Raw genomic sequence first — 251083 nt, forward strand, 5'->3', positions numbered from 1 at the left:
TTGTGTTGGTTTCTGGCATACATCAACATGTATCAGCCATAGGTTTACATATATGCCCTCTCTCTTGATCCTCCCTCCTATCTCCCACCCCTGCCCCTTTATTATTTTTTAATGAACTAAACAATGATTTCTTAAATTCTATACTCAAGCATTAGTTGAAAAGCATACACGTTTTATTGTTAAGCATATGTCCTTCTTCCAACAAAATGAAATGTCATCTGGAGTCACTGTGGGTCATCAAAAGTCTCAGTTGACTTTCTATTGGGTGGCGCAGGTGGTAAACAATCTACCTGCAATGTGGGAGACCTGGGTTCCATCCCTGGGTCAGGAAGATTCCCTGGAGAAGGAAATGGCAACCCATTTCAGTATTCTTGCCTGGAAAATCACATGGATGGAGGAGGCTGGTGGGCTGCAGTCCATAGGGTCATGAAGAGTTGGACACGACCGAGTGACTTCACTTTCACTTTTCTGTAGAACTGCATGACTTTATTCTCCTGTTACCAAATGCAAGTTCATGTGCCAGATGCAGAGTGAGGCCAAACAAACCAAAACATCAGAGTTAAAGCAGGGAAAGATTTATTGAAGGGCCAAGCAAGGAGAACAGTGGCCCAAGGTCTAGTGGAAGTCAACTTATCCACCATCTTGGACCTATTTGATTTTAATCAGTTTATATGTCCTTGGGCTATGCCATTCTTTTAAAGGTTGTGCCTACCCTCTTCTGTCCTGTTTCAGTATCACAAAAGAGAATGCGAGAACTAAAGAGAGAACTCACCATACAGAAGAAGACTTGCAGAACAAATATGCCAATTTAGCAGCAGGTCTTGAAGGTCAGAGGTCAGAGGTGGGTGCAGGTACAGGAAAAGTATGGCAGTTTGAACTGGAACCCTTCCAATCTAGTTATCTTGACAGTGAATACTGTTATCTGGGGGAGAAAAAGAGGTGAATGTGAACTGTTCAAAGATAAACTGAGGCATATTACAAATTTTGAGTTTTTTGAGCAAAAATTGATTCAAATCTAGCAACAACTAATCTAGCAGTTAGGAGCTCCAAGGAATGGTACAAAATGAAAGGTTTTTACAGGTAGAAGGAGTGTGAACAAGAAAGTTATACTACACAAAAACCTGAGTTGGTTATTGCAAAGTTGGGCTTCCCTGATAGCTCAGTGATAAAGAATCTGCCTGCCAACGCAAGAGATGTGAGTTTGATCCCCTGGAGAAGGAAATGGCAACCCACTCCAGTATTCTTACCTGGGAAATCCCATGGACTAAGGAGCCTGGTGAGATATAGTCCATGGTATCACAAAAGAGTTGGACACGACTTAGTGACTAAACAACAATCACAAATTGCAAGGTTACTTTCCTTTAGGGGATGGGAGGGATTTATCAGGCAGATTAACTAGCTAGTGCTGATCAGACAGTTCCTAATTGACTGGTTTAATATTCCATTTCTGGGAAAATAGAAACTCTAAATCTCTGGTAATATGGGGCTTAATATAAGCAACTCCATTCTGGGCTTGTTGTTTTGTTTTTAACAAAAGGAACATGCTATCTCAATGAATTCTGTAACTCTCAGAAGTCCAAATCATCCTCCTGACATCAGTCACTGTGCCCTATCTACTACGCAGCATAGCACATGGAGGATGAACTGGTCTGTTCATTTGCAAGAGATTGTCACCTTGAGGACAGAGAGGATCCACCATGACCAAGTGAACTACCAATCAGCTGGTCTCTGGTGAGGACAGAGGACTTCTGGAAAGAAGACTGGATCACTGAGATGAAGCTTGGGCATGGGTTGCAGCCTGGAAGATTCACTAGTGATGTTAGGCACAGTGTAGAACACTAGATGTATTCTGGAGGGATTTCACTAAGGGCTGGAGTTCTGGCTTGAGCAAATATGTTAATTCAACTATCCAGATTTAGATACTAGTGTTAATAGCAACTGATTTTTAGCCTCAGGCTGGTGAAGCTTTATGACATTAAGATTACCCATGATATTGTCTTTTTTTTTTGAAATTCATTTGGGTGTGTTGCTTTTTTTTTTTTTTTTAAACAAATAGGTGCAAGATCTGATGGTTATAAAATTTTATTCATTCATTCAACAACTATTCATTGAATAACCTCTATACCCTTGGGAAATCAAACACTAAAACAGTTTGTGCCTTCAAGGGGAATTGCCTAGCAATCCAGTGCTTAGGACTGCCTCTACAAGTGGAAATTTATGTCAGTTTCACAAAGTAAAATTGATGCTCTGGTATTAGGCAGAAAGGGAAGGGCAGACAGTTCTTCAGCATGTTTCTTGGTTGCCTCCAAAAATAATCTTAATGCTAAAGTGGCATATTTTAAGCCCATTCAACTGTTGACTGTGCATTTCTTTTTTTGCAGCTTTTAGTTTATTGCTTATTGCAATTACTCATGTTTAATTCCAGAGAAGGCAATGGCGACCCACTCCAGTACTCTTGCCTGGAAAATCTCATGGACAGAGGAGCCTGGCAGGCTGCAGCCCATGGGGTCGCTAAGAGTCGGACACGACTGAAAGACTTCATTTTCACTTTTCACTTTCATGCATTGGAGAAGGAAATGGCAACCCATTCCAGTGTTCTTGCCTGGAGAATCCCAGGGACGGGGGAGCCTGGTGGGCTGCTGTCTATGGGGTCGCACAGAGTCATGACTGAAGCGACTTAGCAGCAGCAGCAGCATGTTTAATTCTCAGCTATTAGATGACCAACTCCTTGAGAAAAAGACTTGTCTATTCACCTGCACACCCTCAGAACAGAGCAGACTTTAGCGGAATCAGTTCATAATTACTATGGGCATGGGCGTGCAAACCAAATATCCAATTTGCTAGAATTATTTTGCGACCAGGACAATGAGGTTTATGACTTTTTGTGTACGGTTTTAATGTCAACTATTATGACTGAGGTCCTTGCTTCATCTCCATTTTAGGATGTATTCAAGATAAGTGTTGTCTCTCGTAAAATAGGCTACATTAATTTGTTGAGAGACACACCTGATTTTCTTACTGCAAGGTTTCTTTGCACTTAAAAGAAAACTCCAGTTAAATTCTGATCTAAAGCTGAAAGTCTGAAAAAAAACCCCAAGTACTTTTCTTTCCATTTTACTCATATTATTGCTTCAATCTGCAAATACAAGTAGCTGTTTTCCATTTAATTTCTAGGCATGAAACCACTGTTAAAACTTTGAGACTGCCACAATTTGGCTTTTTTTCCCCCCCTATAAAGCAAGGTGTCGTTCCTGTATATATGTCCCTCTTCTCAAATATTCTGTAATCAGAATTCTATGTTTTGAAAACTCTTTGCAAAACTAAAAACATGGATCCTCAGGAGACTCCAATCAGGGAATGCTTTCAGTCAGCGACCAATCTCACCCCTGGAAGCCTGGGATGGGAACGGCAGCACTACTGGAGATAATTCGGCCCGGCCAAAGACCGCAGAGTGCCCCTCCCAGGAGCGGAGGCGGGGTCCAGGGCGGAGGCGGGGTCGGGGGCGGAGCGTCGCCGCGCAGAGAGGAGGCCCCCGCCCTCCCCGCAATTGGCCTGCGTCGCTCGCAAGAATCCGGGTACTGCGGGTGCATCGGCTCGGCCCTTTCCGCTCGTTCTGGGCGCCCGGCCTGGGCATGCAGCTACTTCGAGGACTGCGGCTCTTGGGGCTCGGCGCCTCTGCAGGTCTGGTCGCCGCGGCCCGAGCCCCGGGCGCCAGCCGCTACCACCGCCCTTTGCCCCGCCCCCGCGCGCCGCGCGCCAGTCCTCCGCCCCGCCTCCGTCCCCTCCTCGCCCTTAGCCCGTGGTCGCAGCGCCCGGCAGTCGTCGCCTGCGGACACCCGTCGCCCGCCAACGCCGCCTGCATGGAGCTCCCCGGAGCTGGTGAGCTCGGGCGGGCGGTGTGGGGCGACTGGAGTTTGGGGGCGTGGGCTCGGCTCGGCCGCCGGGAGGGCCCGGCCTTGCCGCCCCGCCTGCGCCCCCAGCGCTTGGAGCGCGATCCCACGCCCGCCCTGCTCTGGGGCTCCTCTCCCCCGCCTCCGCGGAATTCGGTGTAGCCTCAGGGAACCCGGTACCACCGGGTATGATCAGTGCTGCCTGTCAGCGAGTGTTTTTGTTAATGCACGCACTGTTGGTGCGACGGGAGGCCGGGAGTGTGAACCCATTCTAAGTTTCACTTTTCTTTCCCGATGATCTTCTAACCTTTTAGAAACTTCTTGCCGACACATACCCTCTGACGGTGTTTGTGTATCAGCAAAATCTAGAAAAAGCTCCGTTTTTATACTTTATCACAAACAAAGGCTTGAACCACCGCACTTAGGTTTTCCTCGTAGTTATTCTCGGTGTGGAAGTGACCTTTCTAAATTGGCGCCAGATCTGCAGTAGGGCTCAGAATGAGTTTCCAGTTCATGTCCGCATTTACTGTGAACTGATGTTGGTGGGTAGAGCGAGTTAGGGGTTGGACTTTTGGTGAAAGGCACCGACAAGCGAATTAGAGAAAAGGTGCTCTTCTATGAAGGAAATGTCAACCCACTCCAGTATTCTTGCCTGGAGAATCCCACGGACGGAGGAGCCTGGTGGGCTACAGTCCACGGGGTCACAAAGAGTGGGACACAACTGAGAGACTTTCAAGTATTTTTCATGTGAGATTTTTGAAATATAAACGCATGAAAGTGAAAGTGAAGTCGCTCAGTGGTGTCCGACTCTGCGACTCCATGGACTGTAGCCTACCAGGTTCCTCTGTCCATGGGATTCTCCAGGCAAGAATACTGGAGTGGGTTGCCATTTCCTTTTCCAGGAGATCTTCCCGACCCAGGATCTGAACCCGGGTCTCCCGCATTGTAGGCAGACGCTTTAGCGTCTGAGCCACCGCATAGATATAAAGAGCATGAAAATCTTAAAATGTTATGTAATTGTTAACTAGTGTAAATATGTTTACAGTTGTTGAGGGAATTAAATGATGAAGACCTTGGGAGGTCAATGCTGACGATGGGAATTTTTGAGATGCAGTTATAAAGGGAAACTTGTCAGTGTCAAAGAGAAGGGTTTCCCACCCCAGTTCCTTCAGTGTGTGGCCTTGGAATTGAGGATGTGGGTAGCATACTTTTAAGATGTTTGTGGAGTTTAATGCCTTTTTACATTGCGTTTCAGATATTATTAGCTTACTTTGTCCATTTCTGGCTAGTAATTTGGGTTGTACTTTTGTTCCTTTTTTCATAATGTGGAAACCAAAGCATGGAGGTCAAGTGACTTGTTGACAGCTGTCAACATTTCTCCAGCTGTAAGATGTTTCTATTTTTAGTAGCTAGGCCAGAACTGGCATGGATGATGGAACTGACCCTTTCCACTGATTCTTGGGAACTATACCAACTATATATCTATTGTTTAGTTGCTAAGCCCTGTCAACTGTTTTTTGACCCCATGGACTGTATAGCCCAACAGGCTCCTGTCCCTGGGATTTCCCAGGCAGGAATATTGGATATACCTTCTTGGGGAATATACCTACCTAGTAGAGTGAGTAGAAGAGAATTTTGCTTAATAAAGTTGTGCTTTGTTATCCAGATAGGAAACTTACAATTTGTGTGAGGAAGGGCAGACTATTCTTTTTTCTTCTGTTGGTTTGTCTTTGATGAAGTCATTTGTGTAAGTACACATGTATTTGAATATTACTGTATACTTCATGTACAATTTTATAATGTATTTTAAACATACGCCAACATCCCCTGGATCATCAAAAAGCAAGAGAGTTCCAGAAAAACATCTTTTTCTGCTTTATTGACTATGCCAAAGCCTTTGACTGTGTGGATCACAATAAACTGTGGAAAATTCTGAAAGAGATGGGAATACCAGACCACCTGACCTGCCTCTTGAGAAACCTATATGCAGGTCAGGAAGCAACAGTTTGAACCGGACATGGAACAACAGACTGGTTCCGAATAGGAAAAGGAGTACGTCAAGGCTGTATATTGTCACCCTGCTTATTTAACTTACATGCAGAGTACATGATGAGAAACGCTGGGCTGGAAGAAACACAAGCTGGAATCAAGATTACCAGGAGAAATCTCAATAACCTCAGATATGCAGATGACACCACCCTTATGGCAGAAAGTGAAGAGGAACTAAAAAGCCTCTTGATGAAAGTGAAAGTGGAGAGTGAAAAAGTTGGCTTAAAGCTCAACATTCAGAAAACGAAGATCATGGCATCTGGTCCCATCCCTTCATGGGAAGTAGATGGGGAAACAGTGGAAACAGTGTCAGACTTTATTTTTTGGGGCTCCAAAATTGCTGCAGATGGTAACTGCAGCCATGAAATTAAAAGATGATTACTCTTGGAAGGAAAGTTATGACCAACCTAGATAGCATATCTCTTTTCAGCAGAGACATTACTTTGCCAACAAAGGTCCGTCTAGTCAAGACTATAGTTTTTCCAGTAGTCATGTATGGATGTGAGAGTTGGACTGTGAAGAAAGCTAAGCGCCGAAGAATTGATAGTTTTCAACTGTGGTGTTGGAGAAGACTCTTGAGAGTTCCTTGGACAGCAAGGTGTTCCAACCAGTCCATTCTAAAGGAGATCAGCCCTGGGTATTCTTTGGAAGGAATGATGCTGAAGCTGAAACTCCAGTACTTTGGCCACCTCATGCGAAGAGTTGACTCATTGGAAAAGACTCTGATGCTGGGAGGGATTGGGGGCAGGAGGAGAAGGGGACAACAGAAGATGAGATGGCTGGATGGCATCACCGACTCGATGGACGTGAGTTTGAGAGAACTCCGGGAGTTGGTGATGGACAGGGAGTCCTGGCATGCTGCGATTCATGGGGTTGCAAAGAGTGGGACATGACTGAGCAACTGAACTGAACTGAAGCATATGCATTAATTGTTTTCTTATAAAAGTAATGATTCTATTTGAAATATTTGAATAGCAGAAATGTATTGAGTACAACTATGTCAGCTTTTTTGTATATAATTATACACATAGTACAAGTGCATATGCATTCTTACATCCGCTCTTTAAAATGAAAATGCTCTTCTTAACCAGAACAGATACCAGGCAGATATCTGGGTGTATTATATTATATAAACTGTGTATATTATAATATAAACTGTGTATGTGAACTTTCCAGCAGTGCTGTTGCTGGCAGGTTTTGGGGGTTGAGTAACTGGATTCAAATTCTAGCCCCAAGACCTGTAACCTGAGGCAAGTTGCTTAATTGGCTAGTCTGTGAAAAGAGTTTAATATTACCCTTATAACATGGTTAAGGGAGTTACCATCTTCTGTAAAGTGCTTCCAGCAATGCCTGGCATAGACACTTGCTCAAATGTTAGATATTGTTGTTATGCTAGTAGTGGTTAACCAGTTTTACCTCTTTTGTTTTTGGCCACACCATTCAGCTTGTGGGATCCTAGCTGCCATACTAGGGATCTAACCCTTACCCCTACATTGGCATCTCAGAGTCTTAGCCACTGAACTGCAGGGAAGTCCCCCTCACCGTATCTTTACGGTATTAATTCACTTAGCAACATTACTCTTACTTGGATTTGTACAAAAGAATTTTAACAATAGTTAAACCAAATTTTAAATACTCACAATGATCAATTTATAGTTTAAGTCCTTTATTTCAAGGTTGGTTATGATTTTATTTATTTATTTCTGGCTATGCTGGATCTCTTGTTGCACGCAGACTTATCTAGTTGCAGAGAGCTGGGGCTACTCTTCCTTGCGGTACACAGGCTTCTCATTGCAGTAGCTTCTCTTTTTGTTTAGCACAGGCTGTAGGCACCTGGGCTTCAGAAGTTATGGCGCACAGGCTCAGTAGTTGTGGCTCATAGGTCCTAGAGAGTACAGGCTCGGTAGTTGCTGCTAGCAGGTTCTAGAGCTCCAGCTCAATGGTCCTAGTGCAGGGGCATTGTTGCTTGTGGCACATGAGTTGAGTTTAGTTGCCCTGAGGCGTGTGGAATCTTCCTGGACCAGGGATCAAACCCATGCCCCCTGCATTGGCAGGCAGATTCTTACAAAACTGTACCACCAGGGAAGTCCGAAGGTTGGTTATTTTAAGGCAATTTTTCCAAAACAAAAATTTGTACTTCTGTAAAAGAAAATGTCGTTATGATTGTTGTTCAGTGGCTTGCTTGGGTGTGTCTGACTCTTTGCTACCCCATGGACTGCAGCATGCCAGGCTTCCCTGTCTTTCAACTATCTCCTGGAGTTTGCTCAAACTCATGTTCATTGAGTCAGTGATGCCATCCAAACATCTCATCCTCTGTTGCCCTCTTCTCTTCTGCCTTCAATCTTTCTCAGCATCAGGGTCTTTTCCAGTGAGTTGGCTCTTTACCATTGAAGATATTAAAGAAGTCATTTATTTCATTCTGTTATAATCCTCTATTTTCATATATCAGACCTTTAAAAACACACTCCATTAAGAATATGGCTTACAATACACAAGATAATAAATATTCATCGTAAGTTATAGTTAACATAAGCCAAATAAATTTTTATTGTAATTTCAGTAACCTTTAATACTATTTACAAACACACACCCTACACACAGGCACACACACATACCTATTTTGTAGATAAAAGCAAAAAACAACAGCTAAAACCTTTTTATTGCTGATTTTTTTAATATCAACTAGTCATGTTCAACACCAAAATCAAAAAAATTAATAGTACACTCTTAATAATGCATAATACTTTGGCATCAGGTGTCAAAGTATTGGAGCTTCAGCTTCAGCATCAGTCCTTCCAATGAATATTCAGGGTTGATTTCCTTTAGCATGAACTGATTGGATCTCCTTGCTGTCCAAGGGACACTTAAGAGTCTTCTCCAGCACCACAGTTCAAAAGCAGCAATTCTTTGACACTCAGCCTTCTTAATATTCCAACTCTCACATCTGTACGTGATTACTGGAAAAATCATGACTTTGACTATAGGGTCTTTTGTTGACAAATTGTTATCTCTCTAGGTTTGTCGTAGCTTTCCTTCCAAGGAGCAATCGTCTTCTAATTTCATGGCTGCAGTCACCTTCCGCAGTGATTTTGGAGCCCAAGAAAATAAAGTCTGTCACTGTTTCCATTTTTCCCCTTCTATTTGCCATGAAGTGATGGGGCTGGATGTGGATGTGTTTAATTCATATCTGCCAACCTTTGCTGAAACACTGGAGCTTAGAGAACTGGAGGAAGTGTTTCAGATTTGAGCCCTGTTGAGAGACATTGTTCTATAGGATGACCATAGAACATGGAGTTCCAAGAGTTACTTGCAAGTGGTATTCTCTTATTGCTGAGTTAATAATTCATGCAACACCATGGACTGTAGGCCACCAGGCCCCTCTGTGTATGGGATTTCCCAGGCAAGAATACTGGAGTCGGTTGCCATTTCCTTCTCTAGGGAATCTTCCCAACCTAGGGATCGAACCTAGGTCTCCCACAATATGGGCAGATTCTTTACCAAGTCTGAGCCACCAGGAAAGCCTGTTAATAATTAATATCTACAAAAAGGTTTTCAGCTATTAGGTAATTTAATAGAAAAAATTTTGTGTTTCAAGTTCTAGACTCTTGTTGATTTTGACATACCATTGCATTCAAGAATTTTATTTATTTTTTAAAAAATGTAAAAACCTTTAAACATTTTATTTATAGTGTTGTGTAAGCTAAGTGATTAGTGATGATCTTTTCAGTGTAGGTGCATTTGCCCCAAATATAGGTATGTATTGATTTATTAAAACTTTTGTTTAAATATAAGCTGTGTATTTTTCAACACAAGTGTAAAAATAGAAAGGAAACATTTACTTGTTCTCACATATTTCAATAGCTGTGAATAGATTCATGGTAAACTAACACTTGTTGAACACCTGCATGCCAGGCACTCAAGCTTAATAAGATTTGAACTGTAATATAAATAAATAGCATTATTAAGAGTGTACTATTAACTTTTTTGATTTTGGTGTTGAACATGACTAGTTGATACAAAAAAATCAGCAATAAAAAGGTTTTAGCTGTTGTTTTTTGCTTTTATCTACAAAATAGGTACGTGTGTGTGCCTGTGTGTAGGGTGTGTGTCTGTAAATAATATTAAAGATTACTGAAATTACAATAAAAATTTAGTTTTTTTGGCTTATGTTAACTATAACTTATGATGAATATTTATTATCTTGTGTATTGTAAGCCACATTCTTAATGGAGTGTGTTTTTAAAGGTCTGATATATGAAAATAGAGGATTATAACAGAATGAAATAAATGACTTCTTTAATATCTTCAATGGTAAATTAATTGTTAGTCAATATATAGAATAAAAATTATGTAAGTATCCCAGGATTTTGTTCAATTCTGGTTCGAACAACGTTTGTGTCTACAAGCATGGAGGGTAATGGTGTGGGGAGACCAGCAGCTGATGAGCTTAGCAATTGACTTTATCAGTTTAAACAGACACCCTTTTCCCCTAACCTCCTCCTGGGGCATATAATTGTGCTACTCATAATAAGAAAACAAAACAAAAAAGAAAACAAAAAAACAAGGACCAGGTGTGAAATGTCACTCTAGTATTAGTACATGTCTTTGGAAGAGCTATCAGGGAAACTATAAGATCTTTTTGCTTTTCTGAATTTCTAGAAAAGCATATTTAGAGCTATGTATTTTTAATGTGTGAATTTTAATGTTTGAATTTCCCATGTTAATACGGAATGAAAAAAAATTTCAATCTTTTCATAAGGAAAAATAAAAGTCAGAGCTTGTACAGATGAGAACACATAATTGATGTTGTTAACAAATAAACATGGTAGAGATTGCCAAAATCTTGTTGGCTTGTGTTCAGAAGTTATGTGAAAAATGTAGTTTTGAAGTTAAGAAAATGTGTCTTATAAAGGATCTTGAGGTTTGTTGATTAACTCAACTTTAATCCTGAGTTAAGTACTGTGCTTCAGGAAATTATTAAAGTTGTTTAACATAAAAATGGGTTTATAGAAATTTAGCATATGGTATAACTAAATAAGTAGTTTACAGTATGTTTGAATACTAATTTTACCATTTCTTAACAGATGTTAATTTATATTGAGTTCAGTTAGTTGAGTTGCTTTAGCTTGCCGCCGCTGCCGCCAAGTCGCTTCAGTCGTGTCCAGCTCTGTGTGACCCCACGGACTGCAGCCTACCAGGCTTCTCTGTCCATGGGATTCTCCAGGCAAGAACACTGGAGTGGGTTGCCATTTCCTTCTCCGTGCTTTAGCTTAGGATATGAATTAAAAAATAAATAAAAATAATACAGTTTTCTTTTTGTTATGTTATAGGGGTGAATTCCAATGAATGTGAAAGTGTATCAAGCAAACAAGAAATGTCAGAAGAATTTGAAGCCAACACCATGGATTTTCTGGTGGATTTGCCATTTGCTACCATAGATATTAAAGATGATAGTGAAAGTAAGTACTTTATTAAATAAATATGTGTTTAGAAGCAGTGAACAGTAAATTTAGTGATATATATATATTTTTTTAATAAATTATTTTACCTTAGTATTGTTATGTTTTTGAGTTTGGGTTGTTAATTAATAATTGTTTGGCTCCATAGTAAAGAATCCGCCTGCCAATGCAGGAGATGTGAATTCAATCCCTGGGTCAGGAAGATCCCTTGGAGAAGTAAATGGCAACCCACTTCAGTAATCTTGCCTGGAAAATCCCATGGACAGAGGAGTCTGGTGGGCTACAGTCTGGGGTTGCCAAAGAGACGGACACGATTTAGTGACTAAACAACAGTAACAACTCTCAAGATGATCGTAATCATTAACTATGAACTAAGGTTAAGTTAGATGATAAGGTTAAGTTAACCTTAACTTAAATCAAGGTTCAAAACAGAGTCGTTCAGTGAGTTTTCTTTCTTTCAGTCATAGGTCTTTCCTAAATGGGGCATTCGGTTCTCCTCACTGAAATGATCATAATCCTTATTTTACCTCACCGAATTCTAAGTCCAGCTTTGTAATTATTGTAGTTTAGAGATACTGGAAATCACCATGTTATTATGTACTCATTAGTTAATACTGTTAAGTTGTATGTTAAAAATACTTCAGATCTTAAGTATTTTAAAGGATTGATTAAAACCTCATTTACTTGAAAAAAAATTTTAACAGAAAAATGTATGTCAAATAAAGATTGAATCTTAATATTTGGTCTAGTAAGTGATTGTCTTGAGTTGGTTTTTAAAAAAGTGTAAATTGTCAGTTTTTAAAAAACTGTAAATTGTGTCTTGTATTTCTCTGTAATTTATTGGAGAAGTCTGTAATGTTTATTCCAAATTGTATTATTAAAGGACTTGAGGCAAATATTTATCCCAAATAAGAAAAAATGATTGGTGCCTGGCAAAGGATGTAAAAGATAAAGCTCAGTTAGTAAATAAATGTATGGAAAATTATTCAATTTAATAAGTATCAAAGGATGCACATTAAAATATGATTGTAACTTATCAGATTGGGACTATCATTTGAAAATAATACTCTGTGATTTTAGGTTATTTCTTTGTGGCTTCTGACAGAGTATTGTTGTAGTAGTCCTTTTAGAATGGGGTTTATTGGGATCTTAAGAAAGGGGCGACAGGATGAGATGGCTGGATGGCATCACTGACTCGATGGATGTGAGTCTGGGTGAACTCTGGGAGTTGGTGATGGACAGGGAGGCCTGGCGTGCTGCGATTCATGGGGTCGCAAAGAGTCGGACACGACTGAGCGACTGAACTGAACTTAACTGAAGCAATGTTGATACATGGAGTGGAGTCACTCATGGAATTCCTAATGTAAGGACATAGTCTTACTTGTGGGAAGAAGTTTTATTTATAAACGTGCGTCACAGTGTTTTTAAGTAGTAAAAATATTGCCAGAAAACCCAAATGTCCATTAGACTGTGGTATAGCTTATTCAGCTATACCAGTGCCTTTAGGTTACATAGTATTGAATTATATGTTATGCAAATATTTCTAGAAACTATGTAATGGGGAACATTTCAAGTCACTTCAGTTGTGTGCAACTCTTTGCAACCGTAGGGACTGTAGCCCCCTAGGTTGCTGACTGTCCATGGGATTCTCCAGACAAGAATACTGGAATGGGTTCCCATGCCCTTCTCCAGGGGATCTTCCTGACCCAGGGATAGAACCTGTGGTTCTTACCCATGGCCTGCTGCATTGGCAGGTGGGCTCTTCACCACTGGGGCCACCAGGGAAGCCCACATAGCATAGAATTGCATATTATGAAAATATTTCTGAAAACATAGGGAATATTTCCTATATAAAATGCAAAGTAAAAAATCAGGGGGGAATATATGTAATGTTAGTTTACAATTGTGTAAATACTTTAGGTGATCTGTCACCAAAATTCCTAGTGATTGTGTTAAAATAGTAGGTTTCTGAACAATTTTTTTTCTTTATTCCTTTTTCTAATCTTCAAATTTTATGAACTCTTGATTCTTTTCATGAAAAAATATGATTAAAATTTTGAATTGTGGTTAGAAACTTGATTTTAAAGATGTGTGCTTCATCGATTCAGTAAACAGGGAGGTAGAGAAACTCATGTTTTTTTTTTTGATGTTATCCATCAAGATTTTACTAACAGTGTTAAACTGAGGTGGTTACAAGTGAGGGCTGAGGAGTCAGACTGTCAAGGGACAGAATTTACTCCTACACTTTCCTGTTGTGTGCTTTGAGCCAGTGTCTGGGCTCACTTTCACTGTCTCAAAAATTGGTATAAAATGGTAGCTATCTCATAAGATTGTTGACAGGATTCAACTAACTTATTAATAATGTAAAGTCCTCCCAATTGTGTATGGCAAAGACCTTGTCTCCATAAGTTTTTATTAATTTAATCTTACCAAAATATTTTGCCAAAATAAGTAAGAATGTGTCCCTTGAAAGCAGTATTTTATGATAATACCTTTGAGTGCTTCTAGCCCATCACTAAATGCTTTACATTTCTTTGCTTAATTCTCACAGAAAATTAGAAAGTTTTAGTAATTTGCTAAAGATTATTCAGAGTGCTTAGTCACTCCAGTCGTGTCTGACTCTCTGCGACCCCATGGACCATGGCCCGCCAGGCTCCTCTGTCCATGGGATTTTCCAGGCAAGAGTACTGGAGTGGGTTGCCATTTCCTTGTCCTTATTCAGAGTAATTCTATGAAATATAGAAGGTAATAGTCTATGTTGTATACTTAGATTTTAAGAATGGTTACTTCAGAGATTTGATGGCTTACGTAGCAAGAAAAAGAATATAAAAGCAAAATTGAATTCACTCATTGTTTTGGCTAACAGCAAGTATAAAAACAGTCAACCAACAATAACAGATGGGCTACATTACATTAATTTCTCTCATAATTCATTTCCTTGTAGTTTTTTGAGAGAATTAAAAAACCTTTAAGAAAATTAGATAATTTACATTAAAATGACACACGTGGTGCTTTAGGTAAAAAAGAGTCAATGCATGGATGAGTTACAGCCTTTGTCAACAAGACCAGATTCATTAGAGCACATTAAAATGGCTACTGAAATCATTATGAAAATTAACAAGTATAATAAATTAAATTTATGGGATGGGTTTACAAGCTTTACTACAACTAATACTTTTTTTTCTGCTGAACAGTAAAAGTTACTCTAAATAATCCAGAGAAAGATTCAGGGCACATGGCCAAAGCTTTCTACATTTTGCTTCTATTGTCATTGATCTTTAATGTTTTAATTGTAAACTTGATGTTACTTGAATACTTTGCTCATTGTCTTTTCGTATGAATTAAATAAAAGTGTTGGTCACTCAGTTGTGTCTGAGTCTTTGTGACCCCATGGACTGTAGCCCACCAGGTTTCTCTGTCCATGGAGTTCTCAAGAATACCGGAGTGATCATTCCCTGTTCCAGGGGATCTTCCCGACCTAAGGAAAATAAAAAGATAATATTAAATTGTATTTTAGAACTTAGATTATGATTTAAAAGTTATAAATAAAATGAAGTTCAGTAAGGAAAAAAGGGATTTTATACCCTGGCCATACAAATAAACCTGCTAATGAAAGGCATAGAAGATATGCAAACAAGTGTCTAGCAAGTTGACCATAAATCAGCAGGACTCACTGAAATAGAAAAACACAAGCATACTACTTACAACTGTAAATTAAACTGTACTATAACAATAAATACAGGATTATTTCCCCCCTTTATTTGTCCAGCTCACACCAGATTATTTTAAACTTTACTCTGTCTGTGATGTCTAACAAAAGAAAAAATTTAGATAATCCAGTTCAAAGGAAAGCTTAGTAGTTATTGATAAAAGGAAGCTAAGGGAATTTAGAAAAATGCTGTACTTTATTTTTACCAATTCTGAACTGGGGGCTTTCAGGTGTATCATTCTCATGATACCGGAATTGTTAGAACTATTATAAATTGTAACTATTACCTTCAGAGATTATGATTTTCCTTCTCTGAATATCTGCAAAATGGACTTATGGAACATTTGAAATGGCAAAAATAAGTAGTTACAGACAGGAGGACTCTTTAGTTTTAAACAGGTAAGCTATAAAACAACTTAAAATACTGAAGACGTCAGTGGTCTGTTCCTCTGCTTAGTACTGTTTATATTGAGTAAAATACAGCAAAACTATGTCTTATGTTCAAAGTAAGAAATAGATTTTGCAGTAGATTTTGCAGTGCCACCCGGTATACATATATATGTAAAAAACTGAAATTTCACAAAGTAATACTTACGTGTACCGGAAGCAGGGTACTGTTTACCATTCTGTGATTTTGTTTTGCTTTCCTTTCCATTCCAATCTGTCCATTCTGGTTATTGAAAAGTACTTTTAAAAATTATCTTCTCTGGTGATTTCATAACCCACTAATGGTTTGCAGTTTGAAAAAAGAAAAGATAGACTATAGGTTCTGGATTCTCTTTCTACTGTATTAATTTTGAGATGAACTAAAGGTTATAACATCAACTGGATTATTAGTTTGGCCACCGTTCTTTATTTAATTTCTGCATCTCTTGTGTCTCCTGCATTGGTAGGCAGATTCTTTACCAAATTGCGTCACCCCGGAAGCCCAGTTTCAATATAAAATATCTTAATTAGTACAGAGGTAATTAGCAGTTGGCTCTGTTATTCTAGATCACAGATTATATTAAAATTGGTTTGCTTTTCTTGAGTACCAGTTTACTAACAACATATGGAGGTGGGCTTGGAATGTATTTAGAAGTAGATTTAAAATATGTGGTACTTCATTAGCATATTATATTGTGGCTTCTGTTTAAAGTTAGTTTGTTTAGTTCATGTTACTACAAAGTAAGGACTGTTTCTTATATGTATCTGAACTTACAAGCAGCTCAACATATTTGATTTTCCAAATGAAAAAAGCTGCATGGAAATAAAACCCAGGGGCATCCCATGAGGCAATTCATATACTGCTCATACTTGACAGGTGGTGCTAGTGGTAAAGAATCTGCCTGCCAATGCAGGAGACACAGGACACAGGTTTGATTCCTGGGTTGGGAAGATCCCCCAGAGGAGGAAATGGCAACCCACTCCAGTATTCTTGCTTGGAAAATCTCATGGACAGAGGAGCCTGGGAGGCTTCGGTCCATGAGGCTGCAAAGAGTTGGACGTGACTGAGCATACACACACAAGACAATGTGGATGAGAGTGCTGTGAACTTATAAAAGTTCTGACAAGCTCACATGTATAAAAGAAGCTAATTTATATTTCAAATTTGTATTCTCTGTGAAGGTACGTCATTTTAACTATATTAATCATTATGCATGTTGTTGAGAAGTGTAATAGAGAAACGGTTGCACAAACAGACCAGTTAATTCTGTCTTAACCTGTAACAATAGAGTCAGACTTATTACCCAGATCACCTAGTTCTTAATTGACCTGTCTTCTACGTCTCCTTCTAGGGTTCACACATATGTTGATCCTAGAAAGAAAGCATGTCTGTTCCCACAAATGCTTAATTTTAAAATTTTAAACATTTTCTACTATTTTTCTTAGAAGTTCTCATTAAAATATTATTTGCAACATTCATTTAAAATTATTTACTATTAATATTTCAAAGAAAAACAGAATAAGGACAGTTTCTTCTGCTCTTTGATTTTGTTCATAGTAGTAACTACTTATCTAGAACCACAAGAGGGAAGCAATTTGTTCCAGTGGAAATTACGCTAGAAGGAGAGCTTTGAAAGGTCTGGATACCAGGTTTGACTCTGTGACACTGAGCTGTTTTTAAAACTTTTTTTTCTCTTCTGTTCTTTGTATGTAAAATAAGGAGTTTAGTTAGATATGCACAGATCTTGTGCTCTTGGTCACCATGGTTTGTTAGAGCTGATCTCAAAGGTGAGACCAACTTCATAAGACTGAATCTAAGGCAAAGTACTTCCTCCTCCTCTGCAAAATTATACCTCAGAAGATATATATTTGCAGTTTACAAAGTCCCTATGAGGTACTCTACTGTTCAAGAAGACACAACCTGAAATATAAACTAAGGGTAGTTTTCCATGCATGTGGAAGCCCCTGATAGAATCTGTTAAAGAAAAAAAAAGCATTTCACATTGATTTGAAAATTATTTCTAGGAGTATAGTTTCATAATAAGAATTGTTGGTTGTTAGAAATGTCTTTTGAAGATGACTTTAAAAAAGCGTGGTAAGTGTTTCTCAAGTTGGGTGTGGTTAAGGACTATTTTTTTTTTCTTTAGTTGTTTATTTGTTGCTGGCTGATACTTTTGTGAAATATATAATAAAACATTAATTATTAGAAAAAAACATTAAAGAAAAAGATCTGCAAAACAGAAGCCAGAATTTAACAAACAAAATTACTTTGCCTACTTGCTCTGAAAGTTTATAAAGCATCCTCTCAGTTTTTGCTAATTGTTTATAGTGTGACATTAGCCAGAAATTGAACTTTCAGTGGCACTGCTGCAAGTGATTTTGTTGTAAAAGTTAGGAATATACATATTACAGGATGGAGAAACAATGATTTTTCCTAGCATCATGAAAATTGTGGCAAGGGGAAGAGAATGGTTGTTAGTTATACTTCAGATGAGGGGTTAGTGCACCATGGCACATGGGCCAGATCTAACTATCTGCTTTGTAAATAAAGTTTTATTGGAAAACATTTGTACCCATTCAGCTGTGTTTTGTCTACAGCTGACTTGGGTAGTTAAGACTGTATGATCTGCGAGGCCTAAAGTATTTATTATGAAGTCTTTTACAGAAGAATTTGTCAATTCCTATTTTAGATTTGAAAATGACAATTATGAATGATTGCTAGTTGTATAGTGCTTTTTTTTTTTTTTACTGATTATATTATCTTTGTTTAACTGCATTAGACATATTATTGTTTGAATTTTTTTCTCTAGTCACTGATGTTCCTAAAGTAAATTTGGAGAGAAGTAAAGAAAATGAATGCAACAATAAAGAGCAAATAAAGAAGAGGAAAAAAAAGCGAAAAGATTATCAACCCAACTATTTCCTATCCATTCCAATCACCAACAAAGAGGTACTGTTTTTTTTTTTAAGTATTTTTACTATATTTTATTCTAAATTATATTTAAGGTGCACTAAATGCTTGTAAGCCCTGTTACTTTCAGCCTTTAAGAGTCTTCAGTGGCATTTTAGCTGGGCAGAAAATATGGAGTATACACACACACATAGGGAATATAAAATACAGGGACTATAGAATATATTTAAACAATAATTTTGGAAAATATTATTTAAGCAATCACAGTTAAATGACAATTTTACAAAAGCCACTTCAAAAAATGTTGCCAGATAGCATGTCAAGGTTCTTTCTAAAGTTTTGTTCATCATAATGGAAGAATGTTTCAGAAGCAGAGAGCTGGTTAAAAAAAAAAAAAAAGATTCTGAAATCTCTGTGGGGAAAGTAAACTGGAATTTGTTGCTGCTTAGTCCAGTTTATTGGAGAAGGCAATGGCATCCCACTCCAGTACTCTTGCCTGGAAAATCCCATGGATGGAGGAGCCTGGTAGGCTGCAGTCCATGGGGTCGCTAAGAGTCGGACACGACTGAGCGACTTCCCTTTCACTTTTCACTTTCATGCATTGGAGAAGGAAATGTCAACCCACTCCAGTGTTCTTGCCTGGAGAATCCCAGGGACGGGGAGCCTGGTGGGCTGCCATCTCTGGGGTCGCACAGAGTTGGACACGACTGAAGCGTCTTAGCAGCAGCAGTCCAGTTTATAGTAATGATTATTGCAATATAGTTTTTTCAAAAATTAGTCATTGTTGTACCAACTTAATGGTGTATAATAAACTTGGTAGAAATCTATTAAAAGTCTGAAAATTTAAGGTGCCATCAGTAATAGGAAATGAAACCAGCCAATTGTCCCACAGTAAGGTACCCTCACATGACTGAGACAGAAAACTGTAGTAGCTAAGCCTTTTAGAGCAGTGAGATAGGAATTGTAACGCCTTAGGAAAGAACGTCTCATTTGGAAGTCTGACTATTTCTATACTTGGCCATTTTGTATCTTCAGAGCTAGATCTGAATTCCTGTTTGATTGTGGACTCTGATCTCTTAACTGGGCATATTTTCAGGTTGTTTCTCCCTTTATTTAACTAGAATGTTTCTACAGAATGCTGATGAATTTTTAAAAATCAAAGCAAACAAAATTGAAATCAAAGAAATAAATATAAAAGTAAACAAATTCTGTTGGGGCATTCCAGGAAACTTCTAGTTTGTGAGGTATAGTTCACTTGGGAAGAAAAGATACATAGATAAGTGGAATTACCTAGCAATACAGAATTTTAGAGTTTGATACAGTAAAGAATCAAAGTTTGATTTTACTGGTATGTAGTGGTAGGTTAACTGTAAAATAGCCCTTAAGTGTTTAGCCAATGGCAAGTTTAATGTTTTTGACAAATATTAAAATACTTGTAAGTTATTCAGACAGGTTTTCTATGAGATTTAGGATCATGTGTACCTACAGGCATTATAGGAGAGCAGGTTAGGTCCTGAGGAAACTGCACGTGAAACAGGCCTAGTGACATCCCCACACTTTTTGTGATTGAAAGAGATGCCAGTTTCCTTATTTTGGTTTCTTGCTTAGACATTGTTCCACTCCAGAGTCTGTGTGTGTAGAAGTTGGGTGAGCTCTTCTCTAAATAGCTATTCTTGGTTCCCCTGGTTGGAGCAGCAGCTCTGCATTCCCTCCAGCCTGCCCCAGCCCCCGCCAGCGCTGGGCCCGCTTCCCACCTCCTCCAGTGAAGACTGGTGGGGTGATGTGCTAGAATAAGGCCGGTGGGGAAGGGTGCTGAGGGGAAAGAGGGTGGAGAGGTTCTTTTCTTCTGACACTTAGATTAGTCACAAAGATGGGAGGAGGAGATGAAAGAAAACCATCGCAACCCTTTGTTTTTACCCTGTAAGTCAGTGTAGCCTTTGTTTCTGCCTCTTTGCTGCTGGCAGGTTCTGTAGAAAGTGGGTATAGTACAGGCTTTGGAGCCTGACCAACCTTGCTCAGATACCAGCTGGATCACAAATGCCACTGTGGATGTTGGTCACATTACCTAATTTTTGTAGTTTCAGTGTCTTGAGGTGTAAAGTGAAGGTGATAATGATTATTTTCTAAACCCAAATTTGGACACATCACCTTCATCCTATGCACTTCAGTATCTTCCCATTGATATTTGGATAAAGACAAAGGCTTTACCATATTCTAGAAGGTTCTATATGGTTTGACCTCCATCTCAGCCCCTCTGACCTTGTTTGAACTTGCCAGTTCCGCCTGCCTGTGGGAAGGCTTTCTCTGGCTAGTTTTCTTTCCTTTCCTTTTGGTTTTGTTAATGCCAAAATCTCAGCTCAAACTTCTCCCACCCATGAGCACCCTGACTAGGTCACCTCCCCCCCATCCCCACCATTGTCATCCTTGAAATCTGACACTTGTTAGTCCTCCTCACAGTTTTACAGCTCCTTCCCAGTACCTAGAACAGAGTTTGGCAGGAATAGAGGTACACACACACAAAATACTGTCATTTCAGGGCAGAAGATGTTTCCGGCATACCAAATTCCAATCAGAACAAATTTACAAATAATAGATACGGTGTGACACATGCTGGTTTTCTGTAATATAGGTTCAGTGATAGTTTGTTTTCCAGGAGGTCCATGACTTGTAATAGTGGGCACACAAGTTTCAAATAACCTGGAAACCAAAGAATTTAATGTTTCTCTCTCAAGAGACTGACTTGTGGGTAACAAAGCTTAATGCCTATATAGGGAGGAGGATTAGGGACTAGGACAAGATGAGGTAGATCCTTTTTATATCTTCTGTATGAGCACCTTTTTTGTTTGTTTGTTTGAAAGTATCTAATGTTAATTTTCTTTTGAAACTGCTTATGGGCTTTTGTGGGGAGTCCTGGGAAAAGGAGCAGCATTTATAACATTGTTTCAATGGGAGACTGTATTCCAAGTTCCAATTAAGTGACCTGCAAACAAGCTTTTGGAAGCTAGCACATTGACAATGAGCCGCTCTACTTTTGCCTCTACTTGTTGGCATCTAGTTTTAAAGGAAAAAGGATTCAGACTTACATGGGTCTTTGATTTTTAAACACATTAGTAGACATTTGGAATGCTTTAGTTTTGGAAGGTCATGATTTTTGTATTTTTAAGAAGTAGATTTGGAAAATGAATTAGAATGCATAAACATATTGTAATTGCATGTATATGAGAATGTGTTTCTCCATTACCTACAATTATACATTAATTTAAAACTAAAAGAGGAGAAATTGAATGGTATTTTAGTGAATCCTAAATATTTCTTAACTGACTAGAATTGCTCAATTATTATTTCTAGGTGGATTTGCCCATGTATTGGTTTTATATACTTTCTTATAAGAGGTAATAATATAAGTCAATATTGAAAAATGCAAAGGAAGCTAATTGAAATTAAGAATGCATTAATTTTTTTGTAAGATGACAGTTCTATACCAATGGAAAAATATGATACTCTTTAGGAGTTTTAAAAGGCATTTGTTACATTTAATTTTGTATTTCATTTTGTAATGTGAAAATTACTGGTCTTATGAAAAGATGAAATATGATTTATGCATTCTGTTCCTTTCTGGGAAATGCAATTGTGAAAGTACATGATGTCATCATGCATGTTAAACACTTGGTAGATGTAGAAAATTCTCCTACCTTCAGATGATTTTTTACTTTTACTCTACTTACCACTTTATCATCAAATTTTCAAGTTTTTTTCATCCTGTAGACAAGCAAGAAAAATGACTATATTTGTCTTTGAAGAGATATTAGGTAGCAAACTGATGTGATAATTCTGTTAAACCTTAATGAGGCAGAAAATTTAGGAATGATGTATGTTAACAGCTTAGGAAAAAATCCAAAAATAATGTCAAAAGATGAGGTAAAGGACACTGTCCTTCTGTGTGCTAGACTGTAACCGCTCTCCCTCACATACTGACTTGAAGGCATTTTCTGTGGGCTCATGTATGCTTTGAATCAACTAGAAAGCTTAACATACAAAAATGAAATTTCTTATTGCTTTTATTTTTAGGCATGTGGAATATGGCTTCATGGTGAGGTTTAGCAGTTGCATGTCTGTTTTTATTCTTTAAATACAAAGAAAATTACTCAGTGGATGAAATATTTAAGATTTTAATAAGCTTTTATTTTTTTAAGTTTCTTTCAGTATCCTATTTAAATATGGCTCTGTAATGTTAGGCTTAAAAAATGTGCATTGTTCAATACTGCCAGTGGCTGGGGATTATGATAACAGATAAGCTTCAATGGCTTTGTAAAATTTTAAACAGTGGCTATAAAAATTAGTTTCCTTTGGCCTTTAATGACATTGGTAATTTTAAAAATGGCATACAGAGAAGACTCTGAAGTAGTTTCCTTTTTTCTTTTTATCTTTTAAGAATGCAATTAAGAATAAAAAGCATTAAATTTTTTTAAAGATGATATCAAGGAATATATAAATTAATTTGAGGCATCAAAGCATAGTTAGATATACATTACTTGATTAGGTTGTCTTTTAGAATTTTCATAGGTCGAGGTTAATTTTGCATTTTAAGTACTGTGTGACTTCAGAGAGATAGTCTTCAAAAGTTTTATGAATTTTAATTTGCAGTTTTATAAGCTACTGGATAATTCAAAGATGTGAATGGTCTATAACTCTTTTGCACTAAATAATAGGACATTGCACTAAAATGCTGAATATACAAATTTTTGAGCATTGTCCTGAATTTATATATAATTAGTATTTGAGCTTAGAATAAAGACTAAATTTTTATGAAAATGCAGATACTCTACCCACTAAGTGCAATGGCAGACCCCAGGTGTGACAATGAAAATGTCTCTAGGCATTGACAGATGTCCCTTGGGGTAGAGAACCCCTGATTTTCATAATACTGGCAGTGTTGCAGACCTTATATTAGGCAGATGTGGTGAAGTGCTTTCCTTAAGCTTGTCTGCCTTCCTGTAGCTTGTGTGTTGACCTTTAACACATCCCTGTAACTTTGGCTGCTGCTACTAAGTCACTTCAGTCGTGTCCGACTCTGTGTGACCCCATAGACAGCAGCCCACCAGGCTCCCCCGTCCCTGGGATTCTCCAGGCAAGAACACTGGAGTGGGTTGCCATTTCCTTCTCCAATGCATGAAAGTGAAAAGTGAAAGTGAAGTCGCTCAGTCGTGTCCAACTCCTAGCGACCCCATGGACTTCAGCCCACCAGGCTCCTCCATCCATGGGATTTTCCAGGCAAGAGTACTGGAGTGGGTTGCCATTGTAACTTTGGCAGTGCTTTACAATTGAAAAGAAACCAAGACTCAGTGAGACTAGGTGATATCTGTGGGGTTACACCTGTGGCTGACCTGTTATTAAAATCCAGGATTTCTGATACAAGTCTAGCACCCTTAATTTGCTTCACTTTGTATTAAAAAGTTCTCATCCTAAACCACTTTTTCATGATTATTTAAGCCAGAATTACCATTTTGTGCCAGCTAATATTTGAAGATGCAGTTATACTGTTCTGAGTCTGACATTCTAGAGCATGCACGATTTTTACTCAGCACTGGGCTAGGTTCTTTCCACATGAACATGGATCTTCTTCAGCTGCTTTAGTATTCCTGTAAACCAGTCTAGGACTTCACTGCACCTGGAAAAATCTCTCAAAAGTTCACCTGTAAAATCCTCGAAGAGTAGTGTGGGCTTACACCAAAGGCTTTTTTGAGCCCATGTATTCTACTGGGATTTCCCTATAGCTCAGATGGTAAAGAATCTGCCTTCAATCCAGGAGACCCAGGTTCGATCCCTGGGTCAGGAAGATCCCCTGGAGAAGGAAATGGCAACTCACTCCAGTATTCTTGCCTTGAGAATCCATGGACAGAGGAGCTTCGTGGGCTGTAGTCTATGGGGATGTAAAGAGTAGGACACGACTAAGTGACTAACACACACACATGTGTTCTGTTACACAGGATCCAGTAAGACTTCCTCAAAATCTCCTTTAAATGTCTTTTTTCCCTTGATGTTTCATGACTTGAGTCAATACCCTCATGTTGCCCCTGTCCTTGTCTCCTCTCAAAAACACATTCCTCGTACCTTTTCTTCTACAATTCTCTGGCCGGTTTTCCTCCTCCTCCTTCTCACTCCTGGATCTTTTCCTCCAGATATTTCCTTCATCTTTTCTCATCTGTTGTAATTTATCTTTTTCTCAAGTTCCTTTGCTATTTTGGGTTTTGAAAGTGGCTGTTGAAAGTGAAAGTCACTCAGTCATGTCTGACTCTTTGCGATCCCATGGACTATACAGTGCGTAGAATTCTCCAGGCCAGAATACTGGAGTGGGTAGCTGTTCCCTTCTCTGGGGGATCTTCCCAACCCAGGGATCAAACCCAGATCTCCCACATTGCAGGCTTATTCTTTACCAGCTGAGCCACCAGCGAAGCCCAAGAGTGGGTAGTATTAAGATGTTGAAAAGTTTTTTTTTTAAATCTTCTGTGTTTCAATTTATTTTAATGGAGACAATACCAATACCTACTTCACAGGATTGGTGGGAGGCTTAGTGAACGAATAGATGTAAAATGCTTACTCTAGTGCCTGAAACCTAGTGACCACACAAGAAGGGGACTATTGTTTCAACGTTGTGTTTATTTGTATTACCAAGAACTGTGGTGAGACATGGAGAGGAAGAAATGTGTCCTTGGGGACATCATTAATTTGATCAATGTAGAGGTAGAGGAAACTCTGACTGTAAGACCTTTGTGTATTATTATTAGGAGCATTTTAACTACCAGGCTATCAATATTCTTTTGTTGGGTGTCTGGAAAGTGACATCGTACCTTGGGAAATCTTAGGTGTTATTGCATATCGTCCCACCAGGAAAACACTGTTTCTCGTGTTACTGTTCTCCAGGTTGCAAGGAATAGAGAAATGCTGAGGTTATTTGGGTGAAGAGGATTTATTGTAAAGATCTGTGGGAAGTCAGATCCCAGGCCAACACCTCATGATTTGTCCAGTCACAGTCTGCAGATAATGGAAAGATTGTTCAGTATGAAACAGCTTGTCTGTATGGGAACGCTCGTGATTCAGCTCTTTCTTATCTCTGCTGTCTTTTGGGGGTTCTGCTGCTTTTGCCAGTCTCCTCTCTTGTCGTTTTCTCTCTAATCCTGCTGCCTCCAGGCTTCTATGTGCACTCTTTCCTCTGGGGATCGCTTGGTTTGCTAGTTTATGTTCAAGCTATTTTCCATTTAGAAGTTGGCTAATGTTGTCTCTGGGCTTCCCCGGTGGTGCTAGTGGTAAAGAACCTATCTGCCAGTGCAGGAGACGTAAGAGACACAGGTTTGATCCCTCGGGCAGGAAGATTCCCTGGAGAACGGAATGGCAGCCCTCTCCAATATTCTTACTTGGAGAATCCCATGGACAGAGGAGCCTGGCAGGCTGTAGTCCCTACTGCTGCAAAGAATTGGACATGACTGAAGTGACTTAGCACACACAGCATTGTCTCTAGCTTGAAATAGAGGAGGGAAAAGTCATCATTCTTCTTTGTTCTCAGTAGGTTGAGAGGGGTGAGCTGATGAGGGACCAAGGATTTTGCTTGGATAAAGATACAGTTTTTGTACAGGAATTTTGCTTGGATACAGTTTTGTAAACATACGCGTTTAGCCTTCTGTGCAGCTCTCACCATGGTTATGCCCCGCCTCACATGTCTGGGGAAATGACAGTAGTTATTCCTGTTGAATTATTGCTGTCCTGAAAGATCTTAAAGGCCATGAAGAATGGGTTCTCAGACACATTCATTTGGAGACAAATAAATATTACTGCCAGCAGAAATGGAATGTTGTCTGCTGATTTGACCTTTCTGTGGCAAGAATAAAGCTCTTATTTTTAGGAAAGATCATAATGATAGTGAGTCATACTGTATATTCCAAGGATAAGTTTCTGGAAAGATACATAGCCATTGAGTTTTTCCACTCAGTCAGGGACCCAGTCTGTAAAAGAAGGATGTTGGGCTATGCTCTTAAGATGGACAAGCATTGTGTAATTTTTAAAACATTTATACATCCCGTTAAACTTTCCGAGTTATCCCTCCAGGATATTTAAGAATAGGTAGACAAGCATGATTTGATTGAAAATCCTGACAGTGTTCTCATTTTAATCGTTACTTATTTTCTTCTCAATTTAAATGTTGCTGTAAGGAAATGTTGCTTACCTAATCTCTGTTTTGTCTGTGTGTGATTAGATTACAAAAGGAATTAAGATCCTGCAAAATGCAATAATACGACAAGATGAGCAACTGGCCAGAGCAATGAGCAGTGATGGCTCCTTTCATATTACCCTACTAGTGATGCAGTTATTGAATGAAGATGACGTAAACGTGTGAGTACTACATCTTTCTGGAATATTGTTTTCCAAGTTATTACTTGAATATGAGTAAACATAACAGAACCCAAAGAGGCATTGAAATTCTAAAGAAACATTCTTTGTTATAATTTGTTGCAATCAACAAGCCAAGGTACAGAATTAGCTGTACAATATTCTTCCTAATCTGTATTTTTTTTTTTTTTCTGCTGTGACACATGGCTTGCGGGATCCTAGTTCCCCTACCAGGGATTGAACCTTTGTACCCTGGAGTGGAAGTGCAGAGCCCTAACCACTGGACCACCAGGGAATTGCCCCTAATCTATACTTTTGAACTGTGTTATTGTTATCAGATGCATTTGTTATGCAGTTATTTTGTCCATGTTAATTATATAAGCACTATGGCGTCTGACCATTTAGGTTAGGATTCCAGGTAAAGATTCTGGAACCATGTCTTAATAAGCTGTTCAATTTTGGGCAAATCATTTTTTAAGTAAATGGAGAAAATAATAGTACTGACACATGTAAACACTTAGTATAGGGCCTGGCACATAGTAGGCACTTAATATTATTAGCTATTAGAGCTGTCATTTACTAGATCAGTGGACAGTTTCAGTCTCACCCCCACCCCATTACTAGAATACTGTATACTCTGCACCGCCAAACTCAGAATTGTGCCACACAAGTTGAGTATGAGTCTTTGCTGTTTTCCAGCCCACAGTGGAGAAACCTTGCTCATCCTCCACTTCTCTGGGACACTGTTGGAATGAGTGCGCCTTGTTCTGTGTAGCTCTCTGGATTAAGCTCAAGCTTAAGCTCTTTGGATAGCCAAAGTCAGAATTACAGGTTACAGCTTCTGTTTTCTACCCTGACATATAGTCTCCTGAGGGAATGAATAATAAGACTTGGAGGGGGAGGGCGCGAAGGAAAGGGGAAATATAAGGGAGAAAAGAATAAAGTAGTAACTCAAAATATACAGTCAAATTATGATTCTAGTGGTGATATCTTTTAAATAGTAGAACTGCATATTTTTAGGGATCAGTCTTCTCATCTGTCCCAATGTGCTCCACCCAAAAGCAGATACAATGACAGAGAGGACCGGAAGATTTTACTTAACTCACGTTCACTGTTCGTTTTGCCAATCAGAAGAAAAAAAAAGAAATACTCTGATGCTCTTAAAAGAAGTCAGAGAAAATGCAACACAAGAAGATGCAAGCCCAGGAGAAAATGGGTGGCACTCTGTATGTTAGAATGGTGGACGAGTCAGGGTTCTGCAGGCAAACAGACCCAGTAGGATGGGTCTTCATTTGTATATATAGATATATTGATGTATCTGTATGTACACTGTAGCTATATGTAGAGCTTTATTTTAAGGAATTAGCTCAGGTGATTGTGGGGCCTGGCAAATTTCAAATCTACAAGGCAGTCTGCCAGACTGGAGACCTGGGTGAGAATTGGTTTAGTAGAGTCTCAAGTCCGAAGGCAGTCTGGAGGAAGAATTCCTTCTTCCCTGGGGGACCTCAAGGAAGAATGTGCTTCCACACAGCCAGGAGGTTAGCGTTGAGGGAGATTTCTAACACAGAGACCTCAGGTAGTTCCTTCAATTCCCCTTTGCCTATCAGGGTATATATTAATAGATGAATCCAGAAATTTCCTTGTTTCCTGGTAGGTAGACTTGGAAGTTCACAGAGAATCGGTGGATCAGTAGGGGTGGGATGAGGGACAGTGGCAATGCCAGGTATCCATGTTTCCTGATCAGAGGCCCCTACAGAGGTCTCATACTTCAGCAGGGCCTGCTAATGCAGTGCCCTGGAGGGACACGTGATTTTTCGTGGACACCAGTGAAGGGTACCTGGGGATATGACCAGACCAGTCCCCTGAATCTGGCATTTCCGAGAACCCAAACAGCAAGCAAACCAAAGACCTTCTTCAATCTTTATACAAAAGTATGCTGGGTTCCCTGGGAAGGAGGAGGGGAGAGGAAAGGGAAAAGCAATCCTGAAAGGAAGTTTGAGTTAAAGAATAATTGTACCCCAAAGAGGCCTTTTTAAACCAAAGAAGACTGAGTTACCATTGATTGATAAGTTTAAGTTTTAGCTCTATTATCAAAAATGGGTCTTGGCCATGGCATGTATATATATTTTAGTCTCTGCTCGTCAGCTTCTATTTCCCAAACAAGTATTATTTTATTTCCTTAACAAGTGTTGTGAGTCTGGCCACACAGAAAGGTCATCTTTCTTATGCATATGAAGCAGCTGAGAGTTCTAGGAATTAAATGAATGCTGGTCAGCTGAGAAACCAGAACTAGTTGGTTTTCTTTATTATTGTTCCATGGAGTGTGATTGAGGGAGGGGGTGGGATGGAGATAGGAGGGAGAAGATGAGCACAAGTTCATGAAAGAGGTGGAAGAGATGAGTCTGCTGCAAGTATGAATGGCCTCCTGTATGTAACTCAGTTGGAGAAGGAAATGGCAACCCACTCCAGTGTTCTTGCCTAGAGAATTCTGTGGACAGTGGAGCCTGGTGGGCTGCCGTCTATGGGATTGCACAGAGTTGGTCATGACTGAAGTGACTTAGCATGCATTGGAGAAGGAAATGGCAACCCACTCCAGTATTCTTGCCTGGAGAATCCTAGGGACAGAGGAGCCTGGTGGGCTGCTGTCTATGGGGTGGCACAGAGTTGGACATGACTGAAGCGACTTGAGCAGCAGCAGCATGTAACTCAGTGGCCTCTACTGATGAACACATAATTAGCTAGAAATACTGTTAAGTGCTATGCAGTTGGGTTGGGGTGAGGGTGTATGTTCTCAATATATTATAATGTCTACATTCCTTCTCTAGGAGACTTTTAGAATTATTTGGGAGGGGGGTTGATTTTGGTTGTCACAGTTACTAAGGAGTGCCATGGGCATTTTATGCGCAGGGGTCAGTGGTACTAAACCACCTGCAGTCAGTACATGGAACAGTCCTGAACTAGGAAGCACTGTCTTGCCCTAAATCGTGGTATCGTTTGTTGAAGAGTTACTGTCCAGAGCATAGTGACACTCTGAGTCATTTAGCCCTGTGTTTACAATATGTGTTTGCAAATTTCAATTTTCTGTTAAAAATTAAATAGTTAGCAAGTCTGCTTGGTATTTGAGGAATTGAAGTCACATCCTTGTGCTACTTTATAGTACTGGGAGTTGTAGCTCTGCTAGAAAATGATGACCAGATACTTGCAACTTAGCAATTAATTATTTTTGACTAAGTTGCAATGAAAAATTAAGAAATATTTGAAGTTTACTACACAAACAAGATAGTATTTTGCAGTTCAACCAACATTGTTTATCAACCACATATAAGATACTGAACTAAGTGCTTTGGAGGAAATAAAGATGAATCATGAATGGATCTTGTGCTCATGTATTATACATTATAGTTGACTGGGTCATATGGATCCAAAAAACTGTAATAGAAAAATGTGATAAAAGTGGTGTGTTTCATAAAGTATAAAATATTAATGGAATTTCAAAGGCGAGAAGATTTGCTTCTAGTTTGGGGAACCAGGGAAGTAAGTGTTTGTGACTGAAGTGTCAACTTTTAAGATGACACTTAAGATGATGAGATTCAAGGTGTGGCTTCATTTTGGGTAGCTGTATAGTGAGTGAAGCGATTGCCTACAATGCAGGAGACCTGGGTTCAATCCCTGGGTCTGGAAGATCTCCTGGAGAAGGAAATGGCCACCCATTCCAGTATTCTTGCCTGGAACATCCCATGGATGGAGGAGCCTGGTAGGCTACAGTCCATGGGGTCGCAAAGTCGGACACGACTGAGTGACTTCACTTTCACTTTCCATAGTGAGTGAAACTGATTGGGTTTTCTGCAAGACATTGATTATGTGAAGGGTTTTCTGAGTCCCTAATGTTTTAATTTTATCTTTCATCCCATACAGTATAATATGCTAGACATCCGTATTGTCAGTTTCTTGTTCTATATCCTTACTTTTCAAAGTCTAGTATCATATTTTAGGTATTTAATATAAAGTACTGATCAATGGGTCAGATAAGGAGTGTATAGAAACATTTTTTTTTAATGTAATGAATTTCTTCAGGTAGATGGCACGCTTTGTGTCTTCACAGTGCAGAAGAAAGAAATAGAAATATATTAATCCAGATACTGATTTGAAAAGATGGCTGTCCTGTCTTTGTTTTGAGTACAACCTTTGGGTCTGAATTCTAGTTTCAGAATTCTGTTTCCTACATACCTGTATTCTGTTTAGTTTACTACAAAGAAATCTTTCCATAAACAGTTCTTGAAAAGATACTCTATTTAAAAGAATTTTAAAGTCAGTGATATTTACCAAGAGGCACTGTGACTCATTTTCACTCTGTGACCAGTGACGTCTCATTAGGATAAATTTATTGGTTTATATTACTACAGAGTGGAAAAACTGGACTGAATTCGGATCATTTATATTTCTTTAAAGAAAAATGGAATGTAGAATTCACTGTTTCTGAAAACTCATGAGCTTTAGGATGGCCTGCTTTGCTATAGAGTTATATTTAAAGTGAGTATCCTGATATTCATCCCCTGATTTATGGAAGATGAGCCAGAGTAGCTGTTTTGTTTCACATGCTTGAATTCAGCCCATGGTGAAGATAGTACTGCAGTAGCAGAGTGTCTTTTTGGATGAACTTAAATACAGTCAGGAGAGATTGGATTTCGGATGTGAATTTGGAGGTCCAGTGAGAAATGTTGACATTTCTAAAGCTGCTTTGAAGTATTATATATTATTTGACAAAGAAGTAAGACCCAGTATGGAAACTGTGGATGAAACTCAGTTAAAAACTTAAAGCTAATGTAGAAATATGAAACATCTAGAAAAATGTCTGTTTCTTTTCACACGTTTGACATCTTATTACTATTGATGAACAAGTTGCTGATCAAGATAATTTAAATTAAGGTGGTTCACCAGAAGGGTATTTTAAACCCCTCTCCATAATGTAAAATGCCTTTCTTTCTTTCTTTCTTTCTTGAGTGATTGCTGCCCTCTAGTGAGATTTTAGTTTTTTTCTCATTGTAAAGTCCCTGTACTAAAATCCTCTTAGTATGGAAATAATTGATCTTAATTTTCAAAATATTCCAAACCTGATAATGTCTAATTCACTAATATAGTAAACTTTTATTTTTATAAAGAAAAAACAGTGCATTTGAAACACAGAATAGCCCTTTAATCAGATGGACTAAACGTATACAGCAAATTTATGTCACTGTAGTTGTAAACCTATACTTTGGTCAAGTCTAATTAATTATCTTATTATGGAGACTGTTATATTTTAAAGAAATAATATATTTTAAGTTTTAGTAAAGTGCTTTACAAATAGTAAATACTATGTAAATATTAGTACTTTTAACAAGAACCTTGAACTTTCACATAATCTGGTTTAAACTTTTGTAGGTATTAGGTTTTTCTGCAATATATTGTCAATATTTTTTTTCTTTAGTTGTGCATGCAGTATTTCCTTGGTTTAAAACCTTTTGGTAAACTATAACATCTTCTTTTGTATCTTTAATATAAAATAAATTGCAATTAGGTAAAGATTAATTCACTTATATAAATTTTGTTTAAAATTAATATTAGTTTTATTTTGATCATATGGATTTGATTTTGAAGGTATTCTGAGCATTAAAATAATTAGTACAAATACAAAAATTAATTTATCTAAAACTTTTCTCGTTTGGTTTTGTATATTTTACTATTTATTATATTACTAAAAATATATATTGTCTCTTGCCAGTGGTATTGATGCTCTTTTGGAATTAAAACCATTTGTAGAAGAAATCCTCCAAGGAAAACCTTTGACTTTGCCCTTTGAAGGGGTTGACACTTTCGGAAATCAGGTTGGATTTGTGAAGCTGGCAGAAGGAGATCACATAAACTCACTTTTGGAAATAGCAGGTAAAACAAACAGTGATATACTTACGTGAAATCTCATTGTTGAAGAAGAAATTTTTTTCTCCCAATTCTTATAATAGAGATTTGACATCTTTCAACTTTGTGGGGGGTGGGCAATGTAGCCTCACTTTATGAGTGACCTACTTCAGCATTTGCTTGTGTAGATAAGTAGCCAAATAAAAGGCCAGAACAGTTACTGTATCTTGATCCTTTGACTCGGGGCAATATGTTGATTCTGGAAGATGATGGATCGGACTCAAGTTTTTGTTAGGACTGGCACCCCACTCCAGTACTCTTGCCTGGAAAATCCCATGGATGGAGGAGCCTGGTAGGCTGCAGTCCATGGGATCGCTAAGAGTCAGATATGACTGAGCGACTTCACTTTCTCTTTTCACTTTCATGCATTGGAGAAGGAAATGGCAACACGCTCCAGTGTTCTTGCCTGGAGAATCCCAAGGACAGGGGAGCCTGGTGGGCTGCCGTCTATGGGGTCGCACAGAGTCGGACACGACTAAAGTGACTTAGCAGCAGCAGCATCCTAATCATAAGTCTGAAGGATCCAGTGCTTATCATGACAGATAGCTGGCATTAAGTAAATATTGGATGAGTTAATTAGAAACACGAGTTGCCTGTTCAGAAGCTGTGGGGATTGCCAGCCCCATTTGGGAGAGTCAGTAGATGAATCAGTGACATTTCCCTCTGTGCCACCTTTTTTCCTTCCTGTTTAGGTACCACTGTCTAAGCAGAAGGCCCGTTGGTGGTGGTAGATCTAACATCCATTGGAGAACATGCTGCTTTGTGCAGCACAGTTGAAAATGTTAGGGAAGTTTGTTGTTGTTCAGTCTTTAGTCATGTCCTAATCTGCAGCCCCATGGACTGCAGCACATCAGGCTTCCCTGCCCTTCACCATCTCCCAGAGCTTGCTTAAACTCATGTCCATCGAGTTGGTGATGCCATCTAACCATCTTGTCCTCTGTCATCTCCTTCTCCTGCCTTCTGTCTTTCCCAGCCTCAGGGTCTTTTCCAATGAGTGGGCTCTTTGCATCAGGTGGCCAAAGTATTGGACCTTCAGCTTCAGCATCAGTCCTTCCAATGAATATTCAGGGTTGATTTCCTTTAGGATTGACTGGTTTGATTTCTGTCCAAGGGATTCTCAAGAGTCTTCTCCAACATCATAGTTTGAAAGCATCAATTCTTTGGCAGTCAGCTTTATAGGGAAATAGAAGCAGAAAATTATAAAACCTGGAAGAGTGCTTTTTTGAGATGAACCAGAGATCATAGTTTGGGTATTCATGTACGTACTGTAAAAAATTTTTATTTTTTCCTCTCATGTTGGATCATTTCATGTCATCCCATTTCAGGTTCAGTAATCCTTAATTCATAACACTCTCTGATCATTGCTCCATGCTGGGCTTATTTTTGTCTATCTGTCTGTCTTAAAATAATATCATCTGGGAATCCACCACCTAAAACACAAGTGAGAACCTTGGTAGTAATCTCACCACATTGTCCTTCTCATCAATCTGTCCTTTGGCCTTCCTTCATTTAAGCTAACCATCATCCTGAAGTCAGAGTTTATTATTTCTTTGTATTTTCCTAAATTATATGTGTATTTTTAATCAGCTTTAACCTTATATTCAATAAAAAGGATATCATATTGTATGTGATCTTTTGAGACATACTTTTTAGAAAAACTCAATATCATACTGTCTTTATATAGTTGCCCATTCAAAATTGCACCTGTTTTTGGGAGGAGGTAGGCATGAGGGTCAGATTTCATTTCATTGTTAAGTTTTTCTTTTGTGGAACAAAATATATATAAGTAACAAACAAGCAAGCAGTTAAACAATATTTATGAGTCAAGTAGGACTTAAAATCATCAGTTGGCCAAGGAGAAGGCAACTCCAACAGTCTTGATGGCAAAGCATTTGGGAACCCATACCTTCCACTGAACAGACGTAGCTATTCCTCCTGAACTGCTCTGGAGAGAATGCTAGATTCAGGTCTTTCTTTTTGTAATATAAATATCTCTGAGCTCAAGACACATTTCTAATTAGTCATTCATTCATTGTTCTTTTAAATAATTCAATGGGTGCTTGCAACATTGAGAATTCCATCCATTCTTAGCACATAGTCTCATAAAAGCAGTTTCCAGTATTGATGAAAGATCCATTGTGTGCAGAGGAATGTGAAATCTCGCCAACTTTTGTGTGACTATGAGCCCAAGAGTGTTGGCTTGTCATTTTAGAAAAGGCCACTGCCCCTGTAATTCCCTTCTAGATGCCAGAGACTGTTTCTTAAAAATATGTACACTTTTCTAAACATTTAAACAAAACATTACAAGAAATGGAAAATGGAGGGAGAATAACACTCTGTCTCCCTCATATAATCAATTGCTTTTAGCTTTTTTTTGGTAAACTGCGCTGTTGCTTTCGATTATACTTTTTATGCAGTTTGAAAGTGAAAGTTGCTCAGTTGTGTCTGTTTGTGACCCCATGGACTGTATAGTATAGTCCATGGGGTTCTCCAGGCCAGAATGCTGGAGTAGGTAGCCTTTCTCTTCTCCAGGGGATCTTCCCAACCCAGGGATGGAACCCAGGTCTCCCGCATTGCCGGCGGATTCTTTACCAGCTGGGCTTTCCTTGTGGCTTAGCTGGTAAAGAATCCGCCGGCAATGCGGGAGACCTGGGTTCCATCCCTGGGATGGGAAGATCCCCTGGAGAAGGGAAAGGCTACCCACTCCAGTATTCTGGCCTAGTGAATTCCATGGGCTGTATAGTCCTTGGGGTTGCAAAGAGTCGGACACGACTGAGTGACTTTCACTTTCACTTTCTTTACCAGCTGAGCCGCAAGGGAAACGCAAGAATACTAGAGTTTGTAGCCTGTCCCTTCTCCAGTGGATCTTCCTGACCCAGAAATCATACTGGGGTCTCCTGCATTGCAGGCGGATTCTTAACCAACTGAGCTATCAGGGAGCCCCACTTTTATGCAGTTTAAGGAATCTAAATATTTGAAGATGTATATGGAAAATTCCATTGCAGTTTGGTTGCAGCCTCAATTTGTATAATGTCCAGATGTTCAGTATGTGGAATTTTGGTCAGTATTTTACTTCTTTAAATTTATTTTTTAAAGAATGCCTCAGTATTAGTATTGCTTTAGTCCAATAAGATCAGTAAAATAATGTCACGTTTGTTTTGTGTCATATTTTATAAACTTTATTCAAATATATTATAACTTTCAGAAGAATATATTCTATTGACCATGGTAATACATTTCTTAGAAATTGATATAAACTATATATGCATATTAATATATGCTTATACCAGTATATTAAAATCTTACTTGTTCAGCATTAATGGAGGCAGACCTAGTTTGACCTAATATAAAGCAGGAAAATTTTTAAAGAATATATATTTAATTATTAAAGTTTGATAAAGAAGTCCATATTATGAAGTAAAATTAACTTGAAAAATAGTGAAAATTATAGTTCATGAATAGTCTGATTTATGTAATTTTCAAGGAGTTTTTCAGTTTTTAAGTTAAAGGAAACAAAATCTTAAAATTGAAACTATGCAGTTGGTATGAAAAAAGACTGAATTTTAGATACTAATATTTGAACTCATTATTGAAAAAGTATAAGATAAAGAGTAATTTAGAATTAATATATAAAATTAAAGAAATTATTATGCATTTTGAACTAGTAAAGTCTGAATCGATGAGCTACTAGTACTACTAGATGGTTTTGGTAGATGCTGATGGGCTGAAGAGACCACGGCTATCTTTGTACATCGTGTATAAGTAGCCTTATGGTGTTAGCCACTCGAAGGAGCTGGTAAGATTTAGGCATCCAAGGCTGTGTGTCTCAGTTTCCTACCTTGACCTTGAATGATCTGTTTTTTCCAGAATAAAATAGTAAGTACCTTCTCTTTTCCTAGCAGTACACAATAGCTCATACAGCTAAGAAGGTATTGAAAATTTTGCATTTATATGTCATTTCTGCACATTTTACTGTGATGAAATTGCACTGAAGGCTTTTTGCATAGAAATGAATATGTGATGATTTCATTCATTTTTTTTCATGAAATGTAATTTTGTTAAAAAGTATGTGAGATTGAGAGATTGCTAAAAGTTTAGCCTGCCTGGATTATAATAGTTCTTGCAAATCTTTTTTTTAAATGAGAAAAGAGTGCTTGGTTAGCATGATAAAAGATTCCAAGTGCATTTATCTCATAAAAGGAAAAATGAAAGTTTTTTAGGATGTTCATTTGAACATTACTCTTTCTCTTATTATGACTATCATGTCCCCCAAAAGATGGAGAAGCCCTGTGCTTCTTCTTGTGGAGAATCTGTTCAGGTGCTGGGCTCTTGGACTTCTAACCACTACAGGCAGGTGGACATCCCAGTGGCCCTGCTGACTGTTCTGTTGAATGGTCTGGGCTAAGCTGTCTTCAGACACATCAGAACACCCTAGCTACACCTCATTTAGAACTAAGCAAAGACAAGCTCTTCTTCCTAACCAGAATGTCTGAATCACAGACATGCTTCCTAGAGGACCATCAGAGCCTCTGTGACACGCCCTGCCTCTGTGCAGGCCCCCAGGCACACATCTGCCTATTCTCCCCTTTCATCTCTCTTTTTTCCGTTTCTGTTGTCTCATAGAGGGGAGAAATTGTTTTTCTTTCTGCCCTCCTAGCTTCTTCCCAAGGGACCCTGTAGACTTAGACTGACAACAGATGAGCAAGGGAAAAGCAGCAAAGTTTATTAATGTGTCCAGTACACGTCCTGTGGGAGAAACCACAATGAAGAGGAACTCAGTGGGGTGGCTACAATGTGGGCTTAAATGGCATCTTAACAGAAGAACAGTAAGTTTGTAGAGAAGTGACAAGACAAAGGAAAAGGGTTCTAAGCTTTCATGGGTGGCAGACTGTGGGGAAGTGAATGTGTGGGGTGGGAACTCCAGTGGAGAAAGGTTTGTTTGCACAGGTCCACTTTGGCAGTAGGAATTCCCCACGAGAGAGGATTTTTGGTAGTCCTCATTTTTCACAAGTGTCTGCTTTTGTTCGGACAAGGGAAGCTTGGGGAAAGTTTCTTTATGCAGCTATTGATTCTCTTTGTCTCTACTCAAAGTATGCCTTATGCCCAAGTGGCGTATTTCTGGAGGGCATATTCTGATCCCCTATATCTTTTATTTTACTTGATTTTCAATCAGATACTTAAATGGATTTACCTTGTGTGGGGCTTTATTCTAATCATCTTACAAATGTTAATTCTTTTAATCTTAACAACTCTATGAGACAGGGATGATTATCATTACCCCCATTTTTCAGTAGGGAAACTGAGACACAGAGAGGCTAAATAATTTGTTAGTAAGTGATAGAGCCAGGACTCAAATCCAAGCAGTCTGGCTCCAGATTCCATGTTCTGTTTTTAAATTGTTATTATTATTTATTATAGTGTATGTGTGATATGCGATACACATAAGGAACAGTATTTGGTACAGAATAAATGCTCAGTTAAGAAATGTTCACTGTTATCATTGTTACGAAATAGTCTCCAAAAGTATTCCTTTTACTGGTATAATATTCTGTTGCATCATAGTTTATTTTACTTTTCTCTTGTTAGGCTTTTTTAAAAACTTGAGGTACAATAGATATATAACATTATATTTGTTTCTGGTGTTCATTGTAATGATTTAGTGTTTGTATATATTGCAGAATGATCACCATAAGAAGCATAGTTAACATCCATCAGCACATAAAGTTCCACATTTTTTTTTTCTTGTGATGAGAATGTGTAAGATTTACTTTTAGCAGCCTTCAGATATGTAAGACACTATTGTTAACTGTAGGCACTACGCTGTATATTACATCTCCAGCACTTATTTTTTTAAGAAGTGAAGTTTGCATCTTTTGACCTCCTTCAGCCGTCTTGCCACTTTCACCAGATTCTCTGTTCTTAATCACTTTGCTCGTCTGTTACACTGTAAATTAACAACGGGACTCCTAACCAGCTTGTGGAAGCACCTTCCTGCCTAAGCTGAAGCCCAGCTCCAGTCTGAGATCATAGGTTCCTTGTTTCACCAAATGCCTTGCAACATGGCACCCAGAGATGTCACCCACTTTCTCTTAGTTCTCTCTTCCTTTTTCTGTTTTGCCCTCACACAGAGGCCTTTTCTTATTGGTGTTTCATGGTATCAGGTTTTGTTACCCTCTCCCTCTCCTTTCTGCAGTTGTCTGAATATGTCCTCTTGTTCACTGAAGGCTTCGTTCCCTCTCTTGCTGTAACTCTGTGAGCACCGCCATCCAACCATCCTGGCTCAAAGTGAGCTGTGGAGTCAATCAGAGCTGACTGCCGCCCCCCGCCAACTTTTCCCCATCGCAGCCTTAGCAGTGATCAGCTGAGTGACTTTAACCAATATATCTAATTCCTTACTTCATTTCCTTATTTGTAGAATGAACATAATTGTAACTATTCTCAAAACAAGATAACATATGTGAAGTGCTTTGGTATAGTGTTTGGCACATGTACAATGTTAAATAAGATGGTAGCTATTATCATTAGTAAAAAATGATAATAATTATCCCCACAACTGCCATTACAACTACTACTTTCCTTGAGATCCCTTGCCTTCTTTGACAGTGGCCTCCAGTATTTCACTCCAGCAGTTTATAAGCATAGTGAAATCTTTGACTCTTCATCTGCCAGAACTACTCTGAGACCTTAAATCAGGTAGGGCTGTTCATTAGAACTTCCCGGACTCCTTGCTTCAGCCCACGGTGTCCTGGTGTTCTGGTCTCCGGCTGAAGTCTCCTGTCTTAACCATGGTTCTCTCTTTTGCTCACTGTGCCCCAGTTACACTGCTTCATTTCAGTGGGAAAGGAATTGAGTAAATGCAAAACATAAAAAACCAGATGAGATGGTATTACTTAGGATTACAGAAGTATCTTTATTATTCATTTCGTTGTTCTTTTATATAGCAAAGTCTCCTTGTGTTTAAAATACTCGTTAAAAACTTGTTCCTCTGACAATTTGCTTCTTTAGCTGAGGTGAATTATATTATTCAGGGAGCATTTTTAGCTGATTTTTGAAGGATATCTGATGTATTTGCTATGTGCTTTTCTATTTAGTGATTGAAGGAATGTCTGTGTTACTAGGAGGAATCGAACAATTTCTTAAAATATTCATAAACTTCTCTTCTGGAATATGAGTTAACATAAATGAAAAAGGACATGTGGTTTTCAACACTAGCAAAAGCTTTTCTGATCTCAAGAATAATATTTCTGAAACTATTACCCAGTACTCTGGCTAAGCAATAGATTATACTATTAGGAATATAAAATCAGTACTAAGAAGTATCAAAAATGCCAAATGAAGGTGGCATTTTTTCCCCCTTATTTCCATCCTTGTAGAGAATATACTGTTGAAAAAAACACATTAATAGAAATGAAATGTGCTTTGTGACAAGTATTATTTAAGCCAGTATTGTGAATAAATACCCATCAAGGTCCAGTGAATAATGAGAACTGTTGAGTCAAAATCTGATGTTACTGAAGCCAATAATTTAGAAAATTTTGTTTCTTTAGAATCAATTGAACATAATGATATATGAATAAAATAATATGTAACAATGAATATAGAGAGTTAATGAACCATACAAATGCCTACTGTTTGGATTTCTGTTAACAAATCCCTGTATTTCTTGTATTTTTGCCTTGTAGCTCTTATATTTTTTGATAATTCTTAGCATTAAGTCTTTCTCCTTATTGGGCTAAAATCTGTCCCCTGAGACTGTAAGGTCCATGAAAGCAGGGACATGCTTGCTGTCTTCAGGACATTATGTATCTGACAAATGTGGGAGCTGCTCAGTAACTAACTGAACAAATAAATTTTACCTTTTACACCTTCATGCCATTTCTGTTTTGAAGGCTAGTTTGAACATGTTGCTAATCTGCCATCTGAAGTTCTTCTATGTGGTAATTCTTCAAATACTTGAAGGCATAGAAAATATGCCCTCATCTCTTTAGTCTCTTTAGTCAAATTTTGGGAGTTTATTAAGTTTGTCCATCATGGAATATATTAAACCCTAAGACATTGCCAATGTTTGACTATTTTTGAGCAATAAAAATGAGTTTTATAATATTCAGTTTAATGTTTTGATTTTAAGTATTTATTATTGTTTTATTAAAATTTTTTTTAGTTCTATTTAAAACAGTTGAGAATATGTCAGAAGAGAAAGAGGATCAAAGCTGTTATGTGATAGGGTAGTTGAGAAAAGATACACCTGTTTGTAATTTATATGACGGCTTCCCTGGTGGCTCAGTGGTAAAGAATCCGCCTGCAGTGCAGGAGAACTGGGTTCGATCCCTGGGTTGAGAAGATGCCCTGGAGGAGGAAATGGCAACCCCTCCAGTATTCTTGCCTGGAGAATCCCATGGACAGAGGAACGTGGCGGGCTACAATCTATGTGGTCGCAAAACTGTTGGACATAGTGACTAAACAACAAAAGCAATTTATAGGAACTAAAAGATGATAAGTTAATTATAACAGTACAGGCACACTTCGTTTTATTGCTCTTCATTTTATTGAGTTTCACGTGCTCTGGCCTTGTTTTTGTTTGCTTTACAAATTGGAGGTCGGCGGTGACCGTGTATAGAGCAAGTCTGTCAGTGACACTTTTCCAGCGTTTGCTCACTTAAGTGTCTGTATGTCACATTTTGATAATTCTCTCAATATTTCAAACTTTTCATTATTATATTTGTTACAGTAACCTGTGGTCAGCGACCTTCAGGGTGCGATGAACCATGCCCATGTAAGGCAGCCAGCTGAATAAATGTGTGTGTTCTAACTACTCACTGAATGGCCGTTTCCCCATCTCTCACTCGCTCTTTGGGCCTCCCTGTTCCTCGAACAGAATAATATTGAAATTAAGCCAGTTAATAAGCCTACAGTGGCCTCTAAGTGTTCAAGTGAAAGGAAGAGTTAATCAATATGGCAGATTTCATTCTTATTTTAAGTAATTGTTACAGCCGCCCCAACCTTCAGCAGCCACCACCCTGATCATTCAACAGCTATCAACTTCATAGCAAGACCCTTCACCAGCAAAGAAATTACTACTCACTGAGGGCTCAGATGGTGGTTAGCCATTTTTAGCAATGAAGTGAAATCGCTCAGTCGTGTCCGACTCTTTGTGACCCCATGGACAGTAGCCTGCACCAGGCTCCTCCATCCATGGGATTTTCTAGGCAAGAGTACTGGAGTGGGTATCAGTTCAGTTCAGTCACTCAGTCGTGTCCAACTCTTTGTGACCCCATGAATCAGCACGCCAGGCCTCCCTGTCCATCACCAACTCCTGGAGTTCACTCAAACTCATGTCCATTGAGTCGGTGATGCCATCCAGCCATCTCATCCTCTGTCGTCCCCTTCTCCTCCTGCCCCCAGTCCCTCCGAGCATCAGGTATATGTCCCTTCAAATTTGTGTGACTCTATCATGATATTTGCTTTATTGTGGTGGTTTGGAACTGAACTGTCGGAATCTCCAAGGCACACCTGTGATTGTTATAAATACAGTCTTCTTTAAAACATGTGTATGCTGGACCGCTGTCTTTTATTTAGGCTGCCCAGCATCTAAACTCTTCCTGCACCATCATGTCACATACCTTCTTTCACAGGTTTTGCTTTGTCGGTTCTACATCATCTTGCTTTGGCCCAGACTTTGAGTCAGAAGCTAGCAACTTGAGCAAAAAAAAGTACTGTGCAGAATCCATTCTGGGGATAGGTGGAGTCGTCACTGTTGAAGACAGGTGGCAGGGTTATCGCTCTTCGTGTCTGTGTGTGTGTGTGTGCACGTGTGCATGCGGGCTTCAGTAATGCCAGCTTGGAGAGGTTGTGGTGTCTCTGGACTATAACAGGGGACATCTTGGCTTCCTGGCCTTCCAGCCTGGAACTTTAGTCCTCCCAGTGTTATTATATAAATTCCTTTCCCGCTTAACTCAGCCAAAACTGTTATCTGTTGGTTTCAGCTAAGAATTAATGTTTTCTTGATATTTTAATGGTCTATTGCTTAACCTTTTTTATTACCGTAGAAGAGATGGCAAAAATCATTTGGTGGCAGTGAGTCGCAGTGAAGGGTTTTTAGGACATGCCCCAAATTTACAAAGTGTGATCAAAACATCATATGTAGCACATACTAGCATTTGGTAGATATTAGGCAAAATAACAAAGTAAGATTTTGAAAATGCAGTGAAATAGTATTTTGAACTGTTGAATTTTTATCTGTGTGTTTCTTCTTCCCTAGCTTTTATGCCTAACCTCCCTCTAAGCAGTGGCACTTAACGTGTTCAGAAGAGAGAATACAGCAGAAACAATAGAGAAAGGACTTTGAGGTTTCAGCAACTAAGCGTAATGGTGTTTTTTCCTGCCCCAGTGCTAGGAAAGATTTTCTCGTTTGGATGAAGAAGAGAGTTAGAGGCCAAGCTAGAGTGTGAATTCTTGTCCCTCCATCATCCTATGAATGAAGCAACAAAGTCACATACGGCTGAGAGCAGGAGTGACCTGTGCTTTGTTTCTGAGACGTGTCCACAGACGCAGCAAAGCCAGAATTCCCTGTGCCCTCAGGGTGGAGGTGAAGCTAGGATGACGCTGTGTGAGGGATGGCTGTACAGTATTCTTATCCATTCCGCCTTGGCCTCGGGGAATTCTGCTTTTTCTTTGTGTTCAAGAGTAGCGGAAGGGTGGAAAGGGCCCTCAGACAGCTCCATTGAGTTTATGAGTTTATGAGCAATAGAGTGAAATCTCGTGTACCCAAGAATAGTTACAGAAAATAACTATATATGGGGACAAGGAAGGCTCCAGCTTAAAAAACCAAGCCTGGGGACTTGCCTGGTTGTCCAGTGGTTAAGATGCCATGCTCTTAGTGCAGAAGGCCGGGGTTCCATCCCTGGTTAGGGAACTAGATCTCTCATGCCACAACCAAGAATTTGCATGCTGTGACCAAAGATTCCACGTGCTCCAGTGAAGACTGACTATCCCGCAGGCTGCAACTAAGACCTGGCACAGCTAATAAATAAAATATTAAAAAAAAAACCCAAGCCTGGTACGTGTCCCCCTCCTCTAAACACTCTGACAACCCGTTTAGCTGTCTTCTCTTCAACTAATACAGCCCCAGGGAAAGAGAGGAGCACTTTGAGTCTCCCAAGCCTCAATTTCTCCTACCAGGAAGACATGTATTTTCCAGCTGAAATAAAGCTGAGTAAAGAAAGTCACTATCATATATAAATTTCCTTTGCTTAAAACACTCAAAATTTTCTACCATACTGAGAATACAATCTGAAGGTCTTATTTACCATGCTTCATAAGGCCCCTGACCGCTTCTCTAAACCCGTTTCTTACTTCTTCCCCAAGCCTCCCACCCTGCTCCAGTTACCTACCCTTTTTACTGCTCTTTAACCTACTCACCACTCTGAAAGTTGTTCCTTCTGCTGTGAGCTCCTTTGTCCCAGAAACACACAATTCTCTTCTCCAAGTGGCTTCTTGAATGTCTCACCTTCAGAACAGCATTTCTAGACCACCTTGTCTGAAATAGCAACCCCTTTTCTTCCACATCACTTTGTATACCCCTACCGCTTTATTTTTCTTTGTATCACTTATTGATTCCTGATGCTGTGTGTTTGTTTGTGGTGCTTTCTCTCTGCTCCATGAGGGTAGAGGGTTTATTTTACCCATTGTATTCCCAGCACCCAGAACAGTACCTGGTGTATCTTTTATTTTTAAGGACACCTTTCCTTGAATCATTAGGTCATCTTTCATTAAGTTCATGATTTTAACTGTTAGAAAAATTAGGACATATTTAACATTGATAAGATTTAGCTGAACTGAAAAAGGACTATTTCTCACTGAATATTTAGATTGAATGTGGTCTTTGTTGAGATTCAAAGATATATTCTGCGTCCTATGTCTTACCAGTTTCTATTAAAAAAATTACTTTTGGCTGTGCTGGGTCTTCCTTGGTGTGTGCGGGCTTTCTCTAGTTGTGGTGAGTGGGAGCGACCCTAGTTGCGGTGGACAGGCTTCTCATTGTGATGGACTCTTGTTGCAAAGCACAGGCTCTAGGCATGCGAGCTCAGAAATTGTGGTGCACAGGCTTAGTTGCTTAGTTGCTCCTTGGCATGTGGGATTTTCCCAGACCAGTGATCGAACCCATATCCCCTGCATTGGCAGGCAGATTCTTAACCACTGGGCCAGCAGGGAAGTCCTATGTTTCCTTTTTTTTAAATGGACATTATTGGTGGGATTATTTCTACTGAAGGGACCCTGTGCAGGTTTTTTGATCATTGATTTTCAAACTTTTTTTTTTTTTTTGGTATATGTTGGAATTCTTTAAAAAAAAAAAAAAAGAAATGGTACTTGGGAGCTCAACGTATAGAAGAAGGGAACTTCTCTGACTGAAACTGATGTGCATGGGTATGGTGGGAGATGGCAGAATCCCCTGCCTTCCTCTTCCCCTTGAAGTTGTAGAGGCAGCTTCTGTGCCTTTCCCTGCCCCCTCGGTTCAAGCCGAGGTTTCAGCCAGCTTGAAGCATGACCAGGGTAGAAGTTAGGGCACCTGGATTTCACTTCCTTCTCTACTGCTCACAAGGAGTGGGACCTTGAGCATCAGGTTCTTATGTTTCAGTTTTCTTATCTTTAAAATTGACTTATGCATTAGCCCTGATTTTAAGATAAAAAGACCAAATGAGAAGTTGTTTACTGAAGGTCTTTGAAAGGGATGGATTTTTCACATGTCGGGCAAAGTAATCTCCCCTCTCACCTGTGCACTCTACCATGATGCTTGTGCACGTGTAGCAATCTTATATTGCTCATGTATTGTCAGTTTGTTACCATGCTTATTTTTAAACTTTATTCAAAAGTAATGCATGCTCATTATAATCATTCATACAGTTAAAAAGGTATAAAGAAAACATTACTCTTCTCTCCTACCTCTATTCAATCTCAACTTCCATCCTAAAGTATTCTATACTATTCTGTGCTAATAAAAATATAAATATATAGAATTTATTTTCTTTGTCTTCTTAAATATTTTATTTAAAAATTGTTTTATTGAGGGATAGTTGATTTACAGTGTTGTATTAATTTCTGCTATATAGCAAAGTGATTGTTATGCACATATATTCTTTTCCATTGTGGTTTATCACAGGATATTGAATATAGTTCCCTGTGCTATACAGTAGATCCTTGTTGTTTCTTCATCTGTCTTTTAAATCATGGAATCATGTTTCAGATCTAGTAAACATGCAATTTGCCTTTTTTTTTTTTTTTTGCCTAATAGGTGCCACAGATGTCTTTTCAGGTTAATATATGTAACTTGAATTCATTCTTTTGATTATAGCAGTTTTTAGTATGCATGCATGCATGCTTAGTCACTCAGCTGTGTCTGACTCTTTGTGATCCATGGGACTGTAGCCCACTTAGGCTCCTCTGTCCATGGGATTCTCCAGGCAAGAATACTGGAGTGTGGGTTGTCATGGCCTCCTCCAGGGGATCTTCCTGACCCAGGGATCAAACTGGCATCTCCTGCGTCTCCTGCATCGGCAGGGAATTCTTTACCACTGAACCACCTGGGAGACCCAATAGCAACCATTTCTTTATTGTTGAAGGTTGTTTTCAGCGTGTGATAATTCAAGCAATGTTAAATATCTTTTATATAAAATCGTATGTATTGGTACTTTTGCTTATTTTTGTGTGTTTTCCTAATACTGGAATTGCTTGTGCAGCTTAAATTTTAGTAGTTACTGCCCAGATTATCTTTCTTTGTGGTTGTGGTAGCTCTCACTCTCCAACAGCCATTAGTTCTTCAAGTAACTTCCCTACTTCTCTCACCTTTTTTTCAGGGAACTCCATTTACACACGTATTAGGCAACCTAAGTTGCCTCACGTCTCACTGGTGAACTATTCTTTTGTTGTTGTTGTTGTTATTATTTCTTTTTTTTCCTCTGTTTTATTTTGGGTGGTTTTTATTGTTATGTCTCCCAAGTTCACTGTTTTTTTTTTGTTGTTGTTGTTGTTCTGTAGTGTCTCATCTATTTTTCTCAGACCTTGCATTTTTTAATCTCTAAAAGTTTAATGTGGTTTTTTTTGATCACTAGCACTTTTCAACTTTTTTTTTTCTTTTTTTTGAAATTTTATTTTATTTTTAAACTTTACATAATTGTATTAGTTTTGCCAAACATCAAAATGAATCCGCCACAGGTATACACGTGTTCCCCATCCTGAACCCTCCTCCCTCCTCCCTCCCCACACCATCCCCCCGGGCCGTCCCAGTGCTCCAGCCCCAAGCATCCAGCATCGTCCATCGATCCTGGACTGGCATCTTGTTTCATACAGGATATTCCACATGTTTCAACGCCACTGTCCCAAATCCTCCTACCCTCTCCCTCTCCCACAGAGTCCATAAGACTGTTCTATACATCAGTGTCTCTTTTGCTGTCTCGTACACAGGGTTATTGTTACCATCTTTCTAAATTCCATATATATGCGTTAGTATACTGTATAACTTTTTAAACATAAAGAATACAATTAGAATAACTGCTTTGAAGCCCTTACCTGCTCATTCTGACATCTATGTTAGTTCTAAGTGGCTTTTGATTAATTGATTTATTTCTTCTTTGTGGGTCATATTTTCCTGTTTGTTACATGCCTGTTTGTCCGATATCAGGCACTTGTCAGGTGCTGGATGGTTTTGTCTTTCTATAATTATACTTGGGCTCTGTGCTGGGGAACAACTAAATTACTTTGATACAGGTTTTTCCTCTTGGGTTTTGCTTCTAATATTTGTTAGGAGGGACTAGAATAGTACCAGGCCAGAGCTCATTTTCAGAGAAGGTGATGGCATCCCACTCCAGTACTCTTGCCTGGAAAATCCCATGGACAGCATAGCCTGGTGGGCTGCAGTCCCTGGGGTCGCGAAGAGTTGGACACGACTGAGCGACTTCACTGTCACTTTTCACTTTCATGCATTGGAGAAGGAAATGGCAACCCACTCCAGTGTTCTTGCCTGGAGAATCCCAGGGACGGGGGAGCCTGGTGGGCTGCCGTCTATGGGGTTGCACAGAGTCGGACATGACTGAAGTGACTTAGCAGTAGAGCTCATTTTTCCTTTCCCCTGAGGCAAAATCCTTATTCTTCCCAGTGTCCCATGCATCTTGAGGCTTTCCAATCTGGCTGATGGGAACAGATACAATTCCTGACCTTGGGTGAGAGCTGGGAGTGTTCTCTCTAATCCTTTCAAATGTGTTTTTCAGCTTCAGGTAGTTTGCTCAGGGACCCATGCTGGTCACTTCTCCGCTGAATCCACTCAGGGGAGCCCTTGCAGATCTCTGGAGTTTTTTCTCTGCAGCCCTCATTTCTCTGGCACTCTGTCCCATGAGCTCCAGATGTGTTGGTCTTTCTATTCTTGGCTTTTTTTTTCTGAACCTAGCGTGATGACTGGGCTCCATCTGGGTTTATCTTCCTTGAATAGGGGCCTTGACACCCAGGGATGTAAGCTGGTTAATCAAAGGGCTCACCTTGTTTTTTTCTCATCTCTAAGGGATCACTCATCTTCACTGCCAGGTGTACAGCATTTTACAAACCATTGTTTTGTGTATTTTGTCCTTGTTTTTCCCGGTCATTTCAGATGGGAGGGTAAATCAGATTCCTGTTATTCTATGTTGGTTGGAAGCAGAAGTTTTGGATATGAGGAGTTACAGATAAACTAGTTCATTGTATATATATGGGTGTCACTGGGATATTGCATGAAATCAGCATCATAAAGTCAGTTATTTTATTTATTAAATATTTCCTTTTCCAATTGTTGCTTTTGTGTGCTTACCCAAAGTTTTTTTTTTTTTTGTGAATTCTATTTTTAAATCTTTAGTTGGAGGGTAATTGCTTTACAAACTTGTGTTGATTTCTGCCGTATGCCAAACTTTGACATTATTGCAGATATAACCGTCATAATGTATTTGGCATCATACACGTTGTAGTTTTTCCTCTCTTAAAAATAATATCTCAAGCCAGTATATTACCTTCGTTGTAGAATAATTTATTTTTTGAGTTGCCATTTTTATAAGTAAAGACAGCCACAGTAGCATTTTTTGTTTACATTTTAATTTTATTGGAGTATAGTTGATTTACATTGTTGTAAATCAGTTAGTTTCAGGTGTACAGCAGAGTGATTCAGTTCAGTTCAGTTCAGTCACTCAGTCGTGTCCGATTCTTTGCGACCCCATGAATCACAGCACACCAGGCCTCCCTGTCCATCACAAACTCCCGGATTCATTCAGACTCATGTCCATCGAGTCAGTGATGCCATCTAGCCATCTCATCCTCTGTCATCCGCTTCTCCGCCTGCCCCCAATCCCTCCCAGCATCAGAGTCTTTTCCAATGAGTCAGCTCTTCTCATGAGGTGGCCAAAGTACTGGCGTTTCAGCTTCAGCATCATTCCCTCCAAGGAAATCCCAGGGCTGATCTCCTTCAGAATGGACTGGTTGGATCTCCTTGCAGTCCAAGGGACTCTCAAGAGTCTTCTCCAACACCACAGTTCAAAAGCATCAATTCTTTGGCGCTCAGCTTTCTTCACAGTCCAACTCTCACATCTATATATGACCACAGGAAAAACCATAGCCTTGACTAGATGGACCTTTGTTGGCAAAGTAATGTCTCTGCTTTTGAATATGCTATCTAGGTTGGTCATAACTTTCCTTCCAAGGAGTAAGCGTCTTTTAATTTCATGGCTGCAGTCACCATCTGCAGTGATTTTGGAGCCCAAAAAAATAAAGTCTGACACCGTTTCCACTGTTTCCCCATCTATTTCCCATGAAATGATGGGACCAGATGCCATGATCTTCGTTTTCTGAATGTTGAGCTTTAAACCAACTTTTTAACTCTCTACTTTCACTTTGATCAAGAGGCTTTTGAGTTCCTCTTCACTTTCTGCCATAAGGGTGGTGTCATCTGCATATCTGAGGTTGTTGATATTTCTCCCAGCAATCTTGATTCCAGCTTGTGTTTCTTCCAGTCCAGCGTTTCTCATGATGTACTCTGCGTAGAAGTTAAATAAGCAAGGTGACAATATACAACCTTGACGTACTCCTTTTCCTATTTGGAACCAGTCTGTTGTTCCATGTCCAGTTCTAACTGTTGCTTCCTGACCTGCATACAGATTTCTCAAGAGGCTGATTCAGTTATACATATATTTATTCCTTTTTAGATTCTTTTCTCATATAAGGTATCATATAGTAGCATTTTTAAGCTTCTTTTTATTTTCTTCAGATGCTGCAAAAAGGACGTTTCAAGAAAAAGGTATCTTGGCAGGAGAAAGCAGAACTTTTAAGCCTCATTTGACCTTCATGAAATTGTCCAGGTTACCATGGCTCCGGAAGAAGGTGAGTGGACATTTTATTATCAGCCTTGTTTTACCACCCACAGCATGAGTGACATGTGTAGTGGTTTTCGACATCCCTGCCACTATTGCTCCTGGGATTCCAGTTGGATTTGGTTCCAATTCCCAAGGATGCTGAGTTGGCTTATGAGGCTCCATGGAGGCCATTACTGCTGTCTCCTCCTTTGCCTCTGTGGCTGTTAGCTGCACACTGACCATTACTTACTGCTGCTTCATCTGTTGCTACATCTTGCTTCATCCCTTGAAAAGCCTTGGGGGGTGGAGCCAGAGTTGGGTTTTGCTGCGTTATTTTCTTCTGATTGTTTGCAGCCTGCTGCCTTCAAAGCTTCCTCCACTGGCTTGCATACACTGGTGCTGCTCCCTGTAGCTGGGTTCTTCAAGGTGGGACATGCTCTGCTCCCCTCCCCACTTTTATGTAACTCTTTCGAAGTTTCTACAAAACCACTGCTCTTTCAGCAGTTGTTTCCACTGAGGGCGTGGAGCAGGTGTTGCAGGGACTGGGCAAGAGGGTAACAGAAGGGCCGCCCTCCCTAGCTCAGTATTTGAAAGTAACTTGTCCCTGGGAATGGTCAGCAGTGACACAAGCCAGGGGACATGTCTTTTGACTTCCCCTATCTCAGGGCGACTTGCTGCCTTCCTAAGCCATTGCCTTCTTCTTCAGAGGCTGGAGGCACTTTGAATTTTTGTCTGGAGTCACAAGCAGTTCTCCTAGAATCCTAAGGGCACCCTTCCTTGTTTCTCCCATTTCAGCCTAGGGAGGTTGTCATGCGAATTAAAGCATCTGCTGAGCTGCTCTGATGTACCAGAGTTTTGGAGATGGGCATGCAGATTAGTATTCGCTCCTGCTCTCCATAACCCTTTGCTGCAGTTCAGACTTGATTTGCAGCTCTATAAATGAAGGTCATGTTTATTAGTAAGTAGATCTTTTTTCTAAATTCGACAATTTGTATTTAATGTCTGGGCTCAGAAAGTCTTTTTGGTCCTGTAAAACATGTGTTTGGGTGGTTGGCCATCCTGTGCTTATGAGTTTACTACAAACTTTTGTAAAAATCACCCTATCCCCCAGTATCTTGCATGTTTTTTTTTCTCTATGCTCAAATTAAATAATAACTGTATTAGATACCATTCCAGAATATTTAGGTAGAAATAATTTGTGTATATCATAGATTTTGGAATTAGGAATGATGAAAACTGACAAAACTTGTAGACTGACAGTTGACTCTTTTACTCATTATCTTTCTTATCTTGCTTTCACGTGGATTGTCCTCTTCCCAGTGGTTTCAAACTTAATCCCAGAATGACAAATCAGTGGTGAAGGTAATGCCCACATTTCAAAATGTTTCTGTCTTTATTAACTTTGAAATGAGAGCACCCAAGGATGTTTATCAAAGGGATGCTTAAATTAACTCTAGAATTTATATTTCAACATTTCAGACTGCATGTATTTTAAGTGATTTCTTGACAGATGATTTCACGGAGTCTGCTCCTTTTACTCTATAGAAAGGGGATCTGAGACTCAGAGGTTAAGTGGCTGAAATGAGATCACACTGTTCTCAGTTGCAGAGCCCCATCCAGAATCTATTTTCTTCTCTAATTCTCTTCTGGGTTTTCATTCTGGGTCCACTCATTTACAAGGGTGATACCATTGATAAAGTCAATAATGGAATGTATTACCAACATTCAGTTTACTTAAGGTTGATAATGAAATAAAAGGGTAGAGGGATATTGAATAATTTTTTTTTTCACTCATATTAAGAAGTTTGTGTCATTTCAAGTACTTATATTTTAAAAGTTATTTTAATTATAGAAGTGTTAGATGAATATATGCTTACTGAAAAAAATCTATCTACATACAGACCTACAGAGTGAAAGATAAATTTTTTTCCCTCATCACCAATCTCTCACTCCCTTCCTCCCAATATCATTTCTCTTTTAGGTACCATTACTAGTATATCCTTCTGGCCTTTGCTTATTCCCTGCAAACAAAACTCTCCTTCAAATAAAGAACTCTCCTTCAAATTTCCTGATATGGAACTTCCTCTGCTCCAGTATGGTATTCTGGTTCTCAAACTAGAGAATTAAGTTTTCTAATTGAGATTCTGGGAAACATGGTTTTTTTTTTTTTTTGACAATTATATGTTTTTCTAACACCAGGAGGCAGGAGGCATTTACATATATATGTTAGTTGTCCATATTCTTAGTTTCATGAAATTCTAGTGGAATATATCTCATAAGGGAGTAGTAAAAGTAGTATGCTTTTTTTTTTGACTGGGCTGTGCAGCTTGCGGGATCTTAGTTCCCTGACCAGGGATTGAACCCATACCCTCAGCAGTGAAAGAATGGAGTCTTATGCACTGGACTGCCAGGGAATTCCCTTGAAAGTAGTTTTGTATATCTTCAAGCTATTTTGATTATCACTATGTTTTCAAAGGGCTTCCCTGGTGGCTCAGAGGTTAAAGCGTCTGCCTGCAATGCAGGAGACCAGGGTTCGATCCCTGGGTCGGGAACATCCCCTGGAGAAGGAAGTGGCAACCCACTCCAGTATTCTTGCCTGGAGAATCCCATGGAGGGAGGAGCCTTGTAGGCTACAGTTCACGGGGTCTCAAACAGTAGTTCTTTAAATCAAATGAATGAAGCCTCAGAAAAGCTTCTTTAAATTATTTTGTCTCTGAATAGCGAAAATTCAACTTGTTTGTATCATTTCTTCAGAGTATGTTTGTTTCTCGTGGTTAGACTCTATTTGTTTCGGTCAGTGCTTTTTATAGTGCTTTATTTTGGGTTTATTTTTCACACTGAGTGACCTTGTGTTGGTATTTCTGTGATTTGACATTGTAGAAACTGGTTTGTTAGAAGTGTGTGCTAACACTTGGTGGCAGAAGAAGACCAGTTTCAAATCAAATATGCATCTTAAGGCAGATCCAGATTCTTTGAGCAATAAATGCAATCTTTTCATGAATAGAACAGTTGTGTTTAATCATAAATTATTTTTTGGACTTCTTGGATATTTTTCCTGCGTTATAACTCTTTCAAATTACTAATATAGCACTTAAACTATCAAAGCTATAGGTTATTAATTGGCCCTTTCTTATAGCAGTGTTTCACAAAGTCAGACAATGAGAGAACTTTAGAATGAAAGAAATGATCTTCTTTGAAATTGTTTGCTCCCTTTTTCACTTGGACTGGTTTGCTTTGAGTGCAGAGTTTGATATGCACATAGCTAAGGACAGAAGGGTAGTTATTGGACCCTACGATGATGAGGTTGGGGAAAGCAGGGAAGATCCCCTGGAGAAGGGCATGGCAACCCACTCCAGTATTCTTGCCTGGGAAATCCCATGGACAGAGGAACCTGGTGGACTACAATCCATCAGGTCACAAAAGTTGCACATGACTCTGAAGGCATGCAACAAAAGAGGACCTGCCAGGTTGCACTGCCTCTGTCTTCTTTTCTGAAAGAAGGCACTTTAGGTGCCCTTGGTAAGAGCAGACTTTTATTATTCCAGACAAAAACTGATCTTAGAAATATCCTTGGTATAAGTTAAAGCAAGTCTGATTCACAAGATGGCAGAGTAGAAGGACGTGAGCTCATCTTTTCCTGTGAGAACTCCAAAATTGCAACTAACTGCTGAACATTCATCAACAGGAGAATGACTGATCACTTGGATCACAGCCTTGTCTAACTCAATAAAACTATGAGCCATGCCATGTAGAGCCACCCAAGATGGACAGCTCACGGTGGAAGGTACTGACAAAATGTGGTCCACTGGAGAAGGGAATGGTAAACCACTTTAGTATTCTTGCCTTGAGAACCCTGTGAACAGTATGAAAAGGCAAAAAAAATATGGCATTGAAAGATGAACTCCCCAGGTCAGTATGGCCAATATGCTACTGGAGAAGAGTGGAGAAATAGTTCCAGAAAGAATGAAGAGGCTGAGGCAAAGCAAAAATAGCACTCAGTTTTGGATGTGACTGGTAATGGAAATAAAGTGCAATACTGTAAAGAACAATATTGCATAGGAACCTGGAATGTTAGGTCCTTGAATCAAGGTAAATTGGAATTGGTCGAACAGGAGATGGCAAGAGTGAACATCGACATTTTAGGAATCAGTGAACTAAAATGGACTGGAATCAGTGAATTTAATTCAGATGACCATTATATCTACTACTGTGGGCAAGACTCTCTTCAAAGAAATGGAATAGCCCTTATAGCCAACAAAATGCAGTACTTGGGTGCAATCTCAAAAATGACAGAATGATCTCTGTTTGTTTCCAAGGCAAACCATTCAATATCACAAAAATCCTAGGCTATGTGCCAACCACTAATATTGAAGAAGCTGAAGTTGAATGGTTCTATGACAACCTACAAGGTCTTCTAGAACTAACACCAAAAAAAGTTGTCCTTTTCATCATAGGGGACTGAAATGCAAAAGTAGGAAATCAAGAGATGATACCTGGAGTAACAGCCAAGTTTGGCTTTGGAGTACAAAATGAAGCAGGGCAAAAGCTAACAGAGTTTTGCCAAGAGAACACACTGGTCATAGTAAACACCCTCTTCCAAAAACACAAGAGATAACTCTACACGTAGACATCACCAAATGGTCAATAGCGAAATCAGATTGATTATTGATTATATTCTTTGCAGCCAAAGCTCTATACAGTCAGCAAACAAGACCAGGAGCTGACTGTGGCTCAGATCATGAACTCCGTATTGCCAAATTCAGACTGAAATTGAAGAAAGTGGGGAAAACCATTAGACCATTCAGGTATGACTTAAATCAAATCCCTTAGGATTATACAGTGGAAGTGCCAATTCAGACTGAAATCGAAGAAAGTGGGGAAAACCATTAGACCATTCAGGTATGACTTAAATCAAATCCCTTAGATTTATACAGTGGAAGTGACAGATTGAAGGGATTAGATCTGATACATAGAGTGCCTAAAGAACTATGGATAGAAGTTCATAACATTGTACAGGAGGTGGTGATCAAAACCATCCCTAAAAAGAAGAAATGCAAAAAGGCAAAGTGGTTGTCTGAGGAGGCCTTGCAAATAGCTGAAAAAAGAATAGAAGTACACCGTTTTTGTGTTTCCTGTCTAGAGAATATCCTTTAGTATTTGTTGGAGAGCTGGTTTGGTGGTGCAGAATTCTCTCAGCTTTTGCTTGTCTGAAAAGCTTTTGATTTCTCCTTCATACTTGAATGAGATCCTTGCTGGGTACAATAATCTGGGCTGTAGGTTATTTTCTTTCATCATTTTAAGTATGTCTTGCCATTCCCTCCTGGCTTGAAGAGTTTCTATTGAAAGATCAGCTGTTATCCTTATGGGAATTCCCTTGTGTGTTATTTGTTGTTTTTCCCTTGCTGCTTTTAATATTTGTTCTTTGTGTTTGATCTTTGTTAATTTGATTAATATGTGTCTTGGGGTGTTTCTCCTTGGGTTTATCCTGTTTGGGACTCTCTGGGTTTCTTGGACTTGGGTGATTATTTCCTTCCCCATTTTAGGGAAGTTTTCCACTATTATCTCCTCAAGTATTTTCTCATGGTCTTTCTTTTTGTCTTCTTCTTCTGGAACCCCTATGATTCGAATGTTGTAGCGTTTAATATTGTCCTGGAGGTCTCTGAGATTGTCCTCATTTCTTTTAATTCGTTTTTCTTTTATCCTCTCTGATTCATTTATTTCTACCATTCTATCTTCTAATTCACTAATCCTGTCTTCTGCCTCTGTTATTCTACTATTTGTTGCCTCCAGAGTGTTTTTAATTTCATTTATTGCATTATTCATTATATATTGACTCTTTTTTATTTCTTCTAGGTCCTTGTTAAACCTTTCTTGCATCTTCTCAATCCTTGTCTCCAGGCTATTTATCTGTGATTCCATTTTAGTTTCAAGATTCTGGATCAATTTCACTATCATTATTCGGAATTCTTTATCAGGTAGATTCCCTATCTCTTCCTCTTTTGTTTGGTTTGGTGGGCATTTATCCTGTTCCTTTATCTGCTGAGTATTCCTCTGTCTCTTCATCTTGTTTAAATTGCTGAGTTTGGGGTGTCCTTTCTGTATTCTGGCAGTTTGTGGAGTTCTCTTTATTGTGGCGTTTCCTCACTGTGTGTGGGTTTGTACAGGTGGCTTGTCAAGGTTTCCTGGTTAGGGAAGCTTGTGTCGGTGTTCTGGTGGGTGGAGCTGTAGTTCTTCTCTCTGGAGTGCAATGAAATGTCCAGTAATGAGTTATGAGATGTCTATAGTTTTGGGGTGACTTTGGGCAGCCTGTATCTTGAAGCTCAGGGCTGTGTTCCTTTGTTGCTGGAGAATTTGCTTGGTATGTCTTGCCCTGGAACTTATTGGCCCTTGTGTGGTGCTTGGTTTCAGTGTCGGTATGGAGGCATTTGATGAGCTCCACGGTGTATAAACTCGAACCCAAAACAATAAAGTAAATGGCAACGGGATCATACTTATCAGTAATTACCTTAAACGTAAATGGGTTGAATGCCCCAACCAAAAGACAAAGACTGGCTGAATGGATACAAAAACAAGACCCCTACATATGTTGTCTACAAGAGACCCATCTCAAAACAGGGGACACATACAGACTGAAAGTGAAGGGCTGGAAAAAGATTTTCCATGCAAATAGGGACCAAAAGAAAGCAGGAGTAGCAATACTCATATCGGATAAAATAGACTTTAAAACAAAGGCTGTGAAGAGAGACAAAGAAGGTCACTACATAATGATCAAAGGATCAATCCAAGAAGAAGATATAACAATTATAAATATATATGCACCCAACACGGGAGCACCGCAGTATGTAAGACAAATGCTAACAAGTATGAAAGGAGAAATTAACAATAACACAATAATAGTGGGAGACTTTAATACCCCACTTATACCTATGGATAGATCAACTAAACAGAAAATTAACAAGGAAACACAAACTTTAAACGATACAATAGACCAGTTAGACCTAATTGATATCTACAGGACATTTCATCCCAAAACAATGAATTTCACCTTTTTCTCAAGCGCACATGGAACCTTCTCCAGGATAGATCACATCCTGGGCCATAAAGCTAGCCTTGGTAAATTCAAAAAAATAGAAATCATTCCAAGCATTTTTTCTGACCACAATGCAGTAAGATTAGATCTCAATTACAGGAGAAAAACTATTAAAAATTCCAACATATGGAGGCTGAACAACACGCTGCTGAATAACCAACAAATCACAGAAGAAATCAAAAAAGAAATCAAAATTTGCATAGAAATGAATGAAAATGAAAACACAACAACCCAAAACCTGTGGGACATGGTAAAAGCAGTCCTAAGGGGAAAGTTCATAGCAATACAGGCACACCTCAAGAAACAAGAAAAAAGTCAAATAAATAACTTAACTCTACACCTAAAGCAACTAGAAAAGGAAAAAATGAAGAACCCCAGGGTTAGTAGAAGGAAAGAAATCTTAAAAATTAGAGCAGAAATAAATGCAAAAGAAACAAAAGAGACCATAGCAAAAATCAACAAAGCCAAAAGCTGGTTCTTTAAAAGGATAAATAAAATTGACAAACCACTAGCCAGACTCATCAAGAAACAAAGGGAGAAAAATCAAATCAACAAAATTAGAAACGAAAATGGAGAGATCACAACAGACAACACAGAAATACAAAGGATCATAAGAGACTACTATCAACAATTATATGCCAATAAAATGGACAACGTGGAAGAAATGGACAAATTCTTAGAAAAGTACAACTTTCCAAAACTCGACCAGGAAGAAACAGAAAATCTTAACAGACCCATCACAAGCACGGAAATTGAAACTGTAATCAAAAATCTTCCAGCAAACAAAAGCCCCGGTCCAGACAGCTTCACAGCTGAATTCTACCAAAAATTTAGAGAAGAGCTAACACCTATCCTGCTCAAACTCTTCCAGAAAATTGCAGAGGAAGGTAAACTTCCAAACTCATTCTATGTGGCCACCATCACCCTAATACCAAAACCTGACAAAGATGCCACAAAAAAAGAAAACTACAGGCCAATATCACTGATGAACATAGATGCAAAAATCCTTAACAAAATTCTAGCAATCAGAATCCAACAACACATTAAAAAGATCATACACCATGATCAAGTGGGCTTTATCCCAGGGATGCAAGGATTCTTCAATATCTGCAAATCAATCAATGTAATACACCACATTAACAAATTGAAAAATAAAAACCATATGATTATCTCAATAGATGCAGAGAAAGCCTTTGACAAAATTCAACACCCATTTATGATAAAAACTCTCCAGAAAGCAGGAATAGAAGGAACATACCTCAACATAATAAAAGCTATATATGACAAACCCACAGCAAACATTATCCTCAATGGTGAAAAATTGAAAGCATTTCCTCTAAAGTCAGGAACAAGACAAGGGTGCCCACTTTCACCATTACTATTCAACATAGTTTTGGAAGTTTTGGCCACAGCAATCAGAGCAGAAAAAGAAATAAAAGGAATCCAAATTGGAAAAGAAGAAGTAAAACTCTCACTATTTGCAGATGACATGATCCTCTACATAGAAAACCCTAAAGATTCCACCAGAAAATTACTAGAAATAATCAATGACTATAGTAAAGTTGCAGGATATAAAATCAACACACAGAAATCCCTTGCATTCCTATACACTAATAATGAGAAAACAGAAAGAGAAATTAAGGAAATAATTCCATTCACCATTGCAACGGAAAGAATAAAATACTTAGGAATATATCTACCTAAAGAAACTATAAGACCTATATATAGAAAACTATAAAACACTGGTGAAAGAAATCAAAGAGGACACTAATAGATGGAAAAATATACCATGTTCATGGATTGGAAGAATCAATATAGTGAAAATGAGTATACTACCCAAAGCAATTTATAGATTCAACGCCATCCCTATCAAGCTACCAACAGTATTCTTCACAGAGCTAGAACAAATAATTTCACAATTTGTATGGAAATACAAAAAACCTCGAATAGCCAAAGCAATCTTGAGAAAGAAGAATGGAACTGGAGGAATCAACCTACCTGACTTCAGGCTCTACTACAAAGCCAGTTATCAAGACAGTATGGTACTGGCACAAAGACAGAAATATTGATAAATGGAATAAAATAGAAAGCCCAGAGATAAATCCACACACATATGGACACCTTATCTTTGACAAAGGAGGCAAGAATATACAATGGATTAAAGACGATCTCTTTAACAAGTGGTGCTGGGAAAACTGGTCAACCACTTGTAAAAGAATGAAACTAGACCACTTTCTAACACCATACACAAAAATAAACTCAAAATGGATTAAAGATCTAAACGTAAGACCAGAAACTATAAAACTCCTAGAGGAGAACATAGGCAAAACACTCTCCGACATACATCACAGCAGGATCCTCTATGACCCACCTCCCAGAATATTGGAAATAAAAGCAAGAATAAACAAATGGGACCTAATTAACCTTAAAAGCTTCTGCACATCAAAGGAAACTATTAGCAAGGTGAAAAGGCAGCCTTCAGAATGGGAGAAAATAATAGCAAATGAAGCAACTGACAAACAACTAATCTCAAAAATATACAAGCAACTCCTACAGCTCAACTCCAGAAAAATAAACGACCCAATCAAAAAATGGGCCAAAGAACTAAATAGACATTTCTCCAAAGAAGACATACAGATGGCTAACAAACACATGAAAAGATGCTCAACATCACTCATTATCAGAGAAATGCAAATCAAAACCACTATGAGGTACCATTTCACACCAGTCAGAATGGCTGCGATCCAAAAGTCTACAAGCAATAAATGCTGGAGAGGGTGTGGAGAAAAGGGAACCCTCTTACACTGTTGGTGGGAATGCAAACTAGTACAGCCACTATGGAGAACAGTGTGGAGATTCCTTAAAAAACTGGAAATAGAACTGCCTTATGATCCAGCAATCCCACTGCTGGGCATACACACTGAGGAAACCAGAAGGGAAAGAGACACGTGTACCCCAATGTTCATTGCAGCACTGTTTATAATAGCCAGGACATGGAAGCAACCTAGATGTCCATCAGCAGATGAATGGATAAGAAAGCAGTGGTACATATACACAATGGAGTATTACTCAGCCATTAAAAAGAATACATTTGAATCAGTTCTAATGAGGTGGATGAAACTGGAGCCTATTATACAGAGTGAAGTAAGCCAGAAGGAAAAACATAAATACAGTATACTAACGCATATATATGGAATTTAGAAAGATGGTAACAATAACCCGGTGTACGAGACAGCAAAAGAGACACTGATGTATAGAACAGTCTTATGGACTCTGTGGGAGAGGGAGAGGGTGGGAAGATTTGGGAGAATGGCATTGAAACATGTAAAATATCATGTAAGAAACGAGTTGCCAGTCCAGGTTCGATGCACGATACTGGATGCTTGGGGCTAGTGCACTGGGACGACCCAGAGGGATGGTATGGGGAGGGAGGAGGGAGGAGGGTTCAGGATGGGGAACACATGTATACCTGTGGCGGATTCATTTTGATATTTGGCAAAACTAATACAATTATGTAAAGTTTAAAAATAAAATTAGAAAAAAAAAAAAAGAATAGAAGTAAAAGGCAAAGGAGAAAAGGAAAGATATATTCATCTGAATGTAGAGTTCCAAGGAATAGCAAGGAGAAATAAGAAAGCCTTCCTCAGTGATCAATGCAAAGAAATAGAGGAAAAGAATAAAATGTGAAAGACTAGAGATCTCTTCAAGAAAATAAGAGATACCAAGGGATTATTTCTTGCAAAGATGGGCACAATAAAGGACAGAAATGGTATGGACCTAACAGAAGCAGAAGATATTAAGAAGAGGTGGCAACAATACACAGAAGAACTGTAAAAAAGAAGATCTTCATGACTCAGATAACCACGATGGTGTGATCACTCACCTAAAGCCAGACATCGTGGAATGTGAACTCAAGTGGGCCTTAGGAAGCATTACTACGAACAAAGCTATTGGAGACAATGGAATTCCAGCTGAGCTCTTTCAAGTCCTAAAAGATGATGCTGTGAAAATGCTGCATTCAATATGCCAGCAAACTTGGAAAACTCAGCAGTGGCCACAGGACTGGAAAAGGTCAGTTTGCATTCCAATCCCAAAGAAGGGCAATGCCAAAGAATGCTCAAACTACTGTACAATTGTACTTATTTCACACGCTAGCATGTGTACTTATTTCACACATGCTCAAAATTCTCCAAGTCAGGCTTCAACAGTATGTGAATCGTGAACTTTCAGAAGTTCAAGGTGGATTTAGAAAAGGCAGAGGAACTAGAGGTCAAATTGACAACATCTGTTGGATCATAGAAAAAGCAAGAGAGTTCCAGAAAACATCTACTTGTACTTTATTGACTATGTTAAAACCTTTGACTGTGTGGATCACAGCAAACTGTGGAATTTCTTAAGGAGATGGGAATACCAGACCACCTGACCTGCCTTCTGAGTAATCTGTATGTGGGTCAAGAAGCAACAGTTAGAACTGGACATGGAACAACAGACTGGTTCCAAATTGGGAAAGGAGTATGCCAAGGCTATATATTGTCACCTTGCTTATTTAACTTATATGCAGAGTACATGATGTGAAATGCTGGACTGGATGAAGTACAAGCTGGAATTAAGATTTCCACGAGAAATATCAATAACCTCAGATATGCAGATGACACCACCTTTATGGCAGAAAGTGAAGAGGAACTGAAGAGCCTCTTGATGAAAGTGAAAGAAGAGAGTGAAAAAGCTGGCTTAAAACTCAACATTCATAAAAGGAAGATCATGGCATCCGGTCCCATCCCTTCATGGCAAATAGATGGGGAAACAGTGGAAACAGTGAGAGACTTTATTTTCTTGGGCTCCAGAATCACTGCAGATGGTGACTGCAACTATGAAATTAAAAGACCCTTGCTCCTTGGAAGAAAAGCTATGACCAACTTAGCATATTAAAAAGCAGAGACATTACTTTGCCAACAAAGGTCCATCTATTCTAAGCTATGGTTTTTCTAGTTGTCCTGTATGCATGTGAGAGTTGGATCATAAAGAAAGCTGAGTGCCGAAGAAATGATGCTTTTGAACTATGGTGTTGGAGAAGACTCTTGAGAGTCCCTTGGACTGCAAGGAGATCCAACCAGTCCATCCTAAAGGAGATCAGTCCTGAATATTCATTAGAAGGATTAATACTGAAGTCGAAGCTCTGATACTTTGATTACCTGATGTGAAGAACTGATTCATTAGAAAAGACCCTGATGTGAGAAAGATTGAAGGCAGGAGGAGAAGGGGATGACAGAGGATGAGATGGTTGGATTGCATCACTGACTCGATGGACATGAGTTTGAGTAAGCTCTGGGAGTGGATGATGGACAGGAAGCCTGGCTTGCTGCAGTCCTTGGGGTTACAAAGAGTTGGACGTGACTGAACAACTGAACTGAACTGACGTTAAAGCAGATTGTTTCAGTAACCTATTCCTGAATCTCCCAATGCCTAACAACTTAAAAATTTTAGTTGTTTTTGAGTCACCTTTCATATTATCAAGTGCACTTAATTCTGAAGCTATAATATGGAATTCTCTTTGGATTTTTCTTAGTTAAAAATCAATAAGTGAAAACACAACATAGTATCTCTTTTTGCTTTAATTTTTTTAAAGCTAAAAAAGTGGTGCAATCTACTGTGAGATGGAATTGTAATTTCTTCTGAGAGTCTAGGTGCCATTAGTCAACTGTGTCATCTATTGTGTGTCAGAGCACTATATATAGCAACTGACTTCAATTTTGTTTCTAAGGCATTTTTCAGCTTCATGCTGTTCTGTTGTCTGTTTCTGTGTTTTGAGATAAACCTAAGTATGCCTTTTAATTGTTTAAAAATTGGAAATGCTGTCTTCAAAAGTAGACTCACTAAATGTTCATTTGTAACCTTTCAGTAATTTATACATCTTTGAACATTGAAATATATAGGAAATAATAAGCAGAAAGCAATATTATTTTTAAGGAAGAATTCTGGAATTTGATTCATGTCAAAATACAAAATGGCTTCCTGATTGACCTTTATTCTGTTAAGAGATTTTGAAAAATTTGAAAACTCTAGAAGAAATGACCCAGTCAACCTAATATTATTAAGTGTGTGCAGAGTGGAATGGAGATTTGAAATAAGTGTTTTCATTGACATTTCCTGAAAGTTTTATCTCAGGACATCTCTCAGGATTTTATGTGAGGTAAGGATTCTGTGATCAAGTGCATGTTAGCAGTGATGGGTTAAAGTTAATCTGAGTCTTTATTTCAGGATTTCTTAGGATGTCCAAAACGTGAATGTTTTCTGTGAACCTTAAGAGCTTCTAACAACAAAAGTTTAATTTTTTGCCGCTGGGTCATCTGTGGTTCTGTTGCACGTTGTCTTTATTCAAGACCTTGGTTTAGCAGCTTACATCTAGGACTTCACTGGCCTTTGACTGAAGGAAGAGAGAGATGGTGATAAACAGCTGAAAGTTTCTGCTAAGAAGTGACACACGTCGTTCCTCGTCATGTCTTATTGGCCAAAGAAGGTCACATGGTCCTTTCCGGGTTCAACAGAGCAGGATATAAAACCCACTTGCAGCAAAGGACACCACAAGAAGGGCAGTGGATATTTTGAACATTATACGTCCTACCTGAGCATCATTTCCTAAATGTACTTGATAAGCATGGCCTTTTTTTCATCTCCCATGTTTTAGCACATCATTTAGGCAACGCTGGTCTTGATCATTCAGGCTTAAATGATACCTTTTCTTCAAACATACAGATTCACTGGCCAGTTTACTTACTGTCGAGCATTTGTATCCCAAGGCAAGATTCTGATTTAAATGCCATTAAAAAAAACAGAGTTTTAGAGCTAGGATTAAAAGATGCAATAATGAAGTATTTGAGGTAATTAGAGTTGCATGAGTTAGCCTTCAGTTCAGTCCAGTTACTCAGTCCCCGTGTCCTCTTTGTGATCCCATGAACCGCAGCACATCCAGCCTCCCTGTCCATCACTTGAGTTCACCTAAACCCATGTCCATTGAGTCGGTGATGCCATCCAACCATCTAACCCTCTGTCGTCCCCTTCTCCTCCTGCCCTCAATATTTCCCAGCATCAAGGTCTTTTCAAATGAGTCATGCAGATGTATAACTAGTTTTGGAGAAGGCAATGACACCCCACTCCAGTGTTCTTGCCTGGAAAATCCCATGGACAGAGGAACCTGGTGGGCTGCCATCTCTGGGGTCACACAGAGTCGGGCATGACTGAAGCGACTTAGCAGCAGCAGCAGCAAACTAGTTTACACTGGAATTTTATTTCCAATCCTAAATATCAAAGGATTTACTTTGACCATTTATTAGAACCATATTCTGCCGAGGAAAGGTACCTCAAAAACAGAATAATACTAAATTACTCAATTCTTCCAACCGATAAGCCCTATAAATTAAAGATGAATAATACTGCTGTTTTCTCTTTGCAAGGGCAAAAATTCACATTATCTGTAGTTAAAGACTTAAGACATCTAGCTCATATCACCTATAGCAACATTTTATATATTATTTATTTTATTTTTGGTTGCGCTGGGCCTTCCTTTCCTGGGCTTTCTCTAGGTGCGGAAAGCAGGGTTACTGTTTAGTTGGAGTGTGCAGGCTTCTCATTGCAGTGGCTTCTCTTTTCGCAGAGCACGGGCTCTTAGTTCATGGGCTCCAGTAGTTGCAGCACGTAGTCTCAGTAGTTTTTGTGCAAAGGCTTAGTTGCTCTGTGGCCTGTGGAATCTTCCTGGACCAGGGATCGAGACCATGGCCCCTGTATTGGCAGGCAGATTTCCATCCACGGTACCACCAGGGAAGTCCAACGTTTTTAATTGTTAGTAAACTCTATGACATCATTTTGGAGACCCATCTTTAAGGCCTTATAAGTACATCGTGTCTTTACATTGACCTCAAGCTGATGGCCAGTGTGTGAAGGTACTTTTCTTCCTTCCTTGGCTACAGCCTTCTCTACAGCTGAATTTGATTCTGATTTGTTACATAACTTTATTTAGAGCAGAACATTTCATTCAGAGTGGTTTCACTTTTGTCTCCAGCACAGCTGTGAGATCTTAATCAGCCATTACCTGGGAGAATGTTCCGTGACTTTCTCTAGTGGTCCTGGACCTTTAGCAGCATCCCTCCTCCCCCACCTTCATACTCCATCCTCTTTTCATGACTTGGTCCCTTTGGATTCCATCTTGCTCCTCGTCCTCCCTGACCTATCCTGATAATCAAGAGAATCATAAACAGGACCTTGTGCTCTTGATTTCCAGTGCAGATATGGGGGCAGTAGTCTCCTGGTAATTAGCTGAGTGGATACGAAAATGATGTGAAACATATTTCCCAACAGATTGTAACTTTCTATCAGGTATATCCCTACAGGCATGTGCTTAAATTGTACACAATGGGGATGAGGTCTACATGCAGGTAACGGTGTCAGGTTTGGCTGGTCTAGGTTTCCTGGGTCATGAACATACTGGGTAGAGCAGAAAAGCAAGCGGAATATGCCAGTGTTTATGATCTTTGGCAAACTATCATCCTAACTATCAGCAAACTATCAGCCAGGCTGCCCTGTCCATCACCAACTCCCAGAGCTTACTCAAACTCATGTCCATAGAGTCAGTGAAGCCATCCAACCATCTCATCCTCTGTCGTCCCTTTTACCTCCTGTCTTCAATCTTTCCCAGCATCAGGGTCTTTTCCAGTGAGTCAGTTCTTCCCATCGGGTGGCCAAAGTATTGGAGTTTCAGCTTCAGCATCAGTCCTTCCAATGAATATTCAGGACTGATTTCCTTTAGGAGGGACTGGTTGAATCTCCTTATAGTCCAAGGGACTCTCAAGATCTCCAGCACCACAGTTCAAAAGCATCAATTCTTTGATGCTCAGTTTTCTTTATAGTCCAATTCTCACATCTGTACATGACTACTAGAAAAACCATAGCTTTGGCTAGATGGACCTTTGTTGGAAAACTAATGTCTCTGCTTTTTAATATGCTGTCTAGGTTTGTCGTAGCTTTTCTTCCAAGGAGCAAGCATCTTTTAATTTCATGGCTGCAGTCACCATCTGCAATGACTTTGGAGCCCCCCAAAATAAAGTCTCTCACTGTTTCCATTGTTTCCCCATCTATTTGCCGTGAAGGGATGGGACCAGATGCCATGACCTTAGTTTTCTGAATGTTGACTTGTAAGCCAAGTGATGTTTATCAGTTCAGTGCATTTCAGTTCAGTCACTCACTCGTGTCCGACTCTTTGTGACCCCATGGACTGCAGCATGCCAGGCCTCCCTGTCCATCACCAATTTGCAGAGTTTACCAAAACTCATGTCCATTGAGTCTGTGTTGCCATCCAAACATCTCACCCTCTGTTGTCCCCTTCACCTCCTGCCTTCAATCTTACTGAGCATCAATGATGTCTATGGATGCATATAAAAGATTTTGCCAGTGTATATATAATCCCTGCTACATTGTCTAAGTTTTCAGTTCTCATTTAGGTTGGATCTGAGGCTATAGTTTGGTCTAAAATTCTGTCTGTGGATAATCCAATCGATTTATATGAATGATTCCATACTTCTGATCTCTAGGCTATAAGAGCAGAACACATTCAACCACAATATATGTATGTTGCAGTATATAGGCCAGTGTTACAGGACAAGTTAAAATTATTCATTAGGATTTTTCATGAACTTATTTCTGAATGAGCTTTTGCAGAACAGCTTCACTGTCATTTTTCGTCGTTAACATCCTGGGAATTTCTTGCACCAGTGACTTGCTGATATTTACTTACTTAATGTTGAGAGAACTGTTGATTAAATGGAAAGCTATTGCAATGAAGAATGAAAACATCTTAAATAGAGTTATAAGTTTATAGTTCGTATTTGGGAAGAAATTTGGTGACTGGATATTTTATGTTTTATCTTTAGTTTATAGAAATAAATGGTTACCTTGGTAAATTCAGGAGAACATGTTATTATTTGCTCCAAAGAGCAAAATATTAGGAAAACAGATGTGATTAGGAGGAGTAGGATATAACTTGTTTACACTTGAGTAACCCTAGGCTGCACTGAGCCAAGAACACAGCTGGACTTTGATCAAGGGGAGTTGAGGTTCCAGCTGAGATTGGGCTGTCTAGGGAGCATTCCTAGATGCCTTAGTTATGAGTTTCTGCTTCATTGAAATGAAAAAATTTAGTTCAGTCACTCTGTCCTGTCTGACTCTTTGCAGCCCCATGGACTGCAGCATGCCAGGCTTCCCTGTCCAACACCAACTCCCAGAGCTTACTCAAACTCATGTCCATAGAGTCAGTGAAGCCATCCAACCATCTCATCCTCTGTTGTCCCCTTCTCCTCCTGCTTTCAGTCTTTCCCAGCATCAGGGTCTTTTCCAGTGAGTCAGTTCTTCCCATCAGGTAGCCAAAGTATTGGAATTTCAGCTTCAGCATCAGTCCTTCCAATGAATATTCAGGACTGATTTCCTTTAGGATGAACTGATTGGATCTCCTTGCTGTCCAAGGGACTCTCAAGAGTCTTCTACAACACCACAGTTCAAAAGCATCAATTCTTTGGCGCTCAGCTTCCTTTATAGTGCAACTCTCACATCCATACATGACTACTGGAAAAACCATAGCTTTGACTAGATGGACCTTTGTTGGCAAAGTAGTGTCTCTGCTTTTCAATATGCTATGTAGACTGGTCATGGCTTTTCTTCCAAGGAGCAAGAATCTTTTAATTTCATGGCTGCAGTCACCATCTGCATTGATTTTGGAGCCCCCGCAAAATAAAGTCTGTCACTGTTTTCATTGTTTCCCCATCTATTTGCCATGTAGTGATGGGGCCAGATGCCATGATATTAGGTTTCTGAATGTTGAGGTTTAAGCCAGCTTTTTCACTCTCCTCTTTCACTTTCATCAAGAAGCTCTTCAGTTCTTTGCTTTCTGCCATAAGAATGGTATCATCTGCATATCTGAGGTTATTGATGTTTCTTTCTCCTGGCAATCTTGACTCCAGCTTGTGCTTCATCTAGCCCAGCATGTCTCATGATGTACTCTGCATATAAGTTAAATAAGCAGGGTGACAGTATACAGCCTTGACGTACTCCTTTCCCTATATGGAACCAGTCTGTTGTTCCATGTCCAGTTCTAACTGTTGCTTCTTGACCTGCATACAGATTTCTCAGGAGGCTGGTAAGGGGGTCTGGTATTCCCATCTCTTGAAGAATTTTCCACAGTTTGTTGTGATCCACACAGTCAAAGACTTTGACATAGTCAATAAAGCAGAAGTAAATGTTTTTCTGGAACGCCCATGTGTTTTTGATGATCCAACGGATGTTGGCAATTTGATCTCTGCTTCCTCTGCCTTTTCTAAATCTAGCTTGAACATCTGGAAGTTCACGATTCATGTAGTGTTGAAGCCTGGCTTGGAGAATTTTGAGCAGTACTTTGCTAGCGTGTGAGATGAGTGCAATTGTGTAGTAGTTTGAACATTCTTTGGCATTGGAATGAAAACTGACTTTTTCCAGTCTTGTGGCCACTGCTGAGTTTTCCATATGAGAAATGAGAAAAGCCACATGCAAATAATCAGAAACAGTTATATGGCCAAACAGCATATGTTTTCTTATGCTCTACTTGAGAAATCTTGAGGAGGAATTGAGGTTTGCTAAGTAGACAAAGAATGAGCCTAGATGGGAGCAGTCTGCGTTGTAAATAAAGGTATTGTAACCTCCCTGTGCTTTTGCATTGTCTGTGACTTTGAGAACTTCCCTGAGTGCCCTCAACATGTTCTTTTCCGGTTAACATGACATTCATAGTCAGTGTAAATGGGCTAACTGCAACCAAATTCGTGTTTCTGCCTCTGATCTTTTTGATTCCAGCAACTCATAAAAACAATACCACGAAGCAATGCCGCATATTCTCTTGGTGCTTTTTGTGAAGTGGCTTGTTTTACTGGGAGTTGTCTATCACCTCTTCTCTGACAGCTTTCCTTGCCACTTGATACCCCCAAGGATCATCCATCTCTTCTCAGTGTTAGGACAGCGAGAAGTAGGTGTCAACAACAGATTCAAAACATAGCTGTAGTGGCTTTGTTTCTAGTTATTACTTGCTGAAAGGTGCAGTATTGTAAATGTTAGATATAATGCTGGGGTAAAGAGTTTCTACTTTTTCTTTCTCTAAAGCCTCAAGATTAAACAAAGCAGTAGTGCTAAACGCAAGTATATAAATAGAGGGATTAAGGGGATGACCTCTCTGAAAAGCCTCGTGGTGGGATGCATAGATGCTCTAGCATTAAGTAAGTTAAAAAGAAGAACTGAGAAATACTGGATGCTGAAACAAACAGCTGGTTTAAAAAATGCAGATAATCTCTGCCAGTGTTTTAGTTGATTATTTGCATGTTAGCAGTAGAGGAATTCTTCTTACAGTCTGGATACTTCGGATAATTTTTACTGTGTGTAAGTAACATTACAAACTCTTTGCCATCTCCCTTTATAAAATTCATTTACTATGGATGTATAATTATCACTCTATTTATTAATACTAATGCAGCATATTAAATGTAGGTGTTTTAGATGTTACAAATTCTCAAAGCAATTTTCACATTGGTTTTAGCAATGATAGTATATATGATTATATCTTAAGAATGATTAGTATTCTTAGAATTTTAATCTTTTAAATAGTGAAAGAGCTTGAATATTGTCATTCTGTTCTTTTTCAATTTATTTGTGTTCTCCACTTACCCTGAATCTGAGTCCAAGCCCTCCCTCTTACTAGCTGTGTGTCCGTCAGTAAGTGACCTGATTTCTCTGTGAATCAATTTCCTTATCGGGGGATAATAATGGTACTAATCTCAGAGGGTTATTGCAGTTATTAACTGAGCTAATAAGTTCTTAGAGTAGTGCCTGTACATAGTAAATACTGTGGAAGTATTTTCTAGTATTGTGAAACTGATGGTAGAAAGCATCATTTTTTTTTTTTTTTCAGATTGGTACAGATCAATGAGCAAAGTAGAACTGTTTTTTGTATTTCCCATCACTCGTTAACTTTTTCATCTCTGAAGTTACTGACAGGCCTGAGGCAGGGTGTTAGGGCCCCAGCCAGAGAGGAAATAGGCATTGCTAGACAGAGGGTCCAGGCACAGCCCAGGCTGACAGGCAGGCTGAGAGCAGCAGGAGGAGGAGATGGAAAAGCTGCAAGGCAGTTCTCAGCCAGGGATGCTAGGCACTGGATCTGAAAGCACCATGCTATTCGAGAACACACTGGCTGTGCGGTGGAGACTCCTCATGTCTTTCCGTCCCTGTCATGAACAGGCTTGGATGGACTGAGCCTGAATGGGAGGGGTCTCCGTTTTCCCCACTGAGAGGGGCTGAGGGAAAGACTATAGCTGACAAGGAGGTCATCAAGTGTCTGTATCCGGGGAAAGATGGAAGTAAAACAGTACAAATAAGTGAAAAATGTAGTTTTGCCAAGAGACAGAGTCATTAAGAATTGTAAAGTAAGATTTGCTTCAGGGAAGCCCCTTGTGGATAGAGAATCTTTTTATAACTTTGAATCACCAATATGTAACTTTTCACTAGGAATAGTGATCATTAAGAATAAGTTTAGGGACTTTCCCTGATGGTCCAGTGGCTAAAACTCCATGTTTCCAATGCAGGGGGCACAGGTTCAATTCCTGGCCAGGGAACTAGATCCTGCATGCTGCAACTAAAATTTGGCACAACAAAATAAAGAAACAGAGAGATGAATAAATATTAAGAAAAAATAAAATGTGTGGGCTCTCTGGGAAACAGAAAGTCACTGAAAACCCACTTTAAAAAATAATTTTAGTTTTCTAACTGGTATCATATCACTAAAGATATATAACTTTTTATCACTTATGAAAATGAACATAAAAGATTACCATTCTTTTATCAGCTGATGCCTAAAATGACAGGCCAGTTTGGATTGAGTCTTAATTTGCATCTTGAATTTTTATTTCATACCATTATCACAGAAAACATGCATTTCTTTCATAGCTGCTGGGTAACAGAAATAAACTATTAGAAAATAACAGAGCTCCAGGAATATCAAACTTAACCTCAAAAGGACACTTCTTTTCTTTTTGTTCTGATATGCAGCCTGTACATTTTTGCATCATGGAGGTTGTAATCATTATAATAAGATAACAAGTAACAGTATGAAATTATCTTTTATTATAAAAAAATTAACCTTCTTAACAAAACTGGCATCCCATTGTTTTTCTGATCACAATAACTTTGTTGTAGAAACTAAATTTGAATAATAAATATTTTATCTTTCAGAACCTTAGCTGAATGATTTTCACATTCAGATTGTTAACTAATATGAATTTTCTTATTTTGTGACTGTTTACTTCCTAAATTGAAAATAGAGATGGATACATAGGCTTATAAGACTGAGCCCTCTTTGGTACATATTAAATTTTGCACATCATGATATGATGAATGCTTCCTGAGTAAATAATACCCATGAGTTATCAGAAGCAGCCATCAGACGATTGTAAAAATACTTACACTCTCAATGGCATTTTTCCTGTATTGGCTCTTTGGGTGCCAAGTAACAATCGAGAATGAAGTCCCTCCGGGTTTCATGGTCCACTGTATCAGAAATTATCATGTGGCTGTGAACAGCACTGATAGTTCTCCCTAAGCCATACCCGAAACTAGGCCAAAGGGAAGTAAAACTTCAGTCATTTCTGACGATTAATTAAGATAGTATTGAACAAATTTTGTTTGATGTTTCTTGTCACTAATTTATTGTTTCAAAGTGTGACATTCTGTCTTTAAATTCCTATTTTCTCCTTCACTGTTATGATGTATAATTGATAAGTCAGTTATATTGGTTACAGTTATCAATACAAAGCCTTAAAGATACACCCTGTTCCTTATTAGGCAAAAATAATTTTCAAGCATAGTAGTAGACAGTCACCAGGCATATTCAGCATTCCAGGATGTAGCGCCCTTAGCATGCTTTTGTTGAAGATACCCTACATGTTGTTTGAAAGAATCCCAACTCTCTCAGCCTTTACAGGTCAGATTTTCCTGCCTCTAACCATATTTGAGGCTTTTCTTTGCGCTTTCCTAATATGTTATGGGCTTCCCTGGTGGCTCAGATGGTAAAGAATCTGCCTGTAATGCAGGAGACCTGGATTCAATCCCTGGGTGGGAACATCCCCTGAAGAAGGAAATGGCAAGGACAGAGGAGCTTGGTGGGCTACAGTCCGTGGGGTCACAAAGAGTCTAACATGACTTAAAGACTCAGCAACAACAACATGTTAAGCTTCCATCTTTTCTTTAAATGATGAGGTACCTTGGAAAGTGTCTGGGCTATGAAGAAGGGAAGCAAAGACTAATTTGTGGTCCAAAATCTGAAAACCATCTTTTTTAGCTTTAAAAATATAGCTTTGCAGTCTGATGTCTCTGGTAATAGTTTGAGAACCCTCTGGATCCATTTGGAAAATTAGAGGCTGCTTAATCTTACTCTATAGATACCCAATTTTGATGTACTTGTTTATTTTTTTGAATGAAAGTCCTTTCCTTATTATGAAGGAGAAATACCACTTGCTGCCGCTGGATAGTGAGACTAACTCACGTAGATTTTACTAGAAAAGAAATATATTTCCAAGGGACAAAAGAGCCTTAAAAAAGCCCTGCAAAATATATTGTCAAACAAAAAATTCCCTGGAGAACAAGGACCATGCTAATATTATATAACAGACAAAGCTGTTCTGGATACTTTTATTATTGAAGATGTTTTCTGATCAGAGCATGTAACTTTTAGTACGTCCTAAGGTCTCCTGCCTCTTTGAACCACAGCTCTCTCTGTAAGTTATGGGTTAAAGAACTAAGTTCATTTCACTCTCCAGTAAAAAATAGCTTCTTGAGATTCATGTTGGAAGTCATCTGTGGAGAATCTTACAAAATAGTTGGTACTTACTTTTTGCTAAAACTAAATTAATTAGCCTAACAGATTAGAGTAGCTTTTATGTTTCCTTTATTCCTTATTTTTTTAAAAAAATAGTGACATCTTACAAAACTGAAATGGAGATTATAGTGGCCATACAATGCTGGCAATGGTATCTTGAAAATTGAAGGTCTTAATTTTTCTGCTAAGTTATCACTGATCTTTTGTCTGTTCAAAGGGAATGAATGACACCCTTTCCCCATCCCATCCCCACACAACAAACACACACAAATGAAAAAGCATTTGAAAGAGAAATAAGATGGTCAGTTTCCATTTACTCAGAACTTTTCCCCCCTGAGATCTTACCTATGATTTTCAGTAGTCTTTCCTAATAATAATTATCTACAATATATTATAGCATTTACGATATTTCACTGTTTTAAGCACTTTTATAAATTGACTAGTTTAGTGCATATAGCACTTAGAGGTAGGTATGATTGTTAGCCTCATCTTATGGATAAGGAAACTGAAATGAAGCCACATGGCTGAGAAGTGGCCAAGCAGGGACTTGCCCTCATGCACTAACTGACCCTCAGCATTAGGCTCTGCTGTCCCTCATGGACTTCTGCTCACCAAATCAAAAGAAATCCATTCATTTTCTTTCTTGCTGAACTCTGAATGAACAGCATTTGATGTTGTCAACTATTCTCTTCTTGAAACTTTATCCTCCTTTGCACTTGTGACAGTTGCTTATCGAGCCCTGCTTCATGTCAAGCACTGTTCTAGGGACTGAGGATGGTGGTGGTTTAGTTGCTAAGTCATGTCTGACTCTTGCGACCCCATGGACTGTGTAGCCTGCCAGGCTCCTCTATCCATGGGATTCTCCAGGCAAGTATACTGGAGTGGGTTACTATTTCCTTCTCCAGGTGATCTTCCCAAGCCAGGAATTGAACCCGGGTCTCCTGCATTGCAGGCAGATTCTTTACTGACTAAGCTATAAGGGAAGCCCATAAGCTATAAGGGACTGAGGATATATATTTCAGAGAATAAAAATCAGACAAAAATCCTTGTGTGGAGCTCCTATTCTAATGGAGAGAGACAGCTAGACAGACAGTGACATAAACATGAACTACATAATATATTAGAAGATGGTAAGTGCTATGGAGAAACATAAGTATGTATAGGGGGAGAAAGAGAGAGAGGGTTTGGGAGGGCTGCTTGGGGAGGAGGGATGGCGTGGTTAAGTGAAGCCCTATTGTTGTACAGTTGCTAAGTTGTATCTGACTCTTTACAATCCTATGGACTGCAGCCCACCAGGCCTCCCTGTCCCTCATTATCTCCAGGAGTTTGCCCAAGTTCATGTCCATTGAATCGGTGATACTATCCAACCATCTCATCTTCTGCTGCCGTCTTCTCCTTTTGCCTTCAATCCTTCCCAGCATCAGGGTCTTTTCCAATGGGTCATCTGTTTGTGAACTTCAGCTTCAGCATTAGTCCTTCCATTGAGCATTCAGGGTTGATTTCTCTTAGGACTGACTGGTTTGATCTCCTTGCTGTCCAAGGGGCTCTCAAGAATCTTCTCTCACACCACAATTCAAAAGCATCAATTCTTAGGCATCTTTTTATATAAAAAGGTAATAAGTGAAGCCCTATTAAGAAAGTAATATTTGAGGAGAGAATTAAAGGAGATGAGGATGGACGATGAAGATATCTGGGGAGGAGCATTTCAGGAAGCAGGGACAGGCAGCACAGGGACTGTGAGGTAGGCTCTACCTGGCTTGTTCACAGAAGAGTGAGGAGGTTGGGGAGGCTGCTGAGGGATGAAGGCGAGAGTGGTGGACACGAGGCCCACGAGGTCCAGGGACAGCAGATCAGGACCCTGCAGGCGGGTTGGGGCAGTTTGGCTCCTCTGAGAAAAATGGAGACCCTTTGGAGAATTTTGAGCAGAGGATGACATGATCGGGTTGTATGTTTTCATAGGATCAGTTTGACTTCCAAAGAGAAAACAGTCAGGAAGCTCTTGGGATAATCCAGGTGAAAGAAACAGAAGTGCTTGGACAGAGGTGGCAGGGGAGTGGTGAGAACTGGGTGTGTTTTGAAGGTAGAACCAACATGATCTGATTGGAAGTAGGGCTAAGGGAAAGAGGAGAATCAAGGATGACCCCAAGGTTTTCAGCCTGATCAAGTCGAACATGGTTGCTGTTAACTGAGGTGGGGAAGTCTGAGTGAAGTGGTTAGGAAAGATCAGGAGCTCAGTTGAAACACATAGCTCAACAAAAATATGTTTTATATATATATATATATATTTTTTTTTTTTTGGCTGAGGCATGTAGGATCTTAACTCGGAGAGAGTTCAACAATAAACATGTTCAACAATAAAGAATTGAGTGAATAAATTGTATCTCCATATAATGGAATACTATAAAATATAGAAATATTTTTCACATTTATTTATTACTTATCAATATGACATATTAACTGAAAAAAGCTTATTATCAAATGCTACTCATGGTACAACTCATGCATAGGAAAAATAAAATATATAAAATTTTAGTAGTAGTTTGGTGTGATTTTAATTTTTTTTCTATCTGCATTTAAAAATTTTTGGTGATTTTTGTGAATAAAAAGGGAAAGTACATATTCTAATTATACTTTAGTAAGATTTATATAAGTATATATAAAGGAAGAAGGAAATGGCACCCCACTCCAGTACTCTTGCCTGGAAAATCCCATGGACAGAGGAGCCTGGTAGGCTACAGTCCATGGGGTTGCAAAGAGTCGGACACGACTGAGCTACTTTACTTTACCTTATATAAGTATAATTTGAAAATAACATACATGCATAGAGAAAGACTTGAAGAATATATATATCACAGGGTTAATGTATTTTATTAATATATAAATAACAGGGTCATAAATGATTTTTCATTTCCTTTATTTTTCTATATTCTTTATATTTTCTGAGTTTTAGAAATGACAGATATTTCCAGGGCAATGTAAATATATATATATATATATACACACACACACACACACACACACACACACACACATTTAAAGGAAAAGTTTGCACATGGCCAGCTAGTAAACTTGCCCTGTAAAGTACTATATCTTCATCTCAACGACTATGTTTTGGGACTATGAGGCAGGTATAGGACCATGTATAGTAAGGGGAGAGGGAGACATTCTTTCCCATGTTTGGGGGAACTACCAAGTTACTAACTTTTCAACAACAAGCCCTATTTCTGCTATGAAAGCACACAGAATCAGGAGGGGCAGGTAGAGGAAAACTTGAAAGACCTATTGACTCCAATTGGAATAGCCTTTAATTGTCTTTCAGATGATTCTTACATAAGGAATTTAAAAATTGCATCCATTTATTAAAATGGATGCAAATGTTACGTTCTACACACTATAAAATGTTACGTTCCATGTCAGTGAAAATTTCTCCCATTTCTCCATTGTCTTTGGAAATGATTACTCTTTCCTTGATACCTCAAATTTCAACTTGATATACCTTATTAATTTTGCTCAACATTCTTCAATTAAAAAAAAAAAAATACAACTCATTCCAGGCAGAGAGACTTTAAAAACAACTTTACAGCAATTTTGTGGCATCCATTTTCAGATGCCAGCAGGCAAGACTGTATATCAAAATGTACTATCAGGTTCTAAGAAAGTGATAAAGATATGAATTGGTTGCCTAAATGAAATGATTGATTGATGTGATTTTGTCTTGTCATTTCAAGGGAGTGAAAAAAATAGACCCCAAATTATATGAAAAATTTATCGGCCATAGATTTGGAGAAGAAGTGGTACACTGTATAGATCTTTGCTCCATGCTGAAGAAAAAGCAAAGTAATGGCTATTATCACTGTGAGTCTTCAATTGTGATTGGTGAGTGGCATTTAAAAATTATTATCTTTGGTTTTGATTTCTTCAGCGTCATTTTGTTTTGGCAAATGTTTATGTTGTATGTTTTTCTCAGTGCCATATTTTCCTAAACATTATGTTTTGACAATAATACATTAAAAATTTTGTGGAACATATTTATTATTTATATTTATCAGTCAAGATGTCAGTACCAATAGTTTTTATGCTTCTGTGCTTTAAAATATAATCATCATGAAGTCTTGAAATGTTGATTCAAAATTCATTTCAGTGTAATTTTATTTTGTGAATATGAAAAAAGCATTTTCATCAGTGAAGGCCTATATGATCACAGCCTTCTATGACAGCTATTTTCATCTTTGCTGCTTTTAATTAGGAATAGACTGTGCCAGGCCAGAAAGTTTCACTCTGAGAAGAAAAAGCATAGGTGGCCTGCAGAGATCGAAAACTTGTCTTTCAATTTTTTCCTTAAGAAAAATATGTTTTGAGGGGAGACCAAGATTCATGCATAAATGCTCTGTCATCTTATGAGGGAGATGGCTTGTGATGAGACAGATTCATACACAGTTATGTTTCCAAGTACAGAGCATGTACACCAAAAGAAGAATGTGAAAAACTAGAACAGGGGTATTTCTCGTTTGCAATGTGGCTGTCTTTCAAAGGAACCTGATCTGTTGTGTTTGAAATTTACTATTTCAAGCTGGGCAATCTTCTTACAAAATTGTGAACTTCAAGACAACATCATTTGTATACTTTTTAAGTGATGTGAAAATAGAGAAGATAAAAACATGTATCTAAATATCTCAAGGGTCTTCAACCAAGGTACTTTATTGCCACCATCAAGGTCAGCTTGAAGAAAACCTATGGAAATATACATCCTGAAAGAATCTTTATACAGAAAGTATTTTTAAAATGTTCAAGAAGACAATTTTATTTCTAAATTCTCATCAGAGAAGCCATTTTACCTTCCAAAGATCTTAGCCCTCTTAAACAGAAGATATTCAGTATGTCATTTGAATTTTGTGTTCTGAAACATGTCAAGTGTGTTTTAAGGAAGACTTTTTTGTTTTCAGAACCTCTGTAAGAGAGCTGGCTTCCATCAAAGTTTTGATGCGGACCAAACATTTCTCTTTAGGTTCACTGTAAAAAGCAAATTTAAATCCTTCTTGCATAATACAGATTTTGGCTAGCTTTCCATATCTTGTCTGTAATTACTTTAGGCCAGCCTTGAAGGAGAACTCAGTGCTTCATTGCCTCTCCCACTCCTATTTTTTTAAAAAAGAGCAACATGTAGATTTTACTGAAGGTATTGTGGGCTTGCATTATGCAGTTCACAGCATGGATCGCCAGTATTGCCATTACACAGCTCTGTTCAGCTCACCCCAAATTACTATGCTCCACTCACTGAATTTTCTTTTACTGCTCCTTTCCAGCTCGGTTTCTAAAACTCCCCTTATCCCAGGCAATTTCTCTCGACTTTTTCTCTCAGGCTCTTTATCTCTCATCATTTTCTAACTCAGAGCAATTTAGCTTCTTTCAAATTTCACCCATATGGATCATTAAGATTATTTAAAAAATGGTTTTTGCCTGTTGCACATAATCTGTATTCTCCTACCATTCTGAACATTACTGTCGACATTGAAAATGATAATTATTTTATAATCATTAACCAATTTTAATACACACTAGAGTCTTATATTTGCTGTGGATAATTACTGATTTTCTTGATCTTACCTGAGTTTTACAGCAGAAAATATTGGGCAGGATTCAGGACTCTTTCTTTGTGAGTTTCATTTCTTGTTCAGATTTTTTTTTTGTATTATCTTTAAAAAAGTTTTTTTATTGGAGTATAGTTGATTTACAATGTTGTGTTAGTTTCAGGTATACAGTGAAGTGAATCAGTTTTTATATATATATATATATATATATATATATATATATGTATTTCCCCTTTTTCAGATTCTTTTCCCATTTAAGCCATTGCAGAGTATTGAGTAGAGTTCCCTGTGCTATACAATGGCTCCTTATTAGTTACATATTTTATGTATAGTGGCGTGTATATGTCAATCCCAATCTTCCAATTTATCCCTCGCCCTCCTTTACCCTCTGGTAACCATAAGTTTGTTTTCTACATTTGTAACTCTATTTCTGTTTTGTAGATAAGTTCATTTGTACAATTGTACCCTTTTTTTTAGATTCCACATATAAATGATGTCTGTCACGTGGTATTTGTCTCTGTCTGACGTGCTTCACTCAGTTCGACCATTTCTGGGTCCATCCATGTTCCTGCAAGTGGCATTATTTCCTTCTCTTTTTTGTGGCTTAGTGATAATCCACTGTGTCTATGTTCCACATCTTCTTTATCTATTCCTTTGTTGATAGACATTTGGGTTGCTTCCGTGTCCTGGCTGTTGTAAATAATGCTGTTGTGAACACTGGAGAGCATGTATCTTTTTGAATTATGGTTTTCTCCTGATATATGTCCAGGAATGGGATTGCAGGATCTTATGGTAGCTCTATTTTCAGTTTTTTAACGAGTCTCCATACTGTTCTTCATAGTGGGTGTACCAGTTTACATTCCCACCATCAGTGTAGGAGGGTTCTCTTTTTTTCACAACCTCTCCAGCATTTATTGTTTGTATAATAGATTTTTGATGATGACCATTCTTATCAGTGTGAAAGTGAAAGTCTTTCAGTCTTTTGTGACTCTTTGCAACCCCATGGACTGTAACCCACCAGACTCCTCTGTCCATGGAATTCTTCAGGCAAGAATACTGGAGTGGGTTGCCATGCCCTCCTCCAGGGGATCTTCCCAACCCAGGAATCAAACCCAGGTCTCCCTTATCTCAGGTGGATTCTTTACTGTCTGAGCCACCAGGGAAGCCCTCCTGACCAGTGTAAGGTGATATCTTATTTGTAGTTTTGGTCAAATAATTAGTGATATTGAGTATCTTTTCATGTGCTTTTTAGCCATATGGGTGATTTCTTTGGAGAAAGGTGTTTTTTAGATCTTCCACCCTTTTGTTCAGATTTATTTGGCTGACATTTGGTATGGTTGCTCTTTAATTTGATCCTAATTCAAATATAATGTCTGTTTCCTGAACCTTAAAACCAGTATTGTGTTGTATACAGAGAATGGGACAGATTTCAGATGATCATAAGGCATTTTGTGTTCAGAATTCTAGAGTAGAATTTGGGCTTCAGGAACTCTGGGAACCTCCTGAAATTATTCATAAAAGTGTATATATAGATACATATGTGAATTTTTTGGCAGAGAGAATTTTTAGATTTGCATATTTCCCATCTTAATTTGTTAATGGTGCATTCTTGGATAATACTGGGTTTCAAATCACTGATCTTCTTTTCAGCTGTCTCAGTTATATTGTTTAGGACATTTTAAAAATACCAATGACTATATGCTTCATTTCCAAGATTTGCAGTTGATTTTTATCATATTTTCCTGCTCGGCTCTTTGCTTATGGATGTATTCCTTCATTTATCTCTTTGATGATTTCAATATAATTAATTTTGAAAATTCTTATCATATTTGAAGATCCAGTTCGTATGAATTCTTCTATTTGTTGGGTCTCTTGTGGCACTTGATTTTCTCTGGTGCTTTTAAAGTTTTTCTGAGAACTCATTTAACTATGTATGTTTCCCAGTCATAACCCCATGTGTGGTTTTGCAGATGTCTCAGCCCTGGTCCCACAGGGTAATTGCTTTGTATTAGGAACTGGCAGCAGCAAGCTATTTTTGTCCATCAGGAGTTGGATTTCATTCTTCTTGTGTCTCTTAATAGTTTGTGAGGATTTTTTTTTTTAAGAGTAAAGATGATTAGCCTTTTGCTATATTGGCTTCAGATATTTGCCAGGTTTTATTTTGCATTCAGTTTTGGTCACAAGAAATTTTTCATATTAGATGTTTTTTAGTTTTGTAAAATTATAGATACAAAAATTCTGTGATTTCTTTAATTATTGTGACTAGAGTCATCTCCAAACTAAAAATTTGATACATTTTCATTTATATTTTCCTTTGCTTTTTTGGTTATTTTTACATGTGAGCTTTTCATCTATCTGGTGTGATCATTAATTAAGTACTCAGACACTCAGATTAAGAAAGAAATTCAGTTACTAAAAGTGGGTGTGAAATAGAGCTTTAGTTTTAGGAAGTTTTTTTTAGAATTTTTTTTGCACCCCACCAACCTTACTGTGTGTTCCGAAGATCACTAATTAGCAACCCTTCATGTTGTCTTGGGCTTCCCTGGTGGCTTAGTTGTAAAGAATCTGCCTGCTGATACAGGAGATGCAGGTTTGATCTCTGGGTGGGGAAGATCCCCTGGAGAAGGAAATGGCATCCCACTCCAGTATTCTTGCCTGGGAAATCTCATGGGCAGAGGAGCCTGGCAGGCTACAGTCCATGGGGTTGCAAAAGAGTTGGACACGACTTAGTGACTAAACAGCTACAACGTGTTGTATTAATACTGGACTAACACAGGGTTTTTGTTTGTTTGTTTTTATAATTGTTGCCAGTTTAGGGGTAATTTTACTTAAAAAAAAATCTGGGTTTCTGGTGCCTTTGAACAATCAAAAAATATGGCCACACCTGTTTCACGATCTTGAATGCAGTGATTTCCTGGGTGGGTACACCTTGAAAGCAGCTACCTTTTGTCATCCCCTCACTCTTGTTCTTCTTTTACAATTTGCTTAACTCAGTCACACTACCTCCGTGGTTCCTGACAGCATCTGAGTTTGGATCTCCTGGCAGCTGTTGCTGTTCCCTGGGCCTGCTTTAGGTTTCCATGCTGAGCATTTTCCTCTCCAACTTCTGTCATTGTGCATCTTTATCTGGAGTGTTAGGGGGAAGTTTGGTAGGTTATGGAGGCAATAGTCATACATTCAGATGCAAGAAAAAAGTACTACTTTTTAATTCTCATCAAAAATTTGGTTGATAATATGCTTACTTAATATTGGGCTGTAACTTCTTACAAACCTAACTGCATTCATTAATCATTTAAAATACAATTTTTTTTTTTATGTATAAAACCAGTCCTTCCTGGTGAATCCAGGAATGAAATATAGCTCAGATGTCCTAGGGTGGTGAAAGCTCTTCTCTGTGAGCTACTTACTGGAGTTGAGTGTATTAATTTTTCCCTGGCAGCTCTGTTCCATTTATATTTCCTTTGGGAAAATAATTGACTAAATGACACCCTTTGGAAGATTGATGAGCAATTTAGTGCTTGCAAAGACTAGTTTACTTTCAGCTGTCAGATATTTCTCATAGGAGGCAGTGGAGAATTTGGAAAGGTCTAGAAGGTTTTTTTTTTTCCAGGCCCGTGTACTTCTTTATAACTTCAGCAAGCAGAGGTACAAATGTGATTTTCTGGGAACCCTAGCTGTTTAATAATAATTACTCATCATTAATTTAATAAATGTTATTGAGTGTGTATGATGTGTATACTCCTCTTGGGTATCACAAGATACAGAGAAGTGTAAGACATAGTCCTTAAGAGTATACAGTGTCATTGGGGAGCTAAGACTACATCTGAAAAATGGAGAGGGAGGAGGGGTAGATGAATAGAGCTTCATCCATAACAATGATGGGTTTTGATAGGACACAGTGGAAGAAGCATATAACTTTAGCTTATAGGAGAGCTGGGCGTGGGGAGTTTCAGGGTTTGGATAAATAGGATGAGATGGATAGTAGAGAAAGGACACTGTCCAGGAACAATAGGTACAGTTTACAGGGGAGAGAAGCAGTACATTAGGAGGCAGGACAGAGCAGAGGTAATATTAGTGATGATATTAAAGTAGCCACTTCCTGTCATGGAACACCATTTTTTCTCGAAAAACGACCTTTAGACATTTTTTGTTTCCACATTTGGGTATTTGGCAGCCATTTTCTTGAAATAAACCTGTCACATCAAAGAAAACTGACATCGTTTACCGCTAATAATAAAACTCAAGGTTTCAGACAATAGTAAGAATTTAAGAAAACTGATCTATTACTGTGAGTAGACAGATTCCTAAACTTCCCCACTTTTTTTAATGGAAAATTTTATACAGAAAGAGAACAGAGTAGAATAAGGAACTCGGTTTTCCCAGGTTGTTTTTATCTATCAAACTTTGTTTTTACTTTTTTGAGGTATAACTTACACTCAAGATTTGTACCTGTTTAAAGTGTATAAGTTGATGAATTTTTAACATATGTATGTACCTATGAAACCATTATCATTATCAAGATACTGAAAATTTCCTTTCCCTCAGACATTTATTTGCTCCTCTTTGTAATCCGTAAAGACTTTCCTAGTAAGAAGATGTGATATTAATGAATTTTTTGATGTTATATAATGAAATATGTCAAAATATGGAGAATCTTTGTAACTCAGTGAATCTGTATTTTTAAAATGACTGATGCGTGTTGTTACAAAGACATGTGTGGATAAAAGATCCATTAATATTCAAGATAGACCAAAAGATTTGACTGTAAATAGTATGAAAGTTTATTGATCCATTTTAAGATTCAACATTGCAATTAAGCTTTAAGAAACTACAACTTGTTGAGTTTCAGTGTAATATCAAAGAATGTCCACAGTTATCTGAAAAGGCTATTATTCTCCTGCATTTTTCAAATATACTTCTCTGTGAGGCTGGATTTTTCTTATACTTCAAATGAAACAACATATTGCAACAGATTGAATGCAGAAACAGATATGAGGATAAATCTTTGATTAAGTTAGACATTAAAGAAAGTCACAAGACTGTAAAATAATGCCATTCATCTCACTATAAAATTTTTAATTAACAATATAGTTATTTTCACAAAACATTTGTGATGACATTATATATATAGTGAATTTATCATTGATAATTTGAAAAGAATGAAATACATTTAAAAATCTTTTCATTTCTAATGTAGTAAATATACCAAATAAACAAAAGCTCTTGGTGGGAGAGATTGTAGATAAGTATTAACAGTGTAGCAGAGTCTTGAGGCCAAAACATTTAAGAACTTTTGCTTCAGTACATATATCCAAGAAAACTATGAAAAAATTTATTCCTCAGACAACTCTCTAAGCTTAATTTTGATCAATATTTCCAACCATTTCTTTGAACAGATTAATTTTGATGGCTACTCAGTTATCTCTCTATAAAATATAAATGGTTTGATTCCTCTCTCCTTAATTTTTTTGTTCATCCCTTTAAAATTTCCATTTTAGCATCCTGTGGTTAAAAATGTGACAAGTAGAAAAATACCCAAGACTGACAATAGCATATCTATGTGAAATGATATGTTAAAATCATATTATGTGACACTTATATTCTGTAGGAATATAGGAATGCCTCTTTTGTGGTGGGCGGGGCCAAAAATTTTGGTCTTGTTTTCTTTTGCACAGACTGACAGGGAAATGATTAAGAAAATTTCATCTCTACTTAAACTGTTTAAGATGAATCTGTTTCAAGCATGTTAGAAGAAGGAAAAGTAAAAATACAGTTTATCACCTAAGGGAATTGTACATTGTTTTTTCACCTGAAAACTTTAGCATCTAGAAATTTTCCCTGTTCAAAATTATCATGTAATTTAATGAGAGCTGAGTGCAAGGTATTTAATTATTTACTCTATGGCACATAAATTGTGTGACCATGTAATTTATCATCCAAATGGTACCCTTGGAAGTGTACTTTGCTGAGTTAGAAGAAAACCAAGAAAACCAAGTTATCCTGGTTTAACAGACTTATGTCATCCTACCTAGAAATCATAATGTTCTTGAAAAGCAGAACCTTTGACATGGTAGAATATTATATTTCAAGTGCCAGTCTTGTTCCTTTTTATAATCTAATAGTCTTCTTACAGGTTTTCTTGATGAAACCTGTAAGAAAGTTTCCCTGATGAAACCTGTCTACTAAGAAGAAATTATTTAAAATTTCATTGTTATGCTCAAATAAAAATGAAAGAGAACTAATAGTTGGAACTCCCAGCTTGCTTTTTTACATCTGCTTGAATTAGAGGAAGTTGCAAGATAAGTAACTGAGCAAATTAATCTTAGTGATGGCTCACTGTATTTTAACGGGTATATCAGTTATTAATCTGATGCTAACACAAAGTGGCAGCTGTGAAGGGTGTTTTGAAAATCCAACCATCAGTTGGCCTGGTTTCAAACCTTATGATTTATATTAGATGCCTTGGGAATCTTACATATGAAAGGGTTAGTTCAGTTCAGTCGCTCAGTCGTGCCCGACTCTTTGCGACCCCATGAATCGCAGCACGCTAGGCCTCCCTGTCCATCACCAACTCCCGGATTCACTCAGACTCACGTCCATCGAGTCAGTGATGCCATCCAGCCATCTCATCCTCAGTCGTCCCCTTTTCCTCCTGCCCCCAGTCCCTCCCAGCATCAGAGTCTTTTCCAATGAGTCAACTCTTCGCATGAGGTGGCCAAAGTACTGGAGTTTCAGCTTCAGCATCATTCCTTCCAAAGAAATCCCAGGGCTGATCTCCTTCAGAATGGACTGGTTGGATCTCCTTGCAGTCCAAGGGACTCTCAAGAGTCTTCTCCAACACCACAGTTCAAAAGCATCAATTCTTCGGCGCTCAGCTTTCTTCACAGTCCAACTCTTACATCCATACATGACTACTGGTAAAACCATAGCCTTGACTAGACGGACCTTTGTTGGCAAAGTAATGTCTTTGCTTTTGAATATGCTATCTAGGTTGGTCATAACTTTCCTTCCAAGGAGTAAGCGTCTTTTAATTTCATGACTGCAGTGATTTTGGAGCCCAAAAAAATAAAGTCTGACACTGTTTCCACTGTTTGCCCATTTATTTCCCACGAAGTGATGGGACTAGATGCCATGATCTTCGTTTTCTGAATGTTGAGCTTTAAGCCAACTTCTTCACTCTCCTCTTTCACCTTCATCAAGAGGCTTTTTAGTTCCTCTTCGCTTTCTGCCATAAGGGTGGTGTCATTTGCATATCTGAGGTTATTGATGTTTCTCCTGGCAATCTTGATTCCAGCTTGTGTTTCTTCCAGCACAGCGTTTCTCATGACGTACTCTGCATAGAAGTTAAATAAGCAGGGTGACAATATACAGTCTTGACATACTCCTTTTCCTATTTGGAACCAGTCTGTTGTTCCATGTCCAGTTCTAACTGTTGCTTCCTGACCTGCATACAGATTTCTCAAGAGGCAGGTCAGGTGGTCTGGTATTCCCATCTCTTTCAGAATTTTCCACAGTTTATTGTGATCCACACAGTCAAAGGCTTTGGCATAGTCAATAAAGCAGAAATAGATGTTTTTCTGGAACTCTCTTGCTTTTTCCATGATCCAGCGGATGTTGGCAATTTGATCTCTGGTTCCTCTGCCTTTTCTAAAACCAGCTTGAACATCTGGAAGTTCACAGTTCACGTATTGCTGAAGCCTGGTTTGGAGAATTTTGAGCATTACTTTACTAGCGTGTGAGATGAGTGCAATTGTGCGGTAGTTTGAGCATTCTTTGGCATTGCCTTTCTTTGGGATTGGAATGAAAACTGACCTTTTCCAGTCCTGTGGCCACTGCTATGTGGTAAATTTAACTGATAAATTAAACATCACTGCTAGAATGATATAGTGATAATTTGTGATATTGGATGTGAGTTTGAGTGAACTCCGGAAGATGGTGATAGACAGGGAGGCCTGGCGTGCAGCGATTCATGGGGTCGCAAAGAGTCAGACACGACTGAGCAACTGAACTGAATTGAACTGACTGATGATATATGTGTATAGCCTTTAAGTGTATTTTAAGAAACATGAAAGTAAATATTGAATTCCAAATAAAAAGAAAAATGAATGAAATGATTAGAAGGCAGAGTCTGCAGTCAAAGGGAACTATTAAGATATAGGAAATTAATGTTAGAAAAGCCTTCTGATTGCCAAACATTATGGATAACTGGCCCATCACATCACCTAATTGCCTCTGAACACATTTTTTTTTTTAACCAAGCTAGTATATTAATGTTTTCAAAGTACTTAGCACAATGCCTGACATAAAGTTATAAAATGTTAGTTATTAAGATTAACAGCAGTAATAGTTATATTAGAATACTTATTGTAACAGTACTTATTCCTGACATCAGAACACCCACTCAGATTATTATAAATTTGCTTTATTCCTAATGCTTTCCTTAAATTGGCATGGTATTAACACTGGTACATTTCAAAAATAAAAATACCATATATAAATAAAATGCATGTATATACACACATGCATATACTTACATGTGTTTATCCATCAGATACCTTTGTATGCGTGCTCAGTCACTCAGTCATGTCCAGCTGTTTGCTACCCCAAGGACTACAGCCTGCCAGGCTCCTCTGTCCATGGAATTTCCCCGGGCAAGAATACTGGAGTGTGTTGCCATTTCCTACTCTAGGGGATCTTCCTGACCCAGGAATCGAACCTACGTCTCCTGTGTCTCCTGCATTGGCAGGCAGATTCTTTACCACTGAGCTGCATTATTTTATATTGCATATACATATTTATGTGTAATTTATGTATATAAATACAATGGTAAAGATAGAAAATGGACTTTATTATTTTGGGGGCTATGAAAAAAACACAGTATAGTGTTATTTATGTTTTGTATAAAATACCTAAAGCAATAACTGTTGCTAACAGAAAGAACAGCATTTTGTCAGTTCATGAACTGTGGCTCTATTTGATCTTATATTGACTACAGTATTCAGGGAAATATTTTGTTTTGGTTCTGGCTATGAGTAAAGGAAACTACATTTGATTATCACGTGGTTCATACCAGGGAACCGTAGCTGCCAAATATATTTTCACTGCTAACAGCTCCCATAAAAGCCAGAGCTTTTACTTAAGTCAGTCTTAACCTAATACACTTTAGAGAAAGAGAGTTCACAGTTGTGCTCCAGCTATGCATTTTTAGCAAGAATTTAGTTTATAAGTATGGCATGAGTGAGTAAAAGTCACTCAGTCATGTCCAACTCTTTGTGACCCCATGGACTGTACAGTCCATGAAATTCTCCAGGCCAGAATACTGGAGTGGATCACTGTTGCCTTCTCCAGGGGATCTTCCCACCCCAGGACTCGAACCCAGGTCTCCCGCATTGCAGGCATATTCTTTACCAGCTGAGCCACCAGGGAAGCCCTAAGTATGGCATACATTTATCTATATAGGATAGGTGTTTAAAAAAATTAGCATGCCACCCTTTATCGATGATTTACTTTTCAGGACTTTTTCTTTGCTCAGAACTATTTAGACCTTTTCAATCATTTTTCTAATTAAAAAACATTTTTCAATTATTTTATTTTTGGCTGCAATGGGTCTTCATTGCTGTGAGTGGGCTTTCTCTAGTTGCGGTAAGCCAGGGCTACTGTCTCGTTGCTGTGCAAGGGCTTTTCACTGTGGTGGCTTCTCTTGTTGCAGATCACGGGCTCTAGAGTGCATGGGCTTTAGTAGTTGTGGCACACGGGATTAGTTGCCCCACAGCATGTGACATCTTCCTGGACCAGGGATTGAACCCATGTCCCCTGTACTGGCAGGTTACAATGTGAACCTACCTAGGTTACAGTGTGAACCTAACCTGGTGAAGTAGGTTACTTCACTGGACCACCGGGGAAGTCCCACTTTTCTAATTTTAAAGAGACCAAACAGTAGATACCACATTTCTATTAAAAGTTAAATATAAAACTCTAGAGGCCACAGGGGTTTGCCTGTTCTGAGTCCATTTTCTTCCCACCCTGATTCCTGGTTGGCAGAGCCCTTCTTCCCTGTGAGACAGTGAACTTCAGAGCATGTGGGGTCCACTTTAGCCCTTCAGGTGATTGGTCCCATTCTTGCCAGTGATTAGTTTAGGAAGTGGCATGTGACCCATTTCTGATAAGTGAGGACAAGTCTGCTTGGGATCCCAGAGAAAAGTTTTTTTGATGATGCGTAGTTTGTTGGGAAGAAGACATCATTATTTTTAGCTGGAAATTGTTGAATATACATGTGACCCTGGACTTTGCAGCATCGTAACCATAGGGACAGTAGGGGACTTCACGCCTGATGTGCTGAGTATGGGAGACTGGAACATGACTCTTGATGATCTTCTTTTTTAAATTTATTTTTAATTTGAGAGTAATTGCTTTACAATGTTGTGTCGGTTTCCGCTATACAACAGCGTGAGTCAGCCGTAAGTATACATATATCTCCTCCCTCTTGAACCTGCTTCCCATCCGGCCCTTGATGATCTTCTTAAGCCACAGAATTAACCAACCTAGAGCAACTCTACCTTAGATTATAGGGGTAGTGACATTTAAAAATTTCTTACCATCTGAGTCAAGAGTTTCCCGTTACTTGCAGGTGAATGCATCCTAACAGATGTAACACAATTTGGGTGTGAATTACAGAATGTATTAGCAGAAAATACTCAGTGTTTTATGTATATTTAAACACAGTTCTGACAGTTACTAAAACTTTATGGTTGAATCTATAAACAGAAAGAATACTGACGTAGTGTGCCAGATGAGTGTCAGCCTAGGCCCTGGTGGATCATGACAGGTCCTGAGACCTGCCGAAACCAATCTTGATGTAACTGCATTTCATCTAGTATAAGAAAATTTTCTTTTCATTATCTTGGGGATTCCCTTTCATTCTTCTGTATTACTTTGTGTTATTAGAGGAAAAAAGAATTAATCATTATATCCTGAGTCATTAAAGCACCCTTTATTTGAAGTCTTCAGATACTTTACATTGCAGTAAATGTGACTGACTGTTGTGCTGTCAGTGAATCAAGACAAACAGTGAACCACTTTCAGAACTAAATATAGATTTGAGGATATTCTACGTAAAGAATTAGGACCTGTGGGAAAAAACCCAATAAGTTGAGAACTATAAAACCAAATTTTGTGTTGTTTACACTGTTAAACTACAAATAAACTCATTACTTATTGGTTAGCTTTTTGAAATATTTTTTTTTCTTCCCGTGAAGGATGTGTCTTTCTCTCTGAAAGGTGCATGGCATTAGAGGATTAAAGGCACTTGAATGAGAAAGCAGCCATGTCGGATAATGCAAATACTGGCCAGCAGATTAAGTGTATTCTCTGCTCTTCTTTCTTTTTTAAAATAGGTTTTAACATGCAGACATTGAACTTGCCTGTGAGTAACTCCTGTCAGCTTTTGTGAATTCATTGTTACTGCCTGCAAAGGAGGACAGACTGTAAAATGCAGACCTGAAGAGTATCTGTCTAGAGTAGATGACTGTTACAGGCCTTTGTCGCCCTGGTGCTGCTTTGCCTTCATAAAACTGCCGAATAGGATTTACCACAGTGTGAATTCTGGGCTTTCTCCTGCTCCCTTCATCGTGCCTACAGATGTGGGCCTCCTGCCCTCCTTGGGCCCAGGCTTTCTCTCTCACCTACTCTGGCAGCAGCCCCCAACTCAAGAGTTACCTCCACCCCAAGAGCTGATGTGATTATAATATTAGCACATACTCAGTGCTTCATAAATAGTGCCTGGAATCAGATAGATTTGATAAAACGGTGTAATATCAATTCAAGGTGTCTGTGTATAAACACATTGTAATTCTCAGCCTTCTCCCAGCCCTACTGCTGTCTGTTCTCTGAGCAGGGAAATAGATCATCCGCCCTAATTTATTCTCACTATTAAGGAAAAGGCTTCAACTACATCCACTGTTTAAGGTTGGGCCACATACTTAGAAAAGAACTGACTGAATGATAAGCATGGAGGAGGCATTTGAAAACTGGCACTCAGCAGGCATGCGTCAGCAGAGGTTGGGAAGGACATTGGGATTGATAAGGAAGGACTTCTTGTGCTGCTCTGATTGTCTGCTTGTTTCCTCTTTTTTCCTAAATGCACATATGCTGTATATGGTATGTTTTTCACATATATGAAAAAACACTTTCTCTTTCCAATTACATACTGAAATTGTACAGCATATGGCAGTTTGAAATACCTATAACTTTCAGTTTTTGAGAAAAACAGCTAAAGCTCTGTAGAGAGAAGTTTAAAAGTCTTTGTTGAAAATATGACTAAATAAGAATAATGGTAAAAAATAATTCTTGGCTTCCAAATTTCAGTTAGATCAAGGTTCTTTTAGCTGGTAATTTAAAAGGACTTCACCAGTGAGATTTACAGATCATCCTTAAGGCTTTTCAGTTATAATTTTTCAGTCTTTTTCCCTTGCAGACAGATACTCATAAGAACAGGTTTCAAGCATCGATATATAATGTTGTAGTTTCAGAACCTTGCCCTTTGGGTACAGAAAGGCTACACAGATGTAGCATGATTGAAAAATGGAAGCACATCTGTATGATAGATACATGCTTACTGTGGATTGATCATTGAAAACTGAATTGGGTTTTACGGGAACATAGAGAAACAAAACAGTTTTGAGTAAGTCCATCCAGCTTTTTCAAGCCCAGATTAGCTATTTGTTTTGTTGGTACCCTGATGTCAACATGAAAAATTGTGATATATTCCAAAACATCCCAATTTTCGTGAACTGTATTTCCATCAATTGTCAAGCACTTCTTGAACTTACGTACCTTTTCACTGAAACGGTGACATTTTTTGGCATAACAGTTCCCATCAGCGTGCTACCTGTTTTATGAGGAAGTCTGCCTGGAGTGTGTCTACTGTGCTTAAAGGCACGTCTCCTAAGGCTTGGTTCCAGAATTTGGAGGGATAAAGCATTTTCCCCCCTCTGTTTACACTTGATGATTTTATGTTCTCTTTGTCTCCATTCTTTTGACTAAAGGAACATTTACCTTTTATTTTCTTTCTCATTTGTTTCTGTAAGTTGTTAAACTCAGATTTCCTTTCTTAATGAACTGGAGGTCTCAGAAGAATTGGTCATTTCTACAGTTTTTTAGAGTCAAAATATTACAGTGAGATTTTTGAGTCAGACTTTTGTAACAAGGTTGCTCAGAAATCCACATATAAATGTTTTCAGTTATAGATAGAACATAAAGCCAAACAATGACACAGAGAATAGAGTCTTTGGTCATAGTTAAGAATTGTGTTTTTCACTGGAGACAGTAATCAGAGCTGATATTTCAAAGAACATGAAGAAGAGACAGCTGCCACCCCCTCATACTTTTAGTTGTATTCCTGCCATTGTCACCATTATAATAAAAATTCAAACAGCTATAGCTGATATGGGCAACTGTCGTCACCATGGTTGGTTTGTAGCCAGGCCTGTGAGAAAAGATAACATGAAAAGGTTATGTTTTAAATTTATGAACATGAAATCATAGCAGATATTTTTTTATCATTGACGTTAAACTTCTTTTTTTAATCTAGTTATGGTAGATCTCTATATATTACCGAAAGGAGTCTGTTTAACCCCTTAATAAAACCCCACTAATATTTTTGGGGATCACTTGTGAATGGTCCGAGTTGCTCTTTTTTCCTGGAAGATGAATGCTTCCTGGGGTCATTCTGGTGCCCTGTGTTCTTCATTGAATCATTTCCCCAAGGCATGGCAGGCAGCTCCAACAAGGGATCTGTCTTTAGGTCCTTTGTTTTAAATTAGGATTATATTACTCTTGCACCATTAATAAAAGGATTTGGTGAAAAAACATAAGAAAACAAGGCATTTAAAACATATTGCCATAGAGCTTGGTTAAATAACTATTTTTCTGAACATTATTCTGAAATTGTAAGAGGTTTCATAAAGTGTTTGCATTGGCCAAAAAGTTTTCCGTAAGATGTTAGGTAAAATCCTTAATGAACTTTCTGGCCAACCCAATATATACCCGATACTACACACAAATTATATTAAATAACATGGAACTCTGCAATGAGATGCTCAGGGCTTATGCATCCAGACAGATTGAGCCCAGATCCCATTATTGTCACATGCTCTTGGGGAGATTTTGGCCAAGTTACTTTTCTGAATGTTTTTCTGAAGTTTTTTCACCTGTGCAGTGGGGTGTGTATTAATAGTAGCTACCTCAGAGCTGTGGTAAAGATGAAATGAATGAGTAAATGTAAAGCACTTAACATGTGCCTGGCAGGTGTCCAGTAAGTGTTAGTGATTATTTTTGTTTTATTTTTTCAAGTTGATTTTTAATTGGAGGATAATTGCTTTGCATTGTCGTGTTGGTTTCTGCCATACAACAGTGCAAAGCAGCCATGTGTTAGTTGCTTAGTCATATCTGACTCTTTGCAACGCCATGGACTGTAGCTTGCCAGACTCCACTGTCCATAAGTATACACATATCCCCTCCTTCTTGAACCTCCCCCCCACCCCTCTAGTTCGTCACAGAGCACTAAGCCGAGCTCCCTGTGCTATACAGCAGCTTCCCACTAGCGGTCTCTTTTACAGGCAGTAATGTCTATATATGGACTTTCCTGGTGGCTCAGATGGTAAAGCGTCTGTCTACAGTGCGGGAGACCTGGGTTCAATCCCTGGGTCGGGAAGATCCACTGGAGAAGGAAATGGCAATCCACTCCAGTACTCTTGCCTGGAAAATCCCATGGACAGAGGAGCCTGGTAGGCTACAGTCCATGGGGTCGCAAAGAGTCAGACACGACTGAGCGACTTCACTTTCCTTTCCTTTCCTAATGTCTATATTTCAGTGCTACTTTCTCAGTTCATCTCACCCTCTCCTTCCCCACTGTGTCCACAAATCTGTCTACATCTGCGTCTCTGTTCCTGCCCTGTAAATTGATTCATCGGTACCATTTTTCTATATTCAGTATATATGTATTAATATACATACTTGTTTTTCTCTTTCTGACTTACTTTATATGACAAGCTCTAGGTTTGTCCACATCACTAGAACTGACTCAGATTTGTTCCTTTTCATGGCTGAGCAGTATTCCATTGTATATATGTACCACAACTTCTTTATCCATTCATCTCTCAATGGATGTCTAGGTTGCTTCCATGTTCTGGCTATTGTAAATAGTGCTGCAGTGAACACTGGGGTGCATGTGTCTTTTTTTGTTAATGGTTTTCTCAGGATGTATGCCCCGTAGTTGGATTGCTCAGTCATATGGTAGATTTACTCCTAGCTTTTTAAAGGAATCTCCATACTGTTTTCCGTGGTGCCTGTATCAATTTACATTCCCACCAACAGTGCAGGAGGGTTCCCTTTGCTCCACATCCTATTCAGTGTTTACTGTAGATTTTTTGATAATGGCCATTCTGACAGATATATCAGTTCAGTACAGTTGTGTTCAGTCACTCAGTCGTGTCCGACTCTTTGCGACCCCATGAACTGCAGTACACCAGGCCTCCCCGGCCATCACCACTCCTGGAGTCCACCCAAACCCATGTCCACTGAGTCGGTGATGCCATCCAACCATCTCATCCTCTGTTGTCCCCTTCTCCTCCTGCCCTCAATCTTTCCCAGCATCAGGGTCTTTTCAAATGAGTCAGCTCTCCACATCAGGTGGCCAAAGTATTGGAGTTTCAGCTTCAACATCAGTCCTTCCAATGAACACCCAGGACTGACCTCCTTTAGGATGGACTGGTTGGATCTCCTTGCAGTCCAAGGGACTCTCAAGAGTCTTCTCCAACACCACAGTTCAAAAGCATCAGATATATCATGACACCACATGTAGTTTTTGGAGAAGGAAATGGCAACCCACTCCAGTGTTCTTGCCTGGAGAATCCCAGGGACGGGGAAGCCTGGTGGGCTGCCGTCTATGGGGTCTCACAGAGTCAGACACGACTGAAGCGACTTAGCAGCAGCAGCAGCATGTAGTTTTGATTTGCATTTCTCTAATAATGAACAGTGTTGAGTATCTTTTCATGTGTTTATTGGCCATCTGTGTGTCTTCTTTGGAGAAATGTCTGTTTAGGCTTTCTGCCTATTTTTTGATTGGGTTGTTTGTTTCTTCTGATATTGAGCTGCATGAGCTGCTTGTATTTTTTGGAGATTGACCCTCTGTCAGTTGCTCTGTTTGCCATTATTTTCTCCCATTTTGAGGGTTGTCTTTTCATCTTGTTTATGGTTTCCTTTGCTATTAGCAATTATTTTAAATTTTAAATTACTACTTGATTGCATTTGTGAGTTAGGGAGACTGAGGTATGGCAGAAAATGAAGAAGAACTAGAGAGCCTCTTGATGAAAGTTAAAGAGGAGAGTGAACAAGTTGGCTTAAAACTCAACATTCAGAAAACTAAGATCATGGCATCTGGTCCCATCCCTTCATGGCAAATAGATGGGGAAACAATGGAAATAGTGACAGACTTTATTTTGGGGGGCTCGGAAATCACTGCAGATGGTGACTGCAGCCATGAAATTAAAAGATGCTTACTCCTTGGAAGAAAAGCTGTGACCAACCTAGACAGCATATTAAAAAGCAGAGACATTATTTTTCCAACAAAGATCCATCTAGTCAAAGCTATAGTTTTTCCAGTAGTCATGTATGAATTTGAGAGCTGGACTATAAAGAAAGCTGAGTACCAAAGAATTGATGCTTTTGAAATGTGATGTTGGAGAAGACTCTTGAGAGTCCCTCAGACAGCAAGGAGATCCAGTCCATCCTAAAGGAAATCAGTCCTGAATATTCATTGGAAGGACTGATGCTGAAGTTGAAACCCCAATACTTTGGCCACCTGATGCGAAGAACTGACTCATTTGAAAAGACCCTGATGCTGGGAAAGATTGAGGGCAGGAGGAGAAGGGGACCATAGAGGATGAGATGATTAGATGGCATCACTGACTCAATGGACATGAGTTTGAGTAAACTCCAGGAGTTGGTGATGGACAGGGAGGCCTGGTGTGCTGCAGTCCATGGGGTCAGATACTACTGAGTGAGTGAACTGAACTGTGGTGGGGCTTCTACCTTAAACTATTCAACTTAATTATATACTGTTGTATTCTCAAATAATTGGGTAAAATATGACTACTTTCTAGGTCCTTCTGCATGATACTTATTCACATTTGGGAGTGGGGCATGGAATGGCAGGGGGGAAAGTTCTATTTTTTGACCAGAATTTCATATACATATGAAATAGTTTTTTTCCTAAATGGAAAAATCCAGACACATGAGTTTCTTAGTTATTTTGAATTAAAAATTTATGTATATGAAAGCTCTTATGAAATCTATAGGAGTGAAATCACATTTAATTTTATGTTGAAGGAATCATCTTTATTGAAAAAATTCACAACTATGCAGTGTGAAAACCATTCTTAGAAATCCCAAGCTCAGTCAGTTCAGTCACTCAGTCGTGTCCGACTCTTGAGACCCCATGGACTGCAACGTGCCAGCTTTCCCTGTCCATCACCAACTCCCGGAGCCTACTCAAACTCATGTCCATCATGTCAGTGATGCCATCCAACCATCTCATCCTCTGTCGTCCCCTTCTCCTTCCACCTTCAGTCTTTCCCAGCATCAGGGTCTTTTCCAGTGTGTCAGTTCTTCGCGTCAGGTGGCCAAAGTTTTGGAGTTTCAGGTTCAGCATCAGTCCTTTCAATGAGTATTCAGGACTGATTCCTTTAGGATTGACTGATTGGAGCTAGAAGTAGTCATAAACCTACAGTGTGAAATTGCAGCCTTTTAGAACTGAGATAAACCTTAGTGACCTTGAGCACAGACTCCATCCCCTCTTTGAGGTTAAACGATATGCTAATTATTTGCACACAGAGTCAGACACGACTGAAGAAACTTAGCAGCAGCAGCAAGCCAGTTTTAAAATTCCTTTCTTGAGTTTTTCAGTAGTTTTCTAGTCTTTTGTTATGCTTAATTCACTTTTAATGCTTATGGGGGAAAAAAGCCTCCAACATTTTATAACTCCATCCTCCCCCCACCTCCGCTTTGGATTTCAGGACATCCTGGGATACACACTGTTACTTAGCTAACAATACATTTTATAGGTTTCATATTTGGAAGTTTCCAGTAGTAGTGCCAACAGGGGACTAATAAATAAACGACTTTAATTAATAAATAAACTTGACTTTAATTAATAAAAGTCAAGTTGGTAGAGTTTATCACAGGACATTATCCCCTGGAGGTTGCATTGGAGTGAGGGGGCTATTTGCTTGGACGTGACAGGTGTAAGCAGTAACTCAAGATGGCAGCTAGAGGGCGCCAGAATTGGGAGAGGCGGAGGTGCGATTGCTAGCTGGTGCTGGAAAGACTTGAGATATTCAGTCTATTCTCTTCTCTCCCTCCTCCCAAACACCACCTACTCTGCAATAACAAATTAAAATTTTATAGTGAGTTTGCCAGATTTACAGATGAAGATATCAAAACTCAGACAGAGAGGTCAGCGTTTCAGAACTGTTAATACCGGACGGATCTGAGATTCAGACCTCTGGCTTTTTATTTCTAAAGGTTCTATCCCTACACCAATGCCAGGATTAGGGGATGCCAGGAGTTACTCATGTTCCTCAGTGAAGTGTGTTCACTGCAGATATTTCTTTAACACACAAAGTAATGGTTAGGATTTAAAAAATAAGTTTTTTTTTTTTTCTTCCAGACTGTATACTTTTTTTCTTCAGATGAGTAGGAAAATAGACACACTGCATTCAAAACCAGGGAAATTTTCATCATCACCCACTGCCTTCTCCTTCCAGCTCCCAGTGAATGGATGTGAGTGCCTAGCTGGAAAGTCGAGGAATAGAGTAAGAATTTGGGTGGTATTCCTGGCACCATGAGCAGTCTTTCCTTCACATAGTGTTGCAAGATAAAGCTCTTCCCTATGCAAGATAACAGATTTGGCACAATTACATGAAATCTTTACATGAACGATTACATGAAGTTCAGAATATATCGTGTCTGGAAATCAGCTATTTTGCCATCCCTGAATTTGCTTAACCACCTTGTGTTTTTATTCAGAAAAGATGCTATTATTGCTGATCTTTTTCTCAGTGATTTGGGGCATTTTCTGGGCTACTGACATACTTTGATGCTCTAATTTAAAAATTCATGGTATTGATTTAATGCTTTAGTAGAGAAACACGGCAGTGTTTAAAAAAGCAGATATTTAAATGATAAACTGTAATGTGCAGATGACAATTGATGGTCTCTTTTATATCCCTCCTCCACTTCGCCATTCTACCCTTCTTGCAGCTTGAAGTTCCTGGTACTCCAACTTGTGTTTTCTGTGTTCTGCAAAGTCAGGTTCCCTGTTTCTGAAACAAAGAAATAAAAATTTCCTGGGGATAAAAGAAAGCTCTTCCTCTTTAAGTAGCAGACAGAATATATGGTCCCCCCCTCTCCCCCTTTGAATTTCCCTGTGTAATTACCGTATCTGTCTGCAGGAGAAAGGACTCCTTGTGGTTTGCTCTCCACTACCTTTCTTAGAGACATATCTGCAGAGCCGCGCAGCGCACGTGGCACTCATCTCAGGGCGAGAGCTCCCAGTTTTATGAGAATTAGGCGAACGTAGGGCCGCTTCTTTCCCCGAAAGCCAGTCCCGCTTCCCCGAAAGCCAGCCGCGTATCAGCTGCGTGGGGCTGGGGCCCGGGGAGGTGGAGCCTGCCTGCTCCCAGCGGCTGCGAGAGCCCCCTCGTCGGAGAGCATCCCCGCCGCCGCTCTCCCTGCTCTTGTGCTGCTCCGGGGAGTGGAGGAGGCAGGGTGTGCTCGCGGACCGTGGGGTAAACTGCGGTTGCTCTTTGGGGAGCCCGGGGAGAACACCAGGCGGGAGAGAGAGCGCCAGTGCCATGGGCCAGCTCTGCTGCTTTCCTTTCTCAAGAGACGAGGAAAAAATCAGTAAGTGGGATTTGCACTGTGCTGAATCCTAAGTGCTTGGCTATTTAGAGTGACTGTCTTCTTCTAGGGGTAGTGGTTGTTTTTTTTTTTTTTTTTTTCCCCTTATGGGAAACAGGAGAATAAGGAGCTCTGATATTTCATGTGTATTTCATGTGTATTTCATGTGTATTTCATGTGTATTTCATGTGTATTAACTATAGGTATATAGTTAATAATTAACCGTCAGAGTACAGTCACTCAATGAATAGGGCTGTGTTAAAGATCTAGAATTTCATCTTCCTTCTGTTGGAATTTTACAGCTTATTTTTATCACATTAGAGTCTTAGTTTTGAGTTTCTCTGCATGTCACTGCATGCAATTTGACAAATTATACAGGCCAGACTTCATTTGTGTTCTCTGAAATTGAGAGGTTTTCAGAGTAGTGCTCAATAATAACATATAGAGAAGTAAAGCTGGCTCGGAAATAACATGTATTATACATTTGCAGATATTTTCGTGTGTCCTTTGCTTTGTTCTCCGTGGAGGGAATTTGGGTGTAACTGTAAGATCCCTCCAGACGAGGGATGCCACTTTGACTTCTGCAAAAACCTCACTGAATATTCTTAAACTAATGCCAGTCAGGTTCCACATCTGCTTATGGCCCAGAAAACAGAACTTAAAGTGATGACATTTGCACTGAAATGTTTTCCTCCCTGACTTAAGTGTATTCACTTACATTTCAACTTTGTTAAAACAGTACCCACATTGTAATTAACATCCCAAATAGATTTGCCTTACACTAGTTACCCCCAAGTATTGAATTTTTACTTCTTTTTCAGTAAAAATGTTCACAGACGTGCTTATTAAAATTTGCAGCCACATTTCTTTTACATCAGTGCTTTATTGAAATTTAAGTAGGTCAACAGAATCTCTCAATATCAGATTCAGATACTCAAAGATTCACATCTGGCTTTTATTTTCTGTTCCTCAGGAAACTAGCCAGAGACAGGTTTAAAAGTAATGAATACGTATCTTATACCTATGCACTTGGGAAAATAAGCCAGGTTTTACAAGAAATCTTCTGGGAATGCTTTGGAATAAATGTTAGGAGACTTCAGAGTATTTGCTTATTAACAGGAGTCCCCAGCTGTGCTCTAAATTTTACTGGTGAAAATGATACTCTGTAGTATACAGTGGTCCTGAGCTGAACGCCTGATATGACTTTGTACAACAGAGCTGTTCATTTTCTAACAGTGAGCACTGATATGCATTCGGCACCGTGAAACTTTTCAGATATTTGTCAGAATGATCCATTTGTATAACTGAGGGCTTTGGTTGGTTGATTGATTCCTTGAGGTAGATCTGCATAGGAAAAACCTTGGTCTGGACAGATGTAGGCAGAGTGAATTCTTCCCTTTCTCCACTTCCTAGTCCACTGCTCCAGGTTTTCCTAGATTTCCTGCTTCCCTTGTGTTCTCTTTTCTCTTTTTCCGTCTGTGAGCAGCCTTCTCTTCTCTAATCATAGAAGCCAGGCTTTACCTTGATGAGGAATTTGCTCTTTTCTTTCTCACCTATGACCCTGGGAATGCAAAGTCTTTTGTTTTACATAGAGCACCTCTCAATATTGATCAACAGGAAGTACTTTGGGGGGCTTCCTTTCTCAACTTACAACATTTTAAAAAGAAAATGAAGACAAGCCACTGTGTCTGAAGTGAAGTTCAAGTCCCAAAGTGCAAATTATGGTTAGAATTGAAGCATTTGTGCCCCCTCTCCTCTCATTCATGCCTACTGGCCCCTGGATCGTCCCCATTCTCTCCCCATTATTCTTTCATCTGTCTTTGATTTTCTCATTGCTTCACTGTTTTCTTCACGCTGTGTTCATATACCCCATCAGCTGTTGTCTGGTGTTGTGTTTAATTTCTTTGCTACAGGGTGGTCTAAAGAGAAGGTTCTCTGCCAGGCACTGCTATGCTGATGGTCTACCAGTACTTAAAAAGGGGACTTGGAAAAAAAGGCAGAGAAATTCTTAGCCAGCGTGCTTGAAGAAACATGTAAATTAGCACTAACATAAATATTCAGTTCATAAGTTGTGTTGATTGCGTGTAAAAGAACCCATATTAGATGTTCGGGAGGGCCTGATCTTGCTACTGGGTTGTGCAGTAAGCTTCTGGGTCTTTTTCATTTTTGTGAGCCCACCTAGTAGCCTTGTTAGCCTGCTCTGAGCTAAGTGAGGACCTCCCAGGAGCAGAGCACAAGAGAGCTTATGCCCACGCCCTTCTAATTCCATTGTAAAGGGTGATGACCCCAGAATGTACCTTCTGAGAGCAGCTCGAATGAGGAATTAAATGAGTTTTTGGTAAATGTTTACATTTGTGGTTGTCGTTCCCAAAACACAGGCGAGTTGGAAAGCCCATCCTCTATAGTCCTGCAGAGATACAGAAGGGAGGGACCCAGCTGGCCAAGTGGTAAGAGTCAAATGGTCCCTTTCCCCTCCTGCTGCTGTTATATCCTGCCTTTGCCCTTGGTGGTGGTAGAGAGAAAGTATTCTCATCTCATTGATTTATTAGTGCTACTATTTTAATCAAGCAAAATGATTAAAAAAAAATCAACTTGTGCAAGGGTGATGTTTGTGTAAAAAGTTAACTGTATGCACAGCCAGAAATCTTGATAATGGGGTGAGTAGTCAAATCTAGTAGAATTCATCATAGTTTATTTTTCAGTAAATGCAGCACAAAGCAGCTAGACCATTTTGTTTAAAGCCCCAGCAGTGGAACATTTTCTCAAACTGTATACTTTTTGGCCACAATAGGTAGAATAGACTGACAATAAATGCATATTTCTTGGAAGATTAAGCACTTTCCCTTGCTACACAGGACCATATTTACCATGAAATGTTTCTGCAGATGTTGTAGGATTAATCAGTGTTGTAAATAGTCTCTGATGAAGTTTTTGCTGAAGTCTTTTACAGTACTTGTGTTCTTTGAATTTTACCTCATTGTCTCATAGTGAGCTTCCTGAAGGGATTGTTCTTGAACAGGAATACAAGCTTATTGGCCCCTGCAGTTTGTCAGTCTCACTAAAAAACCTGAAAAGGAAGCTTTAATCACTATAAGAGATACCTCTGTAGCTAATTCAGAAGGCGTTTTATTTGCTCCTTTCCTGTTGCAAATTTTCCCATTTTGAAGTACATTTGCTTTATGTGGAATGAAACAGGTGAATGTCCATCCTGTGGTGATTTGTCAAAGCGACATGTGTTAGCGGAGGGTAGAACAGCTAATGGTTGGGTGCGCTGACAGCTCAGTTACTTTCTAGCCCTGGCCTTCTAGGATGCTGAAAATAAGAGCATTAGTATGTATTTTAGGGCTTCCCAGGTGGCTCAGTGGTAAAGAATCTGCTGGAGTAGGAAATGGCAACCCACTCCAATATTCTTGCCTGGCACAAGAGCCTGGCAGGCTACAGGGCATGGGGTTGCTTAGAGTTGGACATGATTGAACAACTAAGCACACAAATACACACACACACACACACACATAGAATATGTATTTTAACAAGAAACGTCTTAATTTTATAAGTATGTGTTTAAATAATACATAGACCTTTTACTTTTATATATGAAATATGTTTCAGTACAGTCATTCTGTGTTCATTTCAGTTCAGTTGCTCAGTCGTGTCTGACTCTTTGCGACCCCATGGACTACAGCATGCCAGGCTTCCCTGTCCATCATCAACTCCTGGAGCTTGCTGAAACTCATGTTGATTGAGTTAGGGATGCCATCCTTTCATTTCATCCTCTGTTTCCCCCTTCTCCCGCCCTCACTCTTTCTCAGCATCAGGGTCTTTTCCAATGAGTCAGCTGTTCGCAAAAGAGGTGACCAAAATATTGGAGCTTCAGGTCAATATTAGTCCTTCCAGTGAGTATTGAGGGTTGATTTCCTTTAGGATTGACTGGTTTGATCTCCTTGCAGTGAAAAGGACTCTCAAGAATCTTCTCTAACACCACAGTTCAAAAGCATCAATTATTTGGCGCTCAGCTTTCTTTATGGTCCAACTCTCATATCCATACATGACTACTGGAAAAACCGTAGCTTTGACTAGATGGACCTTTATCGGCAAAGTAATGCTGACAAATAGCTGAGTCTTTCTGTGTGGGATGAGTTAAACAGATCATTTGTACTATTTTATAAATATGAGTCTAATCTGAAGATAGTTTGTTTCTGATGATTTGGAATTTGATTATCAGCTCATTATAGACCCAGTAAATACAATTCCTCTGTAATGAATGAGACTGTACTGTACAACTGTAGTCACCTTAGATGTCAGCCTGGAAGACTGTTTTTATTTCCATCATGGCCAGGAAGGGAAGGGACTCGGGATTTCAGGCCTTTAATTGTTGAGCAGCCTTACGGCATTTATCTGTGTAGCTGCCTTTCCTCTGGGGGACTCCCTCCCCTTCTCTGTGGGGTCTGTCCATCATGACATTAGGCTTCCCTGCCCTGGGACATGTGCACATGTTCAAGGGACATGTGGTCCACGTGGAGTTGACCAGAGACTTTCTTAAGAGTTGATCAAGGATCTGTCTTCCTTTTGGGCTGTGAGTGAAAGGGATGTAAGCACAAGATTGCTAGCTGATAGGGAGTTAGGGGGCATCTTCCTGAGGGTGAAGCACAGAAGAAAGAGGCCAGAGAAGGAGAGAGAAAAAGAGACAGTCCTGATGATATTGTTTGAGTCTCTGAGTTCAGCCGTGACTAAGACCTGTATTTTGTGAAGCAATAAATCCTTCCCCTCTTTTTCGGTTTAACTTGCTTGGGCTAAATTGTTATCACCTGCAACCAAAAGGCTTCAGATATATTCTGGAAGATACTCAGTGTATCTAAGAGTACATCCATTCTGGAACAAATATTTCTAAACCTAGTGAAGAAACCAAAAGTCTTTGATTTCTTCTGAACTTTCATGTTCCATTTTAGTGGCAATGAAATTTATGGGAGCTGTTAGGAAGAGTAATTCAGTTCACTTCAACTGATAAATATTGTTGAACACATCACATTTGGAAAGCTTTGAGCCAAGTGTTAGGAAGATACAATGATGATACATGGTCCTTATTGTTGGAGGATTTCTTTTTAAATTCACTTGATTCTTTAAAAAGAGATGTGTTGGTTTCCAGTATTTATCATGCCTTGAAGGGAGAAAGTTGGGGATGAAAGATCATGATGCTCTCAGTCTAACAAGCAAAACCACACCCATTCATTTCAGGGAAGTTACCGGCCAAGTCCATTGAAAGTGAGTTAATTACCACCCAGGGTAGAAGTTACCTCAAGCTCTTATCACAGGCAGTGGTTACAGCTTGACTCAGGCAATCACAGTTTCTACAATAGACATTTTAGCAAATACAGTTTTCCTTAACAAACATTTATAATGTCAAAGGTACAAGTTAGCAGACCTTGGAACTACAAAGCCAACCTTTCTGGCATATAGTAATGTTGTTTGCCCTTAGCAAATAGTCATAGGCAAAAACGGAACTATATGATGAAAATATAAAGAATAAGTATAGTTTTAATTATATGATGAAAACATAAAGAATCAGTATAGTCTATGCCAACTAGGATATAAATAATGTTAATTTTACTAAAGGCTGAGTCAAAGATATTTGAAGCTTACAATTTTCTATTTCTGCACACTCTCCCTCAAAACTTATGACTTTAGTCAAGGACATTTGTTAACCTCAAACATGTATACATGAAAATTAGAGTGCTGGGAGAAAGTGGTATAACACAGGATGCTTTGAGTACATGGAGGGAGGGTTTCATATTCCCAAGAAAGAACTCACCCAGTTGGTAAGAATCTGATGGAAAAGGGTGATTGACTTTTTTAATGCATCTCAGCAGCCTGTGTCCCCCGACCCCGACTTTGTGGTAAGATAGTTGGTGTTGGCATTTGCCATGTGAATTACACCAAGTTTCAATTTGATATCTTACATCTGACTGTTAGAGCAAAAATAAAATTCACACTTTCTAAGCATTTAAAATATTCAGCTAAATTTAGCTGTGAAGCTTAGCTTTTGAAGAGTTTTGATTGATGTTTATGATAAGTAATAAACTGGCAAGTAGATGATCTGTTAATCTAAAACTTTCTATCTAGATCTGTAGCAGTCAGACCTTATTTAGAATTCTGACAATTAGGATTGTGTCCTGAGGAGGCCAGGGTGGCGAGGAGGCTGGAAACCACATCATAAGAGGAAGGCTTACAGACTCCGGCTGCTTATCTAGGATAGTCAGTTAATTGTCTTATAATATTTGGAGGCTTCTTTAATGTGGAAGGGAAAGAAGATATTCTCTATGGCTCCAGGGTGGTAGAATTAAGACAGTGAGTGTTCATTTTAATTCATTTTCTTTTGGTGATTTTAGGAGCCAAATGGTAAAGTTACATTAAACCCAGTAGTATTCTAATTATATTTGCACAGCTCTTGTTTTAAATAATGAAAATACTGAAGTGAAGCCCTAAAGCAGAAAGAAGTTATAATCAGGTCTTACCTTAATAATTTTTAATACGTTGCCTAAAAGAAGATAATTTAAGGCAGAGTTTTCAGACTATTTTTAGCCATCAAACTTTTTCTTTTAAGTGAAGTGAAGTGAAGTTGCTCAGTCGTGTCTGACTCTTTGCGACCCCACGGACTGTAGCTTACCAGGCTCCTCCGTCCATGGTATTTTCCAGGCAAGAGTACTGGAGTGGGGTGCCATTTGCTTCTCCAGAGGATCTTCCCGACCCAGGGATCGAAACCAGGTCTCCCGCATTGTAGGCAGATGCTTTACCATCTGAGCCACCAGGGAAGTCTTTTTAAATGGAAGACCAAAATTTTTATGGAAAAAAAAAATTGCCTCTTTATTAATTCATATTTTATAATGACTATTAATGCCTATTTTAAATTAGTGCCTTTAGGATCAACAAACTTGCTTTAAAATAGAAATAGACAACTTTGGGTTCTTGTCTAGGTACGTTGTCATCTTACCTAAGCACCACATAAAATATTGAATATTGAACTCCATAGTAATAGTGAGTGAAGAAGTGAAGTCAAGTGAAAGTCACTCAGTCACGTCAGACTCTTTGCGACCCCATGGACTATACAGTCCGTGGAATTCTCTAGGCTGGAATGCTGGAGTGGGTAGCTGTTCCCTTCACTAGGGAATGTTCCCAACCCAGGGATCGAACCTAGGTCTCCCGCATTGCAGCCAGATTCTTTACCAGCTGAGGTACAAGGGAAGCCCAGTAATAGCGAGTATTTGGTATCCATAAGTCCTAGAGATAACAAGCCAAGGCATACTGTGTGTTGTATGATTGTCTTTATGAATGAAATTTTTATTAAAGCATTTTGTCCAGATTTACATCAATTTTAAAATTAATTTTCTATAATATGGGTTTAGTGAATTTAAGATAAAAATTCATTGTGGTGCTGTTGTATACCCACTACTGTATACCACACTGTACTTCAATATAAAATTAGATACACAGATCTTTAGGTTTTATAAACAAAACCTAAAAAGATATGTAAAACTATATGAAATTTGAATATTAAATTAAAAAACATATCAAACAAATTGTTTTATGAGGAAACAAGTTCATGAAATACGCAGTTTTAATTTTTAAAAAAATCAGACTCCTAGCTGCTTTTACCTTTGTACCTGTTGTCTTTGTCATTCATGACTTCAGTTCAGTTCAGTCGCTTAGTTGTGTCCGACTCTTTGCGACCCCATGAACCGCAGCACACCAGGCCTCCCTGTCCATCACCAACTCCTGGAGTCCACCCAAACCCATGTCCATTGAGTTGGTGATGCCATCCAACCATCTCATCCTCTGTCGTCCCCTTTTCCTCCAGCCCGCAATCTTTCCCAGCATCAGGGTCTTTTCAAATGATTCAGCTCTTTGCATCAGGTGGCCAAAGTATTGGAGTTTCAGCTTCAACATCAGTCCTCCCAAAGAACACCCAGGACTGATGTCCTTTAGGATGGACTGGTTGGATCTCAACAAGGGACTCTCAAAAGTCTTCTCCAACACCACAGTTCAAAAGCATCAATTCTTCGGCTCTCAGCTTTCTTTATAGTCCAACTCTCACATCCATACATGACCACTGGAAAAACCATAGCCTTGACTAGATGGACCTTTGTTGACAAAGTGACATCTCTGCTTTTTAATATGCTGTCTAGGTTGGTCATAACTTTCCTTCCCAGGAGTGTCTTTTAATTTCATGGCTGCAGTCACCATCTGTAGTGATTTTGGAGCCCAGAAAAATAAAGTCAGCCACTGTTTCCACTGTTTCCCCATCTATTTTCCATGAAGTGATGGGACCGGATGCCATGATCTTAGTTTTCTGAATGTTGAGCTTTAAGCCAACTTTTTCATGACTTAGGCCTCTGTAAATACAACATTGTAGGGGGAAATAGTTTGTGTCAGGATCCAGTCAAGAAAATAGGAATTATACCAGTTATTTCAACAGAGTATTTAACACAGGGAATTAATTAGTTAAACATGTTTTGAAGGAACTTTTTTTAAAAATCAGATTTGGTTACAGTAATTCAGACTAATTGTTAATAAGATATTTCTAAGGAGGACCCTCACCCAGATCAATTTAACTTAAAAACAGCAAGTTATTTTAGACTAACTTACAGTTTATGGAAATGCTTTAAAAATAATATGTTCTGTTGAAGTTTGTTAAGTATGTATTCTGCAGTCTTTACTGTGATTTATTTGGTGAATATTTCTTTTTCCTGCAGTTTTATTGAAATAAAATTGACATAATTTTGGCATATTTCTTTTAACCAGTATTTGAAATTTAAAAAATATTTATTGGAGCATGGTTGATCTGCAATGCTGTGTTAGTTTCAGGTGTACAGCAAAGTATATCAGTTATACATATACATATACCCACTCTTTTTTAAGATTCTTTTTGCTTACAGGCAAATACAGAGTATTGAGTAGAGTTCCCTGTGCTATATAGTAGATTCTTGTTAGTTATCTGTTGTATATGTAGTGTTATGAATATGTCAGTCTCAATCTCCCAATTTATCCTGCCCCTGGTAACCATACATTTGTTTTCTATATCTGTGATTCTACTTCTGTTTTTTTTTTTAAAGGCTTTTCTCACTTAGACTTATGTGAAATTTTAGGCGTTCACCGTCAGCACAGATATAGGGACAGGTTAGTGAATTAGGTGAGAGTTAAACCTTCAGGCAGGTGGGGATGAGTGTTTGGGAGTGGTCAGCTGTGCTCTCATGACTTTGGGGATTAAGGAGAATCAAAGGCTCAGATGCCAGGAGACAAGGCAGTCAATAAACTGTTTGAAAATCTGAGGAATTCTTTAAGGGATCTGGGAACCAGTCAGTCAGAGCAGAGATAGAGAAGGGCAGCAAAGAAAGTCAAGGCAGTGAGAGGCTAGATGCTGGGAAGTCACATGCTGCTGTGCTTAGTTGCTTGGTTGTGTCCGACTCTTCGCTCCCCCACAGATTGTAGCCCGCCAGGCTCCTCTGTCCATGGGGATTCTCCAGGCAAGAATACTGGCGTGGGTTGCAATGCCCTCCTCCAGGCGATCTTCTCAACCCAGGGATTGAACCCAGTTCTCCTGCATTGCAGGTGGATTTTTTACTGGCTGAGCCATGAGGGAAACCCAAAAATACTGGAGTGAGTAGCCTATCCCTTTTCCAGGGATCTTCCTGACCCAGGAATCGAACTGGGGTCTCCTGCATTCCAGGTGGATTCTTTACCAGCTGAGCTACCTAGGATATTGCATATCTGAAGGTACTTTATGCCATAAAACATAGATTGCAGCGTCTCTGATACATACAATGCCCTCTAGGGTCATGTAGCTTACAACCTGTATCTTCCCTGAGATTTCATATATGGGAATTAGAAGAGAAAAACTTATTCTACTGGAATGCTGAAAAATGCTCCCCAGAGCTGACAGAAGTCCTATTCCCACTGAGTAAAGCCTGAGAAGGTGAGGACCCAGAGGTTGCCTGGGTCCCCCACCATGTATCCCATTCATGAAGGCAAATTTATCCTTTTTTTATTAAAAGGGAAAATTTATTGGGTTACATATGCAAACAAGGAAGGTGGAGAGCTGACCTTGAGCTGACCTTTTACTGTATTTTTTTTTTTTTGCCGTTAATTATCTCAGGTCTTTTGAGTATTAGACAATGAATGGATGCAAAGAAGCACTGTGACTGAAAGTACCTAATGGTTTCTACCAGGAAGATAAAAGTAAAGCTGAAGCCACGAAAGATTGTGATAGTTACCACACGTGCATAACACATGTTCTGATGTTGATATGTTCCTGGGACGTTGTCTATATACACTAAACTTGATGTGATTATTTTTATCCATTGTGATTTTAAAGTGCAGAAAAATTGCTACTTTCAGTGCTTCCCTTTTAATTTGGTGCATGTAGAAACGTAAGTAGTTGCTGGAAACACAAAAGCACCACTCTTAGAATTGAAAGAGGGTAGTCTTTCCCTTCTCCAGGGGATCTTCCCAACTCAAGGATTGAATCCAGGTCTACCGCACTGCAGGCAGATTCTTTACCAGCTGAGCCACAAGAGAAGTCCAAGAATACTGGAGTGGGTAGCCTATCCCTTCTCCATTCATCTTCCCAACCCAGGAATCAAACCAGGGTCTCCTGCACTGCAGGTGGATTCTTTACCAAACTGAGCTATCAAGGAAGCCCTAATAGCTTAATAGAAACTTAAAACCATCTGTATCTTGTGTTTCAGTTACTGTCTGTTTATATGTCTGCTTGAAGGCTTTTTATCGGATTCATGAGCAGTAGTCCTTCTCTTTACCTAAGAAGGAACATTATTTAGTTGCAAAAGAATATGAATGTAAGCTATATAGAACGATGCATACCTTTCTTATTTGCAGTCATTCCAGTTGTATAAAGTGAATAGGTTGCCCATATCATATTTGCTTATAGAGCCCTAAGCAGGGAGCTCATAAACAAATAGCCTTATTGCCTGATAAATTGAAAGAGGGTTGCAGTATTGATTTCATTTAAATAAAAACTATAATTGTAGCTAATTTTATTGAATACTGTAAGGGGAGCACTCTGCTAAGTGCTTTGTGTTATTATCTCATTTAATTTTCACAGCCCTTTATTCTCATACAACACTACTGTTATTCCTGGTTTATAAATACAGAAAATGACCCTTAGAGTGGTTAAGCAAGTTTCACAGGGATACAGAGCTAGTGAATGGGGAAGTGAGAATCCAGTCCAGGTATTCTGACCTTATAACTAAAAAGGAAGCATTCTAAGTATTTTCTGGTTGGAAGTCTCATTTTTAGAGCTAAAAATATCATAGAACATATCATAGGAATATTTTTAGTTGCCAGACAGGGGGACTTCCCTGGTGGCTCAGACAGTAAAGAATTTGCCTGCAGCATGAGAGACCCAGGTTTGATCCCTGGGTCGAGAAGATCCCCTGGAGAAGGGAATGGTTACCCATTCCAGTATTCTTGCCTGGAGAATCCCATGGACAGAGGAGCCTGGTGGTGTACAGTCCATGGGGTCACAAAGAGTAGGACATGACGGAGCGACTAACACTTTTACTTTCGGAGATAGAGAAGCATGGAGGTGTAATGGCAGAAGTGTGGTTTGAGTCACAACCTTGTCATTCTTTAGTTGTGTAGACGGGCAAGTCTCACGGCTTTTCTGATCCTTTGTGTTCAGGGTGGGGGCAAAATAGCAATAACAATTGTAAGCTTTTGATTTAAATGTGTGAGGAAAAAAGCCAGGCACATAATAGGCAATTAATGTTAGGTTTTATTATTATTATTATTATTATTAAAAGGATTCGTAAATACAGTTATTGCAGCCAGAGTTATATGCTGTGTGTCATGGAAACATAAGTATGCAGAGTCTCGGGACTCATTATACAGGACTTTACTAGAGCTTGGAAGAAGCTGATGATGCAGGAACTTGGCTCTTCAGCCTCTAAATTCCTGGGAGGAGACTCTAAGCAGTGGTGGTGGGGGCAGCTCTGGTTTCATCCTCAGAGAGGAATGGTGATGTCGTGGAGATCATCTCTGATCTCCTTCTTCTAAGCATCTTTTCGGTGCCCGGTTTCCCCAGGAACATCAGTCCAGTGTGGCAGTGACTGTCTTTTGTCCACCCCTGAACCACGTGTATCTTTCTACCCAATTCCTGAAATTCCTTTGACTAGGAGCAGTTCTTCCCCATTTAGACACCAAGAGCATGAGAAGCAGACCTCCATTGCTGGAAGAAATGAATTTACCCTTACAGACCACCAGTGATTATTCAACAAGTTCACTGGCTCATTTAACTTCCTGCAGGGGGAGCCTGGTGGGCTGCCATCTATGGGGTCGCACAGAGTCGGACACGACTGAAGCGACTTAGCAGCAGTAGCAGCAGCAGTATCAATTCACACAGTCAGAGAACTTGATGAGTAGTAGATATCACCAAAGAGAACGTAAAAAAAATCATTTGATTTTTGTCTTTTTGGAAGCCTCTAGTAAATTCCTAGTCTTAGGTCACTGAGAAAAGTAAAGTATATCCTCGATTACCTTTAGGATATACTTTCATATTTACTTTTCTCAACCATTATTTCTGAGGCTGCAGCAATCAATTTATGAGTTCACTGAGCTTCATTTTTTAAAATATAACAAGACCATGCGTAATGAACAGTTGGCCACACGGCGAGGGCTGTGGGGCTCAGATGAGTGGGGGTGGTTAGAACTGAAATGGTGGGGGTGGGGGAGCAGCGACAATGCCTTTGGCCTCACACCTCTCTGTAGGCCCACTCTGTCCCCCTCAGAGCCTCTCGGAAGCTCTGTGGAGACAGCAGAGCAGAATGACTTGCCCCATTTTACAGTGGAGGAATAGTTCTTTTTGCTCAGGATTCAGTGTTTGAATTTGTGCTCTGTTTCTTTGTTTTTATTGTATGCCCAGAGTAATGGCCAAGGATGACCGTAAATTGTCAATTTTCTCTTGATTTTGTTTTAACGGTCAACCATCTCATCTTCACGTTTTGTTTAGCCTGGAAATGCTCTGTTTGACCCAGCAGCATTGCTGGAGTAATAGCCATTAGACTCAGTCCACAGTTTTTCTCAGGGCTTACAAGCCAAATACATCGTCCTGTGCATCTGGATTTCCTTGGTCAGACTTTGAAAATTAGGTTTTGGGAGCCATGAAAGAAAGATAACAGAAACAGTTTACCCTACTTTCTGTGTTGGCTAGTTGAATCATTAGATGGAACATTTTTTAGCATGAAACACACTCCACATGATCATACCAAAAGCATTTGCTTTAAGATTGGGCAGTTAGCTGAGTTAAACAGAGCTAGGTTTTGAATCCTTTTAAAAAAATCTGATTTCTTTCAACCTGTGTGTGATATTTCAAGTATTTATGGTGCTCTTAAGACTTCCCAGGCGGTGTTAGTGATGAAGAACCCACCTGCCAACGCCGGAGACAATGTAGGGTTCATTAGGGTCGGGAAGATCCCTGGGAGGGGGGGATGGCAGCCCACTCCAGTATTCTTGCTTGGAGAATCCCATGGACAGAGGAGTCTGTCAGGCTACAGTCCATAGGGTCGTAAAGAGTCAGACACGACGGAAGCAACTTGGCATGCACGGTGCTCTTGATCATATTGTAGTTAAGCTTAGGTTTTGTCCCTCTCACTAAGCCTAACAACTGGTTATTTACATCAAGCCTGAAACAGAATGAAGCAGAATCACTGGTTAGTGGCATAGCTGATGTTTTCCTATAAAATAATAGAAATGTTCTGAAACCCAAGCTTACATTTTGAAGCATTAGCAGGGTTGTAAAAATCTGATTTTCTTTACCATTATACCTCATGGGTTGAAATAAGCAATTCCTTGAAGACCAGCCACAGTAATTTTTGTGTATGTCAGAATTGAGAAGTATAATTTGATCATAGTAGATGCTCTAGAAACAAGAGATGAGCAGATTCCACGGCATGCCCTGCAGGAGCCTCCGTGGTCCCTCCCGCACACATTCTCAGCCTCATCCTTCTCCATCTCTGTCTCCTCCTCTGTCACCACCTACAAGACTGCATTCTGAAGTTTCCCTTATTTATTAACACATAATAACTTCTACCTCTACTCAGTTGCAGGTTTCCTGAAGGCAGGGTCCATGCCCGTGACTGTGTGGCCAGAGAGATGAAAGGAAAGAAAGAGGAGATCAAGGGGGGAAGAAGGAAGGAAGATGGAAGGAAAGGATTCACTGCAGTCACCAACACCCATTGTTGTTGTTGTTTAGTTGCTAAGTCGTGGCCGACTCCTTTGCAGTTCCATGGACTGTAGCCCGTCAGGGTCCTCTGTCCATAGAATTTTCGAGGCCAGAATACTGGAGTGGGTTGCCATTTCTTTTTGCAGGGGATCTTCCCAACCCAGGGATCAAAGCCATGTCTTCTGAATTGGCAGGTGGATTCTTTACCGCTTAGCCACCAGTGAAGCCCCAAAATCCATTATTTAGTCTAAAAGTTAAAAAAAAATAAAAATAAAAATTTCAATCTGCTAGCAAAACCTTCTGAATCTTTGTTTTCCAGTCAACCAGTTGTTAAATGATACAGTATTTCTCATACATATACCTTCATTTCTCCAGGGCAAGGCTGCAACAGGGAATTGTGGAGAATCTGCTGGGGGGTGGGTGTCGTGTATCAACTCATCTTTCTGATTTCAAGTGGGAGCTGTGGGTTGCCATCACTACTACATGGTATTGGTAGGCATTTTATCTAGCTCTTGTATCTCCATGTTCTTGCTTGAAATAATGGAAGAACAGCACTTGTTTTACCTCATGAGATTTCTTTGAGGACCAAATAAAAGAATGTTCCTGAAAGCACTTTGGAAAGGGTGAAGTGTTCCCTAAATAGATGGAAGGATATATTCTTGCTATTGCTGTTAGTGACCTGGTACCTTGGGGTTTTTCTCAGCCTGTGGAAGCTCTTGATCTGGGTGTATCCTTTTTGCTTATAAAAGAGGTGAAGTGATATCTATAGTTATGATTTATTTCACCAATTAGATTGATGGCAACATTTATGCCGCTGATTACATTGGTGAACATTACCTTCAAAACAGGAAAGTGACCTTTATTTCTGCTTGAATCTGCTGCTACCCTGGAAGATCAGCCTAGGAAAGAAAAGTATAGTTTATCATGAGCAGATGTATTGGTCAAACACATGAAAATTAATTCTAGTTAGTTGTACCTTTAAGTTTTATGTGGTGTAGTTGCTCAGTCGTGTCCGACTCTTTGTGACCCCACGGACTGTAGCCACCAGACTCCTCTGTACATGGAATTCTCCACGCAAGAATACTGGAGTGGGTTGCCATTCCCTTCTCCAGGGGATCTGCCCAGCCCAGGGATCAAACCTGTATCTCCTGCATTGCAGGCAGATTCCTTACCCTCTGAGCCTCCAGGAAAGCCCTAAATAAAAGAATGAATAACATAAACATAATAATTTTAAGTTTCAAAGCAGTGCTCATTTTCTAGCCTTCTTGTCTCTCTGCCAGATAAGAGCATGATTATTTGAAAATTTATGCTCCGTACATGTCTGAAACATGTTCATTTCTTCTTTGCCATGAGAATCACTTTCCAATGATAGCCAAAGAAGTTGCGACTTCTTTGCACCAGGACTTGGGTTTGGAAGGTCTGCTTCTTTATCACTGCTCGAACTGCACTCCACAATCAGCTTTGTACAAAATGACATAGAGTGGTCCTGAGCAGACCATCAGGGGGTATAGGGAACTCCTTATATTTCCACCTGAGCAAATACAGGAATCAAAATTCAGGAGGAAACAACCACAGTTTCTATTTAATAGAGAGCAATTTATGATACGGAACAGCAGATAGACACCTACAGACAACACAAGGCAAAACAAGTGAGCAAACAAACCACGGAGAGCAGAGTGCCCCTTGGAAATAGATTTCAACAACAGAGTGATGATAATCACCTGTCAATCAAGTACCGGGTAGCAGTTTAGTTTGCAGTCTTTGAACATATTGGTGCAAATGATATGTGTCTGATACACTGAAGAGGAGAATGAGAATGATTTGGGTTTATTCATGCTCAGAAACTACCCCAGTTTCTTTCTCTGGAAATTATTTTCAAATTTTGATATTGAGCACGAGAGAAAAAAACATGATTCAGAAAGAGAGCACTTGAGACTCTGAAGCCTGCAGCTGGGAGAGAGCACAGATATCATAGTTGAGACGTGACTCTTAGAGAGAAGAGCTGAGAGAGTCATCCTTACTACTCACTTCATGCTAATTGCAAAGAGTGACAGGGCACCAGTCTATTCAGCGAGTTCGCATGTGGAATAAACCCCTCAATAGTCCCTCATCGTGGGGAGGAAATTGTTCTCATTAGTATTTTATTAATTGAGGTAGAATTTACATACAGAAAAATTCACTTTTGTGTGTGTATAGTTCTATGAGTTTTGATCAACACATAGAGTCATTTAACCACCACCAGTCAACAGTGGAAGAGTTGCATTACCCTTCATATGTTCTCGGGCCCCTTTGTAACTCCTGTCCTCATCCCCAGCCCCTGGAAACCACTGGTCTGTTTCACTACTGATGGTTTTCCCTTTCTCAGAATGTCATAAAGATGAGATCAGGCAGTATGCAGCCTTTTGACTCTGGCCTCTTTTCACTTAGCAGTAATGCACCTTAGATTCATCTGTGCTGTGGCATGTATCAGTGTTCATTCCTTTGTTTTGCTGAGTACTAGTCCATTGGGTGGATATACCACAGCTTATTGATCCATTCACCAGTTGAAGGTATTTCAGTTGTTTCTAGTTTGGGGCATTTGTGAATAAAGCTACGATAAACATTCATGTATAGATTTTCATGTGAGCATAAGCTTTCATATCACTTGTTTTCAATTCTAGCGAGGAATGAGATTGCAGGGTTGCGTGGTAAGAGTATGGCCAACTTTCATAAGATAAACTTTTATTTGAAATTTGCAAAGTTTTTACAAGCTGACTATGCCATTTTTGCATTCCCACTAGCAACAGGAGTTCCACTTGCTTCAAATCCTTACCAACACTTGATATTGTTTATCTTTTAAGTTTTAATTTTAGTGGATGAGTGGTAGTATCTCACTGTGACTTTAATTTGCATTTTCCTAATGGCTAATAATGTTGCGTATCTTTTCATATGTTTATTTGCCATCTGTATATCACTTGGAAAGTAACATTTCAATTCTTTTGGGTCATTTTTTATTTTATTTTGTCTTACTAAGTTATTGGAATTATTTTTGTATTCTGAATGCACTTTCTTTATATATGTATTACGTATATATATTTTGCAAATATATGTACTTTCTCCTAGGCTGTAGTTTGCTTTTTTTGCCTTAACAGTGTTTTACGAAAAGCAAAAGTTTTACATTTTGATGATGTCCAATTTATCCTTTTTAGGGAATACGTTGTGGTTTTCATCTCCTGGTTAAAAATCTTTGCCTAATCTGAGGTCACTGAGAAGTTCTATGTTTTCTTCTAGACAAGTTAGCTCTTACAGTAAGTCTGCTGTCCATTTTGAGTTCATTTTTATATATAGTATGAGATAAGGTTTGAGGTTCTTTTTTTATATAGATGATCATTCTAAACACCGTTTCTTAAAAAGATTATTCTCTCTGTGTTGAACTGTCTTGGTGCCTTTGTTGAAAATCAGTTGGCCACATGTTTGTAAATCTATTTCTGGGTTGTGTTTTATTTCATTGATCGATATGGTTGTCTTTAGGCCAATACCACATTGTCTCTATTTCTGCAGCTTTATGTGAGTCTTAAAATCAGGTAGTATAAGTTTTCCAACTTTGTTCTTTTTTACAAAATTGTTTCTGTTGTTCTAGTTTCTTTACATATTCATATACATTTTAGAACTCCTCAATTTCTATGAAAAGGGCTGGTGGGGTTTGGATTGCAGAACTCTGTAGTTTTTGCATTTACAGAGCAGTTGATGGAGAATTGACCTCTGAAGGATAGTGAATCTTTTGAAAAATGAGTATAGTTTAATCTCTCTATCTAGGTCTTATTTCATTTCTTTCAGGAAATTTTGCAGTTATTAGCATTTAGGTGTTACATACACTTTGTTGAATTGTCCCTAACTATTTATGCTATTAAAAATGATATTTTTGAATTTCAGTTTCTAGTTGTTATGACAAATATATATAAGTTGACTTTAAAAACATCTTTTAAAGATATCTTGCTGTTATTAATTTCTTATTTGACACCATTGTACTGACCACATGCACTGGATGAATTCAGTAAATTAAAATTTGTTGAGACTTATTTTATGACTCAGAATATGATGTCCTTTTATAACTGTTTTCTGTACATCAGAGAAGAATGTGTTCGTTGCTATTGTTGGGTGAAGTGTTCTATAATTATCTATGGGTAGTTAGGTGGATTTGGTTACTAGCATTCAAGTCTTCTCTGTTTCTGGTTAATTTTTCCCTCCTTGTTCTGTCAACTATAGAAGTGGTCTTGAAATCTCAAACTGTAATTGTGGATTATCTGTTACACTTTTAGTTCTGCTGGTTTTTGCTTCAGGTACTCTGAGGCTCTTGTTATTAGGTGCATACACATTTATGATTTTTATACCCTGTTGATAAACTTGACTCTACTATAATTATAAAATGTCCCTCTTTATGGCAGATAATATCCTTCTTTTTTTTCTGACATCTGCCTTGTCTGGTATCGATTCTCTAGCTTTCTTTTGATGAGTGTTAGTGTGGTACATCCTTTTCCATCCTTTTACCTTTAACCTTTCTGTTTCTGTATATTTGAAGTAAATTTTTTGTTGACATCATAGCTGATTCATGTTTTCTTATCCAAATGAACAATCTCTGACTTTCTCCTGGTATATTTAGAGCATCTTCTGTTGTATATGATTATCAATATGGGTGAGTTTAAATCATCCATTTTGCGTATTGTTTTCTACTTGTCTCCTTTGCTCTTTGTTCCTTTTTCTTCTCTTCTACTATGTTGCTGCTGCTAAGTCGCTTCAGTTGTGTCCGACTCTGTGCGACCCCAAAGACAGCAGCCCACCAGGCTCCGCCGTCCCTGGGACTCTCCAGGCAGGAACACTGGAGTGGGTTGCCATTTCCTTCTCCAATTCATGAAAGTGAAAAGTGAAAGTGAAGTCGCTCAGTCGTGTCCGACTCTTCGCGACCCCATGGACTGCAGCCCACCAGGCTCCTCCGTCCATGGGATTTTCCAGGCAAGAGTACTGGAGTGGGGTGCCACTGCCTTCTCCGTTTACTGTGTTATTTTATATTAAAAAGCATTAGGATTTCATCTTAGGTTCATTATTAGTTTATTAGTTATACTTTTTTATTTTTACTTTAGTAGTTGCTCTTGGGTTTTAAAACATACATCCTTAAGATGGTTTGCCTTCAAATAATATTATTTCTTCTTATCACATTTAACATAAGCACCTTATGACAATTATTTCCATTTCCCTCTTGGCCTTTGTCCTATTGTTACCATATACTTTATTTCTATGTATTATATAAACTCCATTTAAAATAGTTATGTCTTTTAAGGAGATTAAGAATGAGAGAAAGCTTTTTATTTTTATCTGTATATGTACAGGTTTTAGTTCTCATCTTTGAATAGATCCAAATTTCCATCTGGTCGCATTTCCCTCCTGCCTTAAGTTTTTCCTTTAACACTTCTTCTAGTGCTAGTTGGCTGATGATGGATTAATTTAGCATTTACATGTCTGAAAAAGTCTTTCACCCTCACTTTTAAAAGATAATGCGTCCAGATAAAGAATTCTGGGGTTCCTTTTCCCGTTCTTTTAGTAAAGATGTTGTACTAATGTCTTTTGGCTTGCATTGTTCCTGATGTGTGGATCTGCTATCATTCTTGTCTTTGTTCCTCTGTATAATGTGTCCTTTTTGCTTTGGCTGCTTTTATGATTTTCTTTTAGTATTGGTTTTCAGCAGTTTGATCATCATGTTACTTGGTGTGATTTTCTTCACATTTCTTGTACTTGATATTTTCTGAGCTTCTTGATTTTAAGGTTATGGTTTTTATTGCATTTCAAACATTTGGCCCATTATTTCTCTCTATATATATTAGAAGGTGATGGCACCCCACTCCAGTACTCTTGCCTGGAAAATCTCATGGACAGAGGAGCCTGGTAGGCTGCAGTCCATGGGGTCACTAGGAGTTGGACACGACTGAAGCAACTTAGCATATATATTACATATATTTCTTTATACAGGTGTGTATTTTGCACTCCCCTTTCTCTTTCCTTATTAAATTGGCCCACAGTGGCGTTTAATTCCTATTTCTTCACTCTCTGTAATGTGTCCCTTTGTTTCCTGTTGCATTTACCACAGTTCAGGTCCTCATTGTTTCTCTTTTTGTCTGTTGCAAGAACTTGTCTTTATTTTGCCCCTCTCCAGTCCTTCTTCTGTATTCCTCACGGTCTATCACAGGGAGTTTTCTGAAGTGTGCTATGCTTAAAACCCTGCAGTGGTTGCCTGTTGCCTGTAGAATGCACTTAGACTCCACAGCATGGTCCGTAGAGCCCCTATCCCTCCCTGCTCGGTAGCCTTTTCCCTGTAGCACCCCCACCCCACGGATGGCACTCTGAACTCTTTATGGCAGTACCACGGAAGTGCCTCCAGTTCCCCAAGTGCATCGTGCATTTCCATCTATGTACACACTCATGCCTTTGTTACGAGACCTTCCTGCCTCCCTTACCTTGTGCCTATAAATGCCTCCTCATCAAATTCACATACCTCCTCTGTGAAGCATAATAACCTTGTCATCCCTTTCCAACTCCTTTGGACCTTGAACACGCTCTATTGTCTTGAGGTCATTGTTTATTAGTCATCCTCTAGGCCGACTTATGTGTGGGTAGAGACTGTATTGTATTTCTTGTTAAATACTTAGTAATGGCACGTAGCAAGCACTTAGTAAGGTGTTTGAGTAGATTGATGATTGGTATTTAGTAGGTATTGAGACCATTCTTCTTAAAATAAATTGAACTAAAATTTAAACATAAAACATGTATAAAAAGCACTAATACAATAATTACATTTTGAGAGCCTACTCTGTTACAGGCACGATGTTAGGCACATTCCATACCTCACCTCTTGTGTTTACAGCAGCGGTACAAGGAGTATTATCCTCATGAGGGGCCCACTCATGGGAAATTTAAGTTTGGAGAGATTATGAACAAGGCTGTGCAGGTAGAAAATGGCAGAGTTGGAATGCAAACTCACGTGTATGTCATACTTTTCCCTTCTTACATGCATATGAGGAGTTCTGCCACGTCACTGATAGTTCTATCGTATTATCTAGGTTTCCAGTAAGAGAGTTACAGCAGAAGTTGTGTAGAGAACAGTGTGGATCATAGTATGGACTCAGAAAACTGATGTTACAGACAAAAAAGAAGTCTATCTAAAAGCCTATTGTGTATGTCTGGAAAGAGTTCTTTGGTAGACTGGCCTACAAACATCCAGTGCTTATATCTTGTCTCATCTGTCATATGGCCATGTGACGGGCAGTCTTGAGGTAACAAGTCATAGAAATCTTCCCAAGCCATGGGATGTGGAGTTTCCTACAGAGAGGGGTAAAGATGCTTTAGGCGGTGACTTGGGGAACAGTAGAGGGAAGGAAAGACTCTGGAGGTGCCAGCTGTGCTAACAAAAGATTCAAGAGGCTCAGAAGCCTTAGTCATCATGACAGCTTTGGCTGGGGCCACATGCCTCCACCCAGTCAGCTGCAGGTCACTGCCTGTTGGACCTTATCTCCTCTTAGGTTCCCCTCAAGGCGACCACTGATTTTTAGCCTAATTGCAGCTCACCCCCACCCCTCCAATTTAAAAATGTTGAGTGTAGTGGTTGAGCGTAAAAATGGAGTGTTGTGGTCTCCAGAAGCTGCAGGGGTTGTCCTTTTGTACATAAATATCATGATTTTAAAATGTATTCTGTACTACTGAATTCAGAATAAAATTTACAAAGGCATGGTTCTTTCCACTTTGGCCTTTATATTCTAGAAAATAGTTAAACTGTGGTTTTGGTGTTTTAATTCTAAAATTTTCTGCTGTGTGCTGGGGGTGCAGAGCTTTGGCACTTGACAAAAGAAGGGGAGCTTCTGTTACAGCATCTCTTTTCCATGTGGCACACAAGGGTCTGAACACAGTGCCAGTGTAAGTGTGCACTTGGGGACAACTCTTGACCTGTCCCTCATCTCAGAAGAGTTGCAGGTGGTGTGCAAGGAAGCCAAGTATACCACCTCAACCTTTTGAATAGCCTGTGTGTCTATACTTAGTGTTTCTTTTAGTCTAGGTAGGTGAAAGAAAAGGTAAGCTCAGCTAATAAAAAGAAGTTTGCTTCTAAGGAGGATACATTATGCTGCAAATTGAAACAAATTAGAACTTTTAATGTAGTTGCATTGTCTCCCTTAGGTCTTACATGATGTTGTAAGAAGATCTTACATGAAGATTTTTTGGGTTCTTTAAAAAAAAAATCTATTAGCATGACTTATTCTTGTCGTGACTAACAGGCACCTAGATTTTGGCAGTGGATGGAGGGTAGTGATGGTTTCTGGAGCCCTTCATGTGATATCAGTTAAGGAATTATTGGGTCAACGCACACATAAAAACAGCTGACCCACATTAATACTGACCTTAAATTATCCCAGTAGATATAATTGCTACTCTCCTTGCTGCCACAAAAGAGGTCACTTATTTTCTTTTTCATAATCACAAATATAAATTTTATTTAAGTGCTGACTTGTTACCAGAATTTAAAAAACTAAATCTTGGGTATATACCATGGACTAATGGTGTTACAGCTCTTATGGAGAGTGGAATTGCTTACTTCAAGTTTATTGAAAAGTTTCTTAAGTCTGTTCTTTTAGGGAAAGTATTGTGTTTGGTGGACTTGATAGCATTTCTCATTTCCTTCCCTTTATATTTTTAGAATTCTCCTAAGAAGTCAATTAAAGATATTCTGGGGAGGATTTCTAAAAAAAAGAAAAGAAAAAAAAAACAGTGTCAAAGACAAAGATTAATCTGTCATTTAAAATAGGTATGATAGTAAATAACCTAGGTAAAACCAGAAAGAATATTTTTGTTGAGAGGTTGTTGCATACCTTGGTAATATATTTTATGTGTACTTTTGTTGGAAAATGGTGGTGGTGGTGTTTTAGTCTCTAATCATGTCCGACTCTTGCAACCCCATGGACTGTAGCCCGCCAGGCTCCTCTGTCAAGGGATTGCCCAGGCAGGAATACTGGAGTGGGTTGCCATTTCCTTCTCCAGGAGATCTTACCAACTCAGAGATCAAACCTTCGTCTCCCACATTGAAGGTGGATTCTTTACTGCTGAGCCACCAGGGAAGCCCCTTTGTTGGAATATCAAATGATAAATCGTATAGACATTGAACTTCCATTGTTAACTAGGCTTCAGGGAAAATGAATGCAGTCATTTATCCTAGCGTTCTCTGTGGGAGACAGATACCTTTTTTCAAGTAGTAGGCAGAAAAAGAACATAGCATAACTTTATTCCTAAAATGCCTCTTCTGATTAATCTGAATTAAGAACCTACAAGTGAAAACACAAATAAGGTCTCAGTGGAATGAAGATACACATTTCTTGAATCACTGTATGTTTAACAGGGCTCTATGATGAGCCTTCTGATAGCCTCTTCCCTGGGCTAATGTTGATAGTCTGAGGATGCTTTGTGGAAATCCTAGGTGAGCCAGGGATCCAGGACAGATCTGGAAGATTCATTTATAAATGTATTTTTGTCAATTGGTTAATTAGTTTGTTATTGTAGATTGTTAATATTTGACTGGATATTTTGGCAGACTGACCAGGTTCATCAAGTGGAGAGGGTGGTGATTTTTCATATGGATATTTGGATTAATGGAGTTCTCTGCACTCAATTTGAATTTAATATTAAGTTTAAATTTCTGGCCACTGTGTGCTATCCTTATTAGAAAATAGGAACATTTAAAAAGTTTTGCTACTGCCTGCGAGGACTTTAATCAACTATTCTCTTGACTGACAGATATTTATTGAACTTTTATTGCATTCAATAAACTGTGCCGTGGAGTAGCAGAGCCAAGAGATAACAGAAAAGTAGGGCATGGTTTCTGCACTCAAGATGTGTCTTTAGCAGAGCAGATAACTGAATCAGTAGTTGGTGAATAAATACATTGATAAGTAATGCTCATAATTTGTAATGAAATTTTAAAAGGAAAACCAGTGAGACTTAGTTTTGTCTGTCTCCTGTATCACCATAGGCTGAAATAGCCAGGTATATAGTAAGTGCTTTATGCACCCTTGTTGAATGAATGACCAAGCAACCATGTATTATACATGCAGTTAGAGTTATTGTAATCCAGTGGAAGTTCATCCCTTCTGTCTGGGTTAGCCAAGGAAGGCTTTGTAAAGTAGGGGATTTAGTTACTGAGACAGGCAGGACTGCCTAGAGAAAAGGGATTGTGAAGATGTTCCTGAGGAGATGCTGCAAGCGAACAGTGGAAGTGTGGCAGGGGTGGGTAGTCACCAAAGACAGATTTTGAAAAGCCTTGGATGGCACATTTCAATTTTCCTGTAGAGACAATGGAGTGTGAAAAGGATGTTTTAGAAATAGGAATCTAGAGGTGTTATACTAGATGCATTGAAGAGGGGAGAAGTTGTAAAAAGCCCATGGATAAGACTTGGTTGATGAAGTGGATTGATGAGGAAAAGGGAGAAGTTAAAGATGGTGACATTCTTGTTTGAGCTTGGTTGACTTGGATAATGTAATAGTAAAAGCATAAACGAAAAAAGGAAAATCAGAAGGGAAAATTAATGTTTTATGGGAAGATTTTTCTGTTTTAAATTTCTTAATGTTTAAAATAAAAGGGACACTTCATTGTGGGCTGAGAAAAATCACAGCCAGCACAAATCTTTTTGACCTGAGAGGCATCTTGGAAACTGAGTTATGATTAGACTCCAGTCCAACCCTGTTATCTTATTGATGATGTATCAGTATGTGATGAGTGATGTTATAGCCACCTGGGGTCAGAAAGAGCCCCAGAAATGCAGTCTCTGGCTTAGATGCAGAGCACAAACAGGTTGGCAGATGTGGAGAGTCATTTACAATGTATTGAAGGGTACTTAAGAAGTACTCCTTCACTTGAAGTTTGGTTTTGTCTTAAATTTGAAGAGCCACTATAAAATAGTTCCAGGTAACACACCTGGAGGTATCTATACAGTATAAACATTGTGTTATAAGACTGGTAGAATCCTTTAAATATTAGGCAATGTACTCATTCATTCTTACTAATAAAAACAGTCTTCTTATTGTTGTTCAGTCGCTCAGTCGTGTCCGACTCTTTGCAACCTCATGGACTGCAGCACACCAGGCTTCCATGTCCTTTACCATCTCCTGGAGCTTACTCAAACTCATGTCCATTGAGTCAGTGATGCCATCCAACCATCTCATCCTCTGTTGTCCCCTTCTTCTGCCTTCAATCTTTCCCAGCAACAGGGTCTTTTCTCATGAGTCAGCTCTGTGCATCAAGTGGCCAAAGTATTGGAGTTTGAGCTTCAGTATCAGTCCTTCCAGTGAATATTCAGGATTGATTTCCTTTAGGATTGACTGGTTTGATCTCCTTGCTGTCCAAGGAACTCTCAAGAGTCTTCTCTAGCCCCACAGTTCTTGCTCCCAAATGTGGTATTAATAGTGCCACATTAATAATAATTTCTTTATCTTTCTTTTAATAATTTGACATATTTATGTTTAATAACTTCTGTGTGGATATCACTGAGTTGAAATTTACTCAATTCTAAGCATATTTTACACTGCAAATATTCTATCTAGGAATTTTTTAGCATAGCTCTGGAGTGCCATATTTTCACTTTTGAGGAGGCAGCAGTTGCTAAGGCCCTCACTGGTAGTGTGTCCAGATGGACCTGTAACCCATCTCTCTTCTGCTTGGATGTTGCTAGGAATGATGGTATCAGCATAATTGGCCTTGGACATGTGTTAAATAGAAGTGGTGGGGCTCAGAAGGAGGGTTTAGGTGCCAGTTCTCACTCTTGACATATATGCTTTTGTATTCCAACCTATTACATGTGAGGATAGAAAATAACGTGCATCTTCCTGCTCACACCCTTTGTGTCTGCCTGACCCAGACCCAAGATTGTAAGTATAACATTGGGCTTTTGGCTTCTGGAGGTCATGGCTGTTATTCCAAAAACTGAGCTGACATTTACTGTGTGAGGATTCTAATTACTTCTTTTTTTTCCAGCTTTATTGAGATATAATTGACATATAGCATTATATAAGTTTAAAGTGTTCAGTGGTGATGGTTTGATAACATATCTATGTATCTATAAATAAAATGAAATGTTTTCTACAACAAGATTAGTTAACACATCTTTCACTTCACATAATTATAGTTTTGTTTTTATGTTGAGAACAATTCTCATAGCATGTTTCAAGTTTAGGATACAGTATTGTTGTCTATAGTCACAATGTTGCACATTAGATCCTCAGAATTATTCATCTTATACTTGAAAGTTTGTTCCCTTTGACCAACATATTTCCCTGCCTCACTCCCCCGCTGGAGTGAGGGGCAACCTCCATTCTGCTTTCTGTTTCTGTAAGTTCTGTGTTTTTTGATTCCATAGGTAAGTGAGGTCATGCAGTATTTGTCCTTCTCTGACTTATTTCACTTAACATAAGACCTCAAGGTTTATCCATGTCACAAATGGCAGGATTTCTTTCTTTTTAATAGATATACACCATGTTTTCTTTATCTGTTCAACTGTTGATGGCCACTGAGCTTGTTTCCATTTCTCGCTATCGTGAAATACGTTACAATGAACATGGGAGCACAGATGGCTTTTTGAGATAGTGACTTCATTTTCTTCAGATATTTGCCCAGAAGTGGGATTGCTGGAGCATATGATAATTATATGTTTAATTTTTTAAGGAATCCTCATACTGTTTTCCATAATAACTGCATCAGTGTAACATTTTTACCAGTAGTACGCAAGGGTTCCCTTTTCTCTACGTCCTCACCAGCATTTATTTTCTACTTTTTTCATAATAACCATTCTGACATGGGTGACGTGGTACCTCCCTGTCGTTTTGATTTTCCTTTCCCGATGATTAGTGGTTTGAAAGTACACCTTTTCCTGTTCTTGTTGGCCATTTGCATGTCTTCATTGGAAAAATATTCAGATTCTCTGCCCACTTTTTAATAGGATTGTTTGTATTTTTGTCATGAAGTTTTGAATATGAAATCAGGTGATTTGCAAGTATTTTCTCATATTCTGTGTTGCCTCTTCATTTTGTTGATCTCTTCTTTTGTTGTGCACAAGCTTTTTAGTTTGCTTTAGTCCCACTTGTTGATTTCTTCTTTTGTCACTTGTTCTTCTGATATCATATTCAAAAATGATCATTGCTAAAACCAGTGTCAAGGAGCTTTTCTCCTGTGTTTTCTTCTAGGAGTGTTATGGTTTCAAGTCTTACACTTAAGTCCTAAATTCATTTTGAGTTAATGTTTGTCAATGATGTAAGATAGGGGTCAAATTTCTTTTTTTTTTTTTTTTTGCATGTGGATATCCAGGTTTTCCAACACCTGTTATTAAAGAGACTGTCCTTTTCCCATTATGTATTCTTGTATTATTGTCATTGTCAAATATTAGTTGACCGTATATATGTAAGTTTATTTCTGGGCTCTTAACTCCATCCCATTGGTCTGTTTTTATGCCACTACCATACTATTTTGAAATCAGGAAGTGTGATGTTTCCAGCTTTGTTCTTTCTCATGATTGCTTTGGCCATTTGGGATCTTTTGTGTTTTCATATGGATTTTAGAATTTTTTTTAAATTTCTGTAAATAAATGCCATTATAATTTTGATAAAGATTGCATTGAATCTAGATGGCTTTTGGTAGTAAGGACATATTAACGATATTCATTCTTCCAATCCATATATATGGGATATTTTTTTCCATTTATTTGTGTCTTCATTTTCTTTGATCAGAGTCTTACAGGTTTTTAGTATATAGATATTTCACTTCCTTGGTTAAATTTATTCCTTAATATTTCATTGTCTCTGATGCTATTTTAAATGGTATTATTTTTAAAATTTCTTTTTCAGATAGTTTGTTGTTCTGTATAGAAATGCAGCTGATTCTTGTATGTTGATTTTATATCTTCAAACTTTACTGAATTCATTTATTAGGTCTAACAATTTTTAGTATTTTCTGTACACAAGATTATGCTATCAGCAAACAGAGGGGTTTTTCTTTCTGATATGGATGTCTTTTTTTTTCTTTTTCTTGCCTGATTGCTCTTGCTTGTTCTTCCATTACTGTGTGGAATAAGAGTGGTGAGGGTAGGCACTCTTGCCTTGTTTCTGATTTTGGAGGGAAAGCGTTCAAACTTTCACCATTGAATGTGGTGGGTTTGTCATATATGGCCTTTATTATGCTGAGGTGTGTTCCTCCATGGGCTTCCCAGGTGGCGCTAGTGGTAAAGAGCCCTGCCTGCCAGTGTAGGAGCCGTTAAAAAAAACCTCGGGGTTCAATCCCTGGGTCGGGAAGATCCCCTGGAGGAGGGCAAGGCAACCCACTGCAGTGTTCTTGCCTAGAGAATCCCATGGACAGAGGAGCCTGGCAGGCTATAGTCCATTGGATCACAAAGAGTCGGGTGTCACTGAAGCAACTTGGCATGCACGTACATGTTCCTCCATATCAAGTTTGTTGAGAGTTTTTGTCACGAAGGGATGTTGAATTTTGTCGTGTGTGTGTGTGTGTGTGTTTACCATACATTGAAATGATTATGTGATTTTTAACCTTCAGGTTGTTAATGTGGCATATCACATTGATGTATTTGCATATGTTGAGCCACTTTTATATCTCAGGGATAAATATCCCTTGATTGTGGTGTATGATCCTTTTAACATACTGTTGAATTTGGTTTGCTAGTATTTTGTTGTGGAGAAGGCAATGGCACCCCACTCCAGTCCTCTTACCTGGAAAATCCCATGGACGGAGGAGCCTGGTGGGCTGCAGTCCATGGGGTTGCTAAGAGTTGAACACGACTGAGTGACTTCACTTTCACTTTTCACTTTCATGCATTGGAGAAGGAAATGACAACCCACTCCAGTGTTCTTGCCTGGAGAATCCCAGGGACGGCGGAGCCTGGTGGACTGCCGTCTATGGGATCGCACAGAGTCGGACACAACTGAGCGACTTAGCAGCAGCAGCAGCAGTATTTTGTTGAGTTTTTTGCATCCAAATTCATGAGGGTATTTGCCTGCCCTTTTTTTTTTCCCTTATAGTATTCTTTATGTGACTTTGGTATCAGGGTAATGTTGATCTCATAAAAGAGTTTGGGAGTGTTATATCCTCTTTAGTTTTTTTTTTCTTTCTTTCTGGAAGGGTTTGAGAATTGTTATTAATTCTTCTTCTTTAAATGTTTGGTAAAATTTAGCCATAAACCCAGACTGTCCTGGGCTTTTCTTTGTTGAAGGCTTTTGATTACTGATGTAATCTTAAATTTGTTATTGGTCTGTGGAAAGTTGTATGTTTCTAGGTTGTCTGATTTGTGGCCTATAATTGTTCATAGTAGTCTCTTGTGACATTTTTTTTTTAAATTTCTGTGGTATCAGTTACAATGTTTCTGCTTTCTTTTATAGTTTTTAATTCTCTTTATCTTGGTAAGTCTATTTAAAGGTCTGTTCTTTTTTGTTTTATCTTTTCAAAAAGACAACCCTCTGTTCCATTGATCTTTTCTATTGTTTTTCTATTCTCTATTTCATTTATTTCTGCTCTGATTTTAATGTTCTTTCTGCTAACTTTGGGCTTAGTTTGTTCTTATTTTTCTAGTTCCTTGAGATATTAAGTTAGGTCGATTACTTGAGATTATTCTTTTTTCTTAATGCAGGCATTTAGTACCATAAACTTCCCTTTTAGCTCTGCTTTTGCTGGATGATAAGGTTTGGTACATTGTGTTTCCATTTTTGTTTGTTTCAAAATATATGGTTTAAATTTCCCTTTTGATTTCATCTTTGATTCACTGGTTGTTCATGAGTGTTTGTTTAAATTCTACATATTTGTGGATTTTCCAGTTTTCCCCTTGCTATTGATGTCTAGGTTTATTCCACTATAGTTAGAAAAGAGACTTGGTTTGATTTCAGTTTTTAAACATTTGCTGAGACTTGTTTTGGCCCTAACAGTCTATCCTGGAGAACATTTCATATGTACTTGAGAAGAATGTATATTCTGGTGCTGTTGGATGGAATGTTCTTTATATGTCTCTTGGGTCCATTAGGCCTCAAGTATAGCTCAAGTCCAATGTTTTCTTTTTTTTTCCCAATGTTTTCTTATTGATACTCCGTCTGAATGATCTATCCCTTGTTGAAAGTAGAGTACTAAACCCCCTACTATTATTACATTGATGTCTATCACTCCCTTGAGATCTGTTAGCATTTACCTAATGTACTTACTTCTCCCTGTAAAGTGTCTGCCTGCAATGCTAGAGACCTGGGTTCGATCCCTGGGTTGGGAAGATCCTCTGGAGAAGGAAATGGCAACCCGCTCCAGTACTCTTGCCTGGGAAATCCCATGGATGGAGGAGTGTAGTAGGCTACAGTCCATGGGGTCGCAAAGAGTCGGACACGACACGACTGAGCCACTTCACTCACTTCACTCACTCGCGTAAGGGACTTAGGTGCTTAGAAGTCTTTGCCGCTGTCACTCATCTGCCTTCCTGGGTCCACAGTTCAATGGAAGGAAATGAAGGACTGAATGGGCCTGAGAGGTGAGCCTCTAGTTTTTTTCTTTTACTCAGTTAAGGGAGACAGGAAAGAGAATGGGTGCAAAATGTGCAGCGTTCGACCAGATGAGAGCCAGCTCTTTTACAGAAATATAAGAAGATAATTAAACCTTGATCATCACTAGCAGGGAAGCAAAATGACCATAAAATACTAACATCTAGTAATTTACTGTCATAATCCTAATTCTTCTGTAAGAGTTTCCTATTTTTTAAATTGTAGTGATCTGAAATTAAAAAGAATACTAGTTTAACATGCTTATTTTAAACTAGTTCCTAGCAGTAGTAACCACCTTTGTCTTCATGGGAGTGCTGAGACTTTGTTAACAGCTGTCCAGGCCAAGTATTATAAAATCACTGATCCTGTGTGCTTAGTTAATTAGGAAATCTCCGTTACCTAACATTTGATAGTGGTGAAGTACGAACAGATACATCTTGCTGGTGATTTCACATGTCTAAGTCTCCCGGTGGTGGGTACATGGACTTTGTAGTAATGATCAGCCTTGGATGAAAGAAAAACAAAAATCCCATGTAGAACTGGGGAACTTCCAGCTTTGCTAGGTAAGGTATTTTTAGATTGGGGCTAATGAACTGCTTTTCAGCCTGAAGTCTTCAGGGACAGGCAGTCTGCAAGTACCAAATGAAAAGCCAAGCCAGTATTCTTGAATGTATAGATCCAGTTTGCCAGATTGAAGGGCGCTTGCTCTTTGTAACTAACTGAACTAGCTGGCCCCTGCATGCCGAGTTTCTATGGCAATGTGATCTCAGTGACCTCTCTTCTCTGTTGTGGAATGTAGGTGATAAGAATGGAGGTGAGCCTGATGATGCTGAACTGGTAAGGCTCAGTAAGAGGCTGGTGGAGAATGCAGTGCTCAAGGCTGTCCAGCAGTATCTGGAAGAAACACAGAACAAAAACAAGCCAGGGGATGGGAGCTCTGTGAAAACTGAAGAGGCTGATAGGAATGGCACTGACAGTGACAACAGGAAATGAGACCCAAATGCAGGCAGGACCCCGCTGCTCCGTGAGAAGCACCCCTGCCTTCCTCTGCCGAGTCAGTGGACTAATTTGCATTGTGCTGTCTAAGTGTCCTGTCCAGTCCGTGAAGATTGCCTAATACTTTTCATGATTGATGTCTTTGCATTTCTGAAGCACAACAGAAGAGGAATGGAGAACTGGGACTATCAAAGGAAATCAATTTACGAAGGAAGAATGGCCCTGGTTTCACTTGCCCTCAGCCATGGCTGAGGGAGAGGGGACTTTGGGTTATACCTTGTGGACTCGAATTAAAGGCCATGGAAGAGGCCTTGACGTAAATGGAATACTGCCATTTCAATTGCTTAGCAGGGCATTTGACTACCTTATCTGAGGCCAAAACACACACAGAGCTAACAAGTGCTACGCTTAAAATGATCACTGTTGACATTATTACCCATAAGTTGGTCCACAGGTTTTCATGTCTGTCCTTTGTGTGTTGTTGCTATGCATTATTTACAGTAAATTTGATTCTTGTAAATGATATATTTTGGTGAAATGCAACCTTTTCTATAAAATGTGGGCAGCATTTTAAAGGTTTCTTTTTAACCTTCTTTTGATAAATCAGTGTGCCATATTTAATGTTTTTCATTGGCATTTGTACATGAAATGTATCATATAATTTTTTTCCCATAGGCCCGAAACCTATTGGAATCCGGGACTTAATTAATGAAGCTTTGCGTCGAGAGAGGATGGGTCTGCAATCCAAAGTGAAGGAGATAAAAGCACTTTTATTAAAACCTGAGATTCAGGCCAAAATCAGGAGGGAGCTCTTTGAAGGAAGATTCATTAACAACAGTAATCAAGGAAACGATGTGGATTTCAGTGCAACTTTGACATAAACTCTACATTGTTATCATGGTACTAGAGTTTATGATATCTTTCCAGCTCATTAAATAGCTCTTTGGTGAATACCAAAGAAGTGTTCTGATAGTTTGCACAACAGCAAACCAATATTTGGTAAGGAATGAACAATTTCTTTCCAAAGAAAACTGAATTCTTCACTGTTATTTTTAAGCTAAACTTGTGTTTTAGAATGTTTATCTCTGTAATATCAAGATTCATTTTATAGAAAAGACTTCTTAATTAGCTGTTGTGAGATGTTCCTTGAGTCCTCACAGATAAAATATACAGACTGTGAAAAATCATTTACTAAAAAAAAAACAAAATAAAACCCAGTATTTTAAGGGTTATTTGTTTCCTGTTAACATGACTTTTGTTGTTGTTCAGTCAAAAGAAGCATTGTTCACGTGTATCTATATCTAGTGTTACTTTTAATGAGACTGAATGTTTATTGATCACTAGTACTTGAATGAACATTTATAAATGTAATTAATTGCAGTCACTGGTTAAGAATGTTTTATAATTTACATATGTATTATTTTTCAATGATTGAAATGTAGTTTGCTTTTTCATTTCTTACTGAATGTTTGGGGTTTTTATTTTCTACTTTTCTGAAGATAAGCTAGCCCATGTCTTATTGTATCCCTTATAATCTGAATTTGCTTGCACTGGTTCATTTTTAAAGAATATTCTTGAAAATTTTCCTTCCCATATGATAATCACTGGTAACAGCTTTTTCTATAATCATTGTAAAATTGCTGCTACTAACAGATCATGCTGGAGGAGGAAATTATTAGAGATCAAATATGTAATCATTTCAAAGATAAAATCCAGTTTACTCATGGATTTTTGCTATTTTTTCACTGGGTAAATTATATTACATTTATTTATAAGTGAGTTTATGCATTTTCATGCCTCTTAATAAATGTATTGTTTTCCGTTGTTGCCTTTCTTCATTTATTTTTTTTCTTCTTAGAATCTGAATATAGGGAAGTCAGAAATAGGGGCTGTGATAGTTTCAGTGTTTTTTAAGACTATTTTGTATTAGATATAGTTGGATAACAATGTTGTGATAGTTTCATGTGTACAGTAAAGTAATTCAGTTGTATATATCCATGTGCCTATTCTGTTTCAAATTCTTTTCTCACTTCAGTTCAGTTCAGTCGCTCAGTCGTGTCCGACTCTGCGACCCCATGAATCGAAGCACGCCAGGCCTCCCTGTCCGTAGGTTGTTACATAACATTGAGCAGCATTCCCTGTGCTATACAGTAGGTCCTTGTTTAGTGTTTCCTAACTTTTGTGTCCTTATCCTGTTTGCTAAGATAGCACAGTTGTCAGAGCACCTTTAACCTTAGACTTTTAAATCACTCCAAATCAGTCAGCTTCACAGAGAATATCAACAGAACATTAAAGGCAAAGAAAATCTCAGTAGCATCTCATAAACTGCTCACAGCGTGTCACTCCAGCAATGTCAGTAGCAGAGATAAGAGAGCATGTGCATCCAGATGTGGAGACCTGGGTGCTGCTTCCCATGAGCCTCTCCGAGGGTGGAGGTTTTATTGTATGTAGACGACTTCCTTGAGTTAACCCTTGAGGTAGGAAGCAAAGATATTTGGGAGCTTGCCTTGTTCTTGCCTGGAAAATCCCACGGACGGAGGAGCCTGGTGGGCTGCAGTCCATGGGGTCGCTGAGGGTCGGACACGACTGAGCGACTTCACTTTCACTTTTCACTTTCATACAATGGAGAAGGAAATGGCAACCCACCCCAGTGTTCTTGCCTGGAGAATCCCAGGGATGGAGGAGCCTGGTGGGCTGCCATCTCTGGGGTTGCACAGAGTCGGACACGACTGAAGTGACTTAGCAGTAGCAGCCTTGTTTTTTAAGAGAGGAAACAGTCATAAGGAGATAAAGTGCTTTATCCAAGGCCACACTGCTGCTAGGCAGTTGGACCTGTGCTCGGACCTAGGGCCCCATCTCAACATCCACTGTTCAATAACTTGTTAACAGTATTTTAGGAGAAACAGCATGCTAAGTTATTAGTATTTTAGGAGAAACAGCACATCTTATAGCATATCATAGATCTCTTTATCCTCAAGGAGCTACTTCAACACTTCCCAGCAATTTGAAAAGCTAAAAAAGTATCCTTTTTGCAATCTGGAGTTACATGACTTTCTGCACAACTTACTGTTTTTTTTTGATTAAGCATCATACCTCCCAGGTGTTACATACCTGGCTGTGAGCCAAATGCTTTAGGCACATTATTATGTTTCTTCCCTTCAGCGACCTGTTAGGAAGTTACTAGTACTGTTTTACAGATTAGGAAATTAGGAAAGTGGGGCTCTAAATGGTTAAATGGCTCTTTATAAAGCTAATCAAAGGTAGGGCTCAGTTTAGACTTGGGTCTATTCTACTTCAAAGCCAAGCTGTTTCCACACAGCAGCAGTTCCTCTCTCCACCGAATACAAGTCATTTCACAAGTTAAGAATGTGGAACAAAGGGAAGTCATTTTCTTTTGACTAAATCATCTCCCTTGAAGCCCTGAAGTTCTATGAACATAGGAGAGAAGTTTGTGATGGGAAATATTCAAAATGACTTTTTCCCCATTTAGTCAGAACTGGAGAAGAATCGTTTGTTGGGTCACCGAGACAGACTGTGTTGTCCTCGATTGGTCTAGTGTGTTATATAGCCTTGTCTTCTGACAGGGAGGCTGCGTGGTTGGGGAAAGGGTGTCAGTCTGGTCCAGGAGGCAGACTGTGGTCTTAGACCTGGACCGCACCAACGGTGATTCTGAACAAACCAGTTCCCTTTTCTGAATTGAAGCAGTTTGGTGATAGGTGATTTCCAGGGATCCTAGTCTCTTTGTGACTTTATTTTGATGGTATTCATGCTGATGCCATGTCTCAACCAGCCACCCACATGTGAGACCTTCTTGCTTACACCATTCTAGTACATCTGTTGTCAACAAGAGACTGAGATTTCTAGAAGGCTTTGTCAGCATCATGTAGGCACAAATTGACTTTTATGACCAGATTCCAACATTTTCTGTCACTGGTAAAATAGTAGACCCTATATGAATATTTTTTAAAATATCAAAAGAGTAATATTTTCAACAGCAGGACAAGACTTTGCTAGCTTTGAACTTGGTCCTATTTATAGCATAGATAGCCATGACAAACACAGACTGTGTTGAAAAGCAGAGACATTACTCTGCCAACAAAGGTTTGTATAGTCAAGGCTAGGGTCTTTCCAGTGGTCATGTGTGGTTGTGAGAGCTGGGTGGTAAAAAAGACAGAGTGCCAAGGAATTGATGCCTTTAAACTGTGGTGTTGGAAAAGAGTTCTGAAAGTCCCTTGGACAGCAAAGACATCAAACCAGTCAATCTTAAAGGAAATCACTGAATTCTCATTGGAAGGACTGATGCTGAAGCTGAAGCTTCAGTATTTTGGTCACCTGATGAGAACAGCCGACTCATTGGAAGTCCCTGATGCTAGGAATGATTGAGAGCAGAAGGAGAAGAGGGCATCAGAGGATTAGATGGGTGGATGGCATCACCGATGCAATGGACATGAACTTGGGCAAACTCTGGGATCTGGTGAGGAACAGGGAGAACTGGTGTGTTACAGTCCACAAGGTCACAGAGTCAGACACAACTGGGCGACTGAACAATAGCAACAGTAGCATCTTAGATGATTGTTGTATTACTCTACCTTTCGTTCTAAACTTCAGACCTTTGAAATATACTAGTTCTAGCTAGAGCATACTTAAGATTCAAACTATTCCCTCTAAAACCCCAGTGCTTCTATGTGTCATCTCAGCAGCCAGATGTTCCCATAAGGAGATAATTAAAACAGTTTTGACTTCATATTCTAGATGTCCTTTCAGACAAAAGACTAATACAATATGTTTGCACCTCTATAGTTGATCACCAATTCATAAACTGGTTACCATGTTATATAACAAATTTATTTCATTATATACTCAAAACAAACCTATAGTATCTCCAAACCTAGTATCAGTCTTATCTTTGAACAAATTGTGGATGCATTCCTGAATTCCAACTTTTCCAGGTATTCATATAAAAAAGAAATAAACCCAGTGTACTTTAAAAAATAGTTTACAAGTCCTTACATGAATTTGATGGCAGCACACATTCTTAACAAGACAGACCCCTAGATTATTCATTCACAGTAAAAATGAATATTAGAGCAACTCGCTCTTGAGTCAGTGAATTTAAAATTCACAATAATTCTTTCCTGGAACACCATTTTGGGGATAAGAAAGCTTGTTTATAAGGTAATTTGAGAGCTGAAGAAAGGTGCTATTATCATCTCTTGTGTAATGTCCTCAAAACTACTTATTTGGAGTCATTAAATGTAACTGATAAATTCAGGCAATTTGGAATGATTTTAAAATGTAAACTTCAATACTCATTGAAAGGTTATGAAGTTCTATTAAAGCATCAAAGATAGATACACTAAGGCTGAGAAATTGATTCATTGTTTTTGGGGAACATATGTTGCTTTCCCTTTAGTGGTTCAAATGATTTCTGAAAGCCCACTCTTCTTTGACACTGCCCTATATATCTATATGTAAAATTCTTTGACCCATCTTTGTTTGCAGTCTCGTCCATTTAAGCTGCTTCACCATACGGCATGCTTGTTCTTAACTATATAGTAAATGGGTGCGACATTTCCAATTACTCCCCACGCTTCCTGCCAAAAACCACATGGGCACAAAATCACCATGGTTATGTCTTTGAACCAAAGAACATTTACTTCTTTTTTTTTTTTTTTTGCCTTTTTTAACCACAAATATATGATCTCTCCCTATATTTAAGGTTTTTGGTAAATGCTCACATAATATATATAAAGTTGAAGGTGAAAGGACAAAAAAACAGACTTACAGTTTGATAGGAATTACAGTGCTGAGGAAAGAAACAGAAGTGATATGTAGACACCAATCCAAGAATTATCTGATATGCTAATTGAGTTGGGGAAACAATGAATATGCAACAGTGGGAGAGACTAAGTATATCTTTTTAAGATTCTGGAAGACAGTTTTGGAGGCTATTCTTATCAGGTCTGAGCTTGGGAAATGTCTTTATGGAAGAGGATGTGATGAGGGCTTTTGATAGTTTTGTGGGCATTTCTCACAGTGACTGCGCAGCATCTTTTGAATACCCTTTCTTGTTTGAGGAACCCCCTACCTTGTGATCCCCACTTCTCCAGGAAGAGGTCTGCAGTAGAGGCCAGGAACTCTCCTTCTCAGTCTCCTTTATCACTGGGGTTCAGCCATAAGCCTTGGGCTCCACCAAGCGATAGAGAGACCCTGCATGCTGCAGGAGCAAAGTCGCTATTTGGGGATCCTGTGCCCTATGTAGGTGTCACATGCTGGCAGAGGTTAGAGGCAGGGGTTTGCTTAGAGCATCTGACAGTGGAATGAGGCATCTTTCCTGCTACTTGGCCACCCAGCCTGATTCTCTGGACATTCTGGGGATTCTGTGAGTTGCTGAATATCCTTTGCTATAAAGTTCCCTTTCCACTTAAACTAGCTAAACTGATTCTGCTGTTTACAACTAAAAGTCCTGACTGATACAGGCCACACTCCAGTAAGTCAGTATTTCAACACAGGGCATGACTTGGCATTTTGAATTGGACATCTCTCCTAGTGTGTGATGGGTATTTGTGATATAAGAAGTTGCCATTCCTGACCCCCAGGGACTAAATGTCAGTAGCAGACTCCAGTTACTGTGACAAATAAACATCCCCACACATTTCTCAAATCCCCTCCAGATGAGGGCAACATGACCCCCACTTGGGAAACACCCTATGTGCTCTCCTAACAGCATAAAAGAGTTCACATGCTTCCTCTCATGCCCATTCTATCGAGAGGTAATTTAGGTCTTAAAAAGGACGTGCTTATTGGGGCTTTGTACACTATTACATTCCTGGATAGAAGCAGAACAATGAAGCCACCTGTATGTTTTAAGTGACATGGATTGAAACACCTAGTTGCTGCATGAGAAAAATGGTGAAAGCATCAATTGTGATGATAATGACACCATTGTTGAATCACCGTTGTGATTCTTTGGGCACACTTAGAGAATGAAAACAGATGACCTCCAAAGTGGAAGCTATGTGACATGATTAACATATTGTTATAATAAAAAGGCTATTTCTCATGTATTTTATTCAAAAATAAATATTTTGCATAGTATGCTGAAGAGCAAAAGTTTATAATAAACAGATGTAGAGATATTTTAATCTAAGAAATCTGAGAGAGATGTTTGAAATATAAAAATGTTTTAATATACCAAAAATATTAATTTTCCCTGAGCAGGTATGGTGGAAAGATTTCAGCTATAGAATGGGAAAGCACTGTTCCTACAGGGCTCTACTGAAACCTGGAGAAGAGCGGCTTCCTGAGTTAAGCGACACACGTGAAAACACAAAGTTCAGTGGAGCATCCAAATCAAAGGAATAAGACACAAGAGAATGAATACATGAGCGATAAATTGTGGAGAATTCAAACTGTATGTTTTAAGAGAAATTACTAGTCTTTAGTGCATTCAGAATGTGTCTTTAATGTTTATGCTAAATAGCTGTTGTAGTTTGTTGTTTACCATAGAGAAGTATTACCCGCCCCAAATCAGTGAATATCCTAGACCTAATTAGAAGGAAGTGATATAAACAAGAATGGCTCGGCCTTGGGTAGATTATTGCTTCCAGTTCTTCTCCTTGCCTGTATCCTTCTCAGATGACTGCCTGTTTCATATGGCTTTACAGTGAATCTCACCAAAGGCAGAGTGTATTTCTCTGCTCCACTGATGATACCTCACTTGGCCATGTGACTTGCTTTGACCAATGGGATGTATGTGAATATGAAGCAGGCAAAGGCTTGAAATGTGGAGACTTGTGACGCAAACCTGAACCAGACCTGCATCCTGGAGCCAAGCCCTGCCAAGTGCAGTCGTGACTAGGAGACCCACCGCTGCAGACAGGTGAGTGAGAACCAGATGCCTGTTGTTCTATGCCACCTGCTTTTTTTTGTTATGCAGCAGTATTGCAGCAAAAGCTAACTAGTGTAGGACCTACAAGTCAAACTGAAACACAACAGCAAACTTGAGCTAAATTGTGCTTTTCAAAAAGGCAGTAGCATCAAGAGGATGTACCATTTTGGGGCTATATGGATTTCCTATTATATAATTTCATTCAGTATTATATAATTTATGGTATTTTCATTTTTAAAAATATACATGTTTATAAATGCTTTTAAATATTAACCGTGATAAGTTCTAAGTGGGATTAAAAGTGAAATTACTTCCTAATTTGTGCATTTTAGTAGTTTTGCTATCTATTGTTGTTGTTAAGTTGCTAAATTGTATTCAACTCTTTGTGACTCCTTGGACTGTAGCCTGCCAGGCTCCTCTGTCCATGACATTCTCCAGGCAAGAATAGTAGAGATTTTAGTAATTTTACCATCTATATTAAGCATTTATTCTTACAGATAAAATCTTAAATGCTATTTTAAAATAAAACTATTCAGATATCACACAATTCATTATGTTGCAGCTGTAAGAAATTAGTGCCTAAAGATCACCTTACTCACAAAACTCACCCCATTCACTCATGCATTCACTCACTTTTTGAACATTTCCTCTGGGCCAGATATTGAGCTGGGTGCTCGGTATGCAAAAATATCTATGTTGGAATGATACACAACATATTGATATAGGTGTATTTATTCCTCTCTCTATAATCTCTATTTCCCTCATTTTCAGTAAGACCTTGTTTTTAGTGGGAGGCTACAACCAAAATAGAGAAGCAAAGGGCCGATTTTCATAGTTCTGGTTTTTCTGCTCCCAATGGCCCAATTCTCGGTATAAGCCATAGGTTTGGCAACATAACGGGATGTTGGAGTCTTTCCCTGTCCACTCTCATTTTCCACTGAGGCACTAGGAAGCTAGATACATAAGAAGGATATATGTACAAAGAGAGAAACACCCAGACCCCTCAGTGAGGTCAAGAACACAAGAAAGGGGTAAAAAAGGATTTTGTGAGGAGGAAGTATTTGGAGCAGCTGTGCTTTAAACCTCATGCTCTTCTGGTGGGGAGGGCCTGCTGAGTACTGCAGAAACTTTTAGTATAAACAGCTTCTTCCAAACACCAGCACTAAGAGACGTGACCAAACTCTGCCATGGCTTCTAGTAGTCTAAAGTTATGTCCCCACAGTGACCCCTGGCAGTTCCTGTTTGGAAAAGACCAAGGTTGCCAAAATGTTGGTTTTATTTTATTTTTTCCAACTTTATTGAGAAATAATTGATGACTATAATTAAAGTGTATAATGTGGTGATTTGAATATATATACATTGTGGAATGATGACCAAGACCAAGAAAATTAGCATATCCCTCAGTTCACATGTTTAACTTTTTTGTGTGAGAATGCTTAAGATCTAGTCTGATCAAATGTGAAGTATACAATACAGTATTATTAACTATAATCACCATCCTGTACATTGGATCCTCTGGATTTATTCATCTTGTAACTGCAAGTTTGTATCCTTTGATTTACATCTCCTTGTTTCCTTCTTCCTCAAGCCCTGGCTACTACCATTCTACTCTTCATTTCTGTAAAATCAGCTTAAAAAAACCAGACTCCACATGTACCTGACACCATGCAGTATTTGTCTTTCTCTGTTTGGCTCATTTCGGGCTTCCCAGGTGCGCTAGTGGTAAAGAACCTGCCTGCCAGTGCAGAAGTTGTAAGAGACTCAGGTTCAGTTCCCTAGGTCTGGAAGATCCCCTGGAGGAGGGCATAGCAGCCCACTCCAGTATTCCTGCCTGGAGAATCTCATGGACAGAGGAGCCTCAGGGCTACCGTCTACGGCGTCACAAAGAGTCAGACATGACTGAAGCGACTTAGCACACATGCACACAGGCATTTGGCTCATTTCACTCGGCAGAATGTTGTCCAGGTTCGTATGTCCTGGCATCATTGATAACCAGTTATAGGACAAACTGCTTCTCAAAAAAAAAAAAAAAAACAAAACAACTAATTATTTTATTACAATTTCTAGTGATTCTTTTCAAGAAGGAAGAATGAAAGAAAAATTAAGACAGATTGTGGTGAGGCATACCATTTTGGTGTAAAAGAACAAAAATATCCCGTTAGTCTTGTATCTTGCTAGTTGTGTGTTTTAGAATGGTGGCCGCAAAGTGAGAGAAACAAGTGAAACCCAGGAGAATGGGAAAATTGGATGCTTCACACCAACCATTAGTTTGATTAAATTCTTTAGGTAAGAGGCTTAAAAACCTCAAGTGATGCTGAATTAACAATGGTGTAGTGATACTGAAAATACTGCTGTAGTGACATTTAATGATGTGAAACAATAATGCTATAATGATGCTGATTAAAACTCAGCATCATTACAGCAAGGAGAATCTCATTGTATTGCTACAAAACACGGACTCAAATTACTTCTAAACCAACTAAAAATTTCACAAAATTCACTTTTTTAATATGCAGTTTTAAAAGTTTTTACCCATACAGATGCTTATAATGACCACCATAGCCAAGATATTGAATGATTTTAATATCCCAAAGAATACCTTCCAGCTATCCCTTTCTTCTTAGACCCTCCCTTCACTCCAAACCCCCGGCAATCACGTGTCTGTTCTCTGTTATTATATTTCTGCCTTTTCAAAATGCCACAGAAGTGAAATCATAGAATATGAGTTCACGATTCCTACCCATTGGAGACTGAGTTCTTTCACTTATCAAATACAGAAATGTTTTTTATTTTTAAAATAATGTTTATTTTTGCTAAATGCTAGATAAAGGAAATAGACAAAAAAGACTCAGTTACTGCAGGACTTAAATGGATAGCATCTTGACATTTTTAAAGAAATGGAGAAGTAATTAAGACACTGCAGAAACACTGTTTTCCTTCATATGTAAGGAGAGCTGCTTCTGTTTAAAGCAGATGGATTTGGGTTTGCCTTTTCTATTTTGGGTGTGTTCAAATATGTGTCCTCTAGACACATGATGAAAGAAAATTCACCTCCCTGCAGCCTTCCCTTAGTCTCTGCATATGGAAACATAATTATTCAGTGCTTAACTAAATTTTTTATCTGGGCACTTGAACTTATTCTATGGCTAGTGAGATAAATCCTTAGCAGCATATTTCCTTGTTCCTTGGAAAAACACTGACCTTTTAAACTGTCATAAGTTTATTCAGCCCAGGCTGTGTGGCATAGCACATTTATGTGCAACACGTAATTGAGTTGGATCTATGAGAGGGGCCTGTGGGGCACCGCCAGCTTCCATCAGTGTGCTTCCACTGCCATTATAAGCAACGCATTTTCTCTGCTGCTGAGCTCTGCTCTTTCATATAATGGAAACCATTATTTACGGAGGAAAGTAGTACCGTGCTTTGGAATTCCCATAGAAATGAACATATTTAGCAGATCCAGTTCATACATGCTGAGTAAATAAAAGCAGCAACATTCATTTCCAGCTCTAAACACACACACACACACACACACACACACACACACACACACACATTCATATGTGCTGTGGGAGTTGGGGAGAGGGGACTTTCAGGGAACAATGTACATTGCAAAAGCGTTCACTATTGTGTTTCTAGTGGTATGCTCCCATAAAGAAGCAGATGTATTGTGAGATGTATAAGACTGGGCTTCCCAGGTGGCGCTAGTGGTAAAGAACCCGCGTGCCAATGCAGGAGACATAAGAGATGCGGGTTTGATCCCTGGGTTGGGAAGATCCCTTGAACGAGGGCATGGCAACTCACTCCAGTATTCTTGTCTGAAGAATCTCCATAGACAGAGGCGCCTGTGGGGCTACTGTCCACAGGGTCGTACAGAGTCAGACACGACTGAAGTGACTTAGCACACATGCACATAAGATGGACTCGAGCCTAGAGAATGGCTATATGAAAATGTAGCCTTGAATGAAGAAATGAAGAAATCTGCCTTTCTTCAGATGCTTAATATCAGGCCATTTGAATTGCTCATGTTTTCCAGTGAGCTCAGTTCTGTACTTGCTAGGATTTTCTGTGTAGTTGTAGTATTACAACTACACAGGAATTTGTTTTCAGTTTTAATTTTCGATTGCATTTCCTTTGAGGTTGACTGTATTCTCTATTTGTGTATTAAATGCTTCAGTTTGAAATTATGAAACGTTTGTGATCAAGAAGCAGAGTAGTTCAATAACCAAGCAGAACATTGAAATATGATTTCTGTTTTTATCCCCTGTGTTGTGCCAAGCAGACTGGGAAACCCTTCCCTGGTTTGTACTGCATCAGAGACTAAAACATGAGTAGATCATTGTCTGTATCTCATTGGAAAATCAGATTGACTACATTTCTTGTGGCTGGGCTACCCTGTTTTGAAATCAGAAAGATTGTAATGAAAGATCTGTTTTGAATTGTGTAAGAAAATCAGATTGACTGCATTTCTTGTGGCTGTGCTACCCTGTTTTGAAATCTAAAGGTTGTAATGAAAGATCTGTTTTGAGTTGTATAGGTTTGGCTACTATCCAAACAGCAAAAATTGCTTCTTCGTGCTCTCATTACACCTTAAACATGCTCTTATAAGCATTGGCTTAACACACCTGTTTCTCCCTCGGGTGTCTTGGAGGCCTTCAATGACAGGGACTTTTCTTTGTAAACACAGAAGTTCAGTAAATATTTTTGAATAAATATTTACATATTGAGAATTATAGTTTTTTTCCCATTGTACCTAGATTTAGAAGGCAATATACGATGGCTTTGAAAATGAAAGTTTGTGGATCTAGTCTTCTATAAAAATAGTTTTCAATTCATTTTGTGAAGCTAGCATAACTATGATACCAAAACAAAGGAAAATGCAAGGAGGAAAAAAAACCACTACAGATGAATATGCCTTGTACACAAACAAAAATAACAGAAACTTAGCAAATAAAACCTAGCTCTGTGTGTGTGTTTGTGTATTAAGTATAACCTAAGTGTAGTTTACATTAAAATTGAAAGGTTGATTTAATATTTGGAAATCAATGTAATTTACCATGTTAAAATAAGGGAGAAACTGTACGATCATTTCAAGAGATGCAGAAAAAGCACTTGACAAAATTCAACACTTGCATTATTAAAAAATTTCTCAGTAAGCTAGGAAAAACAGGAACTTTCTTATAAAGGGCAGTTATTAAAAAGACGTCACTAGCATCATCTTTAATGGTGAAAGACTGAATGCTTTCCCCATAGGACCAGAAATAAGCATGCCCACACTCAAGATGACATCTGCTCATCTTTGTACTGGGGGTTCTAGACTATAGAGTAGGTAAGGAAAAAATAAAGTAATACAGATGGGAAAGGAATAATTAAAATGGTTTTAATTCACAGATGGCATGTTTATATAGAGAGGAATTCAATTAGAATCTATTAAGAAACTAGAAGGATTAATAAGTTTGGTAAGGTCCTAGGATACAAGGTCAATATATAAAATTCAGTTGTATCTTTAATGCATTAGCAATAACAATTAGATACTTAAAAAAATCATTTACAATAGCATTCAAAAACACGAAATGCTTAAGAGTAAGTTTTATAAAATATGTATAAGACTGATACAGTGAAAACTATAAAACATTGACATTAAAGAAATTAAAGAAGACTCAAATAGAGATATATCATGTTTATGAATTAGAATTATGGATTCAATGCAATCTTTTTAGGTAATATTTGCTTTCATTTTAGGTGGGCAAGATTTTTCCTTTGAGATGGTTCATCTATATGTTCTGCTGAGCTGGAATGTCGATGTTGAGTTCATTGTCTCTGGAATTTTTACTGCATGTAGATAGAACATAGTTTTCTTTTACTTACCTTTTATTAAATTTGATATCTTGGAAATATACTTGTCTGGGTAGAATGTTTTGTTTGGTAGCAAAGATGATACTTTAGAATTAAATTATGAGAATTTTCTGCTTTTAAATTAGGCCTCCATAGAAACCACTCAAGAAATAAAATAGTTGAGTGAGCTAGTAATAAGTATTTGAGTTCAGTTATTTCAAGGTCATTTGTTACACTATTTGCCAAAACATACCTTTATTCCTCCTTTTCATTAAACAAGTCCAGTAACTATGGTCTCAATTGGCAGTGGTTAGGTTCATAGTGATTTAAGACTCAGGATATTGTCTTTGGAAATGAAGTTGACAGTAATGTTGTCTTACTTTTTATTGCCTTGCTTCTCAAAGGGTAGTTCATAGACCAGAAAAATGGATAACCTCAGGGTGCATGTTAGAAATGCAGAGCCTCAGACCCTATCCCTGATCGATTCAATTAAAATCTACATTTTTGAATGATTCATAGGTGATTCCATGTATGTTAAAATTTAGAAGCGTTGCACATCTATTTTCTATTACAAAGCCTCCTGCCAATCTGGGCTGGCACATTTTGTCCTGGAGAGGAATGAATAGTGAGACTGTCATCAATAAGTGTTATATCACTAGGACAACCTCTGTTCAGACTTAACACATGAAATCTCCAATGACTTAAAAAAATTTTTTTTAAATTTTTAATTGAAGGGTAATTGCTTTACAGTGTTGTGTTGATTTCTGCCGAACATCAATATGAATCAGCCATAGGTATACCTATGTCCCTTCCCTCTTTAAACTTCCTCCCATCTCCCTCCCCATCACACCCCTCTAGGTTGCTATGGTGATCTCCAATGACTTTGATTCACAGTTTTCCTTGACAAGATTTAGAATCATAATGAATTATTCTCAGTTAATGTATTATTGAGGATGTCCCTGGTGGCTTGGTGGTAAAGAATCCGCCTGCCAATGCAGGAGACACGAGTTCGATCTCAGGGTTGGGAATATCTCCTGGAGAAGGAAATGAAAACCCACACCAGTATTCTTGCTGGGAAATTCCATGGACAGAGGAGCCTGGCAGGCTATAGTCCATGGGATTGCAAAAGAGTCAGACACCACTTAGTGACTAAACAACAACAAAATATATTATTGAGGTTTCCCAATTGTATATATTTGACAATATAGATAATTTAAAATTACATATGCTTAGTGAAATCTCTATATATAATTGGGACATAGATAATAAAATAATTTTATGACTTGCCTTCTCATTTATAAAGGAATAATAAAAACATTCCTGTACATCCTGGGTAACAGTTCACTCATTTGTTCATTCATCTGTTTAGTCCCTCATTAATTCCTTGATTATTTATTATCTACAGTGTATCAAGTGCTATGTTAAGTGTCAGGGATATGAAGTAGGGATAAAACAGCTTGAAAGGAAGGAAGTACCATAAAGCATTGAGTACCATGATGGTGGCATCAACATAGTCTCAGGCTAAGGAGAAATTCTGCCTTGTAGAGGCAGTGTTTAGGAGGAGCTCAAGAGAGGAGACACAACTTGAGTTGACTGTTGAAAGTACATTGGGGAGGGGATCAATTTGTGAGGAGGGGGTCAATTTGTAGAGAAGGTGATCGTGTTTTTTAAAAGCCATATATTGTTAAAGTCCATTATATTGTGTGTGTGTGTGTGTGTGTGTGTGTGTGTGTGTGTGTAGAGGGGTGTGTGAATGTACAGTGGCTTTATAGACATAAAGAGAGTCGTGAAAGGATGGCCATCAAAATGTGAATAGTGCTCTCCCAGGGTATTGGCACTGTAGGGAAAATGAGTAGATCTAGAATTAAAATATTTCTCATTTGAAGAACAGACAAGTTTCTTTCTGTTCCTTAATATTTAACAGTTTCATACCATTTTAAGGCATCTAAAACATAGTACTTTTCTTGATTCTCATGTCAACCCTATGAATCTAGTAACATAAGTATCATTACTTTTATTTTATAGACATGAAGACAGAGGCTCATAGACTCTAGTGCCTTATATAGGGCCTCATAGATAGTAAGTAAAAAACTAATTATACTCTCCTGAATCTCAGCCTAAAAATCTTGTAGGAATGGTCCCTGACTTGTAGTTAGCAGGCTATCTGGAATCTGGTTCTAACAATATCTTATGGGAAAGCAGGGTATGTGGTCATTAGAATGTAAAGACCACTTTATATAAATTGCAGCAAACTGGTATAATAGGTTACAGTACTGTTAACCATGTTTGATGTAAGAAGAAACTGAAGCTGTATGAGGCTGACTGGCCTAAAGGGTGCCAAGTAAGTGTGCAGCAGCCCTGAAACTCCATCTTTGTCTCCTGCTCTTTCTGTTACATCATAGTCAAGAACCTTATTAATCACTCTTAGGTCTCAGTGCCAACATGACCTAGTTTTTGAGAATAACCACTCATCCAGGATGAAGAAATTTCAGAGTAGCTTTCCCTTCTTTCTTAGGATTTCTCTCTCTTCTGTCTCAATCTTTTCTGGCAAATCTTTGGATTATATGCTTATTGATATCCTGATATATGCAAATAGTGGGTTTCCCTGATGGCACAGTGGGTAAAGAATCTGCCTGGAATGCAGGAGATACAGCAAATTCAGTTTCAATCCCTGGGTCAGGAAGATCCCCTGGAGGAGGAAATGGCAACCCACTCCAGTATTCTTGCCTGGGAAATCCCTTGAACAGAGAAATTGGACATGACTGAGCGACCACGCGTATGCAAATGGCTTCCCAGATGGTGCAGTGGTAAAGAATCCACCTGCCAAAGCCAGAGATGCAAGATACCTGGGTTCAATCCCTCGGGCAGGAAGATCCCCTGGAGTAGGAAATGGCAACCCACTCCAGTATTCTTGCCTGGAAAATTCCATGGATGGGGGAGCCTGAAGGGCTACAGTCCGTGGGGTCACAAAGAGACAGATATGACTGAATGACTGAGCGTACACACACATGCAAATTGCTTTTTCCTCCCTCATTTGTTTTCCAAGTTTGTTGAGGACTAGACAACATCTCCTGCATCGTTACTTCATCCACAGCACCCAACACAGCGTCCTGCAAATGCAAAGTGCTCAAGAGAGGGCTGTTAAGTGAGTGAATGAGTGAAAGAATGAATGGGTGAAGGAACACTGTGGGGATATGCCTAAGGTCACACAGAGAGCAACGTGAAGCAAAAACAGAATGAAAGCTCATGGCTGCAAACCTGGAGATAAATTGATGCTGCTCAGCTTAGTAGCAAAACCTTGAGATGGAAAAGTTACAACAAATGATACCAAAAAGCCAGATTTAGATCTCTTGTCTGGATCTTGTTTCATGGATGACACCTGGCAGATTCCATATTTGAGATTCCATTTCCATACAGAATTGAAGTTTGATCAAATTTTTAATCAAAGTAGTCAAAGGGAACATAAAGCAACTGCATATGCAATGTCTGTGCTGGTATTCAGCCCCGGTGGACCATCTGTCTTGAACTCTGCCACCCAGTATCTACTAGACATTATAGAATCCAGTTAACCTTTCCAGACTTCAGTATTCCCCACAGCTGACCAGTCACATTTGTGTGGGGTGAGGGTTGTATTTCTAGATAGTCTCTAGGGATTTTGACTTTATGTTTCCATGTATAACCGCTATTCTCTTTTTGATTCTCAAAGACTAGTTTTTCTCAGATTTCGTGAGTGGTTACAGTGGTAGGTTTGCAGAAATTGGAGAGTTGTGAACAATAAAGTTGCTCAAAGAAAGACTGCTAGAATAACAGCTGCTGCTGCTGCTGCTGTTGTTTAGTCTCTGTAAGTCATATCTGACTTTTGCAACCCCACGTACTATAGACCACCAGGCTTCTCTGTCCACAGAATTTTCCAGGCAAGAATACTGGCATGGGTAGCCCTTCCCTTCTCCAGGGGAGCTTCCCTGCCCAGGGATCAAACACAGGTCTCCCACTTTGCAGGTGGATTCTTTACCAGTTGAGCCACAAGAGAGGACAGCAAGTATGGAATCTAGATTTGGAAAAACTGAAGGCAGCCTCTGTGATTAGGATGTGGAGAGTGAGGGCAGGGGCATGGAGGATGTGGCGGAGAGACTGACCACAGCTGACAGGACTTGTAAAATGCAGTCTAAAACTGACGTTGGGGTTTAGCAACATTGCTGAGCTCCAGTGAGCTTCTCTCTTTGGAGGAGTAGTGAGACAGCAGCCACAGAAGAGCAGGTGGAGGGTCATACAGCAGATGAAGTGATGGATGTGATGAGAATGGGCACCGTTTTGAGAAGTTTGGTTATGAAAGAGGGAACTAGGTGGGGATGAAATTGGTTGATGTCCTTTTTTGTTTTTAATGAGAAAAGACAGAGTGAAGAGGCAGAGGTTGAAGACATAGGAGAGAGAAGGAAGGGGATTCTCCCCAGTTGAGATACTAGTTGAGGCCCAGGTGAGAAGTGCTAGTTGAGGTACAATTGAGGTGCGGGATGTGGAGCACATGTAGATTTGGCCTTAGGTAAATGGCACTTTCATGCATCGGAGAAGGAAATGGCAACCCACTCCAGTGTTCTTGCCTGGAGAATCCCAGGGACGGGGAAGCCTGGTGGGCTGCCGTCTATGGGTTCGCACAGAGTCGGACACGACTGAAGCGACTTAGCAGCAGCAGCAGCAGCAAATGGCACACTCTTGTATTTTAAACCCTGGGCAGATCATGGGAGGGGTGGGGTTTTGAGGTTTTCTTAGTGGATTCCTGAAGAAATATGTTCCCTAGATGCCAGAGTGATCAACTTGCATGCACAGTCTACATGACTGACCAAACCAATGGAGAGTTCTGAGATTATGCCAGAGCCCCACTGAGTGTGTAGCACTGAAGGGAGTGTTGGAAAATATCCATGTGATACTCTGAGAAGCTGGATCCTTGTTAATGTAGCTTGCCTTCTGAGAGCGTATAATGCTTTGTTAGGTACTAGTCTCCACTAATTTGGAGACCAAAACTCTATAAACAGAAAGTTGGCAGTAGGCTTTATAGTAAAATATGGATATTGATTATCCAGTCTCAAACCCAGGGATTGTGTTCTGTGATGAGTTGAAGGTGTACTGAGTTTAAAGATTGTTGTTCTACAGCTTTTCCCATTTCTACCAGATGCTCCTTTTCTATTCACCCTCTCTTATTTTCCTTTTCCCAGTGATTCTCGTTCCTGCTACCTGTGGAGACAGATCTCTGCTGGGCCCTGCTTGCCCATAGCCTTGAGCCAATAATTTTTATCTCAATTCATGTTATTCTCAAATCTAGCTGAATCTGTTTGAAAAGACCCTGATGCTAGGAAAGATTGAAGGCAGAAGGAGAAGAGGGTGACAGAGGATGAGATGGTTGGATGGCATCACCAATTCAATGGATACGAGCTTGGGCAAGCTCCATGAGATGGTTAAGGACAGGGAAGCCTGGTGTGCTGCAGGCCATGGGGTTGCAAAGAGTTGGACGTGACTAGGTGACTGAACAACAGCAACAAGCCAAATACCTTATACCTTGTACTAAGGTATAAGAAGACTCTTCAGTGAACTAGGTAATCTTATTTGATGATAACTCAAAGTTATTAAATATAACTCTAAGTATATACTTTCTATAATGATTCAGGTACCAGACTTAATTGGCAGCAGGAGTTCCTCCGTGACTGGGTGATGCTGACAGTCATTTCCGACCAGTCCTCAGAAGGCGTCAAAGGTCTTCCACATGTTCTGTTAACTCTCTCCAGTGACACTTTAAATCGTGGCTGAGGCTTGGATTCTATTAGATTGAGCAGGGACTGGATAAGAAATCCTGCACCAGGCACATAGCTAATGTAATTACTTTTACTCAGAATTCTGCTGTCTGTCCAGTCTAGTCATCAACTCTCTTTTTCCAGATTTGGCATCAGCAGCGGAAAGAATAAGTTAGGATGGTACTCTTTTCTGAGTGATTCACACTGCCTTTACCAAAGAGATCAATTGGTTTTTCCGTTTCCTTCGATAGCCTTCTGAATATTTTGAAAATACCTTCCTCAATATAACACCAGAATTATGTGAATAAACGAATAGACTCTACAATCACTGAATACTTACCATGTACCATAGATTTTAATATAATACACCATAGCAGAGATTCAAAAGGATTAGCTCCAGGAATTGGCACCGAATTTAGGATTTTTTCCATGCTACAGTAATTAACAAGTGACTGTTGAAGTTTGGCCACCCATATATCCCAGTTTCTATGTTGCTTTCATTATCATAGCACAATATAGCACTGGATTCATATGAAAACATTTATTATAACTATTTTAAACAACAACCTTCCAAGTTGTCTATTCTTGCAACCACAGAAGAAAAATAAAATATCATTGAACACCAACAAACTGCATTTAAGTATAAAGGCTTAAATATTTTTTAAGCATTAGGAAATCCAAGAGTTCTGATTTCTCCTTCTATGCTCCTCCCTGACCCCAATTCACTTTTTAAATTGAAGTATAATTTATATACTATAAAATTCACCCATTGTAAGGGCATAGTTTAAGTCTTTACATTTTAACAAAAACCAAAATAAGTTAGAAAGTAAAACCACTTATTAAGATTTTTCAAAAATTTCACAAAACATGAATATGGAATAAATTGGGAAAGCTGTCATATTCTTCCAAAGACTTTAAACTTGATTTATTGGTGTACTGCTTACTACTTTTAAGGATCAGTTAATTCCTATACTCTAGAAAGGAATTTGGAATAGAGAAAAAGATTAAACATTACTTTATTTTTATAAGATAAGCACAACCCCAATATCAAATAGATACAGATATGATTGTATAGATGAATCTCATACACACACATGTATACAAAAAATTACAAACAAAAGATCAAATAGAATTTAGTAGCTTGTACAGTAATAACCTACCACATATAATGGGATTTATTCTAGGAATACATTGAGAGTTAAATCTAATATGAGTAAGCTTTCTGAAATAACATAACATGAATAATTAGGAATGAAATATGTTTATCTCAAAGTAGGTCAAATAAGTATTTGAGAGAACCCCCTCATTTTTACCATTTAAATAAAGTAAGCAAAATCTTTGTAAAGTGAAAATGAAAGGCACATTTTTTTAAATGTGACAAAGCATATCAATGTGAAATCAATGAAGTAGAGCCTATTTAAGTGAAACTCAAAAACATTCCCTTTAAAATAAAAAAAAAAATAGATGATCCTTTTTTTTTAATTTTATTTTTAAATTTTACAAATTGTATTAGTTTTGCCAAATATCAAAATGAATCCGCCACAGGTATACATGTGTTCCCCATCCTGAACCCTCCTCCCTCCTCCCTCCCCATACCATCCCTCTGGGTCGTCCCAGTGCACTAGCCCCAAGCATCCAGTATCGTGCGTCGAACCTGGACTGGCAACTTGTTTCATATATGATATTATACATGTTTCAATGTCATTCTCCCAAATCTTCCCACCCTCTCCCTCTGCAACAGAGTCCATAAGACTGCTCTATACATCAGTGTCTCTTTTGCTGTCTCGTACACAGGGTTATTGTTAGCATCTTTCTAAATTCCATATATATGCATTAGTATACTGTATTGGTGTTTTTCTTTCTGGCTTACTTCACTCTGTATAATAGGCTCCAGTTTCATCCACCTCATTAGAACTGATTCAAATGTATTCTTTTTAATGGATGAGTAATACTTCATTGTGTATATGTACCACTGCTTTCTTATCCATTCATCTGCTGATGGACATCTAGGTTGCTTCCATGTCCTGGCTATTATAAACAGTGCTTCGATGAACATTGGGATACACGTGTCTCTTTCCCTTCTGGTTTCCTCAGTGTGGGTGGGATTGCTGGATCATAAGGCAGTTCTATTTCCAGTTTTTTAAGGAATCTCCACACTGTTCTCCATAGTGGCTGTACTAGTTTGCATTCCCACCAACAGTGTAAGAGGGTTCCCTTTTCTCCACACCCTCTCCAGCATTTATTGCTTGTAGACTTTTGGATCGCAGCCATTCTGACTGGTGTGAAATGGTACCTCATAGTGGTTTTGATTTGCATTTCTCTGATAATGAGTGATGTTGAGCATCTTTTCATGTGTTTGTTAGCCATCTGTATGTCTTCTTTGGAGAAATGTCTATTTAGTTCTTTGGCCCATTTTTTGATTGGGTCATTTATTTTTCTGGAGTTGAGCTGTAGGAGTTGCTTGTATATTTTTGAGATTAGTTGTTTTTCAGTTGCTTCATTTGCTATTATTTTCTCCCATTCTGAAGACTGACTTTTCACCTTGCTAATAGTTTCCTTTGATGTGCAGAAGCTTTTAAGTTTAATTAGGTCCCATTTGTTTATTTTTGCTTTTATTTCCAATATTCTGGGAGGTGGGTCATAGAGGATCCTGCTGTGATGTATGTCGGAGAGTGTTTTGCCTATGTTCTCCTCTAGGAGTTTTATAGTTTCTGGTCTTAAGTTTAGATCTTTAATCCATTTTGAGTTTATTTATGTGTATGGTGTTAGAAAGTGTTCTAGTTTCATTCTTTTACAAGTGGTTGACCAGATTTCCCAGCACCACTTGTTAAAGAGATTGTCTTTAATCCATTGTATATTCTTGCCTCCTTTGTCAAAGATAAGGTGTCCATATGTGCGTGGATTTATCTCTGGGCTTTCTATTTTGTTCCATTGATCTATATTTCTGTCTTTGTGCCAGTACCATACTGTCTTGATAACTGTGGCTTTGTAGTAGAGCCTGAAGTCAGGTAGGTTGATTCCTCCAGTTCCATTCTTCTTTCTCAAGATAGCTTTGGCTATTCAAGGTTTTTTGTATTTCCATACAAATTGTGAAATTATTTGTTCTAGCTCTGTGAAGAATACTGTTGGTAGCTTGATAGGGATTGCATTGAATCTATAAATTGCTTTGGGTAGTATACTCATTTTCACTATATTGATTCTTCCAATCCATGAAAATGGTATATTTCTCCATCTATTAGTATCCTCTTTGATTTCTTTCACCAGTGTTTTATAGTTTTTTATGTATAGGTCTTTAGTTTCTCTAGGTAGATATATTCCTAAGTATTTTATTCTTTCTGTTGCAATGGTGAATGGAATTGTTTCCTTAATTTCTCTTTCTATTTTCTCATTATTAGTGTATAGGAATGCAAGGGATTTCTGTGTGTTGATTTTATATCCTGCAACTTTACTATAATCACTGATTAGTTCTAGTAATTTTCTTTATCAAAATTATTATTTAATAATATTCTAGAATTTCAGGTCAATGTTATACTATATGAAACTGGACTAATAATTAGAAAGGAAGTCTCAACATTATTATTTTTGGATGACATTATCACACACTTATTGTACATTTTTATACATATGCAACTCAAAAGACTTGACATAAAAATTCCAGGAATTAATTTTAGAGTTCAATGAAATGGCAGAATGCATGATAATCACACCAAAAATCAACCTTTATGTCAGATACGAATTTTAATATAATAAAAAGGAAGTGTCACTTACAATTGCAACCAATATTTGAAATATCCACCAAAGAACTTAGTATTGTTCATAGTATTGATAAAATAATTGTATTTTTTTAGTATTGATACAATAATTGTATTTTTTAGTATTGATAAAATAATCCCAAAGAAGTAGTTTAAGAAAAATGCAGATTGTCCTAGTATTGAGCTCTGGGGAGGGGTGGAGTGGTAAGGTGTGGGTAACTTCCACAACAAGAATTTGTAAGAAATACAAAAGCAAATTTTTTCTAGATGTCATTTTAAGTATTCATCAAGGTTTTCCTAAGTTATACTCATGCCTAGTGGCTGTATGGTGAAAGCAGTGGAAGGGCCAGTAATATATCTGAAATATATGGTTATCTGATGGTATAGATGATTTAAAGACAGATTAAGAGAGAAGGAACACAGAACTGGCCTGGGAGGATTAGCTGTTGGTGTTGAGTGATATGAACAAAGAAGTTCATTAAACTATTCTGTCTGTTCTTTTCTACTCTTGTGAGTGTTTGAAATTTTCTGTAATAAAAGATTAAGCAAACAAAACTAAAAGAGTAGTTCTTAACATAAGCTCAACTAACCCACTGAGGGACTTCATTGCCTGAGTAACCCTCCTGGAATCATATACAAAATATTGTGTGGATAGACTTACGTGGACTCTTCCTAGGGAGAAGGTCGCAAACTCTGATCAGATTCTTAGGAGTCTATTTTGCTAACATCGGAGCAATTGGAGTAAATAGCTTTCCTAACCTTTAGCTGATCTTCCCTGGTACCTCAGCTGGTAAAGACTCCACCTACAAGGCAGGAGACCCCAGTTGAATTTCCTGGGTTGGAAAGATCCCCTGGAGAAGAGATAGGTTACCCACCCCAGTATTCTTGGGCTTCCCTGGTGGCTCAGACATAAAGAATCTGCCTGCAGTGCAGGAGACCTGGTTTTGATCCCTGGTTTGGGAAAATCCCATGGAGGAGGGCTTGGCAACCCACTCCAGTATTCTTGCTGGAGAATCCCCATGGACAGAGGAGCCTGGCAGGCTGCAGTCCATGGGGTCGCAGTTGGACACGACTAAGCACAACACAGCACAACCTTTAGCCAACCCTCTGTGAAGATTATTTTTTGCAATTAATGTTTATAATTGAAATTGGAAAATAGAGTTCTTGAGGCTATGATCTCTTGCACAGACCCTGAAGTACAAATGAGATTTGCCAAATCATGATGATTCTTGAAATCATTGTGATGTAAGAATTTATGACTCTAAGGAACCTAAGCCTTTATAGGAAAGCAGAGTTGGGAAAATTGAGGTGGCAGGTGAAACCATGAAAGCTGTTACGATATGCTGTAAAGTTATTAAAGCAACATAATAGTAGTGACATGTTAAATACAGCAAGTTAAAGTAACATTTTATGTCTTAAAAGAGTAATTATGGGCATTGTAAAATTAATTTCCGTTTACCCTTTCTAATAGGAGAAACTTATTCATTATCCCCCTTGAGCTGCTTTCAAATTCACTGGCTTTGCTGCTGATAATATGCATTCTAAAAAGCTCTTAGAATCCTGCCTCCCACTGCCTGGTTTGTCTCAATCTTGGTCCAAATGTTCAAGACCTTTAAATTTTGTTACTTGAAGTTGTTGATCCCCAGCCCCCAAGTCAACAGTGTTCTAAATACAAATAGAGTGAAATAGTACCTAAGAATGCTTTAATGCCCTCTCTTATTTCTAAGACTTGGGTCTGTGACAACTTTTTTTCTCAGCTTCGAATAAATCATAGGGCTTCCCTGGTGGCTCGGATGGTAAAGAATCTGCCTGCAATTCAGGATATGGTTTCATTAGAAAACTTCTATTCTGTCATTCACTTTGTCGCTGTTTTTTTTATAAGTAAACCCACTACAGTATTCTTGCCTGGAGAATCCTACGGAAGAGGAGCCTGGCAGGCTACAGTCTACAGGGTCGCAAAGAGTCGGACACGGCTGAGCAACTATGCTGGTACTACTACTATTTTTAAAAAATGAACAAAAGCCCAAAGCACAGCTGTGATGATGATAACGATTGGTAATGGTTATTCTGTGCCAGAGTATGTCCTTAGCATGTACTAACACGTGCAATTCATATGTCAGCCCTAGAGGTAGTACCAGAAAAATTATCTAAAGCTTGGAAATATGTAAAAGAGATCAGTGGTGTTTTTCCAAGGTATTGCTGGAATTGCACATTTAATTTCCTATTGCCTGAGTAGACTATTTTTATACTTTGTACTGGCAGAGGTTAACTTGTAGATTTGTGTTGAGATGTAACTTGAGATTTCTATTGGATTGGTGGTCTGGGGATGTGGGGACAGTGATGATCCCAAAAGTTATGGTTTATTGTCCTCTTCAGTTCAGTTCAATTCAGTTGCTCTGTCGTGTCCGATTCTTTGTGACCCCATGAACTGCAGCACGCCAGGCCTCCCTGTCCATCACCAACTGCCAGAGTTCACCCAAACTCATGTCCATTGAATAGGTGATGCCATCCAACCATCTTATCCTCTGTTGTCCCCTTCTCCTCCTGCCCTCAATCTTTCCCAGCATCAGGGTCTTTTCCAATCACTCAGCTCTTCGCATCAGGTAGCCAAAGTATTTGAGTTTCATCTTCAGCATCAGTCCTGCCAATGAACACCCAGGACTGATCTCCTTTAGGATGGACTGGTTGGATCTCCTTGCAGTCCAAGGGACTCTCAAGAGTATTCTCCAATACCACAGTTCAAAAGCATCAGTTCTTTGGCACTCAGCTTCCTTTATAGTCCAACTCTCACATCCATACATGACCACTGGAAAAAACATAGCCTTGACTAGATGGACCTTTGTTGGCCAAGTAATGTCTCTGCTTTTTAATATGCTGTCTAGGTTGGTCATGACTTTCCTTCCAAGGAGTAAGTGTCTTTTAATTTTGTGGCTGCAATCACCATCTGCAGTGATTTTGGAGCCCAGAAAAATAAAGTCAGCCACTGTTTCCACTGTTTCCCCATCTATTTCCCATGAAGTGATGGGACCGGATGCCATGATCCTAGTTTCCTGAATGTTGAGCTTTAAGCCAACTTTTTCACTCTCCTCTTTCACTTTCATCAAGAGGCTCTTTAGTTCCTCTTCACTTTCTGCCATAAGGGTGGTGTCATCTGCACATCTGAGGTTACTGATATTTCTCCTGGCAATCTTGATTCCAGCTTGTGTTTCCTCCAGCCCAGCATTTCTCATGATGTACTCTGCATATAAGTTAAATAAGCAGGGTGACAGTATACAGCCTTGAAACCAGTCTGTTGTTCCATGTCCAGTTCTAACTGTTGCTTCCTGACCTGCATACAGATTTCTCAAGAGGCAGGTCAGGTGGTCTGGTATTCCCATCTCTTGAAGAATTTTCCACAGTTTATTGTGATCCACACAGTCAAAGGCTTTGGCATAGTCAATAAATATTTACTAATTTTGTTTCTAATCTGCCTCTTACCCAAATCTTTGTTAAATTGCCCATAAAAGCCTACCTTCTTAAATGCCCTTTGGTCCAGTTTTAATATCTTACTTTTCCCTTGGTAAGTAATGAGTTAACTAAAACTTTGACATGTTCATTTTTTAAAAACCTTTTGAAAGTCATTCTCTAACACTAACCATTTGTACTATAATTTTTGAACGATTGTATATTATCCTGTTGTGTGGACTACAGCTAGTTTACTCAATATATTCTCCTGCTGTAAGGATGCTGATGTTGCTGCTAATATGTTTCCTTTTAAGAAAAAAAAAAGCTGTATTAAATATTCTGTGGCTAAGCCTTTGCATTTTGTTGAAATATAACTGTACAAATTAAATTTCTCTGTCAAAATTATCATTTTAAAGACATTTGTTAGACACTGCTCAGTTGCCCTCCAGAAATTTTGTACTAGTTTATACCTCCACCGAACATGAGAATACATTTTTATTCTTCAGATTTCCTTTCCCCCTAATGATTCCCGATAGGAATGACTCATACATGTAATAAAAAAGGAGAAATTGATGAAAATGTATAACAAAAATTTTAAGAAGAAAGAACTTAGAGTTGGGGATAGATAATTTGCTGCACTATATATTGTTTAAGAAATTTATTTGATTGTAGTGTAGTTGATTTGTGTGCATGTGTGCTCTTTGTGATCTTATGGACTATAGCCTGCCAGGCTCCTCTATCCATGGGATTTTCCAGGCAAGGGTACTGGAGTGGGTTGCGATTTTCCTTCCTAACCCAGGGACCTAACTTGTGCTTCCTGCATCTTCTGCATTGACGGGTGAATTCTTTACCACTGAGCCACCTGGGAACCCTATAGTTGATTTATAATGTAGTTATACAAATATATATATATATATATATATATATGTGTATATACATTTTCATATTCTTTTCTACTATGATTTATCACAGGATATTGAATATAGTTCCCTGTGCTATATAGTATGACCTTGCTGTTTATCCATTCTATAAATAAAAGTTTGTGTCTGCTAATCCCAAACTCCTAATCCATTCCTCCCCCACTCCCATGTATTACATATTAAAGGAAGATTGTAATATTTGCGACTCAACCTGAGTAGGGTTGGCAATATTTATTTTCTAACTGATCTAATTAATATGCTGGGATGACTTTCCAGTTCTGAACACCTAATTATGGCCTGGCTTCCCTGGTGGCTCAGATAGTAAAGAATTTGCCTGCAATGCAGAAGACCCTGACTTGATCCCTGGGTCAGGATGATGCCCTGAAGAAGGAAATGGCCACCCACTCCAGTATTCTTGCCTGTAGAATCCCATGGACAGTGGATCCTGGTGGTCTATAATCAGGGGGGTCGCAAAGAGTTGGACACGATTGAGCAACTAACATTTTCATATTTAATTATGGCCTGGCACCAATAAATAACCCAGTTCCAGTTCCAGTTCCAGTTTAGTCGCTCAGTCGTGTCCAACTCTTTGCAGCCCCATGAATTGCAGCACGCCAGGCCTCCCTGTCCATCACCAACTCCTGGAGTTTACTCAAACTCATGTCCTTCGAGTTGGTGATTCCATCCAGCCATCTCATCCTCTGTCATCCCCTTCTCCTCCAGCCCCCAATCCCTCCCAGCATCAGAGTCTTTTCCAATGAGGCAACTCTTCACATGAGGTGGCCAAAGTACTGGAGTTTCAGCTTTAGCCTCATTCCTTCCAAAGAAATCCCAGGACTGATCTCCTTTAGAATGGACTGGTTGGATTTCCTTGCAGTCCAAGGGACTCTCAAGAGTCTTCTCCAACACCACAGTTCAAAAGCATCAATTCTTTGGCGCTCAGCTTTCTTCACAGTCCAACTCTCACATCCATACATGACCACTGGAAAAATCATAGCCTTGACTAGACGAACCTTTGTTGGCAAAGTAATGTCTCTGCTTCTGAATATGCTATCTAGGTTGGTCGTAACTTTCCTTCTAAGGAGTAAGCGTCTTTTAATTTCATGACTGCAGTCACCATCTGCAGTGATTTTGGAGCCCAGAAAAATAAAGTCTGACACTGTTTCCACTGTTTCCCCATCTATTTCCCACGAAGTGATGGGACCAGATGCCATGATCTTAGTCTTCTGAATGTCGAGCTTTAAGCCAACTTTTTCACTCTCCTCTTTCACTTTTATCAAGAGGCTTTTTAGTTCCTCTTCACTTTCTGCCATAAGGGTGGTGTCATCTGTGTATCTGAAGTTATTGATATTTCTCCCAGCAATCTTGATTCCAGCTTGTGCTTCTTCCAGCCCAGCATTTCTCATGATGTACTCTGCATATAAGTTACCCAGAGAACACCTAAATTTCAGGAATATCTTTTCCTTCATAAAACCATAATCTATTTTTATAATGAAAATTAAAACATTTCCTGAGTTAAGTAATAAAGAAAAAACTAGGTGAACTTAAAAATTTTTTTTAGTCAATACATGTTTTGAACTGTGTGTAACATGGCAATTTCCTTTATCTTATCCATCAAAAACTTAATTCTATTTTCAAGGCATGAAAAATGTAAATTCTCTAGATTTGTGATTTCCTGAAGTTCACTAGAATACCTCATGAGAAACGTTGAGCTGGAAGAAACACAAGCTGGAATCAAGATTGCCAGGAGAAATATCAATAACCTCAGATATGCAGATGACACCACCCTTATGGCAGAAAGTGAAGAGGAACTAAAGAGCCTCTTGATGAAAGTGAAAGTGGAGAGTGAAAAAGTTGGCTTAAAGCTCAACATTCAGAAAACGAAGATCATGGCATCTGGTCCCATCACTTCATGGGAAATAGATGGGGAAACAGTGGAAACAGTGGCTGACTTTATTTTTCTGGGCTCCAAAATCACTGCACATGGTGACTGCAGCCATGAAATTAAAAGACACTTACTCCTTGAAAGGAAAGTTATGACCAACCTAGATAGCATATTCAAAAGCAGAGACATTACTTTGCCAACAAAGATCCGTCTAGTCAAGGCTATAGTTTTTCCAGTGGTCATGTATGGATGTAAGAGTTGGACTATGAAGAAGGCTGAGCACCGTAGAATTGATGCTTTTGAACTGTGGTGTTGGAGAAGACTCTTGAGAGTCCCTTGGACTGCAAGGAGATCCAACCAGTCCATTCTAAAGGAGATCAGTCCTGGGATTTCTTTGGAAGGAATGATGCTAAAGCTGAAACTCCAGTACTTTGGCCACCTCATGCGAAGAGTTGCCTCATTGGAAAAGACTCTGATGCTGGGAGGGATTGGGGGCTGGAGGAGAAGGGGACGACAGAGGATGAGATGGCTGGATGGCATCACCGACTCGATGGACGTGAGTTTGAGTGAACTCCGGGAGTTGGTGATGGACAGGGAGGCCTGATGTGCTGCAATTCATGGGGTTGCAAAGAGTCAGACATGACTGAGTGACTAAACTGAACTGAACTGAACTGAACTGAAAGTTCACTATGAGGAAAAGTCCTATAACACAGCTGTTACTACTCTCAGTTTTACAATCTTTCAGTACTTTATGAATAGTTATTTTAATAGTGAGAGATGTCACAAAAACCAGACAGAGAGTGGGCTTCTGGAAGTCTGTTTAGGGCTCAAAGAACTAAGAGAAGATGGAGAGACAGAGCAGGGAGGAGAATCCAGTGCTTTCAGAAAGAAGTGAAATGCATTTCCTTTTTGTTGGCAAAGACTATCTAATAAGAGTGAAAGCATTGACACTATCTTGAACACCTCATAGCTTTCCATTTTCATTTAGGCCCAGAGTGATCTCAAGTTGGGATGAAAATATATATATTAATTAGTATAAACTCATTGATAATGCTCAAACTTGGACAAACCTAAGAGTCTGATGGTAGACTAGGCAGCCTTTGCCCCAGTATTTTTGCCCCAGGGAGGTGGGAACCAGGCAGAGAAAAGAGGAGGAGGTAAGCAGGGGATGACTGAAAAATCAGTGAATCCAGGGGACTGTGCTCCCATCTCACTGAATGCCTAACCTGATATCAGACCTGTGCCCCTCTTAAGCTGTTCTAGGAACTGCCTGTTATTCTTCTTGGGGGTGTTTTCTGAATTTCCGCTAAAAGCACTTAGGTCCTTCTGATTCTTAAACATGTTCCAGGCTTTCATAACCATTAAGGTGAACAACAACCAAAGGGTCACAGAATTCATTAACCTCAGTGCTTGAATATCCAGATGTTGGGGGATGTTTACCAGAAATTTTCCCTAATGAGCCAAGCCACTTTGGCACAGGGGTTTTGGGTGTTGGAAGAAATGCTTTCTTGCAAATTTGTTCAAGAATATCCTCTTTGTTCAAAGGGCCAGACCTCAGGTCTGGGATACTAAAGATTTATTTCTAAACTGAGACATTTTCAAGACAAAAATACACGTCTGGTCAGAAATTAAAATTGAATCCAGAGTAAAGCTCAAATAACAAAGAGAGTTTAAAGGGTCAAGATTTCTGCCTACTCTAGAATATAGTTTTAGGACGCCTGGGTGTGGCTTTAATGCAATGAACAGATGGGGTCCATGTGTAAACATGCAGTGAGCTGTAGAATTCTTAGTCTCCCCAACTCTAAATACTCTGCATATCTAAATTCCCATGAAAAACATTTCAGCTGAAGAAAAGGAAACACAGAATAATGAGGTGGTTTTTTTTTTTTTTTTTGGCCATGCCACACAACATGTGGGATCTTAGTTTCCCACCCAGGGATCAAATCCACACCCTCTGCATCCCTTCATTAGAAGTGCAGTCTTAACCACTGTGCCATAGGGGAATCCATGAACAATGATTTTCTCTAAGCTTCTCTATCTGATTTCCTTGAGGAAATCTATTTTCTTTGAAGTTCACCATTCATAGGAATCTGCCTAATGTGTCACCCCTTTCTTTTGTATTCACTAAGACCAGCCCAGTATTCTAGCCCAGCACTTGGGTAGGGATAACACCACAGGCATGATAGGCCCTGGGGACCCAGAGAAACCCTGGAACTTCCACAGTCTGGGGTCGCCTGGGATATTGCTATCATAGTACTACCCAGAGACAGGAGAGTAGGAGAGCCACATGAAGAGATAGATGCTTTAGAGAAGATACTGGGCCAACCCAGACTCCTAAAGGCTTTTTCTGAATGGGATCACATATAATGTTTGTACCCATGGATGTTAGAATCATTTGTCCTAGGATTAGGTAAGAGCAGGATTTGTGTCTGTGAAAGAGGTCAAAACAAGTGACAGAGTATGTTTTCTCCACATCAGACATCAAATTTAACCTAACCCTAGACATCTGGAAAATCACATAATTTCAGGGTTGCCTTACAATTTACTGCCTTTCTATCACAGAGGAAACACGTGTGAAGGATGGAAAATGGAAGCTAAGTGGTACTTTTTAGGGTGGGGTGATAGAGAAGAGGACTGTGGCTCAGAGGGTGTGGTCAAGAGTCCTTGGGAGTCACAGACAGCACTCCAGGTCAGTACTGGCAGGGGAGGGAGTGTCCCTGCCCGTGACCCATGGAGACAATGAAGCATCTTGGGTAACAAGAACTGGAGATAGACCTGCACCTCCAGGCTCTTCCCTGAATATTTCCCCTTCAGTCTTTGCAGATCTGATGTGACACTCAGAAGAAAATGCCAAAGATGTTTTCATATGAGTGGAGGGTATGATCCAGAGGACATTCAGGTTAGTCTTCAGAAAACAGTAATGTTTGAAAGGTCTGATTTGTTTCCAAATCATGTTGTTACCAACTGAACTGGGGTCTGCCCACTTGCTGAGCAGCAAATTATTGACACTGGGTTGTGGTGAAGGAAAGTACTGTGTTTAGTGCAGGGGTCAGCAAAGAGAACAGGCAGCTCATGGGTAAAAGATCCAAAGTCTCCGATGGCTTTCAGGGAACTTTTTTTTTTTTTTAAAGGTGTTTACTTATTTATCGGCTGTGCTGGGTCTTTGGTGCTGTGCGTGGGCTTTCTCTAGTTGCAGCGAGCTGGAGCTGCTCTCTAGTTCTGGTGCTTGGGCTTCTCATTGCCATGGCTTCTCTTGTTGCAGGGCACAGACTCGGGCTCAGTGGTTGTGGCACATGGGCTTAGTTGCCCCGTGGCACATAGAATCTTCCCAGACCAGGAATTGAACCTGTGTCCCCTGCATTGGAAGGTGGATTCTCAATCACTGGACCACTAGGGAAGACCCAGGGAAGGGCTTTTAAAGGCAACATCTAGGATGAGGGCTGTGGCGTGCATGGCTCTCTTCTGGTTAGCTGTTGGTGAGATAAAGGGTGGTGTTTCAGGAAACTCAATCATCAACCTTCTGGTTCCAATCAACCTGGGGTCACACAGTCACTAACCTCCACCTGGGTGGAGGTCTTAGTTCCTTCAGAACCACTCAGACATGTGTCAGATTGTTAGTGTATCTCTTGAGGAAGAACAAGGATTCTGTTTTATTGCTGAACTGTTACTACTTTTCTTGCTTAATTGCTTTTCCTTTGTTTCTGCCTTCCCTCACTTCAGTTCAGTTCAGTTGCTCAGTTGTGTCCGACTCTTCTGCGACCCCGTGGACCATAGCACACCAGGCTCCTTGTCCATTACCAATTCCTGGAGCTTGCTCAAACTCATGTCCATTGCGTCGGTAATGGACAATCATCTCATCCTCTGTCACCCCCTTCTCCTCCTACTTTCTCATCAATCTTTCCCAGCATCAGGGTCTTTTCTAGTGAGTCAGTTCTTTGCATCAGGTGGCCAAAATATTAGAGTTTCAGCTTCAGCATCAGTCCTTCCAGTGAATATTCAGGAGTGATTTCCTTTAGAGTTGACTGGTTTGATCTCCTTGCAGTCCAATGGACTCTCAAGAGTCTTCTCCAGCACCACAGTTCAAAAGCATCAGTTCTTTGGTGTTCAGCTTTCTTTATAGTCCAACTCTCACATCCACACATGACTACTGGGAAAACCATAGCTTTAACTAGATGGACTTTTGTTGTCTTCCCTCACTTCCCTAGTTAGTAACTCCTTGAATTTTTTCTTTGGAACTCAGGGAATACCTAGGAGACTACAGCCTTTTCTACAAAAAAGAAATGGAGGACACAGAGGGGCTTTGTTACCCCAGAGGACCCCACAGGATCCTGCTTGGTTTCCCTGTTACTTCAGATACAAATTGTGGTTCTGAAATAACAAGGCTCAGGATAGAAGTACCTGAGCTTTCTGAATAAAAGTACCTTTTGAAAAGCTCTTAACCAAAGCTAATTTAATTTTTATACATGTTCCCTGTGTTCTTTTCATTTCTCAGAAACCAATTTCAGAGGTAAATAGTTATCTGTCAATTTCATTAGATTAGGCAAATGTAGTATAATTGTATAATTCTTCATTATTTCCCAATTACTCTTCTTTTGCCTCAGATTGCTGAAGGAGCATTTACCAATGATATTAACTTGTTGATTTAAATCCTAGGCAACTTCATCTCCAAATAAATTGACATTTATCTTCTTTCAACATCATCCTACAAATGTAGGGTTAATATTTATCATGCAAATAAGTATTTTATGCACATGGGCTTATTTCCAATTTCTTTTCCTCTTAGTGCTTCAATGTCTATTTTATTCTGATATCTCTCAGATTACTGCAGCCTCTCTAGGGAAACTCTTTTCAGATTGAACTCAAATATTTTCTACAATAATTTCTAATCCAGAAATACCAGACGATGTAATATATACATTTCAGACCTTATCTGGCATCAGTGTGAAGCACAATAAGTGTATCTTTCATACTAGTTCAAAACAAACACTAATAAAGTGAGCTTTAAAATCTATATTGATTATTATCTATAAACTCCTAAGGTTTGAAAAAAGCTGTTAAAATTTTGGGGTGGACTGTACAGCTGGATGCCAACAATAGCAATAATAACAGTTCTGTGTCCCAGGAGTTGAATTAAGATCTTTTCATGCCTCCTCCCATTTAATCCTCACAATGCATCGAGAGGTGGATGTTACAGATAAAAACAACCCCATAGCTAGTAGGAAGCAGATTCAAGATTTGAACTCAGGTTTTTGGTACTAGCGCCTTATCTTCCCAGAAAGTCTCCTTAGTCAGATTTAGATTCATAAATACATAACTGTAGTCTTGCCTTTCCTCAAGATTCATTAGATCTCATTCTTTGATTTTCACAGTTTTCTAATTTCCTAATTTAAAATGTTGTCTTTACTAATGGCCATACATGATGCTATTTAGCATCAAGGAAACAGGCTGATAGTATGAGTACTCTACTTGCTATCCATAATTTTTTGAGAATTCATAAATTTTCTTGGCCATATGCCTAAATTCTAATTTGTGGTTGAAATGACATGACTGGACATGGAAACTACACTTTGTGTCTAACTATCGAATCATTTGACTCTAATTCCTAAGGTTTCCGGAAGGCATAAACTTCTTTGTCTTATACCTGAATCCTTCCTGGGGAATTTCATGCAAAAGATCATGAATTTTTCATGTCTTAGAAATCAAATCTGCTTTAAAGTCCCTCTGACTTTGATTGCTTATTCAGCAAATGATACACTCTAGTCACTTGCAGAAACATGCTTTGTAGGTAACAGGCCTCCAGAATTCCCTGTTGGCACAAACTGGTGATGATAACATGAGTTTCTTACTCCTCTCTTTTGACCCCCATTGTACTATTGTCTCCTGGATATGTATGTAAATTTGGGTGAATTCAAAGGTTGATAGTGCCATTATTTAGTTGATTTACCAGCAGCCATTTGGATTCTGAATATCTCATTTACACTGAATCAGGATTCTAATTATCAATAGTTAATCCAAAAGGTGCCAGATTTCAAAAGTATGTGTTTTTCAACTTATAATTTTGGTCCAGGAATAGATTTTAATGTTCAGAAGAGTGAAATCACCTCAGCTTTCAGTACACAACACATTAACCATTATGGTTTCTTTGGCTGCTCTGAAGTTCTTGAATTTGCACATATTTGATTTTGTTCTCAAGGTGTCCACCAAGACCTGTTTGTTTTTTTTTTTTTTTTTGACCTGTTCTTATACTATTGGAATTGAGTAACCACTGAACAAATTTAGAAAATGACCCTTTGACCTTTTTTTAAAAATTTTGTTTTATTTTTAAACTTTACATAATTGTATTAGTTTTGCCAAATATCAAAATGAATCCGCCACCCTTTGACCTTTTATATTATTGCCTTGCAATAAAGTATATTTCAAAGAAAAACTAATATAGAAAAGAAAATCCACAAGGTAATATATCGGAATTGAATCTCATGTTCTTTGCAACATCCCCAAGGCCAGCTTTCAACCTACACTGTTTTCTCAATAAAGCAGCTGATTTCACATCACATCTGTCGCTATGGTGACAATAGAACAATGATAGCCGGAAAACTAATAGTGTTTTTCCAACTTGCCTTCTGGAATGTGTATCGGACATGGAAGCAGCAGCAAAGCATTTACTGAAGGGAGAGGTCAGCGAACCCATCCAGCAAGGCACAGTCTTTGTTTCAAATCAAGAAGCATAAGGGCGTTTGCCAACAGTTAGTCTCGAGTTCCTGCATGTGCCCAATCTTTACCTGTGTGACTGCCAAAATTCCTTGGGAAGAAATATAAAGAACATCATTGAACACTGCTAGGAAGAACGTGGCAGAAGGGAAGAAAGAGGGTCGGAGAGATGAAAACATAAGTAGCAATGTCTTGGCTTCAAATGATGTGAAGTGAAACAAGCTCTGTGGGAAGGGAGAGAAAAGCAGTGGGAGTGGGATCCAGGTATAATGCATGGAGGTACTGGAGCTGGCTCTGAGCTGTGTGGCAGCTAACAACAGTCTACGTGGTTAACAAGACTACACGCATTAGCTTTCCATGTGGTAATGCTTGTGATGCCCCTCTGGCTGTGTAACACTAATTAAGCTCAGATTAAAATATGGCAGGAGGGAATTCCCTGACAGTCCAGTGGTTAGGACTTAGTGCTTCCACTGCTGGAGCCCTGAGTTCCATCCCTGGTCAGGGAACTAAGATCTGGCAAGCCAAGTGACCCAAAATGAAACAACAACAAAAAATGGTAGGACGCATGGATACATGTAAAGTGGCTAACAGGTTACCTTGGAGATGGGGTTGTGTAGGGGAAGGAAGGAATAAAGGCAGTTGGAAGCCAAAAAATAAAAAATAAGCATGGATGCCATCACCGTTTTGAATGTCTCTAAGATTATGGAAAGATGTGTACAGATATTAACTTTCCTTCATACCTTTGAGGGGGCTTATGTAGCACAGACAACTCCTAGGCTCTTGCTGAAAGGGTTTTTGCCTGGGCACTTGGAGTGAAAGGCTAATAGGAACCAGAAGAAAATATGTAGACTGTTCCTTGCAGCCCCAGCACTCAGTTCTAGATCTTTACCCCACAGATTTCTTATGCTTTTTTTTTTTTTTTAAATAGAGGAGTAGACATGGTGATAATGTAGGGAATACTTTTCTGGAAAGGTAGCAGAGCCAGCATTATATCCAAGAATTAAAAAAAAAAAAAACAATCACTGAGTGACTTAAGGAACCTATAAAAAGTTCTGTGTTTAAAAAAATCTTACTTACAGATGCCTAAAATTTCACCTATAATTAGGCAAGGGGTATTTAATAGATTTCAATTCATGGGCACCCGCATTCCCAGGGTTGCCACTATCTAGTGTGCCATTCGAATTATTTATGACTGTGTATCAAACCATCCCAACACCTACAGGCTTAAGACAACAATAAACATTTTCTTATGACTCTTCGTGTCTGTAGAACAGGCATTCAGGAAGGGCTCAGCCGGTTGAGTCTGGCTCGGGGGTCTCCCATGTGGATCAGTCAGACAGTGGTTGGGGCAGGGGAGGTCTGGAGCAGCTGGGGACTGACAGAGCATCTCTCTCTCTTTTTATATATACACGGTCTTCTGCAAGCCTTCCTCACTGCACGGTGGCCTCAGGGCAACTGAATGACTGAAGACCTCAAGGATGTGTATCCCACCTTCAAGAGTGAGTGTTTCAGCCAAGAAGGCAGATTCTATGACACCTTTTATGACTCAACCTTGGAAAGCCAGCAGAATTGCATCTGCTATGTGATGTTGGTTACAAGTCAGTCACAAATCTCCCTAGATGCAATAGGAGGGGAATTAAACCCCACCTCTTGGTGGGGGAGCAACAAGGTTCTAGGAAACACACAAGATGAGAGATACGGTTGTGATTCTCTTCGAGAAATGCCATCTGTGCCTGTGCTTTATTGTAAGGACTTTAGGGCCCAGGGTGTATAGGAAGGCTATAAAGTGGTTTTTTGTCTGTTTCTCTTTTTTTTCCTGGTTTTTTTTTTTGGTATTTTTGGCCGAGCTGCTCAGTTTGTGTGATCTTATTTCCCCAGTCAAGGACTGAACCGGGCACCTGGCAGCGGATTCACAGAGTTCTAACCTCTGGACTGCTAGGGAAGCCCCATGCTGTAAAGCTTTGACGTGTAGGAGCAGGTGTGCGTGGCAGAAGGTGACTTGTGATGGAACCCTGGTTCTCTTGTATTTGTCCTCCTAGCACTATACACTTTCTCTCTCTAGCCCTCTTATAAATCGAAAGTATCCTAACAGTAATATTTCCATATTGTTTTCTTCTTTGACAGAACACGTTTTCTGTAAACAAAAGACAAAACAAAACACAGGGAAAAGAAACAACCCCTCCTCCACATAAAACCCAGAGTGATTTAGAGAACAGAGTGGAGCAAGAAACCACGTGGAAAAGGTTGAGGGAAGAAACCCGAAACCGGAGGCTGGTTCCAAAAGATGTCATAGGAACCTGCAGCTGTAAAGGCCACATAATGCAGAGGCCTGGGTACTATTGGGGTGGAGATTGTTTGGGGGGTAAACTTCTTAGAAAAGAGAATAATAAAATTTGACAGAGTTTTTCTACATAGAAATTAAAAGCTTCAGTATGGCAAAAGAAAACACCAAAGAAGTCAGAAGTCAACAGTGTGGGAAAGATGCTTGCAGTAAACATAGCAAAGGATTGTATTTCAAAGAGCTTCTAGCAAATGTGCAAGCAGCTTATAAACAATCCAATAGAAAAATGCCTAAGGATAGTCCACAGAAAAGAAAGGGAAAATGTCCAATGAGTATGTGGACCTTTGTCATCTGGGAAATACAAACTGAAACAAAAGCAAGCTATCATGCTTAACCATTAGATTCCAAAATTAAAAATGATAATATCAAATGTTAGCTAGGGTATGAGGAACTCAGATACATTGTTGGTATGACTGTAAATTGCCATAATTTGTACAAAAGTTATCTGGCATTTTTATTAAAGTTGAAAATGCATATATCTTTAACATAGCTGTGTATGCTTCTGACAATATATAAAGTAGAAAAAAATTGAATATAAATGTATACATTAAAGAGCATTTATTGTGGCAATTTTCTTATTTACAAAAGCTAGAAAAAATTCCCAAGACCTGTCAACAAGGCAATGATTGAATATTTAAATGATGAAATTTTAGTCTATCAAATTCCATGTAGTAAAGGAAAATAACAAGGCATATCCTCTGTACCTTGTCTTGGATATCATTCAGTATATAATAAGAGTGAAAAAGTTACAAAATAATATGAATATACATATTGTTATTTGTCTTATGAATAGTATAAAGAAAATGATAAATATATGTGCATATGATTATTTAAATGAAGTATAGAAGGAATCATTTGAAATTTTCAGTGGGATACAAAGTGTTATTAACACCAATTTGAGATGAGATGGGAGAGAAACTTAATTTTACTTGACAAGCATCTTCATCTTTGGAACTGTTTCTGTAAGCCTGTATAGGTGTTTGATCCAAAGACTAAAGAAAAGGAATGTCCATTATATGTGCTGGCTAGCCCACATCCTGATCAAGTAATTATATATTGAATGAACAAATGAATATATTGGATCAAGGAAGCCTGAGATTTCTTCAGTTAAATTCATTTTTAAAAAATCATAGGGATAATACTTTTATTCTTTCCCTGAGAAAGGTCATTCCAGTAAATCAGGTTTCTATTTGGATAATTCAGGCCTAGGTAGTATCATCAAAATAATTCTAGTAAAAAACAGGAAACAGTAAAATGTAAACATCTCTACTGCTGTTTTATTTAGTTGGAGGATTGAAGATTTGCAGCACAGATTTTCCAGCTCGATTCAATTTTTCTGCCCAAATTGACTAGAAAATTCTCATTTCATGCAATTACAGCACTTTATCACCTTTCATTATAAAATGTTTTCCTTTAGGAATAGACCATTTTTGAGAGCACGTTTTCTGGAGTGATTAAAATCTTGTAGTTAGCACTGCATCCTTTTGAAAATGGAATTTGAACAAAATCCAAGAACAGTTTAAAATTCAACTTCTTGCTTTGGAGGACTTCATTATAAAACCCATCAAATAGTAACAATGTACCCAGTAAGAGTCCATGTTTCTATTCCTTATGTTATTTTTGTCATCTGAAGACAACCATGCCTTAAATTCTGATGAAAATTCTAGTTCTTCCCACCCATGATTATCACTATTTGAAGTTAGGTGGTCATTTACGGTCCTCATTGCCAAGAGAGAGGGGAAGAGGCTCCTCCTCCTCCATGATGGCCTCTTCCTTAGCATCCAAAGCTCCTATTACTTATACCCTGGATGGTGAGTTCTTCACCACTCACACAGCAAACAGGGGCAGGATCTTCTCTGGAGATAATGTGAGACCCTGAGCCTTATCTCCTGGCTGCTCCATGAAGGTGGAACACTTACTAGACAAAGAAGTATCCATGAACTCCTGCTTCTCCCAATTTCCATGTTCCTGTCCCATCTGGGAGCACGAACTCCTGCTTCTCCCAATTTCCATGTTCCTGTCCCATCTGGGAGCACGACAGGATGGCTGTGCCCTTTGAGAAGGGAGCAGTCACTTTATCTCCCACCTGCAAACATGTTGGGAGGCTTATGCAGACATTGGTAGGGTAGTTCACACGATAGAGGCAGGATCACCTCAGGTGCCTTTGAGAGTGTTTGGTCACAGAAAATATGATACAATGTGAGCATTTTTGTGCAGATAGAGAATTTTTCCAGGCCACGGAAGGGAAGCTCAATTTAGAAGGTCTTCTTACTTGCCAGACTGAGGGAACACACAGCCTCCCTGAACCAGTGACAGGCAATCCACAGGAGGCTCAGAGCTGAGGAGTAGACGGTGAACTGCTCATTTTCTTCTGGGGAGAGACATTTTTCAGAGAGATCAGGACCCTGAGGGAACCACTTTAATTCTGTGTAATTAGGGAGTGAGATAGACCACGGAAATTCAATTGAACAGTTGCCGTGTCTAAGAGCCAGGCTTTGAGCTATTATAGGAAGCCTGGAAATATTGGGATGCTGGCATTAAATGTCATCTAATGAGGAAATGACCATTCCAGCAGGACTAGCCTAAAATAGAAGAGGATCAGGGCAACGTGCAGGTGCCAGACAAACGAAAAAAAAAAAGACTCAGACCAGACCAGGAAAAAGATAATTCCTTTAGCCATCTCTGACTAATGATTTTACTGATTCCCAATGAGGAGGAATTGAAAGTTAATAGAAAAACCACAGGATATTCAATTTGTAGTTTCAATGAATTGGCATACATATTCATGATTAAGTTACTTTTTAAATAAGTTTGCTTGTTGTTTGTGAGAAGAATTAATGTATGTGTGTCTCCTTCCATGGGCTTCCCATGGTGCAGTGGTAAAGAAGCCTACCTGCCAATGCAGGAGATGCAAGAGATGCAGGTTTGATCCCTGGGTCAGGAAGATCCCCTGAAGGAGGGCATAGCAACCCACTCCAGTATTCTTGTCTGGAAAATCCCATGGACCAAGGAGCTTGGTAGGTTACAGTTCATGGGGTCACAGAGTCTCAGTGACTGAGCACAGAGTGCACAGGGTGTCTCTCTCCACAGGTGTAAGGTAAGTGGAGGCATCTGAGCCAGATGGTCCCGCAGGTACTGAACCCAGTATAGAGATGCAGTAGAATCACACACATCAGTACTGGCCTCGATGAAGCTGACAGACTGCTGGCCTCACCTAGCCTGGGTCCTCGGGGCTGCTCAGTGTTCCTCTCAGACATGATCACTATATAGCTCCTTCCACTCAGGGGCATGGGCCGGAGGAGGCAGGGAAACGATGAAATCACAGGCAGTAGTTAGCCACACCGTATTAGTTGATCAATTGAGGAAAAGTCGTAAAGTTCCGTTCAGGTCACATTTGTACATTTTCTAAGGCATGGTTTCTTTTGGCTGCACTTAGTCTTCCCTGTGGGCTTCCCGGGTGGCGCTAGTGGTAAAGAACCTGCCTGCCAGTGCAGGTTCCCTGAGTTGGCAAGATCTTCTGGAGGAAGGCATGGCACCCCATTCCAATATTCTTACCTGGAGAATCCCATGGACAGAAGAGCCTGGCAGGCTATAGTCTATAGGGTCACACAGAGTTGGACACCATTGAAGCAACTTAGCACCCAGGTCTGCACAGTTGTCATTGTGGTGCAAGGGCTTAGTTACCGCTTATGGGGTCTTAGTTCTCTGACAAGGGATAGAATTTGGACTCCCTGCTTTGGGAACATGGAGTCTTATCTACTGGACTGCCAGGGAAGTTCCCTGCTGCTGCTGCTGCTGCTAAGTCGCTGCAGTCGTGTCCGACTCTGTGCGACCCCATAGACAGCAGCCCATTAGGCTCCTCTGTCCCTGGGATTCTCCAGGCAAGAATACTGGAGTGGGTTGCCATTTCCTTCTCCAATGCATGAAAGTAAAAAGTGAAAGTGAAGTCACTCAGTCGTGTCTGACTCTTAGCGATCACATAGACTGCAGCCTACCATGGATTTTCCGGGCAAGAGTACTGGAGTGGGGTGCCATTGCCTTCTCTGGGGAAGTCCCCTAAGGTGAGGGTTTAAAGACTCATTGTTGTCAACTACAGATCCTGATTCAGTAAGAGGTCTGCAGCAGGGGCCCAGAAATTGCCTTCTCTCTAAGCACCTCAGATGAGCGTAATGCAGGGGGTCCATGGTCCACAGTTTGAGAAATGCTGCTTTGAGAAAACTCTAGATCTTGAGCTAAGCAGTTTGCAGATTTATTGCAGAGTAAACAATTGAAATTTCACGGTGGCTATTTCCAGTCCAGGTGCGTAGACATGAGCTGAGATAGCAGCTGTTGACAATAAGAAGAGTTTTGGGGCCCAATTGGCCTGTCACTCTTCAGGTTGCTGAAAGCATTTTCCACACTGTATAGTGATTTCCTTCTCAGAGATGCCAAGTAAGGATCTTATAAATATGGAAAGGGAAATATTTTCATGCAGATTAAAAATCATACCCCAAGTTCTGCCTCTCTAGCACTCCAAGTAAATCAATAAAAATAAAAACTAAAATATACAGAAAAGGATAGCACTGTACAGTAAAAGAGGCAGTGGGCATAGTTGTGAAAATGTCAGCAAAATGCCCTCCAGAAAAAGCGGTGTGGGCCTCCTGCGTGCAGTGGAAATTTGAAGACACACAGGACTCGGTTCTCTCTATGAGTAGGTACCTGTTTCAGGCACTCAAATTAACACCATATATAAATGCTTAGTGTGTTACATTTTTTTCTGAGTATATATTTACAATAGAAAAAAGTCTTTGGTGTGCTGGCTGAAATAAATCAAAGTTCTCAAGAGACCTTAAAAAATGGAGGGCAGAACACTTTATGGAGATGACACTATGTGGAGCTTCCCTACCTTGGGGATCAGGAGATATAGCCCTCTTGATCTCTACGTTTATGGTGGATGTTTTTATTTTTATTTTTTTAAATTTTATTTTATTTTTAAACTTTACATAATTGTATTAGTTTTGCCAAATATCGAAATGAATCCGCCACAGGTATACCTGTGTTCCCCATCCTGAACCCTCCTCCCTCCTCCCTCCCCATACCCTCCCTCTGGGTCGTCCCAGTGCACCAGCCCCAAGCATCCAGTATCGTGCATCGAACTTGGACTGGCGACTCGTTTCATACATGATATTATACATATGTCAGTGCTATTCTCCCAAATCTCCCCACCCTCTCCCTCTCCCACAGAGTCCATAAGACTGATCTATACATCAGTGTCTCTTTTGCTGTCTCGTACACAGGGTTATTGTTACCATCTTTCTAAATTCCATATATATGCGTTAGTATACTGTATTGGTGTTTTTCTTTCTGGCTTACTTCACTCTGTATAATAGGCTGCAGTTTCATCCACCTCATTAGAACTGATTCAAATGTATTCTTTTTAATGGCTGAGTAATACTCCATTGTGTATATGTACCACAGCTTTCTTATCCATTCATCTGCTGATGGGCATCTAGGTTGCTTCCATGTCCTGGCTTATGGTGGATGTTTTTAAATTGGTGCATCCCTGAAAGAAGGCATTTCAAAGCTGATGTTGAAGTTCTTCTTCCACCTCCTCTAATATCATTATTGATAAGGCCAACTCTTGATGGTTATTGTAACTCTGACCTGGGTTAGCGAAATCTCTCCCACAACCCAAACCTCAGCTGTAATGGTGTGTTAGCTGACATTACTTAGTTTGAGCTTTATCTTCTTCAGTCACTGTTTGATGAAGATGCTGATAAACCATGAGGAACAAGACACAGAAAAAGTGAGACAAGTGGGAAATATATGTTGGTAAGATACAACAAATCCTGATTCCTGACTTTGTGGATCTTAATGGGTTATCTATGGTATCTCGCTGACCCCCAACTTCACATCTACCTTGAGGGAGCTCACTACTTCATATGCACCTTCTAGTAAGTACAGCCTTAAAAGATATTGCTGGAAAGTTACTATGTTTTGTTGGTGTTAGTCACCCAATTGTGTCTGACTCTTTGCAACCCCATGGACTGTAGCCCGCCCCCCCGACTCCTCTGTCTATGGAATTCTCCAGGAAAGAATACAGGAGTGAGTAGCCATTCCTTTCTCCACAGGATCTTCTTGATCCAAGGATCAAACCCAGGTCTCCTGCATTGCAGGCAGATTCTTTACTGTCTGAGCCACCAGGGAAGCCCCTGAAAGTTACTAATAGACTGGTTCCAAATTGGGAAAGGAGTATGTCAAGGCTGTATATTGTCACCCTGCTTATTTAACTTATATGCAGAGTACATCATGTGACATGCAAGGCTGGATAAAGCACAAGCTGGAATCAAGATTGCTGGGGGAAATATCAATAACCTCAGGTATGAAGATGATACCACTCTTATGGCAGAAAGCAAAGAAGAACTAAAAAGCCTCTTGATGAAAGTGAAAGAGGAGAGTGAAAAAGTTGACTTAAAACTCAACATTCAGAAAATGAAGATCATGGCATCTGGTCTCTTCACTTCATGGTAATTATATGGAGAAACAGTGGAAACAGTGACAGACTTTATTTTGGGGGGCTAAAAAAAGGACTGGAAGAAGCACAAGCTGGAATCAAGATTGCTGGGAGAAATATCAATAACCTCAGATATGCAGATGACACCACCGTTATGGCAGAAAGTGAAGAGGAATTAAAAAACCTCTTAATGAAAGTGAAAGTGGAGAGTTAAAAAGTTGGCTTAAAGCTCAACATTCAGAAAATGAAGATCATGGCATCTGGTCCCATCACTTCATGGGAAATAGATGGGGAAACAGTGGAAATAGTGTCAGACTTTATTTTTGGGGCTCCAAAATCACTGCAGATGGTGACTGCAGCCATGAAATTAAAAGACGCTTACTCCTTGGAAGGAAAGTTATGACCAACCTAGATAGCATATTCAGAAGCAGAGACATTACTTTGCCAACAAAGGTTCGTCTAGTCAAGGCTATGGTTTTTCCTGTGGTCATGTATGGATGTGAGAGTTGGACTGTGAAGAAAGCTGAGTGCCGAAGAATTGATGCTTTTGAACTGTGGTGTTGGAGAAGACTCTCCTGAGTCCCTTGGACTGCAAGGAGACCAACCAGTCCATTCTGAAGGAGATCAGCCCTGGGATTTCTTTGGAAGGAATGATGCTAAAGCTGAAACTCCAGTACTTTGGCCACCTCATGCGAAGAGACTCATTGGAAAAGACTCTGATGCTGGGAGAGATTGGGGGCAGGAGGAAAAGGGGACGACAGAGGATGAGATGGCTGGATGGCATCACTGACTCGATGGATGTGAGTCTGGGTGAACTCCGGGAGTTGGTGATGGACAGGGAGGCCTGGCGTGCTGTCATTCATGGGGTCGCAAAGAGTCGGACACGACTGAGCGACTGAACTGAACTGAACTGAACTGAAAATGACTGCAACCATGAAATTAAAAGACGCTTGCTCCTTGGAAGAAAAGCTATGACCAACCTAGACAGCATATTAAAAAGAAGATACATTACTTTGCCAACAAAAGTCCATCTAGTCAAAGCTATGGTTTTTCCAGTAGTCATGTATGGATGTGAGAGTTTGATTATAATGGAAGTTGAGAACCAAAGAATTGATGCTTTTGAACTGTGATGTTGGAAAAGACTCTTGAGAGTCCCTTGGACTACAAGGAGATCCAACCAGTCCATCCTAAAGGAAATCAGTCCTGAATAATCCTAAAGGAAATTAGTCCTGAATATTCACTGGAAAGACTGATGCAGAAGCTGAAGCTCCAATACTTTCGCCACCTGATGTGAAGAACTGATTCATTAGAAAAGACCCTGATGCTGGGAAAGATTGAAGGCAGGAGGAGAAGGGGACAATAGAGGATGAGATGATTGGATGGCATCACAGACTCGATGGACATGAGTATGAGCAAACTTTGGGAGTTGGTGATGGGCAGGGAAGTCTGGGATGCTGCAGTCCACGGGGTGGCAAAGAGTCAGACACAACTGAGCGACTTTACTAGAACTATCAATATTAAGTAATAATAGAATTAAAATCTATCTTTCTTTTTAATTCATCTCATCTCAACCCTTGTGTGTTTTGTTTTTATTTTTTAATTGAAGTATAATTTCTTAACCTTTATGTTTAAAGACAGTTTTCCTCTTTGGAGATCTTGTTTGATCTCTTTACCACATGTACCTCAGTCTCATGCCACTCCCTTCATTTGGAGCTGCCTCACTATGTGGCATGCAGAATGTTAGTTCCCCTACCAAATATTGAACCTGTGCCCCCTGCAGTGGAAGCATGGAGCCTTAACCACTGGACCTCCAGGGAAGTCCCCCACGCTCCCCCTTATTCTCTGTCCATGTAGACAGTCCATACATAGAGTATCCGTGTTTAGGTGGTTGTGGTAAGCTTTTTGCTGGTGAACTGAGGGTAAAGAGAGAGGGAAGTAAAAGACACAAAACACAAAAGAGCATTCTTTTTGAGAAAAAACAAATCCCAAACCTGTATTAAAATAACAGATCCTACTACTTATGTTTATGACGATTTTACATCACTTATTTTTTTGAGTTTGTGTCCTTACCATTTTTACCATTGTGAAATGTAAACAATATCTACTTCCATGGTTGTCCTAAAGATCAGATAAAATAATTAGGGTTGTCGGATTTAGCAAATAAAAATGAAGTTAATTTAACTATGCCCCATGCAATATACTAAAAATACTTTAAAATTATTGGTTATTTATCTGAAATGAAAATTTACCTTGTGTCCTATACTTTTTCTGATACCCCTAGAAATAATATGTGGCCATTTGTTGAGTACTTTTCATGTGCCAGGGACCACTAGGTACTTCAATTACATTGGCCATCATTCCAAAAATGGCTGAAAGCAGTTATTGCTAACCCCATTTTGCATACCGGATGTGGAAGTTTTCCAAAATAAAAAAGCTAGTAAATAGCACAGTCAAGATCCAAATCCACTATACCATGCTGCTTCTTTAGTTGATTGCAAGTATTTTGGAATTGGAGAGTACGCAAGTGTTTTATTATCAAAAAAATTCTCTCTGTTCCTGACTCCTCTCCTGGGTATAGCAGAAGGAATTATAGACAGTGATGGGGATATGGAGATGAAGAGGTGCCATCAAGTGTAGGAAAAAGGCTGTATTTCCCTCTCAACTTTTAGGATGGTGGTCTCTTGCTAGGAAATACGCTGTGTTTCTAGGGATACGAAGGCAAGGGTGTAGGCGCTCTGTAACAACATCACAGTGTATGATGCAACACTGGAGATTATCCACTGCCGAGCCCATGCCAGAGCAGGGATTTGTTGACTAGCTGGGCCTTAGAATAAATTAGTTATGTAAGCAACCATATTCACATTTTTACCTTCTTCAGCAGCTTTCAAATAACCAGAATATCCTAAATAATGGGTGCGTGTGTGCTAAGTCACTTCAACTGTGTCTGACTCTGTGCAGTCCTATAGACTGTAGCTCTCCAGGCTCCTCTGTCTGTGGGATTCTCCAGGCAAGAATACTGGAGTGAGTGGGTTGCCATTTCCTTCTCCAGGGGATCTTTCCAACTCAGGGATCAAATCCATGTCTCTTGCATTGCAGGTATATTCTTACTCCCGAGCCACCCAGGAAGCTCCAGTGAAGGTGTCAGGAGTATTAAAATTAATGTAAAATACTAAATACAATTTGAAGGTGTGTATACTAGCTAGCAATGACTCAGATTTTTATTTTAATGCAGTCTGTACAAACAATGTGCTTGAGTTCCAAATGGGCTATAATTATTTTTTCCCTGTTTGGTCTTTCTAAACCCTAATTTTTCACTTAACAAATCTCCTTGTACGAGTCAAGAACAACAACCTTGCCTTGTGATTTCCAGCAAGCACAGCACAATTATCTAACAAATAAATATCATGGCATGGATTGTTTTGCACCACATGCATAAGAAATTTATGGATTTAAATTTAATTTGAAAACACAATGAATCCAAGGTACTATTCTCAACACAGTTGGGTAGATGAAGATTAAAAAGTCCCACTCTATAAATTTAATCTGTCTGCAGGGTATATTATGCTGTTTTAAGTCAAAGAGTGTTCCAGAAAGAGACTAACAAAATTTCAAATAAGATAGGTAATTTTTTTTAATATCCCACTTCCAAAAGGAATTTAGAAAAGGGGCTTTTGCTCTCACGTAGTACCTAGAAAAAAATCATTTGACCAATGACTTGGAAAAATTAGCAGTGATTTCAGTACATCACAAAGGTCTTATCTTCTATCACAACCTGCTTTAGCATGCTTTAGTTGTGTTATAATGCATTCTGTCTGAATTACTTGTTAGATGGAGGATAAGATTATTTCTACTTTCTTAGTCCACATGATGATGAACTCTGATGATTTGAAACGGTTCACTATGGCAGAATGCCTTCTGTTGCCAGTGCTAAGAATCCTATTTAATGGCAAATTATAAAATCTCTGAGTAGCTCCCAGATGAAATAGTTTGTTTGTATTCTCCATAACAAATCCTTCCTTTGAAGTAACTGCTATTTCAGAGGAGACTGTAGGCATTTAAAAAATCTGGGTCACTCCTCATGCACTCCAGAAAGAAATCTATGATAGACAAGGCCTAAGGACCTATCTATGGCTACTGGGAACTGTGGGAAGTTGTGAATAAAGGAGGTGGGGGGTCCAGAGTGGCTTTCAGACTCTGACTCTCAGCACCAAGATTGCCAAATACTGAAAACCGTGGGTGGGAAAAAAGTGAAAAAGAGGTCTTTGTGCAAATGTATAATTAGAATGCTAATCTTATTCACACTAATAATGAGGATGTTCATATCAAGGAAAGGATGACAAAGGAATTGGTTTACATGGGAGGATAATTAAAGCTCAGCAAATAATATTTTTTCCTTTAACATTGACCATTATTGAAGGAATAGTCACATTAATATCTTTTTGGTTAAAAATTTTTAAAATGTCTCACATTGATATTTATTAGGGCCAAAGATCATTCACAATATTTACCTTTGAAGGGTCAAGGATTCAAGTGGCAGAAAGCAAGAGGATTACTTTCTAGGTTATCAAGGTCACACAAGTACATACACAAACTCGGAGACACTCTTGGTGCTTTTTATTTTCTTTATGTTTCTTTTAATATTTTCTAGATATAAGAAGCACATTGTATGGTGAGGCAGTATAAGTAAGAGTGCAGACACTGGAGCTAGAATCATAGCTAGACTCTGCCAATTACTGCTTTGGGAACTTGGGGAAATTACCTCAATTCTCTGTGTCTCACCTATTCGTCTGTACATGGGGTTTAACATCAGAATATAATCAGAGTGCTGATCATACTCACAAAAACTGAATATTTCGACATTTGAATATAAATTGGGTGGTTGTGAACATCAAACCAGTTAATATAGTAAATTAACAGCGTCTAGTATGCTAAAACCTTCAATAGCTATTGGCTGTTAATAGTTTTTACTTAGCGACTTAAAAAAAGACAAAAAAGTTTTAGTATTACTTGATGATGATGATGATTAGTGAATATTGCCAAATTCATTTCTACCATTTAACAGCTTCTGGATTATTTCTCCAGATTGACATTTACCAACCTGGGTAACACCTCCAGTACTTACTGAGCATCTGCCCCCTGCCTCCTAAGCACATTGGCTGGTACAGTGGGGCTCACTGAAGATGCTCTGAACTTGGGTGATACTGATTTATAGGTGTAATTGTTTGGTAGGACTGCCATAGCAAGGACCACAGATGGATGGTTTAAACAACGGAAATTTATTTCCTCACAGTTCTAGAGGCTAGAAGTTCAAGGTCGTGGTGTCTACAGGATTGGTTTCTTCTGAGGATCTTTTTCTTTGGCTTGTAGGTAGATGTCTTCTGATGGCTTCACATGATTTACCCTTTACCTATATCTGTCTGTGATATCCTCTCTTCCTTCAAACCTACTGGACTAAGACACACACACACACACCTCCTCATTCTACCTTAATTACTACATTGAAGGTTCTAGCTTTGAATAAGTCACATTCTGAGGTACTGAGGCTTGGGACTTCAATATAGGAATGGGAGAGGGCAGGGGGCACAGTTCAGCTCATAACAAAGAGTTTTGCTTTCTAGGTGGAAGATGGAAGATAATGATGAAGGCACTGCAGTCGGCTGTCAGCAGATTCAGCTCAGTATTGCCTCGAGGTTTGGCATCAATCCTGTTCTCCCTCAGAGGATTTTATGAAGTTCTGGTTCAATAGCTCAAGTGACTGCTTGCATCATATCACTCTTTCTCTGACTTTTTGATACAGTTCTGACAATAACAGCATCTACCTCGTATACAGCAACTTACTACATGCCAAGCACTATGTGAAGTGTTTTATTTGTATTTCAGTTTCCTTCTTGATGACTCTAGGATCCACTTAATTCACTCTTAAGGCAATGTTACCTAAAAGAAACATGGTCAGCCATCACAATATAATTGTAAAATTACCATACTCATGACTAGAATTTCCTCAATACCTTAAGAGATTATATACAATATGTACAATTATGTGTATAAGATCTTCCATCTATTTATGTTTTTATTTTTATTTTTTTGGCCACACGACATGGCATGTGGGATCTTAGTTCTCCAGCCAGGAATGAGACTCCGTGCTCCCTGCATTGGAAGCATGGAGTCTTAGCCACTGGACCACCTGGGAAGTCCCCTATCTATCTTTTTAAAGGCAATATTATTAAAAGCCCCTTTCCCTCCTATCCACTTTTCTAGTATCACCATATCTCTAGTCTCTCTCTTCTCCAAAATTCCTGAAAATTTCTTCTCTTATCTTTGTCCTAGCATAGGCACATCTTAGTTATATTCCTCCTGATCTTCTATCCCAATTCTGTATCACAAAAGCTCTAGGGACAGCTATGACAATAACAGGCATTCCTTGGAAGATATGGGAGCAAAATGAACTAGAGGCCACTGGCAGAATCTCCTTTAGCAGACGAAGAAGGGGACCGGCTGGGCATTCTCAGGATGATAAATTGCTCCTCACGTGAGCATTGCCTTTCTCAATCCTAACACCAGCTCTGGGCTAGGTTCTATTCTTATCTCCGTTTTCAGATGAGTAAAATGAGGCTTAGAGAAATTAAAGAGCAAGGAAGTATCAGACTCTGAACTTGAATGTAGGCCGTCTTATTCCAAAGCCTACACCCTTCATCACTGCCCACATGGAAATTTAATGTGGCTGGTATGTTTGCCATTATTCTTGGCCACCCATCATTTGAATGTCCTTGCATCCGAGAATACTCCACATTATTTTGCTGAGTTCATGTGCTGTGATAGAAGGTGGCAGTGCCTATATCCACTTTTGCAGCATCCCTTTCAGCTAGGGCATGGCGCATGCACTTGGCTCTGCCAGTCCTGTGCCACTGCCTGCCCTCTACTTCCAATCCCATCAATGCCCCTAAAGTCACACAGATGTTGCTTTAGAAGCTAATGACACAAAGAAGCAGAAGCCATATATAACACACTCTGGGGACAGCGGCAGCTGCGTATTTTATCCGCAGCTGGTAGTGTCTGAGGCACAAGCAGTGCTTGGCATCATCCCTGGATCAGGTTTACCTTGTGATTTGGCAGGTGGCCCTGTCTGAATGCCCCCAGGCCTGCTTCTCTGGCTTACCCAGAGATTCTGTGAGTCATCCAACACCATTGTAATGAATCCTCTTTCTGCCTAATTTAGCTAGATATAGTTTCTATTGCTTGTAAAGATGAACTCAAACTGATTTGAGTGCCAATGGAGCATTTTTGTTTGTTTCCATCAAGCTACATTAGTCTCCAATTTCTTCCAAGAACATTCCTTGCCTTATCTTCCAAAGAACTTCTCTCTCACACTTGTTCCCAGGAACTAAAATTATGTCTATAAGGTTTCAACATGTGACCGAACCTGGCTTGACACTTGCTACTAGACCAACTAACGTCACTGCTTTCCCGACATCGCCTGGTCCTCACTCCCATGCATCAAGTGCCTACTGCAGATACGACTATAAAGATACAGAATACGAAAGAGTGCAAAACCCAGAGCTCACTGTCAGGAACAGAGAGCTGGGTCCTGTCAATGAGACACATGCACCGACTGAATTCTATAGCATCCCCTTCCTCTGCTGTCTCCTTTCCAATTTTCTTTTCATAGATTTTGAATGTGCCAAACCATAAATCCCACTTGATGTTTTTTATATAACAATCACGGTGAAAATATTTATGAGAGAGTCAAGATACTTTTGGCTGACAGTGACTGAAATCTGGCTCATGCCAACTTAGGAATTCTGTGACTCCTGAGGATGAATATGGCTTCAGGCATGGCTAAATCCAGGTGCTTCAACTGTATAACCAGGGCTTGGGCTTCCCTGGTGGCTCAGACAGTAAAGAGTCCGCCTGCAATGGAAGATACCTGGGTTTGATCCCTGGGTTAGGAAGAGTGCCTGGAGAAGGGAATGGCAACCCATTCCAATATTCTTGATTGGGAGAATTCCATGGACAGAGGAGCCTGGCCAGCTACAGCCCATCAGGTCGCAAAGAGTCGGACACAACGGAGCAATTTTTTTTTCCTTCTTCTTCTTTTCTCTGTCATTTCCTCCCTTAATGGGTCTCTCTACTTGTCGAGCAAGATGGTTATCTGCCTGTGCTTAGATGCTCAGTCATGTCTATAGCCCCAGACAGTTTAATGACAAAACTGTCTATAGCCTGTTAAACTGTAAAACTGTCTATAGACTGTGTAACTGTTTAACTGTCTGTAGCCCCAGACAGTTTAATGACAAAAGTATAAAGAGTATTTTCCCCAAACTCTGAAATACACCTTTCTGGGGAGGATTCTGATGAGCTAGCCCATGTTTGTGGTGGAAGAGGGTGGAGTGCCATAGTGGACAGACTTACTGGGTCAGCATACTGAATTTGGCATGTACATCTCAGTGCAGCAGTCTTACCCCTGGGAAATGACTGCTGACAAGAGAGCTGTCTAGCTCCTGCTTTGCGTGGTGGCAAGACTGTGGATATGTAAACAAATAGGGAAAATCTTTCGGGGGAGGAGGGGCTGAGTACTATGAAGGGAATAAAGGAGAAGGATGTCTTGGAGCAGGATTGGCTTAATCCATTACTTCAATCATATCACTTAAGCAGAGAAGGCACCAAGCCCAAATCTCATTTTGTTGCTATTTTTCTAAAGATGACTTTGAATGACTGATCTTTTAGAGCACACAGTGGTCTCTTCTAAGATGGAAATATTTTAGAAGATAATATGAAATGAATCTGAAAAGAATCATTATCAGTGACTTAATTAAGGAACTAGTCAGTATCACTTAATAAACAATAAGGTAGAAATGCCTTAGCAGCTTTCCCTCTGCTCAGAGCTGAAGGAAGATTTTAGCCAAGCACATTCTGCATTGCTGGGGACATGGTAGGCTCTCAATGAAAGTGAGTGTTGCTCAGTTGTGTCCCACTCTTTGTGACCCCATCTACTATATAGTCCATGGAATTCTCCAGGCCAGAATACTGGAGTGGGTAGCCTTTCCCTTCTCCAGGGGATCTTCCCAACTCAGGGATCAAACTCAGGACTCTCACATTGCAGGCAGATTCTTTACCAGCTGAGCCACAAGGCTCAATAAATGTCACTAAAATTTTGGGGAAAGGTGGGCAAGATGATTCGCTGATTTGCTCTAAATGGAAAGGGGGAAGATTAATGAACAGAAAAGGGAAAGGGAAAGAAAGAGAGATCTAGAAAGATCATGGCAATCTGGTTCTAATTAGGTGAAAATGCTTGCTAATGGATAGAGAAATGTGTTTAAGACTGTGGTGACGACGCTACCACACAATTGCACTCATCTCACATGCTAGTAAAGTAATGCTCAAAATTCTCCAAGCCAGGCTTCAACAGTATGTGAACTGTGAAATTCCAGATGTTCAAACTGGTTTTAGAAAAGGCAGAGGAACCAGAGATCAAATTGCCAACATCTGTTGGATTATCAAAAAAGCAAGGAAGTTCCAGAAAAACATCTATTTCTGCTTTATTGACTATGCTAAAGTCTTTGACTGTGTGGATCACCACAAACTGTGGAAAATTCCTCAAGAGATGGGAATACCAGACCACCTGACCTGCCTCTTGAGAAACCTGTATGCAGGTCAGGAAGCAACAGTTAGAACTGGACATGGAACAATAGACTGGTTCCAAATCGGGAAAGGAGTACATCAAGGCTGTATATTGTCACCCTGCTTATTTAACTGATATACAGAGTACATCATGAGAAATGCTGGGCTGGATGAAGCACAAGTTGGAATCAAGATTGTTGGGAGAATTATCAATAACCTCAGATATGCAGATGACACCACCCTTATGGCAGAAAGTGAAGAACTAAAGAGCCTCTTGATGAAAGTGAAAGAGGAGAGTGAAAAAGTTGGCTTAAAGTTCAACATTCAGAAAACGAAGATCATTAAAAAGCAGAGACATTACTTTGCCAACAAAGATCCGTCTAGTCAAAGCTATGGTTTTTCCAGTAGTCATGTATGGATGTGAGAATTGGACTATAAAGAAAGCTGAGTGCCGAGGAATTGATGCTTTTGAACTGTCGTGCTGGAGAAGACTCTTGAGAGTCCCTTAGACTGCAAAGAGATCCAACCCAGTCCATCCTAAAGGAAATCAGTCCTGAATATCCATTGGAAGTACTCATGTTGAAGCTGAAACTCCAATACTTTAGCCACCTGATGTGAAGAATTGACTCATTTGAAAAGACTCTGATGCTGGGAAAGATTGAAGGCAGGAGGAGAAAGGGACGACAGAGAATGAGATGGTTAGATGGCATCACCGACTCAATGGACATGAACTTGAGTAAACTCCTGGAGTTGGTGATGGACAGGGAGGCCTGGCGTGCTGTAGTCCATGGGGCCACAAAGAGTCAGACATGACTGAGCGACTGAACTGAACTGACAGCTCTTTCACTTAAAGTTATTTGTAAAATGTTTAGACAAATTGGCTTTTTGGATGCTTAAAAATGAGTCAAAATTTTTGCTTTCAGAAAGATGGAATAGGCACATTTCTCCCTATTTCTTTTGAAAGTACAACTAAAAGTCCTGGACATGATATTTATAGGAAACACAAGCAGACTCTGAAGTGTGGAAAGAAGAAGGCAAACTGCCTAGGGACCTCGGGACACAGTAAAGAAAGATACATGGTGAGTTCTTTGGATTTTGTTTTAGTTTCATGTATCTCAGACCAGGCGCTGAAAGAACCATCACCCAGAAAAGCCCGTGAGTGTAGATTAATCCACCAAAAAAAAAAAAAAAAAGCCCTGACAAAAGTCTGCTCTTTGTAGCCAAAGAATAAGGAGAGGAGCAGCCTAGCAAAACAAAAACTTTTAGACAATAATTATTCTACTTCAGCCTCACCCCTACCCATCCATCATCCATCAGGTTAAGTGGGGAGTCTAGACTCTACCTCTGTTAGGCTATAAGGAGTCGATTTTCCTGCTAGGATGGTGTCAGAGAATGCTGATGAAAGAACGAGAGCTTTCACCCCTTCAGTACAAGATCCGTTCTTCATGGTATCAGTAATGGCCAGTGGAGGGCCTGGACTTCTACCCAGCCCCATTGCAAAGAGAATGTTTATTGGAGAGGCAGGCCTTTCATCAGTGCCCGGCAGTAACAAGGTCACTCCCTTCCCTGTGGTGTTAGTGGAAGCCACATGGGGAACAGAATCGAAGCAGTCCAACCCTGACAGCCAGGGAAGTATCCAAGGAGGCTGGGTGGGTACCTGGATCTGGCTGCGGCCAGTAGTGATGAAGAGACTCCTCACCTTTAATGGAGACCAAGTAGGGAACTTGAACTTCTTCCCCCACCTGGAGGTGGTGCCTCCCCTTCCTATGCTGGAATGGTGTCAGTGAAAGCCAGCTAAAAGAGAAAGCTTAAATAAGGGCTGGAGTATCATAATGTAATACCCAAAATGAACAGGTTTCAATCCATAATCACTCATTATATCAAGAACTAGGAAGATCTCAAACAGTGAAAAAATACAATAAATAAATACTGTATTCTGCTAGGGCTGCCATAACAAAATCTCAGAGACTGGGTGGCTTAAACAACAGATATTTATTTCTCAGAATTCTGGAGGCTAGAAGTCGAAGATCAAAGTGTTGGCAGCTTTGCTTTCTCCTGATAGCTCTCTCTTTGGTTTGCACATGGCCATCTTCTTGTTGTATCCTCACATGGCCTTTACTTTATGCACACACCCCTCGTGTCTCTTCCTCATCTTGTAAGGATGCCATCATATTAGATTAGGGCTCCACTCTATTAGCCTTTCCCAGGTGGAACAGTGGTAAACATTTGCCTGTCAATGCAGGAGATGCAGGAGACCTGGGTTCTATCCCTGGGTTGAGAAGATCCCCTGGAGTAGGAAATGGCAACCCACTCCAATATTCTTCTTGCTTGGAAAATTCCATGGACAGAGGAGCCAGGTGGGCTACAGTCCATGGAGTTGCAAAGAGCAGGACAATCACCTCTTTGAAGACCCTATTTCTAAATACAGTCACATGGATTAGGGCCACATATAAGACCTCATTTAACATTAACTACTTCCTTAAAGATCCTATTTCCAAATACAGTTACATTCTGAGGTGCTGGAGGTTGAGACTTCAACAAATAAATTTAGGAAGGTGCTATCGTCACATAATAGATGCCAACATTAAGATGTCAGAAATTTTAAAATTAATGACTAAAAATGCAGCCATCAACAAATGCTTCAGTAAGCAGTTATGAACACACTTGAAACAAATAAAAAATGAAGCCTCAGCAAAGAAATAAAAGTCTCAACAATGCAAGAGTAGTTGTAAAGAAGAACCAGGTGGAAACTTTGTAAGCAAAAAATATAATAAAAATATAAAATATAACATTTATATAAAATAAATGAAAAACTCAGTGCATAGATTCAGCAGAAAATGGAAGAGTCAGAGAAAAGAATAAATGAACTGGAAGAAAGAACAGTAAAAATCTCCCAATGTGAGCAATAGAGAGAAAATAGACTGGGAAAAAGCTCTAATTCTCAGGGATCTATGGGGCTACAACAAAAGATTTAACATTTGTTATCTTGGAGGTTTGGGAGAAGAGGAGAGAAAGAATGAGACTGAAGAAGTACTCAAAGAAATAATAGTCAAAAATCCCCCAGATTAGGCAAAAAGCCATAAATCTATAGGTTTCAGAAGCTGAGTAAATTCCAAAAAGGGTAAGCACAAAGACATTTATAGCAAAACACCCCACATTTAGACTTCTGACTACTAACTACGACTAGTAAATGGCTAACTGTGCTCTTCTGCACATTTTGTTTGTAGGAGGTTGGCAGAGCAGTGATCGAAAAATGGATAAACTAAGATCAGGGGACCTGGTTTTGAACTTCAGATACGCTATACCAACAGGCTCATCCTGGAGAAAACTACTGCATCTCTTTGTGTTTCAGATTTCTCATCTGATAAATGGGGTAATAATATGTCCCCCCCACCCTGGTCCCATAGAAGTGTTGTCAGAATTAAATGAGAAAATTTACATAAAATAATTGTCACATAGCAGGCACTCAAGAAGTTCATTTTCTTTCCCCTTCCCTACTCCTGACCTCTCTTAATCAATAAAAAGGCCAAGAGCACTAAAGTTGGAATATCAAAGCCTTCAGACCAAACTAGCTAAGCTCTGATTCCAATTATGAGAAGATTCATTGCACGTCCCAATTTTTTGCTGTTAAAATGGTTATTTTTTTCTTCAGTTGATCCTTCAGCATACCTTGTTTCTTTTTTGTGGAAACAGTTTTAGCCTCCTGGTCTTAACCAGGAGTCAGACAATCTAGGGCTAGGCTCTGGGTCCACAATTAGGTCAGTAAATTACTCAGGGTCCTTAAGACTCACTTTCCTCAAATGTGTTACAGGATACAAGTATTCCTACTGCCCTAGGGCTGCTGTCCTGATTAATGAGTTAGCATTCGTAAAGAGCTTGGAATTGTGCCTGACCTAGGGAAAGTGCTCATCGGGGACAGTAATTATCTGTTGGACAGATATGCATAGATTATCCTAACACCTGGGGACCGACCCTGCCTAGGAGCTACTTCTTCTCCACAGAATTAGCCTTAGAGCCTGATCCTAACGCAGAGTTGCTGCCCCTGATCTTGCCTTTCCACCCTTCACCCATACTCCTTCATTGGTGGAGAGTTTAATGTCTCAGCAAGTGGGGTACACTTTGAATTTAAGTTCCAACTGAATTTGGTTAGAGGTATAGGTTTTAGAAAAGGTAGAGGAACCAGAGATCAAATTGCCAACATCTGCTGGATCATCGAAAAAGCAAGAGAGTTCCAGAAAAACATCTATTTCTGCTTTATTGACTATGCCAAAGCCTTTGACTGTGTGGATCACAATAAACTGTGGAAAATTCTTCAAGAGATGGGAATACCAGATCACCTGACCTGACTCTTGAGAAACCTGTATGCAGGTCAGGAAGCAACAGTTATGAGTGAACATGGAACAACAGACTGGTTCCAAATAGGAAAAGGAGTATGTCAAGGCTATATGTTGTCACCCTGCTTATTTAACTTATATGCAGAGTACATTATGAGAAACCCTGGAAGAAGAACAAGCTGGAATCAAGTTTGCTGGGAGGAATATCAATAACCTCAGAAATGCAGATGACACCACCCTTATGGCAGAAAGTGAAGAGGAACTAAAAAGCCTCTTGATGAAAGTGAAAGTGGAGAGTGAAAAAGTTGGCTTAAAGCTCAACATTCAGAAAACGAAGATCATGGCATCTGGTCCCATCACTTCATGGGAAATAGATGGGGAAACAGTGGAAACAGTGTCAGAGTTTATTTTTGGGGGCTCCAAAATCACTGCCGATGGTGACTGCAGCCATGAAATTAAAAGACGCTTACTCCTTGGAAGGAAAATTATGACCAACCTAGATAGCATATTCAAAAGCAGAGACATTACTTTGCCAAAAAAGGTCCGTCTAGTCAAGGCTATGGTTTTTCCAGTGGTCATGTGTGGATGTGAGAGTTGGACTATGAAGAAGGCTGAGCGCGGTAGAATTGATGCTTTTGAACTGTGGTGTTGGAGAAGACTCTTGAGAGTCCCTTGGACTGCAAGGAGATCCAACCAGTCCATTCTGAAGGAGATCAGCCCTGGGATTTCTTTGGAAGGAATGATGCTAAAGCTGAAACTCTAGTACTTTGGCCACCTCACGCGAAGAGTTGCCTCATTGGAAAAGACTCTGATGCTGGGAGGGATTGGGGGCAAGAGGAGAAGGGGACGACAGAGGATGAGATGGCTGGATGGCATCACTGACTCGATGGACGTGAGTCTGAGTGAACTCCGGGAGTTGGTGATGGACAGGGAGGCCTGGCGTGCTGCGATTCATAGGGTTGCAAAGAGTCGGACACGACTGAGCGACTGAACTGAACTGATAGTGTACTAGGGTTCTCCAGAGAAATATAATAGGATATATATGTACACACACCCACATATGGAGAAGTAGAGAGAAAGAGATAGATTTATTCTAAAGAATTGGTTTATCCATCACCAATTCAATGGACATGAGTTTGAGCAAACTCTAGGAGATGGTGAAGGACAGGAAAGCCTGGCATGCTGCAGTCCATGGGGTTGCAAAGAGCTGGAGATGACTGAGTGACTGAACAATGACAACAAATGTGAAGGCTGGCAAGTGTGAAATCTATAGGGCAAGTTGGTAGGTAGGGAATTCAGAGAGTTGACATTGAAGTTTTGAGTCTAAAATCTGCAGTCTGGAAACTCAGGTAGGGTTTCTATGTTGCAGTCTTAAGGATAAATTTCTTCCTTCTTTCTTTGGGAAACCTCAGTCTTTGGTCTTAAGGCCTTTGATTGGATGAGGCCCACCCCTGTCATGGAGAGTAATCTGCTTCACTCAAAGGAAGGAAGTGTTAGTTGCTCAGTCATGTCTGACTCTTTGCGACACCATGGATGGTAGCTCACCAGGCCCTTCTGTCTATGGAATCCTGCAGGCAAGAATACTGGAGTGGGTGGCCATTCCCTTCTTCAGGAGATCTTCCCAACCCAGGGATTGAATCTGGGTTTCCTGTATTGCAGGCAGATTCTTTACTGTCTGGGCCACTTTCACTCAAAGTCTACCCTTTAAAATGTTCAGTTCAGTTCAGCCACTCAGTTGTGTATGACTCTTTGCAACCCCATGGACTGCAACACACCAGGCTTCCCTGTCCATCACCAACTCCCAAAGCTTGCTCAAACTCATGTCCATTGAGTCAGTGACGCCATCCAACCATCTCCTCCTCTGTTATTTCCTTCTCCTCCTGCCTTCAATCTTTTCAAATGAGTCAGTTCTTCACATTAGGTGGCCAAAGTATTGGAGTTTCAGCTCCAACATCATTCCTTCCAATGAATATTCAGGACTGATTTCCTTTAGGATGGACTGGTTGGATCTCCTTGCAGTCCAAGGGACTCTCAAGAGTCTTCTCCAGCACCACAGTTCAAAAGCATAAATTCTATGGCGCTCAGCTTTCTTGATAGTCCAACTCTCACATCCATACATGACTACAGGAAAAACCATAGCTTTGACTAGACAGACCTTTGTTGGCAAAGTAATGTCTGTTTTTTAATATGCTGTCTAGGTTAGTCATAAATGTTAATCACATCTAAAAGATACCCTCACAGCAACATCTAGACTGGTGCTTGACCAAACAACTGGACACCATAGTGTAATCAACCAACACATAAAAGTAACTGTCACATATGGAAGAACTAATCCGACATTTATGCAAGCTATATGCCTTATTTAATGTTTGTGACAAATTACATGCTATTCTTCCAACTAAGTGACTACTTGAGGGCTTAGTAAATTGTCCAAAAGTGCAATATTAGAATGAACGAGTCATTTCTATAAAGAGTGCAACATCATGTACAGTTACTCCTTGGGATCCACAAGGAATTTGTTTCATGATCTTTGAGGATACCAAAATCTGTGGATTCTCAATTCCCTTTTATAAAATGGCATGGGATTTGGTTAAAATCTATGCAATCCTCCCATATACTTTAAATCACCTCTAGATTATTATGATGCCTAATACATAGTAAATGCTATATCAGTAGTTGCTGCACATAGCAAAATCAAGTTTTGCTTTTTGGAACTTTCTGAAATTTTAGGGGGAATATATTTGATTCACAGTTTGTTGAAGCTGGGATGTGGAACCCAAGGCTATGGAGGGCTGACAGTACTGTTGTCTTTCAGAATGTCAGTTGTCTGACTCTGCTGACTTCAGGTAACTGTCTGCTGCTGACCTAGTGCAATGATGAGGCCAACAGATGGTGCGCCTCTTGGGTTTGCAGCAAAAATACTTGATGGGTGGTTTTCTTTTTCCTCCCATAAATGCACTGTCTACTTCAATTCCGCTGGAGACAATTTTCATTTCTTCAGTTATGTTGCATATTTAATTTTATTCTATGATGATTTAATGTTACTAATAGATCAGTATTCTGGGCAGCTCCTAAGCTAACTCAGACTATAATTGGCTCTGTTGTAATAGACTCAGTTGGCAAGTCTGACTAAAACACAAGGATTATTAGTCCTTTCTGATAGCAGAAGCACCTCTGAATTTGAGCCATTCCTGATCTATTTCACACATATCTAAGCTGAAGGCCTTAGGTTCCTGTCCTGGACAGAGGGAACTACTTTAGAGAATTTAGAAGGAGACCCTGTAAAGTCTTCATTTTTTCCCCTCTGATACAGAAAAGCCTTTAACAGACTTGAGTTAGGTAATTTTAGTGAAAATTTAGCGACCAAGAATTATGAGAAAACAAAATTATAAAATAATATACTTATCAATTTTATGTGGACACATCAGAGTGTTTTCATAGTTAATTAAGAGAGGTGAAATAGGGTTAGAGTCACCTAATCCAGATCCTTTCTTCTTAGATGATGAATCAAGCCTAGAAATGTGTTGTGTTTGTCAATTCATTCATTCATTGCTAGACAGTGGCCAAAACAAGACAAAAACCAAGCGTCATGGTTTCCAGACAAGGACTTTTTCTACCATGTGCCATGTGAAATTATTCTTCAGTCTATTTAGCATTTTCTTTCTTAAAATTCCTTTAAGAATTAATTATAAAATTCAGCTTTGCTTCAAATTATAAAACTTTAAATGGAGGGCAAGGACATACAGTCAAAATACTCAAGATGTTTATATTTTTCCATCACTGCTTTTCTCCAAATGTTTTTATTCTCGTGATTCGAGTGATTCCACTGAATACTTAGACTGCATCAATAGACGAGAAGGATCTGAGCTCTTCCACTGAACACACTCATTCAACAAAGCACCAAGCAGTGTCCTAGCTACTGGGATTATAGAGATAAATAAGAAGTGATTTTTGCTGCAAATGGGGCTTTGCTGAGTTGGAGAAAAGCATATAAAATCAAATATACTATACAGATGATGCAATAAGCTTGGTAATAAGGGCCCAATATAGAGAAGGCGATGGCACCCCACTCCAGTACTTTTGCCTGGAAAATCCCATGGACGGAGGAGCCTGATAGGCTATAGTCCACGGGGTCACTAAGAGTCAGACACGACTGAGCAACTTCACTTTCACTTTTCACTTTCACGCATTGGAGAAGGAAATGGCAACCCACTCCAGTGTTCTTGCCTGGAGAATCCCAGGGACGGCGGAGCCTGGTGGGCTGCCATCTATGGGGTCGCACAGAGTCGGACACGACTGAAGCGACTTAGCAGCAGCAGCAGCAACATGAATAGAGGATCTTGACTCTGAATAAAAAATAAATGCCTTCAAGAGTGCCTTCTTGCAAAGTACCATTTGGAACAGTCTAAGAGGATGAATGTGGTTTACCAGGTGAGGGAGGGAGAGGCCTTCAGGGTATGAGGAAGGGGCCCACAGGGAGATGCATAGAGCATGGCTGGATTGAGAGACAAGCAGATGATAAGGTGGGAGAAGAGGGTGGAGAGGGAGAGCTTGGAGTCAGTGGGGGAAGGTCTTAGGTTGCATGCAGAAGAGCACTTTTACTATGGAGGGTTTTATTGTGAAGGTAAGAATATATCTAATACAATGTCCCATCTCAGAGACTTTCAAACTGTGGGGACAGGGTTTGACACAGTTAGGTTTACTTTTCTGAAAGATAATGCTGATCCTCAGCTACTTCAGCTAGAAATGAGATAAAATATTCCTGCTATGACAGTTGATGTAGGAATCAAATAGTGTATGTGAAAGTGCCTGGTAAGTTATACCTCAAGATATCACGTGAAATATTTATTCATGTCACATGATAGGAAAATCAAATGGTGAAACTTTCGTGAGGATGAATATTGGACGGACAGCACAATTCTGAACCTCTAAAGCATTTAGTCCTGAGGATATTTCTATCAGATTTTGCAAGATGTGACAAAAAATGTAGCACTGATGTCTCTCTCAAAGTCACCTCGACTAAATAGAACCCTAATGTTCTACACTTGGCTTTAAATTAGGGTCTTTACAAGAAACAGCATAGAAACAGTGTCTTCATTGGCTGTGAAACCTGTTTCAAACTTTGGCCATTAACTATCTCAGTTTTTTTTTTAATTTAAGTAAGTGCATTTAATTAACTAATCATCATACATCATAATCATAATCATTAGTATAAGTTAATATCAATTAAGGAAATAACAGAAGATACACATAAAGATTTGTATATTAGAATGCTCATTGGAGTGTTATTTATAATAAGGTAAAATTAGAAAAGACTTTAATGCTTCTTTGTAGGAGTTGAAACTCAATTATGGTTTGTTTACATGGTGAAATGTTTTTAATTATTGAAAATCATGACTGCAGAGGCTAATGATATGAAAAATTATTCCTAAATTTAAGTGAAAAAAAAATGGTAGGACATACCATTTGCTCCCTGCTGCTGCTAAGTCACGTCAGTCGTGTCCGACTCTGTGCGACCCCACAGACAGGCAGCCCACCAGGCTCCCCCATCCCTGGGATTCTCCAGGCAGGAACACTGGAGTGGGTTGTCATTTCCTTCTCCAATGCATGAAAGTGAAAAGTGAAAGTGAAGTCACTCAGTCGTGTCTGATTCTTCACGACCCCATGGACTGCAGCCTACCAGGCTCCTCCGTCCGTGGGATTTTCCAGGCAAGAGTACTGGAGTGGGGTGCCATTGTCTTCTCCCACCATTTGCTCCCTAGTTGAGGACTAAAAAAATAGTCAATTTTTACCTAAAGATTGAAAAGAATAGACAAGATTATAATGTTTAATTTTTCCTGCATAAAATTATAAAAGATTTTTCTTAAAAAATTTTATTTCAAACTTAAAAAAAATTGTTACTAATTCTATAATGAAGAAAAATAAGTACAGTTTAAAAATGTTTAAGTAACTTGTGCTAAAAAATTATTAGCCTTGATTATTCTTCTGTGGTTTACATTTTCCTATTTTTGATGGGGTTTCTGCTTCAACTATTACTTCCAGTCTGGAAGATTTTACTCTAGTATTAATAACTAGAAGTTTCTGGGTTCCTCAACTCCATTTTCTCTGAAAGAAATGAAGGATCCCTGTACTTTCTCACCACTTTACTGTCAATTGTTTTATTAATAAAACAGTAATTTTATTTCAAAAAACATTTAATCTGGCCTGCCAAAATATTCTGAGTGATATAAAACCAAAGATGCTGAAGACACAAAAGAAGTTTAATATGTTATTTCTGCATATAAAGAGTTTGTAATTTGTGTGGGAAGATGAAACAAATTCAAGGGACAACTAGGAGGTAAGAATCATAATAATTTCATAAGATTAATAGTGATTTTCTAAGATTAGTCCACCACTCTAATTTGGTAGGTGGTGAAAATGAAGCTGAGAGAATAAGTGATTTTTCCAGTATCACACAAGGATGTAGGAACAAGGACCCAGGTCTCCCAGTTCCACTGAACTGTAAAAATGCCATGTGTTACAGAAAATCTAAGAGGAAACCCATGTCAGCCTCTGTGAAAGAGTTAAAGGGAGAAGGGAAGAGGAGGCTCGTTAATAACAATCCCCTGGGCTGTGACCCTTCTTTGGTAGGTGACAAGTCTGTGGAGTCCTTCAACCGTTGAGACCAGTGTCATTGGTTGTGTCCCACTGACTATAGTAGTTAGTCTCCTGCAACTCAGGAGATGCAGGAGACACAGGTTCGATCCCTGGGTTGGGAAGATCCCCTGGAGGAGGGCGCTGGCAACCCACTCCAGTGTTCTTGCTTGGAGAATCCCATGGACAGAGGATCCTGGCTGGCTATAGTCCATGGGGTTGCAAAGAGTTGGACATGGCTGAATCAACTTAGTACGCACGTATAGTAGTTATATCTGTGATGTCAGACACTACATGATGTTATCCATGTATATCACTTTTTTAAAAATAAAAATCGAACGTTCAATTGGACTGTGAATTAGGATGCTTTCAGTTGTAAGCAACAGAAACTCAACTCAAATCATAACAAAGCAAAGAGGGAAGGAATTTGTTGACACATAATTGGGAAATCACAGGCTTTCAGACTGGCAGATTCTAGAAACCTAGATGCTGTTGTCAGGGCTCTGGTTACCTCTTTCCGTCTCACCTTGTCTCTGCTTGACTTCATTCCTTGGGCAGGTGTTCCCCAGGTACTTGACAAGATAGCTTCCAGATATCAAGACTCATACCTGACTGTTTAAGAACTCCTTGGAGATGTCTCTTTGGAAAGCTCTAACAGAAAAGTCCCTGGAAATAAAGATGCTTATTCTCCAGGCTCTGCATATGCTTGTCCCCAAGTCAGGCTCTTTTGGAAGAGAATCTGGTTCTTTGAGGATTCCTAACCACCTGAAAAGGATTTCCCTTGGTAAAGAGGTATCCTATTCATAGAATGGCTGGGAAAAGCAGAGAGGGTTCTCGTCAGGTGTGCACTGTGGGATGTAGTGCCGATGACCTAAGTACTGGCCATGTAATATAGATGATAAACACAAAAGGAGACAGAAGTATAATAATAAGGCTGCTAGCTCAGTTTTCCCAGAGAATTTAGGTGATGACACACCCTGAAAGTGTGAGATTTTGTTGCTCAGTCGTGTCAGGCTCTTTGTGACCCCATGGACTGTCGTGGGCTCCTTTGTCCATGGACTTCTCCAGGCAAGAATACTGGAGTGGGTTGCCATTCTCTTCTTCAGGAAATCTTCCCAACCCAAGGGATTGAACCCAGGTCTCTTATATTGCAGGAAGATTCTTTTCTGTCTGAGCCACCAGGGAAGCCCATCCTAGGGTAATACAAAATTCTGTTAATAACAGACTGTGCTGTGCTGTCACTTCAGTCATGTCTGACTCTTTGAAATGCTATCGACTGTGGCCTTCCAGGCTCCTCTGTCCATGGGGATTCTCCAGGCAAGAATACTGGGGTGGGTTGACATGCCCTCCTCCAGGGGATTTTCCCAACCCAGGGATTGAACCCATATCTCTTGGATCTCCTGCCTTGGCAGGCAGATTCTTTACCACTAGCACCATCTAGGAAGCCCTAATAATAGACTTAATGAAGTCTAATGGAAAAGGAAATCTCCTTTTAAGAAAACTCACACTATAGTCACAGAGACAGTATGTTATGACATATGTTTCTAGGGGCAGTTGTAGTGACCAGGGGCTTCCCTCGTGTCTCAGATGGTAAAGAATCTGCCTGCAGTGAAGGGGACCTGGGTTTGATCTCTCAGTTGGGAAGATTCCCTGGAGAAGGGAAAGGCTACCCACTCCAATATTCTTGCCTGTAAAATTCCGTGGATAGAGGAGACTGGTGACTAAGTGGTAAAGAATATACTGCCAGTTCAGGAGACATGGGTTCAATCCCTGAGTTGAGAAGATCCCCTGGAGTAGGAAATGGCAACCTGCACCAGTTTTCTTGCCTGGATTATCCCATAGACCCAGGAACCTGAGGGGCTACAGTCCCTGGGGTTGAAAAGAGTAGGACATGACTGAGCACGTATGCAGTATGTAGTGACCAACCCAGTGCACCTACAGCTATTAGGAACAAGATACTTTTTTTTGAACAAACAAATTGGAGTCTACAAGGCAGAGTTTTGCTAGCAAATCTCTTTAGATAATGACTCCAAAAACTAATACCATTAATGGAGATTTTAATTAGGCAGCATAATTTCTAAAAGCAGTAGAAAAAAAAGCCCCCGGCATTACCTGTAAGTGAAAGCAAATTCTCTTATCACCAATGGGGTAGTTGCAGAATTTATCACAATAATAATTCCTCCTGACATTTGCATTATGCTTTCCACTTGTCATATATTAACTCGGTTGATCTTTATAACATTCCCAGGAAGCAGGCATTATTATACTTGTTTACACTTTATAGATAAGAAAACTGAGGGATAGAGAGGTCACACAGCTAATGAGAGGTAGACTTGAATCCTTCCATTGGTGCTTTTCCATAGATGTAACAGGAAGAAAACAGGTCTGATGAAAGAGAACTGAGTTTGAATCCTGCCTTCACTACCTACTAACTAGGTAACTATGTCCTTTTGACCCTTCTTTTCTCAGAAGTAAAAAAGTGATAATCATATCTAACATAATGGGTGTGATATTAAAAATCATTTCTCATCTGAGGTACTCTGTGGGTTTTCTTCCCCCAACTCCATGTCCTTAAGTTTAGCCTTGAGATGGAAGTGGGGAAGAAGAAGGAATACAGGCTGTCCTTCTGGTGTGGGTGTAGCAAAGGAAGAATCTCTCATGGGAAAGGGAAGTAAAAATGTACCCTGCATCTTCTGGCTTGAGGGGTTAAAAAGGGAAATGGAAGTGGAGGGAAAGGCCAGAAGCAAAGTTTTCCTTTTCTTCTTCCATTTTCTTAGGGTGGAAGGGATGTGGGTGAGCCCAGGGACTGCGGGTCTTCTGTCTGCCTCCATTTACTTTCACACCGGAAGGAAATCCCCCTGAAAGCTGGTCTAGCCCTGTCCTGAGTGGTCCTGTCAAAGAAGCTTGTGCACATGTAGTCAGGCAAAGCCCCTAGGCTGCTCATGGTGGGAAGATGTGTAGCTGGGAATTTTACTAGTTTCCCCAAAACTGCGGACTCCAGGTGGACAGAGGTACCTAAAAGATGCATAGGAGTCAGAGGTGGAGATTTAGATTTGGAAATTCTATATCTGATTGAATATGCTTGCTTTTCCTTGTGAAAATAGATTTGTGTTTTTATTAGTGAATTTTCTCTTCTAGAAAATCTTTTGGGGGCCATTATTTCTTTACTCTGAAAACAAGAAATTCCATAATGTCCTTCAGAAGGATTGACTCAGTTCAGTTCAGTCGCTCAGTGGTGTCCGACTCTTTGTGATCCCATGAACTGCAGCACGCTAGGCCTCCCTGTCCATCACCAACTGCCAGAGTCCACCCAAATCCAAGTCTATCGAGTTGGTGATGCCATCCGACCATCTCATCCTCTGTCATCCCCTTCTCCTCCTGCCTTCAATCTTTCCCAGCATCAGGGTCTTCTCAAATGAGTCAGCTCTCCCCATCAGGTAGCCAAAGTATTGGAGTTTCAGCTTCAACATCAATCCTACCAATGAACACCCAGGATTGATCTCCTTTAGGAGGGACTGGTTGGATCTCCTTGCAGTTCAAGGGACTCTCAAGAGTCGTTTCCAACACCACAGTTCAAAAGCATCAATTCTTCGGCACTCAGCTTTCTTTATAGTCCAACTCTCACATCCGTACGTGACCACTGGAAAAACCATAGCTTTGACTAGATGGACCTTTGTTAACAAAGTAATGTCTCTTCTTTTTAATATGCTGTCTAGGTTGGTCATAACTTTCCTTCCAAGGAGTAAGCATCTTTTAATTTCATGGCTGCAATCACCATCTGCAGTGATTTTGGAGCCCAGAAAAATAAAGTCAGCCACTGTAGCATGGAATAAACAGTAGGTTATAAGGCAGGACAAAGGATACACACTTTTAAGACTAGCACTGTATGATTTCATTTATATGTGGAATCTAAAAAACACCAAACTCCTAGAAACAGAGGACTGGTGGTTGCCAGAGGGGAAGAGATAGAGGTAGGGGGAAAGGTGAAGGTATCTAAAGGTACAAACTTCCAGTTACAAAGTAAATAAGTTCTGAGAATGTTACATACAATGTGGAGACCATAGTTAATAAAACTGTATGGTATATTTGGGGGCTTCCCTGGTGTCTTAGATGGTAAAGAATCTGCCTGCAATGGAGACCTGAGTTCAATCCCTGGGTCAGGAAGTTCCCCTGGAGAAGGAAATGGCAACTCACTCCAGTGTTATTGCCTGGAGAATCCCATGGGCAGAGGAGCTTGGCCAGCTATAGTCCATGGGTTTGTGAAGAGTAGGATACAACTGAATGACTAAGTACACACACCGTATATTTGAAAATGGCTGAGAGAGTAGACCTTAAAACTTCTAATCACAAGGAAAAACAACATGTTTTTCTGATGTTAACAAAGTGATGATGTTGACTAAGACCTACTGTGGTGATCATTTTGCATATCATTTTGCATGTTGCAATATATATATATATATATATATATATATATATATATATATATAATCATTATGTTCTATTCTGTAAACTAATACAATGTTATGTGTCAATTATATCGCAGGAAAAGGGGGAAAAGAATATATGATGCTTCCCAGGTCGTGCAGTGGAAAAGAATCCACCTGCCAGTGCAGGAGATGCAAAATATGTGGGTTTGATTCCTGGGTCTGGAAGATCCCCTAGAGTAGGAAATGGCAACCCACTCCAGTATTCTTGCCTGGAAAATTCCATGGACAGAGAAGCCTGGCAGAGTGGCAGTGCATGGGATTGCAAAGTTGGAACACAAGAACACAAAAACACAAAAACAACAATGTTCTTTACAATCAGTTATAGTGATTTAATGCCTATGTGTGGAAGGCAGTGATGCTGTTCCAAAAAAAAAAAAGTTGTTACACTTCTACCTCTGTTCTGATGGCTCTGCATTTTGCTCTAAGGGCTGATGTGCCCAGGTTCTAGTGGGAATGGTTTGTACATAGTTAGATTGTCAGGGTCACCAAGTCAAAAATCCAAACAATTACCAGCAGACAATATTTTAAATATGCGTGTCTTTCCAGACTTCACTTTAACAAAGTACGGTTCCTTTGGCCAGACTCTGTTATTCACAGACAAAAAATGTTCTTCTTTTGAACATGATCTCTCCTCTCAGTGTATGTTCATGGAGGGCAGAGTTTCTTAACCTCATCAAGGTGGCCGTTTGGGGTTGAATAATTCTTCCTGTGGAGAGCTGGTGTGTACATGGTAGAATGCGTAAATAGCATCTCTGGCCTTCACTCAGGCTTCCCGGGTGGCGCTAGTAAGGAACCCGCTTCCCACTGCAGGAAACATAAGAGATGTGGATTCAGTCCCTGGGTTGGGAAGATCCCCTGGAGGAGGGCATGCAACCCACTCCAGTATTCTTGCCTGGAGAATCTCAGGGACAGAGGAACTTGGCAGGCTATGGTCCATAGGGTCACACAGAATCAGATGCAACTGAAGTGACTTAGCACACATGCATAGCCTTTACTCATAGATGCCAGTAGCAATGATCGAAATGTCCAGACATTGCTAAGGGTCCCATGGCATGGAAGAGAATAGGTGCTTGGAGGAGGGTACAAAGCCACTGGATTGAGAATCATTGAAGCACAGTGACGCCTGCGTGTTCTTTGTCACATACAGTTCATTGACCATCATCTTTGCTGGGGGACCCCACCCATCCGTGATCCAGACTCAGCCTTACTGTAGAGCTTCAGCCAGTAATTCAAGAGAGTCTGGCTAGCAGGTGGTTGTGGGTGTACATCGCTGTGATGCGGGTGCAGTGTGGGGAAGAGGGTAGAGTCCCAGCTTCTAGCAAAGTCCATATTTGCTTCTTCTCTGCAGAATTCAGTTAATTATGGTAGAATTACCATGATAATCCAGGAATTTTCCTCCCCTTGTTACCTCGGTTAACCCTTAAAAAAAGTACATTTCTTTATTCCAGTGTGTGGTGCAAAGACTCATTTGTAACATGTGCCACGACATCAACAAGACCGGGAAGTGCTGCGACAGCTGTTTAGAAGGATGTCTTTCACACTCAGAGCTCAATGCCAAGTGTGTTGAAAATGCAGGTTCCTGGCTCTCATCCTAAACCTACTACAGTAAGATCTCCTGTTAGGAGACCTGGGAATCTGCATTTTTTAAAACTTGCTGATCTAGAATTTTCTATAGTATGAAAAAGACATTTCTACTTTCCTTCACAGTCCAGTGACCAAAACCAAAACCACGGGAGAGTAATGAACAAAGAGAGGTCCCCCTAGGGTATTCTTAACCTCTAGTTTCTAAGGGAGCACTTGCTCCAGAGAGGAAGGAAAATCATTTCCTATTCATTTGTCAGTCCACTGGAAGGAGGGCTTTATCACTTTCCAATAAAAATCTGAAGAGATGGGGACTCTCACCCAGAAATGACTTGTTGGTTATTTGATTCAATTTCCCTCCCCAAATCAATACCCTGGGCTGTACACATTTGTAACCTTTATTTCCCCTTGAAAATTAATGTGCTTGACTCAACTAGTTAAAAAATGAGAACTGAAACAAACAGCTGGGTTCATTTAAGACGCTTCCTTTTTATTTCTATTTGAAAGAAACCTTTCGGCAGATCGCCTTTGTGGCAGTTGAAGGCCAACATAAGTTTAAACAGCGGGTTGCTTGCCTTTAAGAAACTAAGACTTACTGGTGCCCGGGCCAACAAAGCCTGGCTGTGAGTTAGCAGGCAGCTGCAAGTGCAGAATTCCATCAGTTTCCCACACAGAAGGGGGATGCCTGCTGTTGGGGAAGATGTGACCAATTCAAATCCAATCTGGTGGGGGGACTCTGAGGATGGGCTCAGAAGTTGTCAATTGATCCCATACCCTGCTATTCACCATGGCCCCCTGCCCAGTCCCTGGCCATTTCTGTCCATTGCATACCTCCTACTTGGGCAATAGCAGATTGCTAATTTTCCAAAGGGGAAAAAGTAATAGCACACTGTGAAAATCTCTGTTGACTCTTCAAAAGCCATGTTTGATTTCTCAAGCCTCAGCTATTGTTCAGGTTTATCATTTTCTCAGTGGGGACAAGGCTGCTTAGGTTACCAAAGGATTTTTGTCCTGAATCCAATGCAGGTATACTTGGGATTGTACCTAGGGACACCAGCCAACAAAGCGAGATGAGAAAGTTTGAATGGGTATAGTGATCTTGTCATTTGTTAATTCATTCAATGAATCTGTAGCTTGAATAGTGATTATGTGACATACTCTGTGCTGAATGCTGGAGACACAATGGAAACCAGACTGGGTTTCTGCCTTCATTGTGCTCATTGATATTATATAATCATCCAAAAAAGTGTATCAGCACAGGTGTGCATGGAAATGTGGGAGACCTCTTCAGGGAATTGGTCAGACCCAGGGGCCAGGCCGCACAAGTTCACATTTAGTTTTAGGTCTTTTGCTACAAGCAAAGAGCTTATGGGAATGTGAGACAATCGTATTTGTTTTAGCTCACTCTGTGCTCATGAACAGAAACCCAGGTACACTTTAGGACTTGCTGTTTGATTTATGTTTGATGCAGAAGGTATAATTGTTAGTGCTGCAATTATTTACCTGCCTGACTTGGAGAAATTAAGATAGTAATGTCCTTTAAACCATCAAAATTACTGACACTCAACATGTTAAATCATCTTGTCACCTTTAGCAGATGAAATGAACTAAAGATATGAATTCAGATATAGAAATTGCTTTTATTTTGGTTTTTGTAGGCTTCCCTGGTGGCTCAGTTGGTAAGGAATCTGCCTGCAATATGGGAGACCTGTGTTGGGAAGATCCCTTGGAGAAGGGAACAGCTACCCACTCCAGTATTCTGGCCTGGAGAATCCCATAGACTGTAGAGTAGGACACGACTGAGTGACTTTCATTTTCATTTTCATACTCTACATGCAGTACTTATTAAATACAGATGTTGTTGCTGTTCAGTGGCTCAGTCGTATCTGACTCTTTGCCACCCCATGGACTGCAGCACACCAGGTTTCCCTGGGCTTCATTATCTGCTGGAATTTGCTCAAATTCATGTCCATTCAGTCAGTGATGCCATCCAACTATCTCATTCTCTGTTGCTTCCTTCTCTTTCTGCCTTCAGTCTTTCCCAATATCAGGATCTTTTCCAATGAATCAGCTATTCACATCAAGTGTCCAAAGTATTGGAGTTTCAGCTTCAGCATCAGTCCTTCAAATGAATATTCAGGGTTGATTTCCTTTAGGACTGACGGGTGTGATCTCCTTGCTGTCCAAGGGACTCTCCAGAGTCTTCTCCAAGACCACAGTTCAAAAGCATCAATTTTTCAGCACTCTGCCTTCTTTACGGTCCAACTCTCATATCCATACATCAGTTCAATTCAGTTCAGTTCAGTTGCTCAGTCGTGTCTGACTCTTTGCAGCCTCATGGACTGCAGCACACCAGGCCTCCCTGTCCATCACCAGCTCCTGGAGTTTACTCAAACTCATGTCTATTGAGTCGATAATGCCATCCAACCATCTCATCCTCTGTCATCCCCTTCTCCTCCTGTCTTCAATCTTTCCCAGAATCAGGGTCTTTTCAAATGAGTCAGTGCCATACGTGAGTCATAGCCATACATGACTACTGGAAAAACCATAGCTTTGATTAGAGGGACCATCGTTGGCAAAGTGAAGTCTCTGCTATTTAATATGCTGTCTAGGTTCAGCTTAGCTTTTCTTCCAAGGAGCATGCATCTTTTAATTTCATGGATTCAGTCACTGTCCACAGTGATTTTGGAGACCAAGAAAATAAAGTCTGTCACTGTTTTCATTTTTTCTCTCTCTATTTGTCATGAAGTAATGGAATCAGATGCCATGATCTTAGCATTTTTGAACGTTGAGTTTTAAGTCAGTTTTCTCACTCTCCTCTTTCACCGTCATTAACAGGATCTTTAGCTTCTCTTTGCTTTCTGCCATTAGGGTGGTGTCATCTGCATATTTTAGTCACATGGACCACAGCCTTGTCTAACTCACTGAAACTAAGCCATGCCATGTAGGGCCACCCAAGACGGGTGGGTCATGCTGGAGAGTTCTAACAAAATGTGGTCCACTGGAGAAGGGAATGGCAAACCACTTCAATATTCTTGCCTTGAGAACCCCATGAACAGTATGAAAAGGCAAAATGATAGGATACTGAAAGAGGAACTCCCCAGGTCGGTAGGGGCCCAATATGCTACAGGAGATCAGTGGAGAAATAACTCCAGAAAGAATGAAGAGATGGAGCCAAAGCAAAAACAATACCCAGTTGTGGATGTGATTGGTGATAGAAGCAAGGTCCGATGCTGTAAAGAGCAATATTGCATAGGAACCTGGAATGTCAGGTCCATAAATCAAGGCAAATTGGAAGTGGTCAATCAGGAGATGGCAAGAGTGAACGTCGACATTCTAAGAATCAGCGAACTAAAATGGACTGGAATGGGGAATTTAACTCAGATGACCATTATATCTACTACTGTGGGCAAGAATCCCTTAGAAAAAGTGAAGTAGCCATCGTAGTCAACAAAAGGGTCTGAAATGCAGTACTTGGATGCAGTCTCAAAAATGACAGAATGATCTCTGTTCATTTCCAAGGCAAAGCATTCAATATCACAGTAATCCAAGTCTATCCCTGACCAGTAATGCTGAAGAAGCTGAAGTTGAATGGTTCTATGAAGACCTATAGGACCTTTTAGAACTAACACCCCAAAAAGATGTCCTTTTCATTATAGGGGACTGGAATGCAAAAGTAGGAAGTCAAGAAACACCTGGAGTAATAGGCAAATCTGGCCTTGGAGTACAGAATGAAGCAGGGCAAAGGCTAATAGAGTTCTGCCAAGAGAATGCACTGGACATAGTAAACACCCTCTTCCAACAACACAAGAGAAGACTCTACACATGGACATCACCAGATGGTCAATACTGAAATCAGATTGATTATATTCTTTGCAGCTAAAAATGGAGAAGCTCTATACAGTCTGCAAAAACAAGACTGGGAGCTGACTGTGGCTCAGATCATGAACTCCTTATGGCCAAATTCAGACTGAATTGAAGAAAGTGGGGAAAACCACTAGACCATTTAGGTATGACCTAAATCAAATCTCTTATGATTATACAGTGGAAGTGAGAAATAGATTAAGGGAATGGATCTGATAGACAGAGTGCCTGAAAAACTATGGACGGAGAGTTGTAACATTGTACAGGAGACAGTGATCAAGATCATCCCCAAGAAAAAGAAATGCAAAAAAGGAAAATGGCTGTCTGAGGAGGGCTTACAAATAACTGTGAAAAGAAGAGAAGAGAAAAGCAAAGGAGAAAAGGAAAGATATACCCATTTGAATGCAAAATTATAAAGAATAGCAAGGAGAGATAAGAAAGCCTTTCTCAATGATCAGTGCAAAGAAATAGAGGAAAACAACAGAATGGGAAAGACTAGAGATCTCTTCAAGAAAATTAGAGATACCAAGGGAACATTTCATGCAAAGATGGGCTCAATAAAGGACAGAAATGGCATGGACCTAACACAAGCAGAAGATATTAAGAAGAAGTGGCAAGAATACACAGAAGAACTGTACAAAAAGATCTTCATGACCCAGATAATCATGATGGCGTGATCATTCACTTAGAGCCAGACATCCTGGAATGCAAAGGCAAGTGGGACTTAAGAAGCATCACCATGAGCAAAGCTAGTAGAGATGATGGAATTCAGGTTGAGCTATTTCAAATCCTAAAAGATGACTCTGTGAAAGTGCCACATTCAATATGCCAGCAAATTTGGAAAACTGAACAGTGGAAAAGGTCTGGAAAAGGTCAGTTTTCATTCCAATCCCAAAGAAAGGCAATACCAAAGAATGCTCAAACTACCACACAATTGCACTCATCTCACACGCTAGTAAAGGAATGCTCAAAAGCCAGGCTTTAGCAATACGTGAACCGTGAAATTCCAGATGTTCAAGCTGGCTTTAGAAAAGGCAGAGGAACCAGAGATCAAATTGCCAACATCCACTGGATCATGGAAAAAGCAACAGAGTTCCAGAAAAACATCTATTTCTGCTTTATTGACTATGCCAAAGCCTTTGACTGTGTGGATCACAACAAACTGGAAAATTCTTAAAGAGATGGGAACAGCAGACCACCTGACCTGCCTCTTGAGAAACCTGTATGCAGGTCAGGAAGCAACAGTTAGAACTGGACATGGAACAACAGACTGGTTCCAAATAGGAAAAGAAGTACATCAAGGCTGTATATTGTCACCCTGCTTATTTAACTTACATGCAGAATACATCATGAGAAATGCTAGGCTGGATGAAGCACAAGCTGGAATCAAGATTTGTGGGAGAAATATCAATAACCTCAGATATGCAGATGACACCACCCTTGCGGCAGAATGTGAAGAACTAAAGAGCCTCTTGATGAAAGTGAAAGAGGAGAGTGAAAAAGTTGGCTTAAAGCTCAACATTCAGAAAACTAAGATCATGGCATCTGGTCCCATCACTTCATGACAAACAGATGGGGAAACAGTAGAAACAGTAGCAGACTTTATTTTGGGGGCTCCAAAATGACTGCAAATGGTGACTGCAGCCATGAAATTAAAAGACAGTTATTCCTTGGAAGGAAAGTTATGACCAACCTAGACAGCATATTAAAAAGCAGAGACATTACTTTGCCAACAAAGCTCTGTCTAGTCAAGGTTATGGTTTTTCCAGTACTCATGTATGGATGTGAGAGTTGGACTATCAAGAAAGCTGAGCACCGAAGAAATGATGCTTTTGAACTGTGATGTTTGAGAAGACTCTTGAGAGTCCCTTGGACTGCAAGGAGATCCAACCAGTCCATTCTAAAGGAAATCATCCCTGAATACTCATTGGAAGGACTGATGTTGAAGCTGAAACTCCAATACTTTGGCCACCTAATGCAAAGAAGTGACTCATTGGAAAAGACTCTGATGCTGGGAGGGATTGAAGATGCGAGGAGAAGGGAATGACAGAGGATGAGATGATTGAATGGCATCACCAACTCAATGGACATGAGATTGAATAAACTCTGGCAGTTGGTGATGGACAGGGAGGCCTGGCATACTGCAATCCATGGGGTCACAAAGAGTCAGACATGACTGAGCAACTGAACTGAACTGATCTGCATATCTGAGGTATCAATATTTTTCTCAGCAATCTTGATTCCTGTTTGTGCTTCATCCAGCCCAGCATTTTGGATGATGTGCTCTGCATGTAAGTTTAATAAGCAGGGTGACAATATACAGCCTTGATGTACTTCTTTTCCTATTTGGAACCAGTCTGTTGTTCCCTATGTGTCTCTAACTGTTGCTTCTTGACCTGCATATGGGTTTCTCAGGAGGCAGGTAAGGGGGTCTGATATTTTATCTTTTTAAGAATTTCCACAGTTTGGTGTGATCCATACGGTCAAAGGCTGTAACCACAGTCAATTAAATACAGATAGCTAATAATATTATCCCACAAGTTGTCAGGAGTTGACTATTGTTCCCCAAAACCCATGTCCACCCAGAGTCTCAGAATGTGACCTTATTGGAAACGATATCTTTGCAGACAGAATTCCTGAAGGTCTCCAGATGAAATCACACTGGATTTAGAGTGAGCCTAAATCCAAAGACCTGTCTTTTAAGAGAAAGGTGAAAGAGATCTGCACACAGAGAGACACAGAAGAATGCCACATGAAGACTAAGGCAGAATTATGCTGCCACAAGCCAAGGAAGGCCAGAAGGTACCAGAAGCTAGAGGAGACAAGGAAAAATTCTCCCCAAGAGTCATTGTAGGGAGTCTTGCCGATGTCTCAATTTTGGACTTCTGGTCTCCAGAACTGTGACAGCATAAATTTCTGTTGCCTTAAGCCACCAAGTTAGTGGTGATTTGTTCTGACAGCCGTATGACACTAATACAAGGGTGCAAACAGGCTTCCATGTCCAAGATTACACTGTAATTATTGAAAGTTTTTAAGCTGCAGCTGAATCATTACGATTCAGCTTTGTTGCACAAATTTTTTGCAACAGTTTTTCTTCACTCATTTTTAGAAAGAAAAACAAAGATAGATGTCTCATGGTTCTTGCTGCCCACTTTAGCAGCATTTGAGGGAAGATTTTTACACATTTGTAATATACTAAAAAAAAAAAAAAAGAAAGGAACCAAACCAAACCAAATTCTGTTAATTTATTTTAAACATAACAAGATGTTGTAGAATTAGAAAAATATTCTTTTGTCTCTGACTTTATTCCCAGGCTGGTGTGGCCTGATTTTCACAGGTTCAAGAATGAATCCAGGTTTTAGAATGCCTGCATATTAGGCAGTGGGGAAGTTCTCTTTTAGAATAGGAAAGTACAAATGCGAAATTCAGCACAGGGCCTTGGAGGAGGCTGTGATAGTGGCTTCACTATTTTTAGTATCTTTGCCTTTGCAGAGATGGGAAAATAATCAATAATACACATTATAGTTTTCTCAACTTGCTTCAAACCCAGCTGTTTTTTTCCAAAGGGTCTTGTCCTGAGGAAGAAAACAGAATAAAGCATAATTGAGCTTAAGAGTCAAGTCACAAATGGTGTTCTCTTCCATAAAGCTTTGGTGTGTTGGGTAGTGAGGAAAAGCTTATTAACTTCATGGTCAACTCCAGTAGAACTATGCCCCTAACATCTTCCATTGGAAACTGTAGATACACTCTGCTAAGTTGTAGACTGAAGGTGAGGCCAAGAGAAAACCAATCATAATGTGTGAGATGCATTACTGCTTAATACCTTTTATAGACATAAGGCAACTGTTCCTGAAAAGACACATTTGCAATGTGAAAAAGCACTTAAAAAGATGACCCTATGGATTATCATATAGTTTAGATTTCCTGTCTTCTTGGAGAATCTTAAATTGAAGAAATTTTCCATTGAGCTTAACCTGAACGCTAACGGCACAAGAATTCAGATTTGGTAACTGTCAATGACAGTTCATTTTCTTTCTCAGAAGAAACCAATCCTGTGGATACCTTGATCTTGAATTTCTAGCCTCCAGGCTGGGAGAAAATAAATTTCTGTTGTTTAAACCACCCAGTCCAGAGTACTATGTTATGGTAGCCCTGGCAAACTAATATAAGCAAATAATCAGCTCTCGCCAGGAATGAACAGTAATTCCACACTCCAAAGAAAATAAATATTTTCCTGGAGAAGTCAAAAGCAAAATCTGCTCAGAATTAGCTCTGGCCACACACACACGCACACACAAACACACTTTAGCAAAATGAACACTTTCTTTTCAGTTTACAACATCTGTTCTTCCAGCTGTTTAACAATTTTCTCAAAGACCCACATGCATTACTTTAAATTAAATTTGTAAATAAAAGGAGTGAGGTGTGTGTTGGAGCAGGAAGGGGACTTGAAGCACACTGGGGAGACAGATTGCACCAGCTGAAGCCTGTTGAGCCTCAGCCTTAGCCAGTGGCCTATCAAACCTCTAAACATAGTGCTTCTGGAATCTTCCATGGGACCCAAAGAGTTGCTCAGCTGACTCTGAACTCCATTCATTAACATCATTTATTTTCCCTTTTATTTCATACTGCCTTTCATTCCCACTCCCTAGATAAATGTGTGTGTGTGCATGTGTGTAGGCTCAAATCCTTACTGAAGTTGTATGAAGGGAGAGGCTGGCTACATTGCTAATGACTACAAAACACACCTGCTCCAGAAGTGCATGGAGAGAAACAATGATGACATGCCTTCCTGAAACAGCAGAATTTTCCTGGGTGAAAAGCAAAGTACTTTTCAAGACCATGTTTAAGGTCCCCTTTAACTTTCAAAATTCTCCAAGCCAGGCTTCAGCAACATGTGAACTGTGAACTTCCTGATGTTCAAGCTGATTTTAGAAAAGGCAGAGGAACCAGAGATCAAATTGCCAACATCTGCTGGATCATCAAAAAAGCAAGAGAGTTCCAGAAAAACATCTATTTCTGCTTTATTGACTATACCAAAGCCTTTGACTGTGTGGATTACAATAAACTGTAGAAAATTCTTCAAGAGATGGGAATCCCAGACCACCTGACCTGCCTCTTGAGAAATCTGTATGCAGGTCAGGAAGCAACAGTTAGAACTGGACATGGAACAACAGACTGGTTCCAAATAGGAAAAGGAGTACGTCAAGGCTGTATATTGTCACCCTGCTTATTTAACTTCTATGCAGAGTACATCATGAGAAATGCTGGACTGGAAGAAGCACAAGCTGGAATCAAGATTGCTGGGAGAAATATCAATAACCTCAGATATGCAGATGACACCACCCTTATGGCAGAAAGTAAAGAGGAACTAAAAAGCCTCTTAATGAAACTGAAAGTGGAGAGTGAAAAAATTGGCCTAAAGCTCAACATTCAGAAAACGAAGATCATGGCATCTGGTCCCATTATTTAATGGGAAATAGATGGGGAAACAGTGGAAACAGTGTCAGACTTTATTTTTGGGGGCTCCAAAATCACTGCAGATGGTGACTGCAGCCATGAAATTAAAAGACGCTTACTCCTTGGAAGGAAAGTTATGACCAACCTAGATAGCATATTCAAAAGCAGAGAAATGACTTTGCCAACAAAGGTTCATCAAGTCAAGGCTATGGTTTTCCTGTGGTCATGTATGGATGTGAGAGTTGGACTGTGAAGAAGGCTGAGCGCCGAAGAATTGATGCTTTTGAACTGTGGTGTTGGAGACGACTCTTGAGAGTCCCTTGGACTGCAAGGAGATCCAACCAGTCCATTCTGAAGGACATCAGCCCTGGGATTTCTTTGGACGGAATGATGCTAAAGCTTAAACTCCAGTACTTTGGCCACCTCATGCGAAGAGTTGACTCATTGGAAAAGATTCTGAACCTTGGAGGGACTGGGGGCAGGAGGAGAAGGGGACAACAGAGGATGAGATGGCTGGATGACATCACTGACTCGATGGACGTGAGTCTGAGTGAACTCCGGGAGTTGGTGATGGACAGGGTGGCCTGGCGTGCTTCGATTCATGGGGTCACAAAGAGTCGGACACGACTGAGTGACTGAACTAAACTGAACTTTCAAATATTATATCTCTGCATATAATTGTGAGTAAATGCCTTTCACTTTGCTCCTCTCCTCACCCTATTTGCAGAGAGAACGAATTAGGAGCATGGCTGGTTAGGAAATCATTCTTGTTCATGTTGTTGGAAGGGAAGAGGGGTGTGAAGCCCCAATCAGATTAGCAGGCTCTAATAGTGATCAGCATTGAGGCTGCCCTCCGTGAAATTTGGAGGGAGGCTGTGCTTAGTGAAGGTGGCCGTGGGCTGCAACAGACTGGCCTTGGGAGGCCTCACTGCTGTTTGCCCATGGGACAATTTGAGTGGAGAAAAAGCAAGTTGTCCTAATAGTTTCTTTATAAACACGCATGTGTGCATGCTAAGTTGCTTCAGTCATTTCCGATTCTGTGCAACACCATGGACTGTAGCCCACCAGGCTCCTCTGTCCATGGGATTCTCCAGGCAAGAATACTGCTTGCCGCTGCTGCTGCTAAGTTGCTTCAGTTGTGTCCAACTCTGTGCGACCCCACAGACGGCAGCCCACCAGGGTCCTAAGTCCCTGGGATTCTCCAGGCAAGAACACTGGAGTGGGTTGCCATTTCCCTCTCCAATGCACAAGAATGAAAAGTGAAAGTGAAGTTGCTCAGTTGTGCCCGACTCCTAGCGACCCCATGGACTGCAGCCTACCAGGCTCCTCCATCCATGGGACCCTCTAGGCAAGAGCACTGGAGTGGGTTGCCATTGCTCCAGATAAAAGGCTGAATACTGAACAGGGTATAAAATAACTGATTTTCTTTTCAGCCATAGGAGCATTTTGCTACAGTTTCCTTAGCTGAACTCGAAGTCTGAGAGTTTATTTCTAAAGATGTCCCCCCCACCCCCGTGGCTCTCATGTATTTATAAATATGCAGACAGTATGGCATGTCTCTGAAGAACCCTGTGTCCTTTTCTCATGATTAGAGCTGAAAGACAAGCCAAAGGATTATGAATGTAAATTCTTTGCCTTTTCATAGAATAAGCGCCTTTCAGTTTGACTTCTTTGATCAAAAAGGCAAGCTGTTATTAAACAGTGATTGTTGATAGTCTAAACAAGGAGGGAGAAGTATCTAGAATCACTAAATGTTTAAAAAATATGAATCATTGAAAAAAAATGTTGACGGAAACAGATACCTTGAATCCTCAAAGTCACTGGAACAGAATTGTTGTGAATTCAAACAGGTGTAATTCCACAAAAAAAGGTCTGTGAGGGTGCATTTCAGCTCCACAGCAACATCTCCAATAAAAGCAAACAGGTTACTTGTTTAGCCAACTTGGATATGGGACAATGTTGTCTGTTCATACACATGCAGCAGGAAGCCTGATTCTCACATTGCAAACACCGACTTGGGAACCAGGGAAAGTCATCTTCGAAGGTGGGATATGCAGTCCGCATTGTCTACCAGCGAGAGTGGCGCAGCAACTGGCGAGGGCACGGAGCACGTGGTCAGCAGGGACACAGCTAGGGCTCTAGGATGCAGCACATCCCTGCAGAGCTGGGGCTGGTCCACACCCAGGGAGCTGGCAAAACAGAGAAGGGACATTTGGGGTAGAGGGAGGGAGGAGACTCAAGTTCTTATGTGTAAAATGAGGACTTTGGATCATATTGGTGTTTCCTAAACTATGAGTCATAAAAATCCGATTCTAGAGGTAAGTTTAAGAATTCGGATTTAGTAAGTTAAATAGGATTTTTTACTTCTGTACTTTTGGATTTAGTATATTAACGATATTGTGACTTCCTCCCCCCTCCCTCAGTGCAGATAAGACTCCAAGGGACAGTGCTGAACTGATTAGTTTAATATCTGTGATTCCTGGGATAGGATGAGTCCAGGAAACACGGGAGTGGGGGAAAGAGAGAGATCCTTGGCTCCTGCCTTCAGAATGCCCTCCATGCCTTCCAAAGAGTAGGGGAAGTGGAAGCGTTCTTCGGTGTATTTGCAGTGATGTCAGGGGTTATCAATTTACAAAAACAAATGACACCAAACCTTTCTAATTAAGGTGAAACTTGTGTTTAGGTAGAGTGTGTACAGACCTGTGATGTATTGCTTTAGGGGCTGAAAAGTTAACTCCACTGCCTCAAAAGTCTTTAGCTACTAACAATGAATCCCTTAATTCCAGTCATGTTCTTTGCATCTTGTTAAAATGCAATATAATGCAATACCTCAGGAGAGACAGAGAAACCCTGAAACCTGCTATCATAAAAGTGTTTGGAGCTGGGACTTCCCTGGTGGTTCAGTGGCTAAGACTCCATACTTCCAGTGCAGCGGACCTGGGTTTGATCCCTAGTCAGGGAACTAGATCCCATATGGTGCAGTCAAATAAATAGATTTTTTAAAAAGTGTAAGAAGCTGACTCTGTCAGATCATTTTCTGAGGGAAGAGCTTGATTAAAAATATAGAAAGAAAGAAAGAAAGTATTAAAAACTGGAATATTTGTTAGCATAGAGAAAAGGAAGCGGAAAGGGGATTGTAGAAATGGTGTAAGAGGGTTTCAGATTTTATTTAGTTGCACTGTCTCAGGTTGGCTTCCTCAGAAGCAGTGCCTGAAACAAGGATTCTTGTGGAAGAGATTTGTTGAGGGAATACTCTCAGGAGAAAGAAAAATTGGGAAAGCAAGAACTGACAGGAGAGGAAGGCTACTTGAGGAAAAGTTCTCCTGCAGACTAGTATCACCTGGGCCCCACAGGATGCTCTGGGCCACAATTGTCCCACAGAGTTTTCCTCACAGGGAGGCAGAGCCCAGCCTTTGTGTCTCCGTGTCAGACAGTCTTTGGTTGCCAGCAGTTGCATCCCTTCCCGGGGTGGGGCACAACCTTCCTGACAGGACACTGTCACTCAGTTGAGACAGCTGTGCTTGGGAGGAGGGCAACCATCACTACCTCCGAGGCCAACGCTTCCAGCAGCTGGGACGTGGGTGCTGCGGTCAGCTGATGGGGATCTGGGCGGGACCCCAGCTGCACCCACAACACGCATGCTCAGAATTGACTAGCCTAAGAAAATTCCACGTAACTGAAATAGCTTGTGAAATTCCTCATATCCCTCCTTCTCTTGGAGTCCTGGATGTTGAGTAAACATCTTCTCTGGTGATGAGAGCTTGACATTTCCTTGAGGGAACTTGAACAGCACTCTAAGCTTTTCTCTCAGTTCCAGTAATTATTAATTAAGGTTAAACGCTTTGTGATTTTTTCCCATCTGTCTAGGTTATTTTTCTTTCTTTCAATCAAAAGGATTTTTTTTAAAAAGGTCCCTTGGCAGGTCTATATTTTCTTGAGCAATAGTAAAATTTATATTCCAAAAAGGTGGAGGGTGGGTGGTATTAGTCCTTTCAAAAGAGAAGCTAATTTCATGGCATTCATTTTTTTCTCACTGATCTGCCCACAAAATAAGAAACCAACCAACCAACCAAACCAAAAAACACAAAGAAAAGGAAAACCTCTGTCTTTCAGAATTTCTTTACCAGAAAGCAATTCTAGACCAATTTCAAGGAGATTTCAAGGTAATCCTGTATAATTCTTAGAATAAGCAGAGTAGTGTACTTCTGATTGTAAAGGTAATTTAATTAATTTGCCTAATAATTATTACTTAGCTACAAAGGCTTTCAAGCATATGCCTTGGAGAACTGTTAGGGCTTAGGTTTTCTCTTTTAAAAGCCTCCAGTTTGCTGTTTCTAAGTATTTATCAAAAGACAGGGGATGTTATGCTCAATCCATCCCCCTGTTTCTGCTGGTGTTTGATAGTTTATTTGGATGATCTGTGTATTTTGGTCACACTTTTAGTTCTCCTGAAAATTCATCAGGGGAAAGTCTGTGAACATTTCTGGAAAATTTTATCAAAAACTGTATGCTTTCTGGAAGCACAAGCACAGAGCCAGGAATCACAGCAAAGTCTAGGTCAATATGAAGACAAAAGACACTCCTTACATGTCTCTGTGAAGAGGGTTTGTCCATCACTCTCTTTGGATTATATGATTCTTTTTTTTAAAAGTTATTTTTAATTGGAGCACAGTTACTTTACAATATTGTGTTGGTTTCTGCCATACAACATGAATCAACCATAAGCATACATATGTCCCCTCCCCCTTGAATCGCCCCTCTCCCTAATTTTCTTTTATCACCCAAGAACCTTGCATACAAGAGGCACTTAAATTATAAAACTCCACTTCTTTCTGCCTGCTGGTCAGATGGTGTGTGTGTATATTGCAGAAATGATGTCATGTGGCAAAAACTGTTATTTTGTGATCTTTCTGTTCTTTGTGACTTATTTATAAAATCTATGCTTTTGATTTTCCAGGCTTTGGCACTATATTCAAAGATCAGCCCTTAGAATTCCAAAAATAATATTCCCCACATACTCCCACCCTGCCAGAAGAAAACTCTCCTATTTTCTCTCTCAAAAAAAGCCTGGCTTATGTAAATAAAAAGAGTGCTATGGCTTCCAAGCAATTGGGTCTGCTGTGAATTTACGAAACCCATGCAGCAATTTACTTGACTAAAGGCTCCCTCCCCTGGAAAGCAATGTCTATCTAAGCATTCCGGGGAAAGCCAGACTGCAGCCTGAATGGTGGGAATGTGCAAGGAAGAGCAGGGAATGGCAGTTTCCTAATGTGGGTGAATTTAATACTATCAGCAGAAATCGAATGTCATGGAAATAGCTAGAGAGTTCCAGCAGGTGTGGGGAACAGGAAGTCGTCCTCACCAGCTGGCAGCACATCTCACTGGAAGATGACACAGCCCAGTGACTTGGTCTTCATCCCTCTTATGTGTCAGAGAGAAAACAGAGGTCCACAGATATAATCACTGTCAATTTTCTTCCTTAATCCCCACTTCTAAACGAACCTCGGTTAGCATACATTCTTTCCTTTTTCTCTTCTGACTCAAATGATGAATAGTTCCTATTTCTGTCTAATGGCAAGCTTGAAAATGTCTAGTTGTCTGTTAGGACGTGACGTAAATGTCCTCTCTCCTGTGACTTCTTGACTGGTTCAGCGTCTGTCACATCTGTCGCTTGCTTCTGTGCTCCTCTGTCTTGGCCCTGCTGTCCCTGCTCTGGGTCTCTAGACACATCTCTCCCTCCCTCTGGAACATGAGCTACTCAAGCATGGAGACTGCTTCACTTGTTTTTATCTTCAGATACTTGTATAAGATGCATGCTCCTTATAGGATTATAGAATAAATGATAGATTAGACACATGCTTCAAGGAAATTAATATGAGAAGGTTGCATAAAATGGACAGGAGAATGGAAAAATTGGAGATGATGATAACTATTGTAATAATCTAGTTGATAGGTGATGGGCATTTAAATACACAGAAGTGACAGGTAGTAGGGCCATGCTGCAGACATGTAAGGAGGGGATTGGAGTCAGGGGTGATTGCAGGTTTGGGGGGCCATTGACAGATCATGATAATATACATTTATTCACCAGGTATACAATGCCCTTTTCAAGCCAGGCACTATTCTAGGGACTGGGGATGCAAAGATAAAAGAAATAAAACTAAAAATAAAAAGACTATAAATGTGGTTAGAAGAATCAAATTTAAGAGGAGAATAAAATTAATATAGTCAATTGGTTTTAGCTTGTCAAATTTGACAGGTAGGAGGCAGTTGGAAACCTAGTCCTGGAGCTTTGGAAAGAGATCAGATACTTAGATAAATATTTGGAAGTATTTACACAAAGGAAATAGTTAATTTAGGATTCCCAAATTAACAAGGGTTAAGATTGTGGGAAGAATTAATGAGATGACATAGTCTTGTGAAATTTTAAAAATATACATTCTGAAACAAAAAATATCCTATAAACATTTGAGCAAGAGAAAGAGAGTTTACCTTTTTGGGGGGAGCACAAGCTAAGGTATACTAAGCCAGAAGCTAAGATAGTCTTTAGGACTGGTCACAAATATTCTGGGTTTCTCTTCCTTCTGGGAACACACTAGGATTATCCATCCTCAACCCTCTTTGAATGAGGTGAGACTGTGTGACTTGCACTGTTGAGTGGAGTGATGTGGTTGATTCCCAGCTGGAAACTTGAAGCGACAGAGCACGGTTGGCCTCCTGTGTGTTCATTAAAGAGCATATTTAGATGAAGCCTTCTGTTAGGCTGGGTCCCTGAGCAGAACCACTCTACTGATTTGGGTTGGACATGGAGCATAAGTGAAAAATAAACCTCTGTTATGTTAAGCCACCATGCTTTGAGATTTGTTTGTTACAGCATCACCCAAACTATTCTGAGTAATGCACAGCTTAACCTGTTCAAATATCCGTAGCACCTGAACATTCAGAGTCACAGGTTTCCTTCCATTTTATAGCCTTCCCATATCCTCACCCACATGGTTAAACATTATTTTCTAGCTCCACTTCTGCATTCCAGGCCTAAGGAAGAAACAAAGGGCAATCAGTTTACTTCTAGGGAAGTAAAGTTATAGTTAGTAGCTCTGTTGTGTCCGACTCTTTGTGACTCCACGGACTGTAGCCCACCAGGCTCCTCTGTCCATGGAATTCTGCAGGCAAGAATACTGGAGTGGGTTGCTATCTCCTTTGCCACGGGATCTTCCTGACCCATGGACTAGGTCTCTCACTTTGCAGGCAGATTCTTTACCATCTGAGCCAGTAAGTTAAAGTTGCACATATTGCTCTTTCTCACAATCCAGTCACAAAAATCTGGCCACAGGATCACATCTAATGGCATGGGAGACTGACAAAAGTCGTCACTAGCTTGGTGTCCTGTGTCATATTAAATCTAGGGGTGAGTGGGGTTGGTTCTATTACTAAAAAGAGGACAATGGATGCTGGGGACAATTTAGAGTGTCTGCCTAGGTGGAACATGGGTAAAGAATCTGCTTGCCAATGCAGGAGACATGGGTTCAATCTCTGGGTCAGGGTGATCCTCTGGAGAAAGAAATGGCCACCCACTCCAGTATTCCTGCCTGCAGAATTCCAGGGACAAAGGAGACTGGTGGGCTACAGTCCATGGGGTCGCAAAGAGTCACACACAACTGAGTGACTGAGCACAACACACACACCATAGGGTACATGACATGCTTAAAAAACTGAAGTGTCGTGTAGCTATGGCTGGAGAATCTAGTGAGACGTGGATGTGGAGGATGGCTCAAGAAGAGGCACCAGAGGTAAACGGGGTTGAGATCAAGACAGGCCTTCCAAGATTCACTGAAATGTGATGGAAAGAACTAAAGAGTTTTAAGTGGGGAAGTAACACAGTAGCTTTGCATTTAAGAATATTCTTCTGGTTGCAGGAAGGAGAACGCACTGAAGGGCAGTCAGGCAGCTTTCGTAGGATCCAGTGAGAGTTGGTAGTCAGCCTCAGGCAGGGGCTCTGGCAATAGGAAGATGAAGCTGAATTCCACCATGCTGTGGGACACAGTCAAGAATTCTGGAGTTTTGGGTGAGGGACACAGGGGCTGAGGGAAAGGGGAGAGTTAAAGATGTTCCAGAATTTCTGGCTTTAGGATTGAAGTGGATGAAGCTGTCATTACCTGGAGGGAGAATTCTGGCAGAAGATCAGGATAGTGGATTTTCCAGAGGCCTGGGGTAGAAGGTGGGGAGCCTGCAGATGGACTTCATCATAGTGGAGCCATATCCGAGTTCTTAAGTTAGGTAATGGTTTCATTAAAAAATAATAGTTTGCAACTTACTTCATTAGTTAGTTAGTTCAGTCACTCAATCGTGTACGACTCTTTGCAACCCCACGTACTGCAGCACAACAGGCTTCCCTGTCCACCATCAACTCCAAGAGCTTACTCAAAATCATGTCCGGAGAGTCGGTGATGCCGTCCAACCATTTCATCCTCTGTCATCCCCTTCTCCTCCCACCTTCAATCTTTCCCAGCTTCAGGGTCTTTTCCAATGAGTCAGTTCTTTGCATCAGGTGGCCAAGTATTGGAGTTTCAGTTTCAGCATCAGTCCTTCCAATGATTATTCAGGACTGATTTCCTTTAGGATAGACTGGTTGGATCTCCTTGCAGTTCAAGGGACTCTCAAGAGTCTTCTCCAACACCACAGTCCAAAAACATCAATTCTTCAGCGCTCAGCCTTCTTCACAGTCCAACTCTCACATCCATACCTGACTACTGGAAAAACCATAGCTTTGGCTAGACAGACCTTTGTTGGCAAAGTAATGTCTCTGCTTTTTTAATATGCTGTCTAGGTTGGTCATAGCTTTTCTTCCAAGGAGCAAGCATCTTTTAATTTCAGGGCTGCAATCACCATCTGCAGTGATTTTGGAGCCCAAAAAATAAAGTCTCTCACTGTTTCCATGGTTTCCCCATCAATTTGCCATGAAGTGATGGGACCAGATGCCATGATCTTCGTTTTCTGAATGTTGAGCTTTAAGCCAACTTTTTCACTCTCCTCTTTCACTTTCATCAAGAGGCTCTTTAGTTCTTCTTCACTTTCTGCCATAAGGGTGGTGTCATCTGCATATCTGAGGTTATTGCTATTTCTCCCAGCAATCTTGATTCCAGCTTGTGCTTCTTCCAGTCCAGCGTTTCTCATGATGTACTCTGCATAGAAGTTAAATAAACAGGGTGACAATATACAGCCTTGATGTACTTGTTTCCCAATTTGGAACCAGTCTGTTGTTCCATGTCCAGTTCTAAGTGTTGCTTCCTGACCTGCATACAGATTTCTCAGGAGGCAGGTCGGGTGATCTGGTATTCCCATCTCTTGAAGAATTTTCCACAGTTTGTTGTGATCCACACAAAGGCTTTGGCATAGTCAGTAAAGCAGAAGTAGATGTTTTTTTGGAACTCTCTTGATTTTTTGATGATCCAGAAAATGTGGGTAATTTGATCTCTGATTCCTCTGCCTTTTCTAAATCCAGCTTGAACATCTGGAAGTTCATGGTTCACATACTGTTGAAGCTTGCTTTGGAGAATTTTGAGAATTAATTGCTAGAGTGTGAGATGAGTGCAATTGTGCGGTAGTTTGAGCATTCTTTGGCATTGCCCTTCTTTGGGATAGGAATGAAAACTGACTTTTTCCAGTCCTGTGGCCACTGCTGAGTTTTCCAAATTTGCTGGCATATTGAGTGCAGCACTTTCACAGCATCATCTTTTAGGATTTGAAATAGCTCAACTGGAATTCCATCACCTCCACTAGCTTAGTTAGTAGTGATGCTTCCTAAGGCCCACTTGACTTCACATTCCAAGATGTCTTGCTCTAGGTGAGTGATCACACCATCGAAATTATCTGGGTCATGAAGATCTTTTTTGTATAGTTCTTCTGTGTATTCTTGCCACCTCTTCTTAATATCTTCTGCTTCTTTTTGGTCCATACCATTTCTGTCCTTTATTGTGCCCACCTTTGCATGAAATGTTCCCTTGGTATCTCTAGTTTTCTTGAAGAGATCTCTAGTCATTCTCATTCTGTTGTTTCCTTCTTATTGGATACTTTCTGTACTTATAAAATATACTTTTAGTTAACTGAATGAGTTATGGATTCAAAATGTTAAAAGTTAATTTCCAAAAATTGCAGCTTTTGCTTTGGAAATATTTGGCTTTAGCTCTTATTTCTAATTAGGCTATACATAGCAGGGCCAGGCTCTGTTAAGAGAACTACTGTTTTGTGACATGAATCACGTTGCCTGCACGTGGAAGAATGCTTATTGTTTTATTCTGTATGCATCCAGCTCATCCACAAGCGTGATCTCAAGTTATTTGGGTCCTAGGAGCAAGGCGTGCCCCTTATGTTCTCAATAAACATTGTTATCAGACCCATGTGTAGAATGTTCCCAGAGGCCCTGACACTTGTACTGATAAGGAGCTAGTTCTCCATTAAAATCAATAGTTGAAGTTATAGTTGGAATTCAACGAACTTAGTTCATACTTGATAGCAGCCCATGGGGTCAAAGCTGAGGAAAGATCAGCAAAACTTGACCAACCTTACTTCTTTGGCAAGATTTTTCCCTGAGGTGCTACTAACAAGAGAATGGCCACAGCTATTATCTTAAGAAGCCCAAATTTACAACTTATTTAGAAGGAAATTGATGTAGACATATATCACCTGGAATGTTCAATGGGTTATTGGTTAAAATATAAAGGCAATAGAGGTTTCCCTTTTATCTTTTAAAAACAGGGTAGGTTATATTATATTCCCAAGTGGTGCTAGTGGTAAAGAACCCACCTGGCAATACAGGACACATAAGAGATATCGGTTCTTTCTCCAGATAGGGAAGATCCCCTAGAGGAGGAAATGGCAACCCACTTCAGTATTTGTGCCTGGAGAATCCCACGAACAGAGGAGTCTGGCAGCCTACAGTCCATGGGGTTGCAAAGAATCGGACATGATTGAGCAACTTAGCACATGCACACAGGTTGTATTTTATGTCCAAGCAAATGACGATTATAGAGAGTAGATGCATGTTCTTAATAAAGGTCTGGAGGCTGAAAATGCTTCCAGAGGACTTTATTTTTCTAGGGGTTTTCATACAACTTCGGAAGAATTTTTGAATCCAGTTGGAAAGAAATTTTAGGTTTTTAAAAGTGTTTTTCAGCATTTCATGAATCTTAGATAATAAACACATTCATCAAATGTCATTTCCATTTTAAATCAACCTCCCTCAGTTGAGTCAGCATGGGGTTTTGACCTGGAAAAAAAAAAAAAAAGCTGAAAATACAAATTTGAAAATGTGAAAAGTGACAGAAGAAGAATCGTATTGATTCTGGATGTCATGACGGCTGGTGCTGACTGATGCTTTCTGTGGGCCTGACTCTAGGCTGAACACCATTCTTCCTTCTCTCTTTCAAGCCTCAGATCACTATGAGGTCTTTTCTATTATTATTCCTGTTTTATAGATGAAGTCTAGAGCCTTAGGGGTTAATAATGACCTTGCTGGATCCAGAGCCCGGCCTCTTCACCATAAATGAACCGATACAAAATGTTAATCAGTGCAAGACAATGGATGTACAGGTGTGGAAAAATTCAGCCTCTATCCATCCTATCCATGGTTGAGTCCTTCCAAGGATAATAAAAGTCAGAGGAATGGTTCAGAAGACCGGACACCCCTCCTCTTTCTCTTGCAGGTTTCCTTTCTAAGTCTGACCATGAGAAGTATAGTTGTCACCCAGCTCCTTAAGGACCATGACTCAGGTGCTAAGCAATCACTACCGTCCCTTTGTCCATCTGGTCATCAGTCTACTAAGCAAGTCAACAAACACATGTTGAGGGACTTTGCTTTCCAATGCAGGAGGTAGGGGTTCAATTCCTAGTCAGAGAGCTAAGATCCCACGTGCCCGTGACTGAAAAAAACCCAAAACCTAAAGCATAAAACAGAAGCAATGTTGTAACAAATTCAGTAAAGACTTTAAAAATGGTCCACATCAAAAAAAATCTTTAAAAAACAAACACATATTGAATTCTCATTCTAGATGAAGGACAAGTAAATAAACAAGGCAGGATGCCTGTCTAATTGGGAGGGAAGATGTTAGATAAGAGATGCATTAACATATATTCTATTAGTGGCCCAGTGCCCTCTCCCTCCTGAACATGCTTCATGCTCCTTTTGGGGCTTATATCTGCCTATGATAGATCTAGAAGTGTTTACATTTTCAAATGTGCGTATCTTTTATTCTCTTAGATGCTGCAGACTCCTTCATGTTTAAACAAGGTGATGCTTTACTCTGCGAGATGCTTTCTCCAAAGCTAAGCATCTTCACGGCCTTGACTAATGAGGCGGGGTACTTGCAGATATTTATAGCAAAGTCTTGAATTGAAAAGAACTTACTGAGTTTTTGAAAAGTGTCAGCTTTTGATACTTGCAATGCCAAAATGAATTCTATGTGACCGAAAGACAACCACAACCCTAAAATATTACATTTTGAAATGGAAAACTATGTCAATTTATACTAATTTACAAATCCTAATTAATATAATAATTTTGCCATATATATAAGAGTGAATATTTTGGATATTTGACAATTACTACCATTATTTTAAAATGGTATTTTATAAACAATATGAGTTTAAGAATTTTCACTATTAGACATAGTTAAAAATTCCAGATCCTTAGGAATCAGCATTTTCATTTGTATGAAACAGTCTTAAGGAAATAATCAAATATGAGGACAAAAATTTGTGTAAGCATTTCAACATAGTAGTATTTATATAATACTAAATATACTTGGGGTTAAAAATGAAATAACCAACAAGAGGGGAATGGACAATTATGCAGACATATGTGTAAAATATTTTCATGAAATAGTTTATTATGCGAGCCAATTTTAATGTTAAGTTAGAAAGAAAAGGTAAGGACTAGTAGACAACCATGATGTTGAACTCAATTCTGTAATAACCATGCTCTCAGCTGCACAGGGATGCCCTTCAGCAGCCATATTTAGTTTCTGTGACTCTGACTCACTACCTATGGAGTTTGTGATTAGGATTGCGATTAAAGGATAGTTTTCTTGATTGGCCAAACAAGTAGCTATATGAACATGAAGCTGGGAGGGGGAGAGAGGGTGGAGGAGAAACACACAGATGCTTGGATTCCCTGATGGCTTCAAGTGCTATTTCCAGGTCGTTATGGTTCAATTCTTTCCCTTTCCATGTAAGCTAAAGTCATTGCATTGAAAATTGCTCACATTACAATTAGATAAGCAGAGAAAATATAGATACTTTTCATCTTGAAAACAGGTCTAATCTTCTTTAAGAGTTTCCTTGGTTCCTGAGAAAACTGTGTTTTAGACATATTCAGTAAACTCAGTGTAATCTGATGACTTTATTAAAGAGACTACAGTTATCATATTCCACAAATGTCTTGGTGTTTTATATTTTAGATTTGCTTCCCCCTCACTCCTCTTTTTAAAACAGTGTCTGGGAATTTAGAAGGCTTACTCAACTCAGTGTCTTTCTGGCATCCATTGCTGAAATGTGCAAGCCAGCATAGCTCAAGGCCTGTTTTGGCGTTGTTTAGCTAGCCTGGTGTGTGCGTATTAAGTCACTTCAGCTGTGTTTGACTCTTTGTGACCCTATGGACTGTAGCCCGCCAGGCTCCTCTGTCCATGGAATTCTCCAGGCAAGAATACTGGAGTGGGTTGCTATGCCCTCCTCCAAGGGATCTTCCCAACCTGGAGATGAATCTGAGTCTCTTATGTCTCCTGCATTGGCAGGCAGTTTCTTTACCATTCTTTACCACTAGTGCCACCTGGGAAGCCCTTGCTAGTGTGGTAAGCCCTGCCTATTGACTCATTTCTTCTTCAGCTCTTGTTCTTGTGGTCAGCCCTTGAAATTTTTGTTGTGTTTCCCATTCTAGGTCCAGGATCTCTTTATACTAAAGATGGTGATTTCGTCCATCAAGTATCTAGATAAAGGCTGACTACATTGCAGAACACACTTTGGGACATTTAGGAGATTCTGGGATCCCATCCATGCCATGTAGACACTGAGGATGGCTTGGGAGAGTCAAACTCAGGTCTGCCGTCTGCTTGTCAGCAGGATGTGGGGACCACCGGTAGGATGGCCTCTCCTACACTTCCAAATGAAAAGGGGCAAGGGTCCCGCTCTTCAAGTCCACTCTCTTGCCCCTCCTTCCAGGACTTTGGCCAGAGAGGAGGTGCAGCAATCTGTCTTACCAGGGACTTGCTTTTTTCCCTTTCTACTTCTCACAAGCCATCAGAATCAGAAGGGATGGTCTTTCTTCTCTCCATCCTTCTTAACACCCTCCTACATCATATATTCCACTTTCCACTGGTCATACATAACCTGTTCCTTTCTCTGGAGCTATAAGGTTGGGGGGAAGGGGAGGCGGGGGGATAAGCCTCCAATTTTAAAAAGGTATCAGGATTGGATGATATATATCAGAATGAGAAAGTAGATTCTTAGTGCTGGGAAATCAAAAGATATACAACTGTGTGCTGAAGATTAGATCTGCAAACACATGTACACACACACACACACACACACACACACATTCACTCACTCACTCACAGACTCTTTAAACCATTATCTCTGCTTTATCTAGATTTGGAGTGGGGCTATGCTCCTTATTAACTGAGAGTCTTTGTTAAAAAAAAAAAAGTTCAATTGAAAGGCTCACAAGATGAAGTTTCATCATGCTTTGAAATGTGTTCATGTTCACCCGCATACATCCTAGCCTCCTAGTCCTGACTAGGGTGACTGCCAGTGCTTTCTTGTAATTACTTATCTCCTGTAGATTAGATAATGACCTCAGCTTCTTTACAGAAGAGAGACAAAACATTTTAAAACATACTATGAAAGATCTTTCCAGTTACACTGCCCTGCAACTCTACAAAGCCTGAATCTGGGGGAATGTTGAATGAGGAAAAAAACTGTCATTGACACTTACTTTTATCTTCTCCAGATCAGATCAGATCAGTCGCTCAGTCGTGTCCGACTCTTTGCGACCCCATGAATCGCAGCACGCCAGGCCTCCCTGTCCATCACAAACTCCCGGAGTTCACTCAGACTCACATCCATCGAGTCAGTGATGCCATCCAGCCATCTCATCCTCTGTCGTCCCCTTCTCCTCTTGCCCCCAATCCCTCCCAGCATCAGAGTCTTTTCCAATGAGGCAACTCTTCGCATGAGGTGGCCAAAGTACTGGAGTTTCAGCTTTAGCATCATTCCTTCCAAAGAAATCCCAGGGCTGATCTCCTTCAGAATGGACTGGTTGGATCTCCTTGCAGTCCAAGGGACTCTCAAGAGTTTTCTCCAACACCACAGTTCAAAAGCATCAATTCTTTGGTGCCAAGCTTTCTTCACAGTCCAACTCTCACATCCATACATGACCACAGGAAAAATGACAGCCTTGACTAGACGAACCTTTGTTGGCAAAGTAATGTCTCTGCTTTTGAATATGCTATCTAGGTTGGTCATAACTTTCCTTCCAAGCAGTAAGCGTTTTTTAATTTCATGGCTGCAGTCACCATCTGCAGTGATTTTGGAGCCCAGAAAAATAAGGTCTGACACTGTTTCCACTGTTTCCCCATCTATTTCCCATGAAGTGATGGGACTGGATGCCATGATCTTCGTTTTCTGAATGTTGAGCTTTAAGCCAACTTTTTCACTCTCCACTTTCACTTTCATCAAGAGGCTCTTTAGTTCCTCTTCACTTTCTGCCATAAGGGTGGTGTCATCTGCATATCTGAGGTTATTGATATTTCTCCTGGCAATCTTGATTCCAGCTTGTGTTTCTTCCAGTCCAGCATTTCTCATGATGTACTCTGCATATAAGTTAAATAAACAGGGTGATAATATACAGCCTTGATGAACTCCTTTTCCTATTTGGAACCAGTCTGTTGTTCCATGTCCAGTTCTAACTGTTGCTTCCTGACCTGCATACAAGTTTCTCAAGAGGCAGATCAGGTGGTCTGGTATTCCCATCTCTTGAAGAATTTTCCAGTTTATTGTGATCCACACAGTCAAAGGCTTTGGCATAGTCAATAAACCAGAAATAGATGTTTTTCTGGAACTCTCTTGCTTTTTCCATGATCCAGCAGATGTTGGCAATTTGATCTCTGGTTCCTCTGCCTTTTCTAAAACCAGCTTGAACATCAGGAAGTTCACGGTTCACATATTGCTGAAGCCTGGCTTGGAGAATTTGGAGCATTACTTTACTAGCATGTGAGATGAGTGCAATTGTGTGGTAGTTTGAGCATTCTTTGGCATTGCCTTTCTTTGGGATTGGAATGAAAACTGACCTTTTCCAGTCCTGTGGCCACTGCTGAGTTTTCCATATTTGCTGGCATACTGAGTGCAGCACTTTCACAGCATCATCTTTCAGGATTTGGAATAGCTCAACTGGAATTCTATCACCTCCACTAGCTTTGTTCGTAGTGATGCTTTCTAACACCCACTTGACTTCACATTCCAGAATGTCTGGCTCTAGGTCAGTGATCACACCATCATGATTATCTGCGTTGTGAAGATCTTTTTTGTACAGTTCCTCTGTGTATTCTTGCCATCTCTTCTTAATATCTTCTGCTTCTGTTAGGTCCATACCATTTCTGTCCTTTATCGAGCCCATCTTTGCATGAAATGTTCCTTTGGTATCTCTGATTTTCTTGAAGAGATCCCTAGTCTTTCCCATTCTGTTGTTTTCCTCTATTTCTTTGCATTGATCGCTGAAGAAGGCTTTCTTATCTCTTCTTGCTATTCTTTGGAACTCTGCATTCAGATGTTTATATCTTTCCTTTTCTCCTTTGCTTTTCCTAAACAAATCTGATCAATCTTCCTCCAACTTAGAAGATCTTTAAATGCTTTTCTTGGTTTCCCTTCCTGGTCTAGTCACATTAAACAAGTGTGTAACTGCTCATACGTAAAAGGATGGTGATAATAGTGCATAACTCAAAGGATTGTTGTGAAAGCTTGACTGGAAGTAGAAAAACTTTTAGATCTGGGCACCGCCTGGTCACCATTCTGGACAGGATTTGCCAGAACCTCAAACAGACAAGTCACTTTCTACATGAGTGTCTTAGATAATCATCCCAGATGAGGAGGTTGAGGACAGTGAGACAAAAAGGATTAAAATGGATTGATCATGGTCTGGAGAAGTGTTGGGAAAAGAGAAATGGTTTGAAGGGGGAAGCTGAGGTTACATCCTGCTCAAGGTTCCCTCTTGTTCTATGAGTTTGATCAGATCACTTGGCTCCTCTGAGCCTCTGTTTCCTAAGTGCAGACAGTAAACCTTCCAAGTAGATTTGGAAGCAAATAGACAGTTTTCAGAAAGGAAAGCAAAAACAAACCTGAATGGTGAATAAACATGAGATGATAACCAGCTGCACTGATAAGTAGGGAAGCAAAGTGAAGGTTGCTCAGTCGTGTTTGACTCATTGTGACCCCATGGGCTGTTGTCCATGGAATTCTCTAGGCCAGAATGCTGGAGTGGGTAGCCTTTCCCTTCTCCAGGGGATCTTCCCAACCCAGGGATCGAGCCCAGGTCTCCCGAATTGCAGGCAGATTCTTTACTAGCTGAGCCACCAGGGAAGCCCAAGAATACTGCAGTGGGTAGCCTATCCTTTCTCCAGCAGATCTTCCCAACCTAGGAATCCAACTGGGGTCTCCTGCATTGCAGGTGGATTCTTTACCAGCTGAGCTATCAGGGAAGCCCAAGTAGGGAAGGGCACATTCAAATAATACAGTTTGCCTCAGATTGACAAAGATTATGAAGTATGACAGTATTGAATATTAGTCAAAATGAGGAGAAATAGGAATTTACAATCACTAGTAGAACTTAATTGTATAATTCCTATGAAGCTAAATTTGTTTATATTGAGTAAATTTGAAAATGTATTCATCTACAACCTAATAACTCACTTCCTGCGTACTCTGTAAAATATCTTTTGCATGCAAGCAAAGGAAGCATATACAAGGATATTTATTTGAGGATTTCTCATAATAACAAGAATCTGACACTCAAAATATGTCAAAGAGAAATACATAAATTAAAGATTCGTACAACTGAATACCACATAGCAGTTAAAAGAGATAAGATTTAATACATAATATCTATTAAATAGCTCATTTTACTTGGATAAATTTTTAAAAACCTAATGTTTTTGCCCAGGTATATCTATCTATTACTGTTTATGTAAATTAGAAAGACTCTGTCACACAAAGGTATGTAAATATCTCTCCAAAATAGAGAGATGCTAATATACATAGAGATGAAATGAAAATGTAATAGTTGCCTCTGGGGAAGAGAAAGGAAATGAGACTGGAAGTTGGTGTTAAGGAAATTTCAACTACATTGTGATATTTTCTTCCTCTGATGAGATAGAAAAGCAAATATGAGTAAATGCTAACAGTTCTTAATTCTGCATGTGACTGTCTTTAATTTTCTTAAAATAGAAGATTATCATTATTCTTGACTAATACCTAGTACTCATCATTACCATGACTTCAAATAGATCCGTGAAATTAAAGAAAAACAATGCAAGTGAACCCACCACTTACATAATTAATCTGTAAAAGCAATTTAAATGTAATTTCTAGGGCTTCTTACTTGTACAGAAGTTACAAGAAGACTCAGGCAGAGGTGGCAGGCCAAGTGGTATCCCACGAAGTCAACAAAGGAGGCAGTTAGAACAAACCTCCTCCTGCATCTTTTACAGACTTACACTACTTATTTTGTTTCTTCATGATGTCTTTGCTCCCTCCTTTTTCAAGACCACTCCAGATGGTTGCATTAAGCTTCTTCCATCTGTATAAAAAGGTTGAAGTTGGGAGGGAGGGCTGAAGAATGGCTTTGACATCCCATACGTCCCTAGATATAGACTGAGAAGCCTCACTGCCCACCCTGCCCACCCCAGCCAAACACTCCTCACATTTGTTTCTTTATCATGCTTGCAGTGATCCCAGACTTGCAAGGTTATCAGCCATTCTGCAAACACAGTTTATCTGCACTGTTTGCACAGTGTAGTCTCAAGTTTGGCATGAAATAAGAGAAATATTGAAGTTTAGCACAAATGTTTAGCCCTTTCCACAACTCAGCCCTCACCTTTATTAAGCCATGTGGTTTTCCAAAGTGAATTTTCAACCAAGGCCGTTTTTACCCCATCAATTATTAAGCGATTAAATGAATCAAGGGCATTAAAAAATGGAGATAAGATGTTCGAGATATTTCAAGTTCTTGAACTTTGTATATTCAGTTAGCAGTGATAAGAATGGAGGGAACAGAGAAATTTGGGGAAAGGACAAATTAAAATCACTGTGACAACTACAATGACACAGGCTTTAAAGAAATCACTGAGGTAACTATTCAAATTAACTGTGGCCCCAAGAGCAATGTGGGAATGATATTATCCCACACCTAAAATAAAGCACTGCTTCCCATGTGGCGCAGTGGTAAAGAATCCGCGTGCCAGTGCCTGGAGACAAGAAATGCAGGTTCAACCCCTGAGTCAGGAAGATCCCCTGGAGGAGGAAATGGCAACCCACTCCAGTATTCTTGCCTGGAGAATACCATGGACAGAGGAGCCTGGTGGGCTACAGTCCATGGGGTCATAAAGAGCTGGACATGACTGAAGTGACTTAAGACACACATACAAAATAAAGCACATAGGAGACAAAAAGGGATCAGAATGGCTATTTTAAATTGTAGCAAGTGTTTCTGTGTTAAGCCTTCTTTTCCTGAGTTACTCATTGATCCAGCCTTAGGATATATTATGATTTAACTCAGTCTTTCTTCCCTTCTTTGTCTGAGATACATACAAAACATGAATTGCATATGGAAAAACACTACAGTATTTCACAGTTACCACGTCCATTGGTTTTCGTGGCTTTGATTTTACTGGCTATATCCTGTCACCATGTGACTTAACTGGAACTCTGCTCATTGATTGCTCTTAAGAAAGAACACTCGAAGATGAGAAACAATATTATAGAAGAACTTTGAATTTGTTAGAATTTATTTTTTAAAGAAACAATGATCAAAAGCTGTATTTCTAATTTGTAACAGATTATAGATGTCAAACTCAGCAACCATCATGACAAACCAGTTTCCATCAGTAGGTGAATACTGAAACCCGATGATCTAGATTTCTGGTTGCCAACTTTAGGTTCTGGGGTAATTAAGAATTTCAGAAGAGCAAAAGAACAGCCTCACAAAGACTTGTTGTAAACTATATGCAAGAAACAATATAATTGCTGCTAACATGACGAAGAATCAATATTTTAACTTTTAAGAAGTTGAGATACAAACATATTCATTTCAGATGTATAGCATAATGATTCAAATATTATAAAATGATCACCACAATAAGTCTAGTTAACATCTATTACCACACAGAGTAAATTAGTATGTGAATACATAGTATTTTCACAATGTAAAGAGTTAATATGTTTTGATGGGAAACACTCTAAGCTCCTTAATACTTCATTGAGGAAAAGTTTCTGAAAAAATAGAAGAGTCAACTGGAATTAGTGATCAATATAGGAAAACTTTAACTAATAATACACAAAATGCAAATTAAATTTAGGCCCAGTAGAGACTTTCCTGGTGATCTAGTGACTAAGACTCCACACTCCCAGTGAAAGGGCCTGGGGTTCTATCCCTGGTCAGGGAACTAGATCCCACATGAGGCCACTAAGAGTTTGCACGCTGCAACTAAATATCCTGCACACTGCAATGATGATCTGGTGCAGCCAATAAAAGATAAATAATAAATATTAGAAAAACAGACCCAGTAATTGCTTGCATCAAGTTATATTCATGCAGATGTCTGTCACAATGTAACTTGGAATGAAATTAGGGATTGATGATTGAATTAAAAATTGGCAATAACCAACTTGGATTCGGTAAGTGATCTTTGGTCCACTTATAAGAGGGCCAGCATTTAGCTATTAAAATCATGTGTATTAAAGACTAGGTAACTAAATAAAAAGCCTAATAAAATAGTATTAAGAATAAAATCATTGATCCACAAGTGGATACACAAAATTGCCACAATTTAGACCAAAAACTCAGGCATTAAAAAAAAACAGAGAAAAACTCCTGAAAAAACAAAAATGAGCTCTCACTGAGAAGGTACTCATCCAGGTGGAATGGAATGACAGATACAGATCAAGATCAAAACAGCAGCTAAGTTAACAGAAAACGTTTCTCCCAAGGCTATGCTGCAGCTATAAATGTCTTAACAGCTCCTTCTTCAAGGGACACTTACTGACTTACTGAAAAATCTTGCTTTCTAATGTCTAGACGGTCAGAAAATTTGCTCTTTGAAATCGTAAGAATGACAGTGAAGTGCCCCATTCTCCTAGCTGGAAAGATTTCCGTCCTTTGACCCATAGAAGCAGCCTTGACGTCCAACCCATGTGTTGTTTCAGATAAGGGATTTCTGGACACATCATTTCACATCTATCTTCACTTTGTGGTTTTCAAGGAAAAAGGACTCTGGGTCTACTTTGCAGACCAGACTTCATGTTGACTCTTTCATCCACAGCTCTGCTTTTCTCTGAGCCTATCAAAGCATTGCTTCTCTTAAATCCCATTTCTTTCTTTCCTCGGTGAGTCACCCCCATGGTTCCTGTGGTATGTGGTCTCCCTTACTGTTAAAAAAAAAAGTCAATAGATGTGACTTTTCAGACTACAGCTCTATCTGTTAGCAGCCTTTGGCTGATTGGGTTAGAACACATAAAAATGGTAATGGGGACAATTTTCATATGAGAAGATTGCTCTATGTATATTATACTTTTCCAATGCAAAACTGTTTGTTTCATAATGTAGAAAAGTTGGGCACTATGGTTTTTGACTAAAATTAATCAAGTAAGTCTCACATTAAGCAGAAACATCACACTACTAATCATAATTCTATCTGGATGGTAAAATTATGGGTAATTTATTTTTCCTTCCTTGAACTTGTCTGTATTTTTTTCTAAAATCATTATAATAAAAATGTGTTATTTTTTAAATTAGAAACATCAGTAGTTACTATTTTAAAACCTTTGACAAAAGTCTGCTTATTAACAAAATGAAAGCTATGATTCTTGATAATTATACTGCAGAGTGGGAGAGGGAAACCAATTTAGGGCTCAGCCAGAGAAAGAAGGATGTGATGCTTCCTCCAATCAGATAGGGGTGGAAATCTTCATCACCTCTGACAAGGCAACTTGGCCTCTGTCTTCATTTCCCACTTGGGTACCAGTAATCCAGAAATTATTGTTCTGTTTAGCCCTTTAAAAAACACCCTTATTTTAGGGTCTTAGCAAGAAAAGCTGCTGCTGCTGCTGCTGCTACTAAGTCGCTTCAGTCGTGTCCGACTCTGTGTGACCCCAGAGATGGCAGCCCACCAGGCTCCCCCGTCCCTGGGATTCTCCAGGCAAGAACACTGGAGTGGGTTGCCATTTCCTTCTCCAATGCATGAAAGTGAAAAGTGAAAGTGAAGTCGCTCAGTCGTGTCCGACTCTTAGTGACCCCATAGACTGCAGCCCATGAGGCTCCTCCTTCCATGGGATTTTCCAGGCAAGAGTACTGGAGTGGGGTGCCACTGCCTTCTCCAAAGAAAAGGCTGGAAGAATTTAATTTAGTAATACTAAAGAATAATCTATTTATCAACTCTCTTTAATGTTCTAATGATATATTAACATCCCCTGATTGATAACTGAGGCATAAGGGAAGCTCTTGGAGTACAGAATGAAGTAGGGCAAAGGCTAATAGAGTTTTTCCAAAAGAACACACTGGGCATAGCAAACACCCTCTTCCAACAGCACAAGAGAAGACACTACACATGGACATCACCAGATGGTCAACACCAAAATCATATTGATTATATTCTTTGCAGCCAAAGATGGAGAAGCTCTATACAGTCAGCAAAAACAAGACTGGGAACTGACTGTGGCTCAGATCATGAACTCCTTATTGCCAAATTCAGACTGAAATTGAAGGAAGTGGGGAAAACCACTAGACCATTCAGGTATGACCTAAGTCAAATCCCTTATGATTATACAGTGGAAGTGAGAAATAGATTTAAGGGACTAGATCTAATAGACAGAGTGCCTGATGACCTATGGACAGAGCTCCATGACATTGTATAGGAGACAGGGATTACGATCATCCAACAAAATGGCTGTCTAAGGAGGCCTTACAAATAGCTTTGAAAAGAAGAGAAGTGAAAAATAAAGAAGAAAAGGAAAGATATACCCATTTGAATGCAGAGTTCCAAAGAATAGCAAGGAGAGATAAGAAAGCCTTTCTCAGTGATCAGTGCAAAGAAATAGAGGAAAACAATAGATTAGGAAAGACTAGAGATTTCTTCAAGAAAATTAGAGATACCAAGGGAACATTTCATGCAAAGATGGGCTTGATAAAGGACAGAAATGGTATGGACCTAACAGAAGCAGAAGACATTAAGAAGAGGTGGCAAGAATACATAGAAGAACTGTACAAAAAAGATCTTCATGACCCAGATAGTCATGACGGTGTGATCACTCACTTAGAGCCAGACATCCTGGGATTCAAAGACAAGTGGGCCTTAAGAAGCATCATGATGAACAAAGCTAGTAGAGATGATGGAATTCAGGTTGAGCTATTTCAAATCCTAAAAGATGATGCTGTGAAAGTGCCACATTCAGTATGCCAGCAAATTTGGAAAACTCAGCAGTGGAAAAGGTCTGGAAAAGGTCAGTTTTCATTCCAATCCCAAAGAAAGGCAATGCCAAAGAATGCTCAAACTACCACACAATTGTACTCATCTCACACGCTAGTAAAGGAATGCTCAAAAGCCAGGCTTTAGCAATACATGAACCGTGAACTTCCAGATGTTCAAGCTGGTTTTAGAAAAGGCAGAGGAACCAGAGATCAAATTGCCAACATCCACTGGATCATTGAAAAAGCAAGAGAGTTCCAGAAAAACATCTATTTCTGCTTTATTGACTATGCCAAAGCCTTTGACTGTGTGGATCACAATAAACTATGGAAAATCCTGAAAGAGATGGGACTACCAGATCACCTGACCTGCCTCTTGAGAAACCTGTATGCAGGTCAGGAAGCAACAGTTAGAACTGGACATGGAACAACAGACTGGTTCCAAATAGGAAAAGGAGTACGTCAAGGCTGTATATTGTCACCCTGCTTATTTAACTTACATGCAGAATACATCATGAGAAATGCTGGACTGGAAGAAGCACAAGCTGGAATCAAGATTCCTGGAAGAAATAGCAATAACCTCAGATATGCAGATGACACCACCCTTATGGCAGAAAGTGAAGAAGAACTAAAGAGCCTCTTGATGAAAGTGAAAGAGGAGAGTGAAAAAGTTGGCTTAAAGCTCAACATTCAGAAAACTAAGATCATGGCATCCGGTTTCATCACTTCATGGCAAATAGATGGGGAAACAGTGGAAACAGTGAGAGACTTTATTTTTTGGGCTCCAAAATCACTGCAGATGGTGATTACAGCCATGAAATTAAAAGACACTTACTCCTTGGAAGGAAAGTTATGACCAACCTAGATAGCATATTCAAAAGCAGAGACATTACTTTATCAACAAAGGTCTGTCTAGTCAAGCTTATGATTTTTCTAGTACTCATGTATGGATGTGAGAGTTGGACTATAAGGAAAGCTGACTGCTGAAGAATTGATGCTTTTGAACTGTGGTGCTGGAGAAGACTCTTGAGAGTCCCTTGAACTGCAAGGAGATCCAACCAGTCCAACCCAAAGGAAATCAGTCCTGAGTGTTAATTGGAGGGACTGAGGTTGAAGCTGAAACTCCAATACTTTGGCCACCTGATGGGAAGAGCTAACTCATTTGAAAAGACCCTGATGTTGGGAAGGGTTGAGGGCAGGAGGAGAAGGGGATGACAGAGGATGAGATAGTTAGATGGCATTACCAACTCAATGGACATGAGTTTGGGTAAACTCCGGGAATTGGTGATGGACAGGGAAGCCTCGTGTGCTGCGGTCCATGAGGTCGCAAAGAGTTGAACATGACTGAGTTACTGAAAAATAAAAATATCTGTGAGACTTTCAGTCACTTTACATGTACAATTAGTGGTATTAGTGCATTGATCATGTTGTATGACCATCACAACTATGTATTTCTAAAACCCTGTAGGTATCCCACACAGAAACTCTGTATCCATTGGTTAATAGCTCCCCATCTCTTTCCCTCTAACCCTTGGTAACCTCTAATTTACCTGCTGTCTCCATGACTTTGTTTATACTAGATATTTCATATAAGGACAATGTTTGTCCTTTTACATTTGGATTAATTCACTTAGCCTTATGTTTTCAAAGTTTATGCATGTTGTAGCACATATCATGGCTTCAGTCCTTTTCTTGCTGAATAATATTTCCTTGTGGGTATATACTTTTTTTATCCGTCTGTCCATTGATAGACTCTTAGATTGTTTCCACCTGTTGGCGACTGTGAAGGATTCTGCTGTGAGCACTGGTTTACATGTATCTTTTGGAATCCCTGTTTTCAGTTCTTCTGATTATATTTCTGGGAATGGAATTGCAGGGTCATGTAATAATTCTATGTTTAACTTTTTGAGGAACTGCCATACTGTTTCCACAGTGGCTGAATCATTTTACATCCCATTAACTATTTACAAGTAGTCTAACTTAAGGAAGAAGGTAAATTTGGGACCCAACCCCAACTCTTCCAAGGGTTTGGTTTATTGTTTAACAAACTGAACTCTGTATATCACATCTCATTCTTTGTTGAGTCATTTTTTTCTTTTTCTTCTACTACTACTAAGTCACTTCAGTCGTGTCCGACTCTGTGTGACCCCTAGACGGCAGCCCACCAGGCTCCCCCGTCCCTGGGATTCTCCAAGCAAGAACACTGGAGTGGCTTGCCATTTCCTTCTCCAATACATGAAAGTGAAAAGTGAAAGGGAAGTCGCTCAGTCATGTCTGACTTCGCCACCCCATGGACTGCAGCCCACCAGGCTCCTCCATCCATGGGATTTTCCAGGCAAGAGTACTGGAGTGGGGTGCCATCGCCTTCTCCGCTTTTTCTTCTATTGGATTACAAATGTCAACTGTCTCTGAGGACAGATAGGAGATTAATTCATCACTTGCTTTGGTATTTTATGCCTCTAGATTATTGGGTGATTACTCTGGTATTTCAATAGCTAAAATCTTTTGGCTGGATTTCAAGATGGACCTTCTTCATATCCAGTTCCACATTTACAAATAGGATTAAAGTACTGTATATTATAAATTATATTTTTTCACATTTAATTAAATTACATATTTAATGTATATTTCATTGTAATAAAAATCACCTAGAAATAAAGGTGACCTTTGTATTAAACGTAATGAGATACTATTATGCCATTCTGTTAGCAAAGGCATTTGATATGTATGTGTATATTTTTTAAGAAGAGACATATGCTTGAAAATTAGCTAATTTTGGTTCCAAATGTGAGTACAGGTCACCCTCACTTTCCTAAAAAGCATATGAGCCCTTCCAGATGGTCGTTGTCTATCCTACTCCTAATCATTTTTGGCATTTGACAGTTGAGTGTCTGGAGTGTTAAAATTAGTAAACTCAAATGTCATACAATCTAATCAGTAGCTAGATATCTAAAAAGCACACTGTATCTAAATACTGAAGAAACCTGGCTTTTTTTCCCCCCATGGTTATTATTATCTGGTCATCCCAAACTTCCAGAAAAAGTGAAAGTGTTAGTCACTCAGTCGTGTCCGACTCTTTTTCTGGGTTGGTGAAGTCAATGGGGAGCCAGGAAGGTGGTCAGAGGGAGAAAAGAGAGCACAGGTTGTTACTTCTCTGGCTCCCTTCCTGAGCAGTCTCCTCAGGCTGGCTGGGACTCTTAACAAAGGTCACTCTCAAGGACTTCTCTTCCTGACAATCTCCCCTTTCTGGCTTCTGTCATCACTCTCCCTCTGTTCCTAGGTTCCTGCACTATTCCTCATGGTTCTCCTGCTTCTGTAGTGAGTTTCTTTGTAAATAAAGTCTTCCTGATGTAGTTTCACTTGACTGTTCATCTTTTTTCCTTTGGAACCTTGAGTGTTATGGGCAAAGAAAGGGTTTGGGTGTTGTTGTGTCTTTAAATAAAGATTGCCCTGGCTAAACTAGTGATTTTCTGTCTCAGATTGTGACACTCAGGGTGACATTGCTTATTTCAATAGATGTCATGAAATTCTCAAATGATTTCAACTGTAATTCAAAACCCCAAAGTTGACATTTAGCATTTGTAACAGGTGGGAAAGAAGGAGTGTGATTGTTAGAATCATTGGCTCTGTCATTCTTGAGTTGATAATTGGCCATTAAAAGAGGCACATTCCAGGTGGCTGGGCATGAGGCCAAGGAGTGGGAGACACACATGTCCAAGAACAACTCAGGGGAAGATAAAGAGGAAATATTGGATGCTGTGAGTTAGTGGGTGGATGCTTTGCCTAAGGGCATTCACATTCAAATTAATAAAAAACATGGAAATACTAGCAAAGCTAAGCTATATATATACTTTTTGGATACGAGCACAGGTGTGATTTTTTTGGAGGCAAACATAAGTGCAATAAAAATTGACGACATGTTTACTAATGATGATAAATCAAATTAGTGACATATCACATGTATACATGTACATGTACACATATATGTATGTGTGTATGTACACACATGTACATATACATATATGTGTATGTACACACATATCACATGTATATGTATGGCTCAGATCTATATATTACAATATAAATACCCCAATATAAAAAAAAAGCTTAAAAAAATCAGTGACCATGTCTGAAGCAGGGGAGGCAGGCTGTTGTCATTTGAAAGGGCCACAAGGGTCCTTCTGGTGGTGCTGTGTTAGCTTGCTTGGACTACCATAAAGAAATACCACAGATTGGGTGGCTTAAAAAGCAGAAATTAATTTTCACACAATTCTGGAGGCTGGAAGTCCAAGATTGAAGTTGTTGGCAAGTTTGGTTTCTTCTGAGGCATCTCTGCTTGGCTGCAGATGGCTGTCTTCCCTGTGTCCTCACGTGGCCTTTCCTCTATGCCTGAGTGTGTGTGCTCTCTCTGTACCTCCAGAATCTCTCTCATAAGGATATCAGTCATACTGGGTTAGGGCACCACCCTAATAACCTCCTTTAACCCGAATTCTCTCTTTAAAGTCCCGATCTCCAAATACACTCACATTATAAAGTATTAGGGCTTAGGGCTTCAACATAAGAATTTGGGGAGGGTATAGTTCCTCTTATAATAGACACGGAGATGCTGATGTTCTGTTTCTCGACCTGGGAGATGGTTGCAGAGGTCTGTAATTTATGATTATTCATTGAACTATGTTTCCATGTATTAAGCATTTTTATGATGCTTATGTTATATTTCACAACTGTTAAAAATTAAGTGAGTATACCATGCTGGCCAAAAGAACAGCTCTGGACCACCCTTTCAGACTGTTTTGTGTAGGTCACTAACATCCATTTCTATTAAGATCATGAAAAATAAGGCATATACTAGGATAAGGCAATTCATCTTCAAAGGGTTATTTTTCTTCCTCAAGAATGTTTATATAGTACAGAATATTTCAGGATACTTATTCGGAATGCACAATACATGGATATTTTTCCTGATTGTATTTTACATCTTCTAAATATTAAAACTGTGTGTGGGTATTTTAACAAACTCTGGTTCTGTATAATCTCATCTCCCTGCAACCTGTAGGCATGAATTGTGCTGCCCTCCTGTGCATTTATGCTTTGAATCTGTCCTTGGGTTGTGGATGACCTTGTTCTAGTAATGAAGCTGCCCTACTAAGAGAAGGGCATTTCTAAAAGGAGCAGAATATTACTATTCAGAAGGGGGAGAGGTGTTTGTTTTTGATGCTCATTGAAGAAAAAGATGTTCATCACCAAACAGAAGTTTATCAGTATGTGTTCATTTCCACACTGTGCCTTTGAGATAACTTAAAATATAATTGAATTGTTCACTATCTGTTCTTAGTAGGAAGGATCAAAAATTAGGTTGTGTAGTGTTATTTGAAGGATTAAGAAACCTCCCCTGACCCCCCAAGAGCTTCCTCATCAGCCTGCAACAGAATGTGAGATTCCCAACTTCCAGCTACTTATCTACTTATTTTCCAGCAATGTGCTGGGTAACGGGAAAGACGAAACAGACGCAGTTGCTATCCTTTGGAGTTCTTAGTCTAAGTGAGGGAATCAGGTAGGCAAACTGGTAATTATATTACAACATTGTGAAGCAGTAATAGAGGTCCAGGTCTGCATAGGGAAATGTAGAAATAGCAGGGAGTACCCAAGACAGTTTGAGGATTCAAGAAACTCTTCCCAGAAATGATTCTGTGCTTTAACGTAGAGGAGGATTAAAAGTTAATCAGGTTAAAAGTCAGGCGACAACGTCTTGAGGAGATGGAACCACATGAAAAAGTCATAGGGTTTGCCTTGTGTACCTCAGGGTGTATAACTAGGATCATTTCCATATTCCAAAGTAAAAGTGAAAAATGTGTCTGGAGAGGTGGGTGAGAAAGGAACTTTTATTTTAAGAATGATGATGTTATATCTCTTTTGGATGCATTAATTGGGCTGCTGTAGCAAGGATGTACTTGAAAAAGAAAACAGAGAAGGCAGAATGGTCATTTAGGAGAGATGATGATAGTCTGAACTAAGGGGATAGCAGTGGGGAGGAAGAGGTGGGGGGATTTGTAAAATTGGCAGGATTTGGGAGTGAGTAGATGTAAAGGTCATGGAAGAACTAAAGATGTACACACGCTTGTAGGTTAAAAGGGCAGGATGTTGAAACAGACCATGCCTAGTGGCCTCAGTTATCATCTGCGGTGGAGCTAGTGGTAAAGAACCCACCTGCCAATGCAGAAGACTTAAGAGACTTGGGTTCAATTCCTGGGTTGGGAAGATTCCCTGGAGAAGGGCATGGCAACCCACTTCAGTACTCTTGCCTGGAGAATCCCATGGACAGAGGAGCCTGGTGGGTTACAGTCCATAGAGTCGCAAAGAGTTGGACATTACTGAAGCGACTTAGCATGACAGTAAGCTGGGGGAACCCTGAACAAAGGACTTAAAGAAAGTGGCAAAGCTCTAAAAAGTTTCTAGAGGAGATGGACAAGATAAATGACCAAGGACCAGTAAAAATATTGATGGTTGGTAGTGATGAGAGTTCACTTACGGCAGGGAAGTGAAGTGAATGAAAATATTACCTTTCTTTCCACCCTACACCCGTCCCCTCTTCAAAAAAGGGATGGGAGGGTGCTCCTCAAATCAGAGACTCTGGCAATATTCATGCAAGGGAATGGGAGAAACCCAAAGAGTAGAGAGCAGAGAGTAAAGATTAGAGTGGTGATACAGGGTGAGATTGTCTTTCCTTGACTGTGGAGTGAGAGGCAGGGCTGGAAGAAACTGATGCACAAAATTTAATCCTGACACATACTGTAATAGACTATTTAGTCCTTGAAAAATATGGCTACAACTCAGCGAAGACAAGTAATTTTAGCTGCTTTACAATTTGCCAAAACTGTTTTACATGTACTGTTTTATTTAAAGTCAAGAACCATATCACATTAGAACTCAGCACATGGAGGGGCTCAAAATAAACTTGTTTCTTGTGGACTGAAATATTTCATTTGAAACAAAGAACACCATTAGTTATGTCTATGGCAACACACACTGGAATCTAGGGAAAGAAAGAGACACAGACAGGTTCATTTTAATGGGAGGTGGAGGGATAGAAGACAGCTAGCTGATGAGAGTTGCAAAATGTAGCAGAAAAGAGCTTGTCATCTGGAGCCAGACACTCTCTGTTGGATTTGTGGTTTCTGTGTGTCTGTGTGTGTGACTGGGGGTGGGGGCAGCTGGGAGACTCAACTTCAAACCCTCAAAAATGATGACCAGGGTGGCAAACTGCTCCCTGGGAGGCTGAACACAAACTGGGATGTGCCAGATTTTGGCCAGCATGGAGCTTTCTTAAAAGTTGATTTTGACAAGGTTCTGTCCATTTGTTGTAAATGAAGGGATGGGGAACTACCATGTTGCTATGAAGTTACTGAAACTGACTTATGCAGAAATGACCAGGTTAAGTTTTCCACCATCTAGCAGTAATGGAAGCCAAGAAGAGAGTTATGTCCAGTTACAAAGAATTGGAGTTATATTTCCTAAGCACTTCAGTTTATAGCCTATGAAATTGATACCCACACTGTTAATATTAATTATTACATTTGGATCTTCTCAGTTCCTTAAAAGTTATGATTGTGGGTATAACACTAGCTTAAAGGCATGGAAAATCCCATGGATGGAGGAGCCTGGTAGGCTGCAGTCAATGGGGTCGCTAGAGTCAGACACGACTGAGCGACTTCACTTTCACTTTTCACTGTCATGCATTGGAGAAGGAAATGGCAACCCACTCCAGCGTTCTTGCCTGGAGAATCCCAGGGATGGGGGAGCCTGGTGGGCTGCTGTCTCTGGGGTCACACAGAGTTGGACACGACTGAAGAGACTTAGCAGTAGCAGCAGCAGCAATTTTTCCTTACTGTTCTTGCTATAAACAGATTTTCTTCATTCATATATCCTCTTTCCCCTCCCCTCTGCCATTTTGTCGGTAACATTTGGTTTGGTCACTTAGAGTGATTGAAATTAAGGGCCAATGCTAATATAACTTAGAGAAAGGGAAGGAAAGAAAATGAGACTGATTAAAAAATCTATATCTAATTGTTAATAAAAGGGAGAAAAGCTTCTTTAAATATCAGAGGAAAAACTGTTTTCTGTAAAGCAATCCAATGCTATTAAAATGGTAAAAGCTCCATTCTTAAGTCTCCAGTTTGAAGAATTCACTTTAAACTCTCCCTGAAACCTACCAGAAAATTTTCAGGACAGTAAATAATAATGGTACTATTTTTACCATTTCAAAAAGCAGTAGAAGGTAGGATAATTAAGAGTTTCAAAGCAGACTGATGTGGGTGGAACGGACTCTCCATTTATGAGCTGAACACACTTGGATAAAAGCCCCAGTTAATCATCTGGGAGATGGGAGTCTCTGGCTGCATCTTAGAGGATGTTCTCAGAGGCTGTTCCTCACTTCCTCCTCCCTAGCAAAGCACCGGAGGACATCAAGTTCAGGAAATGAACCATCTCCAGCTTCAATGGGGGAATCTTGATTAGCTGACTGGTAAAAATGTCAGCATTTCCCAGTGTATTCTGTGGCACACTAGTTCACTGAGAAGTTCACTTTGATATAATTTGGGGAAACTACTTCATGCTCTGCCATTATCTTCTTGGAGACTCACAATGTATATTTTTATACTCAAGTCTGAGATGAAACCCTTACCAAAAAGGTTGTCCGATTTAGTGTTTTCCATTTATACTTGGTCACAGAACTCTGTTTCCACATTCTACTTATTACCAACCATAAAATTAATCTTTCAAGAAACACTTTGAGAAATGTTGCAAAGTATTTATTTATTGCTTTCAAATAAGTTATGTTGAACTGTAAAGCCCCGAAAGACAGTTTCATATTTTATTTGTATCCTCTTTTAGGCTAATATCAAAATTGTCCTTAGCATCCTTCTTTTCATGGAGAATGATTTAATAAAAATTCTGTGCCAAAGGAAATTGGCTGAGTTTTAAACATTTTCTCCATGACCCACACAAAGTAAATAATCAATAATGACAGTACACAGACATTTACAGGCCACTTATGAGGTGCTTATATGACTTTAAACTGTAATAGCTTTGTATAAACACAGATGATTCCTAATATTTTTCTAGATAGACAAACATAACTGCAATATTATATTAGCCATCTGTCAATATGATTTCTAAACCAATTATAAACACACAATATACCTTTAGGCTGCTGAAAAGTTTTGTAAATTGAACTTCATTCAATGAACACTGAACAAGAAAGTAAGAAACAAATAGTCACAAACATCCAAACAGAAAACATATATGTACACTTTCATATTCGATGCTGATCACGAAATCCTACAATTATAACTAAAAATAACAGTGCATGATCTTATTCTTTTAGCAGGTGTTACAAGAATGTTCCCTGAAGAAGGAAACGGCAACCCACTCCAGTATTCTTGCCTGGGGAATCCCATGGAGAGGAGCTTGAAGGGCTGCAGTCCATGGGGTCACAAAGAGTCAGACACGACTGAAGCAACCTAGCACGCACGCATAAGAATGTATGTCATGGGCATTAGAGACAGTAACTTCTTGGGAAGACCTTGAAGCTTCATTCCAGGCAAAGTATTTCTAGGGCCACTAAATGGAGGACAGAGGACAGAGACAAGTCTGAGCCCCTGAAGGAGTCAGTCACCTGGTAAAGACAGGATGTACCTCCACCTCATAGGTGCACAGGGTCCCTTCACAGTGATGACATGTCCAAGCCTCACATATCTTACATTCATTTCCCATTTCAAGCATTACTGACATCTTAACTAGTGAATGCTGATTATCAAAACACTTGATTATCAAACCATCATGATAATGTTAGTAGGCTGAATAATGCCCAGCAAAAATATATCGAGTTCTGGTCTTAACCTCTTGAGCTTGTAAATGACATCCTAATAGTAAACACCAATACAGTATACTAACACATATATATGGAATTTAGAAAGATGGTAACAATAACACTGTATGCGAGACAGCAAAAGAGACACTGATGTATAGAACAGTCTTTTGGACTCTGTGGGAGAGGGAGAGGGTGGGATGATTTGGGAGAATGGCATTGAAACATGTATAATATCATATATGAAACGAATCGCCAGTCCAGGTTCGATGCATGGTACTGATTGCTTGGGGCTGGTGCACTGGGACGGCCCAGAGGGATGGTACAGGAAGGGAGGGGGAAGGGGGGTTCAGGATGGGGAACACGTGTATACCTGTGGCGGATTCATGTTGATGTATGGCAAAACCAATACAATATTGTAAAGTAATTAACCTCCAATTAAAATAAATAAATTTATTAAAAAAATAAAGGGGATGTCAGAATGGAAAGAGATAATTTAATCTGAAGCAATTATAATTAAAGTAGCTTAATGTTGCAAAGCATATGTCTAATTAATACTTTGCTAAGGTCTCCCCCAGGATGCTGGAAAGGGCTCACCAAGTGAGGGATGCTGCTGTGTAAGTTTCATTAACCTCCCAGTGAAGCCATCCCTGCACCCATGCAATCTCTTTTCTTCTAATTTGAAGAAGTAGTTCACTGACTAAACTTATAAGATGTGATCCAAGAGAGATTCCTGTATATGTTACTTTGTACTCTACTCTTTATACTACTTTATCTTCTACTCTACAGCTGATGGTGACTTGAGGATAACCAATTCTTATTTCAAGCCATTATTTTTCCCAATTAACTGTAGATTCTAAAGAAGTCACCTTTTAACTGCTATTTTCATCTGCTTTCAGCTTTGAAAAGGGAGATAAAAGTAGTACATCTGCCTCTCTGTCCCCTTCACCTCCCCCACCTTAGTTGTTTTCTTAGATCTAAAACCACCTTCATGTGAAGCAGATAATAGTATTATTGACAGCATTTCAAAACGGAAGGATTTGCACCAAAAAACGCTTCACACCCTAATGGAATATCTGTCATCAAACTATTTTCACCTAAAGGTTTCAAAACCCTTGGAGTATGAATTATGCAATGATGTTTGGGTTGAAAAAATATGCCATTTTCAAGAATATTTTAAATTTCTGAGAACCTTACAGATTTCAAGCTTTATACTAGTCTATGATACAGCTGTAGAGTGTAAATCATCTACCTTTTTGTTTTGTTCATCATATGGCTCTGTTTTTTATCTTCTTGTTGCTTGAGAGTATTAATGAAATAACAAAATGAAAATTGAGTTCTTTTATCCTTGAATCTGATAAGATGCCAAAGCCATAATATTGCTGAAACACTTAAGCAGTCATGCAAAACTCATAAGAAATTTTAATAATTTTCAAAAATTGAGAAGCAGAAAACTTAATTAAAATTTCTGCATAATACATGCTCAATAAATACTTATTGACTCATATTTTAAAAAGAAAACTATAAAAATGCAAAACTACATTTGAGGAATGCCCTTTTGCAGTATTTCTGCAGCAGTTGAAACTGGTTGATGAGTACAAGGACATCCATTCTACCATTTGGTCTGCTTTATAAATGTTTGAAATTTTTCTTAATAAAATATTTGTTATTTTTTTACAAAAACTTCCCAGGTGAATTCCATGTGCAATCACAATCTGCGTTCTGGGGATCCCAACCTGTGAAAAAACTATGAAACTAGAATCTGTATTTTCCTCTCTTTTTAATCTCTCTAATAACTAACTAATCAGGTAATTAATTAATTAAGCAGATGTTTATGAATATTTGTTTTGGGTTGGAATAGTCCTAGTACTTGTCAGGCCCTGGAGATCCCTTAAGAAGCTTACACTATAGTTAGATGATACAAACTATAGGTCCTAAGAGTAGACAATATATTCAGTGAAGAGTACGGCATAAAGGAAGATAAAGGAAGTGTGTGTGGGTGTGTGTGTGAGTGTGTGTGTGAAGGCAGGTCAAATATTGTACCTCAGGGACGCATTAGAGACTGCTTCATGGAAAAGTGACTCTGAATAATTAATCAACAAGGACCTGTTGTATAGAGAACTCTGCTTAGTATTCTGGAATAACCTAAATGGGGAAAAAATTCAAAAAAGAATAGAAAAAGAAATTTAAAAAAGAAAAGTGACTCTGAAGATGTGGTTGGTGAAATCCTGCTAAGCCGCTAAGTCACTTCAGTCGTGTCCGACTCTGTGTGACCCCATAGACGGCAGCCCACCAGGCTCCCCCGTCCCTGGGATTCTCCAGGCAAGAACACTGGAGTGGGTTGCCATTTCCTTCTCCAATGCATGAAAATGAAAGGGAAGTCGCTCAGTCGTGTCCGACTCTTAGCGACCCCATGGACTGCAGCCCACCAGGCTCCTCTCTCCACAGGATTTTCCAGGCAAGAGTACTGGAATGGGTGCCATTGCCTTCTCCTGGTGAAATCCTACCTACTCTTTAAATCCAGCTCAAATTCTATTTCCTATATCCTTGATTTCTGTTAGCAAACAAAAATACCTATTTCCACTGTGTACAGTAACACTTTGCTTCTACATGTTTCAATTATATCTCTTGTTATTGTACTGTAAGTCCTTTGAGATGAAGAACTGTTTTATGTATGTTTGCAACCTTCAGACCCTTCTAGAAAAGTGACTTGAATATTACAGGGACTCAGTAAAAGTATGCTGAATAAAATAAAACAGATCATCCTTCTACTTCATTGCTACATAAAATAATTTTGTTATATCATTTGACATTTGAGTTTACACGTGTGCCTTAACTGGCAGTCAATAGTGATTTAAAAAGAGTGCTGGTCTAAAAGAAAAGTACGTCGAGTTGGATAGAGAAACTTTTTTGGCAAAAATGGACACTGCTCTTTTCAAAGAGCTATAAATAAATGCCCTAATTTTTCTGCTCACTGAAAGAGGCACACTGTCTTGCTCAGTACAGTCCTGAATGTTAATTGTGTTCTCTTAAAAGCACCTGGGATCCAAAGGCTTTTCCTTCTCAGGCTTGCACAAGAGATTTTTTATCGGCTACATAGAATTTGGAATAACCCAATTCTGTCACTTTGGTGGGAACAAATAATTAAAAGAAAGTTGGCTGACAGAGATAAGAAGCACAAAAAAAGGAAAAAGCAAAGCACAGGAAAAATATGGTCAGTGAGGCACTTTCCTGACACTTTGTTAGTTTTGAATGAGGTGGTATTTTTTTGCTTTGAACTTGATCAATTCAAGGACATTCCTAACGCCTGGTTTAAAGTTCTGGCGCAGCTAGTAAAGCGCTTGAAGGCCCACACAAGAGAGTATATTAGTAAAGCTTCTAATGGAAAACAACAAAAGCACAAGGAATGACTGGACTCCACATGCTTACTGGGAGTAGATCCTGACGCCTGCTATTCCTTTAACACTTAAATCTAACCATTTTGCAGCCATTACACTGAAACAAGCAATTTAGAAATGAATTCCACTGTGAAAAATAAACAATAATTCCCAAATAAAGGTTTCTGCTATCAATAATAGAGTATTTGCTGATTTTTTTTTAAACAAATCCAGTGAAGACAGAACCACAATGTGATGAGTCAGGGTTCAATGTAAGTATAACTTAGTACACAAAACTGTTTTTAAACACTAGAAAACCTGGATTTTGCGAAAATTTTTGGAGATCATTGAGGCTTATTTTTATTGTTTTGTCTGTTTTTTTCCTAAGAACAACTAGAAACACTGGATGAAGTATCACAAAATACCTCCTTGAAAGTGTCAGAGACCTACCAAGGTAGCTCTGGCTTCAGTTCAGTTCAGTTCAGTCTCTCAGTCATGTCCGACTCTTTATGACCCCATGAATCGCAGCACACCAGGCCTCCCTGTCCGTCCTCAACTCCTAGAGTTTACCCAAACTCATGTCCATCGAGTCGGTGATTCCATCCAGCCATCTCATCCTCTGTCGTCCCCTTCTCCTCCTGCCCCCAATCCCTCCCAGCATCAGGGTCTTTTCCAATGAGTCAACCCTTGACATGAGGTGGCCAAAGTACTGGAGTTTCTGCTTTAGCATTAGTCTTTTCAATGAATACCCAGGACCGATCTCCTTTAGAATGAACTGGTTGGATCTCCTTGCAGTCCAAGGGGCTTTCAAGAGTCTTCTCCAACACCACAGTTCAAAAGCTTCAATTCTTCGGCACTCAGCTTTCTTCACAGTCCAACTCTCACATCCATACATGACCACTGTAAAAACCACAGCCTTGACTAGACAGACCTTTGTTGGCAAAGTAATGTCTCTGCTTTTTAATATGCTATCTAGGTTGGTCATAACTCAAGGAGTAAGCATCTTTTTAATTTCATGGCTGCAATCACAATCTGCAGTGATTTTGGAGCCCCCAAAAATAAAGTCTGACACTGTTTCCACTGTTTCCTTATCTATTTGCCATGAAGTGATGGGACCAGATGCCATGATCTTAGTTTAGGGGGTCCAATATCTCAGAGAGAAGAAAAGCACAATAGTCTGAGTCCAACATTCACCCGGCTTTACCACTTACAGCATTTGCCAAGTCATGAGCATCACTGTGAAGCTGGGAACTTCTACCAGTCTTAAGAGATGGGAGTTTAAAAAAAATAGATTCTGAATCTACTGAGGAGGACTAGATTTCAGATAGGATTTTAGAAACGCTATGCACTGGGAGCAGGAGAAACTGGAGATGCAGAAGCCCCAGTGATGACTGAAACTCACTCAATTTATGATTAGATTAAGGTGATCCATCTTTACCCTAATTGTTTGCCAGAAAGAAAAATCACCATGGAGAAACTTACATTTTACTCAGGTTTTTCCCATACCCAATATCTGACATTAAATTTTAAAAGTTATCGGGCATATAGGAAATAAGATGAAATGACTAAATGCCAAGAGAAAAACCAGAAAACATGAAATGACCCATAGAAGGTCTGAATTATGGAGTCTACAGACACAGAATGAAAAATAGCTGTGATCAATAAGTTCTAGAAATTACATGATATGACGGAGAATTTCAGTAGAGGACCAGAAGACTATATTTTAAAAAATCAAAAGGAAATTGTTAAGTCAAAATTTTAAAAACACTAATTAAGAGATCATTATATAGATTCAGTATTATACTAGAGAAGGATAATGCCTACCTGACGGGGAGAGGGAGGGGTCGTGATGTGGGGTACAGGGTGTCTGATGATGTTTTTTCTTTTATATGGTTACACTAAGTGTTCATTTTATAATAACCCATTAGGCTGTACATACATGATTTGCGTTCTGTTACATATGTGTGTTAACTGATAAGACATTCATTAAAATACAAACTATCCCCCCAGAGATACTGTGAAATTCTTGGAGGGATGGAGTGTTTCAGGAAGCTCACCTGTAGGTAGGCCAAACATGGAAAGAGAATAGGTAAAAGGGTAATAACATTTCCAAAAAGAAAAAATGACTGCAACGATTTCGTCTAAACTGACTTGCTGGATGAACTGCAACCCTCTGGATGAAACATGCCCTGTCTTCAGCCTTCTGATGGATGCCCACAGAACTGAAACACTCAGCGGGTAAAATCACACAGCTTCCATTTGTCTGGCCGTGTGATTATAATTCAGGTGTATTTACTACTAACCTGAAACTAAGCCTATTGTACTTGTCCTTATAATAATATAAGATTTAGTTAAATATTATATAAACTAATGACAGTTGAGTTCAAAGAGAGTTGTTTCTATGAAAATTTAAATGCTTCCTCAGTAGAGGTGAGTCAGTAGGAAAGAAAAATAGACTGCACAATGAATAAGGAAAGTCACTGAGGAATAATCTTTTTGTGTGACACACCATTGCCACCTTTCCCACTGAGAAGAACGAGTGGACCCCTGTGAACATACCTGTACTTGTATAATAAAGTAACCTAATAATTACTACTT

General features: G+C 39.6%; 1 protein-coding gene and 2 long non-coding RNA genes across 8 annotated transcripts; 2 read left to right on the top strand and 1 right to left on the bottom strand.

Annotated features, from left to right (window-relative positions):
* The first annotated feature begins 3534 nt into the window (after positions 1–3534).
* Positions 3535–132322, top strand: AKAP7 (A-kinase anchoring protein 7). 6 transcript variants are annotated; one of them, XM_061427992.1, is made up of 8 exons: positions 3535–3879; positions 11270–11398; positions 18344–18483; positions 26693–26829; positions 32588–32748; positions 50054–50166; positions 76885–77032; positions 97469–97553. In XM_061427992.1, exons 1-8 carry the CDS (start codon positions 3633–3635, stop codon positions 97492–97494), a joined length of 1101 nt encoding a protein of 366 aa, XP_061283976.1. In that variant the 5' UTR covers positions 3535–3632; the 3' UTR covers positions 97495–97553. The 6 variants fall into 6 exon arrangements, with proteins under 6 accessions (XP_061283976.1, XP_061283975.1, XP_061283974.1 ...); XM_061427991.1 differs by lacking the exon at positions 97469–97553 and adding an exon at positions 130302–132322 and having other exon boundaries at positions 3538–3879; XM_061427990.1 differs by lacking the exon at positions 97469–97553 and adding an exon at positions 131174–132322 and having other exon boundaries at positions 3540–3879.
* Positions 132323–166595: 34273 nt separating this feature from the next.
* On the top strand, positions 166596–169475 carry LOC133254434 (uncharacterized). The gene is made up of 3 exons (XR_009738673.1): positions 166596–166682; positions 168141–168215; positions 168841–169475. It is a non-coding gene; the product is annotated as an uncharacterized LOC133254434 (long non-coding RNA).
* A 42242-nt stretch (positions 169476–211717) lies between these two features.
* On the bottom strand, positions 211718–226913 carry LOC133254021 (uncharacterized). The gene is made up of 3 exons (XR_009738532.1): positions 218017–226913; positions 213327–213713; positions 211718–211986 (listed from the first exon to the last, which is right to left on the bottom strand). It is a non-coding gene; the product is annotated as an uncharacterized LOC133254021 (long non-coding RNA).
* Positions 226914–251083: the final 24170 nt, after the last annotated feature.

The sequence above is a fragment of the Bos javanicus genome, chromosome 9 (genome assembly GCF_032452875.1).
Source record: "Bos javanicus breed banteng chromosome 9, ARS-OSU_banteng_1.0, whole genome shotgun sequence".
Taxonomy (NCBI): Eukaryota; Metazoa; Chordata; class Mammalia; order Artiodactyla; family Bovidae; genus Bos; species Bos javanicus.

Bases quoted from the DNA above. Each gene is read 5' to 3' on its own strand.
- AKAP7 (XM_061427990.1), top strand. From the start codon at position 3,633: ATGCAGCTACTTCGAGGACTGCGGCTCTTGGGGCTCGGCGCCTCTGCA. The intron at 18,484-26,692 runs GTACTGTTTTTT...GTGTGTGATTAG, and splicing joins TTCCAATCACCAACAAAGAG to ATTACAAAAGGAATTAAGAT. The intron at 77,033-131,173 runs GTGAGTGGCATT...TTTTTCCCATAG, and splicing joins TGAGTCTTCAATTGTGATTG to GCCCGAAACCTATTGGAATC.